The sequence below is a fragment of the Mastigoproctus giganteus genome, chromosome 5, assembly GCF_048544385.1.
Source record: "Mastigoproctus giganteus isolate SK-2022 chromosome 5, ASM4854438v1, whole genome shotgun sequence".
In the NCBI taxonomy this organism is placed as follows: domain Eukaryota; kingdom Metazoa; phylum Arthropoda; class Arachnida; order Uropygi; family Thelyphonidae; genus Mastigoproctus; species Mastigoproctus giganteus.
In genome coordinates this window covers 35,322,496-35,610,853 of record NC_143579.1, presented here as the reverse complement: position 1 = coordinate 35,610,853, position 288,358 = coordinate 35,322,496, and the positions used below count along the sequence as shown (strand labels likewise).

General features: G+C 37.3%; 1 protein-coding gene across 1 annotated transcript; it reads right to left on the bottom strand.

Moving 5' to 3' along the window:
* Nucleotides 1–77,256: 77,256 nt before the first annotated feature.
* Nucleotides 77,257–277,714, bottom strand: LOC150085301 (uncharacterized). Its single transcript, XM_090373138.1, has 11 exons — nucleotides 277,568–277,714; nucleotides 238,924–238,986; nucleotides 221,121–221,259; nucleotides 188,300–188,390; nucleotides 171,993–172,128; nucleotides 132,008–132,171; nucleotides 131,438–131,473; nucleotides 130,219–130,380; nucleotides 117,551–117,651; nucleotides 97,864–98,033; nucleotides 77,257–77,426 (listed from the first exon to the last, which is right to left on the bottom strand). Exons 1-11 carry the CDS (start codon nucleotides 277,647–277,649, stop codon nucleotides 77,257–77,259), a joined length of 1,314 nt encoding a protein of 437 aa, XP_090229264.1. The 5' UTR covers nucleotides 277,650–277,714.
* Nucleotides 277,715–288,358: the final 10,644 nt, after the last annotated feature.

The following is a 288,358-nucleotide window of genomic DNA, read 5'->3' as shown; positions in this document are numbered from 1 at the left end:
CGAAGTAGATGAAATGGCATCGTTTCTGTTATATCTCATATTGTGAGTGCCTTCACAATGAGTTTCCCCGATATTGAACTACCTTGAATAAGCAAAGCTCCGACAATGGATTTTCGAATAGGCAACAACTTCGGCAGTGGATTCTCGGCGGATATCATCACCCCACAACCCCTGGGTGGTGGTATCCGCTGAGAATAAGTAACATTTGTCTTCTCTCTAGCGAAGCGTTGCTTATTGTATGTAGTGCAATATCAGGGCAACTCGTCGTGAGGGCATTCACAATAACAAAAACGATGCCATTTCACTTCCGTGGAATTACTGCCACTTCAGTGGTTTACTACTAACTAAAATGAAGCTTGGCACTAACCTGTTCAATTATCAAATGTTTATATTGTTTAATATTAAAAATAAATAATTTCTATATTAAAAAAAAAAACGTATTAAGTGGGAAAACGTCATTATAATAACACACTGTGTATTCTTTATCACGAACGTTTTATGCGGGAAAACTTTTTCCCCAGGAAACTTCTTACGCGGGAAAATAATACATTACAACATACAGAATTAAAATTGGGACTTAAAAAACCAAACGTAATATAGGGGAAAACTTCTTATGCGGGAATTTCTTATCCGGGTTCTACTGTACTTATTTTTCACTCGTTCTCGCGACTCCCAGAGTCGATCCTAAACAGTTTCCTCCCCCATGTATATCTTCTTAACAGCAATTCCTCTATTATTAGTAACAAAACACTCCACTTTCATTATTCATTTTTTAAGAAAAATGCTTGTTACATGATATTCGTTCATAACATTTTTTTCTCTAAACACTATTTTCCCTGCATGACGTAAATTTGTGAATGCTCTTAATTAAACAATTTTATTGAAACGATATTTTTTAAAATTATAATTCCTTTATTTTTATTTATTTTAGGATGCTATCATATAAGTACGAACTATAATTTTTCTTTTATACTTAGTACGATGCTACCGAAACGGGGCACAGAAGGGGATATAATCCCCACTCCATAAAATCTTCTCCTACACCAAATCTCGTTTTTGTTGCGTTACTGCCCATAGTACAAAAATAGGAGTTAGAAATGCATGAACAAAGAAAGTCACAAAATGTCTAAGGTTGAGGTATTTAAATTTTTTAAGTATATGAACGTTTCATTTAATAGTATTTATAAGGTAATTGCTGTCAAATAGTACCAGAAACAAAGCATTTCATATATTTTACGTACTTTTTTGTTTCGTAAATGCGATGTGGGGATAAACCTACATTCATATATATGTGTACGTATATAGCTCACGTTATTATAGCTTTTGAATTGGTCTAATGTATTTTCACAAATACAGTCAAAATAATATATACATATATAAATTGACTTAATTATATTGTTAAAAATATTAAGAAAATTAAATTTAAAAATTAAGAATAGCAAACATCGGGGCAGCATTCATGCCTGAACCACCACATATTGTCCTGAGCTGGATATCATCATTCTTCTCTTTCTTGGTGATTCCCTTCTACTTCTCTCTCTCAGGATAACTCGTGAATTTTTTTTTTTTTTTTTTTTTGGCTGGTGCAGCATAAGCCTCAAGCTTCCTTGTATCATATAGCTAATAATAATACTAATATACAAAATAAAATAATTAATTCAATGCCAGTAGCATGGCAAACCAAATGAGCGAAAATAAAATAAAATAAACAATATATCATAAGATAACATAAAAGGGGGAGGGAAGGAGAAAGGCTATTGCAGAAGGAAACGTCACTAAAATAATTTAGAACAAGCCAAAAGTTACAATATTACGTAACAAATTAAATTACGTAACAGAATCCAATTGGAGATAATTTAATGGCACCCTTTTCCGAATTATGTGAAATATCACTTAAAAATGAAGACAAACTACAATATTGGACCAAATAAAATCATTAAGAAAATGAAAAAATATATATATATTTATTTATTTTAGATACATCAGAGGAGTTTACATCTTCACTGTAAGGTAGCCGATAATTATCGGGAATTAACAATGGGCAGTGCCCCCCCCCCTTTTTTTTTTTTTTTTTTTGTCAGCGTACCGATTCGATTGCTCAATACAGTATATGCATTGGTGACACATACGTCACCCCAGGTCCATGGCCAGCCTTTAGGCAATCTCTGTAAAGCTATTAACTTGTCAGCAAGACGTTTCATATAGGATAGATAGTCGATAGACTGTCTATCCTATATGAAATGACTGTCTATCCTAATTAATAACTTAGAAAGTTATTAATTACTGATATCCGAGATAATGATATGCGCAATAATGTTGGCAGGGATACTTTTCCAGGAAGGTCAACTCCCTCTATGACACCCTCCTTTTTACTGAGAGAGGGTTTTATTAACATTCTTCTCCAGGGTACGATTCGTACTTGAACCGGCAGTAATTCATACTCATAATAGTCTCTATTTAGCAAATAAATAAATAAAAATAAAACAATAATAAATCACATAAATAATAAAAAATTAAAAACAGTAAAAAACAATAATAAATGATATAAATAATAAAAAAATGAAAACAGTTAAAATAAGGGGAATAAAAACAATAAGAGAAATAAAATAAAAAAAACGATATGTCCTCTACGTGTAAACTCATAAAAGGAACCAAAACTGTAATATACTGGTTGTTGATTATATTGACTATATTCACCAATTCCAAGTTCTTATGGGAGTATCCTTCGTGATAATATAGTGGTTTTGTTACTTGTTTGGAGAGAGCTTGGTTCGAGCCCTCTTGTAAGGTGAAGGAATTTCTAAAGGTCTCTTTAGTTGGAGTTGTACTTAGCCGATGTCAGGCGGAGAAAGTAGGGTTTCCCCTGAGAGAAATTCAGAATTTTGCAGCTCACACAAACCCGCCCCTGAACACACACGCACACTTGTAAAGACATCGTACAACAATGGCGCAATATGGTCTTGTCGCTGATGCGCCAAAATAAGTAGGTGACAAAACGCTCACTTCTATAAGTTCAGTGCTCTAGGTAAACGGGTCAGAGTTCGTATAAGAATCTTATTCTTAATACTGTAATTATTTTTTGACCATGTTGGTATTTGACGACAAGTTTATTCTAACCAGCTTGTTTATAATCGATCACTCTGTTTGCTATTTATATGCAACCAATAGCTTAGAAAAATGGTTATTCGATAATGAAGAAAATAAATACTTATTAAATTTAAATAACTATTTTTGTGTAATAATCAAAAGTGCTCAAAGACAGCTAAGAGTCATCATGAATTATCACCACTAAATACATACTGCTCCTCATAGTTACAAGTTTTGCATTTCCCTGTACCAGTAAAGGTAAAATGAAGCATCACTGCAGTGCATCACCTTGCTGCTGACAAGATTAAAGAGCGAGATGAGAGGAGGCGTTGCGTTGGAGGCCATATTGGATACGTTTTTTTTAGGTTACCGACCTGTTACGTTCATAATAACCAACGATTTCCTGTAAGTTGGCTTACCTGCGAAGCATTGCTGCTTCAGAGAGACAAAGTTGTTTATTTGCTGGTATTCATTATTATGACATTTTATATAATTTTCTTTCAAATACGGTACCACAACATTTATCCGAAATTAAAATTTTAGTTTAGCGAGATAAATATTGCTGAAAAGTTTAACCTGTGAAGAGAACGTTTTCTAATGCAAATTTTACTCGAGAATTGTTTATTATTTTAATGAGGTAAACAAAAATCTGTAGCGTTACACGACTTTTGTTTTATTGTTATATTAAATATAAAATGCAATCCGTATGGTTAACTTCTATTCATCTGATGTAATTCTATTCATCATATCTTAGTAAGCAGTTAAGCTTGCAATGCAAAGTAGCAATAGTAGAATTATGAAAATAAATAAAACAACGCTCAAAGACAAAAAAATGTAATGTATAAGATAACAATACGTTCACACCAACCACGTGTCACATTTTATATAAAGAAAACACGTTTTATTGAAAAGTTTCTCGACGACCTTATCCCCCCCTCCTTTTAGTTAATGAATAGTGGACGCTTCCACCGGAGAGTGATTCGATTGGATAATAGAAACGTCGAAGCAGTTTTAGAGTTGGATAAGTTTGTCTACTTGTTAAGCATATATGTGTATATGATTATTATATTATTGTATAGATTTAACATTAGTTGAACACACCCAGATATGTTGGTTGAGCATTGACGTTTATAGCCACGGTAAAAAGGAATATTTAGAATAGGATTAAAGCTTTTAGTGACATTTTGTGTTATCAGTATGAGCCGATAAGAGCAGATGTTCTCCATTGCTCCAGTGTTGCAGCAACAGGTGTCATGCGTGAATGCCATCACTCATTATACTCACTCTCAACCGTAAGTATTATTTTTACGTAATTTGTGTCAGATTTTGTTTTAAAGAGTGTTAAAACTTTTAAATTAAGAGGACAACTCAATTTTAGTATTCCTGTATTGCTAATATTAGGATATTTATCAGTGTAATGTGTTTATTTATATATAAATTATTAACATTAATGTATTGTACGTAATGGCTTATCATGTCGTTCCTGCAGTGATGTGATTTTTATTTCTGCCATACGTATATGCCATTTTCGAAACTTCCACACGGTAAACCAATAGGGATTATTATTGTTGTTGGCAAATTTACTTTTTCGTGGCGCGTTTCACGCGTTCGCACAAAATATGTATATTGCGATCTTCAAGCCTTTTCCTTCATGCATGCAGGAAAGGGCTTGAAACAACGTCTTCTACTGGGAGATGTATAAATCCCAGGTCTGCATTGACTATTCATAATTATTGGCAAGTTGTTTAAAGGGTAAATTCACTCGAATTTGCGCCTGAATGAATAATTTTGAATTATTCTTAGCCGTTAAGTAATTTATATATGATTACTGTGTATAATAATACATAATAACAACAAAACCTGTATCGAGCCTAGTTCGTAAGGAATAATTCATTTAAACTTGATTTTTACATCTTTAGACTTCATTTTTTTTCTCCCACTGAACTCGTTTCCTTGTTTTTCCTTTGAGTAAAGTGCTGCACATGTGTATGATCTCTCAATTTTGATGTTAATATACTGTATCTTCTTAGTATCTGAATTCAGTTTATTATTATTCCATTCTGTACCTGGAAATAAACATTTTTCTGTGAAAGAAAAGAAACCTCAAAAAACCCCATTTTTTGGGATTTCCAGTCTCTGATTGGAATTTTTCCTAATTTGGAATCAGTTTTCATATTTAACGCTATGTATTTGGATTTTTGCAGTTTTAAATAAATATGTGTATCCTTACAAAATGATAGTTTTATGTGCTTATTTCAGGGTTAAACTTATCTGAGTTAAGCTAGATTGTAGGTTTGAGAAACAAACTAGTTTTGAACTTATTTTAAAGCAAGCTTATTAGCAGTTTTTACATATACTGTGGTAATATGTAAAAATAAAATAAGTAGCATTTACCTAAAAGTGATATAAGAAGAAAAATATTTGAGTTATGAATATAAATATAGGATACATTATATGTAGTTGCTAACATACTTAATTTAATTTATATTATAGAGTATAACTGACTGTATGTTTTTGTATAAAATTATTACATTTTTTCTTTTTTTTTTCCATTGTTAACTTGTAAAAAGAATGGAGTCAAGAAGCTTGAGAGAGGTTTTGTGGGCACTGCCCCACATGTGGGAACAATATTCTATTGTAGGATGGGTTTGAGATTTATACAGAGTGAGTAATTTATTTAGAAGAAAGTAATGTGAAGAATAAAATAAAAAAAAAAAAAAGTTTTTTTTGTTTTGTTTAGATACAGAAGTAGCAATATTTGTGATGTACTTATGCCAAGAGAGGTTAGGGAAGAAATATATGATCTTGTCTAAAATCTGGATATCACTGAATATAAGCATAGGGACAGTAAACTGTTTTTTTTTTTTTTTTTTTTTTTGTGAGAAATAAGACAGGACTGAGGTTTAGAATGATTGAAGTGTTGCATTTCCCTGTAAGGGTGCAGGACAAGGTTTCTCAAACTGGAAGTTGGAATGCAATATGCCATTGTCAAGGGGAAAAGAGTGGGAGAAAGATCTGAAACTTGGAGCACACTATAATTAATAGAAAAGTTAGAAGACAGAGAGCCATCACCCACAGTGAGCCTTCAGGGAGAAAATGATGCTCATTGCAAAAAACCAGTCAGCAGGCCATTAGACAGGAGTTTATTAAGAAGAACTTTATGCCAGATATGATCAAAATCCTTAGAAATGCCAAGAGAAACTGAGTGTCACCAAATTTGTCTGAAGATGAGTAACATAAGCAAAGTTATTACCAGCGGACACTGATGGAATCCACATAGGCATTTGCTGAGCAGATGGAAGGTTTCAAAATAGTTTGAGTTGGTAGTTGATGGATTTCTCCACTATTTTGGAAAGAGTAGAGGTAAGCACATTGTACGCAGGGAGGGATTTGTCACCCTTTTTAGGAACTGGCTGCATATGAGGAAATTTCCAACTGGAATCAAAAACACCAATGGAATAAGAAAGCATAAAAAGGTTGCATTAAGAGGAGTAACCTCAGGAGGACAAGTTTTGAATAAAAGTGGAGAAATGGCATCAGGACCCAGAGCTTTCTTGACATCCAAATTGTTCAGAATTCTAATATCCTTCTGCCAGAAGACCACAGAGGTACTGAGTGGAGTGTATAAGAGTTAGAAAGGATGCTAGTAAATCAGCTTTGTCTTTAGCTGAGAATGCAATAGAATGCATCAAATTTCAACAGTGTATTGATGGACAGAAGTTGTGGTCAATAGGTTTAGCAAGAGACCAGAATTACTACCATTTGGACGAGAAGAAAGTTTTCTAGGCTTGGCCTATTTAAAATAAAAGTTTGGACTGATTAATAACAGTTTTACAATTGTTGTTTAGTGTATGCAGAAAATGAAGCTAGTTTTTGGATACAAGCCAGTTGCAATATGCTACATTATCTTTAAACAGCCTTGGTGCATTTATTAGAAAACCAAGGCTGCGATAATATTTTAGGTGGGATAAGGAATACAGGATTTTATGCCAATAAAAATAATTTCACTGACACAATCTCAGCAAATATTGGGATCAGATGATTTAAAAAAGTAATCCAAATAATTACTGTTTTGAAATGATCTGCATGGTTTCTATTTTTTCTCTTTTTTTGGTTTAACAGTGAAGGTAAAGAAGAATAAAAATCATGTAGATCATCCCATTTTGCATTCTTGTAATGTTACACAGTGTGAAGGTGAGAATGGCCATGGGAAAGAGAGAGGCTCTAAAAAATTAGAATATATAAATAGAGAAATTGAAGCTGTTTGTGCAGGGCAAGGTTTGAGCTGGAAAGTGGAATGCAGTGGTCATTGGAAAAATTATGGATCTGATTTTAGATGTTCTCTTAGTGGCATGGTGCACAGGTAAATCAAGAAATGGAAATTTAGTGAGCAAATAAGAACTTCAACTTGTGTAGAGTGTAATCTGTTTTTAATTTTTTAAAGAGTTACAGATTATTCTCAGATTGTTATTTATTTATTTTTACTTTAACACTGTTATTTATTTGTCATTTTATTTTATTTTATTACCTTGTATTATTTGATTAAGTTACAATTCAAAGTACAGTTTAACGATTAGCACTGTCTATATTATATTAATAGTAAGAAATATGTAATTAAATTATACATTTCTTACGTAATTAAGTTACTAAAATTGTCTGGATGTACACGAAACATCTGTAACCCTTTAAGAAATTAAAGAGATTACATTACATAAGTTGAAGTGCTTATTTTCTAAGTAATTTACATTTAATGGATAGGATTTCTAGCCAGTAGAAAAAGGTCATTAATATACAAAAGGAAAAGTGGAAGAAAGAACTGAACCTTGGGAAACACCAGCTTTAGTGGAGAAGTTGGAAGATGACAGGAGCCTTTGTTGTATTCTGAAGAGAGCAGTCAGAGAAAAAACAGTTGGCACATAAGATGATAGTTGTAGAAAGCCTGAAGACCTTTATGCCAAACATGATCAGAAACCCTAGAAATGTCAAGAACAATCAAATTTTTCCATTTGAATCTGTCCAAATTTGAGAAATAAATAGTATATTACCAGTGGATTGACACTAATAGAATCCACGTTGGTAATCATTGATCACATGAAAGGTTTTGAGTTAGTTTAAGAGTTTGATTTATGGTTTCTGCATTGACTTGCCAATCTGGTAAAGTAATTATGAGGTAGTCACAAAGGAACTGGATGCAGGAAATAACTTTGATATAATTTACTTAGACTTTAGAAAGGTTTTTAATATAGTCACACATGAATGCCTTGTGGCATGGTACACAGTTGTGTAGAAGTTGAAGAAGTATGGTATTTGGAGTTGCTATAGTGGCTACTACAGTAGATAAAGTGATGGCTAACTAGTAGAAAACAAAGTAGTTACAAATGGATGATGCCCTTGAAATACTGTGCTAGAGTCCTTGTTTTTAATTTTCATTAATGGTGTTGATGATCATATCACAAGTTTCATGTCAAATTTTGCAGAGATGACCTTAAGTTAGGCTGAGTTATGAATTGAGAATGTTACTGCAAAAAGACTGACAAATTATACATCTGGTCCAAAATAGCAGTTAGGCTTTATTGCTAGTTATTGCAGGGTTATGCACTGGGCCACAGTTATCACAAATTAAATTATGAACTGGCGAGTAGCACAATCAACACTATTGATGAAAAAGGACTTGTGGGTTGTAGCACAGTTGGGAAAATCTCTCAGCAGTATACAGTAGTAAGGCATGCTGGAAGAACAGTGTAATATTATCGGTGATATGCAGTAATTTTGTCACTAGAGGTAAACAGGTAATTATCTTATGTGCAAATCAACGAACAAACCACATTTTGAATCCCATATCCAGGTATTAAGGCCTCATTTCCTGAATGATATTGACTTGTTACAGAGGAGAGCAGTTTGATGTGAAGTTCTCAATGGTATATGGTAGTTTTGCCACAGGGGAAGTAGTAAGATGCAGTAATTATTAACTTGATAGCTACCAAATGGTGACACCTACACCACATTTTTTTAAAATTTTGCTTTAGATATATTGTTTGACTTTTACTAATGCAGTGCAGTACTTGTATATGTATGTATGTTTTTTATGTGTTATTTTCAATGAAACAACTTTTTTTTATTAATTCTGTTAGAAAAAAATAATTGAACATGCAACTATTATTCGATTTTCAATTTTATAAGATCATTTAACCTTCCAAGCAGGTGCATCATGGACAAAGAATGCCAAACTCTTTTGAGAAATGAAAAACAACAGAAATTGTTGAAATAGGAAACTGTAATTATTCTTAATTCTGACCCTGTTTGATAATAAGATCAAAAACATTTCAATTAGAGTACTTCTAAATATTGCCAGCTTAATGATAGAAGATATGTGGCTTTTGCAAATATTTCCGAGCATTACAGTCAACCACTTCACACTTTTATAATATTCTGATTGTAAATGTTGTGGGAATATTTTGGTTTATGTTTTTAATTCTATGAGATCAGATTGAAATCTTCTGTTTTTAACAATCTTGTAAGAAATTGCAGCAGTTACTGAACGACTTTTCTATCAGAGTTTCCAATATGCAGCTGCATGACTGAACAGTGGTAAAAGAATATCTACACAAAGCAGGTGCATAGATACAAATGCTTTCCTTCACTCTTATTTACTATGTCAATGGAAAGCTTCAATTTAGTTAAATGTCTCTTCATAGAAATTGTATAAAACAGGAAAATTTAAATGCAGTGCTATTGAAAAAAAGAAACTAACAAACTGCCCAGCCAATTTTAAATGCTATAGAATACATAAACTTCAAGGAAACATTAATACAAAGCATATACTCATATCTATATGGTTGATTTTGGACGGATTTTTCTTGCAGCTTTAATGGTGCCTGTGTAGCTACTCTGTGACAGCAGGGTTGCTGTGCAACACTAGCAAGATTAGTGGAGTGTTATAGTTTTTGTCTAGTCTAGTAAATATCTGTTTCAGTATTGTCTGATTTAGTATTTGTCTGTTTCAGGTAAGCTATATCCTTGCTCCAACAGTATTTGAACCCATTCTTTTTCAAAGAAGTGAAAAGTTGTGGATGCACTAAACTGTCACAGAACACAATTATTTGAACTATTTAAAAAAAAAACAAGGTGCTAAATTTAAACTTATTGATTACTGATTTTAAATTGAAGTTCATGGACTATGGAAATGGCACTTTTGTAACTTCTATGACAATAGTTGTTACAGAAGTGCTGCCACTGGTCAGGCTATATCTTAAATATCGTATACAGGTCTGAAGTCCTCATTTCAGTAAAGTTATTGATTGGCTATAAAGGAGGGCAACAAGATTAGTTGTGGATACAACAAAATACTGATATGGGAAGGGACTTCAGTTCTTGAAGCTGAATGTTTGGAAACTAAGCATCTATGTGGGGATCTCATAAAAACATTTTAATATACAGATATCTCTTGATATATATATGTCCTTTGGTTCTGTTAAGGTTAGATGTTAAGTGAAAAGACATTTTAATTATTTTCCCATAAAAACAATGCTGTTAATAGGTAATTTGTTCATGGGTGTCAAAAATCAAACTATTTTGATATTAACTTGTTTTAAGTAGTTAATGGTACCATAAATAGTGTTATTTTTACCCTCCTGAAGCCTTTTAAAATACAGTACTTAGATCACTAGAAAAAGATTAAACTTATCATCAAATAGTTAAAATACAAGTTTTACTTTCATTTGATATTTTTGCTTATGTGAGTGAATAAGCATTTAAGATTATGCAGATAAATTTATCTTCATCTGTGTGACCTTCTTGAGCACTTGTTTGTGGAATTTTCTATGCAAATTTTTCTTGGAGGTGAAAAATTTGTCCAATGACAGAATGTGTATATTTTTTGTCTTCCATCATAGACATCCTTGTAATATTTTGGAGAATATTACAAGTGATAGTTTGGAGAATTCATTCAGGGAGGACCAAATTAAGTAAATAATCTTTCACTGCTTCTAAATGCTTGAAAACTGATTAAAATCCTGTTGAATCAGTTTTCAAGCATTAATGAAAGAATTTCTGCTTCATCTCTATCCCTTCTTCTGTTCTGAGTTTATCTGACTGATTCCCACAGTTGTCATCAGTGGCTCTATTGTCAGGGAAACTGGAAATATATTGTGCAAAAAGGATAGGTGGAATAGGACCAGGGTATGTCTGCCAGGGGCAAAAGTTGATGATGTTGTAGAGCAGATATCTTTTAAGGGCACAAAAGGTGACATTATACATGTTGGCACTAATAACATTAAGAGTAGGTCTGCAGGCTTACTTAACAAGTACAGGTCAGTGTGAAATCTTTCCAGACACGATAGGAGTATATGAGGAGAGCCTTGTCAAACAATTTGGCAGTGGAGAGATTGTGCAAGGCTCAATGGGTTGAATTTTCTCAGTGTAGTCTGTGCTTGTTAACAGAAGAAACTGGTTCTACAGGGATGGAATACACTTAATAGAAAGAGTGCAAGAATATTTGCTGATGCTATTAAGGCAGTGTTAGGGAGGTCGGGAAAACTGCTAGCTTGGGGGGTGGGAGATACAAAGACTAATAGATTAACAATAGTTGTAGGCAGAGGTGAAAGTGATTCTTGCACTGCTTCTGTTGGAATGAGCAGCAGCCGGAAACAAGATGCTAGGTATTTCAAGAACTGCTCGGAGTCATCATGGAACAAGTAAATATGTGGGCTGTGGTAAATACATGGGTAACTAAGAGTAAGAACAGGTGCATGCATACTTGCATGCACACCAATGCTAGGAGTATAGTAAATAAATTTGAGGTGAATTTGAAGTGGTGATCAAGACATCAAAGGCAGATATTGGTGGGATAACAGAGACGTGGTGTCACACACATATAAGGAATGCAAATTTTGAATTTGGGGAGTACAGTGTGTACAGAAAGGACAGACAAGATAGGAAGGGAGATGGGGTTATGATGTTAGTTATGAAACACATAAAATCTAAGGCAGTACATCCAGTTGACATGGGTGCCCCATTGTTGAATGTCAATTTGGTGTGACATAAGGACCAAAAGCAAAAATGAGATTGGTGTGTGTTATGAGCCTAATGACTCTGGTGAATATAATGAACAACTGTACAGAGAAAAAGAGGGCCAGTAAATCAGAATGCAAGGGAGGCTTAAGTTCTAAGCTTAAGTTAACAAGAGGTGACTAAGTTCTGTAAGTTGCAGCATCTGGAGATTAGGCACCTGCGAGGTGATCTGATTGAGGTGTATAGGGCCTTGAATGGTTTGAGCAGGCTCAGTGCTAATGGGATACTTCTGCGTGTTCAGATTAAGAACCCGAGATTCAAACTGGGGAAAGACAGTTATAGAATAGTTGATAGCTTAAATAAATTTAAGGCTGAACTAGACAAACATTTGGAGTTACTGGATTGGTGAAATGGGAAGGGTTTGTTGTGTGTTTTTTTTTTTTTTTTGGCTGATGCTATATAAGCTTGCTTTCTTGCGTCATATGCCTCAACTAATGCTAATGCCTTTTAATGGAGATATTGACTGGAACTTGTGAGTTGGTCACTCACACACTACCAAGACTTTTGTGGATTTATTAGATGACTATTTTCTACAGAAGCATGTTTGAGAGATAACCAGAGAGAGTAATACTCTTGATCTGATTATAAGCAGTGATTATTCGTGCATTAAAAATCTGCAGATAAAGGAACCACTGTTGGCAGGCAGTGATCACAGCATACTGATGTGGGTTTTACTTAAAGATATAACAATCAGGGGGTGAAGGGAAGGGTTTTTCTTTCTTAAAGGTAACTATGATAATGTCTGACAGTTTTTAAATTGTATACAGTGGGACCAACAGCAAATTCTAAATCCAGCTTATGGTGTGTGTGTGTGTGAGAGAGTTTTTTGCTTTTGGTAACTGAAAATTGAATGTGTATTTTGCATGTACATTCGCACAGGAGGAATACTCTAGGGAAGTGGAGTACAGAAGTTTATCAAACACTAACAGGGAGCTAAACAATTTTGTTATAACTGAGAGGAAAGAGGAGAAGAAATTGTTGGTGTTAAACATAAGAAAGGCACCTGGGTGGATGGGATCTATCCAGGGAGGCAGAAAAAGAAGTAAGCAAACCCTTAGCCATAATTAGGAGAGGATCTCCTAATTATGGCTATGGATTGGAAATGTATTCCCAATTCACAAACTGGGATAAAATGTTGACACAAGCAGTTACAGACCTGTTAAATTCTGTTCTGGGGAAAATAATGGAGTCCCTGATTGGATACTATGATGTGGTCACAAAGGAACTGGAGGCAAAAAATAATTTTGATATCATATACTTGGATTTCAGGAATGCTTTTGATACTGTTGTACATAAAAGATTGCTGTACAAATTGGAGCAGTATGGCATTAAAGGAAAGTTGCTGCTATGGATAAAGGGATGGATGAATACGAGAAGACAGAGTGTAATCAATGGACATTGCTCTTCATGGACTAATGTTATTAGTTGATTCTCCCAGGGTTTTGTGTTCGACCCATCATTGTTTTCTATATTTATTAATGATATTGATGAAGCCATATCGGGCTTTGTCCAAGTTTGCAGATGATACAAATGTTGGCAGGGTTGTTAATGATGATAATGACAGTACACTTCTGCAACAGGACCTAGAAAAGTTGAGCAGATTGGCTGAGAGGTAGCATCTGTAACATTGATAAATGAAAAGTACTGCATATGGGTATCAGAAAACCCAGAGTAAAGTTTGTTTGTTTGTTATTTGGCTTTAGGAGCATTAGCTACTAAGGCCATATTGCTCCGGGGATATATGGGGGTCATTCCCTGACCTTTCCGCATCCTCCGTATTTGGTGGTCACGGGCTCGAACCCTGGTCTAATCAAGAAGTGTGTGCTACACACTGCTGCTCCTGCCCGCCTGGTATGGAGGCGCCCCAGAGTAAAGTACCAACTGTGCAGTACTACACTTAGGGTAGTGGAGAATGAAAACACCTGGGGATAATTGTGCAGTCAGATATGAAGTTTTTAGAGCAGTGGAGAAGGCTGCCATAGCAGCTCAAGGGGGGTCTTCTCAATAATATACAGGAACGTTGCTAGCAGGGATAAGGAGCTGATTATCCCTTAGTATAAGGCAGTGGGCAGGCCACATCTTGAATACTGCATATTGATCTAGATGCCTTATTTTAGGAAGGATGTAGAACTGATGGAACAAGTACAAAGAAGGGGAAACAAAGGGGTGCTCTAACCAAGAAACGCTTAAGTTCTGCAAATTGCAGCATTTGGAGATTAGGTATCTGCAAGTTGATCTGATTGAGGTGTATAAGGCTTTGAATGGATTGAGCAAGCTCAGTGCTGATGGAATTCTTTCTCTTGCTCAGATTACATACTTGAGGGGACGTAAATTCAAATTGAGGAAAGCCAGTTGCAGAGTAGAAGGCGGAAATTTGGCTTTAGCCAGCGAGTGGTTGATTGTTGGAATAAACTTCCATCTGTTGTTGTGGAAGTTGATAGCTTAAATAGATTCAAGAAAGAACTGGACAAACCTTTGGAGCAAATGGATAGGTAAAATGAAAGTTTTTTTTTTTTTTTTTGGTTGATGCTATATAAGCTTGCTTTCTTGCATCATTTGCCACTGCTAATGCTAATTTATCAGTGTTTCATCATGTGAGGCAAACAATTTTTCAACATCATCTTTTTTCATTTCCTAGTGCCTAACTGCTTAGTTGCATAATCTCAATTTCAGTTTGCTTTGAAGTTTATTAAATTCTCTGAAATTACTACAACATTCTGACTGTAGTTCTTTTCTAGACTTATTTATACAGTTGTAAACTTCATTTCAGTCTTTCTTAACCGATATTCGGAGAGCAAAAGTATCTGCCTTCTTCAAGGCTATTCCCATGTAATGTATGTGAGGTGGCAGTGACAGGTGCCTAATTTTGCTGTAGAATTTTGGTTTTGCTAGCTGAATTCAAACAGCTGACAAAAATACAGACATCTGCAATTCTCTTGTTTATTTTCATTCGAATTTATAAAATCGTAATTAAGACAGCTGATAATTAAGTAGAATAGATGTGCGGAAATTTGCGGGTGGTTAATTGCTGGAACAAACTTCCATCTGTTGTTGTGGAAATTGATAGGTTAAATAAATTCAAGGAGGAACTGGACAAACATTTAGAGAGAATGGTTGTGTGAATTTTTTTTTTTTTTTTTTTTTGGCTGATGCTACATAAGCTCATATGCTTGTTTTCTTGCATCACATGCCATGATTACTGAGTGTCTTATAGACACCATGCAAGGGTATGTGTTTCACTGTGGGGGATGAGTGATATTAAATTCTAAGAAAATATGCTGAAATCTCTTTATTATTATTGGATTCTCTTGTTTATTTTCATTCGATATTTTTCATTTGAATTTATAGTCATAATTAAGAGATTGCAATTTTTAATTCAGTAAAAATGCTAAAAATTTATTATTGTAATTAAAACAAAAGTGAGGGCATTTCACAGCACCATACAAGTGTCTTTGTTAATTGCAGGTTGATGAACTAGCACTATGCTAAGTTCAAACCCTCCTGCAGCATTCTCTCCAATGGAAGAAATTAATCAATATTTAGATATAATAATTTGTGACAGATTATTCATTACTGAGGAAGAAAGTCTGTCGGGTATTTTTTTATTTTTATTTTTTTCCAAAATAAATATATATTTTGTCCACAAAAATTTTTGTTTTGGATTGTATATCTTGATTACTTTTTTGAGTGACCTCGCTATGATGAGTTTAATCGTCAGCTATTTCATTGGATGTATAAGCAAAAGAAAGGACATAAAGAGGAGAGGGTTTGGTTATAATTGGCTATGGATATATAAGCAAAAAGGCAGAAATCAGAACATTGTTAGCCGAGGGATGCCTGTATGCAAAATTAAAGTAAGGCTTCAATCTTGTGTAATTACTAAAGCCGTTTGTGATATATAAGGGTGCTGCTCTTATAGAAGGCCATCACAAGGCTTAAATTAATAATTAAGAAGATATTTGGCCATTGAAAGCACATGATGCTTCTTGATTATTTTTACCAATTTATTTTTATTCACACCTTTTGATAATGTTTTCAACTACATTTTTATTTTCTATATATTTTATTGTAAACAGTGATTGTGTGTATTTGCTTATTCTTGTAATTAATAGATAACAGAGCTGCAAGGGCTCAATACTTTCTATGTTATATATCAATTGGTTTAGAAAAGGAGGAATTACCTCTATGATACCTTGTAGAACACTTCAGTGTTGAAACTCTTCTTTGTTGAATCAACTATACAAATAGTTTGCATGTATTCCACTCCCTTGTAGACAAATTCGATGATCCATTGCACCATGGAATCGGAGGCCCACGGACCACAAGCCTGACCCCAAAATACATTGAATCGCTAACCTTAATCTTTGAGTGAGAGAATACAATATGTCCTTATTGTATTCTGTATTTTAATTCTATATTATTCTGTATTTTAATATACATTGAAATCTTATTAAAATTTTAGTGGTGTTGGCACGTTTGATAGAAGACATTATATTATGCATGTTCTATGTGACCTCAGAGTGTTTTTCAATGTATTAAAATGTGTTAAGGCCATAGAAAAGTTGAGTGAACTTAACCTGGATCTGGGTGTGCCAACACTGCTAAATTATGTGCTTGTCTACTTGGTCCACAAAGCTGAAACCTTCAATCGATTCTCAACAGTAGTGTTTTCTTTGATATCACCACTGAAAATTCCAGAAACATCTGTTAATTATGCAAATGGGAAAATTTTGATAGGAGTGGAGCTTATTCTCCACTCCTATCAAAAGATAATTTATATGCACATAATGAAAAACAGTTTCAAATTAGCAGCATCTCTTTTCCAATTATTGAAATGCTCTTAATACTTTATGGTAGTGCATCAAGTTATGCTTCTCTGGCTTTATGGCTGGCACAGTTTTTTTGACTGGTTATTATTATTATTATGTTTATTACTTTATTTTTTATGTCAGGTGGTACTTATGCTTTTGCTACTCTGCATTTTTTCTGCCATTTTTTAATACTGTTTTAATCACTTTAAATTATCCCAAGATTTTCACATTTACAATTTATAGAAATAAATAATATATCAGGGTAACTCAAGGCTATATTTTTTAATTAAAAAAATTATATTTTGGGATATTCATGCTATAGCTGAATCTCGTTAATACAAAGTTCAGGGGACCTAAATTTTCACGTTTTTTAGTAACAGAGGTCCCCCAAAAGTGTCAATTTTTCCTAAAAATCTCCACGTTATGGCATTTCACACATTAAAAACAACAGGACTTATTTTGCAAAAAATAGGGATAGGGGAGAGCACCCAAAAAAAAATGTTCAATGTGGTAATTAAAACACTAAAAAAAAGTTAGAAACCCAATGAAATTGCTAAAAGGTTTAAACATCTTAAATTTCTAATAAATAAATATATAAATATTACACTAAATATAACACTGTAATATATATCTACTAATTAATATTTCTGTTTACTGACATTTTTATTTTTTGGATCGTAAAATTTAAAACAGTAAAAAAGATAAGCAATCAATAACAAGGAACGAGGCATGCACAAATTGCACAAGTGAGATATGCAGGTAACAATTTTGTGCATTAAAAATAAGAATGAAGAGAAGATTCTGAAAATTCATATGTTTTTTACATGATTGAAGATTTCATGGAAGGAGAAACACATTTCACCATAATAAAATAAAAACCCACAGAATTCCAGCTATCGGTATTATCATAAATGCAATAAGATTGAGTTTACCATCCGTTTATAATTAGATTGCACTAACAGGAAAGCCCAATAAACAGGGAAGTGCAAATTGTTTTATGGTAGTGATCTCCAGAAATGTACTCCTCTGCTCACTCTATCACATCTCTTGAAATTTCAGTTGAAAAATGTGAGCTCCTGAAAACATGAGTCGGCCTGCAATATCTTGTGATTACAGCGAATGACAACAGTGTGTCTCCGACCAATACAACTACAGTAAATGGAAAATACAGCTGTCACACATTTGACATTTTTTAAGCTTCGTGAACTTGTATGTATTGCTGCACAGGTCACTATGTTCAGCTTGGTGCGGGGTTTTGCGTTCACTTGCATACTTGCCCATTCCATTGCCATTTAGAGGCTCTCATCATAATTTTCACAATCACTTGGTGTAATGAGAGTGGGATTACTCCCACTTTCATTATACCTTTGCTTCCAACTATATCTCACACCATACAGATTCTATACTAGAATACGAAAAGTCTGGATATAATTCAGGAAAGCTTTTGTCGCGCTCAGGCTGCTTTTGATAAGAAGCATGTCCCCACCACCCCTTCTATCTGCCCTATCATTCTTAAATACATTGTACATACCATACTGAAACTCATCATCCCCTGTCTCTGGGTGGCACCATGTTTCTGTAAGCCTATTATGTCAGTGTTACTTCTCCTAATCAGCAGTTCAAATTTGCTCATTTTTATTGACAACACTTCTGACATTACTGTATAAACAATTAAGACTTGGTGTTCTTGTATAGTTCTACTCTGACACACCCCTTGAAATTATTTAAGCTTGCTTCCCTGTCATTGGCTACCCAGTCATTTGAAACGTTTCTCCCCTCAGAATGAACTCTTGAGGTTTGTGCAAGTGTTACTTTGACCAATATTATCAGATAAACATGTATTTATATTACCCTTGTTCCCCCAAACAGTATTATTGAGGATACCTGAACCTTTAAGGTATTCTCAATAATATTAGCAAAAACCCTTGCACCGCCTTTGTTTAAATGTATCCCATCTTACAAAACAGATTCCTTCTACCTGCAAGTGCTGATCAAACTAATAAAAATTTCTCCCCCAAACCCTTGCAGAATCTTTCAAGTCTTGGGTTAATCCACAGGACTTTCAGCATATAATCTGTTCTATCATGCCTGGGCAGAATTGCAGACCCATAGACATTGTGACATAACTTGCAGCATGGTCTTATATTTGTCTAACAAATCATCAGATCATGTATGCTTAATATCATTAGTCCCCACATGGATAATAATATTCTCTTTATCCCCTTAAATTGTCAGAATTTGTTGGTGATATCATTAATTGTTGCTCTCGGCAGACATACCTTGGTTTTAGTCCACCTATTCTTATTACAAAAAATATTTTCTGTTTCCCTAATAGAACTAAGTTCTTTTGAACTAGAGCAGTTTGCACTTGGTTATTCTGTTCTGGGGCCCAAATTGGGAGTGTATCACTTGGTAGGTTACTAGAGTCTTGAGTCACTGATGAGCTCTGAGTTACATTATTCTTGAGGGCAAGTACCTGTTTTTTCAGTGACTCATCTTCTAGCAATGCATCAAATTTTAACTTTAGATCGGTACACTCCATACAAAGGTGACATAGAAAAGAATTGCCAGGTGAGCTATCATTATCCACTAGGTCGACCTTGGAATACATGTCGTAGGTTCTGCAAAGGATAAAATTATGATTCACCCAGAAATCACTATCGGCTATGTGAGTCACTATACAGTCTGACAACGTGTTTAAGGTGGATCTTGTCACAACCATTGTTAAAATTTACTAAATATCACAGAAAGTTAACTTTTAAAAAATATATATATACACTGTATTTATAATATTATAAAATTTAAATTTACAAACTATTGTTGAAAAACAAACTTATATCAAAATAAACTTTACAGTATATTAAATAAATTATTTAAAAACGATTACCTAACCTTCTTAATCCTATGCTAATTCTTTCTAATCACTATGCTTTCCCTGCACTATGAAGACATGTCTGCTCCCTATGAATGCCAAAAGTTGAATGCATTTTCTCTACGTTTACCCTCATTTCATACTTTACTTAAGTACTTTCTTATTTAGTCGTCCGATAATTTTTTTTGCAGCATTGCAGGGCACCCAGCTAAAATGGCCTGACCAAACTTAATAGCCTGAATGATCTTTTCTCCTATTTTGATACCCCACTTCTTACTCACCAGTGCTTCTTTAATTATCAGTTCAGCAAAAGCATCGAACGATCCAGGTGAAAGCAAGCGTCCTTGTCTTACTACCTTTTTTTAATTTTAGCGTTTTCTGTCAGTTTACTCTCACTCTTATCCTTACATTTTGTCTTCTATATAAGTCAGATCAGTCCAATAATGTTCTTGCATCCAATTTTCTCAAGCAATGGAAACATTTCCCTCCAGATTACTCTGTCAGATGCCGTCTCGTAATCCACAAAACACACAAATGTTTCTTCCCTTGCTAAACATTTTCTCTCCCAACACTCTCAAAGTTTCAATAGCATCTCTCGTTGATCTGCTTCTGCAAAAGCTGCATTGTGAGTTATCCAGATATTGTTTGATGTTTCTCAATACGGACTTTTAAAACTTTTAGCAGAATCTTGGATGCATGAGTAATAAGATTATAGTTCTGTAGTCTTGGCATACTGTTGGTGTAATGTTTTTGAGTATGGGGATTATGATTGATATTCAGAATTCGTCAGGCCACTGGTCTTCTCTGTCCATCTCCTTTATAAGTTCAAATAAAGATTTCAAAGTTTCTCCACTGTATTTTAAAAGCTCTGCAGGTATGTTGTTGATTCCTGGCAATTTATTTCTAAGAGACTTTAAGGCTGCATTGAATTCTTCTTTAGCCGAATTCCTCCATGTGTCTGTGCTTGAATCTTAATACAGTTCTTCAACATATCTCTTCCAGCTTTCCTTTTGTTCTTTGAAATTCAATACTGACACTATTTTCATCGCAAATTGCTCTCGTTTGTATTCCGCTACTCGTTCTCATTAACTCTGATTTTTCTATATGCCCAGTCCATCCGTCCCTGTGGTTCAAGCATTTCAATTTCTTGACAGTTCTCTGCCTTCCACTGTTTTTTTTTTACCGTTCTACATTCTTTGTCGATTTCATTCTTAAATCTTCGATCGTTCTTTTGATTTTCTTCATTATTTAAGCTTTTCAATCTTCTGCAATTTGGATCCTTGAGATTGTCACAGACATTCTCTCAGATATACCAGACAAGCTGTACTTACTACCTGGGAGTCTAAAACACCAATGGAACTGATTCGGGTGACATTAAAGTGAAGTGGACTCAATTTCGGCGAAGTTCGGACAGTCTGTGACATCCAAATCCTCTGCTTGCACCTTCATGATGATGAGACTGTTAGTAATCCTGGGTATAACCTCCATGCTCAAGCACATGGTGGGTGACCACCCAGGTGTGAACCAACATAAGCAGGATTCGAGGTATGGCACCCACACCACATGGAGGAATGGCACCCCTCTGTGTTACCAGGCAATACTAGGTGGTAGATGATTCTCATCAACCGGTGCAGTACCACCACTTTGCTTCTTGAAGGCTTGAAGTGGTGGAACCCATGTTTAGTCTCCAGACCTAAGTTCTGGTCAACCGTTCCCCATCTTTTCCATCATGCAGTATGACTGATGACTTTTGAGGTTATGATGAACATCATGGCGCGATCCAGGCTTCCTTACATTCCGAGGGTACAGCTCTAAAACGGTGTTTGCACACTCGCCACTAGTTAGTACACTGGACCAAACCTATTGGTAACTCTTTAGGAGGCTTCTGGATCAGCTAGTGTATGATCTTGCTATCTCTACTCTGCCAGATAGTGACTGGAGGGAGTCCGAGTAGTGTGTATGCAGGGGACATTGTCGAGGCCACGTTATGTCAAGGATCTGGGTATATTCTTGCCATGTCCAAAAATTCCATTACTTCATACAGCATTCCCCCCCACTTTTTCTTACCATCGAATACTACATGAATTGTCAAACTAATAGAGTAAGCTTATCTGCGAAAGGATCTAAACCTCTCAAACACTTCCTAGTTCATTTCACAAATATATGTGGTCTCAATTCTTATCTCAACGATGTCCATTTCCACTTGCATTCTTCCAAACCCCATGTACTTTTTCTGACAGAATCTCAGTTATCGGTTGATTCAACTAATGTTCATCTCAGTTACCCAAATTATTTGCTGTATGATTCCTTTCGCCTCAAAGGTGGTACTTGTGCATGTGTCCATTCCATTATTCCCTGTCAGAGACTTGGTAATTTGGAATCTCTTCTTTTTGATCTTCTCTGGCTTAAAATCTCTCTATCTCATTGTGTCAAATTCATTTGTTGTCTCTACCATTCTCCCAACTCCACTAATCACTTGGAGCTCTTTTGACTTCCTCTTTCAAACTTGACTTTCTCCAGTCCAACTTAACAGTGAGGTAATTTTCCTCGGTAATTTTAATGTTCATAACTTCTGCTGGCCTCCATTTTCTAGTTGCACCCACCCAGCTGGTCGAGATGCTGAGGCTTTTGCAATTACTAATGACCTTGCACAGATTGTTCATTTACCTACAAGAATACCAGACAGTCCTAACCATACAGCCAACACACTTGATCTTTTACTCACAAACTACCCTTCTAAGTATTGCAGGTCATTACAATTTGCATTCTTGTAATGCCAAACAATACGAGGTTGGGAATAGCCATGAGATAAAGGCTCCATTGGAGAAGAGACAATCACCAAGTATGCAAAATGGGATGACCTGCAAGATTTCTTTTCCTTGGTCAGATTACTGTTTCAAAACTTCTGATGTCAACATTTGCTCAGATCGTGTCAGTGAAATTATTCTTGTAGGAATGGAATCCTTTATTCCAAAGTCCACTTTAAAATCTTGTCCTTTATGTAAACCTTAGTTTTCTAATAAATGTGCTAAGGCTGTTCAAGAGAAGAATGTTGCATATCGTAATTGGCTTGTTTCTAATTCTTCAGTTTCATTTTCTGCCTACACCAAAGCTCGCAACAATTGTAAAACAGCTATTGATCAGTCCAAACTAGATTTTGAACAGGCTAAGAGTAGAAAACTTGATTCTTGCCCTAATGGTAGCTGAGCATTCTGGTTTCTTGCCAAAGCTATTGGCCGCAACTTTTGCCCTTCTCTGCTCCCACCTCTGCAAAACCAGATGTTTCTGTTGTCACTTCAGCCAAGAATAAAGCTGACCTGCTAGCATCTCATTTTTCTTTCAACTCGTGTATTAATGACCTTGGTAAAACACCTCCCACCATTCCCAACACGCTCCATTCAATGCTTCCTGTGGTCTTCCATCAAAAGGAAGTCAGAAAGATTTTTGACAAATCTTGATGCAAAGAAAACTCCAGGTCCTGATGGTATTTTTCCACTTGTTCTCAAAACCTGTGCTCTTGAACTTACTCCTATTCTTTGCCGCCTTTTTTCACTTTCTTATTCCAAAGGTGTTTTTCTTTCTGCTTGGAAATTTGCTCATATCCAGCCAGTTCCTAAAAAGGGTGACAAATCCCTCCCTTCCAATTATCGTCCCATTGCAATTACTTCTACTCTTTCTAAAGTAATGGAGAAATCAATTAATCGCCAACTCTTAAACCCTAGACGCCTTCCATCTGATCAACGATCGCCTGTATGGATTCAGTTAGTCGATCCACTGGTGATATTCTGGCTTATGTTACCCATTTATGGACTAATTCAATGGAAAAGTTCAGTGAAACACAAGCAATTGCTCTTGACATCTCAAAGGCTTTCGATTGTGTTTGGCATAAAGGTCTTCTAAACAAGGTTCCATCTTATGGTTTGCCAACTGTTTTTTGTAATTGGTTATCCAGTTTTCTCTCTGATTGCTCACTGAGGGTGATGGTAGATGGCTCTCTGTCTTCTGACTTCTCCACTAATGCTGGTGTCCCCCAAGGTTCACTTCTTTCCCCCACTTTTTTCCTCTTGTATATTAATGACCTTCTTCCATTGACTGGAAATGCTATCCATAGTTTTGCCAATGATAGCACATTGCATTCTACTTTCCATTTTGAGAAACCTTGCCCTCCTCAATCCTCTTCTACTTCTCGAATATCCGCTACCAATTCCTTAAATGCTGATCTCCAGTAGGGCAAAGACAACTTAGTTGATTTCAATCCTTCTAAAACTCAGTCTTGTCTTATATCTCGCAAAAAGGATTCTTCTGCTCCTTTGCTTATCTTTGGTGGCAGATTTCTAGACAAAATGATATCTCTTTTGGGGATTACCCTGACTTCTAATCTCTCTTGGCACAAGCCCATTAGAAATATTGCTTCCTCTGCATCTAAAAAACTTGGTTTTCTCTTTCGCTCTCGGTGTTACTTTTCTTCCAAACAGCTGTTCAGTCTGTACAAATCACAGATCCACCCTACCATGTAATATTGTTCTCACATCTGAGGCGGTGCCCCCAAAACTTTTCTCAGGCTTCTGGATTCCATTCAGAAGAGGGCAGTTAGGTTAATTAATGACTCCTCTCTAACAGAGAGTCTCCACTCACTGTCTCATAGACGTACTGTGTGTGTGCTGCATGCCTTTTCTACAGATCCTTCCACGGGCACTGTTCTTCTGAATTGGCTTCTATAATTCCCGCCGTCTCTTTCAAAACAGTCCGAACCCATACTGCCACCAGCCAACGTCCATTTACTGCCCAACTTCAAACTCACAGAACCAATTTTCACCTTCCTCATTTATTTATTCAACCGCCATTTTCTGGAACAACCTTCCTTCATATTGTATTTCCTGAAAATTACAGTCTACGGAAGATCAAGTCTAACGTCAACAAATATCTTCTTTCGTCTTCTCAACCTTCAACTCAAGCACAGTACTAAGTACTATAGGTTCTAATACCTCTAGTGTTTGGGTTTTTCATAAAAAAAAAAAAAAAAAACATCATCTATTTTCTGTAGAATAACATCAGTAATCCAAGGCTTCCCCCTATTTTTTTTTTGCACTAAATTATTTGTTGTCTTCTCAGTAGCGATCTCATTGGTCAGTTCTTAAAATACAATTTTTGGTTTCTCAATGTTCCATTTCATGAATGCTTTCCTTTTATTTCCGCATTCATCTTCACAAGCGAGTGATCTGAATCTTAATCTGCTCTCGGAAAGGTTACGGTATCACTTGGTTACAGTATCTCTGTTTTACTAAAATGTAATCTATTTGATACCTTTGTGAGTCACCAGGATTCCTCTGTGTATATCTTCTGCTGAGTGGAGCCTTAAACCACATATTTGCTACCTTAAGTCTGTCTTCTTTGCTGAACTCCACTACAATGGGATAAATCACCTAGGTGTGAGACCAAAGTCCCCCACAGTCTTTTTCTCCCACCATCACATCCCAATCTCCCATAATTATCATGTAGTCTCTTGTTCTAGTTTTCCGTATTAATTCTTCCAAGTGTTCATATGTCTCCTTAACTAACTCATCAGCACTATTTGAGGTTGGCATATAAACCAATAGTTTATCTAATTCTTTCTCCAATTTCCCTCCAATAGTTTGTCTAATTCTTACTCCAATTTCCCCCCCCCCCAGTAGTTTGTCTAATTCTTCCTTGAATTAATTTAAGCTATCCACTTCCACAACAACAGATGGTAGCTTGATCTAGCAATCAAGCACTTGCTGGCTAAAGGCAAACTGCACAAATATATTATATCAAAGTTATTCCCTGCATCCAGTTCCTTTGTGACCACATCATAGTATCTAATCAAATTGGTCAGGCAAGACTTTCCCTTAACAAAACCATGCTGTGTCCGAGTTATAACTGAAATCTTGTCTAGATGATCCTGCAGTGCTTCTTTAACCAGTGTTCCAGGAAAATTAATGGAGGCACTGGTTAAAGAAGCACTACAGGATTATCTAGACAAGACTTCAGTTATAGCTTGGACACAGCATGGTTTTTTGTTAAGGGAAAGTCTTGCCTGACCAATTTGATTGGATACTATGATGTGGTCACAAAGGAACTGGATGCAGGGAATAACTTTGATATCATATATTTGGATTTTATATATTTTATATTTTGATACTGTTGCACATGGAAGACTGCTGCACAAATTGGAGCAGTGTGACATTGGAGGCAAATTGCTGCTATGGATAAAGGGATGGTTGAGTGGGAGAAGACAGAGTGATAATCAATGGACACTGCTCATCATGGACTAATGTTATTAGTGGAGTCCCTCAGGGTTCAGTATTGGGTCCATTGTTGTTTTCTGTATTTATAAATGATATTGATGATGGTATATCAAGCTTAATGTCCAAGTTTGTAGATGATACGAAGGTTGGCAGGGTTGTTAAGGAAACTAATGACAGTATGCTGCTGCAACAGGATCTATAAAAGTTGAGCAGATGGGCTGAGAGGTGGCAAATGAAGTTTAACATTGACAAATGTAAAATACTACATATGGGAAGCAGCAATCCCAGAGTGACGTATCAACTCTGTGGTACCACACTGACAGTGATAGAGAACGAAAAGGACCTGGGGGTAATTGTGCAGGCAGATATGAAGTTTTCTGAGCAGTGCAGACGGTCTGCATGAGTAGCCCATAGTGTCTTGTCAATGATATACAGGAATCTTTCTAGCAGGGATAAGGAAGTGATTATCCCCTTATATAAGGCAATGGTCAGGCCACACCTTGAGTACTGTATACAGGTCTGGAGGCCTCATTTTAAGAAGGATGTAGAGCTGTTGGAACGAGTACAGAGAAGGGCAACAAGATTAGTGAATGGAACAAAGGGTTGCTCTTACGAAGAAATAGAAGCTTGTAATATCATATTACAAATTTTCCCATGCAGTTCTTGGCTGGTTTTTTTTTTTTTTTTTGTCCTCAACTAATCTTGTTGCTCTTCTCTGCCCATCTCTAGCAGATCTATGTCATTCCTGAAATGAGGTTGTCAAACCTGTATGAAGTATTTCAGATGTGGCCTAGCCATTGCCTTATCCAACAGAATGATCACCTGTTAGCAGAGTTCCTGTATATTATTGACAGATGCCCATATACTATCCAGGCCATCTCTCACTACTCAGAGAACTTCATCTTGGACTGTACTGTTACTCAGTCTTTTTTTTCTTATTAAATCCTTGCATTTGGTACTACCCAAATGGAATTTCATCCTGGGATTATTGCTACCCAGATGCAATGCTCCGCATTTATCAATGTTATATATCATGTTTCAGTATATTTTCCAAGCTTATTTCGATCTTGAAATATCACACCTTGATTACTGTCATTATCATTAACAGACATAGAATTGAATCTAAAATTCCTACATCAGTATCATTAATAAATTTTAAAAACTGTAAGGGGCCCAACAGTGATCCTTGTGATATCTTACTCTTCACATTAGTCTATGAAGTGCAGTGGTCATTTATAACCACCTTGTCTCTTACCATGCAACCATTCGTTCATCCAAAGTAGTGAGTTGCCTTTAAAGCCATGTTGCTCTGATTTATACAACAGTTGTTTTTGTTGTACAATATTGATTTACTGAAATCAAAGTATATTGTTACAAATATTCATGCTTTGTGGTCATGACAACTTCATAGTAGTTAATCAGACTGATCAGCTGTGATTTCCCTTTTAACAAATTCATGAGGTGATTAGCTTATAGTCACACTTCTATCAAGGTGATCTTGCTTAATTTTTCCTGACACAAGGTCAGACTTGTAGGTCTGCAAGTTATTGCAGACCTAAAAATCTGACCTCATCACTTCACACTTTGAACCACCCTTTGGAATAGGGATTCACATTGTACATCTCCAATCTGTGGGGACTTCTTTTGAATCTAAGGATGCTTTCATTATTATAGCTAAAGTTTTGACTACCCCTTTTGTTTTTTCTCTTAATGTAATATGACACAATTGGTGGGCCTTAGGTGCCCATCTGTGACTGAGAAATTTATCTGTGCTTTCACAGAGCGATTCTTCGAAGTCACTAGATCTTTTAAGTTTTGACATTTATTAAAACTCCTTATTTCACAACAGCCCTTCTTTCAAAAGGGTCTTGAAGAGTGGGAACGGAAAGCTAGCTTTCTTTATATATTCTTTTTTAATCACTAACACGTTTGCTTGGTCATACCAGGCACTTAGCAGTGCCTGGTATGACCAAGCAAACGTTTGTGTGCGTGCGTGCGCACGTACACACGCACACCTCCTGCATTCTATAAGGTGACAGACAGTTTTGCATATGTGTCACAGTGCAAGCAATAAGGCCTTGATTCTCAGGAGAATGCCTTTTAAATATGTAACAACCAACAATGGTAAACTTTAAAATTAAAATAGTTCAATAAGGATTGCCATATCTAAAATTAGACTGCTTAAATGAATAACCCTTAACTACATGTTTTGAAACAAAAAATTGCAGGTTCACTGAACTAATTATTACTTATTCGTTTAAGATGTTGTAATTTAAGTTGTTAATTCCCATATCACACTTTTCACTCAACATATTAGACTGCTGTATTACTAGATTTGTTTTACATTAGGAACTGCAAACTGTATATATCAATCTTTTTTTTAAATTTTTTAATATTAAAATTTACTATTATTAGTTTAACACTTGTTTTTTTTTTTTTTTTTTAATATAAGTTTAGTTTTGCTGCCTTCCTTTGTACCCATTTAAGCAAACTTGTAATTTTTTGAAATGTGTTCCAGACCTCTGTACAGTATTCAAGATATATTTGACTATTGAAATGTACAGTGGAACAGTTACCTTTTTTTATGTTTACTGGAAAAATTCCTGTGTATCATTGACAGTATTCCCCCCCCCATTGCCCTAGCAACCTTAGTACATTGTTGAAGGAATTTCATGTCAAACTTTGTTACAACCCCCCAAAGTCCTCTTTGTCCTCAACAGTGCTGAGTATGCTATCCTCCAGATAATTCAGGACTTCACACAAATAAGCCTCCAAGAGAGCATGGTGGTTTTGCCACTTGTCACTCATTTGGAAAGGTCTGGTTCAATTGTGTTGGCTCATGAATGTGCACTTGTATAGACACAATGGTACAATATGGTCCAAGTTGCTGAAGTCAAAAGGTAAAAAAAAAAAAAAAAATTTATATTCCTCAGAAGTAGTTTTGATAGAAAGTTTTTTTTTTTTTGGCCACACAAATTTTGGTTTCAATCTGACAGTTCATTTTGTACATGTTCTCCAAGAAGTGTAGACAGGTGGCATGAATGGCCCCTGATGTCCTACCAATGATTTATGATACATTTGCTTGTAGAGATAGGGCGGTTATAATTCTAATGAATAAGGTAGTTGGAAGACCATACTTTGAATACTGTGTTCAAGCATGCACATAAGAAAAGACACTTTACTTCTTGAAAGGGTCCAAAGATGGGTCAAACAATGAATGACACCATTCTACATGGAATATAATATAATTTGATTTTATATTAAGTTGGCAACCACTCTAATGAGCTAACATTCTTTTTAAATATTACTTTGCGGTAATTAAAATAAAATCATCCTGTGTTGCTGCTCAACTTCATTTTTGTATGCAACCTTTGGTAAGCATACTGTAGGTTTCCAATCCCATGGTCCATACATGCTAGTTTATATTTTTTAATATTTTTATTAAGTCCTGGAACAGTTTCAAAAAATTGTTCCTGGACTTCATCATCTTGTATCTTAAAGCTAAGAGATTTATGACTCTTATTTTTCAGTGTTTATTTTAGATAACAATGGAGACTCCTGTTGCCACCAAAGCAGAAAATGATTCAGAATCATCCATTCTTTCCTCTTCAAAATTACTCATTCAGAAATTTCTTCTGAAGACTGCCGAAGATTCCAAAATGAAGAATGAAATTGGTAGAGGTGAAATTGGGAAAACTTCAGGAGGTTCCAAAGAAGCTATAGTTGAAAGTCCAGATCAGTTGCCACATATCAGTAGTGAGGGAAAAGTGAGTTCACAGAAATTATCTGTAAATAAATCTAATGAATATCAGTTTCATTTGAAGTCATATCATATTGTTAATAAGTACCAAGGACAAAAAATGTACAAATGTGATATTTGTAGTGGAGAATATCGTCATGCATTCAGTTTAAAAAGGCACTATATTCGCAGTCATATTAACTATAATTACTTGTCTGAAGCAGATATTTCTAATTGTAATATCAGTGTAAATTCAAAGCATTTAGCTAAGAATTTAAATGAAAATAATAAGCATTTATCTGAAAGTAATCTACAAAATGAGCCATGTACAGAACCTGCTGGACTTAGTAATGATAACAATAATTTAAACAATACCACAAGGACTAAATTTCCTGGTCTGTATCGCTGTCACCTGTGTTCTAAACTTTTTGATGAAACTTTGGAGTTGAAAAATCATATAATTAATCATCCTTCTAGTGCTACTCAGAAGCAGTTTTTTTGTAAACATTGTGATATGGCTTTCACTCATAACCAGAATCTGGTACGTCATCTGTCAGTACATTCTAATAATAAAACATACAGTTGTATGTATTGTGCTAAGTATTTTCCAAGTTCAACCAAACTGAAAAGGCATGAAAGTACCCATGAGGGGTTGAAGTCATATCAGTGTAACTATTGTACTGAAGTATTCAGTCAAAATATAAGAAAGCATATACAGAGACACCATCCAGAACATTACCATCCCTGCTCATTTTGTTCTAAGTTTCTTTCTTCTAATGCACAGCTCAAACTGCATGTAACAGAAGTACACACAAAAGATTTAACTGCCAATTCTTCAAAGAAACAAATTTCTGAAAATTCTGGTAAAAATGTTAGACTGGATTCACAGAAATTAGTTGACTCTCTTGCAAATTTAAAATTCGCATGTACAGTTTGCAGGAAACGTTTTGCTACCTATGTTAGTATGTGTCGTCACCGTCGTCATGCTCATCAGCCATACCACACCAAGAAAACAAAACATTTTAGGAGTAATACTCTTTCTGACAGACGTAGTATTGATGAGTCATCTAATCACAGGAAAGACATTTCGGAAACTGAATTCTATCTTTCTGTGGCAGATAGGATATCAGATAATCTGCTAAATTATATTGATGGTAGAACCTTTGATTTCAATCACAGTAACTTATTAGCTAATAGTGAAAGCACAAAATACATGATGCAGTGTACTGAAAATAAGGAGAACACAGTTTCTTGGGCTATGTATAATTTTCCACCTGATTTTAATCCTCAGAGAGTTCATAACTTGGAATCAGAAAAGGAGCTATCAAAAACAAATGAAAATGTGGAGATTGAGTCTTCTGAATGTTTAAGGCTACAGAATTCCTCTACAGACTCTTCACTTAATATTTGCAAATTGAATATTGCAGGTGATTCTCTTCATGCACAGATTGTTCAAGCTGAAGATCAGTCAATGAGCTGTTCTACTGACCAAAGCAGAGAAGATACAAAGATATCTACACAAAAAATTAACAAAGATATACCATTAATTTATATTTGCTGTGCTTGTTCAGAAAAGTTTACATCACTTCATGCAATTGAAGATCATAAAATAAATAACCATCCAAATGTTTATTGTACCCATATTGAAGTGGATGATCAGAATGTTCCACCTGAAATATGTGTAAACTTTTGCAGTCCTGTGGGAGTTCTGCAGCACTGTTTAGTTCCTCCTACTATTTTTCCAACAGCCCAGAACTTAACATGTACAAAATGTAATGAAATATTTAATTGTGTTCCTGATTTACATCAGCATATTCTTGAATGTGGAAAGAATTCAGAATTTGGAGTTCAAGGTACACCCAACACAAGCATAGGTGGTAAAAAATACTGCACAAGGAAAAGTAAAATTTATTATAAAAATTTTCAAAGTCTGAAAAATTTTCGAAGATGGCATACATGGAATTTTGAGAAGTCTCTTAAAAAGGGTTTAAATTCTGATTTACAATTAGCAAATAGAGGACAGAAAAAAAATAATGAAAGTCTGTTAATTTACTGTAATGATTGTAGCACTTCCTTTAGAAACCAGTCAGAATTTGAAAGACATGAAATATATTGCATACATAAAAGAAATAAAGGAAAAAAGTTCAAGAGAGTTAAGAGCCGTAAACATGTGCAGAGCACTGTGTGCCCTGACTGTAAACATTCATTTTTATATGTTGCTAGTCTTAAAAAGCATATTAAAGATGGTTGTCCAAATGTTAAAGAAATTGGTAAAAAACCTAATAAGCACAGAGCAAAACGTATTGTGAATAACACTTCAAAATCTAAGAAAGCCAAAGAAACATCTATAAAGGATGTTATTATAGAAAAGGAACAGAATTCTCCGAGAGATCAACATGAAGTGAAAAGTAGCATTATTTCAAGTGATCAATCAAATTTAATGTCAGTACCTATTTTTCCTTGTCATTCAGAAAATATGGGAGATTTTATATCTTTAACTGATTCTTCCTTGGTTCCAGAAGACAAACTTGATTCATTACCGTTGCCTGTATCCCAGTCCTCCTTAGAACAAGACAATGTTCTACCTGCTAAACAGTTTCAGTCCTCTTCTGCTGAAGAGACATGTTTATATTCAAATTCTCAGGAGCATGCTGTGGATTCTGTATCTTCATCATCATATTTGCCAGATAAAGAACTCAATGAAGAAACTTCTCATCTTGCTGACTTTTCTAATCTACTTCATGAAGTTACAGTTTCTCAGCTTATGTTGAAATCAGAAGCTGTTCCAGAAACCTTGGAGCTAAGTCAAGATATTAAAACTACTGATGTAGTTATGCTACCTGAATCAGAAAAAGATACCTCTAAAGAGAATACAATGGTAGTAAAAAATGAAAATACTGAAGAAACAAAACCTGATATATTGCCAAGTTTCAAAAACAAACAATTGAATCGTCACTTTTGTCCACATTGTCTTCGTAACTTCTCATATTTGGCTAACTACAAAAAACACATGAGAGAAGGGTGCCTGATAAAAAAGCATCTAGAAGAAGGAGGTGCTGCTCCAACATATGATGCCGATTCTATTGAGGAGTCAACTGCTTATTCACAAATTCGGGGAAGAATTGAGTCAACAGTTATTACTTTGTTTAGAAAGCAGTCAAAGCAGTCAGAATTGATGAATAGTACACTTGCATCTAAAAATAATAATACGTCACGCTTTCAAACATTTCCATGCAAAATATGTCACAAGATATTTTTATCTTATTTCAAAATGTTGCAGCACAGGCTGTCTCATAAATTACAATCAGATGGGTCCTCATCAATTGAAAAGATAAACCCAGGATCTCTTGAAGAAAATCTGATTAAGGAGGAAAATTTTATTGAAGACAAAAGTAATAATTTGCATATTAATGCCAAACAGATGATTGCATTAGATTCTTTGTCTGTTACAACAAGTAACAAATCAGTTGATGATTCTGAGAGTTCATCAGAAAAGTCAAAGGTTCTTGATAAAATGTTAAATATGGAAATTTATGAAACAGCAAAGCCCACAGAATTTGAGAATAGCATAGTTAGCACTAGTAATGTACTTAATTTAACTTCAGTAATTAATTCAGATGAAGGGGTCCACAATGAAGAGAATTTTGTTCAGTCTTCTCAGGGGTCCAATTCAGGATTATTGTTAACTGAAGAACCACATACAGAAAGTTTTGCTTTTAAGAAGGAAATTTCATCCAAATCTGTTGAAAGTGTTAAAAAGAATCATAAACGCATATCAAATGAAACATATACAAGTGATGCATTTAATAAGAATAAACTGAACAAAAATCCAAATAAATCCAACTATAATACTGCCTTAAATACTGATCAAGATACTACTCAAACACAAATCAGAACAAAAAGAGATCAAAGCAGTATCAGTGATATAACTGATACTGTTACCACTTCTAATAAGAAAAGACAAGTAAAAAAAGAAGCAGAAGCATATATAAAGCAAAAATTAGAAACTGGATCTTCTAAAATACTAAAATCTGCAGTATCCCCTAAAACCACAAAAATAAAAAAGAAAGGACTAAAACTGAAGTGTTTAAAAGAAAATGTTGCAGAAAATTATGATACTGCTTATGTTAAAAAAGGTAATGAAAAACTGAAAGTCCAAAGTGTTAAATTAAAAAATACTAATCGAAAATCTCTGATTAATGATACTGTTCCAAAAACAAGTAAAAGCAGTGCAAAAATAAAACACATATTACGTAAAGGTAATAAGGCCAATGACAAACTGCATAATTCTAAGGGTGAGGTATCAACTAAAAAAAATGTAATATCTAAAAACAGAAGTGCAAAAATCCATGTACATGCCAAAAAAATGTCTTCAAAAATATCATCGAAAGTAATTATCAGTACTAAAATAAATGCCAAGCCAAGTTCTCAACATAAGAAATGTAATAAAACAAATGAGAAAGGTGGCACGAAAGCTACCCGTGAGAAATTGAAAGTTGTTAGAAAATCTGTTAAATGCGAAGTGTGTTCGAAAACATTTTCATGTGAATTGTACAAGAATCATCATCATAGATTGGCTCATTTAAACACTAAATATGCTAGGAAAGGTGCTAAAAAAAGGTGATGGAAATATATAAAGATATTGGTGCTTTCACTAGCAGAGTATTCAAGTAATTACTTAATTTTATTTATCATATTAACATTTCGAATGTGCTGAACTAAAGGTACAGGTCTTAGTGTTCTTGAACTTGCCTGTCTTTGAATATTTATTTTTGTGATACAATGGCACTTTATAAATATCCAAATATATTTTTCAGATATTAATGAAAAATATTTCTATAATGTTTTTATATATATACATAGTACTGTAAATATTCATAATCATGCTCTGTTCACAAGAGCTGTTACTTTGAACCTTTAATGGAAATTATACAAGAGCTATTATCTTTATATATGTATAGCTTGCCATATACAAGCTATAATAATGAATGAAGCCTGTATATTTGGACCCTGTAACTATATACATATTTTCCAGAGCTGATTTATAGTGCCGCCTTTGTAAAATAAATAAAACAGTTGTTATTACAAATGAATGTGATAAACATCACTCTTCCTTTGTATTCATTTGTAATGAAAAAGTTTATAAAATCATTAATAATATTAATCATGTACTGTAACTTTTAAGTAATTTACATATATCATTTGTATACGGCAAAATCTTAGTAACTCATATGATAGGTGATCATAGTTACCCAAGTTCTGCCTGAGGAACTGCCATTTTGGGTTTACTGTGTGTAATTTTAATATTAATATAAACAAATTTGTAGAGTTTTCAGATAAAGCATAAGAAGGCTCTGTATAGAAATTTTTTTGACAGTGATATCTTTAAAAAACATTTGTATATATTTGTGTTCAAATATATATTCTTATATATAGAAATCTATTTACTAAATAGATTTTTGTATCTGTATCTTTTATATCTCTTAGGCATACTGTAATATAATATATATACAGATTTACATTATTATATAATAGATAAATATATGCTGCTTGTATATACAGTATTTTTAATTTAAATTATCATTTTAAAGATTACATTAATAAAGAATATGGAAATAACTTTGTGTCCCAGAGTATTTTTGAATAGAATGTATAAGATCCATAAACTTTCGATATAGATTTGTTGCAGTTACAGAATTAGATCTTTTGTTCTAGCTTTTTAAAATTCCTTTAAATATAAAACCAATCAAGGTTTAAGGTAGTGTGTTGAGATCTGCTTTTATCTGCAGATTATTTTAGATTTAGTTTTCATCATCTCATTAGAGTGCAGTTGTGTAACTGTACACAAACACAAGTGTTAATAGAAACAGTTCAGAGTATTTATTTATTTATTTATTATTTTTTTTTTACACATGTTAGATTATTGATCTTTTACTTGAATCAGGCCAATATCCTTTTTTAGCATTTTTTGATTTACTTGTATATAGTTTGAAATGGACTGGACACACTAACATGTCATTCCAGCTGATAAATTCACTTCAATAAATGAAGCATTCAAAGTATTTTGGTTGTTAAACTGCCACAATGTTTCAAACAAACTTACAAAATATTAAAATGCTAAAATTAATATTGTCAGTTACAAGTTTTGAGAACATTCATATTAATCATGGTATATGTTAGAAAAACTTTCAACAAAAAATATTTAATATCTAATTTTGTATTTGTTGCCAAATATTAGCATTCTGGTTATTAATATATTTCAGTTTGAGCACTGTTTATCCAGTGCAGCTTGGTTCTTGATGAGAGTCAAAGTTTCTTATTGTTGTTTTAAACTATATTACTTACTACTTACTCCACGACGCTGTGGTCCTTGTAGAACCTTGGCCTTCTCAACGATTTTTCTCCATCGTCTCACCCTAAGCTATCGTAGGTCATTCTCTCTGTCATCCACCCACTTCCTTCTCAGTCTTCCTCTCATTCTTCTTCTTCCCGGTTGCCCTTCCATTGCTTTTCTTGGCCATCTGTTTTCCTCCATTTGTATCACTTGGCTTGCCCATCTAAGTCATGAGCTCTTTATCACTCTCGCTATATCCGGTTCTCCATATAGTTCCTTCACTCTCGGTTTGTCCATATTTTCCTCTCTTCTCCGACTTTTACAGGGCCAGAGATTTTCCTTAATATCTTCCTTTCCCACACATTTAAAGATTTTTTTGTCCTTTTTATTAAGCACCCATAAGTCACGATAGGTTGTACCACTGTTTTATATAACACTAATTTCATTCTTCTAGAGAGCAGCTTTGATCGAAAGTGTTTCTGCAGGGAAAAGTAGCATCTATTACCAGCATTAAGACGAGCCTGAATTTTTGGGGTGTTACTACTGTTATGTTGAATCATAGCTCCCAGATATTTGAAGGATTCTGTTCTATTGAAACTCTGCTTCGCTGTTTGCGAGATCTGTTGGGTACATTGTCTCTCCTTCCTACTTGTAATTATAAACTTCGTTTTATTTTCATTTACCTTCAACCCAACCATTTCTGCTTCTTTCTCAAACTCTTCAAAAGCTGTCCTCAGAATATGTGGGTTTCTGGAAGTCATCACTACATCATCTGCATAGGCTAAGTGCTGGTAGAGTCTATTATATATTACGATCCCATTGGAGGTGGCTGATACTTTCCTCATAACCCTCTCCAACACCAAGTTAAAAAGGACAGGTGACAAAGGGTCCCCCTGTCTCATCCCTCTCCTCACTTCGTAGGACTCAGAGATTCCCTTGCACCTTAACCTTGCACTTGCTTCCTTGCAGCATGATCTTCATCAACCTTACAAGCTTTTTTGGTATGCCCAAGCTTCCCATCATTTCCAACAGCTCCAATCTATCCACACTATCATATTCTGTGCTGAAATCAATAGAGAGATGGTGCTTGTTCCTGGTTGTACAAACTTCGGACGTTCCATGTAGCTACAAAAAATCTCTTTAATCTTTTCCTTTTGGAATGCTTGGGTCGAATTCCATTTGAGACAGTCTGGCTATTTCCTTGAGGTTTCGTAACATTGTTTGTTTTCTGGGGTGGGGTTGTTAGCCCCAAATCCAACCCCCAACTTTGTCTGAGTCATCACTTGTAACCTGTCCGGCATGGGAGGGCCTGCTGGTAGTAAGACTACTGCTGTTTTAGCTCACAGGATCATTTGGCCACACAAGCTCCATCACTATAAGAAAGTGGAGATACCTTCGGGGGGGATAAACTATATACTGTATTGAAAGAGTTGGTTTATGCATGGTTACTGCACACACATCATTTCTGCTATCCAGGTAGTACGAATGCATCGTTTAATTATATCTCATATTATTTCACTATCACTGTAATATGACTCCCTCTCAAGTAATGACAGAAAAACAAAATGCAATACAGCAACACCCTGACTTACGTAAGGGTTGCATTCCGCAGAACTCCACGCAAGTTGAGTTGCCAAGGTATTGCACTGCTTGGAATAAGTAACGCTTAACCAGTGGAGGAGACTAATGTTACTTATTCTCAGCAGATACTGTATTGGTTTTATTAATACTACATACACTGAGTGATCACTGAATTATGACCACCTGCCTAATACTTTGTAGGTCCTCCTTTTGTCCTCAGTACAGCAGCTGTCTGATGTGGCATTGATTCAATAAGATGTCGGAAGCGTTCGGGAGGTATGGCCAACCAAGCTGTGTGTAATGCGGTCAGCAATGGAGGTGATTGGTGTATCCAGATGCCTTATATGCCTTTCCATAGTGTCCCACAAGTGCTCTATGGGATTGATATCGGGGGAGTTCAGAGGTCAATCGATATGCTGGAAGCCGGAACTGTGTTCCTCAAACCATTCTTGCACAAGTGCCCGATGGCTTGGCGTATTGTTATCTTGTAAGACACCATTGTCATTCCAAAAAAAGTGTAAACATAGTGGGGTGTACACAGTCAGCAAACAGTTGATGATAGCGGAGACCACTGATACGTTGTTCCACATGCACCAGGGGTCCAAGTTCCTGCCAGTGAAACATGCCCCACACTATACAACCACCTCCACCGGCCTGCACTTTTGATACCATGCATGATGGATGAAGAGCCTCATGTTGTTTACGCCAAATCCGTACATGACCATCCACAGTGTGGAGTAAATAATATGACCTCATCCAACCCGCACACCTTCCAGTCTTTGAACGTCCAACTTGCATGCTCTTTGCACCAGGCGAGTCTTTTACGCAGATGAACCTTGGTTAGGAGAGGATGCCATAGGGGTGTCTGCTGGTATAACCCATACGTGTGATGCATCCGTACATGCCATATATTGTTCCGGGTTGGCCCACATTGTATTGGGTAGTCAACTCTTTAACAGTGCTGCGCCTGTTCACCTGTATGAGTTATCGGACCCAGCACTCACCTCTAACATCAACCTTTTGCTGAACTTTTGTCAACAAAAGGTTGATGTTAGTTTTGCATTTTGTAGTTTTGCTATCAGACCTTTGCAGTTTTGCTGTTGCGTCGTCATTTGATCATTTTGACACCAGTCCTGGTACACTCTGGCCAAGAAAAACGGCAGCTCTTGAACACTCCACCAGTTCAGCTGTTTGGGAAATCGAGGCACCAGCTCGTTGAGCACCCACAATCTGTCCTTTATCAAAGTCCGATATTTCCTTCCTTTTACCCATCATGCTCTGACTTTTACTACCTACCGAACTATTGCCACCTTATCTGTGCCACGTAGGTCGACTAACTCCACACTCCCATATCTCATGTTGTCAGTGGGTCGCATTTAGTTTTCATAGGGGGTGGTCGTAATTCAGTGATCATTCTGTGTATATTACTGTTTTATTTATTATTATATATTTTTTTCTTGGCACTGTCCCAGGAAACTTAGTATAACACCTTGGTAGCGTATCACTTTGTAAAACTATATTGATACATTTGGCTTAAGGGATGCTTTGAATTAATTGTAAATTACTTTAGTATTGAATTTGTTGGCAAGATGTTTTTAACTTTTCGATACATATTTTTGATTAAAGCTTGATTGAGAAAATTGACGGATAACTAGATAGCATTACTAGCACTTGGGGTAAAAATTTGAAAGATAAAATTACTGAATCATGAATTACTATAAGGAGGTCTAAATTTTGGACCCAGAATAGGTTTCCATCTTCCTCCTGGATGAAAGAGGATAGACTACTTGTAGAGAAGTCACTATAGAGATCCAGCAGTAGCATTGCTGGATCTCTACAGTAAGTAGTTATCTAATAACCATGGGGTAAAAATATTGAGTACAAAGATAACCTCTCCCACAGGGCTGATCTTAGGCCTTGGGGAGGAGCCCCTTAAATGGCAAAGGATACAGCCAAAATCAATGATATTCAGTAGCTTAACTACGAACATGAGCGCTTGTGTTGCTTATAAAATTTGCAAATAAAATTATCATGGTATTTGTCTTTATACTTGTACTTGATTTTGATACCAAAAATAATAAATGTTTTATTAGAATATGTGTTGTGTATTATATTCTTAATTTTTACCCTTATAAATATATGCAAATATATTTGCTTTATATTTTTATATTGACTGTAATCCTAATTTTGGATTATAGTTTATCAAACAGCATTATTAAAGTAGGTGTAGGGGGCTCTTTAATGTTTTGCCTAGGGCCCAAAGATGAGCCCCCCCCCCCCCATTTTCTCTAGAGTGTAAGAGGGAGCCATGTAAAGTTTGGTTGCACTAGCATCCATGGAACATAGACAAAGGAAAAGACAAGACTCTTTCGACATATATATTAATTAAAGAGAAGAATGTTTTCTCACTTTGGTTATACAGTAAATTTTGGTAAATAAAACAATTTTATCAGAGTGTAAGCTCAGGAAAACTCGCTACCATATCAACAGAGTAGTAAGGTCGCATTAATATTTACATTAAGTACCATATCAACAGAGCAGCTAAATGATTTTGTGATAACTGAAAGGAAAGTGGAAGAGATACTGTTGAAACTAAACATAAAAAAGGTGCTAAGGTGGATGGAATCTATCCAGTTGAATTAAGAGAGGCAGCAAATGAGGTAAGCAAACTCTTAGCCATAATTAAGAGAGCATTCTTAGATTCAGGGGAGGTGCCTATGGATTGGAGATGTACAAATGTATCCTCAATTAACAAAGGGGTGATTAAAAGGTAACATGAGTAATTACAGATGTGTTAGCATAATATATGTTTGAGAGAAAATAATGGAGTCACTGGTTAAAGAAGTAATGCACGACCATCTGGACAGGTATGCAATTATACTGCATGGATTCATTAAGGGGCAATCTTGTCTGACCAATCTGATTGGATATTAGGATGCAGTAACCAAGAAACTAGATGCAAAAAATAATTCTGATATCATATACTTGGATTTCAGAAAGAATTTCATACTATTGCATATAAGACTGTTATACAAGTTGCATCAGTGTGGCATTAAAGGCAAGTTACTGCTATGGATAAAGGGATGGTTGCGTGGGAGGAGACAGAGTGGTTAGTATTTGTACTGGCAAATGATGCAAGAAAGCAAGCTTGTAAATCACCAGGAAAAAAAAAAAACTTGGCACATCACTTGTCCAATCCTTCAAATACTTTGTTTAATTCTTGAATTTACTAAAACTACTCACTTGCACAACAACAGGTGGAAGCTTATTCTAACAAGCATGAGAAAGCAATACTCTTGATCTGGTTATGTTCGTATATTAAGAATATGCAGGTAACATCATCACTGGGCTGTGGCAGTATCAGTGTACTAATGTGGAATTTAATTAAAGACATAATTACTGTCGAAGGGAAAGGCTTTTGCTTTCGTAAGAATGACTACAGTGGTCTCGGACAGTTTTTGAATTATATGCAGTGGGACCAATTGATGATGTTACTAATGGTAAATTCGAAATGGGAAGTAATCACAGAAGCTACTAGGCTTTTCATGCCAATGAAGAAATACTGTTCAAGGCTTAGACATAAATGGATGTCAGATGAACTATTGGGACATGTGGCAGAGAAGAAAAGTGCATGGATGCATATAAATTATCAGGTGACACAAAAGCCTATGATTAGTCTGTAATCAAGTCACAAAGGAGGTTAGGCAAACCAAGGCAGATTATGAGAAGTATTTGGCAAAGGAAAGCAGCAAAAACTTTCTATGCTTATATTAACAGTAGTAGGAAGGTATTGAATCACATTTGGACACTTGTTGCTGACCCTGCTCGGGTGGCTGACAAATTGAATAGGAATCTGTATCTACATTTACACATGAGGAATTTTTTAGGGGAGGGGTGCCAGAAGTTTATCGAACTCTGATGGGGAGCTAAATGACTTTGTGATAACTGAAAGGAAAGTGGAGAAGAAATTGTTGATGCTTAACTTAAAAAAGGGGTGGATGGAATATAAGGAGCCTCCCCTAGATTCAGGGGAGGTTCCTTTCGGCTGGAGATGTGAGAATGTATCCCCAATTCATAAAAGGGTATCAAAAGGTAACATGAGTAATTACAGACCTGTTAGCTTAACATCTGTTCCAGAGAAAATAATGGAGTCACTGGTTAAAGAAGTGATGTAGGACTATCTAGACAGGAATGCAATTATACAGCAGTCACAGATACAAAGGTTGGCAGGGTGATTAACAACAGTATTGATGGAATATTACTGCAACAAAATTTAGAAAAATTAGGTTGATGGGTGGAGAAATATTAGTTGAAGGTTAACCTTGGCAAATGTAAGGTACTGCATATGAGTAGCAGTAATCCTAGAGTAACTTTTTAACTGTGTGGTTCTACACTCAAGGTAGTAGAAAATGAAAAAGACCTGGTGAGTGGTCAGATCTCATTTGTTTTCAGTGCTTATTTCATACCAAACTGACTTAACATTGCCGTGACCTGATGACTTGATGCACTGCTTTAGATTTAATATGGTTCTTAATTAAGAGCATAACCTTCCTGTTCTGTACACATTGTACTCCCCATATTTAAATTCTGCATCCTTTGTCTCAGTGACACCATATCTCTGATATCCTTAAAATGTTTGCATTTTATGACTTGATTGACATTGCTCTTTGTGTACTAATATTAATAGTAGAGTCCTTGGGGGGTCCATTGCTGTTTTGTGATTTATTAATGATATTGATGAAGGTATATTGGGCATAATGTTTGAGTTTGCAGTTGATACAAATGTTGGCAGGGTGGTTAATGACAATAATCAAGGTATGCTACTTCAACATGATCTAGAAAATGAGGCAGATGGGCTGAGAAATGGCAACTGAAGTTGAACATTTGCAAATGTAAGGTATTACATATGGGTAGCAGTAATCCCAGTGTAACTTACCAACTGGGTGGTACTTAGGGCTTACAATACTGGTCAAAATCTATACTAATTTATGAAACCGGGATACCGGTATTCCAAAAACATTTTTCTCAATAAATTTTTATGACAGTTAGGTGCAATAAAGTAAGGAAAAAACAAGTACTGTAATTACTTAAATTAATGTTTATATTAGACTTATTACAATAATAAATATTCTGAAAAAAACAATTTATTAAAAATGCAGTTATTCTGAAAACAATACAATACATATTGATACCGCAAAGTTTAGTTACATTTAAGCATCCATACTACCTGTCCGAATAAAGTGAGCTCTTAAGAAACATAAGCGTTATCGTTTAAACTGGATCTAATTTTGGTACATATTTGATTAGCAGCAGAAAATTCCCTTTCGGATTCTATGCTGGATGATGCTAGTGTAAAGTGTGTTTAGGGTCAAACAGCATTAGGGGTTCCCCCTCCATCTCCACGTAGTTTTCATTGTCATGTAATACAATATGCTGTAAAGGCCAGAGATTTAAAAGTGTGTGGATCTTGTGGTGTGTAATGTCGTGTACCATTGTTCTTCTGGCCTATTAGCCGCTGGGCCCAAGTGATGAGGCCCAACATTGCCCACACTATTGTACTGAGATAGTTGTAGATGGTCTCAATCCATATTTTCTAGGCTTTGTACTTTTATAGCAGGAATATTTAAAAGTATTTCATTAATTGCCAACTCAAGTTTATCTTTTAAAATCTCCGAGTCGGGCAATTTCTTATTTCAGAAAGAATTTGTGGAACACTGATGTTCTGTTCGTGTTGGTTTTCCAAGGTTGAATTCTGTTCATTTTCTGAAGGAAAAAGTTGTTTTATTAAGCAAAGTATAATTTTCAGTATAGTATCTTTACTGAGGCTGGTAGAGCAAAGAGTGGGGATAAGGCATAAAGAAGAGAGCAGAGTGCAGTTAAGGAATTCTTCACATATATAAATGCAAATAAGAGAGGACAAATCAGATTGGGACTTGCATGTAATTACATGAGATAGTATTAGATACTCAACTGATGTTGCAGATGAACTAAACAGTAACTTTGCATCGATTTTTGCAGAAGAAAAATACGTTATGCCAATGAGAACATATGGGAGTGAAGTGGAAAAATATGTAATTAATGAATTTCACATGATTATTTAATGAAAAAAAACTTTCACACCTATAGGCGAGTAAGGCTCCTGGGGTTGATGGCATATACCCTATAATTTTAAGGGAGGTAGCAAGTGCATTGAGGCTAATTTTGAGAGCATCACTGGACTCTGGAGTGATTCCGTTGGATTGGAAACGTGCCAATGTATCTCCAATACATAAGGGCTATTCTAAGAGTGAAGTGAGGAATTACCGGCTGGTTAGTCTAACTTCAGTAGTAGGGAAAATCATGGAGGCAATGCACAAGGGTGGAATTTAGGATCATTTAGATAGAAATCGAATTGTGAAGGTTATGCAGCAGAGTTTTATAAAGGGAAAATCATGTTTAACAAATCTGGGTAGCTATTTTGTCAGGGTCACTCAGCTGGATTTAGAGTAATTTTGACATTTTTTTTAAATTTAGATTTTCAGCAAAGCATTTGACTCAGTCCCACATGAGTGGTTACTTTATAAGCTGAAACAGGTTGGAATCACAGGGAAAATCCTTAGATGGGTAGCAGGATTGGTGGCTTCAGGCAGAGGGTTGTGATAAATGGTTATTCCTCAGATTGAGTTGAAGTAAGAAGTGGGGTTCCCCAAGGATCAATATTAGGACCATTGTTGTTTTGATTTTCATGATGTCTAAATTTGCAGATGATGGATGTTAAAGGTTGGTAGAGTAGAGTTGTTAAACAGCCATTTCCAGCACCCTCAAAAACATCAACTTACATGGCGAAATCCATCTGGCAAGGACTCAGCAATCCTGGACTACATTTTGATCAATGCCAAATTTCGCTCATCACTCATGGACGTTCGTGCCATGAGGGGACCTGATTGCGGATCTGATCACTACCTCATCCGGGCTAAGGTGCAGCTCAAATTACGGCATGCAAAAAGATCATCTCGGTCAGCCAAGCTGGACTGGAGGCAGCTAATGAATGCTGCCAACAAACAGGCATATCAGATCGCCCTATCCAACCGCTTCGAGATGCTGGCCGTGCCCAAGGATATAAATGAAGAAGAAAAGCAGATCTCTGATGCCATCCTGGAATGTGCCAAGCCCCTATGTCCACCTGCCCGACGTCGAACGCAACCATGGATATCAGACGAGTGCCTCGACCTCATGGACAAACGGAAACAGGCAAAGTTGGTCGACTTTGAACGGTACCGGCAGCTAAACCGAGAAGTCTGACAAAGAATGACAGCAGAAAGAGAAGCATACTGGAACCAAGTGGCAGACGATCTTGAAGTGGCGGCATCCAAGAACGAGTAACGCACTCTCTACCTCACCCTCAGATGTCTGAGTGGAAAGACCAAATTGACTAGTGACAACATCAAGAATGCTGATGGGACCTTCGTGCGATCACCATCCGAACGCCTGCAACGGTGGAGTGAATTCTTCAAAGCTTTGTATAATCACGACCCACCTCAGGGACCGCCAGCAACAGCACTCTCGATCGACCCCCCCCCCCTGAGGTCTCCATGGTCGATGTTGAGCCTACAGTAGAAGAAGTGAAAGCAGCCATACAATCCCTGAAGAATGGCAGGGCACCAGGAGTGGACCAAGTCACCACAAAAGCAATCAAAGCCGGGGGAGATGTACTGCTTCGCCGACTACACTCGCTCCTCAAAACCATCTGGTGCACTGAACAAATTCCGCTAACATGGAGGAAAGCCATTATCGTACCGATCCACAAGAAAGGTGATAACCGGGACTGCAAGAACTACCGTGGCATCAGCCTCCTTTCCATCATCGGAAAGGTCTTTATGAAGATCATCCAGTCAAGACTGCAAAAACATCGCGAGCAAACCAGTCGAGAAGAACAGGCAGGATTTAGACCCGGGCAAGGATGCTGTGATCAAATCTTTGCCATTCGTCAGCTGATGGAGGAGAGGATCCGGTGTGGACAGCGAACCGTCATTGTTTTCATTGACTTTAAGTCTGCTTTCGACTGTGTCCACCGGCCTGCCTTATGGAAACTACTAGAGGTTGAACATGTACCTCAAAAAGTCATCACACTTCTCCAAACTGCATACAACGGTTTAACCAGCCAGGTGCGCATCCAGAACGATTTATCTGAGGAATTTACCATCCAAACTGGAGTCCGCCAAGGGGATGTAGCCTCCCCGTTGCTTTTCAACATCGTGGTCGACGCCATTATGAGGCAAGCATTCAGAAACAGACAGGGCATACAATATGACAAGGATCACTATGTGACTGACCTGATGTTTGCTGATGATAGTGCTATCCTTGCCAGTAACGACGCTGAAGCCACGGACATCCTCTACGACATTGCCCGGCCGTACGGTTTGAAGATCAATGCTGGTAAGACAAAGGCCCTGACAACAGATGGGTCGCAAGCCACCATCTATCTCAAAGGCGTCCAGATCGAGCAAGTGCAGGACTTTAAATACCTTGGGTCGCTGGTCCAGGAGAAGAAAATTGCATCCACCATGGAAATCCACAGCAGAATTGGACAGGCGGCCACTGCGTTCGCCTCGCTCAAATGGTGTTTGTGGAAGAGGACCAACATTTCCACAAAGACTAAAATCCGACTCTTCCGGACTTTGATCCTGCCCATTCTTCTTTACGGATCGGAAACATGGATTTGTCTCAAGTTAGATTTGAACAAACTTGAGGTATTCCAAATGTGATGCCTCGGCAGATCTTGGGCATCTCTCTTCGCGACCGCATCACTAATGATACCATCCGTGCCAGATGCCAACAGCAACCAACCATTGCCGACCAAATCCAGAAGCGAAGGCTTAGATGGTTTGGCCACGTATGTAGAATGGGCACGAACAGAATACCACCCACACTCCTTTGGAGACAACGACCCACCCAATGGATCATCCAACAGACCGCGCCTAGGAAAATGTGGGCCAAGCAAGTGGAAAATGACTTGAAGAGCCGACGTCTCGACCTTAACCAGGCCAGGACTGACGCCATGGATCGTAAGGTATGGAAGAACATCACAGAGCAAGTCCGAAACCCTGCGGCACCTACAGCAGCATACTGGTTGCGTGGCCAACCGCCTCCCCCAGCTGCCAGCTAAGGACCAAAGAAGAAGAAGAAGAGTAGTTAATGATCACTGCCAAGCAGAGCTTCTTCAGAGTGACCTAAATAGATTTCAGGAATGGTCAGAAAAATGGCAGCTATGCTTTAATTCAGCAAAATGCAAAGTCTTACACCTGGGGAACAGCAACCCCAAAATAATTTATACACTTGGAGTTCAACTAAAGTCAGTAATGGAGGAAAGAGACTTGGGAGTTACAATATGGTCAGACATTAAGTTCTCCAAGCATTGTAGGCAGGTTGCAAAGTGTCCTATCAATAATTTATCAAACATTTGCTAGTAGAGATGAGGATGGCATAATCCCGTTATATAAGGCTATTGTTAGACCACACTTGAAATACTATGTTCAAGTATGGAGACCGCACCTAAAAAAACATCAAGCTGCTTGAAAGGGTCCAGAGCAGGTAACTCGCCTGATGAGATCGGCCAAAGGGTGTCCATATGAGGAAAGACTGAATATGTGGGTTGCACAGCTTGGAAACTATGCACTTTAGAGGAGACGTGACTGAAGTGTTTAAGGCTCTGAGAGGCATAAGCAAAATGAATGAGGACAAAATTTTCAAGGTTATTAATGATTCTAGAACTAGGGGCCATAAATACAAGTTACGAGGGAGATGTTTAGACTGGATTGCAGGAAGTTTTGTTTTAGCCAGTAAGTTATAGATTACTGGAATAAGTTACTTACATGGGTGGTTGGGGAAATTGAAAGGTCAGCTGGAGAGTTACCTACTTTTCTTTTATTTAATTTTATTATTATTTCACTTTTTTTTTTTTTGGGCTGGTGCAGCATAAGCCTTAGGCTTCCTTGCACCCCATGGCCATTACTAATACTAAATAATTTGCTATCGTATTGTGTCCCACTTTGCAAATACTGAGGAACCTGTGATAAATTTGCACACCTCTGGGAAATATGGAGTTTCAATGTCATATGCAATACTCTGACTATTCAGAATTGATTGGCAAGAGTTTGATCATAAATGTTATGGCAGCATCTGCAGTTAAAAAAGATTTACTTCTTTGCGGCACAGCGCATCTACTGCTAACTTTATAAGCATTAACATAGATATAGCCGCAGATAAATTATATTCACCCTCACAGAAATATACTTGAATCTAAATCATTAAAGCTTTCAAGCATGGACAATAACTGTTCCAATGAGTTTTGGAATTTAATTGCATGAAAATTTATTTGCTAAATTCTGCTGCAGTACACTTTTGTAAATATTTATCCTTTTTGGTTTGCAGTTATAAAATCGCCTTTATGTGATAAAATCAAACAATTATTTTTTAAATTAGTACCGAAAAACCGGCATTTTCGTATCAATACCAGAAAAAAATGACCGGGAACTTGATATTGTAAGCCCTAGTGGTGCTATATTCAGAGTAGTGGAAATGAAAAAGACTGGATAACTGTGTAGTCAGACAGGCTGCCAGGACAGGTCAAGGGGTTTTGTCAGTGATATACAGGAATAAGGTGGTGATTATTTCACTGTATAAGGCAATGGTCAGGTCACATCTTGAGTACTGCACAAAGGTCTGGAGGCTTCATTTTTGAAAGGATTTAGAACTGCTGAAATGGGTGCAGTGAAGGGCAATGGGATTGATGAGGGGAACAAAGGGGTGCTCTTACCAAGAAAGACCTATAGATTGGAGTGTCTACAGACTAGGCATCTCTGTGGTGCTCCAGTTGGTGTTTAAGGCTTTGGATGGATTGTGCAAGCTCACTTCTGCTGAGATTATTCCTCTTTCTCAGATTTACTCTTGCAGGATAATGTATGGAAGTTTGCCTTCAGCTAGTGATTTAATTGATTGCCAGATCAAATGTCTATCTGTTTGTGTAAGTGGATAGTTTGAATAAATTCAAGGAAGAACTAGACAAACTATTGGTCAGGTGATGTGGGAAGGTTTTTAAACTTGCTTTTTGCATCATTTGCCAGGAATAAGGAGGAATAATACTAACAAATTACTAAGTATCTGCCAGCATCAGTGTAAGCTGCAGGGTATTTGGTAAATCAGTTGGTCCAGATGTTTTTGTCTTGAAAAATAAAAAATGTGAAGCATTTTTTTTTTTTAAAGTTGCATTTTTAAAATTAGCAAACCTGTTGGTCAAACAATACCAGCTTTCCACTGGCCAGTTTACTGTTATCCTTTTCAGAAGAACATTAACAAGGGTTGTATTACTTTGTAAAAACATGTGAAAAGCAAAGATAGTGAAGGAAATCATTTCAAAGTCTATAAGAGGTTACACGGCCCTTCCCCCCCCCTTCTGAGCAAACAAAGATTAACCAGCTTTTCTCTCATTGCTACCTGTGATGGATCTCTCTCTCGGAATTGACATTGTTCATCGTGGAATTCTGAAAGCAGGATTACTAGGGTTATTCCATTCACTGCTGGTTATCATTTGCTCCGCTAGTAATATAGGAATTGTGGATCACAAATGATAAGATCCGCGAGACAAGTTTCTCAAAACTGTTATGGAAAAACTGTAGGCGAGGCTAGGCATGGGAGTGAGCCTGTCCAGTTTCATGGCTGGGATGATCCTGGATGCATCAGTGTGTGTGTGGAGAAAAAACCAAAAGCTTTCATTGTTGGGAACACTGTTGATGAACTTGTAGAACAGAGATCCACTTCAGTTTGTTGGTTACTTTCCTCGTATTGCAATTAACGAAGAAAGGGAGAAGATTTATGTGGGAAATGAAGCTTCTTTGTACAACCACCTAGAATCGAATCTATAGAATGGCTTATGTAATGGAAAGGTTGGAGTTCTCCTTTATACTACACCATGTAACATGATGGTAGTTCCTTAATCTCTAAGATGGATAGTTGAGTTAGCCTGGTACATTCAGCATAAACTACCATGTGTTTTCTGGTATGGTTATACCATTGACCAATGTAAATAGCTCATTGGCAGCAATCTTATACTGTTTTGCATCTCTAGGGTTTGGCAAAATGGAATTGTTTTAATTTTTTTCCCACTGATGAAAAAATTGTCTTTTATATGGCAAGACTGGTAGGATTGTTGCTAGTTGGGCACAGATGGAATGTAAATATGCTTTCCTGGTGGCATTACTCTTGTGTATTCACTTGTGGTCCTAAAAAATAGTTTTACTGGACAGAGCTGGGTAATGATACTTCAGTACAGTGGCTCTGATTTTGAGCAGTACTTTCAGGTCCTACCCGAGAAAGTTCCATTTTTCTTTCAGATTTAAAAATTAAATAAGTCCATATCCATGAATGTAGGTTGCCTTTAATTGCTTTAGCCACCCTTAGCATTTAGTTTATTCAACCCATTTGTTAAATCTACACACAGATAGCTAATTTCCAGACATTGCAACTCAAGTCTTTCTTGGTAAGAATATACCCTATTATGCCTCTGACTAAATGTTTGGTTCTTCCTAAAATTAGGTTTCCACAACTGTATGTAGTATTCAAGATGTGACCTAATACAATTGCTTTGTATAGTGTCCCTGCTGGCAAAATTTCTGTTCTGAGCTGTTCTAGCAAATTGTCTACACTGCTCAGAGAAGTTCAGGTTGGACTGTACAATTACCTAGTAGTAGTGGCATGTGATGCAAGAAAGCAAGTATATGAGCTTATGCAGCATCAGCCAAAAAAAAAAAAAAATCACACCATTCCCTCCAAATGCCTGTCCAGTTCCTCCTTAAATTTATTCAACCTATCAACTTCCACGACAGATGGAAGTTTGTTCCAGCAATTAACTACCCACTGGCTAAAGGCAAATTTCTGCACATCTGTTCTACATTTGTCCTTTAATTTGAATCTATGCCCCCTTAGGTTCGAACAAGTGGAAGGATCGCATCAGAATTCAGTGTGCTCAACCCATTCAAGTTCTTATACACCTCAATCAGATCACCACGCAGGTGCCTAGTCTCCAGCCACTGCAATTTGCAGAACTTAAGCCTCTCTTGGTAGGATCCCTTCATTCCCCTCACCAATCTTGTTGCCCTTCTCTGTACACGCTCAAGCAAATCTACATCCTTCCTAAAATGAGGCCTCCTGACCTGTACACCATACTCAAGACGTGGCCTGACCATTGCCTTATACAGAGGGACAATCACCTCCTTTTCCCTGCTATCAAAATTCCTATATATCATTGACAAAACCCCATGACCTGCCCTGGCAGCCTGTCTGCTTTGCTCAGAAAACTTCATATCTGACTGCACAATTACTCCCAGGTCTTTTTCATTTTCTACCACCTTAAGTGTAGTACCACACAGTTGGTATGTTTCTCTGGGGTTACTTCTACCCATATGCAGTACTTTGCATTTGTCAAGGTTAAACTTCACTTGCCACTTCTTAGCCCATCTGCCCAAATTATCTGGATCCTGTTGCAGTAGCACACTGTCATTAACAACCCTGCCAACCTTTGTATCATCTGCAAACTTCGACATTAAGCCTGATACACCTTCATCAATATCATTGATAAATATACAAAACAACAGTGGACCCAACACCGAACCCTGTGGGACTCCACTAATAACATTAGTCCATGAAGAGCAGCACCCATTGATTACCACCCTCTGTCTTCTCCCACATAACCATCCTTTTATCCATTGTAGCAACTTACCCTTAATACCATTCTGCTCCAATTTGTACAATAGTCTTCCATGCGCAACAGTGTCAAAAGCTTTACTGAAATCCAAATATATGATATCAAAATTATTTTTTGCATCCAGTTCCTTTGTAACCACATCATAATATCCTATCAAATTTGTCAGACAAGACTTTTCCTTAACAAACCCATGCTGTCTGAATTATTGCTGCAGTCTTGTCTAGATGATCCTGCGATGCATCTTTAACCAGTGACTCCATTATTTTACCCAGAACAGAAGTTAAACTAACTGGTCTGTAATTAGTCGTGTCACCCTTCGATCCCCCTCTGTGAACTGGGGGATACATTTGCACATCTCCAGTCCGTAGGGACCTCCCGAGTCCAAGGATGCTCTCATAATTGTGGCTAAGGGTTTGCTTACTTGCTTTGCCGCCTCCTTTAATATAACTGGATAGATCTCATCCACACCAGGTGCTTTTCTTATGTTTAACTTCAACAATTTCTCCTTCACTTTGCTCTCAGTTATTACAAAATCATTAAGTATCCTGCTACAATTTGATAACCTTCTGTCATTTTCAAACCTAAATAATTCCTCACGTGTGAATGTAGATGCAAAATACTCATTCAATTTGTTTGCTATCTGAACAAGATCATCAACAGTCGAACCTTCGATGTCAAGTGGACCAATCAGATTCATCCCGTTCCTTTTAGAGTTTATATATGTAAAGAAATCCTTGCTGTTTTTCTTAGCATCTTTTGCCAAGGATTTCTTGTAATCTGCCTTTGCCTGCCTAACCTCCTTTGTGACCTGATTACAGATTGTTTTTTTTTTTTGTTTAGGAGCATTAGCAACTAAGGCCATATTGCTCCGGGATATGCGGTGGTCATTCCCTGATCTTTCCGTATTTGGTGGTGACGGGCTCGAACCTCTGTCTAATCAAGAAGCGTGTGCTACGCACTGCTGCTCCTTCCCACCTGGCTACGGAGGCGCCCAGACTAGCTTATATCTGCTATAGGCTTCTGAGTCGCTTGATAATTTATATGCATCTTTCTTCTCTGTTACGAGTCTCATTAGTTCATTTGATAACCATTTAGGCCTAAACCTTGAACAATATTTCTTAATAGGTATGAAACTTTTAGTAGCATCCACGATTAATTCCTTGAATGCTTCCCACTTAGAATTTACTGTTGGTAACATCGTCAGTTGATCCCACTGTACAGAATTTAAAAACTTTCTGAGACCACTGTACTCACCTTTACGGAAGCAAAAACCCTTTCCTTTACCCCTGATGGTAATTAAATCTTTAAGTAAATCCCACATCAGTACACTGTGATCACTGCCACCTAGTGGTTCCTTTATCTGCAAATTCTTAATACAAGAATGATCACTGCTGATAACCAGATCAAGAGTATTATTCTCTCTCTGGTTGCCTCTAGAACATGCTGCTTCAGAAAATAATCATCCAATAAATCCACAAAAGTCTGACTAGTGTGTGAGTGACCAACCCACAAGTTCCAGTCAATATCTGGGAAGTTAAAATCTCCCATTATGACATTCTGATTTACTAGCCCACTATTTCTCTGTACAATTATTCATTGTACTCATTCGAGTCATTAGGCCTATAACACCTCTAGATCTTTTTTCATTCTCCACTAATTTGACTTTGGTGCTATTTAAATGGTACACTATTCTGGGAATTATTGCTACTAAATGTAGTAGCTTTGATCTCATTTGACATTTTTCATCCATCTGCCTAATTTATTCAAGTTTGTTGAAATGTTGTCATTAATCACTCTCTTCACCTTTGTATCACAGTAGGCTTAGGCATTAAACTTGATATGCTATTATCAATATTGTTAAACAGTAAGGGGCATGACAGTGAATGCCAAAGGACTCTACGCATAACTTTAATCCTTGTAGAGCAGTTGGCACTTCAAAAATGCAACATTATAGTCTCAGTTGGACTCCTTGAATAATTGCAGGCCTGGATACTGCAGACCATTTAATCTCCCCACCAGGCTTGAAAGCTAATAACTGACTGATTTCAGATAGTCTTGGGCAAGCTTTTGCTTATGACCTGAAATAAAGGCAACTGCATCTTGTTACTTTACCATCATTTAAAAATAGGGAACAAACAGGGTGTGGTGTCGAATTATTTTTGGTACACATTGTGTTGGTATAAATAAAATTTTGAAAGTACCCTTAAGGGCATCTCAATGCTATTAGCAAAGACTCTTGCACCACAATACCTTTCTTCAAATATAAATTTGCATATGGATATTGTGGGCATAATCATTATGGCATAAAGCACCAAATCAGTTTAACAAAATATGTACTGCTGCATAGTTGCTAATTTGATCAGTTTTTTAGACATATATAAAAATGTCTGAAAACATCACACTAACACTAGTAACAAAAACATTTCAGTAAGCATGGAAAAGGCATGTCAGCAATGTTTTGCTTTAATTTTTGTGACCAATAATGTTGGATGAAAGTACATTTTATGTGCATCAGTTCACATTTGCAACAAAAAGTTTATAGTTGAAGCTATCACTCAAACATGTTTTTGCTGAAAAGCAATGTAATCTTTAGAAAAGGAATAAATAATTTTAAGCACCTTAATTAAGCAGATTTGTTTGTTCATGTAGTTATCTAAATAAGAAAGCTAAAGCATTACCACTGATGTGACTATTACTGCAGTAGGAAGTTTGTATACAGAAGAAGAGGATGAGTATAATTCTACTGATTTGATTTTTTTTTTTTTTGCGAGGTTCTGTTTGCATAGAAATACAGTAAAAGTCCCTTTTCTGATGTGATTGGGGCCAGTAGTTGGTTGGTTAAAGCATAAATAATAAAAATAAAAACAAACACACACAGTATACACATCTTAAGAATTTTTATTTTCACTTAAAACATTTACATAAAACCAGAAATTTTCATGTAGAAGGTGGGGGGAAAAAAAATTACAGCTGAAATGTGATGATTTGCAGCATAGTTACTCCATTTTTTTTTAAAAATAAACATCATCATTGTTGAATCAGGCTGTTATTCAATATAATGTAAAGCTGTATCTAAAATATTTTTGAGCTGCTTTATGAGAAATTTTAGGCCCTGGATTTGATTCAATCTCTTCATATTTAGATCTGTTTCTGTCAGTGTGTATAATTGCCATCAGTTTGTTGGAAAACATTGGCCCCATTGTTATGTCTTCTTGCTGTAAATCTCTGGAACCTTAAAACTTGAAGGTTCCAGATATTTATAGAGATCTGAACTTGGAATTTCATTCCATGCTAATGCTATATTGTAAACTCATCTTTGATGTTATTATAACAATTCTGTTAGACCCGTATTCGTGTCTTCTGTTTTTTTCCAAAATCGAACTCAAAACTTTCACCCATGTCATCTCTTCTGACATTCTAGAACACCACAATCCAGAAGCAGGACCAAACATGTTACATTTTCTGGTAAAAACATGCTTTTAATGTCCACTTCTTTGAATGCCCCACAATCAGAATGTGAAGGAGCATTAAACAGGAGAATAGGCTTTTCAGGCAAGTTCATTTATTTTTAATGTTTTTCCTTTTAAGGAGGTACAAATTCATGGAATAAAACTATTCCGTGAAGCAGTTTTTCTCTTTTGTTGATAAATAACCTTAAACCACCTGTAAATTTTTGAGCAGTAAGCTAAACAGCAGATAGTTTCTCCCTACTGTCACGACAGTTTTTCTAATGTCCAAGCATTCTGCACTATCAATCTTGATGGAAAATGAAGGCCTTTTGTTTGATGCTGCTTTTGTGGGTCTGCTGATTTGAGTTCCATGTCTCTCTCTTACATAATCCACAGCCATAATGAATTTTCTGTTATTTTATTTTCTTTAAAGCTTAACAGCCTTGTGGAAACTGCAGTTCTCACTCACATTTAATTTGATGACAATTTGTTTTAGAGATTCTCCTTTATCGAGTCTTTCCAGAGCATCCAATTTGTTTTCATAGAAACAACTCTTTTCTCACTCAAATTTCATTAATTTACATACTAATTACCTCAGCAACCCCTCACAACTTGGGGGGTGGGTTTTTGTCGAGGGCAGTTCATATGAATTAAGGCTTTTTTTTTTTACATACTGTGGTAGGTATGCAGACCTGACTGTAGCTGATCATAATGGGGAGATGCATTCATGTATATGAAGTGCAGTGAGAGTGAGAAAATTAAGCAAAAGTTTTTTTTTGAAGAATTTGAGTGCTTGAAGGAATTACATCGGGGTGACTCATCAAGTTCTCAGCTGTCCACATTCACATAGGATCCTACTTTCATGCATCTGGCTGCATGGAGCGATCATCATGAGTAGGATGTAATGGTTCCATAGGACCAGGATATGTCAGGGGCAAGAGTTGGTGATCCTGTAGAACACTTATCTTTTAAGGGCACAATAGGTGATGTTATGAGTTATGCTGAATTTGAAAGTGTTGGGAATTTTGCCAAGACAATAGGAGGGATTTTGTGATGAGAGCTTATGAATCAATTCATTCCTAGACAGACTGTGCCAGGTTCAAATGATAGATTTTTTGTCTGTATGGCTAGTGCTTAACAGATGGGACTTTTTAAAGACAATACACTTGAATAGAAGAGGTGCAAGAATATTTGCTGATACTGTCAAGGCAATGTTAGGGGGGTTGGAAACCTGTTAGTTTGGGGAGAGAAGATGAACAGACCAATAACTTAACTACAGCCATAAACAGAGATGGAATTGATTCTTGCATTGCTTATAACATACAGTAACATGGATAACAGGTGCAGGGAGTGATTACAAAGCCTGACGATGGTACACATGGGATTAGGAATTATATGAGCTGTGTGGGAATAACTAAAAACACAAATAGGGACATATATACTTGCTTATAAACATGCTAGGAGTATAGTAAATGAATCTGGTTAGTTTTAAGTACTGATTGAGTCATCAAATGCTGACAATACAGGTATAACAATCACAGTGACACTCTGATATTGAGAATGCAGAATATGTCAATTGAGTACAGAAAGGACTTGTTGTTGTTTGGTTTTTAGGAGCATTAGCAACTAAGGCCATATTGCTCCGGAATATGCGGTGGTCATTCCTTGACCTTTCCGCATCCTCCATATTTGGTGGTGACGGGCTCGAACCCCGGTCTAATCAAGAAGCGTGTGGTACGCACTGCTGCTCCTTCCCACCTGGCTACAGAGATGCCACAGAAAGGACAGACGTGGGGAGGAGTGCTTTTGGTTAAGGAGGCATATAGATTCCAAAACAGTACAACTGGTATACACAGGTTGTCAGTGTAATAATTGATTTCCCAGTGTTTATGGTATAAACATGGAATGTGTTATAGGCCATATGATATGAATACAAAGTGGAATGTAAATCAGAATTTGCAGAAATTTTTATATTCAGCCAAAGAGTAATCAGTTTTTAGAATAACAGGTTGGAATGGGTAGTTTGGATAAATTTAAAGGTTTGTTTGTACACTGTGCTCAAATAAAGAAAAGAAAGTGAAAAACTTCTATTAGTCCCCTTTAACCAAGCCATCTCAAGAGGAAAGAAAAGTGACAGTTACCAGGATTTATGCTTTGGTAACCAATAGTATCCCTTTCATTAAGTTAAGCAATTCAGGGGTGTTTCAAATGATTTTCAAAAAAAATATTGTACAAATCAATACATTCCAGATAAATATACTTTGCAGAAGAATTATCTTAATGCTTTATTGCATTATTTACAAAATTTATTGATATACTGACTGAATCTGAATGTCTGGTGATAAAACAACCGGTGCTTATGGCTATTATACCGCACATTTTTGGTATGTAGGAAATTAGATGCAAAATTTCCTATTACATTTACTTGCTTGTAAGGTTTTAAAAATATGGATCACTCCATAATTGCAAGATTTTTGAATGATTCTTTCTGGTTATAGCCAGACTGAGAATCACAACCTGTGGTAAAAAAAATCTCAACTTCTGTTATTCCATAGATGTGTGAATGGGTGAAGAATTAACAAAAAATTAGTTTTTTGAAGAATGTTCAGGTGTAAGTTTATGAAACTGTCAATTGAGTAAAAGTTCTACACTGACATTTTGTTTCATAAGCACTTCTGAATATTTGTTTCAATTATATGCAACAAAAATTTTTACCCCCAAAATTTGGTTTCTGAAATGTGGATGCATCTTGTAGTTCAATGTGGCTTATCATTCAGAAAATATGGTAATTGTGATAAACGCAATAAATGTAAAAATGCTTTTGCATGCACATTCTCCCTATTTCTTAGCATATTACATGTGTAGTTGACATGTAAATACCTATAAAAAGGCCTTGCATATTAATATATTCACCAGACCATAAATGTTTAAACTAGCCCTGATCCAGAATATATACCTATTCAAGTGCAATTAAAGAAAAAACATACTCGACTAATTACAAAACAAGTAAACAAAAAATTTATTTACTCGTATTTACATAATTTATTAAGTAAAAAAATATACATTAGCTACACACTCACAGAAGAGAAGGTTTGTTTGGCTTGCTTTTTACTAACATATGGGGCATAATTCGACATTATTTTTCATGTTTTATTACTACAGAATACATACTTTTTTAAAAGAGTGTTGTCAATGTCCAATTACAGAAGACAGGTCAGTCTGAAGCAAATTTTATTGATGAAATTTTATTTATATATGTATATACATTTATAAAAGTAATGTGGCGTTATTTTATTTGGCCGGCAGTGGTAGAGTTTTTTTTTTTTTTCCCTTTTTTCTTTGAATATAAAAGAACAAAACCTATTTCAATGTAATTATATATATATATATAAACAAAGGTAGTTTATAAACATATCAGCACTTTTTCTCCCCATTTTAGGTGACATCATATAGAGAATATAATTTTTTTTTTTCTATGACAGAATATTCTTTAAAAGACAATTACTATGTTACACTGATAAAGTACAAAAACCTTACATATATTATTTATAATCTGAAGCCATGCTATATGAAAATCTATACAATATACATTAGGCAACCGTGGACTTTCTCCACAAAGCTATTGCAATGCACTTTTTGCAAGCTCATATTAACATCGAGAATGAAAAAATAACCTCTTATGTAGTTCGTACATCAAACTTTGATATATATATTTGTGTGTGTGTGCACATGCACCTATGTATGTATCTATTTATAATGAGTATTGATATAATATTTATACATAAATTAATTTTTCAGGCTCGGTAAAAATAACTAAACTTTATTTGAAAACCAATCAGTATATCTTGTTAATAATTTGCATTATAAAGACTGACCAATGTAGATGTGGATAAATTTTAGCTGCCTATATTCAGAACAATTTTACTGTAAATAGTCTTATTACTTATCAAAGGTATTTTGTATGAAATAAAGTGTCCATAAAAAATACAGTAAAAAAGTTATATAAATGCATGTAACATATATACAAAAACTAAAGATAAAATTATAAAAATTAAAGTTACCTATCAAGTTAAAACAGTTTTTTAAAACAAAATACTACCTACTATTCTATTCATGTTTTTTATTTATAAAATAAAAACATCATTAAAAAAATATGGAGAGTCCATAAGATTATTATGGAGCACAATTATAGCAAATAAAACTTATCTGCTAAAAAAAAATTGCTACAGAAAAGAAATACTTGCTAAAATAAGAATCAATAATTCAATCAAAGCCAGGCCCATCTTGTGGCTAATGCCGGATTAAGGCATAGGCTTTAGGAGCCTCCAGAGATTAAGTGAAAAGTTATTCCATTTGTGAATGCTGAATCAAAGTATAAGCATGCGGTATGCTTCGGCTGTATTTTTATTTGTGCCCCTTGGCGGTTCCGTTGAGTCATGTCAGCCAGAAAGTTGAATAAATATAATTCAGTTAAATCAATGTTTATCAATTGTTTCACCCTTTCAGATTATTCATGTTGGAGAAGGAATCTGAGAGTGGGGCAAGCAAAAGAAAAAGACATGGAAGCATGAAGAACTGTTCAGTCAATCCCCAAATTTTTATTTGATCTTGGGTTCAAACACAAGGCGGCAGCAGCAGCAAACAACAACATGCATCCAATGATGGCAAAATGACTGAGGCACTAGAAGTTTAATTTGTCTCTGATGATGCCAATGCCACAGGAGTTGATGCTGAGCTTGTCCACCATAAGAAAGATGACCTGGGATCTGAGTATCAAGATGGCATTGGTTTGTGGACAAACTCAAATATAACAAAGGAGGTATGTGGCTTTTGGTGTAAACAAGGTCCTGTGGAATGGCAGCACCATGATGACTTTTCTTTATCCGAAAGACAGTACTCTGATCAGAAAAGAAAATTTTCATGTTCATTGATATTCTGAAAACATATAACTGGTAATAAAATTAAAGGGAATGGCTAATATATTCTCCCTCAACAGGAAATGTATATCGCTTTGCTTGTGTTCTCTTTTATGGTATACATGGATCAAAAACCCAGTTTTCCGATGGTAGATTTTCAGACTGGAAACATGCCTCTACACAGATTACAGAACGTGAGAACAATTCTGGACATCTGACCTCTATGATGACATGGATTTCTAGATGAAAAGATTCAATATTGGAAATTCAATTCACAAAGGTAAAAGAATACTGGGCAAAAGTACTGCAAAGAGTAGTTTCAACTATAAAGTTTCCCTCATCTCATGGATTAGCATTTCATGGTGATACAGAAGTACTTAATTCTCAACAGAATGGCAACTACCTTGGGATACTTGAATTACTTGCTGAATATGATCCTTTTCTTAGTTCTCATATAGCAAATATGGTAATCAAGGATGAGGAAAAGCTTCATATCTATCTTCAACAATATGTGAGGAAGTCATAGAGACTATGGGAAATAAAGTGTTGAAAACCATTGTGGAAGAAATCAAGGAAGCCAAATACTTTTCTCTAAGTGTTGGTTCAACACTGATCAGCTGAATGTAGTTCTTATGTTGGAATATTAGATAAGGTTGTTGAATGTTTCTCACTTTCATTCCCATTGCAAGTCACACTGGAGAAGCTCTTGCCAACATTTTCTTGAAATTCTTTGAACAAATTGGAATTGATGTAGCTAATCTAAGAGGACAGTCTTATGACAATGCATCAACAAAGGGCTTCAAGCACATAAATATCAATCATCTTGCACATTACATTCCATGTGCTGCACGCTCCCTTAATTTGGTAGGTGTATGTGTATGCCACAAAAGCCTCGTCTAAAGGTTACAGCTGTTTTCAAGAAGCTTTGAAATTAATCTCAGAAGATGGAAATCAGAAGGCTGACACATGAAGAAAACACTATACTCAAGCATCTGTCAAAGTTGGAAACAGTTCTCTTGGCAGACTTCTGGGCTGTCATACTAGAGAGGTTCAATGAAGTCAGCAAATCACTTCAAGTTGAAACACAAGCTTCAATCAGCTATTAAACTTCTTAAATCTCTACTGGATTTTTTGATGTTGCAGCAGGATCAGTTTGAAGCGTTTGAAAATAAAGCAAAAGACAAAGTAGAAAATACAGAAGTTTAAGGTGGAAACATATCTACCCATCATAGATAAGTTATGCTCAGCTCTTTCTCATCGCATTGAAGCATATAAAAATGTTCATTCATTATTTGGTTTCCTGGTTGAATTTCCTACAATGAATGATGACGACATTTCAACAACAGCAGCAGCCAAGTTTCAGATTTACTCATATGACATATTTGTGCCAGAAATTCTTCACTTCAGGAACTTTGTTGGGCAATTTGATGAATTCAGGCACAAGCATGAAACACTACAAGCTTCTGATATCTACACCCTTGTAGTAAACAATGGATTAACTTCTTCATCCCTAATGTTGAAATAGCACTACAGATTTACTTGTGTTTAATGATAACTAATGTGACTGGAGAGAGGAGTTTCTCCAAGATGAAACATCTAAAGAATGTACATGATCTACAATGGCACAAGAACGACTAAACAGACTTGCTCTCATGGCAATTGAAAATGTTCTCAAGAATTTTAGTGATGTTTTGGAGAAATTTGTTTCCAAGAAATTACCATTGTTTGAATTTTAATTGTTGTTAGCCTTGTAAAAATAAATTTAATTTTTCTTTTAACTTTTTTTTCCCCCTTTTGAAAATATTACTGGGGAGCCCTCACAGTACCTGTAGCCCAGAGATCTACAAAATCTTAATCCGGCACTGCTTGTGGCTGGAAATAAAAGCAATTCTTAGAGTTGTAAAAAATGTTTTCTTATATATTGGGCTTCACATTTGATGCATTTTTCTTGTTGACTCATCATTTTGTAGGTCATACAAACAATGCAGAGTATTGGTAACTTATTCAAAAATTATGGATGATTAAAGATATTCTGGCAGGCTTATAACAACCATTCACTGGCATGTAGGGGGGGGGGGCCCCTCAAAAATGGAAATTTTTTATTTCATTACTAATTGATGGATTTAAACATAATTAATATACTTGAAAATTGAAACTGCACTCCATGCTTATATTTTAAACAGTAAAGTGTGCTGGCAATGTCTACATAATCATTATTCTATGAATGAGAGATTGACAATTCCTTTTGCATTCAGTCTCAGTTGTAGCTGCTTAATATAATGTGAAAATTAAGATATTCTTTTTGTTTAAAGATTGTATCTCACAAGTTAAGAATCATAATGATTTAGTTAAACCAAAAATTCAATTTTATAAAAGGTAGCAATTTCTACAAGTTTTCTCAAAGGAGGTGATATTTCATGTTCACACCAATTTTTTTCTGGGGGGGGGGGGGGGGGCATTCTCAAGAAAGTATACTGTAAGCAACATGAAAATAGGGAGCAACTGTAAAATGAACTGAAATAAATTTCGCAAAATGCTTAAAAACACACCTTTGCACTTCACTGGCGTGTGTTCAAATTCATGAATGAAAAAAAAAAAAAAAAAAAGGAAAATGTTTTCATGCAAAATTCAATTGGAATTATCAGTTTCCAAGTGAATTTTGCATGAATTTTGTGGAGATATATATTTATGTAGTCTCCAGATAAATGGAACACCTTGTAAAATTATTTGAAGCTGCACTTGACATTTTAATGTCTGAAATGTTTAGCACTTCACTGCAAAACAATATGGGTAGTACAATTCCTTGTCACAGAATAGGTGATAATGGTGTATGGTGATAATATTAGTGAGATCAATACCATCATAATATGATGGTATTGATCCCTTTATCACCATATCTCCTAAGAGTGCAAAGTGAAAAAAAATAATAATAAAATAAAATTTCTCGCAACATGCCATTGCAAGTCTGTCAAATAGTTTAATAATTTAAAATATCCAATCCATTAGATCTATCAATATTCCTGGTTAAAATATGAGCTTAAAAGATACAAAAGCCATTAAAGTCCTAGAGGCTAAAATAAATACTTTTACTGGTTAATGGTCTGTTCTTTTCATTCTATTTGCATATTGAAAAAATGAGAAATCTTAGCTTAGCTGCTTTGTTTCACTTCAAACAAACAAACAAAAAAAAAAAAAACATAACATAGCCAAAATTACTCTTGCTTCGGTAAGGATTTTCATTATAATATTTACTTAACATTATTATTAGTAGAGGCACATGATGCAAGAAAGCAAGCTTATACTGCATTGGCCAAAAAAATCTCACTTCACCCATCCATTCACTCTAAAAGTTTGTCCATTTCTTCCTTGAATTTATTTAAGTTATCAACTTCCACAACAATAAGGGGGAAGTTTGTTCTGGCAATCAACTACCCGCTGGCTAAAGGCAAATTTCCACACATCTATTCTACAACTGTCTTTGCTCAATTTGAATTTATGCCCTCTCAGGTTTGTAATCTGAGCCAAAGGAAGAATTGACCAGATCATTGCATTGTTATTTTGGACAATTTTAAACAGATGTGTGATCCAATAACATAAATAATTGTAATACAGTGAAACTTCCCTTTAACGGACAGCCATGGGGAACGAGAATGTGTCCATTAGAGAGAAGTGTCCGCTAACAAGAAGTCTGAAGGAGAAAAAAAAAAAAAAGAAAGAAAGAAAAATCGTTAAACGTTTAATGTAAAATTAAATTAAAATATATACAGATTTTGAACAATATTTTTGTAAATAATATACATACAATTGTGCTATGCATATTATGACTTTATCTTAAGAAAAATACATACAGTAATTGCTTATTTTCTTCTGGCTGATAATTTTGTTTTCAACATTTGTTTGGAGTGAAGAAACCATCGAAAGTCCTTCAGTATCTTCTTCAGCGGCGAAAAATATTTTTAAACGATTGATTTGTATGAGCGCTTCTTTTTTCATCGGTGGTTCATCGTTAATATCTTGAGCACCATCTTCTGTAGAGAGGTTCGAGTCTATATCTTTGTAGCCAGGGTCACTTGTAGCGGAAGTATCGTACATTATCAATAGATGTTGAAGTTCTTGTTCTTCTTGGTGCTCCACATTGCTGTTCACAACTTCAATTTTTGCGTTTGAGAAGCCAGACTTTACAAAACAGTTCACGACAGTTTGTTTTCTAATTGCGTTTACTGAAGAGGATATCCACTGAATCGCATCTAGGATGCTGAGTTTCTTTGCAAGGTCACTCGCACATGTTACATCGTTCGTGTTTGTAATGAGATGTCTTAAAACACATTTTCTGTAGTGAAGTTTAAAATTTTTTATTATCCCTTGATCCAAGGGCTGACACTCTGCAGATGTGTTTGGTGGCAGAAAAACGATTTGAATGTTGGACAATTCAATGTGCGGGTGAGATGCAGCATTATCCATGAAAAGAATAATTTTTCTGTTTTGACGAATCATGTTTTGGTTAAAGTGACTTATCCATTCGCTCATGATATCTCGTGTCATCCGCGCTTTTTTATTAGACTTCCAGTCAACATTCAAAAGATTCAACTTTATGCCCTTGAAACGAGGATTTTGTGGTTTTCCTATAACAAGAGGTCGTTCAAAGTCTCCCAGCATATTTGTACACAATAGTACAGTCAAGCGCTCCTTAGAAATTTTTCCGCCCTGGCACTTTTCATTTTTTAGACTCGTTTTTTTCAGGAAGAGCTTTAAAAAACAACCCTGTTTCGTCACAGTTGTAAATATCCTTAGCTTCAAAATCACGACATAAATCTTCCAATTTGACAGTCCACTCTGTTACAACCCCAGTATCAACAGATCCACCTTCACCACTTACAGTTCTCCAAGAAATTTTATGCCGAGTTTTGAACTTGTCTAGCCATCCCACAGAAGCTTTGAACCCATTTACTCCCATAGATTTTGCAACCTCCAAAGCCTTTTCCCTAATAATAGGCCCATTAATGGGAATTTTTTTAGAACGTGTGCGACAAACCCACTCATACGTAACATTGTCAATTTGAAGTCCAACAGTTTTCGGGAATGATTTTTGAACCTGATCATTTCCATGTTGCCAAAATTGTTTGAGCAGCTCATTTTTTCCCTTTAGGATGTCGCTTACCTGCGTCTTCCCGATTTTGAATTTTGCAGCGAGATTGCGAACACTATTTTTTTGCCGATCATATGCATTAATGAATTCGACTTTATCTTTTAAAGTTAAATGTTTATGAAAAGACATTGTGCACTTCACACGACACTGAACAAAACTGAAAACCGAAACTGAAAAGACGAAAGGCCAACAAAATCCCCCCCCCCCCCCATGCACACACCAAATTCATCAGAAGTTTTACACGTGCCTTAAAATCCTTGAAAAAGGGTTTAGAACCACGACGTAAACCTTGATAAAATTCAGAGAATCGGAAATAGAAAATAAACACATGATTGAGGCAATACACGGAAGAAACGTTCCTAGAAAAAGGGCCGTGAGCTCGCCTGCTGTCCGTTACGGGGAGATCAAATTAAGTGCTAATCTAAATGAAACAGTGCAGATTGCCTGTCCGTATCCATTACAGAGAATGTCCACTAGACAGAAGCTGAAAATACGTTAAAACCAATAGAGGAGAGTTGGGGAATTTGAAAATGTCCGTTGTAGAGAGATGTCCATTAAAGAGAGGTGTCCGTTAGGAGAAGTTTCACTGTAGTTCAAAGCTACTCTCCATATTGAAAAGATAAAAATATCAATGAAAAATTAATCCCATAGCTTGCGATGCTTTCAAGTGGCCTTTTGCTGGAAAGTATTGTACTAAACGGAGAGATTCAGTTGTAAGAAATGGGAGAATATTAATGTGGAAGTTAGTGAAGTTTTCTATTTAAAAAGAAAATGTCAGATTAAAGAAACTAAGAAATTTTAGAGCTGAAACCTCAAACTATGTGAAATTCAAACTATAATATTGTTTATTGCAATTGCATCATTATTACATATTTGAGTTGTAAGACATGTACACTAGGCATCATAATCATAACATCTCATATTATGAAATCCTTCAAGACAAATTGCCTTCCCTTAATATCTCAATTTATTCAAAGTATAAGGGGAAGGAAAGTCGTGAAGGATTTCACAACATGAGATGTTTTAATGATGCCTAACGTAAAAACTTTGTTTAAAATTTTGACTATGTAGTAACAATGCAATTGCACTAAATAATATCACAACTAAAAGAAACAATTTATTGAAACTATGGTTAGATATCAAATTTTACTTTTCTGGAATGTAGGCAGAATTACATCATTAGGACTCAAATGAATAGAAATGCAGGAAATAATCCAAATTTGTTCTGACAGTATTAGTTTACAATGCTAAATTTGTTCATGATATTCATCTTTGATGAATATCATGAACAAATAAACTAAAAATGATGAAAGAATGGATCACAAAGAAATTTTTTTCCCCATATTGTGATGATTCCGCCATCATCAATAATATGGCATATTAAATTACAAATTACACTGTTGGCAAAGAAGTGGCATTCCTTATAGTATTAACAAACAAAAGAACATCCACATATAGAATTATTTCTCAAAATATTCCAACCCTTGTAAAGTGGATATTTTGTTAGAGAATCATAGTAATGAAGCAGTAAAGTTGCCAACTTTATCATGGTAGTTTAAGCATGTTTGGACATCTGCAAAATGCTTTATATAGAGAAAAGAAATGTAATAGAAGATGTTAAGAGGGGGAAATGAGTGACAAAGGTATTGTGACAATGTTATAAAGTTAAAAATTATAAATACTGCAATGATGGCTGAAAGCATTATAAAAATTATTATTCTGATTATTCTGATGCCAATATTATTAATAGTAAGAGCAACTGATTATCTTACAGTGGTTCACCGCCTGAAAGACATTTACTCATATGGCATCTATTACACTCTTTTAAATCACAATGTAATTTTTAGCATTTTTTTTTTTTTTTTGTTATACCGGAAACTATTTTATTAATTATGATTTACAAAATTGAAAAATCAAGGGAAATGGACACAATTAATTTAATTATAGGGAACTCACTATATGCAGGTCAGCCACAAAGGACCATTTACTTATTAGTCTATTACACTCCAACAATTAAAAAATTAGATGGGAGTGCTTGCAATGTCTAAGACTCAGACTAAACAATTGAACTCTTGCTATCACTAGTAAGTAAAAACAAAAAAACAGAAAATTGACAGATCTGGAAGGCACTGAGCCATTATGAATATCAAAAGATATTGAATTTACGTAAACTGTTGTCCTCTTTTTTGAATGAACATTCCTTAAAAATTGTTGCTAGCTAAAGCTTGCCAAGGCAACAATTATCATGTCAAGGATCTTCTTGTGAGAGGGCAGTAGGACATTCAACTACAGGTGGAATGTGACAACATTGATTAAACATTTAAGGTTTTAACTGGTTAATAACAAATACTTGTTCTCATTTTGTTTCATGTTAGTTAAGCCAGTTTAACTTCACAATATAATTCCACTCCATTTTATTTCATGATAAACTTAAAAACAGATACATAAAAAAAATTTGAGATGAACAAAAAAAGTAGAAAATTTCTTAGAAGCAAAAAATAAATATTTCTTTGGCTCTTTCAGATAATCATGGAAAAAATTACTTTATCTGAAGTAATTATCAAATCTGATAAATGAACTGTTTCTTAGGCTAATGCAATCACTGCCCAAGATAAAATTTATGAAACTGGGCGTGAGCCAGTTTCACAATAGCAAAGATATAAGTATATAGAATGGCAGAAGAAAAGTAAATAAAGTCTGGCTTGAATAATAATAAAGAATGCTATATATATTTGAGGTGTTCATATATACTTTATTTTCAGTAAACAATGAAATTCTCTCCCTTAAGGTTTTTTTTTTAAAATTTTTTTTTTTTAACAGTTTAGGGAGTAAGAAATGGTATAGGGAAGGTTATACTTTGCACACTACCAATAAATCTTGTTATTCATTACATTTGCTTGCAATCAACTTATTTGCAGATTAATATAAACCTGCAAATAACACAAATAACTGCTGATACAGTTACGAGGAAAGATCTACAGATTCTGCAGAGAACTTTTCAAATTCTGAAATGTGCTAAACTAACTCATTTGTTTCATATTTGTGTGCAGAATGTGCATTTTGCCTCAACATTAGAAGCTTATAATGTAATCATAATGAATATTTGTCACAATTTTTTTAAACTGGTTAAATACTTCCTTAATCCTCTCTTTAAATAAGAAAGACACTTTTCAAATGATAACACAAAATAACTAATAGATAAATGCAAGATACTGCATTTGAGTAGCAGTAATTCCAGAATAACATATGAATCTGGGTAGCACTAAGCTCAAGGTGGTAAACAATACAAAAGATCTGGAGATAACTGTCAATGATATACTGGAACTTTGCAAGCAGGGATAAAGAGGTAATTATCCCAATATACAAAGTAATGGTTAAGCCATATCTCAAATACTGCATAGAGGTTTGGAAACCTCGCTTTAGGAAAGACATAGATCAGTTGGGAGGTGTAGAGAAGAGCAAGAGGATTAGGTGGGGGAACACAAAGGTGTATTTTTACCAAGAAAGACAATCAACTTATGGCGTGGATTTCATAAACTGCAATATCTGGAAACTATGCATCTACATGGACATGTAGATGCCTAGTTTCCTCCTTTAAAATGGTTAAGTACACTAAATGCTGATGGTGATCTTTACTCTTTCTCAAATGACACACACATACATGCACAAGAGGGCATAAATTTAAATTGAAAAAGGATGGTTTCAGAATAAATGTGCAGACTTTTTGATGCATTTTCATCCATGGCCATAGTGTGCCAAATTTTCCTTCAGTCAGAGAATAAATGATTGCTGGAACAAGCTTCCATCAATCAATACAACCTCCTATTTCTATGACACTATGTCATAGAAGTAGGACATCTGAATACATTTAAAGAATTGAAGAAATTATTAGAAGTGATGGAAAAATGAAAGTAGATAAAGATAGATGGAAATATATATATACAGTGAAATCTCCCTTAACAGACAACTCTTGTTGTGGATACTCAGACTTGGGTCACAGCCAGAAGTATTAGAAATTATATGTTAGAGGAACCCTCCAAAATGGACACTCTCTAAACACTAATAGGTATCCTTTTGGTATTTTCAACCTCCCTGTATGTGGTACCTGACACACATACACATTTTCGTTGGCCAATTGCATTTGTAGTGGCCATGGATTACTCACGAAGCACAGCACAATATGTTGTTAATACACCCACCACTGCTGGTGATTCCACCTATATGGGCTGTTCAATGCAGTTTCATTGTTCCACTGTACATCACTTATCAAGGCAATAAAATTGCCAAACTGAGAAATGTTTCCTGAATAATTAAAGGAAAAAAAACCCCTATCAATGGACTGCACAAATAATTTTGACCAATAGCCCACGAAGATTTTTCTGTGTCCACAAATTTAGGGTATCCATAAGCCTCCTTTACAAAACAAACATTGTGTTAATAGGACACATGATACAAATCTGAATATATTTATCCAGATAGAAGATATCTTTAAATTTTTATTCAATCTATTGCAGAATGCAATAGATGGTTTCACAAACACAAATCTGTAATCATGGTTGAATTTACCATCTCTGAGAAGGTGCAGTGTCCTTTAGTTTAGTGGGCTGCAGTCTACCACCCCTATTATGCATAAATTTTGAACACAGTTTAAAAATATGCTGATTCTTCATTCTGGAAGAGGTGGCAGCTGAACAAAAATCAGACAGCTTTTAGGGAAGTTTTATGCAAAGCCCAGGGAAATTCATATGTCATGCCAGTGTGAGTTTAACACATCAAGGACAATAGTGTGTAACATGTTATATTGCCATCTGAGGATGAAACCATACAAGTTACAGTCTGTATAGAAGCCATTGATCAACAACAACAAAACCAAAAAGATGAAATTTTGTTGGTAAATTTCTCCATGATTACATTTTTGTGATTGTGTTACAATCTACTAGAGCATGCACATTTTCGGACTAGTGAAGAAAAATTTGAAAAAGCCCTCTATCACTTGGAAGTGGTTTCAAGTTTGTATCATGAACCTATTCATGTAATAACATTTTAGTTTTGTAAAGGTTTGTGGACACCCTGCCATGTACATTCAATTTTTCTATATATTCGATAAAAATGTTTTGTGATGCTTGACATTACTTTCATAACTGCTTCAGTGACAGTGGTGTCCAGCTTTTAGACTGAGGGATGTTGACAATTTTGATGTGCCATCACTTATCAATAAGAAATGGTGATTGTTTAAATAGCTTTCACCCAGTATTAGAAAACCAATGAATATCAACTAAAACTAATATGTCATCTAATTGTCCATAATGGAAATTAAATGCTTTAAACAAAGCTATTTATGTTAACTTTTACTAAAAGTTAATTAATTAAATACATAACATACAATAATAATAATAAAAAAAAAAAAACTTAGTAAGAAACTGGTTACAGTGAATTTCAGAATTTTTTTCCAAATTAAACTGGCTACTCTGACTCTTGCAAAGCTGGCACTCTATAGTGGATACTTTCTTCTAACAATGTTATATATATATATATATGTATACATATATGTTTTCATCAAGGGTAAACCATTGAAATCAAAGGAAAGGCAGTGAGAAGTTAAGGCCTCTGTTTTTGACCCAACAAAGGCAGAGAAGAGGGACAGAAAAAAGAGAAAATAAAATAAACAGCTGTCTAACATTTAGCTATGTTTATTTTCTCTTTTTTCTGTTCCTCTTCTCTGCCTCTGTTGGGTCAGCTATGAAATATACGTCAGTATTTCGCTTACCTGCTGCTATTTTTGACCTTACTTCTGCTCGCTCTTAATACTTATTTCAACATTGCTTTTTTTTTTTTAACCACATGCTACATATACGAGGGGTTCAATAAATAATCGCCTTCACCAAGTAGGTGAGGGAGATTACTCCACATATCGCAGTCATGATATTTTGTGTGTAGCATCATACATATCTCTGTATTAAAGGTGTAAAATTTCAGCCCTGCGTCTTAATTTGTTTTTCTCTTACAGAGCCGAACGTGTGACGAAGTAGCATCATGGACAAAGTTGAAGCCGGAGCTGTAATCCAGTATCTGTTCTTGAAGGGGAAATCTAAAGAAATCCAGGAGTAGATGACTGCTGTATATAAGGATGAAGCCCCATCCTATGGCACTGTGAAGTACTGGTATAGACAGTTTAGGTGTGGTCAGACATTGTTAGAATCTGAGCCCATTCCGCCAATGATGAGCACAATCAGAAAAGTGGAGTTGTTAATCATGGAAGATCGTTGGATATCTGTGTGTGAATTGTTCCAGGACATGAAGATTAGTGTGGGCTCTATTGAAACGGTCCTTCATGACCAACTCCATTTATGGAAATTGAGTGCAAGATGGATTCCCTGATTATTGACTGGTTTTCAGAAGGCTAATCGACAACAGAAATCACAAGAGTTGTTAGCCCTGTGCCAAAAAAATGAAGACTTTTTCTCTCGTCTAATCACTCAGAATGAAAGTTGGATACACCATTTCTCCCCTGAAAGTAAAAAGCAATCCATGGAATAGTGACATCATGGTCCTCCCCCCCCAAGAAGGCAAGGATCCAAGCGTCAACAGGAAAGGTCTTGCTGACAGTGTTTTGGGGTGAGAAAGGCGTAATAACGGCTGATTACCTGCCAAAAGGTAGAACAATTACAGGTGCCTATTATGCCAACTTACTCACAAAATTACATGAGAAAATCAAAACATGTAGGTGTGGCATGCTGTCCAAAGGTGAGAGAATGCTTCAAAACAATGCCCCAGTTCACACTTCTGAAATTGCAACAACACAAGCAGCCACTTGTGGATATGAAACACTGCCCCATGCAGCCTACTCACCCGATCTTGCACCATCGGACTTCTTGTTTCCTTCCCTCAAATCGTTTCTTCAGGGGACCCATTTCCCTGACGAGACACTCATTTCCGCAACAGAGTCATGGTCTAAAGACCAGCCTCACCATTTCTACAAAAAATGGTATGTTATTTGGTTTTTAGGAGCATTAGCAACTAAGGGCATATTGCTCCGGGGATATGCAGTGGTCATTCCCTGACCTTTCCGCATCCTCCATATTTGGTGGTCACGGGCTCGAACTCCGGTCTAATCAAGAAGCGTGTGCTACACACTGCTGCTCCTGCCCACCTGGCTATGGAGCCGTCTACAAAAATGGTATCCGTAGCCTCATCCATCAATGCGAAAAATGTGTAAATCTGCATGGTGACTATGCAGAGAAGGACTCTACATAGTCCTAAAACCTGTGCCAAGAATCAATAGGCTAGCACCTCTGCATCTAGCTAAGGGCAATTCTTTATTTGAACCACCCTTGTACGTGCTGTCTTTCCTTTGATTTCGATGGTTGACTCTCGATGAAAATCAAGGGTCAACCATTGAAATCATCGGATCTATAGCATTAAGTACTTTAATATATTTTTATTTTTCAGGTACAAATGGATCTTTCGGTTGTACAACCCGCTCTCGTTGTCACATTCTACTTACCTATATTCTATTACCGTTATTGGGTACTTTCTGCTATATTTAGCAGTGTCGCTGGTCCATAAACCATTTCAACATCATTCTTAATATCAGTATAACCATTTTCTACAACCTCTTATTATTAATACATACATATATATATATATATATTTTTTTTGGCTGATGTATAACCTTGCTTCCTTGCATTACTTTTAAGATGCTAATACCAAATATTCCATGATAAACTTTACTGTGGGAGCATCATCTGTTATTAATTAAAACTCTTAATGACTAAGCACTGTTAGAATACATACATTTATCCGTTTACAGAATCGGATCCATAAAGTTAAAATAACATTATATGCTACATATTTCTTGTAAATTGTTATTCCAATTTCTTTTCATTTTTAATTAATAGTTTCCTCTTGACATAGAGAAGTGGTAAAACTTTATAACATTTTCCAATTGTTTTATATAATTCAAACTCAAATTCTCACACTGATTTAATCAAAGGTGTAACAAATTTCTATATCTAATGTATTCTATCTATGTACAGGAATGTGCATACGTCTAATATATATATACAAATCAACAATACTACTACCTTAAATGAATATAACTTACATTCATTTAAGAAAACCTGAAATTTACATAATCAGCATTTTGGTATCTTTATCTAAATTGTTGTTTGCTTGAAAACTACACTTTTTACAAAAACATGTTTAAAAAAATATTGATCAAATATTTAAATGTTAATGATAGCTTTGTTGGACGTTTTCATTCAAGGAGTATATGATGTTCAAATACCAGCCATGAGTTTTGTTACTACATAGTAATATAACTCTACACCTAAATGTTATGTTATGCATTTAACTATTTATTGCCAACTGTATTAACTGTAATAGTATAGTTGTGGCATTGATCTTAAAATGAGATTCACCATTTACTTACATATTTGTTTCATATAATACGAATATTTTAAGATTAACTACAAATTATTTATAAAAATTAAATTTTATCAATAATAAATATATTTAATATAAAATATATAAATGCATTTTAGGAATGTAAATAAGTCTTTCATGGAAGTTCCATCAAAATATTATATTGAGTTGGTAATTTAATTTCAATTAGTGCTTATATAAACTGCTGGATTAATTTAATATACAATTTATGATGACAGAGGTTAACAATTATAGTCTGAAAGCTTCTAGTTAATCCAAATAACAATCACTATGAGATAGAGACTTCTTTACAAAGAAATCTAATTGTGATGATAATGACAATAGAGGTTAACTTTTCCAATTAAAACAAATGGGCCCTTATATTTTGAGTAACCAAACTATTAAAAGCATTCATGCCTTGCTTGCTTTTGCATTTCAGCCGAAATTAGTACCTCTATTTTATGAAATGCTTTCAGCATTTTATAAAATAGAGAAGTACAACAGAAATGAAGAGTGATATACTTATCCACAGATTAGCTACATTTTTATTTTGAAATAACAGGATGTAAAGGCATATTTAAAATCTATCAAGAGAATATATATTTTCCAGCTCAATGAAGCTAAGACAATTCACAAAGTAGTTGCATTACTGTCACATGCATGATAAGAAAACTGAAAATGACAATTTCCAGCATATTTGATCAGTAAAGTTTTCTCTTTCTTTCTTTCCTGTTGTATGAAATTCAGCTTAATTTACAGTTACTAATCATAATATATTCAATTCATTATGCTCAAACAGTTCCATAAACTCACTTTGGTCAGGTAGGAATTCTTCAGTTTGAATAATCTGAATACTTAAAGTACCAATGCATGTTTTTTTTTTTTGATTGCAACCATATCAGGTTGAAATATTAAAGCAACTTGTTATGGTTGCTTTAATATTACAAAAATACTTATCAAACAATACACAAACGACTTTTCTGTTTTAATTCATGATTAAGTTTGAGAAACTTTTTATCAAGAGTGCAAGAAGGTGGAAATATATTTCATTGAAGTACAGGTATTCATAGTCGTATTCAATTTTCCTGCTTGCATGATGTCTACTTGCCAATGGAAGTTCTACTTAATGAACACCTGTTTACATTAAAGTTTCCTTAGGTACAGGAACAGAAACAAATTGGTCAATAAATTTTCTTGTTATCACCTTCAAAAAGTCGATTATTAGAATTAAGTGAATATTTATGGTGCATATTAAAAAAATATTATTATAACCATCAAAAAAAAAAATTAACAAAAATCACCTATATATGCATATAAATGTTTTGATTGTGTTAAAGACTAAATTAGTATTCAAGAAGATAAATTTCTTTCTATAACAAAAAGAAACAGAGTTGCACTATCTGTAACACACACACACACACACACACACACACACACACACACACACACACACACACACACACACACACACACACACACACACACACAGTGAAATCTCCCTTAATGGACATTTAACAAATAAAGAGATGCTTAAAGGTCATTTAACATTCTAAACCTACTCTCTAATATGTACACAGATACTTTAATAGGTATCCTTTTTGTATTTTCAAACTCCCTGGACTAGACACTTAAGGGAAAGTGACACATGTGAATGTGAAGATGAAAGTCATTACAGTAATACTAATTAGACTTGTGATAGCCATGGAGTAGATGGCACAAACTGTGGTTAATACACTCATTGCTGCTGGTAAGGAATGTTTACAAACTTAGTGTGACTGTTTGATATAGTTCCATTGGCACACATTACTTAGTAAGGCAATAATATAGTGAAACTGAGAGATGCTATTGCCAGAATTGGGGGGGGGGGACCCAGTTATGTAGCATGTCTGTATACAGAATTCAATTTGTGGTACAATACATTAAAAAAAAAGTTTGGGAATACACTGTAATGCATTTATTTAAAAAAAAAAAAAAAAAATTCTACACACTATGAAACGGGCTGAATGTGTAATTTCAACCAGTAGCCAGTAGAAATTTAAAAAAGTGGGGGTTTTGACCTTTAAAGGAAGTGGGGTTGTATCCTATTACATTAAAAGAATTCTATGTGAACAAAAATGATAAATATGAACTAAAACAAAATACACCTATATATGCAAATAAATGTTTGTTTTGATTATGTTAAAGAGTAAATTAGGTATACAAGAAGATAAATTAAGTGATCTAATTATCCATAATGAAAACGAAATGCTCTAACCAAGCAATTTATATTCATTTTTAATAAAAGTTAAATTGTGTTCACTAAATTTGTTAACAAATACATACATTAATAATAAATTAAAAAAATATAAATAAATAAAATAAAAAACCCGAGTAAGAAAACCAGTTAACAGTGAATTTCATTTTTCCAATTAATGAAACTTATTACCTTCACTTATGCAAAATGAGCACTTTCTTTTGATTTGGTGATGCCTACTTTAGAGAGGTTTCACTGCACACACACACACACACACACACACACACACACACACACACACACACACACACACACACACACACACACACACACACACACACACACACACACACACACACACACACACACACACACACACACACACACAGAGAGAGAGAGAGAGAGAGAGAGAGAGAGAGAGAGAGAGAGAGAGAGAGAGAGAGAGAGAGAGAAACACTCCTGTCATAACATTCCTGCATATAGTGCTATCCTGCTTTTAACACACTTTTCTCCTGGCCCCACAGCCAACCCTATGAATGTGCCATGGACATTTAAATGGCTGTAGTACTTCCATTTAAATGTTTTCCTGCTTATGTTGCTTTCTTCTTCTTCTTCTTTTTTTTTAAAGCTCCCAGAAAGAAATAAACACCTTGATGTAACTCTCCCTCTTAATTTCTAGGGATGATGAAATTATTCCCGGTACAGGTGACATTTATTTCATATTTAGTGTGTGTGTGTGTGTTCAACATGGCAGCAATAAATTTCATTAATGAACAGCATCATTGTTATATTAATACTACATTTATCCCTGATTATCGTGTTCTTGGGACCAGTCCCTTTGAAAGTGCTATAACAGCAGTTTACTCTACAACACACATAATATGAAAAGAACAAAAAGTTATTATTAAAATAGACCTGAACTTAATTTTTTTTTTATTTTAAACTAATTTCATGTGGGAGGATGATAATATGTTTTGTTACATATATGCATTAATAAATATAAAGATAATAATATAAGAATAAGTATATTTCTGCTGATAATATCATGGTGAAATATTTCATTGATATGGATAGAAATATGCAAATTTGTAATTAAGAGATTCTGCAAGTGCACAATATGCAGGAAGGAAGAATATTAATATTCAAAATCAGCTGGAAAACTAATCAGAAAATGATCACAGCAAAAACTTTTCTTAATTCTTTAGAAGAGAGAAAAAAAAAAAAAAAAAAAAACATTACGTACATATTTCAAACCTTATATTTATTGCTATCTAGAAATGATGTCATTTTTAAATTTTGCAATAAATATGAACAGCATGTTTAGAAAACACTGAGATACACTAATATAATAAATAAATAGCCTTTGACTTTTACTAATTAAGATAATGACAATAGTTATAAACACATCAAAAAATTTAAAGAACCATATATTCTATAGAAAATAATTAATAAATTAATGTATATTTAGAAATTTATACATATTCTAAGTTTCAAATGGAACTCCCCATTTGTTCTTTACACACTGGAGATGTGGTCAGTGTTTTACAGAAATAAAATGCGTACTATCGTAAATTAACATAACGAGTTGGTATTACTGAGTCTTACATCCATCCTTTTGTTTCCTCATTTTCTTTCCTTTATCAAGTGAGGCTGTTCGTCTTTGTCCTTGTATAGGCATATATGGTGGAACTGCATTATCTCCATCCTCTTCTCCACTATCATAATAGCCATTATTGATACCACTACTAACTGGGGAACTGCCTAATCAAATAAAATATTAGGTATAAATATCTTTTATAAAATTATAATAATAATGCTACTATTTTCTGACAGTCATCTTACAGATTCAGAGAAATACCATTTTTTAGACTATGCAAAAACCTATCAACATATTAGAAAATGCAGTTAGTAGTAAACTGATACTCCTTTTGCAGCACTGATGACAGCAATCTTTCTAGGTATTGGTTCTATAAAGCGTACCCATCCTTGCAAGAGCATAGGTTTCTCATATCTGGGCATACCTAACCACTGTTAAGAGAGCCTTTAATGATGGAGGAGCTATACTGTGCCACAACAGAAACACTGTGCATGCCAGAATGTTGCCACTTAAGGCCTTGATAGGGCATGTGCATGCTGAATTCACTGCTGCTGGCACACCATATTTGTCTATCAGTGGTTAAAACTGTAAAGTGAGATTTACTACACATTACACTTTTCCAGTGTTCCAATGCATCAATACTGCTGTTTGGTAAGCTCTTGCAAACTGTACGTTCTCTTATACCTAGATGCAAGAGGTTTACGTTGTGTGATACAGCTGGCAGATATTACCTGCCTTCTTCCATAGTAAAACATTTCTTGATGCTATCAAAGCAGCATTAGGCATACTTTAAAACTGCTAGCTTGAGAGGATACACAGACTAATAGATTAACTACAGCTGCAGGAAAAGGTGAAATTTATTAGCTCTAAGCATATAAAGGTAACTTTACTGATTTGGTCAGCTGATTTTTGATATTACTGATCTCTGATGGAGAGAAAAGAAGCCATCATGGAATATTATTTTCTTAGATGACTCTGTCATTGCTGCTAACTAGGTTTTACATTTAATAACCACTAATTAGAGTCACCAACTTGCAGATATTACCTGCCTTCTTCCATAGTAAAACATTAATGATAAAACCAATGCCCTCCCCATTTCCTACATTCATCCATAAGGAAGAAAACAGGTTAAGTGCTAAAGCAACTAAGGCTATGAGGCACCAGTATACTGTTTCTGTATTTTCATTGCTCAACAAGCATGAAGCAATGTTGAGGAAAAGTCGCAAGTTAGCAGTGAATCTGAAAGTATCTACAATTCGGATCTGGCAATAAGGTACAAATTCAAGCGGCAGAATTTTTCTTAGCATAGTCATGCTTAATAACAGGAGAGACTGCTTTTACAGGGATGGGATACGTTTAAATACAGGGGTGCAAGAATATTTGCTGAGGTATCGATGGGATGCCAGTGTTAGGTGCATTGGAAAACTAATATCCTGGGAAGATACACAGACAACAGATTAATTACAGCCACAAGCAGTGAAAGTGATTCTTGCACTGCTTCTATTCGAACATGCAGCAGCCTGGGAAGGCAAGGTGTCGGGGACTGCAAAGAACAAGCAAATACACAGGCTGTGTTAGGGTAACTAGTAAAAACAGGTGCATGTATACTTTTATGTACAGTAATGCTACAAGTGTAGTAAATAAATATGATGAATTTTAAGTATCACCAAATGCAGATATTGTAGGGATAACAGAGACATGGTGTCACTCAGATATAAGTGATGCAAAATTTCAGTACGGGTAGTGCAATGTGTACAGATAAGAAGGGGAGGGGTCATGCTGTAAGTTAAGAATCATATAAAATCTAAGGAAGTGCATCCAAATGATATAGGTGGCCAGTGCAGTGTTGAATCAGTTTGGCATGACAGAAGCACTGGGAAACAAATAAGAGTAGGAGTGCTGCCTACCTAATAACTGCAATAAGTATAATGAACACATATACAGACAAATGGAGAAGGCCATTAAAACAGACTCTTATAATGGGGGACTTTGACTTTCCAGATATAAACTGGAACTTGTGGTTGGTCACTCACACAACAGCAGGAGTTTTGTGGCTTTATTAGGTGACTCCATTCTACAGAAGTTAGCTTAACTTCTGTTGTGGGTAAAATAATGGAGTCACTGGTTAAAGATGCATTGCAGGATCATCTAGACAAGACTGCAGTAATAATTCAGACAGAGCATGGGTTTGTTAAGGGAAGGTCTTGTCTGACAAATTTGATTGGATACTATGATGTCGTTACAAAGGAACTGGATGCAAAAAATAATTTTCATACTTGGATTTCAGGAAAGCTCTTGACACTGTTGTGCATGGAAAATTACTGTACAAATAGGAGTAGTATGGTATCAAGGGTAAGTTGCTACAATGAATAAAAGGGTGGTGAGTGGAAGAAGCCAGAGTGTAGTAATCAATGGATGCTGCACTCCATGGACTAATGTTATTACTGGAGTCCCCCAGTACTTTGCAGGCGATACAAAGGTTGGCAGGGTTGTTAATGACAGTAAAGGCAGTGTGCTACTATAACAGGATCTAGAAAATTTGGCAAATGGGCTGATAAGTGGCGACTGAACTTGAACATTGACAAATGCAAAGTACTGCATATGGGTAGAAGTAACCCCAGAGAAATGTACCAACTGTGTGGTACTACACTTAAGGTGGTAGAAAATGAAAAAGACCTGGGAGTAATTGTGCAGTCAGATATGAGGTTTTCTGAGCAATGCAGACAGGCTGCCAGGGCAGGTCATGGGGTTTTGTCAATGATATATAGGAATTTTGCTAGCAAGGAAAAGGAGGTGATTGTCCCTCTGTATAAGGCAATGGTCAGGCCATGCCTTGAGTACTGCATACAGGTCTGGAGGCCTCATTTTAGGAAGGATGTAGATTTACTTGAGCGTGTACAGAGAAGGGCAACAAGATTGGTGAGGGGAATGAAGGGATCCTCTTACCAAGAGAGGCTTAAGTTCTGCAAATTGCAGCAGCTGGAGACTAGGCACCTGCGCGATGATCTGATTGAGGTGTATAAGGCCTTGAATGGATTGAGCACACTGAATTCTGATGGGATTCTTCCGCTTGTTCAGAATACGAACCTAAGGGGGCATAAATTCAAATTGAGGAAAGACAGATGTGGAATAGATGTGTGGAAATTTGCATTTAGCCTGCAGGTGGTTAATTGCTGGAACAAACTTCCATCTGTTGTTGTGGAAGTTGATAGCTTATTAAATAAATTCAAGGAGGAACTGGACAAACTTTTATAGGGAATGGATGTGTGAATTTTTTTTTTTTTTTTTTTGACTGATGCTACATAAGCTCATACGCTTGATTTCTTGCATCACATGCCTCTATTATTACTACTACTACATCAGCATATTAAGCAGCATCAACAAGAGAAAGCAATGCACTTAACTTGATTATCAGCATCAATTCTTCATGCATTAAGAAGCTGTAGATAAAAAGAATGAATAGGTGACAATTCTCAGTGTACTGATGTGGGATTTACTTAAAGATGTAACTACCATCAAGAGTAAAGGGAAGGACATTTGCTTTCATAACGGTGACCACAGTGTCTCAGACAAAAAAAATTAACATCCGTTCCCTCTAAAGTTTGTCCAGCTCCTTCCTGAATTTATTTAAACTATCAACTTCCACAATGACAGATGGAAGTTCCAGCAATCAACTACCTGCTGGCTAAAGGCAAATTTCCACACATCTATTCTACAACTGTGTTTCCTGAATTTGAATTTATGTTCTCAGGTTTGTAATCTGAGCCAGAGGAAGAATTCTGTCAGCATTGAGCCTACTCAAATCATTCAAGGCCTTATACACCTTAATCAGATCACCTCGCAGGTGCCTAGTCTCCAGACGCTGCAATTTGCAGAACTTAAGCCTTTCTTGGTAAGAGGACACATTTGTTCCTCTCACCAATATTGTTGCCCTTCTCTGTACATGCTCAAGCAACTCTACATCCTTCCTAAAATGAAGCCTCCAGACATGTACATAGCACTCAAGGCGTGGCCTGAACAGCTCAGAAAATTTAATATCTAACTGCACAATTACTCCCACCTGGGGAGTAATTGTGCCAAAGATTTCTCATAATCTGCCTTCACTTGCCTAATCTCCTTTGTGATTTGATTATAAAGTTAGGCAAGCTAAGGCAAATTACAAGACGTCTTTGGCAAAGGATGCAAAGAAAAACAGCAAAGTCACCTTTACTTATGTAAACACTAGAAGTGGATAAATCACATTGATTCACTTGATATCAATAATTTAGATGTTCATGATCATGCTCATATAATACTGACAAACTATATAGAAATTTTGAATCTATATTCACATATGAGGAATTCTTTAGGGAAGGGAATGCCAGAAGTTTATCAAATTCAAAATAGAATGTAAATGATTTTGTGAAAACTGAGAGGAAAGTGGAAGAGATATTGTTGAAACCAATAAAAAAGGCACCTTGGGTGGATGGGATCATCCAATTATATTAAGGAAAGCAGCAAAGGAGAGTGCTTCTCTCATTAGCACAAAATCAAAATCACAAAATCATAACCATTAGCCACAATTATGAGATCATCTTTGGATTAAGGTTATTGTTAGTTATTTGGTTTTTAGGAGCATTAGCAACTAAGGCCATATTGCTCCGGGATATGCGGTGGTCATTCCTTGACCTTTCCGCATACTCCGTATTTGGTGGTGATGGGCTCGAACCCCGGTCTAATCAAGAAGCATGTGCTACGCACTGCTGCTCCTTCCCACCTGGCTACGGAGGCGCCTTTTGGATTAAGGAATAGCCCCCTGTGGATTGAAGATGTGAATGTATCCCCAATTCACAAAGGAGGATCAAACAGTGACATGAGTAATTACATACCTGTTAGCTTAGCTTCTGTTCCAGGAAAAATAATGAAGTCAATGGTTAAAGATGCAATGCAGGACCATCTAGACAGGAGCAGTTATACTTCAGTTACAGCACAGATTTATTAAGAGGCGAGCTTGTTTGATCAATTTTATTGGACACTACAATGCGGTTACCAAAGAACCGGGAGCAAAAAAAAAAAAAAAAAAAAAAAATCGACATCATATACTTGGTTTTCAACAAGGTTTTGATACTGTTACACATAAAATACTGCTGTTGAAATTTGGAGCAGTATGGTATTAAGGGAAAGTTACTGCTAAGAGTAAAGGGATGGTTGAGTGGGAAAAGACAGTGGTTATCAATGGGCATTGCTCTTTGTAGACTACTGTCATTAGCAGAGACCCCCCCCCCCCCGAGTTCCGTGCTAGGCCCATTGTTTCCTGTATTTATTAATGATAGAGATGAAGGTATATCAGGCTTAATGTCTAAGTTTGCAGATGATACACAGGTTGGCAGGGTGTTATTGACAGTAATCAAAGTATGCTACTGCAACAAAATCTAGAAAAATTAGGCAGACAGGCTAAGAAATGACAATTGAAGTTTAAAATTGACAAATGCAAGGTAATGCATATGGGTAGGTAGCAGCAATTGCAGATTATAAACTGTGTGGTGCTACACTCAGGGTGGTGGAACATGAAAGACAGAGCAATTTTGCAGTTAGATATTAAGTTCTCTTAGCAGTGCAGACAGACTGCCAGGACAGCTCATGGGGTTTTTTTTTTTCTGATATACAGGATTTTTCCAAGGAGTAATAAAGAGGTGATTATTCCATTGTATAAGTCAATGGTTAGGCAGCATCTTCAGTACTGCATACAGGTCTCGTTTTAGGAAGGATGTAGAGCAGTTGAAAGAATAGATGCCAAGAAGGACAACAAGATTAGTGAAGGGTAGAAAAGGGTGGTCTTATCAAGAAATGCTCCATTCTGCAAAGTGCAGCATCTGGAGACCAGATACCTGCAACATTGTGATTGAGGTGTTTATGGTTTTAATAAATTTAGCAAGCTCAATGCTGATAGTATTCTTCCTCTTGCTCAGACTAAACAGAACAAATTCAAACTGAGGAAAGATGGTTGCAGGATAGATGTGTGGAATATGCCATCAGCCAGTCGGCAGTTAGAATAAATTCGAAGTAGACAAACTGTAGGATGGGATGGACAAGTGATGTGGGAGTAGTTTCTCTTGTGATGATGCTGTATAAGCTTGCTTTCTTGCATCATTTGCCACTACTAATACCAATAGTGTTTGCTTCATTTTTTGGTTTTGTTGGTTTACTTGCTTGTCTGTTTGTTTGTTTGTTATTTGGTTTTTAGGAGCATTAGCAACTAAGGCCATATTGCTCCGGGAAATGCGGTGGTCATTCCCTGACCTTTCCGCATCCTCCGTATTTGGTGGTGACAGGCTCGAACCCCGGTCTAATCAAGAAGCGTGTGCTACGCACTGCTACTCCTTCCCACCCGGCTACGGATGCGCCGACTTGCTTGTCAGATGAAAATCCAGAGTCTCTGGGAAATGAAACCTTCACTCAAGAGCAACTCCTGGGCCACATTGTGTAAATAGTTGATAAAAGTATTAATCATTAATCTAACCAATGCACTAATCAAAAGGGAATTTTAACTTTCTAAGCATTGTAATTTTAAATAATTGAAGTGTTAAGCCATCTGATCCGTATGCAGGAAGAACAGTAACAGTATTTGCCATATAGTGTAAGGAAGGCTTTGCTGCAATGGCAAAAAAAAAAAAAAAAAAAGTGCTTCTTTCCTCACATAACCATCTAGTTGACCCCTGAAATTATTCAAAACTGTCAGACTCAACTACTTCTGAATGCAACTTGTTCTAGCAATCAATGGATCACTGGCTAAAAGAAAACTTCCTACAATCTAGTCTAAACTTCTTCACTGCAATTTGAATTTATGGTCCCTTGTTCTGGATTTCTCCATAACAGTAAAAATTCCACCTTGAATTATTTTACTGATCCCTCTCAGAGCCTTATAAACCTCAATCAGGTCACCTCTGAGGTGCCTGATTGCCAAGCTCTGTAGCTCACATAATCGGAGTCTTTCCTTTGTGCAGAACCCTTTTTTTGATCTCACCATGTAAGTTGCCCCATCTTTGGACCCTTTCAAGAAGCCCAATGTCCTTTTTCAGATAAATCTCCATACTTTTTTTTTTTTTTTTATGAAAACTCCAAACACGAGAGGTATTAGAACCTATAGTACTTAGTAACCATGCTTGGGTTGAAGGTTGAGAAGATGAAAGATGATATTTGTCGACATTAGTTTTGAACTTCTGTAGACTAATTTTCAGGAAATACATATGAAGGTTGTTCCAGAAAATGGCAGTTGAATGAATAAACAAGGAAGATGAAAAGTTGGTCCTGTGAGTTTGAAGTTGGACAGTAAATGGATGTTGGCTGGTGGTGGCATGTGTTCGGACTGTTTTGAAAGAGAGAGCGGGAATTATAGAAGCCTATTCAGAAGAACAGTGCCCATGGAAGTATCTGTAGAAAAGGCATGCAGCAGAAACAGTACGTTTATGAGAGAGCGAGTGGAGAGACTCCGTTAGAGATGAATCATTAATTAACCTAACTGCCCTCTTCTGAATGGAATCTAGAAGCCTGAGAAAGGTTTTGGGGGCACAGCCCCAGTTGTGGGAACAATATTCCATGGCAGGGCGGATCTGCGAATTGTACAGAGTGAACAGCTGTTTGGAAGAAAAGTAACGCCAAGAGCAAAAGAGTAAACCAAGTTTTTTTAGATGCAGAGGAAGCAATATTTGTAATGTGCTTGTGCCAAGAAATCGGAGTGTCACCAAAGATAAGCATAGGGGCAGAAGAATCCCTTTTGCGAGATAGAAGACAAAGGAAAGTTGTTCCAGAAAACGGCAGTTGAATGAATAAATGAGGAAGATGAAAAGTTCGTTCTGTGGGTTTGAAGTTGGACAGTAAATGGATGTTGGCTGGTGGCGGCACGTGTTCGGACTGTTTTGAAAGAGAGAGCGGGAATTATAGAAGCCTATTCAGAAGAACAGTGCCCATGGAAGTATCTGTAGAAGAGGCATGCAGCAGAAACAGTGCGTCTATGAGAAAGCAAGTGGAGAGCCTCTGTTAGAGATGAATCATTAATTAACCTAACTGCCCTCTTCTGAATGGAATTAAGAAGCCTGAGAGAGGTTTCGGGGGCACCACCCCAAATGTGGGAACAATATTCCATGGCAGGGTGGATTTGCGATTTATACAGAGTAAGCAGCTGTTTGGAAGAAAAGTAACGACAAGAGCGAAAGAGAAAACCAAGTTTTTTAGATGCAGAGGAAGCAATATTTGTAATGTGCTTGTGCCAAGAGAGATTAGAAGTCAGGGTGATCCCCAAAAGAGATATATCATTTTGCCTAGAAATCGGAGTGTCACTAAAGATAAGCATAAGAGCAAAAGAATCCTTTTTGTGAGATATAAGACAAGACTGAGTTTTAGAAGGGTTAAAATCAACTAAGTTGTCTTTGCTCCACTGGAGAATTACCTGAAGATCGGCATTTAAGGAATTGGTAGCAGATTTTCGAGAAGTTGAATGCAATGTGCTATCATCGGCAAAACTATAGATAGGATTTCCAGTCAATGGAAGAAGGTTATTAATATACAAGAGGAAAAGAGTGGGGGAAAGAACTGAACCTTGGGGGAAACCAGCATTAGTGGAGAAGTTAGAAGACAGAGAGCCATCTACCATCACCCTCAGTGAGCGATCAGAGAGAAAACTGGATAACCAATTACTAAAAACAGTTGGCAAACCATAAGATGGAAGCTTGTTTAGAAGGCCTTTATGCCAAACACGATAAAAAGCCTTTGAGATGTCAAGAGCAACTACTTGTGTTTCACCGAACCTTTCCATTGAATTAGTCCATAAATGGGTAATATAAGCCAGAATATCACCAGTGGATCAACACTAATGGAATCCATACTGGCGATCATTGATCAGACGGAAGGTTTCTAGGTAGTTTAAGAGTTGGCGGTTAATTTATTTCTCCATTACTTTAGAAAGAGTAGAAGAAATTGCAATGGGACGATAATTGGATGGGAGGGATTTGTCACCCTTTTTAGGAACTGGCTGGATATGAGCAAATTTCCAAGCAGAAGGAAAAACACCTTTGGAATAAGAAAGTGAAAAAAGGAGACAAAAAATAGGAGTAAGTTGAGGAGCACAGGTTTTGAGAACAAGTGGAGAAATACCATCAGGACCTGGAGCTTTCTTAGCATCAAGATTCATCAAAATCCTTCTGATATCCTTTTGACGGAAGACCACAGGAGGCATTGAATGGAGAGTGTTGGAAATGGAGGGAGGTGTTTTACCAAGATCATTAATACATGAGCTGGAAGAAAAATGGGATACTAGCAGTTCAGCTTTATCCTTGGCTGAAGTGACAACAGAACCATCTGGTTTGGACAGAGGTGGGAGCAGAGATGGGCAAAAGTTGCGGCCAATAGCTTTGGCAAGAGACCAGAATGCTCGACTACCATTAGGGCAAGAAGCAAGTTTTCTACTCTTAGCCTGTTCAAACTCTAGTTTGGACTGATTAATAACTGCTTTACAATTGTTGCGAGCTTTGGTGTAGCAGAAAATGAAACTGAAGAATTGGAAACAAGCCAATTACGATATGCAACATTCTTCTCTTGGACAGCCTTAGCACATTTATTGGAAAACCAAGGTTTAGATAAAGGACGAGATTTTAAAGTGGAGTGTGGGATAAAGGATTCCATTCCTGCAAGAATCATTTCCCCTGACACGATCTGAGCAAACGTTGACATCAGAAGTTTTGAAACAGTAATCCGACCAAGGAAAAGAAGAAAAGAAATCTCGCAGGTCATCCCATTTTGCCTTCTTGTAATGCCAAGAAACACGAGGTTGGGAATAGCCATGAGATAAAGGTTCCATTGGAGAAGAGACAATCACCAAGTTGTGATCTGAAGTGCCTAAAGGACCTCTCATTTCGACCGTGTACTTAGAAGGGTTGTTTGTGAGAAAAAGATCAAGCATGTTGGCTCTATGATTAGGATTGTCCGGTATTCTTGTAGGTAAATGAACAATCTGTGCTAGATCATTAGAAATTGCAAAAGCCTCAGCATCTCGACCTGCTGGGTCGGTGTGACTAGAAAACGGAAGCAAGTTGGAGTTGTGAATATTAAAATCGCCAAGGAAAATTACCTCAGTGTTAGGAAAGTTGGACTGGAGAAAGTCAAGTTGCAAAGAGAGGAAGTCAAAGAGTTCCAAGTGATTAGTGGAGTTGGGAGAACGGTAGAGTCAACAGATGAATTTGACACAATGAGGTAGAGAGATTTTAAGCCAGAGAAGATCAAAGAGAGGAGATTCCAAATTGCCAAGTCTCTGACAGGGAATAACGGACATATGCACAAGTACCACCTTTCAGGCGAAAGGAATCATACAGCGAATAATTTGGGCATCTGAGATGAGCAGTAGTTGAATCAACCGATAACTGAGATTCTGTCAGAAAAAGCACATGGAGTTTGGCAGACTGCAAGTGGAAATGGACATCGTTGAGATTAGAATTGAGACCACGCATATTTGTGAAATGAATTAGGAAGTCCTTGGGAGGTTTAGATCTTTTCACAGATAAGCTTGCTCTATTAGTTTGACAATTCATGGTGTATTCAATAGTAAGAAAAAGTGGGTGGGACATGCTGTATGAAGTAATGAAATTTTTGGATATGGCATACATGTGGTAAGAATATACCCAGATCCTTGACATAACGTGGCCTCGACAATGCTCCCCGCACACACACTACTCGGACTCCCTCCAATCACTATCTGGCAGAGTAGAGGTAGCAAGATTATACACTAGCTGATCCGGAAGCCTCCTAGAGAGTTACCAGTAGGTTCGGTCCGGTGTACTAACTAGCTGCCGGCCTGCGGACACCGTTTTAGAGCTGTATCCCCGAAATGTAAGGAATATTGGATCTCGCCATGACGTTCATCATAACTTCAAATGTCATCAATCATACTGCATGATGGAAAAGATAGGGAAGGGTTGGCCAGCACTTAGCTCTAGAGACTAAACATGGGTTCCACCACTTCAAGCCTCCAATAAGCAAAGTGGTGGTATTTCACCGGTTTATGAGAGTCATCTACCACCTATCCATAGTTTTGCCAATGTGCTATCATTGGCAAAACTATGGATAGGATTTCCAGTCAGTGGAAGAAGGTCATTAATATAAAAGAGGAAAAGAGTGGGGAGAAAGAACTGAACCTTGGGGGCACCAGCATTAGTGGAGAAGTTAGAAGACAGAGAGGCATCTACCATCAGCCTCAGTGAGCAATAAGAGAGAAAACTGGATAACCAGTTTGTTAACAGGAGAGACTGCTTCTACAGGGATGGGATACACTTAAATAGAAAGGGTGCAAGAATATTTGCTGATGTTTTCGAGGCAGTTATAGGTGGGTCGGAAAACTGCTAGCTTGGGGAGATTCACAGACTAAAAGGTTAAAAGCAGCTGCAGGCAGAGTTGACGGTGATTCTTGCACTACTTCTATTAGAATAAGCAGCAGCGGGGAGTAAACGGTGTTGGAGGTTTCAGGGATTGATGACAGTCATCGTGAAACAGGTGGGTATATGGAATGTGTTAGGGTAACTAATAATAAGAATAGGTACATGTACACTTGCATGTATACCAATGCTAGAAGTATAGTAAATAAATTTGATGAATTTGAAGTGTTGGTCAAGACATCAAAGGCGGATACTGTTGAAATAGCAGAGACGTGGTGTCACAGAGTTATAAGAATGCAGAACTGGAATTTGGGGAGTACAATGTGTACAGAAAGGATAGACAGGATAGGAAGGGAGGATGTGTTATGCTGTTAATTAAGAAAAACATAAAATCAAAAGAAGTGCATCCAGTTGATATAGATGAACAGTGCACTGTTGAGTCAGTTTGGTGTGACATAAGTACTGCGAAAGCAAAAATACGAGTAGGAGTGTGTTATAGGCCTAATGACTCGAATGAGTACAATGAACAATTGTACAGAGAAATAGAGTGGGGCTAGTAAATCAATATGTCTTATAATGGGGGATTTTAACTTCCGAGATGTAGACTGGAACTTACAGGTTGGTCATTCACACACTAGTAAGACTTTTGTGGATTTATTGGATGATTGTTTTCTGCAGCAGCATGTTCGAGAGGCAATCAGAGAGAGGGTAATACACTTGCTCTGGTTATCAGCAGTGATCATTCGTGTATTAAGAATTTGCAGATAAAGGAACCATTAGGTGGCAGTGATCACAGTGTACTGATGTGGGATTTACCTAAAGATTTAATTACCATCAGGGGTAAAGGAAGGGATATTTGCTTCCGTAAAGTTGAGTACAGTGGTCTCAGACAGTTTTTAAATTCTGTACGGTGGGACCAACTGATGATATTACCAACTGCAAATTCTAAGTGGGAAGCATTCAAGGAATTAACAGTGGAAGTTACTAAACGTTTCTTACCTATTAAGAAATATTGTTCAAGGTTTAGGCCTAAATGGTTGTCAAATGAACTAATGAGACTCGTGGCAGAGAAGAAAAATGCATGGGATGCATATAAATTATCAGGCGACAGAGAAGCGTATGATATATATAAGCTAGTCTGTAATCAAGTCACAAAGGAGGTTAGGCAGGCGAAGGCAGATTACGAGAAATCTTTGGCAAAGGATGGTAAAAAAAACAGCAAGGATTTCTTTATTTATATAAACTCTAAAAGGAAGAGGATGAATCTGATTGGTCCACTTGATATCGATGGTTCGACTGTTGATAATCCTGCTCAGATAGCAAACAAACTGAATGAGTATTTTGCATCTACATTCACACATGAGGAGTTATTAAGGTTTGAAAATGCCACAAGGTTATCAAATTGTAACAGGGTGCTTAATGATTTTGTAATAACTGAGAACAAAGTGGGGGAGAAATTGTTGAAGTTAAACATAAGAATGGCACCTGGGGTGGATGGGAACTATCCAGTTATATTAAAGGGAGCAGCAAAGGAAGTAAGCAAACCCTCAGCCATAATTATGAGAGCATCCTTGGGCTCAGGGGAGCTCCCCACGGACTGGAGATGTGCAAATGTGTCCCCAGTTCACAAAGGGGGATCGAAGGGTGACACGAGTAATTACAGACCAGTTAGTTTAACTTCTGTTCTGGGTAAAATAATGGAGTCACTGGTTAAATATGCATTGCAGGATTATCTAGACAAGACTACAGTAATAATTCAGACACAGCATGGGTTTGTTAAAGGAAAGTCTTGTCTGGCAAATTTGATTGGTTATTATGATATGGTCACAAAGGAATTGGATGCAAAAAATAATTTTGATATCATATACTTGGATTTCAGGAAAGCTTTTGACACTGGTGCGCATGGAAGACTACCATGCCAATTGGAGCAGAATGGTATTAAGGGTAAGTTGCTACAATGGATAAAAGGATGGTTGAGTGGGAGAAGACAGAGGGTGGTAATCAATGCGTGCTGCTCTTCGTGGACTAATGTTATTAGTGGAGTTCCGCAGGGTTCTGTGTTGGGTCCACTGTTGTTTTGTATATTTATCAATGATATTGATGAAGGTATATAAGGTTTGGTTTGGTTTTTTTTTAGGAGCATTAGCAACTACGGCCATATTGCTCCGGGAATATGCGGTGGTCATTCCCTGACATTTCCGCATCCTCCGTATTTGGTGGTGACGGGCTCAAACACCGGTCTATTCAAGAAGCGTGTGCTATGCACTGCTGCTCCTTCCCACCTGGCTACGGAGGTGGCAGGGTATATCCGGCTTAGTATTGAAGTTTGCAGATGACAAAAAGGATGAGAAGTGGCAACTGAAGTTTAACATTGAAAAATGCAAAGTACTGCATATGGGTGAAGTAACCCCAGAGAAACGTACCAACTGTGTGGTACTACACTTAAGGAGGTAGAAAATGAAAAAGACCTGGGAGTAATTGTGCAGTCAGATATGAAGTTTTCTGAGCAATGCAGTCAGGCTGCCAGGGCAGGTCATGGGGTGTTGTCAATGATATACAGGAATTTTGTTAGCAGGGAAAAGGTGAATGTCCGTCTGTATAAGGCAATGGTCAAGCCACGCCTTGAGTACTGCATGCAGATTTGGAGGCCTCATTTTAGGAAGGATGTAGATTTGCTTGAATGTGTATAGAGAAGGGCAACAAGATTGGTGAGGGGAATGAAGGGATCCTCTTATCAGGAGAGGCTTAAGTTATGCAAATTGCAGCAGCTGGAGATTAGGCATCTGATGATCTGATTGAGGTGTATAAGGCCTTCAATGGGTTGAGCACGCTGAATTCTGATGGGATTCTTTCACTTGTTGAGATTACGAACCCAAGGGGGCATAAATTGAAATTGAGGAACGACAGATGTAGAATAGATGTGCGGAAATTTGCCTTTAGTCAGCGGGTGGTTAATTGCTGGAACAAACTTCCATCTGTCGTGGAAGTTGATAGGTTAAATAAATTTAAGGAGGAACTGGAGAAATATTTAGAGGGGATTGTTTTGTAATTTTTTATTTTTTTGGCTGATGCTGCATAAGCTCATACGCTTGCTTTCTTGCGTCACATACCACTACCAATACACACACCAATTACAAAAACAGTTGGCAAACTATAAGACGGAAGCTTGTTTAGATGACCTTTATGCCAAACATGGTTGAAAGCCTTTGAGGTGTCAAGAGCAACTGCTTGTGTATCACTGAACTTTTTCATCAAATTTGTCACACGTAAGCCTGAATATCACCAGTGGATCGACACTGATGGAATCCATACTGGTGATCGTTTGATCAGATGGAAGGCTTCTAGGCAGTTTAAGAGTTGGCGAGTAATTGATTTCTCCATTACTTTAGAAAGAGTAGAAGTAATTGCAATGGGACGATAATTGTATGGGAGGGATTAATCACCTTTTTAAGAAACTGGTTGGATATGAACAAATTTCCAAGCAGAAGGAAAAATACCTTTAGAATTAGAAAGTGAAAAAAGGCGGCAAAGAACAGGAGTAAGTTCAGGAGCACAGGTTTTCAGAACAAGTGGAGAAATACCATCAGGACCTGGAGCTTTCTTAGCATCGATAAAATTCTTCTAACATCCTTTTGATGGAAGAAAACAGGAGGCATTTAATGGAATGTGTTGGGAATGGTGGGAAGTGTTTTACCAAGATCATTAATACATGAGTTAGAAGAAAAATGGGATGCTAGCAGGTCAGCTTCATGCTTGGTGAAGTGACAACAGAACCATTTGGTTTGGACAGAGGTGGTAGCAGAGATGGGCAAAAGTTGCGGTTAATAGCTTTGGCAAGAGACCAGAATGCTCTGCTACCATTAGGGCAAGAAGCAAGTTTTCTACTCTTAGCCTATTCAAACTCTAGTTTGGACTGAATAATAACTGCTTTACAGTTGTTGCGAGCTTTGGTGTAAGCAGAAAATGAAACTGAAGAATTGGAAACAAGCTAATTACGATATGCAACATTCTTCTCCTGGAGAGTCTTAGCACATTAATTGGAAAACCAAGGTTTGGATAAAGAACTAGATTTTAAAGTGGAGTGGGGGATAAAGGATTCCATTCCTACAAGAATAATTTCACTGACACAATCTGAGCAAATGTTGACATCAGAATTTTTGAAACAGTAATTGACCAAGGGAAAGAAGAAAAGAAATCTCACAGGTCTTCCCATTTTGCATTCTTGTAATGCCAAATAACACGAGGTTAGGAATAGCCGTGAGATAAAGGCTCCATTGGAGGAGAGACAATCACCAAGTTGTGATCTGAGGTGCCTAAAGGACTTCTCACTTCGACCGTGTACGTAGAAGGGTTGTTTGTGAGATAAAGATCAAGCATGTTGGCTGTATGGTTAGGATTGTTCTGTATTCTTGTAGGTAAATGAACAATCTTTGCAAGGTCATTAGTAATTGCAAAAGCCTCAGCCTCAGTGTGACTAGAAAGAGGAAGCCAGCCAGAGTTGTGAACATTAAAAATCACCAAGGAAAATTACCTCACTATTAAAAAAGTTGGACTGGAGAAAGTCAAGTTGCAAAGAGAGGAAGTCAAAGAGCTCCAAGTGATTAGCAGAGTTGGGAGAACGGTAGAGACAACAGATGAATTTGACATAATGAGGTATTGAGATTTTAAGCCAGAGAAGATCAAAAAGAGGAGATTCCAAATTACCAAGCCTCTGATAGGGAATATCGGAATGGACATATGCACAAGTACCACCTTTGAGGCATAAGGAATCATATAGCGAATAATTTGGGCAACTGAGATGAGCAGTAGTTGAATCAATCGATAACTGAGATTCTGTCAGAAAAAGTACATGGGGTTTGGCAGACTGCAATCTGAAATGGACATCATTGAGACTGGAACTGAGACCACGTATATTTGTGAAATGAACTAGGAAGTGTTTTGGAGGTTTAGATCTTTTCGCAGATAAGCTTATTCTATTAGTTTGACAATTCATGGTGTATTCAATAGTAAGAAAAAGTGGGTGGGAAATGCTGTATGAAGTAATGAAATTTTTTTATATGGTGTACACATGGTAAGAATATAACCAGATCCTTGACATAACACGGCCTCGACAATGTCCCCCCCCCTACACACTACTTGGACTAGTTATACAATAGCTGATCCGGAAGGTCAACTAAAGAGTTACCAATAAGTTCGGTCCAGTGTACTAACTAGTGGCCGTCCTGTGAACACCGTTTTAGAGGCGTACCCTCAAAATGTAAGGAAGATTGGATCTTGCCATGATGTCCATCAAAGCCTCAAAAGTCATTAGTCATACTGCATGATGGAAGAGATGGGGAAGGGTTGACTGGAACTTAGCTCTGGAGACTAAACATGTGTTACCACTTCAAGCCTCCAATAAGCAAAGTGGTGGTTGTGCACCGGTTGATGAGAGTCACCTACCACCTAGTATTGCCTTGTAACACAGAGGGGCGTAGCATTCCTCCATGTGGTTTGCACACCACACCTGAACCCCTGCTTATGTTGGTTCACACCTGGGTGGTCATCCACAATGTGCTTGTGTATGGGGGTCATACCCAGGATTACTAACAATCCCACCATCGTGAAGGTGAAGCAGAGGATTTGGCTGTCCGGACTTCAACGAAATGGGGTCCACTTGACTTGATTGTCACCCGATTATCAGTTCCATCAGCGTTTTAGATTCCCAGGTAGCAAGTACAGCTTGTCTGGTTTATCTGAGAGAATGTTTGTGACAACCTCAAGGACATGAACGCAGTATTCCCAATGTGGTCTTACACCTGCCTTATACAATGGGATTATGACCTCCATATGCTTTCTGGTTGCCTGCTTACACTGCTCAGATAACTTCATATCTGCCTGTATCATATCTCCCAGATCTCTTTTTTACTGTACTGTTTTTAATTTGACCCTACCAATTGTATAAGTTATTTTGAGGCTGCTATTCCCAGGTGCAAGAACTTGCATTTCGATGCATTAAAGCATAGCTGCCACTTTTCAGAGATTCCTGAAATCCATTCAAGTTGTCCTGAATGAGTGCTGCTTGGCACTGATCATTAATGACCCTACCAATCTTTACATCATCTACAAATTTTGACTTCACACCTTTATCTGTTTATGCAAATCAGAAACAACAGTGGTCTAAGAACCAATCCTTCGGGAACCCACTCTTGATGTTACACTAATCTGAAGAATATCCACTAATTACAACCTTGTGCCTTCTGCCGTGCAGCCACCCAGTAAACTTTGTTGAAATTGTTACCTACATCTAGTTCATGACTACCTTTGTCAAAATGGCTTACTAAGTTAGTTAAATGTGATTTTCCCTTAACGAATTTATCTTGTGCATGTCCTTCACAGAATGCCACATCTATCTAAATGTCCCTGCATTGCACTCTTAATCATCGCCTCTAAGATTTTCCCTACTACTGAAGTCAAACTAACCGGTTTGTAGTTACTGACTTAACTCTTAGAACTGCCTTTATGTATTGGCAATACGTTGGTACTTCTCCAATCCAAAGGAAACTCTCCTGAGTCCAAAGATGCCTGCATGTCCTTTTTTTGTTAATGACTAATTTTTCTCTGTGATGACTTACACTGCCAGTACATTTACTTTTAATTAGATTCAGTAAAGAAAAGTCATGCTGATAGTACTGAAGAAACTTGATCTGAATATTTTTAATATATCAGTCAGTCTAGATTTAGATGTACTTTGTTTCACAAAGTGCAATTTTCATGCTTTAGGTTTTAGAACATGCATAACTTTTAAGTCAATTAATCCATTAATCTTACTTTTGAATGTAATGATAAAAAAAAAATTGTCCCCCTTCAAAAGTTTAAAGAAAATGGAGAAATGTGAAAAAAAATGTAAAAATTTTATTTCCGTCAGTAGGCCTCCTGCATTCCTTGCAAATCACAACATTCCCCACTCTTCTTAACAATGAGTAATACAACCATACACCAGATTTTGCATCATTAGGCTGCTTTTTAATAAATGAAATAATGTCACAATTATTCTATAATAATCTGTTGCATATAATGAAAGCAACTGCAAATGTGATGGTCAACATTAATGAAACTTGTGATGTTATGACAGGCTATGACTATGAATTTCTATTTTACAGAATACGATACAAAATTTTTGCAGAAAAGAATAGAGAACCTGTTTATTTCTTTAGTCAATTGGATACTTTACACGCAGAGAAGCCATATTTCTGAGGGGTTTGACTAGATGCCACTGAGACAGTTAATAAATAGGCCCTTTAGGATACTTCATCCACTGTAGACAAATTAACTCACCAAAGATAAAATTTTGAACTGAAATTATGCTTTTCCTGATATATATATAACTTCAGCAAATACACATCTGGGATAAAGTAAACTGATACCCAAACAGAATAGTTGCTAATTGACAAACTAAAGAGGAGCTGTGAACAGTATCTATTGAAGAACCAAACTGTCCTGCTATAGGAGTTTACTATTGTAGGTTGCTGAATGGAAAACAAACTGCTTGCCTCCAAAAGTATAGTTACCACAACTATTTTGGAAGTCAATAAAAGATGGTGAAATTATGCAAAATTATTCACTAACTATCCCAATACAGACAAGTCTTTGAAGCACTCTGAGTAATGTACACATATTACAACTTACCATTTATACAACAAAATAGTTTGGTCTAGCTTACTCTAATGAATTGGTAGCACAAGTTTTAAAGTCCATCTTACTTAATGGATTAATATAAAAAGATAACATGCTCTTTATAGTATGAAGTGAAGGACAAAACAAAGGAACTACAAAATTTTAAAATAGGCCAGCAAAAATTAAAATGACTATAACCTACAGCCAGTCCTCGTATAACATGTGTTTACACTACACGAATTCGATCATACACGATTTATAAATAGGGGAATGATATCGTATATAACATGAACCGAATTCGCTTATGCACGATTCGCCTTTGTGTTTGCAAGAAATGGCAGTCGAACACGAAATCACCCCAACTGAATGCAACATGAAAGGATAGGAATGAAGAGAAGATTCTGAAAATGTATTTATTTTTTATATCAGTGAAGGGGAAACACTTTTCGCCATAATAACGTAAAACCCCCACAATTCCAGCTGTTGGTATTATCGCAAATGCAATTAGATCGAGTTTCCTACCCGTTTATAACAGATTCCACTAGCAGAAATGCAACTGGAAATTGTTTTTATTGTTTTATGCTAGTGACCTCCAGAAATGTGCTTTACTAATGTGAGCTAGTGAGGTGATAAATGTTTTTGCCTTTACAGTGTTGTTTATTCAGTTGCTACATGCACACAGCTTTGTTTATGTGTATCAAGCGTGCTCCTCATTTTGTAATTGTGCTTTATTCCCTAAAAACGAATAAAATACTTAAAAAGTATGAAAAGGAAGCATCCTGGTGAAGACACTACAGATTCAGAGAGAAAAAGAAAAGTAATATCGATAGACAGAGGCAGATTGGTTCAAAAATTCTTGCCTGGGAATATTTGTAGTGGACTCATACTAGCGCTTATGGCCAAAATCACACCGGCCACTGGCCCACCGGGGTTTCCCCGGTAAGGCTTATGGCCAGTCAGCTTCTGTCGATAGAGAAAAAATGTGAAATTGTGAAACGCTTTGGGCGAAATGAAAGAACATGTGATATTGCACGTGCTACAGACCTATATGAGACAACGCGAGAACAATTAGAAAGAATGCAGAGAAAATAAAAACAACTTTCATAGCAGGAACAACTCAGTGTAATACAATCCATTAGATCAAGATACAAAGAATTGGAAGAGATGGAACAGCTGTCATTTGATTTGTTTGGATCGAAGATAAAACAGCACAAGTTTGCTTACGATAGAAGCAAAAGCATTAGCAATATTTTATTACGTAATTATCGTAATAAAATGCGTATTTCATTACGATTATTTATTGTTTTGGTGCTGACCACCCAAGATTGAACACACTAATGTGTGTTCAATCTTGGGTGGTCAGCACCTAATCCTATTTTTCCCATAGGGCCTGTTATTTATATTGTACAATTTTGCATTGCTCGAAGGTTTCTAGGAACACAACTATCGTGTTAATCGAGGACTGACTGTATTAATATGGAGAATGATTTAAGTCTAAAATAAATTTAAATCTAAATAAATTTAGACTTAAATCAGTGAAGCATACCTGGGGAATGGGTAACTATCCTTTCTGGAGATAGGCCTGGACTACTTGATTGTGATAACTGGGGACTAGCTTGGCTATTTAAAGTTTTTCTACGACTATAAGTAGGGTCAATTGCCATAGCAATATTTTTTACCTGTCCTGATGCCAATGCTTTTTCATCCTCTGAATACCTGAAAAAGCAGCAATATATGCTTACCTCACAGATTTTAATTTATCTTACATAAGTTGAGTATTAAACATATACTGCTAATCATTCAACAACAGTTAAAATGTGCAATTTTTTAATTCAGTAGGCATCATTATAATAATAAAAAGCATAGACTTTTTTTTTCCAGTTGCTTACAACGTAAGGTTGATGTGAAATTTATTACCAACAATGATGTGTCAAATAAAAAAAAAAAATTAAAGGAAAATTATTATTTGTGTAATTTGTTAAAACAGTTGCATATCAAATGTTATAACAATATGGATTTCAAAATATAATCCATTGTGAATAGTGCACTTTTTTACTTTGCACACGATATAGGACACATGAAAAATATTCTATATGATAAAATATTCACTGAAATTTTATTATGAGAGCAATTGCACACCTACAAAAAAAATTTCTAAAATGCTATTTTTTTCAAAGATAATTTAGGTATATTACACACTTATTTTCCCCCCCTCTTGCATGTAATAAGTGATCAAAGCTTTACTCGACATCAGTTTTTAATGGTCTATACCAGAAGTGTAAATAGATAATATCCCTTAAAGTTCTGTTACCAGTCAGATATATATCCAATAAGATAATACAGTGAACTCTTTAAAATCTGGCCAAAAAGGGGATCAAGACATGATGGATTTTAGAGGTATACCTAGTGGCTGAACAGTGTTGGAGAGGTACATTTCAATGAATATTAAGACTAACAACTGAAGTTACTTATATCTGTAAACGTGTATACTGATTAAAAGATAGTACTAGTGGTTAAAAAGCAAATAACAGTTCAGTTTATTAAATGTGAACAAGTGACAATAAATATAGCCACAGTAATGTGACTATATTTATTGTCACTACTTGATATTCTGACAACATACAGAGTGGAAAACCAAATGAGTGACCTTGAACCTACCATTGTTTTTGTCATGTACTGACCAGCTGCATAACTGGTTATAATGGTGGCAAAAAAAAAAAAAAAAAAACCCTGTTTTGTGAATTAAGCTACTGTTTATGGAAATTATTAACCACAGTTTTAATCTAACTGTATCCAAACTGTATCGATTTTCAATCTCTGCTCTCAGCTAAAGTGATGTCAAAGTTACAAGCTCATCCAAAGACTGCATGACCAGCCACATAGCTGTAATTTGCAAGAGTGGAAGTAATTGCAATGGAATGATAATTGTATAGGAGGGATTTGTCACCCTTTTTAGGAACTGACTGGATATGAGCAAATTTCCAAGCAGAAGGAAAAACACCTTTGGAATAAGAAAGTGAAAAAGGGCGGCAAAGAACAGGAATAAGTTCAGGAGCACAACTTTTGAGAACAAGTGGAGAAATACCATGACCTGGAGCTTTCAATATCCTTCTAACATTCTTAGGTTTGATTTGATTTGATTTTGATTTTTTGTGGCACAAAAACAGCAAGGTTATAGTGCACCATGGAAAGATTAAAATTCAAAAAAGATAAGACTGGTTACTTTTAAAAAGGTTACTTCATCTAAAGGTGCATATATATACAGACATATCAATAAATAAAATCAGTACAATGATAAAAGCAAATTGTATATTTCATGAGTGTATACATATTGATCGATTTTAAAAATTTAAAAACTGCTGACACATTGTCATTGTCATTTAAAATCTGACTGAGCGTATATGGCTCAGTCAGATGGGTAAAAACAGTAAAACGAGCATTTCTAAAACTGGTATAATCACATAAAATATGTTGAATGGATAAAATGGTGTCACATTGCTCGCACATAGGAGGGTCATCAGCCCTCAGCAAAAAGGAGTGTGTTACATGACAGTGTCCGATGTGGAGCCGAGCAAGAACAACTTCCTCTTTGCGATCCCTGCATAAGCTGGACCGCCAAGGATGGATCACAGGCTTAATCCGACAGTTTGTTTGTAGTAATCAGGCGGCGCCACGAATCTTGCCACTGAGATTGTAAGTTATTACGGATCACTTGCCTGTAGTCTGTATAGGGGACTAACAGGTCAAGATTATCCGTCAGGGCTACCGATTTGGCTGCAATGTCAGTCAAATCATTTCCTCTAATCTCAATGTGATAGGGGATCCAGCAGAAGTGGATATCGAATCCACTTGCATAGAGGCTGTATATTATCTGCTGAATTCAGGACAGGGTTGGATGATTAGTATGTGACACCGCTGATAAAGCCTGTAGTGCACTCACTGAATTGGCATATATAATACACTATTGGTATCAGTGTTTTCTTATGTGATCTAGAGCTAACTCTATAGCATGCAGCTCTGCAGTGTAAATGCTGCAGTCAAGGGGTATCTGCTCTGATATGGTGTTATTTGGAAAAACAGCAGCAGATCCCATATACGATTCTGACTTCGTGCCGTCTGTGTAAATTGGCAAGAAGTCAGAATGTTCTGCATGGTGTTGTGAATAGAGCTGAAGGTAGACAGAAGTCGGAGTATTAGACTTTGTTGCAATCTTGAGCGAGAAGTCACATGCTGGTGTTTGCGCATTCCCGGGTGGAGGGGGCTGCGATGGTGATCGAGCAACCTTGTCTACCGATATGTTAAGCTCATTGAGTAGCTCTTGAACACGAATGCCGAATGGGCGATTGGCGGTCCGTCGTGTGTTATAAAGATTTTCCCATCGTGGCTCAAAAACGGATGTCCACGTGGGATGGTTTGGCAGGGACTTCAGCTTGAAGGCATATTGTAGAGAGAGACAACTGCATTCGTCGAAGCAACAAGGATGGTTCATTTACTTCGGCATACAGACTTTGGACAGGCGAAGTTCTAAACGCGCCAGTAGCAATACGAATGGCTTGAAGATGGACGGGGTCAAGCCAACGAACAGTGCTATTTCTGGCAGATGAATAGACCTGAGACCCATAATCTAATTTTGAGCGTATTAGTGCATGGTATAAACGGAGTAGAGTGCATCTCTCTACACCCCAAGAGGTAAAAGAGAGAGAGTGGAGAATGTTAAGCCCCCTTGTGCACTTTGTGCATAGGTGACGAATATGTTGGACAAATGTCAGCTTTTTGTCAAAAATGAGTCCCAGGAATTTTGTCTCTGATAAAACTGGAATGGTGCTTTGTCCAAGTCATAATTCAGGCTCAGGGTGGAGGTTATGTTTGCGACAAAAATGGACGCAAACGGTCTTCTCCGGTGAGAACCTGAAACCATTGGCTGTGGCCCAGGAGTTAAGACGGTCAACAGCTTGTTGCAGCTGTCTCTCAATAACCCTCATATTGCATGATTGAGAAAATATGCTGAAGTCATCGATGTAGCGTGCACTGTTTATAGTTGGAGGAAGTTGTTCAGAAATAGAGTTTATTTTAATGGCAAAAAGCGTGACACTTAAGACAGATCCTTGTGGTACCCCCCTCCTCTTGGCAAAAAGACCGGGAAAGGGTGGATCTTACACAAACTTGGTAATAACGGCAGGATAAAAATTTTTTAATAAAAATGGGAAGGTGATCTCTTAGACCGAGGTTGTAAAGGTCTTTTAAAATACAAAATCTCCAAGTTGTGTCGTACGTTTTTTCCATGTCAAAGAAGATGGACACCAAGTGTTCTCTTTTTAGGAAAGCACCTCGGATAGATGTTTCCAGTCTAATTAAGTGGTCCCGTGTGGACCTGTTTATTCGGAAGCCGCACTGAAAGCGGGAGAGAAGGTCATTCAATTCTAAATACCATAAGAGATGAGCATTGACCATTCTCTCCAATATTTTGCACAGACAGCTGGTCAGCGCAATAGGACGATAGTTTTTTTGGACATTTAGGATCTTTTCCTGGATTGGCAAAAGCAAGAATAGTTGCTTTTTTTTTTTTTTTTTTGTAGTTGTTGGCGCATAGGCCTTCTGTGGCCATAATGCACCTCCCAAGGTTTTTTGCAGTACTTTGATCCAAGCCCGTGGCGGGAATCGAACCCGCGACCTTTGGGTTGACAGGGAGGCGCTTTACCCACCCGGCTAGCCCGGTCGGCAAGAATAGTTGCCTTGCACCAGGCATCCAGAAAATGTTCTTCAAGAAAGATTCTGTTGTACAGGAAGAGCAGACGGTCCATGGATTCTGGTGAAAGATGTATGATCGTTTCATAATGGATGTTGTCTGGTCCAACAGCGGTAGCCTTTGTACGGGCAAGTGCGGTTTTCAGCTCATGGATAGTAAATGTCTCATTATATGGGTGGGAACCCTTCGATGTGAAAAGGGCCTGTTTTTCAGTTGTGTTTTAAGACCAGAAACTCTGGGGAGTAAGATGATGTTGCAGAGATGCTAGAAATGTTTCCCTAAGAGCACTGGCTATTGCAGTAGAGTCTGCAATAGTACATCCATTATATTCAAGGACAGATGAGGGGTGTGCTGTGTATTTTCCCTTCATTTTCTGGATTTTTTCACAGACCATCTTAGTACTGGTCGTCTGGGTAATGGATGATGTGAAATGGATCTATGATTCCTTTTGACTCTGACGGTGGATGTAGCATGCTTTGGCTCATGCATGTTTAAAGGCTAATAGGTTTACCATGGTAGGATATCGTCGAAATATCCCCCAAGCTTTGTTTTGAGCCTTTTTGGCTGCTGTGCATTCTGGATTCCAACATGGTTTTGGAAAGGGAGGAAACCGTGTGGATGTTTTTGGAATTGTAGTTGCAGCTGCATGGACAATATTTTCTGTTATGTACATAACTGCATCATTGAGAGGCTCCTGACTGACTGCAGAGTTGTCAAACTTTGCCAGGTGTTGAAAGGCACTCCAGTCAGCCTGATCAAACTTCCACCACTGTAACCTGACAGGAAGACAAGATCTCCCAGTAATTAAGGTGGTTATCACGGGGAAGTGATCACTTCCATACGGGTTCCCCTCTACTTCCCAAGTAAGTGAAGGGAGAAGAGAAGGCGAGCTGATAGAAAGATCAATGGCAGAAAACATACTGGTAGGCATGTGGAAAAAGATGTTTGTTCTCACATTAAGAAGGGAGAGGTCATTGTCAATGAGCATATGCTCTATGACTCGTCCCCCTTCTATTAATGCTAGCACTATAAGGCCTTGAATGGGTTGAGCATGCTGAATTCTGATAGGATCCTTCCACTTGTTCAGATTACGAATCTAAGGGGGCATAAATTCAAATTTAGAAAAGACAGATGTAGAATAGATGTGCGGAAATTTTCCTTTAGCCAGGGGGTGGTTAATTGCTGGAACAAACTTCCATCTGTCGTTGTGGAAGTTGATAGGTTGAATAAATTTAAGGAGGAACTGGACAGGCATTTGGAGGGAATGGTGTGATTTTTTTTTTTTTTTTTTGGCTGATGCTGCATAAGCTCATACATTTGCTTTCTTGCATCACATGCCACTACTACTACCACCACCCCACAGGGTGTCATGTCCATTAAAGTCCCCAAGAAGTAAGAAAGGGGGAGGCAACTGCATTACGAGATCATCAAGGTCTTTCTGGCAAATGTCAGTACCAGGTGGCAAATATATAGAGCAAACAGTTAGTAAAAACCCCACTGTTATTCGAGTTGATACTGCCTCCATGCTGGTAGTAAGTCACAGATGCTGAAAAGGGGTATGGTTGCCCACAAGGATTGCGACTCCTCCACGAGCGGGGCCATCCCCAATTCTATCCTTGCAAATGATAGTAACGTTATGCATCCTGGGGGTCATCATTTGCCCTCAGGTACGTCTCCTGAATGCAAAAGCAAGATGGTTTGTGCTTTTGCAGGAGTGTCTTGATGTCTTCTGCATTTTGCCGGAATCCACGATAATTCCTTTGTAGGAATTTAACCATTATTTTGGCTTGGTGGTTCCTTCAGGCGGCTTCCGAGGTGCTGAGGGCTTCTTTTTGTCAATCTTAGATTTATCCTTCCTGGGGAAGCATGGACGCTGCCCCGTGTCCATATCCTCCTAAGGAAAGAGTTCCAAGACTGTTTCTTCATGTATAGTCAGTCCTCGTACAGCACGATAATTGTGTTCCTAGAAACCCTTGTGCAATATAAACAACAGGCCCTATGGGAAAAATAAGATTAGGTGACGACCACCCAAGATTGAACAAACATTGGTAACCAAAATATTACCAAACACAATAAATAAAATACTTATGTATTTTATAAAGATTAAGATACATAATAAAAAATATTATAATTTTTTATATTTTTACTATTATTATATTATATTTTATTAAAATATAATAAATAATAAAAAATATGTAAGTATTTTTTACGAATAAAATACGTATTTTATTACGACTATTACGTAATAAAATATTGCTAATGCTTTTTCTTCTATCATAAGCAAACTTGTTTATTGTTTGATTTTCTATCCAAACAGATGACAGCCGTTCCATCTCTTCCAATTCTTTGTGGCTTAATCTAATGGATTTTAATTACACTTTGAGTTGTTCCTGCTATGAAAGTTGTTTTTATTTTCTCCGCATTCTTTCTAATTCTCGGCGTTGCCTCATTTAGGTCTGTAGCATGTGCAATATCACATGGTCTTTCATTTCGCTCAAAGCGTTTCACAATTTCATATTTTTTCTTTATCGACAGAGGCGGACTAGCCATAAGCTTTACCGGGAAAACCCCGGTGGGCCAGTGGCCGGTGTGATTTTGGCCATAAACCATAGTATGAGGCCACTATAAATTTTCCCGGGTAAGAATTTTTGACCCAGTCCGTCTCTGTTTATCGATATTGCTTTTCTTTTTCTCTCTGAATCTGCAGTGTCTTCACCAGGACGCTTCCTTTTCACACCTTTTAAGTATTTTACTCATTTTTAGGGAATAAAGCACAATTAGAAAACGAGGAGGCACACTTGATACACATAAACAAAGCTGCGCACGTGTAGCAACTGAATAAACAACACCGTAAAGGCAGCGATACACTATTAATACCTCACATTTTACTAAAGCACATTTCTAGAGGTTACTACCATAAAACAATAAAAACAATTTCCAGTTGCGTTTCTGCTAGTGGAATCCGTTATAAACTGGTAGTAAACTCGATCTAATTGCACTTGCGATTATACCGATAGCTGGAATTGTGTTGGTTTTTACGTTATTATGGTGAAATGTGTTTCTCCTTCACCGATATAAAAAACAAATATATTTTCAGAATCTTCTCTTCATTCCTATCGTATTGCGTTCAGTTGGGGTAATTCCGCGTTCGACTGCCATTTCTTTTAAACACAAAGGCGAATCGTGCATAAGCGAATTCGGTTCGTGTTATGTAAGATATCGTTCCCCTATTTATAAATCGTGTATGATCGAATTCGTGTAGTGTAAACATGTGTTATTCAAGGACTGACTGTATCTCCTTCTCCTCAACATCCATTTTTTCCTGAGAACTAGGATGTACATCAGATTTCTTATTCTTTTCTCCAGAAACTGGTTTTCTAACTGGTGGGGCATTAGGAGGTACAGATATTGGAGTGGCAGCTGATTGGTCCTTTTGTGCGGGTTTTATTGAACTTAGCAGGTAGCGAGCAATAGGAGTGAATGACTCCTTTGGTGGTATGGTCATTTCGGTCTGAGTTCTGATGAAACATCTCCTTGCTACCTTCTGAGAGTAGGTTGGTTTATTTGTATTTAAAGGTTTCACCGTTTTCCTTGCCTCTTGATAAGATATGTTCAGCTCTGTCTTAAGTCACTGAATTTCTTTTTCTTGTTTCCACCTCTTGCATGTCCTTGAGTAGGCCGGGTGTTCTTCTTGGCAGTTAATGCAGGTTGGTTTTGCATCACACCGAGTGCATACAAGGGTTCCACAACAAGCCATCTGTGAATGTCCGTATTTCTGGCACTTGAAGCACAGTAACGGATTTGGGACATACGGACGCACTGGGCAGTTAATATAGCCAGCTTTGATTTCATGAAGAAAAGTTGGTGAATTGAATGTTAAGATGATATTTCTAGTGGGAACTAATTTCCCATCCCTATGCATGGATATACATTTAACAGCTGTCACTCCCTGTGGTTTTAACTCTAAACAGATTTCCTCTTCAGTTACACCCATCAGATCCCATTCCGCGATGACACCACGGGATGAGTTCAGTGTCTTGTGGGGGGTTATAGTGACAGGCATTCCCCTAATAGATGTAGCATGGAGGAGCTGTTCTGAGTGTATATCACTTCTGGTTTCTACAAGTATGTCACCCGAACGAAGCCGTCTGACAGACTTAGGAGAGCCTGCCAACCCTTCCAAACCGTTCCGGATAAAGAAGGGTGACTTTTTCCTATAGGCTTCACTAGTTGAGTGAATTATCAGGAACCGAGGTGTTGGACCTGATATAACCTCCTTTTTCTGTCTTTTTGCAGAAGTGACGTTCTCTTGGTCTACGGTCAAATTTTCAGTTAGGGACCGGGTTGGGGCGCCAGAAGAAATTAGTTTATCAGGATTCATGTAGTTTTTTAAATGGTTCAGTGCCCGGGCTCCGCACCCGCCACGGAGCCCAAAGGAACGCCCACTACATGGCATGCAATAAATGCGCTCGGGAGGAGAACACCGGGGCTACCCAGACACCATACCTGCACTGCCGCCAGCCTGAATCCTGACCCTCAGACCATGAGGGTAGGGGCGTGGCATTGACACGGTTGACCCTCGGAGACAAGCCTACTAGCCGGGCCTTCCAGAACCACCCGTCTTGTGGAAGAAGGGGCCAAAGTGGTGTATTGAAGCTGGGACCCTCAACCACCAGGATCCCCCTTTCCGAATTTCTATGGGTTGCAGCGCACAGCAAACACACCGGATTCCATTGATGTTAGCCTGGAACCTAGGCTGTGGGCGTTGGATTCCAGTGATGCTAATCTGGAAGCCCAGCAGCATCACTGGGAGGTCCCCTCACCACGTACAAGTGCCCACGTTGAGGGGACATGCTTAGGAAGACCACAGCAGGCATTGAATAGAGCATGTTGGGAATGTTGGGAAGTGTTTTACCAAGATCATTAATACATGAGTTGGAAGAAAAATGGGATGCTAGCAGGTCAACTTGATCCTTGGCTGAAGTGACAACAGAACCATCTGGTTTTGACAGAAGTGGGAGCAGAGATGGGCAAAAGTTGCGGCCAATAGCTTTGGCAAGAGACCAGAATGCTCGACTACCATTAGGGCAAGAAGCAAGTTTTCTACTCTAAGTCTGCCCGAAATCTAGTTTGGACTGATTAATAACTGCTTTACAATTGTTGTGAGCTTTGGTGTAGGCAGAAAATGAAACTGAAGAATTGGAAACAAGCCAATTACAATATGCAACCTTCTTCTCCTGAACGGCCTTAGCACATTTATTGGAAAACCAAGGTTTAGATAAAAGACGAGATTTTAAAGTTGAGCGGAGGATAAAGGATTCCATTCCTACAAGAATAATTTCACTGACATGATCTGAGCAAACGTTGACACCAGAATATTTGAAACAGTAATCCGACCAAGGGAAAGAAGAAAAGAAATCTCGTAGGTCACCCCCTTTTGCATTCTTGTAAGGCCAAACAACACGAGGTTAGGAATAGGCGTGAGATAAAGGCTGTATTTGAGAAGAGACAATCACCAAATTGTGATCTGAGGTGCCTAAAGAACTGTGTACTTAGAAGGGTTGTTTGTGAGATAAAGATCAAGCGTGTCGGCTGTATGGTTAGGATTATTCATTACTCTTGTAGGTAAATGAACAATCTGTGCAAGGTCATTAGTAATTGCAAAAGCCTCAGCATCTCGACCAGCTGGGTTGGTGTGACTAGAAAACGGAAGCCAGCTGGAGTTGTGAACATTAAAATCACCTCATTGTTAGGAAAGTTGGACAGGAAAAAGTCAAGTTGCAAAGAGAGGAAGTCAAAGAGCTCCAAGTGATTAGCAGAGTTGGGAGAACAGTAGAGACAACAGATGAATTTGATAGAATGAGGTACTGAGATTTTAAGCCAGAGAAGATCGAAAAGAGGAGATTCCAAATTACAAAGTCTCGGACAGGGAATATCGCAATGGACATATGGCAAGTACCACCTTTGAGGCAAAAGGAATCATACAGCGAATAGTTTGGGTAACTAAGACGAGAAGTAGTTGAATCAACCGATAACTGAAATTCTGTCAGAAAAAGTACATGGGGTTTGGCGGACTGCAAGTGGAAATGGATATCGTTGAGATTAGAATTGAGACCACGCATATTTGTGAAATGAATTAGGAAGTCCTTGGGAGGTTTAGATCTTTTCGCAGATAAGCTTACTCTATTAGTTTGACAATTCATGGTGTATTCAATAGTAAGAAAAAGTGGGTGGGACATGCTGTATGAAGTAATGAAATTTTTGGATATGGCATACACGTGGTAAGAATATTCCCAGATCCTTGACATAACGTGGTCTCGACAATGCCCCACATACACAGTACTCAGACTCCCTCCAGTCACTATCTGGCAGAGTAGAGGTAGCAAGATTATACACTAGCTGATCCGAAAGCCTCCTAAAGAGTTACCAATAGGTTTGGTACACCGTTTTAGAGCTGTATCTTTGAAATGTAAGAAAGAGTGAATCTCACCATGATGGAAGAGATGGGGATGGGTTGACTGGGTTCCACCACTTCAAGCCTTGCAAAATTGGAGGTGGAACCACCACCTTGCTTAGTGGTTCCACCTCCAATAAGCAAAGTGGTGGTAATGCACCAGTTGAGGAGTCATCTACCACCTAGTACTGCCTGGTAACACAGAGGGGCAGCATTCCTCCATGTAGTGTGGGCGCCACACCTCGACCCCTGCTCATGTTGGTTCACACTTGGGTCTTACGTTGGTCACCCACCGTGTGCTTTTGCATGGAGGTTATACTCGGGATTACTAACAGTCCCACCATCGTGAAGGTGCAAGATTTTGTCTATGACAGCCAAATTGGATTCTGGACTCTGCCGAAATTGGATCCATTTGACTTGAATGTCACCCAAATATCAGTTTCATCAACGTTTTAGACTCTCAGGTAGCAAGTACAGCTTGTCTGGCATACCTGTGAGAATGTTTGTGACAACCTCAAGGACCAAAGAAGAGTAGTGATATGAAGAGATGAGAGAGGAGTGCCAAGAACAGAAAGAGATATGAAGAAGTGGTTGTTCAGTCTGTGTGGACACAGAGCAGGATGATGATAATGGATTTCCTTCTCTTATGAAAATTAAACAGAAGTGATTTAATTTTTAAATGAAACGGAATACTGATACTTGTTTTATGACACTAACAGCTGTTCAATTATAAGAAAGAGGTTTAAATGTGAATAAAGTTGTGATGTGGCATTTTTATAGTATTTTAAAGATACTTTAAAAGGAAACAAAGCTGAGAGCAAAGTGAAAGAGAAACTCTTGGTGTTAAACATAAGAAAGGCACCTGGGGTGGATGGGATATATCCAGTTATATTAATGGAGGTGGCAAAGGAAGTAAGCAAACCGTTAGCCATGATTATGAGAGCATCCTTGGACTCAGGGAAGTCCCTATGGACTGGAGATGTGCAAATGTATCACAAATTCACAAAGGGGGATCTAAGGGTGATACCAGTAATTATAGGCCTGTTAGTTTAACTTCTGTTCCAGGGAAATTAATGAAGTCAATTGTTAAAGATGTATTTCAGGATCATCTAGACAAGACTGCCGCAATAATTCAGACACAGCATGTGTTTGTTAAGGGAAAGGCTTGTCTGACAAATTTGATTGGATACTATGATGTGGTTACAAAGGAACTGGATGCAAAAAATAATTTTGATATCATATACTTGGATTTCAGGAAAGCTTTTGACACTGTTGCACATAGAAGACTACTGTAAAAATTGGAGCAGTGTGGTATTAAGGGTAAGTTGCTACAATGGATAAAAGGGTGGTTGAGTGGGAGAAGACAGAGTTGTAATCAATGGATACTGCTCTCCGTGGATTAATGTTATTAGTGGAGTCCTGGAGTCCCCCAGGGTTCAGTGTTGGGCCCACTGTTGTTTTGTATATTTATCAATGATACTGATGAAGGTATATCAGGCTTAATGTCAAAGTTTGCAGATGATACAAAAATTGTCAGGGTTGTTAATGACAGTAATGGCAGTGTGCTACTGCAACAGGATCTAGAAAATTTGGGCAGTTGGGCTGATAAGTGGCAACTGAAGTTTAACATTGACAAATGCAAAGTACAACATATGGGTAGAAGTAGGCCCAGAGAAACGTACCAACTGTGTGATACACTTAGAGTGGTAGAAAATGAAAAAGATCTGGGAGTAATTGTAAAGTCAGATATGAAGTTTTCTGAGCAATGCAGACAGGCTGCCAGAGCAGGTAATGGGGTATTGTCAATGATATACAGGAATTTTGCTAGTAGGGAAAAGGAGGTGATTATCCGTTTGTATAAGGCAATGGTCAGGCCAAGTCTCGAGTACTGTGTACAGGTCTGGAGTCTTCATTTTAGGAAGGATGTAGAGTTGCTTGAGTGTGCAAGAGAAAGGCAACAAGATTGGTGAGGAGAACAGAGGTGGGGGGGTCCCCTTACCAAGAAAGGCTTAAGTCCTGCAAACTGCAGCGGCTGGAGACTAGGCAACTGCGAGGTGATCTGATTGAAGTGTATAAAGCCTTGAATGGATTGAGCATGCTGAATTCTAATGGGATTCTTCTGTTTGCTCAGATCATGAACCTGAGGGGACATAAATTCAAATTGAGGAAAGACATTTGTAGGATAGATGTGTGGAAATTTTCCTTTAGCCAGTGGGTGGTTAATTGCTGGAACAAACTTCCATCTGTCATTGTGGATGTTGATAGCTTAAATAAATTCAAGGAGGGACTGGACAAACCTTTAGAGGGAATGGATGTATGAAATCGCTTTCTTGCATCACATGCCTCCATCACTACTACTACTACTACAAGATAAGGTTTTGCTTGTACAATTATTATTTGTAGAAATCTTTAAGATATGTTTAAAACAGGATCTTAAATGATCACAGTAGCCTATTAGAAGAACTTATAAAGAGAAAATAAACTTCAATGTTATCTCCACCTGTAACATTTTTGTCAAATGAGAAACTTTTATTTTGTTTTAGTAACACTCAAAAATAAAATATTCTGTTGACATTTGCCTACAATTTTTTCAGGTAGTTTGCAGCGAGTGGCCAGCAGATCACTAAATCTGATATTTAGGAATGGTCATGCATGTCAAAACATTTCTGCTCATCTAAAATTCAATGTATGTTAAATTTGATTTGTTAATTAAAGATTTATTTTTCAGTTATCCTACTCTCTTGAATTTATCTTGAAACTTACATTTCAAACCCTGTGGAAACATTGGGAACTGCAATACAGTCATATATGAACAATTATATTAGTTTTTTTGCAGGGAAAATTATAAATGCTTATATCAACTACTCAGCAGTATAAAGGTCGAGTCAGTTATGAACTCTTTTATGTTCAGATTTTTCTACTAACTATAGAAATCAGAAGTAGAAGAGGACAATAAATATTAGGCTTGTGCATGGGTATAAGTACATAAAGGTATGTCAATAAGTGTAAAAGAAATGCAAACAGGAACTCTGATACTTTCGAACATTTTAGTGTATGTAGTGCATATTTTTTTTGAGTGTATGTAGTTATGTTTTTTTTTAAAAACATAACTACATACATCCATAACAAAAGTTAGCAGATGTGGATTAAATTACACCTGAAATGCTGAAAGTCGGAGAGGAAATAACGCCACAGCAGTTACATCACATTACATGATGTAACTGCATACCTCACATTATCTAGTGGTCATTTTTTTTTTTTTTTTTTTTTTCCCAGTTCCATATGATTTTACCAAGATATTAGTTGTAACAATATATAAAAAGAAAATAAAGTTGAATGTGGTAAACATAGAGGAATTTCATTCCTTAGTATACCAGGTAAAATTTATGCAAGTACCTTAGAGCAGAGGGTTAGAAGTACTGCTGAGATTGTGCAAGAACAGTCTGGTTTTGGACCAAACAGGGGCTGCCATGATTGAATATTTACACTAAAACAAAAGTCATGGTAATATAACTTATATTTACGATTTACTGATCTTGAAAATAATACAATATAATTATCTAGAAATTTGCACTTTTAAATTTCAGAAAAATATGGCATCACTGATAACCTTTTTAAGGAGAATAAAGAGATAGCAAATCTACAGTAAGAACTAAAAGAAGCATTGAAAAAAGCTTTAAGGTTAAATTTGGTGTGAGGCAGGGCTGTATCTTATCACCACTTATTTTATAATTTTGATGAGCCATTTAAGAAAAGAATACAGGTAACTGACAATGTTGTGGAAGATGTAAAAATTGAATTCATTATTATATGCCAATGATACTGCAAATATCTTAGAGAAGGATTGCAGACAATTCTGGATGAAAACTAGTTACACAAAAATAAAAATGATGGAAGCCAGAAGAGACAAGAAAAATTTAGAATGTAGATACATAACTAAAAATTAAAAGCAAACAAGTTAGTAATTTTGCTTATCTAGGAGTGATCTTAATAAAGATGGGAGATTAGACATGAAAATAAACAACAGGTTAAACCAAACAAAATTATTTGGAGCAAAACAGAACTTAGTCAAAACACAAAGTTGCTATTTTAACCTATAGAGCTGAGAGTCAGATACAGAATAAATCAATTTAGAATCTTCAGAAATATAAATTTAACTAAGAGATGGGATCAATAGCATGATTATATTAGAAATAAGGAAATAAGAAAAAATCACTGGGTAACAAACATCTAGAAAGTATACTAAGTGAAGCAAACTTAAGGTGGTATGAGCACATTAAAAGGATGGAAGGGAGATTAGCTAAACAGATATTTGAGGCAAAAGTGAATAGCAACAGATCCAGAGTAGGCCCAGAAGAATATGGGTGGTGTCAAGCAAGCATCAGAAGAAAGAAAGCTTACTTTGGATAGGGCTAATAGCATGACCATATTAGAAATTAAGAAATAAGAAAAAAAAATCATAGTGTAGTACTAGGTTACACTGGTAGTAATGCACTACCAATGTAACCTGTAACACTCACCGAGTACTATTAGTAACCTGTACCATATTTGGATGATGACAACGATAATGAACAGTTATTTCTAAACATTCTATTCCATTTTTTCTTTCCCAGCTCTTAAGCGTCACAGGTTAAAATAGGCCCAAAAATTGTCTTCTTGCTAATGTCTCTTTTGCTTCAAATTAATATATTTAACTGGCTTCTTATGCTTTCAGCTTTATTTATTCTATTGTTTATTTTCACATTTAATCATCTATCTTTGAAAACTGATTTGCATATAATGTGCAAATATATGACTGCATATGTAACTGTGCATTTCAATGTCTCATCTTTGTTTTGCCTGTAAAAGGATGTAATTTTTCATACACTGTATTTGTTGGCTTATAAGATGCACTTTCTTTTCCTTATAAATACCTTAAAATCGGCCTACGTCTTAGAAGCCAAAAGTGGCAAAACAACACATGCACAGAACCAAGAGTCAACATACACATAGTAGTTAACTACTATACTTTAGTACACCTTTCAGTAATTACCAGGCTGTTGTTGGAGTAACAAGTGAATTCCAGTTATATATTTAAGCCCTAATTATACAACTGGATTTTAGCTAAAAGCAGTACAACATGCCAAAGAACATGGGAACAGAGCAGCAGAATGAAATTTTGAGCCACTGTCTACTGAGAAGATGATTCATCAGTGGAGGAATCAGGAAATTTTATTACAAGAAGCTGATAAAACAAAGCACAACCTTTGTAAAATTCCACCTAAATGGACCTTAGAGACTTGGGTAATGCAGTGAGTACTAAAATGAGAATAGTAGAAGCACGGAAATCAGCAGCAGCTGATATTGGGATACACAACTTTAAAGGAACTGAACCTTGATGTTATTGCTTCACGAAAAGAAATAGGTTAAGTTTATGCATAAGAACTAGAATAGCCAGAGAATGCCTGCTGAGTACGAACAAAACAATATTAGATTTCCATAAATTTGTCTTTAATGCTAGACAAAACAAAGCAACTATGAACTTAGTCAAATTGGGAATATGGATGAAATTCCATTGACTTTAATTGCGCCATTCAATAAAACTGTAAATTTGAGAGGGCAAAAATATATAACTATTAAAACCACTGGACATGAAAAGACACACTAGACTGCAGTTTTAACTTGTTGTGCTGATGGGACCAAACTTCCACCAATGTTAATTTTAAAAAAAAAAAAAGACTTACCGAAAGATAAACCGCTAAATGGAATTCACATATGTGTACAACTGAAGAGATGGATGGATGAAGAATGTATCAAGGATTGGTTTGTAAAAGTTTGATCCAAGCATCCTGGTGGACTACTGCGTAAAAATGCACTATTAGTATGGGATCAGTTTAGAGCATATAGGACTGAAACCATCAAACAACTGGCCGAAATGATAAACACAGAATTGGTGGTAATTCTGAGTGGCTTAACTTCCCAGTTACAGCCGTTAGATGTTAGAATCAGTAAGCTATTCAAGAATAACATGTGGGAGCAATGGAATAAATGGATGATAGAGAGAAACCATGATATGACGCCTACGGAAGGATGAAACGTCCATCAATAGCATAAGTGTGTGAATGGGTGCTGAAGTCATGGCATGATGTTAAGACTGAAATCGTGGTCAACTCCTTTAAAAAAAATGTGGTTAAGTAATACAATGGATGGCACTGAAGATCATTTATTGCATGATAGTGACAGTATACTAGTGATTTTTTTTTTTTTTTTTTTTTGATTTGGTAGTTGTTGGCGCATCGGCTTCTGTGGCCATATTGCACCTCCCAAGGTTTTTGCAGTACTTTGATCCAAGCCCGAGGCGGGAATCGAACCCGCGACCTTTGGGTTGCCGGGCAGGTACTTTACCCACTCGGCCAGCCCGGTATACTAGTGAAGAGGATGATGATTATGATGATGTTGGGGATAATGATGATCAAGTCAGTAATGAATCTGAAGTTGAACAATACTAAATTAATGAGTAATAATCCTATACCTTTCTTCATCGGCTTTTAGGTTTTATTTTTATTGAATTTTAAATTTCCATTGTATTAACAATAAATTATTTTCCAAATTTTTTTTTTCTTAAATTTACCATTCCAAAATTAGGGTGCGTCTTCCACACTGCAGTGTCTTATGAGCCAACAAATATAGTAATTATAATCTGGCTACTGTACATTAGTTATACTTTCATCTTCAACAATATTAGCAAGTGTGTTATTTATCACACAAATGCATAGGTGAAGATTTCTTTAATTACAATTGGGATGCATGCTTTTATCATATTATTTCCAAATATATAAAACAAGTTATTTCAGTTTTATTTCTGAGAGCAGTATTGTAATTACTTTTACATTACACCGATTTTCAGAAACTGGAGATAACGAAAATTCAAAAATAAAATTTTTTTTTCAGTGAATTGGTTTTGAGTCAACAGACATTTCCAATTTATCATATAATACCAGTTAAGAAGATCATGATGAAATTTGTGCAACTAAACAATTTTGTATTATAAATTAAGGACTGTAAATTCTGTTTCAGTCAGACTGTAAACAAATCAGAAACACAAGTTATGTTTAAATCAAATGGTAGCTACTTTATTTATTCATCATTTTGTTACAAAATGGTGGATAAAATTAGCTCCCCATCATGATACTTAAAGAGCACCTTGAGGGGAGAGGTTGTGTGTACAAAATTTTGGTTTTGACAGACTATAAACTCAAATGTTATTAGGTAGGAACACAGACACATGCATGGCAATCTCATAAGCCAGCAACTGTTTTGAAACGTACCCAGAGAAACGTACCAACTGTGTGGTACTACACTTAAGGTGGTAGGAAAAAAAAAAAAAAAAAAAGAGGAAAAAAAAAAAAAGTTTTAGAGCACCCTGAACAACAAACTGTTATTGGTTAAAGACTATTTCTAGATACACATTGTACAAATTGGAGCAGAATGGTATTAAGGGTAAGTTGCTACAATGGATAAAAGGATGGTTAAGTGAGAGAAGACAGAGGGTGGTAATCAATAGGTGCTGCTCTTCGTGGACTAATGTTATTAGTGGAGTCCAACAGGGTTCGGGGTTGGGTCCACTGTTGTTTTGTATATTTATCAATGATATTAATGAAGGTATATCAGGCTTAATGTCGAAGTTTGCAGATGATACAAAGGTTAGCAGGGTTGTTAATGACAGCAATGGCAGTGTGCTACTGCAACAGGATCTAGATAATTTGGGCAGATGGGCTAAGAAGTGGCAAATGAAGTTTAACCTTGACAAATGCAAAGTACTGCATATGGGTAGAAGTAACCCCAGAGAAATGTACCAACTGTGTGGTACTACACTTAAGGTGGTAGAAAATGAAAAAGACCTGGGAGTAATTGTGCAGTCAGATATGAAGTTTTCTGAGCAATGCAGACAGGCTGCCAGGGCAGGTCATGGGGTTTTGTCAATGATATATAGGAATTTTGCCAGCAAGGAAAAGGAGGTGATTGTCCCTCTGTATAAGGCAATGGTCAGGCCATGCCTTGAGTACTGCATACAGGTCTGGAGGCCTCCTTTTAGGAAGGATGTAGATTTACTTGAGCGTGTACAGAGAAGGGCAACAAGATTGGTGAGGGGAATGAAGGGATCCTCCTACCAAGAGAGGCTTAAGTTCTGCAAATTGCAGCAGCTGGAGACTAGGCACCTGCGCGATGATCTGATTGAGGTGTATAAGGCCTTGAATGGATTGAGCACACTGAATTCTGATGGGATTCTTCCACTTGTTCAGAATACGAACCTAAGGGGGCATAAATTCAAATTGAGGAAAGACAGATGTGGAATAGATGTGTGGAAATCACCCTTTTGCCAGCGGGTGGTTAATTGCTAGAACAAACGTCCATCTGTCGTTGTGGAAGTTGATAGGTTAAATAAATTTAAGGAGGAACTGGACAAACATTTAGAGGGAACTGTTTTGTAATTTTTTTTTTTTTTGAGTGATGCTCATATACTTGCTTTCGAGTGATTTTGAGTGATGCTCATATATAAGCTCATATACTTGCTTTCTTGCATCACATGCCACTACTACTACTACTACACAAATTTATGAAAATATCCAAATTTTTATTATTACAAGGTTCTATTTAATACCTCAGTATCAAATGCATATAATTTTATCCCATGATTATGAAATAAGTATACAAGTGAGGTTGCTGCAAACAAACAAAACCATGAACATGGAACTTTTACTGTATTATAAATTTAGTTTGCACCAGAATATCAATAACTTTGACTGTCATTGAATTTTCAACAAGTGGTGCTTATATGGATGGTCGTTACCTTGAATAACACGAGTGGCCACTATTTCTCTCCACCATCTTGTTGAAAGTGGATAGAAATAGGTAACCATTCAGGCATCCTATGACACCCTTGACAAGTTCTATAAACTTGGTTTGCATTAAATTGAATACAAACATAAAAATTGGAGAGCAGGTTAAAAATAATTCTCCAAAAAGGTAAAAACATGTTTTCAGCTTTTTTACCTCTCGGCTTCTCTTGCCAGTCTAGATTCGAGACTTGACTTACTACCACGATCCTCCTCATGATCAGAAGAAAATGGATAGCGGACTTCTTCAATTATTTCCTGTTGGGGAAAGAGAAAACAAGTTAGTATTGTATGAATTGTGTTACATTTCAAGCACATTTGATTATGCTAAGTAACAAATTTTCAAAAAGGTTCTGTTTATCTTAATTTCTTGGTGTTTCGGTTTAGATATGCTGATTCCGAATAGGACTTTAGTATTTACATAGCATCAATGGCTTGCCCACAAATGAAAGAAATATAAATAAGCAATAACACTATATGAGATTTATTAACAATGTTTACCTTTTGTAGAGACCAGCGTATTAATCTTTGACACAAACCACAAACAAACAAATCACAAACACCTACCCTGGGTTAATGAAACGAAATCCTTAAAAATTTTTATTTAAATGTCTGTCTCTTGTGGTTAGTGGGATCATCCTGAACCAATTACCCATCAAAGCTTCATCCCACCTTCCTTGGTAACACTGTTCTCCACTTACTGTATAAATCTTTCCCCCATGCTCTTTGCTAACATCTCTCAGATTTGGTCCCAAGAAATTCAGTTGAGAATGCTAGCAAATGAGTTTTACTGACTTTCTGCATTCCATTCTATAATAAATTTCAATCAGTTTGTCAACTAATTCTTTGTAATTTTCACTATTAACTTTACCAACAAAGCCATTCATTAAAGAAGAAGTGATTGCCAAGCATATTACTCAGCATTAGCTCTTGTGAAGCCAACATCTGTGAACCAATAAACATGCTTTTCACTTTTGCATCAGACAATTTTGGAAACATACTGTATATTCTTAGAGTTATCTTGAGGATCCAATGCTTTAACTGTCTGACCAGTTCCATCTTGATATTGAGTGGTGGAAAAAAGGCTGTTTCGGATTGTTTACTACATTACATGTGTGCATGCTAAGCTTCAACTCAATTTGGCAGACCATTCTCTCCTGTAGTGCTGACCTTAATGTCCCAAAATCAGTAAGGCAGTAGACCATTCTCTCCTGAGGTGTCAATTTTGGAGTCCTATTTATGGAATTATGTGCTTGATGAGTTATTTAATAAGGTTTAGGTGAACTGTAACCTTATAGCTAAACACAAATGGTGTAGTTGTTTTAATGTATGAAGAGTCTAGATGATTGAGCAGAGAGATCAAAAGGTACTTAATTAAGAGAGTAGTGGAGTGGGCTAAGTTGCATAAATTGATGGTATCTCCCACCAAGACTAAGTTTATGATGTTGAAGGGCCAGTTCAATTCGAATCGTAAACCCTAATGTAAGATTGGGTATGAATTGGAATATCATCGGTTTGGCTGAAACAAGAAGAAGAAATGAATCACTTATAAGTTTATCAAGTGGAAATCTGCTGTACACCAATGGAAACAGTGAAAGGAGTGAAGGTGGAGTTGGGTTTCTGGTCAATAAAGATTTTAAAAACAAAATTTTGGAATTCAAAAGTACATCACCAAGGGTGTCAAGACTAATACTGAAGATTTCTAAGAGGTACAAGCTAAAGATTATAATGATTTATGCACCAACATCGAGCCATGATGATGAAGAGGTTGAAGAAATGTACACCGAAATTGAGAGTCTTCTAGATGAGCAGAAAACCCACTACACTATTATTATGGGGGACTTCAATGCTAAGGTTGGAAAAAGGCAAAACAGCGCAGAAAGAGGAACTATAGGAAATTTTGGAATTGGTGAAAGAAATAAAAGTGGTGAAAGACTTGTGGAATTTGCAGAATCTCAAGTACTGTCAGTAATGAACACTTTTTTCAAGAAAAGGGTGAACAGAAAGTGGACATGGAAGAGTCCAAATGGATTAACAACTAACGAAATCGACTTCAGCCTCACTAACAGAAGATATATTGTGAATGATGTTACCATCCTAAATAAGGTAAATGTTGGAAGTGATCACAGAATGGTAAGATGTACACTTGATATAGATGTAGGAAAGGAAAGGAAAAAACTGACTCGAGTAAATAATACAAAGGTCTTTGAGATAACAGAGGAGGAGAAAAAGCAGTATGTACTGGAACTTAAGAACAAGTTTGAGCTTCTGCAGACTGCTCAGGACCAAGATATCGACGAGAAATATTACAACTTTCTGAAAGTGATAAAGCCCAAGAAACCTATAGGGAAACAGAAATCCAAAGAAGAAAAAATTAGTCAAGAAACACTTGTCGTGATGAACCGAAGACGACAAATGAAGAGCAAGAAAAACACTGACAGGGAGAAAATTGAGTATACTGAGTTATGCAAAGCCATTAGAAAGAGACTCAGAGAGGACATAAGAAGATTTAACACAAGAAAAGTAGAACAAGCATTAAGGAAAAACAAAGGATTTAAATCAGCAGCCATGAGCACTAATACAGGAAGACAAATGATACTGAAACTGAAGAATAGCAGTGGTGTCCTTATAAACAGCAGAGTAGGCATAATTCAAATAGCAGAAGACTACTATAGAGAATTATACAAGGAGCAGGGGAATGATGCCAGCAGTGGGGAAGATGGATTGCAAAGTAGCAGCACATATGACATACCCGATATTCTTCCTGATGAGGTAGAACATGTGTTGAAGAAAATGAAGAATCAGAAAGCCCCGGGGGAAGATGAAGTTACTGTAGAGTTGTTAAAATTGGGAGGAAGAGACATAACACAAAAACTGGCAAGACTCTTCACAAAATGCATTAGAAAAGGTGTGATGCTTAAGTAGTGGAATAATGCAATTATAGTTTTGCTGCATAAGAAAGGAGATAAATCAGAAATTGGAAATTACAGACCAATTAGCTTGTTATCCCACATCTACAAGTTGTTCACAAGGGTCATTACTAAGAGATTAGAAAGAATACTTGATGAGAATCAACCGAACGAGCAAGCTGGCTTTAGGACAGGATTCTCAACTATGGATCACCTTCACGTAATATCACAGCTAATGGAGAAAGCAAATGAATATAAAACACCATTATGCCTGGCATTTATGGATTATGAATAGGCATTTGACTCCATACAGAATAAGGCAATGTTTCGGGCACTGGAAAGACAAGGCATAGATACCCCATATATTATGATTTTGAAGAAAATATATGAGAGTGCTACCTCCTTTATTAGACTAGACAAAGACAGTAGCAAATTTAAAATCGAGAAAGGAGTTCGACAAGGAGACAATATCTCCGAAGCTGTTTACTGCTGCCCTTGAGGAAGCTTTCAGAAGATTAGACTGGTTGCAGAAAGGAGTCAATGTGAACGGAGAGTACCTAAACCATTTACGATTTGCAGATGACATTGTGGTTATAAGCCACGATCCTAAAGAATTAGAGGAAAATCTTAATCAGTTATGCACAGTTAGTAAGGATTTTGGACTTAAGATGAACATGGCTAAAACAAAAGTAATGATGAACAAGTATGCCACAGAAAGGGAAATAATGATTGAAGGAGCAGTAATTGAAAAGGTGGAGTCATATACTTATCTGGGACAAGTTATTAGCTGTAATAATGATAAATGGCTGGAAGTCAAGAGAAGAATAAATTTTGAATGGATAGCATTCAGGAAATATAGTCACATACTGAAGAGCAATATCCCAATTTGTCTGAAATGTAAAATAATGAACCAATGTATACTCCCCACTATGACATGGAAATGAAACTTGGGCACTCACCAAAAGAATGGAAGAGAAGCTGAGAACTACACAGCGAAGAATGGAACGAATTATATTGGGAATCAGACTGTTAGATAAGAAGAGAAACACATGGATTAGGCAGCAAACTCAAGTAAAGGACATTCTTATCAAAACTAAAGAACTAAAATTGTCTTGGGCAGGACACACAGCTCGAAGACATGATGACAGATGGACTAAGAAAATAACAGAATGGTACCCAAGAGGAGCTAGAAGAAAACCTGGAAGACAAAGGCGGAGATGGATAGATGAAATTCATGAGTTTTTGGGTAGTAAATGGATGGCCAGTGCTCAAAACAGAAGGAACTGGAAAGTTGCTGGAGAGGCCTTCATCCTGCAGTGGATTGAAAATAGCTGATGATGAAGATTGGGTATGACGATAGGACATGCTCCAAGAATCGGCTACCCTGGCATCATGCCTGATAATCAGATAAGTTTTGTTTTCACATGCAGATTATTTAGGGATAAAGTGAAGATGGTGTATTTGAAGTTAAAGAGAATAGTAAGAGCAAAATGAGGTCTAAGAGGCAAATCACTAGATTTGCTCTATAAATGTGTTTATATCCACGGTGACATTTGGATGTAAACCGTGGGGTGATTGTCCAGAATGTATTAAAACTGCTGTCAGCGTAAAGGTCTACCCTGTTGGGGTTTACTTGTGCTTGTTGGACGACTTCTACTAATACACTGCAGGTTCTCACTGGTCGGGAACCAGTAGATTTAGTTATAATGAGAAGTTTAGAGTACACCTAATTCTGTTTTTGCACGAACTTTTTTTACACGAATTTGATTTAACACGAATTCAAAATAAATATTTCATTCTCTTTTTACGCGAGTCATTTTGATTTAACACGATTTCTATGAATTTTTTTTGCCTAAATTCTAAGAAAATTTTTTTTTATTTGTGGCATATTAGTATCATTTCTATATTACACGCACCAATAGATTGGATAACAGCTAGTGTATGCGTTTTGAAACGCGTGCTTTTGTTTACCAATGTGTACGTCTAGGTATCTATGAATCATCAACGTTTTTATTGAATTTGGTGCACATCTACAGTATTCGTGCATTGTATCTTCGGAAGACATGTAGTAGTAAGCTCTATTTCAAAGTGAAATTTGTGCACACATATAAATTTATTAATTTTGCCGATAGTCAATAAATTGTAAGTTTACAAATTTTTCATACATTTTTTTATTAATTATAACTGAGATATTTTTCGGTAGCCCTTATATAATGTCGAATAATTCGCCTATTACCAAAATGAAAAGGAAAGCAATTTCTTTGGAACTTAAAATTCAAATTTTAGATCGTCTTGCAACTGGATAAGGGGCTACACGTCTGTAGGAAAGCATTTTGGTGTACATGAAGCTACCATAAGAACTATTAAGAAAAATGAAGCTGCAATTAGGAAATCGGTATGTTCTGGAACAAAAGTAAGTGTTAATTCATCATCATATACAAGAGATATTGTCAAGGAAAAAATGGAAAAGGCCCTGGTAATATGGATAGAAGATCAGTCACAAAAAAAGAGTACCAGTAGATGGAAATGCCATCAAGCAAACAGCACTAAGAATTTAGACAGATTAAAGAAAAGGAGCCAAGCACTTCATCTCAGTTAAACAGAAAGTGTGAATTTTCTGCGAGTACAGGTTGGATGACAGGGTTTCTTAAAAGGAATGCTCTTCATAATATAAAAATTAAAGGTGAAACTGCATCTGCAGATGAATCGGCTGCTAAAGTATTCCCGCAGGAACTTGCAAAAATTATTGAAGATGGAGGATACACCCCTGATCAAGTGTGGAATGCAGATGAAACTGGTTTCTTCTGGAAACGAATGCCGAACAGAACGTATGTAGCCAAATCGCAGAAAACTGCTGGTGGTTTTAAGGTAGCTAAGGATCGTGTGACCTTATTATTTTCCTCCAACGCTTCAGGAGATCGTATGTTGAAACCACTGCTGGTAAGTCGAGCCCTAAACCCACGTTCAATGAAAGGCGTAGATATCAATAAACTGCCTGTTCACTGGATGGCAAACAAGAAGGCCTGGGTGACCACTACCATTTTTACAGAATGGTTCGACAAATGTTTCGTCTCAGAAGTCAGACGTTATATCAATTTGAAAGGTCTCGAATTTAAAGTTCTTCTGATTCTTGACAATGCACCCGGCCATCCTGTCTTGGAACACCGAAACGTACAAATTTTATTTTTGCCACCTAATACTACATCTTTAATACAACCACTAGACCAGGGTATAATTGCGACAATTAAAACATACTACGTAAAACGAACATTCCAACACGTTTTGGACAAACTGAATGATGAAACACTAACAGTCATTGATGTGTGGAAGAAATTCTCAATTATGGATTGTATCAATCAAGTTGGATTAGCGTTAACTGAATTAAAACCAGCAACTTTAAATGCGTGTTGGAAAGCGGTTTGGCCACAATGTGTAAAAAGCAAAGATCCCATCGTCCCTAATACGACCGAATTTCCCAACATCATTACAATGGCACACAAAATTGGTGGAGAACGATTCGATGATCTATCGTTTGAAGATATTGATGAATTGTTAACCGACAAAGCCCTAAGCGAAGATGAAATATTAGAGGTTGTCCTTGGGACTCCTTATCCCACAGAACGTAGTGATAATGAAGAAAATGATCCTGTTCTAAATGCAGATTTAATAAAAGGTCTGACATTTTGTCAAACATGACCCTAATTAGGAACGCGCTGGGAAGTTTCAACGTGAACTGAAGTTGTTGACAGCCTCTTACAGAGAATTATATAATGGCCTAACCAAAACATCAACACAACGATTAATAACTGAATTCGTTCGTAAAAACCGGTGAAACATCAGCACCAGAGGAGACTCGTGCTGATTTTGCTCAAGAGATCACAGAAAGAATTTCATAAATAGAGGAAGAAGACGATGTCCACAACATTCTAGTGATATTCCAGTCGTACGCAAACGTATGCGCCGTTTATTATCAAAAAGTGAAAATGAATAAAATCTTATGTGTAAAACAGATTTTTTTTTTTGTTCATGAAGAATTTTTTTCATTTCATATGCATACAAATTTACTTTAATACATTTTCATTACATATTATTACATGTGTATTTTGTTGAAATAAAATAATAAGCTTAAAACGAATATTTTTATGTGTTTTTTTTAGTTATTTTTACTGATTTTTTATATCCGGAACCAATCTTCTTTTCTTCCATAAATGCAATGTCTTTTTTTACACGATTTTTTTTTACACGTATTTTTCAGGAACGTATCTATCGTGTAAAAACAGAATTAGGTGTATTAGTATTAGCAATGGCCACATGGTGCAAGGAAGCCTATGGCTTATGCTGCACCAGCAAAATTAAATAAATAAATAAAAAATAAATAAATAAACAAACAAACAAACTATTGAACATTCAGTGAAATACACCATTCTTTGTTCGGAACAATAAATTGCAATGAATGGCATTGATTTAATTGTATCTCATATTGTGACTACCTCCAATAAGTAATGCTTCACCAATGGAGAAGACTATCGCCGCTTATTCTCAGTGGATATCACCACAGATGGCACCTAAGCAGCGGAATAATGAGTTATGCAAAACCATTAGAAAGAGAATAAGGCTTGTTGGCCTACTGTTGGTGGGTGGGCAGGTACCCTGGTGTTGCAATCATGCCAACAAAGTTATGAAGTATAACTCCACAATATGAGAGATGTCAAGGGTGTATATAGCAATAATTACTAAGTAAAAATAAATGCACAAGGCATAATACATTACAAATTGTAAATTTACTATTGGAACATTCAGTGAAATACACCATTCTTCGTTCGTAATAGTAAATTACAATGAATACCATCATGTATTGAGTTACCATGTATTGCACTACCTTGAATAAGCAACGCTTCATAATAGGCCAACAAGCCCTGAAACGGTGCCATCTCTGGGGGGGGGGGGGGGCTATCTGCTGATAATAAGCAAAGTCTTCTCCATTGGTGAAGCATTACTTATTCGAGGTAGTACAATACATGGTACTCATTGTGAAGGTAGTCACAATATGAGATACAATTAAATCGATGTCATTCATTGCAATTTACTATAACGAACAAAGAATGGTGTATTTCACTGAATGTTCAATAGTAAATATACAATTTGTGATGTATTATGCCTTGTGCAGTTATTTTTATTTAATAATTATAAATAAATAAAATAAAAAAATTAAAATAATAATAATAAGAAGAAGAAAATTAAAAATAAATAAATAATTAATAAGAAAAAAGGAAATACACAACCTATACATTTACCTCCTCCCATAGGTAATTATAAAGCTGACCTTTGAATTTCACCAAACTGTCAGCCTCTACCATCCATGTGGGTAACTTATTCCAGTAATTTGTAACTCACTGGCAAAATAAAACTTCCTGCAATCCAGTCTAAACATCCCCACCCCCAACTTGAAATTATGGTCCCTAGTTCTAGAATCATTTATAACTGTGAAATTTAATTGTATCTCATATTGTGCTAAGGTGCCTAGTTCTAAGCTCTGCAACCCACACATATTCAAAGTCTTTCCTCATATGGATGCCCATTTGCTGATCTTACCAGATGAGTTACCTGTCTTTGGATCCTTTCAAGAAGCACAATATTTTTCTTTAGGTGTGATCTCCATACTTGAACACAGTATTCCAAGAGTGGTCTAACAATAGCATTATATAATGGGATTATGACATCTTTACCTCTACTAGCAATTGTTCAATAAATCATTGACAGGACACCACAGGCCTTCTTTGCAAACTGTCTACAATGCTCAGAGAACTTCATGTTTGACTGTATCGTAACACCCAAGTCCCTTTCCTCCACTACTGGCTTTAGTTCACACCAAGTGTATAAGTTATTTTGGGGTTACTGTTCCCCAGGTGTAATACCTTACACTTTTTTGCTGGATCAAAGCATAGCTACCATTTTTCTGACCACCCCTGAAGTCTGTCTAGGTGACTCTAAAGAAGATCTGCTTGGCAATGATCATTAACTACTCTACCAATCTTTACATCATCTGCAAATTTAGACATCACGCCCTCTATCCCTTCATTGATGTCTTTATGAAAATCAAAAACAACAGTGATCCTTGGGGAACCCCACTTCTTACATCAACTCCAACCATCCTCATGGAGGGAGATGTGCAAATATGACCACAATTCACAAAGAGGATCAAAGGGTGACACTAGTAATTACAGACCTTTTAGTTTAACTTCTGTTCGGGGAAATTAATGTAGGCACTGGTTAAAGAAGCACTGCAAGATCATCTAGACAAACTGCAGTTATAGTTCAGACACAGCATGTGTTTGGTAAGGGGAAGTCTTGTCTGACCAATTTGACTGGATACTACAATGAGATCACAAAGGAACTGGATGCAAAAAATAATTTTGATATCATATACTTGGATTGCAGGAAAGCTTTTGATACTGTTGCAAATCCAAGACTGCTGTACAAGTTGGAGCAGTATGGCATTAAGGGCAAGTTGCTGCTATGGATAAAGGGATGGTTGAGTGGGAGAGGACAGAGAGTGGTAATCAATGGACACTGCTCTTCCTGGACTAATGTTATTAGTGGTGTCCCCCAGGAGTCTGTATTGGGCCCATTGTTGTTTTTTGTATTTATCAATGATATTGATGAAGGTATATCAGGCTTAATGTCCAAGTTTGCAGACAATACGATGGTTGGCAGGGTTGTTAATGACACTAATGACATGCTACTGCAACAGGATCTAGAAAAGTTGAGAAGATGAGCTGAGAGGTGGCAAATGAAGTTTAACATTGACAAATGCAAAGTACTGCATATGTGTAGCAGTAATCCCAGAGTAACATATCAACTGTGTGGTACTACACTCAGGGTGGTAGAGAATGAAAACACCTGGGGCTAATTGTGCAGTCAGATATGAAGTTTTGACCTGAGAAGCTCATGATGTCTTGTCAATGGTCAGGCCACATCTTGAGTACTATATACAGGTCTGGAGGCCTCATTTTTGGAAGCATGTAGAGCTTCTGAAATGGGCACAGTGAAGGGCAATAAGATTAGTGAATGGAACAAAGGGTTGCTCTTAGAAGGAAAGGCTTAAGTTCTGCAAATTGCAGTGTCTGGAGACTAGATACCTGTGAGGTGATCTGACTGAGACGTATAAGGCCTTGAATGGTTTGAGCAAGCTGAATGCTGATGGGATTCTTCCTCTTGCCCAGATTAGTTGCCTGAGGGGACATTAGGTCAAATTGAGGGAAGACAGTTGTAGAATAGATGTGTGTAAACTTGCCTTTAGCCAGCACATGGTTGATTGCTGGAACAAACTTCCATTTGTTGTAGAAGTTGACAGCTAAATATATTCAAGGCAGAACTACAAAAACATTTGGAGTTAATGGATGGGGTTTTTTTTTTTTTTTTTTTGGCTGATGATAAGCTTGCTTTCTTGCATCATATGTCTCTACTAATGCTAAGTCTACAATTTACCAAATTTATTCATAAAGTTATACAGCTTCTGTTATGAGTTTATTAAATATTTTAAATTGTAACCAGTCACTGGATTATGTCAGCATATAAATTACCTCGATGGTAAAATGTGTAAACTGGTACTAATGCATTTTTGTTTTTTTAATGTATGTATAAAACACCTTATGAAGTTTTATTGTATTGATCAGTTTTGACATTCAACATGTACTGTCTTTGCATGTGTCTCTCACATGTCTTTTGTAATTGACAAAGAAGGAGGAGGTGTTTACTAATTTATTGACAGTGGAGGGCAGTCTTTTGGCAATGACTATTAGCAATGTAAGTTGGGAATTGAAAATACATAATTTTTTTCTTTGAAAATAAATATTTAATTATATTAGTTTTTAATTAACTTTATTAATCTTTATTGCTTTCTAAACTGAGAGATGGTAACTTACTTGGGCTGTATCATAATCATTACTGCACCAAAAATGATGCCCTGAAGAATAAAGTTTGCATTTTCTTCTTCTTTTTTAAATTGTTAACTGAACGATTATGGAAAACTATATTTGAGTGTTTATCACAGATGGTTTCATTAATGAAAAAAATTTAAGAAACAAAAAAAATTGCAAAATTTTTAAAAAATTCTGATTTCAACAGAGTTTAACTACAGTAAACTCTTTAAAATCCAGCACCTTGGGGACTGGAAGGTGCCTGGCTTTTAAATTTTCAGGATTTTGGAGATGTGTACCTGGTGGTTGAACAGTTTTGGTAAAACACATTTCAGTGAATATTATGCACTAAATATTTACATTCTGTAAATGTTTATCCTGATTAAAAGATAGTAATAGGAGTTAAAATTTAAATAACAATTCAATTTGTTAAGTGTGAACAAGTGACAATAAACATAGTCACAGCAAATGTTATCAGAATATCAATGAATGAGCTTCAGAGAGGAAATATGCTCACAATGGAAAATAAGACAAAAAAATAATAATAAATAACTATTCTTCTTGAGATATAATTATTACAACAAGGCAATCTTATCAGTTTACCACAACAAACTGAATCAATTTCTCACACATAACATAGGGTACCAAGTTTCGCTTTTTCTGCTATTATATCTATAACAGAGAAGACAAAAAGGGAGATAAGGTCACTGAATTGGTCTTCTCTTCATAACATTAGTAGGGAGTGGAAAGCCAAGTGAGTGACTTGAGCTGCCTGTTGCTCCTGCCGGCCAAGTTTCATCACACACCTGACAGGTTCTATGGCTAGTTATAATGGTGGCATAAAAACCTTAGTTGTGTGGAATTATATATATATATATTGTCTGTTTGTCAATAAATCAGTGTTTATGGAAGAAATTAACTATAGATTTTATCAAGCATACATTTTTCCAGCTGTGCCCACACTGGGCATGTTCAATCTCTCTTTGACTTCAGATGTCCTAAAGTGACAAAATTTACTAATTAGAATATTACTAAAAGAGAGAAATTCAAAGTTATAATACAGCTAAAGCTATATGGCTATCAGAGTAATTATAAAATCTTTGCAGAAAAAACTTGTCATTTTATCTGTTTTCGTGACTCTCACAGCAGAAAAAAAAAAATCTTGCCTTTGTAATGAGTTATCCCGTTAATGGAATTTTATTTAAGTGCATAAGTAAATATATTTTATTTAAGATAAGTAAAGGTATGTTTTGTTGCATCTTTTAAAAATGGCCAAATTAACCTTTCAAACAGATGATATCACAAAAGGTTAATTTGGCCATTTTTAAAAGATGCAACAAAACATATACCTTTAGCTATATTACAGCTTTGAAAACCCAGATTTCATAAACCATATGGCATTAAACAACTTCTTTACAAGTGTTTTGTCAGTATGTTACCAATAGAAGCTGCTACTTAATGAGGGCCTAGTTAGTCCTGAAACAGGCTATTCTTTTAAACAAATGGCCAATTTTGGCAAATAACCTTTTGGCAAAGCTATTTGTTTGAAAGTAGTGCAATACCAGGGAAAATTCTGCAAAGGCAAATTTGTTCTATTGTAAGAATTTACAGTTGTATTATCTTTGCAGTTTAGCCCTGTAGCAACTGTGCCACAGCCATGAGGTTTAACTCAAAAATAATGAGCCTGTGTTAATTGTTGACCAGGGGAAAAAAAATCATGATTTTCTGTACTTGCCTAAATATAGACAAATTCAAAAACTTAGTATGATTTTTGAATTTTTATTTATCATTTTTTCAAAATTATAGCACGAGCACACCCCGCAGGTGCAGTCCACCATGCTTGTTCTACTTTTAACTGATAGTAACACTAAGCATGGGAAACCATATATTGAAATATATTTTGCTACATTTATTTTGTAACTTACATAATGAGCACAGTGTCACTGTATACAACCTGACACTTATGCAAAATAAAAAAATTACAAAGATTTGCTTACCATTTCTTGCTGCTGCTGCTGTTGCTGTAAAAATGCTTTCTGTCTTGCTTTTTCTTTCAATTTCTTTGCCTTTGCTCTTTCTTGTTCTTGTAAAACTCTTGCTAATTCTCTGTCTTGAGCTTCTATAGCAACCTGACGATCACGGATATTCTGTCCTCGTCTCTGAAATATATATATATATATATATATATATATATATTTTTTTTTTTTTGTTTAGGAAAGCATATTTAATTTTTAAATTTTTTAAAGAAATGGTGCCAAAAAGTGGTGTTAGCTTCCACAATACTAAACATTTCTGCATAGAGATTTTCATAAATCTGTACCCAATTAAATTTTAAAGTTCTTACTAGTACAACAGCAATTCTGATTAAAAAGGTATCCATAATATTATAATTCAGTATATCTATTAAATTTTTAAAAATCCAGTTTTAGATTTACAAAAAAAAAAAAAAAAAAAAACACCCCTACTAGATCTTTATTTATTTTGTACTTGTCACTGCAGTAGACAAGTTAAGTATATGTAAAGTACAGTACAAATTTTTTCATAAAATTTATGCAATTAGCAATTATCATAAAAACATTAATTGTAACAGGTTGATCATAGATGAAAATGCAATATCAGTTCCCCACATTTGTAAACATAAAATATCCTTTCCCCATTAGCCTATATGCTAGTTTCAGGGTACTTGTGCAATTAATTATCTAGCATTTTAGCTTAAATTGTTTAAAATAATTTATTTATTATTTGCTACATCAAAAATAATGATTAAATTTTGATGTGCAGTCTCCATTCCCAGTGATAAACTTTCTTAATATCTGCAGTTCAGTTTGATCACACACTAAACAAAAATGGCAACACATAAAACTCATTTACTCACACAGAGTATATTAATTATTGCAAAGCCAAGTATAATATTTTTATTCAGATCTGTCACATCATAATGGCAAATGGCCAAACTGCATAACTTAGTGAAAAAAAAAAAAACATACAAATATGTAATTGTTGTAATTAAATATTAATCTATTGAAACCTGGTTAATATTATGAATTTGGTTCCTTGTCAAGACTTTTCAAATGATATGTGCCTTAGTAAAAAAAAAACAACTCAGAAGGTAAGTTACGGACAAATGAATTAAAGAATGGTTTTGTTAACATGTAATAAATCTTAACCGTAACATTAATATGATGCTCAGAACTGAATAGGAAGGATTATACTTACTTTAGACTCTTGTTCCTGCAGCAATCTTGCTAATTCCTAAAACAAAAGATTAATTTTTTTATTTAAAAAAAAAAAAAAAAACTTATTTAAACTGCTCATACAAAATTCATCAAAGATAGGAACTGTTAATGAAACAAGGTGATGTGAAATGCAAGGAAGGTGCAGCAAAAGTATTTAGAACAAGCAAAGAAGGTTTAGTTCACTGAGACGTAACTATCCAGTAGGGTTATGTGTACAAACTTTAAAGTGGACATTTGTCTATGCATATAAGCCACTTGATCGTTCCAGAAAAGAATAAATAGAAGAGTTCTTTAATATCTTAAAAGGAGCAGCAGAAACTAATGCCAAAGAAAGAATAGTAACATAGCTGAATACTTAAACAGAAAGGTAGGAATGACAACTACACTTGCAGAGATATTTCTTGAAAATTAAAACAGAAAGGTAAACCTAGCAAAAATGGTAAAGAGTTATTAGAATTTTATGCAAGCCATGCATTCTTAATTACAAACACCTTTCAGTGATATAACTTAGCATTATCTGTACACTTCGGTACTACATGGATATACATACTGCATCTTGTTCCTCTTGAAATTTACGAAGTTCTTCATCAGTCAGTCCTGGGGGAGGTTTTAAACAAAAGTCAGTAAGATCTGCATCTCTGATGTTACCTGGAAGATTACCAATTCGTAAAGATATATCTGCAAATTTCTGTGGTAAATCTTCTGTTTCATCTTCTGAAAATAAAAGATATGTTTATACATTACTGCACATAAAAAAACATTTACATACAATGATGTTACAAAAAAGTATAGGAAATACCAGTAAAAAGTAAAGTGCAGCCATTATCAACCCACTGCAGGATGGAAGCCTCCTCAACAATTCCCAGAAAGAGTATTAACTCAGTTTTATACATGATGTAATCAGATACTTATTCCACATCAATCTAGTGCACATTTGGTAATTTTTAAGCCTTCCTGAAAGAACATTCTATAAAATTCATTAGCCTTGGCTGTTATAGAGATATCAATTTAGACAAAATAAAATGACAGGTAGTACTTATAAATATCTTTATCTCTAAGAGATTACATGATTTTTCAATTCTATATTATTGAGATATATATTATTCTTTATACCTTTAAGAGCATGACATATGAATGTTTCAAAAATAATCATCTTCTTTAGTACCATGGCTACATTGCACTAAATCTTGTTAACAGCAAAGCACTGCAAATTCAGATTAATATAATCAAAAATATTTGCACTATATCAGCAATTTTATTTCTCCCCTCTCATCCCAGCAGTTTTTAATTCTATTTCTCATTTGTAGACATTGAATAATTTCATTAGGAATATACTTGACCGGTAGTTGTACACTGTGGTTGTAGCTGGTAAGGTCTTGGTACCTAAAATTTGGTTTTTCCTGGGAATACATGGTACTAAGGTTTATTCTCTGTATACAAACAGTACTGTGTTTAAGTAATTATTGTCTTTAAATTTATTTGGTGCCTGGCTCTTCCATGTGTGTATTTGCATTGATAATGTAGATTAGGACCACAGTGATATTTCTTGTTTTTTTTTTTTTTTTTTTTTCTCTCTCTCTAATGTGATACTTTGTTGGTGTCGAGGGCAGGAGAGCTTCACTGTATTGTGAAAGAGATGATTCTAATATCATTAATTTTGTTCTCATTGGTGGTGTTATCTACTACTTGCAATATAAGATCTTTTACAATTTATCAGAATTATTAGAATTTATTGTGGATTGTATTTAACATTCATCTTTTTTGCTTCTCTCCATCAGAGCAATTTTCTATCTAAGATTAGCAAAAAATATGTTCTCGTTTATACTCCAAAATGACCAGGTCACAATTAACTATTACAACAAACACAATCATTAACACTGTATTTAGCAGTCATGCAAGGTTGAGCCACAGTTCACTCGAATGTGTGTGCATTACTGCACACTTTGCTCAAACTATATTGGACCACATGGCTTTAGAAACAAGAAACAACAACGATGAGAGTAAACTTACTGTCATCATCATTCAGATCTGCTATACCTGGTGGATGTCATCATCATCATCAGCCATTTTCAATCCACTGCAGGATGAAGGCCTCACCAGCAACTTTCCAGTTCCTTCCGTTTGTGCAATGGCCATCCATTTACTTTTTTTTTTTTTTTTTTTTATGAAAACCCCAAACATGAAAGGTATCAAAACCTATAGTACTTAGTACCGTGCATGGGTTGAAGGAGAAGTATGGGGGAAGGGGAATGCCGGAAACTTTGCTCTAGAGACTAAACATGGGTTTCACCACTTCAAGCCTCCAATAAGCAAAGTGGTGGTATTACCCACAAACTCATGAATTTCATCTATCCATCTCCGCCTTTGTCTTCCAGGTTTTCTTCTAGCTCCTCTTGGATACCATTCTGTTATTTTCACTTCCATAAGTCATGGTGGGGATTATACATTGGTTCATTTTTTTACGTTTCAGACAAACTAGGATATTGCTCTTCAGTATGTGACTATATTTCCTGAATGCTATCCATCCAAAATTTATTCTTCTCTTGACTTCCAGCCATTTATTATTATAGCTAATAACTTGTCCCAGATAAGTATATGACTCCACCTTTTCAATTACTGTTCCTTCAATCATTATTTCCCTTTCTGTGGCATACTTGTTCATCATTACTTTTGTTTTAGCCACATTCATCTTTAGTCCAAAATCCTTACTAACCGTGCATAACTGATTAAGATTTTCCTCTAATTCTTTGGGATCGTGGCTTATGACCACAATGTCATCTGCAACTCATAAATGGCTTAGGTACTCTCCATTCACATTGACTCCTTTCTGCAACCAGTCTAATCTTCTGAAAGCTTCCTCAAGGGCAGCAGAAAACAGCTTCGGAGATATTGTGTCTTCTTGTCGAACTCCTTTCTCGATTTTAAATTTGCTACTATCTTTGTCTAGTCTAATAAAGGATGTAGCACTCTCATATAATTTCTTCAAAATCATAATATGTGGGGTATCCATGCCCTGTCTTTCCATTGCCCAAAACATTGCCTTATGCTGTATGGAGTCAAATGCCTTTTCATAATCCACAAATGCCAGGCATAATGGTGTTTTATATTCATTTGCTTTCTCCATTAGCTGTGATATTACGTGAAGGTGATCCATAGTTGAGAATCCTGTCCTAAAGCCAGATTGCTCTTTCGGTTGATTCTCATCAAGCATTCTTTCTAATCTGTTAGTAATGACCCTTGTGAACAACTTGTAGATGTGGGATAACAAGCTAATTGGTCTATAATTTCCAATTTCTGATTTATCTCCTTTCTTATGCAGCAAAACTATGATTGCATTATTCCACTGCTTAGGCGTCACACCTTTTCTAATGCACTTTGTGAAGGGCCTGGCCAGTTTTTGTGTTATGTCTCTTCTTCCCAATTTTAACAACCCTACAGTAACTTCATCTTCCCCCGGAGCCTTCTGATTCTTCATTTTCTTCAATGCATGTTCTACCTCATCAGGAAGAATATTGGGTATGTCGTATGTGTTGCTACTTTGCAATCCATCTTCCCCACTGCTGGCATCATTCCCCTGCTCCTTGTATAATTCTCTATAGTAGTCTTCTGCTATTTGAATTATGCCTTCTCTGCTGTTTATAAGTACACCATTGCTATTCTTCAGTTTCAGCATCATTTGTCTTTCTGTATTACTGCTCATGGCTGCTGATTTAAATCCTTTGTTTTCCCTTAATGCTTGTTCTACTTTTCTTGTGTTAAATCTTCTTATGTCCTCTCTGAGTCTCTTTCTAATGGCTTTGCATAACTCAGTATACTCAATTTTCTCCCTGTCAGTGTTTTTCTTGTTTTTCATTTGTCGTCTTCGGTTCATCATGACAAGTGTTTCTTGACTAATTTTTTCTTCTTTGGATTTCTTTTTCCCTATAGGTTTCTCGTGCTTTATCACTTTCAGCAAGTTGTAATATTCCTCGTCAATTTCTTGGTCCTGAGCAGTTTGCAGAAGGTCAAACTTGTTCTTAAGTTCCAGTACATACTGCTTTTTCTCCCCCATCTTACCATTCTGTGATCACTTCCAACATTTACCTTATTCAGGACGGTAACATCATTTACAATATATCTTCTGTTAGTGAGGATGAAGTCGATTTCATATGTAGTTAATCCATTTGGACTTTTCCATGTCCACTTTCTGTTCACCCTTTTCTTGAAAAAAGTGTTCATTACTGACAGTCCTTGAGATTCTGCAAATTCCACAAGTCTTTCACCTCTCATTTCTTTCACCAATTCCAAAATTTCCTATAGTTCCCCTTTCTGCACTGTTTTGTCTTTTTCTAACCTTAGCATTGAAGTCCCCCATAATAATAGTGTAGTGAGTTTTCTGCTCATCTAGAAGACTCAATTTCGGTGTACATTTCTTCAACCTCTTCATCATCATGGCTCGATGTTGGTGCATAAATCATTATAATCTTTAGCTTGTACCTCTTAGAAATCTTGAGTATTAGTCTTGACACCCTTGGTGATGTACTTTTGAATTCCAAAATGTTGTTTTTAAAATCTTTATGGACCAGAAACCAAACTCCACCTTCACTCCTTTCACTGTTTCCATTGGTATTGTTTTTGTATTTGGGTTTTCTGGCACAAGGGCCTCTTGGGCCATATTGTGCCTGTTCGATATTTGCTTATCACAAATTTCTTATGTTATTGTGATTATAGACTATAATAAAGATTTATCTCTTTCAAATAAGTAAACAGTTCCTTCAAATTCGCGTCATTGCCAAGAATCTGCGATAAGGTTATTGGTTCCTTCAAATGGGATAAGGAGGTAAAGCTTGATTTTCTGGTAGTTGAAAGTTGGGGACATTCAATAAGAATATGATTTATTGTCAACTGTGATTGGCACAACAAACACTGAGGAGGGTTCCCTCCCATAAGCAAATACAGATGGGTTGGGTGTGAATGTCCGATGCAGAGCCTTGCTAGAATTACTTCTTGTCGCCTGCTTTTCCTGATACTAGATGTCCACAGTTTTGGCTCTTTTTTTATCTGCAGCAGTTTATTATTTTTTTGAGCTTTCCAAAGGTCAGACCATTGCTTCCTACATGATATTTCAATGATGGATTTGTAGTCGGTGTAGGGCACTGTTTGTTGCCTGGAAGTGCTTGAGTCAGGGTGTTTAGCGGCGGCGTCTGCTTGTTCATTACCTTGAATGCCTACGTGACCCGGTATCCAGCAGAAGGTAACCTTCTGGTTGGCTTTTTTACAGTAAAATAACTTGGACCGTATCTCTTTAAGAATCGGATGAGAGGGCGACATGGTAGTTTGAATGGCAGTGATTGCGCTTAAGGAGTCTGTGTATATCAGAGATTGCTTTATACAGCTGTTGTGTATTCTATCTAGTGCTAGTTTAATTGCAAATAATTCTGCAGTATAGATACTGCATTCCGTATGAAGAGACGCAGCAACTGAGAAGGCTGAAGAAACTGCTGCAGCACCAACGGCTGCATCTGCATCTGTGGAGCCATCAGTGTAGATAGGTACTTTATCTGAGTTTTCCAACGAATGAGTTTTATGGAGCTGTTGATAATTTATATTTGCCAGAGAGGATTTTCCCCATTTTAAAAAGAAATTGTCGCAGAGAGGTGAGAATTCAGTCCAGGGGGTTTCAGGAATAGCAAGGTCTTGGAATATGTTATGAAATTTAATATCCCAGCTGATCATGAGTTCTTGCAGTCGAATCCCTGCGGGGCGGTTTTCATTAGGCTTATTGTGATATAATTCAGCATATTGGGGATCAAACAGGTACTGCCAGCTGGGGTGGGATGGAATGCTTTTAATTTTTGCTGCATAATTACACAATAAGGATTTTCTCCTGAGATGCAAAGGGGGTTCATTTGCCTCAATGTACAGGCTGTGGACCGGAGAAGTTCTGAAGGCTCCCACAGCTATCCTAATAGCACTATGCTGTATGGTGTTCAGACGTAATAGTGAACTTTTCCTAGCGGAGTCATAGACAGGTGATCCATAATCTAAGCGTGATCTTATTAAAGCTCTATACAGATGAAGGAGAGCTTCTGTTAGCACCCCAGGACTTAGCAGAGACTGCTCTCAAGATGTTCAGTTTTTTCAGACACATAGTTCGAAGGAAAGCAATATGGGAAGCGAAATTAAGTTTGTTATCTAAATATAACCCCAACAGACGGAAATTGTTAGTGACAGGAATCAGGTTGTTTTTTAAAAATATTTCTGGATCCGGGTGAAGTTTGCGTTTTTTACAAAAATGAATTGCACTAGATTTTTTTTCTGATAGGGAATAGCCATTCAGCAATGCCCATGATTCAATTTGAGCGATGGAAATTTGAAGTTGTCTTTCAATGGTGTTCATGGTTTGGGATTGACAAGAAACAATGAGGTCATCAGCGAACATATACGATTCTACTGTGTTAGGTACATCCTGTGTCATATTTGTAATTCTTATTGAAAATAACGTCGGACTAAGAATGGACCCCTGAGGAACACCCTCCTCTTGTTCAAATGATTTGGATAAATTGTTCATGTATCTGACCTGAAATGTTCTGTGGCATAGAAAGTTTTGTATAAAGTGGGGTAAATGACCTCTCAAGCCAAAAGAATGAAGATCTTGAAGTACTCCAAATCACCAGGTGTTATCAAAGGCTTTCTCAATATCAAGATTGATCATGACCAGATGTTGTCCCCTTATAAAGGCATTTCGGATGTTTGCTTCTGCTTTTATCATTACATCTAACGTGGACCGGTTCTTTCGAAACCCATACTGATTGTTATTTTGCAAGTTGTTAGTTTCCAGGAACCACGTTAGCCGCCTGTGAACCATTTTTTCCAGGACTTTGCCTAAGCAGCTGGTCAGTGAAATCGGCCTGTAATTATGTGGAAAGCTGCGATCTTTTCCTGGCTTTGGAAAGGCTAGTATAATTGAGTGATGCCAGGAGTTTGGGTAAGTATTTTCTAGAAATATTCTATTGTAATATTTTAACAATGCCCTTTTTGTTCTGTTGTTTAGTTGTCTTATCATGACGTAGTAGATCCCATCTGGACCAGCAGCACTACTGGAAGTTTTATTGAGTGCCCCTAAAAGTTCTGTTAATGTAAATGGCTGGTTGTACGGGTGTGAAACTTTAGTGGAGAAATTGATCTTATGCTGCTCTGATGATTTTTTAATTTTCTGAAAGATTGGGTTGTAGGTGGATACGCCTGATATACTGGCAAATGATTCGGCTAAGGCATTTGCAATTTCTGCCGGAGAGGACAACTCCTTTCCTTTCCAGTTTAATATTGAAGCCGGGGACTGGGCATATTTGCCATCAATTGTTTGTATTTTCTTCCAGATGAGTCTGATATCTGTGTCCTTGTTTATACTAGAGGAAAAGCTAATCCATGCTTCTCTTTTTGCTTTCCTTCTTATTTGGCGGAACTTAGCTTTCATTCTTTTAAAACTAATTAGGTTACTGGTTGTGGGGAATTTGCGGAACAAATTCCAAGCCCTATTTTTTTCCTGTTTAGCGTATGTACAATCCGGATTCCACCAGTAATTGCTGTGTTTGCGTTTCCCAGGCAAGGACTTTGGTATTGTAGATTTGGCAGCTTGTAATATTTGATTTGTTATATGTTGTGTGACATAATCTATGGGCTGAAGTTGAATTATTTCATCATCTAACTGAACATTTGAAGCATATTCATTCCAGTGTGCCCTACGAAATTTCCATTTGGAGCAACCCGGCAAAGGGGGGGGTTTACCCGTGTTTGCAGCTTGCAGAGAATTGGTAGATGATCACTATTTAGTGGATTTTCAAGAACAGACCACTCCGTATTAGTACATATGGAGGGAGAGCAGATTGAAAGGTCTATTGCACTCATGGATCCTGTAGAAAAATGTATATAGGTTGGCTCACCAGTATTCAAAAGGGTAAGTTGACACACATCGAGAAGACTTTCTATTTGTTTACCTCTTTTGTTGATTGTTGGAGATCCCCACAGCGAATGATGAGCATTGAAGTCTCCGAGCAAACAGAAAGGAGGTGGTAGCTGGTCTATTAGATTTTCTGAGGAGATTGAGGAATTTGGGGGAATATATATAGATGCTATTGTAATAGTCATGCCAATTTCTGCGCGCATTGCCACTACCTCAAAAGGAGTCTGAAGAGCAACAGGTTTAGATGGGATATTATTTCTAACTAGAACCGCCATGCCTCCACGGGCCGGCGAGTCGATACTCCTGTCTCTTCTGAACATGGTATAATTTTTAATGGTAGGACACACTTGTGGATTTAAAAGGTTTCTTGTAGGGATATACATGCTGGTTCATAGCGGTTTACGAGATCATGCAAGTCATCTTTTGCATTACGAAAGCCTCTACAATTCCACTGAAGAATTCTTTCCATTATGCGTTCTTGTTAGTTGTTTTTGCTTCTGACAGTTTTTTGGTTGTAGCTTGTTTATACCTCTCTATTTTTACTTTGTCTTTCTTAGAGAAGAAAGGATGTGTCGTGTCCATCTCATCAGTTGCGTGGAGTTCTAAAATTCCAGCATCTGAATTTTTCTGCTGATCAATATCCATTTCCATTGAAATCCGTGGATGCACCATTGGGGTTTCTGTAGCTATTGGTTTCATTGTTGACGCATCGGCTGGAATGGAGATTGGAGTACAGTAATATCCCGAAGTTACGCGATAGGTGGGTCCGACGAAAATCGCGTAAGTCGGGGTACAACTTTGCATATAAATACATGTAAATTTTGCTTAATTGGGACCAAGGACTAACAAAAACACTAGTTTAGAAGAAAAATATTAATAAAATTGCAGTTCTTTATACATATTAATACAAAATATGTATTAAAAAACAAATGACTTACGTTAAAAGTTATTTCAATGTCGATGGCTTCATAAAATCTAACAAATTCGTCTGACGACACAGCGAGTTCTTTTTTTCACGCAGAATTTCTTCGTAGCAAGCTAATAATTTTTTTATTCCTTGCTTTGTAGCTATAACGCGTTCTTTGTTGGAGTCTATGTTTTCTAAAATTTTTAAGCCCTTTACAATTGAGCCCTTTTCAATTTTCAACCTGTCAAGTTTGCAATTGTCATGTGCTTTTCGCCGTTGCTTCGTTTAGGCCTGTAGCACGTGCAATATCACATGGTCTTTCATTTCGCTCAAAGCGTTTCACAATTTTATATTTTTTCTCTATCGACAGAGGCGGACTGGCCATAAGCCTTACTGGGGAAACCCCAGTGGGCCAGTGTGATTTTGGCCATAAACCATAGTATGAGGCCACTATAAATTTTTCCGGGTAAGAATTTTTGATCCAGTCCGCCTCTGTTTATCGATAATTGCTTTTCTTTTTCTCTCTGAATCTGCAGTGTCTTCACCAGGACGCTTCCTTTTCACACCTTTTAATTAAGTATTTTACTCATTTTTAGGGAATAAAGCACAATTACAAAACGAGGAGGCACACTTGATACACATAAACAAAGCTGCGCGCATGTAGCAACTGAATAAACAACACCATAAAGGCAGAGATACACTATTAACACCTCACATTTCTAGGGGTTACTACCATAAAACAATAAAAATCCAGTTGCGTTTCTGCTAGTGAAATCTGTTATAAACTGGTAGTAAACTCGATCTAATTGCATTTGCGATTATACCGATAGCTGGAATTGTGTTGGTTTTTACGTTATTATGGTGAAATGTGTTTCCCCTTCACTGATATAAAAAACATAAAAGCAGCAAAGTTGAATTTTGTTCATCTTTCGCTCTCATTCTCCGCCGTCGCACCGTATATCGATAACATATGAAAAACGACCTTGAAGATAGTGGGCGGCAGCGTTGCCAAACGAAAAAATCAAGAACCGCGTAACTCCGAGTTCGCGTAAGTCGGGGTATTACTGTATTGCTGGCTTGTTCAGTTGTTTGTTGTGAAGGACACTGTTTGGGAGAAGTGAGTATGGATCGTGCCCAATTCGCGATAGATGTATTAGGAGGAACTGTAACGTCTGTTTGGATACTTACTGATTGCACCTGTTTGGCAGCTGTGGCATACGAACACTTTGGCTCCATTTTGATTATTTCTCTTCTCGCCTCTGAATAAGTGACTTTGTTCTCCACTTTATATTTCTGTATTTTTTTCTCTTGCTTCCATAGTTCGCATATTTTGGAGAAAGCTGGGTGATTACCTTTATAATTTGGGCAATTAGGAGTGGCAGTGTTGCAATCAGATTGGTTGTGGTCCTTCGATCCGCAGTTAGGACATATTGCCTCACCTCTACATGCAGTCTGAGAGTGTCCATATTTTTGGCACTTATAGCACCTGATTGGGTTTGGGATGTAGGGTCGGACACGGCAATGGAGATAGCCTGCTTTGACAGATGTTGGTAAGATGGGAGAGCTAAAAGTGAGGATTATGCTCCTTGTTGGAATGAGAGTACCATCTTTACGAGTCATGATTCTCCTGGCTTGGATGACTCCTTGTTCTCGTAGCTCTGACTATTTCCTCCTCTGATACGGTTAATAAATCCCATTCTGCAATTACTCCCTTGGAGGAATTTAAGGTGGCATGGAGAGTAACCTTTATTGGTTGACCGCCGAAAGTTGTCAGATTTAATAACTTTGCAGAATGCTGGGATTTCATGGTCTCTACCAGAAGATCCCCAGACTGGAGTCGCCTTACTGATTTTGGTGAACCTGCGACAGCCTCTAAGCATTTTTGCACAAGGAATGGGGACAATTTACTCAAAGGCTGGTCTGATGCAGAGTGCAGTATGAGGAATGCTGGTATCTCCTCTTGAGGATTTGTTTTCAACCTCTTCGGTTGGGAAAAGTCATCATCGGTGTGTTTTGTCGCTAGTTTTGAGCTTGGAGGCTCTAAAGGTGGGAATGTATTGTTATCCATCTTTGCTCCTTTCAGACCCAGGAGAGTGGATTTCTTCTCCCAGGTTACCAGCCCCGCCACGGGGAGGCAGGAGCAGTGCCGCTAGAGTGACCAAGCGGTATAAAAGTTAGTATATTAGTTTAAATGGAAAAAAAGAAAGGTGATTTGCCTTTCTGAAACTTAGTTACAGATCGTAAGTCTAAGTTTACTATTATTTAATGAAAACGTAAGAAAACTTTTATAACTGAACAAAAACTGCAGCTTCGAGAAAAACGCTCTAGAAATCACTGAGAATCGCTTGATCACTATAACGCTTGGCACCCGGGGCCTCCATTGGTGTACAGCAGATTTCCACTTGATAAACTTATAAGTGATTAATTTCTTCTTCTTGTTTCAGCCAAACCGATGATATTCCAGTTCACATTTTCTAATTCCTTTTCCAGCTCTAATATCCTGTCTTCACCGATGAGTGGTCTTACGTTATAACAGGCCAAGTTCAGTTTCCGTACATGGCAGCCTGGTCGTACCCAGAGATTCTTAGCACCCTCTGATCCTCTCGCTGCCGTAAGAGAGTGAAAGCTGCTGGGGACTGAGGGCCATTTGTTTTGTTGTGTTGTCATATGCTGGAGGGTTTGGTCTTTTCCTCTTCATGCTGACCAGGCATCTGAAGAGAACCACTCTACACGTTCGTTGCCACCTAAGTGACGTAACAGGGCTTACCATCGAGGTGTGCATGAGTGGATTTTAGAGAGGCAGGCCAACCGGACTTCTCCTAAATCTTCTGTAATAGAGAGATATTGGATTCATCAGTGTTTTAGGCTGAGTGTCTGATAACACACAGGATACCTGTTCCCCCTCTAAACCTGGTGGATGTACTGATCACTATAGTAGTACAAGTCAGTCTTCTTGACTATCAGTTTACATGCAGACTATAAGTTCATTTTGCTTATCTTTGTATAATAGTTACCTGAGGTGTTTCTCATTTTTAATATGAGCTTACTATACTTCTACTTCCCCTATTAAGCACATTTAAATTTTTTTAAAACTGCATTATGTGATATAACCATTGTGATACTGTTATCCCTCTTGATCTGAGGTGTAATTTCATCATACCCACTGAATTTTTACACCTCATACTTCATGGCCTTTTCCACCTCAAAACCAGGAAGGTATCTAAAACGGCTTCATTTCTGAATTAGCATTAGTAGAAGCATATGATGCAAGAAACAAGATTATACAGCATCAGCAAAAAAAAAAAAAAAAAACCTTCCCATTTCACCCATTCATTGACCACTTCCCACTTTTTCAGTAATGTCTTCAAGTTCCTTCATTTATCAGCTTGTCAAAATACGAGGGTGGTTAAATAAAGAATCGCCCTGACCTAGCTGCAGAGGTGCTAGCTTGTTGATTCTTGACACAGGTTTTAGTCCTTTTTTACATAGCCACTGTGCAGATTTACACATTTTTCCCATTGATGGATGAGGCTACAGATACAGTTTTTGTAGAAGTCGTGAGATTGGTCTTTGAACCATGACTCTGTTGCAGAAATGAGTGTCTCGTCATCGGGGAAGTGGTTCCCCCCCCCAAGAAATGATTTGAGGGAAGGAAACAAGAAGTCCGATGGTGCAAGATCGGGTGAGTAGGCTGCATGGGGCAGTATTTCATATCCACAAGTGGCTGCTTGTGTTGTTACAATTTCAGAAGTGTGAACTGGGGCATTGTCTTGAAGCATTTTCACACCTTTGGACAGCATGCTATGCCTACATGTTTTGATTTTCTCCTGTAATTTTGTGAGTAAGTTGGCATAACAGGCACCTGTAATTGTTCTACCTTTTGGCAGGTAATCAGTCATTATTACGCCTTTCTCATCCCAAAACACTGTCAGCAAGACCTTTCCTGCTGACGCTTGGACCCTTGTCTTCTAGGGAGGGTGGGTGGGGGGGGGAGAACAATGATGTCACCATTCCATGGACTGTTTATTACTTTCAGGGGAGAAATGGTGTACAGCAGACGAGAGAAAAATTCTTCCTCATTTTTTGGCACAGGGCTAATAACTCTTGTGATTTCTGTTGTCGATCAGCCTTCTGGAAATCAGTCAATAATCAGGGAATCTATCTTGCACTCGATTTCCGTAAATGGAGTTGGTCGTGAAGGACTATTTCAACAGAGCCCACACTAATTTTCACCTCCTGAGACAATTTACGCACAGATATCCGGTGATCTTCCAAGATTAACGACTACACTTTTCTGATCGTGCTGTCATCAATGGCTGAATAGGGATGGCCTGAAATGGGCTCAGATTCTACCGATGTCCGACCACACCTAAACTGTCTATGCCAGTGCTTCACAATGCCACAGGATGGGGCTTCATCCTTATATACAGCTGTTATCTCCTCGTGGATTTTTTTATGAGATTTCCCCTTCAAGAACAGATACCGGATTACAGCTCTGGTTTCAACTTTGTTCACGATGCTACTTCGTCACATGTTCGGCTCTGTAAGAGAAAAACAAATTAAGACACAGGGCTGAAATTTTACACCTTTAGTACAGAGATATATATGATGCTACACACAAAATATCACAACTCTACGATATGTGGAAGTAGGTGAGGGCGATTCTTTATTGAACCACCCTCAAATTTTCTCCATATTTTTAAAATATCCTCTTCTATTTTGACTTTGCCTTTATGTTCCCCCATCCCATTCTGAGATTTTTAACTAAACACCAAACATTTCCCCTCTTCTCTTTCTGATACTTATTAAGAAGTGCCATTCCTCCAAATTGTTTCCAAGTTTTTCTTCATACAGATCTTAGTCCTCTTACATTTTTATTTATATTCCAATAAACATTTAGTGGTTCCATTTGCCAGAATTTCCTTACAGTAGTGTTTTTCTCTTCTCAGTCTGCCTTCCCAGCTGTTTGGGTCTGCCACAGAGTTTTCATTTTCCTGTGTTTATTGTCCTCATATCTATTCTGCAACTTTTACCAACGCTCTCTTAAAATATTTGCTACTCTTTATTCAAGGTTATTTTAATAAGAATGTGATTTAACTTTTTAAGCACAATTTCTATGTTTAATGATTGTTGACAAAACTCAGATATTTTTAATTTTTGTCGAATTTAGCACACGCACACACCTTTTATGTTTGGCATTAATAGCAATTTTTAATTTGCTAATACATGATAAAACTTTGCCAACACCGGTCCTAAGTCCGCATGAAAAAGGAGGAAGGCTGGGCATTGGGCTAGCAACCCGGTCCCATAAACACTACAAACTGCTACAGAAACAAGTGAAACCCAGCAAATTAAACTAGACTGACACAAACAAACAAGCCCATCCCATCCCCTCTGATGGTGTTAGATGAGAGGTGAAAAGAAGTCCAATCTCTGATGCAGAGCCCAAAACCATTACATGAATTGGACCTTGTAATGTGCAGATGCTATACCAGTGTGGAAAACTAGTGCAACTGCTCCATGAATTCAACTACAAATTGGGCGACTTCAAAATGAGATGGGCAAGAAGCGGCAGGTTATACAGCAATGGCAAGACCATCTTGTACTCAGGGCATGAAACCAACACATACACAGTGTGTCAATTAAATAATGGGACTAACACTACTAGAAAAAAAAAAAAATAATAATAACACTAACAGCAAAGTACAATTACATATTTTTGAAGTAATCACCTCTGATGTGCACACACCATTTACATCTTTTATACAAGGTTTGTAAATGCTTCTGGAACTCCTGTTCATCGGTCACTGCAGCCTGGATGTCCTCATCATCCCATATCACATTCCTTTCATGGCTGTTTTCATTTTGAACAAAATGAAACTAATCTACAGGAGCCAAATCCGAAGAATATGGGGGGTGTTCGATGACTCGGATTGATTTTTTTTTTTGCCAAAACTTGCTTGATTTTGATGGCAGAATGTGCGGGTGCATTTTCATGCAACAACAACAACAAATTTTTGGAGTTGAACATTTCGTGTCTTGCACAACGAATTCGATCCCACAACCTCTTCAACACCTCCTCATAGAACTCTTTCATGACTGTTGTCCCTTGAGGCACAAATTCTTGATGGATAATGCCTTTGATATCAAAGACGACTATCAACATGGTTTTCACTCGCGATTTTTCTAACCTCACTTTCTTTCTGATGGGGAGAGGATGTTGAACGCCATTCTGGACGTTTTGTCTCGGGATCGTATTGAAATAACCAACTCTCATCAAAAGTAACGATTCTACTCAAAAATGTTGGGCCATTGTCAACACACACACACACACACACACACACACACACACACACACACACACACACACACACACACACACACACACACACACACACACCCCATCAAATTGATGCAACACTCACCTCTCTTTTCTCATTGCAAAACGGGAACAAATTTTTTTTTACCTAGATCCTCTTTTAGAATTTCTCATACAGATTCCTTATTGCTACCAATCATCTCAGCAAGCAACCTTGTTGAAATTTATCCGCCTTCAATCACAATTTTTCTAACCTTTGTGACAATCTCCGCTGTTCGAACAGAGATCGGTCAGCCAGGTCGGGGATCATCCTCTAATGACTCACATCCTTTACGAAAACAAGAAACCATTCAAACACTCTTGGTCGAGACAAACATTGAACCAGCTGAACCCAGCTGCCACCTTTGCCTTCTGTACTTCCACCCTCCCAGATGGATTGGATTTAAACCTGCGTATGATCATGAGACTGGCAAAGCGATACAGATGTTGAGCTGCTGGATTAGACCATATCTCAGCAGAACTACTGAAACATAGTGGACTCACCACAATATAAGAGTTAATCAGATTGTTGAACAAGTGCTGGCAAACAGAGTGCGTTCCAGATGAGTGGAGGAAAGGAGTGATTGTCAAACAAGGGCAATATCACTGATTGCAAGAGGTGCATCATGTCTTTCAGTCCCTGGCAAGATCTTCTGTATTGTCTTATTTAAAGGCTACAAACCACAACTGACAAAACCCTATGAGAAGAGCAAGCCAGCTTCTGCCATGGGCAATTGTACAGTGAACAAATTGTCACACTGCACAATATCATTGAACAGAGTGTGGAATTCCAATGGTCACTGTCAAATAATTTTATAGATTTCAAAAGAGCATTCAACAGCATACATAGAGTCACTGTGGAGCATCATGGGAATGTATGGCATCCCTCAGCGCTACACATTCTCCAGAACCTTTACCAAAACTAGTTGCTGTGTGAAGACTGATACCACCAACTTCTTCAATATCAACATAGCCGCACGACAAGGCTAGGTTCTTTTGCCCTTTTGATTGTGGACTTTGTCATGCAGAAAGTATTGACAGAGCTGAATTTGGACATCACATGGAATGTCCAGTCTCACCTTGCAAATCTGGACTTTGCAGATGACATTGCAATGCTAGCAAAAACAAGAGAACAGCTACAAGATATGAGCAATAACTTGGAGATAGCAGATAGTAAAATTGGACTGAGGATAAGCAGTGATAAAACAAAGACCATGCAGGTCAGCAATGCTGAAACGGACACACGAATTGTTGTTGAACATCAAAACCGTTGATGAAGTACACCAGTTCACCTACCATGGCAGCATATTGTCTAGCGATGGAGGTGGCGAAGCAGATGCCAACTGCAGAAGAGGTAAAGTGTCAGCAATGTTCCAACAACTGTGACCAGTTTGGTTGACCATAACGATCAATACTGCAATAAAGATCTGACTCTACAGCACTATCATTTTGCCTACTGTGATCAACACCAGTGAAACATGGAAGATCGTGGTGCAGAAACTCAACGTGTTCCATCAGTGATGCTTATGAAGAATACTTAGCGTTACTTAACGTGACAGCATTACCAAAAATGAGATCCTAAGAAGCGGCTTGCGATGCACCTTGTCAGAGACATTCTGCACCTACCATACCAGTGACACACAAAGACCACAATACGACAGATACCACCTGATGGGAAGAGGAAGACGGGCAGACCAACCAAGGCTTGGTACACAACATTCCAAAAAGATTTGCAAAGCATTGGTATCACGTGGGAAGAAAAGGAGCCATTGCAGCTACTTAAGCCCAATGGAGAACACTTGCTGCCCAATGTGCCCAGTTGCACAGGTAGACCTAAGAAGTCCTTGGTAAGTAAATCTAATACATGATAATGGTCATTTAGTAGTAGTAGTAGTGGCATGTGATGCAAGAAAGCAAATGTATGAGCTTATGCAGTATCAGCCAAAAAAAAAAAAAAAAAAAAAAAATCACACCATTCCCTCCAAATGCCTGTCCAGTTCCTCCTTAAATTTATTCAACCTATCAACTTCCACAACGACAGATGGAAGTTTGTTCCAGCAATTAGCCACCCGCTGGCTAAAGGCAAATTTCCGCACATCTATTCTACATCTGTCTTTTCTTAATTTGAATTTATGCCCCCTTAGGTTCGTAATCTGAACAAGTGGAAGGATCCCATCAGAATTCAGCGTGCTCAACCCATTCAAGGCCTTATACACCTCAATCAGATCATCGCGCAGGTGCCTAGTCTCCAGCTGCTGCAATTTGCAGAACTTAAGCCTCTCTTGGTAAGAGGATCCCTTCATTCCCCTCACCAATCTTGTTGCCCTTCTCTGTACACGCTCAAGTAAATCTACATCCTTCCTAAAATGAGGCCTCCAGACCTGTACGCAGTACTCAAGGCGTGGCCTGACCATTGCCTTATACAGAGGGATAACCACCTCCTTTTCCCTGCTAGCAAAATTCCTATATATCATTGACAAAACCCCATGACCTGCCCTGGCAGCCTGTCTACATTGCTCAGAGAACTTCATATCTGACTGCACAATTAATCCCAGGTCTTTTTCATTTCCTACCACCTTAAGTGTAGTACCACACAGTTGGTACGTTTCTCTGGGGTTACTTCTACCCATATGCAGTACTTTGCATTTGTCAAGGTTAAACTTCACTTGCCACTTCTTAGCCCATCTGCCCAAATTATCTAGATCCTGTTGCAGTAGCACACTGCCATTACTGTCATTAACAACCCTGCCAACCTTTGTATCATCTGCAAACTTCGACATTAAGCCTGATATACCTTCATCAATATCATTGATAAATATACAAAACAACAGTGGACCTAACACCGAACCCTGTGAGACTCCACTAATAACATTAGTCCAAGAAGAGCAGCACCCACTGATTACCACCCTCTGTCTTCTCCCACTTAACCATCCTTTTATCCATTGTAGCAACTTACCCTTAATACCATTCTGCTCTAATTTGTACAATAGTCTTCCATGCGCAACAGTGTCAAAAGCTTTCCCGAAATCCAAATATATGATATCAAAATAATTTTTTGCATCCAGTTCCTTTGTAACCACATCATAATATCCTATCAAATTTGTCAGACAAGACTTTCCCTTAACAAACCCATGCTGTGTCTGAATTATTGCTGCAGTCTTGTCTAGATGATCCTGATTTCCACTATCCAAACTTCCTTAGCCATTGATTAATAAAAGAATGTCCAAAACTGGTGTTCAAAAATTGCTTTAATTTTTTTTAAAAATAAGTGCAGAAATTTTTTCATAAAATTTTATGTTCTAATGTAATTTAACATGGTAAATATGAAACACAATATGATTTTAAACTTAGAAACAGGCAAAGCAAGCAGGCAATCAACGTGCACACCACAACAGCACGACATCTCTGATCTATTGCAGTACAGAATGTATCTGATTAGGTTTTCTTCTTCAGCAGGATGCAAAATGTGGCTTTAAAATTCTATCTGCTGCACAATATTGCAGGACAGTCACAAGCTGATGTAGCAGGAATCTCAAGTTTATTAAGAATGGTATCAGAATAGGGAAGGTGTCTCAAACGCACATCTAAAGTTGGAAAATGGCTAAAATGTTGCTGACAATCACTACCTGGCCCTAATAACAAGATGCCAAATAAGGAAATAAGAGATAGGCAGCTGATTCAGTTACCTGTGGTTAACCCGTATCCGCTGATTCAGTTACCTGTGGTTAACCACAGAAAAAAATTTAACACGTACTACTCGCATGTCCAATATGATGCTTTCCTTTATTTTTCACGATGTCAATTTTAAATTGAATAGGTTTCCTTTATTTTTTACAATGTCGCATATGGTTTGGTCACCAACATTATAATGGTTCTTTAGAGATTTAATGGATGCACTGTTTTCAAACTTTTGAATAATTTCAAGTTTTTGTTTAATTTGAAAGCACAACTCTTGCGTTTGCCAATCATTTTTGTTATTTCTAAACAACAACAAAAAAAAAAAAAAAAAAATAAATAAATAAAATACATTAGTGTGCAAAATTTAAGCACCAGTCACGTTTTCATCTGTAGCTTCTCACAGGAGTGGCCTGGATATGGGAAAAGCATATCAAAGGAACCTCGTGAGGCACAGAAATGATGAAGGAAACAACACCAACACAATAACGGAAACAAAACAGTACAGAGGGACTTTATTCAAAAATGGCAACATAGCACTGGCTGCCATGATACAGATGCATCACTGCCAAAGATGGAACAAAGGGAAGAGGTGGTCCTCAGTAGGAGATATGACCAACTCTAATGTTGATGCAGGCTTTGCACTGCCTGTCCATACTTAGAACAATGTTGTTGATAAATTCTTGTGGTAACATTGCCCATTCCTCTGTCAGCACCATCTTCAGCTGGTGAACATTTTCTGGTGGGTGTGGACGTGCCATTAAGTGTCTCCCCAGAGCACCCCATATGTGTTTGATGGGATTTAGATCGGCAGAACAGGCGGGCCAATCCATACAAACGATGTCCTCACTTTCCAAAAGCACATCAACAGCTGCAATACTGGGGGTGTGGAATTATCATCCATAAACACGAACTCGGGACCAATGGCACGTCAGAACAGATGCACACGAGGAAGGATTACCTCAGTACAGTAGAGTGAACGGGCTACAGTACCACCATCCAAGATAACTCCTCCCCCAGACGAGAACACCTCGACCACCATATTGATCCCTTTCAGTGATGTTTGTGGGGTGATATGGTGTGCCAACTGCTCGCCAGATTAGTCAATATCCAGAATCTTTGCTAAGACTGAATCTACTCTCCTCAGTAAAGATTTTGTGGTTGTAACCTTTAGATATAGTGTTGGTCCTTAAGTTTTGCACACCAGTGTAAATAGTTACTATAAAAAAAAAAAAATTTCTGACATCCCTAACATAAATAACGAAACAAAATTTGTCCTTTTGCAGTGTGACGGAACACAACAACCAACGTGATGCACTAAATAAAACTAAACATTTGGTCTCTCTCTCTCTCTCTCTTTTTTTTTTGTTTTGAGCGGTAGGTGTGAAGACAGCAGGGTTGCAAGATAATAGGTATACTAATACCCCAGTGACAACTTATAACGCCAGTTCTTGTTGCTTATTTACGACTTGCAAAATCTGTTTATACCTATATATTATATAGGTATAATATTACTTGATTTTGTTGTTAATATGGGGGTTTGATGGCACATAAGCTACTTTGGCTATAATGCGCCTATTCATTTATTATAAAAAAAGATGAAAAAGTTTCATAAATTCAGAATTGATTAAAAAGTTCAGTTTGCTTTAAGAAGTTGAAAAATTTGGAAATATCTGTGTCATCTCCAATGAGATTCTCTAAACTTATTGGTCTACGAAGATTAACCAGTGATAGCAGGGTTGAAGTTCTGTCTTGTTCATAGTAAGGGCAGTCAATGAGAATGTGTTTAATACTCAGATTTATATTACAAAGTGGACACTGTGGCAGGTCGTTCCCTGTGAGTAAATAAAGGTGGGTCAGATAAGTATGTCCTATTCTTACCCTTGAAAGGACTACCTCTTCTCGTCTTGATGTGCGGACACTGGAGCACCAAATTTTTGGATCATGTTTAAATTGAAAGAGTTTATTATTAATTTGAGGGTGCCATATTGCTGTCCATTTTGACAGGCATGCAGCTTGAATGGTTAATGCATAGTCTGATGGCAGAACAGGGATATCAGTTAAGTCAAAGCTAGTTGGATTTTTTGCAACTTTATCAGCCAGTTCATTGGCCAAAATGCCAGAATGAGCTGGAATCCAGCAGAAGATGGTCATCTTCTGCTGGATTCCTTCAATTTGTAGTAATATGCTTTTTATTTTGTCTAGAACAGGGTGTACTTTCTCTAAGGGGTTACCATAAAGCCAAGATTGAACTGAGGGAATCAGTGTAAATAACCGATTTTAAAGCACAGTCAGAAGAGAGATTCTGTAAAGCTAGTTTGATTGCATATAATTCAGCTGAGAAGATACTGAATTCAGATGGCAAGGATGCTGAAATAACCGTATTTGGAAACACTGCAGCCGCTCCAACGTTTGAATTAGATTTAGAGCCGTCTGTATAAATTGGAGAAAAGTCAGAGTATCTTTGAGTGTGAGCTTCGTGAAGTTGTTTGAAATTTGATGTTTGTAAAATGTTCTTTCCCCATTGAGAGAGGTAAGTGTCACAGGTCGGTATAGGAGGTGGAACCCATGGTGGTTGAGTACAAGTTGTTACCTGTTGTACGGAAAGGATGGAAACATTCCAAATTTGCATCAGTTCAAGAAGGCGAAGACCAGCTGGCTTTACTATGCTTGGTTTATTTCTGAAAAGGTTTTCTAATGGTGGATTGAACAGGTATGACTGAGTCGGATGCACGGCACAGCTTTGTATCTTGACAGTATACTTCAATAACAGTGTTTTCCTACGTAAAGTTAGTGGGGTTTCATGGGCATCAATGTAGAGACTATGTGCTGGTGATGTTCTGAAAGCACTGAGTGAAAGTCTCAAGGCACTGTGTTGAATTGGATCAAGCCAGCGCAATGCACTCAATCTGGCTGAATCATAGATGGGAGCTCCATAATCAAGACAGGATCTGATTGATGCCCGATATAGCCGAAGCACAGATGTACGATCTGCACCCCATGTTTGGAAGGATAAAGCTCTGAGTATATTTAACTTTTTTAGACAGGAAGTACGTACATTTTTAATGTGGTCTATAAAATTTAACTTATTATCAGGTGTTAATCCTAGAAATCTGATGCTATTAGTGACCGGGATGGGGACATTATAAATTTGAAGTTCAGGATCCGGATGAAGTTTGCGCTGTCTACAAAAATGGATGGCAACTGTTTTTTGCTGCAAGAGTCGATAGCCATTGAGGCTGGCCCACTGTTGTATTTTATTAAGTGATATCTGGAGCTGCCGTTCAATAGACCTCATGTTTTGGGAATGGCAGGAGATGGAAAGATCATCTGCATAAAGGTAGGTCCCAACTGTATTTGGAAGCTGATTGGTGATGGAATCTATTCTAAGAGCAAACAAAGTGGCACTAAGTACTGATCCCTGTGGTACTCCTTCTTCTTGTATAAACGTTTTGGAGATGGCATGTTGGTACTGAACTTGAAATGATCTAGTACGTAGGAAGTCTGAACAAATGTAGGAAGGTTGCCTCGCAGACCAAGAGAGTAAAGATCACTAAGTATGCCATGCTGCCAGGTAGTGTAAAAAGCCTTCTCGATATCTATTGAAACCATTACAAGATGTTCACGTTTAACAAAGGCATTTCGAATGGCGAATTCAGCCTTGACCATAAGATCTAAGCATGACCTATTTTTACGAAAGCCATATTGGCTATGGCTCATTAGATGTTGTGACTCAATGATCCATACGAGTCTTCTGTGGACAATTTTTTCAAGGATTTTGCTCAGGTAGCTTGAGAGAGAGATCGGTCTATAGCTATAGGGGTTAGTTGGATCTTTCCCAGGCTTTAGGAATGCCAAAACAGTAGAGTGATGCCAAGAAGTTGGAAAAACATTTTCTAAAAATATAAGATTGTAAAAAACCAGAAGCAGGCTTAAAGCTTTGTCATCGAGATGTTGAAGCATGACATAATAAATCCCATCTGGCCCGGCAGCACCATTGTGGGCTGTTTTAATGGCATGCAGAAGTTCAGAGTATTGCAGAGGTTTGTTATATGGAAGAGTACGGGCAGTTTGAAATTTTATGGCATGCTTTTCTCTAGTGTTTTTAATTCGTTGGAATGATGTAGAATATGCTGATGCCGCTGATATTTCAGCAAAAGTATTGCCCAAAGCATTAGCAATATCTTCCAGGAGAGGATTGGAGAAGGTATAGTAGGAAACTTACCAGATAACTGTCTAATTTTTTTCCATATAGTTTTCGGATCAGTGTTTCTCTTAAAAGTGGATGCAAAATGGGTCCAGGATTCTTTCTTGGCTTGTCTTTGTACAAATCATGCTTTTGCTCTTAGCTTCTTATAATTAATGAGATTGGTTTTGGTTGGACATTGCCGAAATAAATTCCAGGCTTTGATTTTTGCTTTCTTTGCTTTTGTGCATTCGTCATTTCACCAATAATTATAATGCTTGCGACCAGGGGGATTTGATAATGGTATTGTGTCCTTGGCCACTTTTAGGAGATGTGATGTGATGTAATCTGTTACATTATCAATATTCTGGAGCTGGATTTTTTCCTCGTCAAGAGAGATTGATGATCGAAATTTTGCCCAGTTTGCACAAACAAATTTCCATTTCCTGCGGAGTTTATTTGAAGGAGACTGTGATATTAAAAAATTGTATATGATTTTAAGGTGGTCACTGCCCATAGGATCATTTAAAACGTACCACTCTATGGTTGTAAAGAGTATTGGAGAACAAATTGAGAGATCTATTGCTGAGGTGTGTCCAGTTGGGAGTTGTGAGTGTGCGCACCAGTATTGAGTAAGCTGAGGTTTTGTGACTCTAGAAAGCTTTCAACGAGTCGACCACGTGTGTCTAGTCTAGGATCGCCCCATAAGGGGTGGTGCCCATTAAAATCCCCTATATGAAGAGATCTTCAAGATCTTTTAAACAGTACGTATGGTTTGGTGGTAGGTATATTGAGACAAGTGTTATTGAAATATGGAGAGTTATATGAACAGCAACAGCTTCTATTTCAGTTTGAAGTGGAATATGTTTAGTTGGGATCTTTGAATTTATCAGGATCGCTACACCACCATGGGCAGCATTTGCTGTATTACAATCTCTTCGATAAAGACAATAGTTCTTTATTGAAGGAGAAATTTGCGAGGTTAGGTAAGTTTTCTGAAGACAAAGGGCAGCTGGAGAATATCGGTTAATTAGATCACAGATATCATCTGTGTTGCAACGAAAGCCTCTGCAATTCCACTGTAAAATAGAAGGCATTATTTGTGTTTAATTTTTTTTTTTTTTTTTTTAATGTGAACCCCAAAACATGAGAGGTATTAGAACCTATAGTACTTAGTACCGTGCTTGGGTTGGAGGTTGAGAAGACGAAAGAAGATATTTGTTGACATTGGACTTGAACTTCTGTAGATTGTAATTTTCAGGAAATACATATGAAGGAAGGTTGTTCCAGAAAACGGCAGTTCAATGAATAAATGAAGAAGATGAAAAGTTGGTTCTGTGGGTTAGAAGTTGGACAGTATATGGATGTTGGCTGGTGGCGGCACGTGTTCGAACTGTTTTGAAAGAGAGAGCAGGAATTATAGAAGCCAATTCAGAAGAACAGTGCCCATGGAAGTATCTGTAGAAGAGGCAGCAGAAATAGTACGTCTATGAGAAAGCAAGTGGAGAGACTCTGTTAGAGATGAATCATTAATTAACCTAACTGCCCTCTTCTGAATGGAATCAGGAAGCCTGAGAGAGGTTTTGGGGGCACCACCCCAGATGTGGGAACAATATTCTATGGCGGGGCGGATTTGCGATTTATACAGAGTGAGCAGCTGTTTGGAAGAAAAGTAACGCCGAGAGCGAAAGAGAAAACCAAGTTTTTTAGATGCAGAGGAAGAAATATTTGTAATGTGCTTGTGCCAAGAGAGATTAGAAGTCAGGGTAATCCCCAAAAGAGATATATCATTTTGCCTAAAAATCGGAGTGTCACTAAACATAAGCATAGGAGCAGAAGAATCCTTTTTGCGAGATATAAGACAAGATTGAGTTTTAGAAGGGTTGAAATCAACTAAGTTGTCTTTGCCCCACTGGAGAATTACCTGAAGATCGGAATTTAAGGAATTGGTAGCAGATTTTCGAGAAGTTGAAGCTCAATCGAGCAGGACAAGATTTCTCAAAATGGAAAGTGGAATGCAATGTGCTATCATCAGCAAACCTATGGATAGGATTTCCAGTTAATGGAAGAAGGTCATTAATATACAAGAGGAAAAGAGTGGGGGAAAGAACTGAACCTTGGGGGACACCAGCGTTAGTGGAGAAGTTAGAAGACAGAGAGAGAGAGAGCCATCTACCATCACCCTGAGTGAGCGATCAGAGAGAAAACTGGATAACCAATTATTAAAAACAGTTGGCAAACCATAAGATGGAAGCTTGTTTAGAAGACCTTTATGCCAAACACGATCAAAAGCCTTTGAGATGTCAAGAGCAACTACTTGTGTTTCACTGAACCTTTCCATTGAATTAGTCCATAAATGGGTAAAATAAGCCAGGATATCACCAGTGGATCGACACTGACGGAATCCATACTGGCGATCGTTGATCAGACGGAAAGTTTCTAGGTAGTTTAAGAGTTGGCAGTTAATTGATTTCTCCATTACTTTAGAAAGAGTAGAAGTAATTGCAATGGGACGATAACTGGATGGGAGGGATTTGTCACCCTTTTTAGGAACTGGCTGGATATGAGCAAATTTCCAAGCAGAAGGAAAAACACCTTTGGAATAAGAAAGTGAAAAAAGGAGGCAAAGAATAGGAGTAAGTTCAGGAGCACAGGTTTAATTGATGGAGATATATCTGACTGCTTTTTGAAGGTTACTGGCTTATGACGTTCTAATTTAAATTTATCTTTTTTGGAGAAAACTGGCCGACATGTGTCCATTTCTTCTTCTGCATGGATTTCTAGAAGGGGATCTTCCTGTATGGATGTGCCATCTGTGTCCATGGTTGTGTCCTGAAAATTTTTCACTACATTTGCGTTTGAACTATGAGATATGGTATCTATGGCTGGAGTAGGAGATGCCGCTGGTATTGTCAGAGGAGTATTATTTGCCTGGTCAGAGAACTTGGATTGTTGCTTAGAAAGAACATTTCTAGCCCAATCAGAAATTGATTTGTTAGTGGGAACTGTTACATCGGTTTGAGTAGAGACTGTCTGATATTTTTTTACAGCATTGGCATAGGTCATATTTTTGGTTATAGAAGGAGCAAGTAATTTTCTCACTTCTGGGTAACTTACTTTGTTTTCAACCTTGTATTTTACTATTTTTCTTCTCGGTTTTCCACTTTTCACATGTCTTTGAATATGCAGGATGGTCACCTTTGCAGTTTGGGCAGGTCATTTTTGTAGCTGTACAGTTACTTTGTATGTGATCTGAGGATCCACAATTAGGGCAGACAGGAACTCCTCTGCATACAGTTTGTGAGTGGCCATACTTTTGGCATTTGTAACACCTTAAAGGGTTTGGAATGTAAGGGCGGATTCAGCAAAGTAAATAACCTGCTTTTACAGAGGAGGGTAAGTTGGGTGTATTGAAGGTGAGAATAATATTTCTTGTAGGTGTAAGTTCATTATCTTTTTTAATCATTATTCGTCTTGCTTCAATTGTTGTCCCTGCAGCTCTTGAGTTATTTCTTCCTCGGTAACGTTTAACAAGTCCCAACTGGATATCACACCCTTAGATGAATTTAGGGTTGTGTGTGGAGATATTTTAACTGGAATGCCAGCAAAGCTTGTAAGTTGTAACAGCTTCTCGGAATGTCTGTGGTTGGTGGTTTCTACTAATAAGTCTCCTGATTGCAGTCTCTTCACCGTCTTGGGAGATCCTGCAATACCCTCCAGATGTTTTTGTATGACAAACGGAGACATTTTATTAATGGGCTGACTAGTAAGAGAGTGGATAATTAAGAACGATGGGCAAGGTTACTCCATCCGATCAGTCTTTTGTCTCTTTGGATTATCATTCTCAATACCTTTATGGTTTGTGTTTGCCATGTTTGCTCCTTTTAGCCCTTGGCAAGTGGACTTACCTGCCAAGATTTCCGGCCCCGCCACAGGGAGGCAGGAGCAGTGCCGCTAGGAGGCCAAGCGGTTAAAGTGTTAGTTGGTTAGTGAAAATAGAAATATATGGATAAATAAAGAAAGGTGAGTTTCCTTTCTCTGTTCTAACTTGTGGCTTTTAAGTGTAGAACGATACAAAAATAAATCTGCTAATAAAAACTTACGAAATTAGAAATAACTTTAATCGCTTTTGATGAGCACTCTATATATAGCAGAAAAAGCGCTTGACCTCAAATTCGCTTGGCACCCGGGGCCGAATATTACTTGATACTACAAGTACTATAATAATCTGTTTATATTACTTGAATTTTATGATTTCTGGTTGATTTTTTTTTTTTTAATTCGGAGTCTTGAAGTGTCACAGTTAATTCAATCCCGGTAAATCGAAAGTGTGGTACTTTATTATTACCATATCTAATGTTGGTAATGTCTTATGTGTGTTTCATTTATCAATTAAACTTTATTATACGTATGTATTTACAAGAAAATCACGTTATATATATAGGGTCAGCAGGTGTTTGCTTATATCTGCAGCCAGCCATCCATGGTAGGTCTTGGAATGTATCACCCGCGGATCTTACTGTACTTTAATCACCCCACCAATTTTTTTAGTTACATAGTGTTAGTTATTGAAAATTTTTGCATTACTCTTGAATCTTTTGGGACAGTCACTTGGCAATTCCTGATACAGCATTAACAGTGGCAAATGATGCAAGAATGCAAGCTTATAACAGCATCAGCCAAAAAAAAAAAAAAAAACCTTCCCACGAGAACTTTTCATTCCTACCAATAGTTCTTCCTTGAATTTATTTAAATTATCAACTTCCACAACAACTGATAAAAGTTTGTTCAAACATACCTGTTGGCAGAAGGCAAACTTCTGCAACTGTCCTTCCTCTATTTGAATTTGTGCCCCCTCATGTGTGGTCTGTCTGAGCAAGAGGAACAATCCTAGTTTGCAGATGCTGCAATTTGCAGAACTGACTCACCAATCTCATTGCCCTTCTCTGTATTCATTTCAGCAGATCCACATCCTTCCTAAAATGAGGCCTCCAGACCTGTATGCAGCAATCAAGATGTGGCCTGACCATTACCATACACAATGGGATAATCGCCTCCTTGTCTCGGATATCAAAATTCCTGTATATCATTCACAAAACACTATGAGCTGCCAGTTGGCACTGCTCAGAGAACTTCATATCTGAATGCACAATTACTCCCAGGTCTTTTTCATTTTCCACTAAGAGTGTAGTATCATACAGTTGGTACGTTACTTTGGTGTTACTGTTACCCATATACAGTATTTTGCATTTATCAACTTCAATTGCCACTTCTCAACCCATCTTCCTAACTTTTCTAGATCCTGTTGCAATAGCATACTATCATTCCTATCATTAACTATCTTGCCACCTTTGTATTATCTGAAAACTTGGACATTAGGCCTGATATGCCTTCATCATCACCTGAGAGAGCATAAATTCAAATAGAAGAAAGACAGTTGTAGGATAGATGTGCAGAAGTTTGCCTTTAGCCAGCAGGTGGTTGATTGCTGGAACAAACTTCCATCTGTCATTGTAGAAGTTGATAGCTTAAACAGATTCAAGGCAGAACTAGTCAAACATTTGGAGCAAGTGGATGGGTGAAATGAGAAGTGTGTGTGTGTGTGTGTTTTGGCCGATGCTATATAAGCTTGCTTTCTTGCATCATATGCCCCTGCTAATGCTAATCAATATCATTGATAAATACAGAAAACAACAATGGGCCCAATACCAAACCCTGTAGGACTCCACTAATAACATTAGTCCACGAAGAGCAATATCCATTGATTACCACTTTCTCACACTCATCCATCCCTTTATCCATTGCAGCAATTTGCCCTTAACATCACACTGCTCCAATTTGTACAGCAGTCTTTTATGAGCAATGTTACCAAAAGCTTTCCTGAAATCCAAGTATATGATATCAAAATTATTTTTTGCATCCAGTTCCTTTATGACCACATTGTAGTATCCAATCAGATTGGTCAGACAAGACTTCCCCTTAACAAACCCATGCTGTGCCTGAGCTATTACTGCTGTCTTGTCCAGGTGATCCTATATCACCTCTTTAACCAGTGACTCCATTATTTTCCCTGGAACAGAAGTTAAACTAACAGGTCTGTAATTACTCGTGTTACTCTTTGATCCCCTTTGTGAATTAGAGATTCATTTGCACATCTTCAGTCTGTGGGGACCTCCCAGGAATCCAAGGATGTTTTTATAATTATGGCTTGCCATCTTTGCCGCCTCCCTTAATATAACTTTATAGATTCCATCCACCTCATGTGTCTTTCTCATGTTTAACTTTAACAATTTCTCTTCCACTTTCCTCTCTGTTATTACTAAATCATTTATCTCCCTGTTAGTGCTTGATAAACTTCTGGTATCTCCTTCCTAAAGAATTCCTTGTGTGTGTAGATGCAAAATACTCATTCAGTTTGTCAGCAACCTGAGCAGGATCAACAGTCGAATCATCAATATCAAGCAGACCAATCTCATTCATCCCCTTCCTTCTAGAACTTAAATAAGTAAAGAAGTCTTTGCTGATTTTCTTTGCTTCCTTTGCCAAAGATTTCTTGTAATATGCCTTCACTTGCCTAACCTTTGTGACTTGATTATCGACTAGTTTATATCTACCATAGTCCTCTGTGTTGCCCTATAATTTATATGCATCCAATGCACTTTCCTTCTCAGTAACGAGTTTCATTAGTTCATCTGACATCCATTTAGGCCTATACCTCGAAGAATATTTCTTAGGTTGTATGAAAAGTTTAGTAGCTTATACGCTTCCCATTTAGAATTTGCTGATGGTAACATTAGTTAATCCCACTGTATAGAATTTAAAAACTGTCCGAGTCCACTGTAGTCTCCTTTAAAAAAGCAAACCCCCTCCCTTTACCCTTGATATATACATATCAAAATATATAAAAAAAATATATATATATATTCCTTTATTCACTGTATTTAATGATGTGGAATCCCATTTGTCGAAGCAGCAGGAATCTTACTTGTTTTTTCAGGAAACCTGCACTAAAGTTTGTTCATAACAAAGATCCAAATTTCTATATTTTAAAATCAAAGTTGACCATAAATGAAACCATTTTATTTAAGAGATATAATCTAATTTGTGTTCTGAACATGATATAGAAGTTGAAGATCAATCTTTTATGTGCAAGTAACAACACAATACTGAATGGTGTGAATGAATGAACACTACTCTGCATGATTTGGAGAAAATTTATTGAAAGGCAGATGCCACTCAAAGTACAAAAGACTGAATAGTAGCACCAAGTGAGTTTGTTGTTATTTGGTTTTTAGGAGCATTAGCAACTAAGGCCATATTGCTCCGGGGATATGAGGTGGTCATTCCCTGACCTTTCCACAACCTCCGTATTTGGTGGTCACGGGCTCGAACCCTGGTCCAACCAAGAAGCGTGTGCTACGCACTGCTGCTCCTGCCCACCTGGCTACGGAGGCACCACCAAGTGAGTTACAGTGATATATAGAAGGGTGGATAATAATTTATGGGATTAAAGAACAAGATTAGATATATAATACAAAAATGAAATAAAATAAACTGGTTTTAGTGAAGATAACTACACATCATATTAGTGAAGATAACTACACATCATAGCTGTAATGTACAGTAATTCCCCCCTCCAAACTTATTTGTTAGTTATGTTTACCCAATATTCTTATTCTGTAACGACTTGCATTGTTATACTGTATTTTGTACAGCACTATGGTTAGTCTGGTGCTGTTATTTGGCCTTTTACATTATAAGGAGAACCAGCATTCAATAAATTTTGCTTCAAAGTCATGAGGGTTCATGTTCACTCGTTTAAACCATTCAATCATATTTTGTTCTTTTGAAAAGACTGAAAACAGCTCACATTCTACACTCCTGTAAGAATCTGGATCTCTATAAATTAAATCGATCATTCCCTTGAAAAAATTTGTTAAACAGAAATTTCTTTATAAAAAATATAAAACTTTTTCAAACAGTGAAAAATGCTGTAAATTCAGAAATATAGTAAAAGATGGGAAATAAATCAGAAATAAGTGGGAATAAATTTTCTAACATTTTAAAACAATTAATTTATTAATACATACATATTAAGAAATGACTACTTACACGATGAGCACAATATATTAGCACACACTCTGATATGCACATCCGCAAACCTATAACACAATCTATAGGTTGGTTGTTTTCTATTCTCAGTATAGTTCTTTTCAGTATTCACCTTCGGTAATGCATTTTCAAATCTTTGGCCCATTTGCTGCAGTTTAGACGAGGTATTTGGAGGAAAGAAAACAAACTTCACACTTGTAGGTTTCGAAATTACCAAGTGACAGTAGGTGGGCACTTGTTGACAATCAACGCGTTTTTTCTGTTTTCTTTTGTCATCTTTCTATCGAAATTTAAAATCCACCATTCAAAATAATTTTTTTAAAAAACTGTTTCTTTATAATGGGTATAGTCTTCTTCGACTGCAATTCCACTTTCATCAGAAATAACCTTTTCCAGTAAGCCATGGTGATCTTTAAATTTGTCCAGCAAACCAGAACTGGCTTGGAATATTCTATGCTCCAGAAAAGATAATACAAGGGATCCTCATTATCCAAGGATAATTTGTTCCAGAAAATTACACTTAAAACGGGGACCAAATTTTCATAATGTTTATTATTTAAATAAATCTAAATGCAACTAGGCACAATATTTTAAGATTCTATATAATATCGGCGTAGATACACCATAGACAACTCTTAAAGAAAAACTATGGTAGTAGTAGTATGAAAGGCATCATTTCATCTGTATCGCACATTGTACTCATCCTTCAGAGCGAGTTGCCCATGTATTGTTGTTGTTGGTATGAAAGTTTCACGACACAAGGGCAACTGTGGCCAATATGTGTCTGTCAGCGTCATTACGTTCATTTTAATGATTTAGGATGGATATATCAGAGTGTATTTATTATTCCTAGATGTTTAACATATATAAAGAGCTCACTTAGGTTTTCTTTGTCACCAAGTACATGAGAGAGGGTTAGAGGAGCTTGCAAGTTTGCTAATGATTGGAAGGATGTGGCTCGAACGGCTGAATATGATGGACAATCAATCAGGATATGCCTTACTGTAAGTTGTATCTGACAGACAGAGCAGAGCGGTGGATCTTCTCTTAAAAGTAAATGTTTGTGAGTGAGGAAGGTGTGTCCAACGTGCAGTCTTGTTAATATAACTTCCTCCTGTCTATTTGTTCGTGAGCTAGAACTCCACAAACATAGATCTTTTTTTATTCTGCGAAGTTTATTGCACAATTGGTCCCTCCAAAGTTGTTTCCAGATGGAAGTATATTTGGTACGAAAAACATCCCTATAATCTGTAAATTGTACAAACTGAAAGTTATCTTGTATATTAAGATCTGGATTTTTTGCGGCTTGGTCTGCATGATTATTTCCTAGAATTCCAGTATGGCTGGGAATCCAACAGATAGACACTTGTTTTCTTGCTTTATGAAAAACTCCGAGTTGTTTATTGATATGCTGAATTAAGGAATTTGAGGAATGTTTGCTGTTCTGTAAAGCTGCTACTGCACTAAGGGAGTCAGTATAGATTAGAGCAGGTAGAAGTTGATGCTGGGTAATATCATCCAGTGCTAGTTTAATAGCATATAATTCTGCTGTGAAAATACTGCAAACATGAGGCAAGGAGACAGATATAATATATTCCGGTAAAACTACTGCGGCACCTACTGAGTTGTTCGATTTTGAACCATCTGTGTAAATCTGATGACTGTTTCTATTTTCAAAACTGTGCAGTGCATGAAGCTTCTGTATAACGATTGGAGAGATCTCTTTTTTATTCCTGTTTGTAAGATGTAATATGGATAAAGGCACAGTCGGAATCCAAGGAGGTTCTGAGTTTATATCTACTGCAGAAATGTGCTGGAAATGTATTTCCCAAACTTGAGCTAAGTGTCTGAGGCGCAGTCCTACTGGTTTATTTTCATTTGGCTTGTGATCATAATTACTCGTCCATGGTGGATTGTGAATAATGGACCAATTTGGATGTGATGGCTGACTGTATATTTTTGCCGCATACATGCACAGTAGATAATCTCGTCGAAGATGCAGCGGGGATTCCAAAGCATCTGCATACAGGCTGTAGATTGGTGAAGTTCTAAATGCTCCTAGAGCTATGCGGAGTGCATTATGGTGAATGGTATCTAGGCGACGTAAGATGCTCCTTCTTGCTGAAGCATATACAGGAGATCCATAGTCAAAACAAGATCTAATCAAAGTTTTATATAATAGTAATAATGTGGACCTGTCGGCTCCCCAGGCCATTGAAGATACTGTGCGCAAGATGTTAAGTTTTAAGAGGCAACTAGTTCGAAGTCTTAGTATATGTTCCTGAAAGTTTAGTTTTCTATCTATTGTTAAGGCCAAAAAGGAGAAATTTTGAACAACAGGTAGAGCAATTTTATTTAAGTATAAGACCGGTTCAGGATGAAGACCACGCATTTTACAGAAGTGTATAACAACTGATTTTTTCTCAGATATTCTATAGCCATTATTTTGAGTCCATACTTCTATTTTGTTTATGGATAATTGCAGCTGTTGTTCAATTGTGTTCATGCTTTGTGATTGAAATGAAATGGAAAGATCATCTGCATACATATATATTTGCAATGATGGGGGTATAACCTTTGTGATATTGTTCACCCGCAGTGCAAACAGGGTTGCGCTTAATACTGAGCCCTGGGGAACCCCTTCCTGTTGTATATAGATTGTAGATAAACGGCCTTTGTATCGTACCTGAAATGTTCTGTCGGCAAGAAATTTTTCTATAAATTGTGGAAGTTGTCCTCTGTATCCTAATTGAAATAGATCTCGTAGAATTCCGAATCTCCATGTTGTGTCAAAGGCTTTTTCAAGATCTAGATTTACCATCACCATATGCTGCTTTCTTATAAATGAGTTTCTAATATTTGTTTCCACTTTGACGTGTAGGTCAAGTGTTGATCTATTTTTCCTAAATCCAAATTGGTGGGGTGATAAAACATTCTCTTTTTCCAGCAACCACGTAAGTCTATTATGCACCATTCGTTCAAGGATTTTTCCTAAGCAGCTGGTCAGTGAAATCGGGCGATAATTATATGTATAGCAAGGATCTTTTCCGGGCTTGGGAAATGCAAGGACAATTGCATGCCGCCATATGGATGGATACAGGTTGTTCAGAAAAATTCTATTATATAGTGCTAGCAGGATTTCCAGACAATCAGAGTTTAGGTGTTGTATCATAGTATAATAAATGCCATCGGGACCTGGTGCGCTATTTGGTAATTTTGTAATGGTTGTAAGTAATTCCTCTTTTAGAAATGGTAGATTATAGGAATGAGATATCTTGGTAGAGAAATTCAATTTACTCCGTTCAGCTTGCTCTTTATATTTTTGAAAGTCAGTGCTGTAGCTTGTAACTGCTGATATGGAAGCGAAAGAGTCAGCCAAAATTTCTGATATCTGGTCTGTTTGAAAAACGTCCTGCCCTTTCCAATGGAAGATGGGAGATTGTGTGATTGGATATCTTCCATTTAAAATCCGAATTTTTTTCCACACCAAACCAGGATTCGAGTTCCTAGTAAGTGAGGAAGCGAACACGATCCAAGACTTTTTCTTTGCTTTTTTCCGAATTCTCCTTGCTTCAGCTTTGGCTTTTTTATATGCAATTAAATTGGCGGTAGTTGGATATTGACAGAATCTATTCCATGCACGATTTTGTTTTGTTTTTGCTCTTGCACATTCTGCATTCCACCAAGAGTTGTACCGTGCCTGCCTTGCCTTACTTATTTGAGGTATTGTAGCTTTGGAAGCTTCTAGCAGTTGATCGTTGATATATAAGCCAGCATCATCTATTGGCAGGGTTTCTATTAATTGCTTATCCAGTTTGATTAATTGCATATATTTACTCCAATTTGCTTTTTTAAAATTCCATACTGTTCTGGTTCCTTCTGTAAGAGTTGATTGTGTCTGTATGGAACATACTATCGGAAAATGATCACTGTTGTAAGGATCATTCAACACGAACCATTCTATACTAGGATAAATTGATGGAGAACATATTGTTAAGTCTATTGCAGAGGTGATACCTGTAGACAAACTGATATAAGTGTGAGATCCGGTATTCAGTAAATTCAGTTGTTGATCATCTATGAAAGTTTCGATTATGTTACCTCTACTGTCTGTGTGAGTAGATCCCCACAAATGATGATGGGCATTCATATCTCCCATAAGGCAGTAGGGAGGTTGGAGCTGCATAGTAAGATCGTTTAATTCCGATCTGGAGAGAGGGATATTTGGTGGAAGATAAATGGACAAGATTGTGATAGACATCCCGATGGCTATTCTTATTGCTACTGCTTCTAAGTTGGTTCTTAATGTTGTTTGCTTAGCTGGTATATGAGTATTCACCAAAATTGCCACTCCTCCTTTGGCAGTTCTGTTATCATTCCTGTCTCTCCGGAAAAGTGTATAATTTTGAAATGTGGGTGAAGATTGAGGTGTTAGATGGGTCTCCTGAAGGCAAATGCAGGCCGGTTTATACTGCTGAATAATATCTTTTATTTCATCCAATTTTCCACGTAAACCACGACAGTTCCATTGTATAATAATATGTTGCATTATTTAGGTCTCGGGACGATTTGCTGAATCTGACTGCGCTTTTGAGTTTTTCCATTTATCATATTTGGGTCTATCTTTCTTCGGAAAATTAGGACGAGGCATATCAATATCTTCTGCAGGGTGTAGTTCTAGTACGTTCTCTCTCTGTTCATCAGTGTCCATTTGGTCTATGTTTGTTTGTTTCTGTTCACACAGTTTACTAGATGATGTTTGCTTTGTTTTTGAAGATGTTACTTCTGATTTCTGCTTTACAGGCATGGAAGTATCCTGCTCGTTACCGCTGGATGTTTCTTGTGAAACTGTTTTTGTCATCAATATTACTTTACTCCAGTCTATAATTTGATTTAGAGGTATTACTACTTCCGTTTGAGTGGCTATAGTTTGCTGTCGTTTCACTGCTGAAGCATAGGAACGTGAAGGTTTGGTTGCAAGTATCTGTTTTCTTGCTTCCGGATAAGACACTTTATTTTCTACTTTGTATTTTTGAATTTGCTTTCCCAATACCCACATTTCGCATGTCTTCGAAAAAGCAGGATGATTTTCGTGACAATTGGGACAGAGTGGTGTAGCGGATGTGCAGTTTGCTTGATTGTGGTCTTTTGATCCACAGAGTGGACAGATGGGATCACTGCGACATGTCGCCTGAGAGTGTCCGTATCGCTGACAGTTGTAACACCTTATTGGATTTGGTATATATGGTCGGATTTTGCAATTTAGATATCCTGCTTTAACTGAATGGGGAAGAGAAGGATTGTTAAATGTGAGAATTACTGATCGGGTTGGAATGAGAATTCCGTCTTTCTTCATCATTATCCTTCTAACATGTATCACTTGTTGTTCTGTTAGCTCACTCAGTAGTTCTTCCTCTGAAACAGTCAAAAGGTCCCATTCGGTAATAACACCTTTCGATGTATTCAGGGAATTATGTGGGGTAATTTCAACTGGTAGTCCTGCAAAAGTTTTCATTTGCAGCAATTTTTCCGATTGATGACTTAATGAGGTTTCTACTAAGAGATCATCTGATTGTAATCGTTTTATCATTTTTGGTGATCCAACCATGGACTCTATAGTCTTCTGAACTAAGAAAGGGGATAATTTCCCAACGGGTTGTGATGATAACGAATGTATCACCAAAAAAAAAAGGGACAGTAGGCTGAGAGCTGTTTATTTTCATTCTCTTAGCCTGAGACATGTTCAGCTGTAAGTTGTCACATTTATTGGAGTTAACTTTCTCCAATCTTGTGTTATTAGTTTTTTGGTCCATTTTCAACTCCTTTTAGTCCTGGGTGATGTCTTTTCACCCAGGTCCAGCCCCGCCACGGGGAGGCAGGAGTAGTGCCACCAAGTGACCAAGCGAGTAAAATAGAAGGTTAGTACACAGAAAAATTAAGAAAGGTTACTTTCCTTTCTGAAACTTCTTCCTTATACTTTAAGAAAGAGAACTTTTATTATATATTTGAATAACGAAAGAAAAAACGTGTGAACTCAAAGTGAAAAGCTTATCTCTCTAATACAATCGCAATAGAATTCGCAGGGAAGATCGCAGGGAAAATCTTGGCCTCAAGATTTGCTTGGCACCCGGGGCCCCATGTATTGTACTACCTTGAATAAGTACGCTTCACTAATAGAGAAGACTATTGTTACTTGTTCTCGGTGGGCACCAGCACTGTTTAAAATCTAGCTGGCTTTTCATCAGCTGAGAAAAGACAACTAGCTTTGAAACGATGCAGTCTGGGTGATGGTGCCCACCGAGAATAAGTAACAATAGTCTTCTCTATTAGTAAAGTGTTACTTATTCAAGGTAGTGCAATATATTGGCAACTCATTGTGAAGGATGAGCACAATATGAGATACAGATGAAATTATGCCTTTCACACAACTATTGTAGTTTTTCTTTAAGAGAGTTCTATGGTGTATTATATATATACTATATACTATTATATACTACCAATATTATATACTATTGTTAATTATGTACTTGTACATAGCAAAAAAATGGATGAAGGAACTGAAAAATGAGAAAATTATTTTATTAGACATTTTTTATTATAATATGTTGCACAATGTAAGGTTAAGTAAAGTTTATTGAAGTTACTATTTTTCAAATGTGCGAATAAAGAATGAATCCAGAGTTGTTCATGTTTTTTTTTTTTTTTTTTTTTGCCATATCTTTTCAGATAAAATTGTGTCATAGCATTTAGCTATGTCTTTAACTTTGTGCTTAACTTTTGTTGCACGGTCATGAAGAAGATTGTTCTTACAAAAAATATTCAAGTGCTTAGTCAATTTTCTCAAGGGAAAAAGCTTTAATTCTTTAATTTTCAAATCCTCATAACTGTGGTGACTCCTTGTACTCCATAGCATTTTCTTTTATTAATGTCCCTGATATTGGCGTGTTTTGGTCTCAAATCAACTTCATACAGGCATAATTTCACAAGCTTCCAACTGGGTCCCGTTTCCTCCAACAGTTTTAAAATTGAAACATAGTTTTTCAGAATTGTTAACACACTACTGGCAGGAATACCAAAATTTAAAGCAATTTCTTTCTTTCTTTTTTTTTTTTTTTTTACACCCCAGTCTACACTATTAAGCACTTTCACTTTTTCACACTACACTCAAGGATTTCCTCTTAGACACTGCAATGTTACTTGCACAGCAACTAAACAAAAGTGATTTAGGGACCATTTGTACTTACCATGTAAAAGAGACAGATAAAATTTAGTGAGTGTGGATGACTCATTTTTTCAAAACGATAGATGAATTTCAGGGACAAAGGAAAATCACACTCCTAATTCTCTAATAGGATGCTTACGGCAGAAAACAAGTTGATAAGACCCAATGTCAATGTCGGGAATATGCCTTAATCTTTGCCAATGACTGTGGACACATATAGCAGTTGACTAGTGCGACTTCTTGATGCGGTAGTGTATAGGTTTTACTACTACTTTTTAGCCATTGCTGACACACACTGCTGGGCAAAGGCCTCTCCCAAAACCTTCCATCTTTTTCTATCCTCTGCTGTGCTTGGCCAGTTTTCTCCTGCAGGGTTTTATGTGCACACTAAATTGTAAAATGTTTTAGTTTTTAATTCATGGAATTAATTCCTTTAGCTCTTAAAAGCTAAAGGGATTAATTCTTAATCATTTTAGCCCTTAATTCGTGCTTTCTACAGCATCAGCTCTATTGCCTAAAGGCTAGAGGTGCGAACAATGTGTACCCGGGTCTCGAAATCAGTTTGTTAGATGGAAATTTTCTTTAAATTCTATCCACTCCACAAACACTGACCAACCTAGCCCATTTTGAGCTGACAATCTTCTGTTGCAGTAATGAATACTCAAAGCTTTAAATTACAGTTTTCACAATATTTAAGTTTTATTTAAAGCTTTGCATTATTGAAAAAAAAAAAAAAAAAAAAAAAAAAAAACGGCAATATTCATAACAATCACAGAAAAATAAAATAAATCCGATAGGTTTATTTTATTTTTCTGTGAATATTACATAACATATGCAGCTTGGGTGTCAGATATATATTATTGATAAAAATATTGCAGCTTTGATTGATAAAAATATTTGACTTGAACATCAAATAATTTAATTTAAAAATACATAGGAATTAAATAAAAGAAACAATACTACTACTGTGAGCACAATGTATGGTTGAAAAGAACTGTCAGTTTCAGGAAGGAAAATTTTTTCAAAATTTACATTAAACTTTTTAAATTGATTTTTTACATTAAACTTTTTAAATTGATTTTTTACATTAATCTTTTATTTGTTTTAATTTCTGGTGAGTATCATATGGAAATGTTCTACGGATCATATTGAGGTAAATTTCTCTTATTCTTCTACAAATATTGATATCAACATAGAATATATTGAGCATCATAGCTCTGTTATATACTATCAACTATCATTCACTGTACTTTTCTATTATCAAGATTTCTATTCTTACTTTGGCTACTCTGAATGCCTTTATTTTAGTCAGAAAAATAACCTACATGTAAAAAAGGTGATGAACTTAATGTTTTTACAAGAAAATAAAGAGCCTGTTTAAAAACAAACAAACAAACATCTCAGATGTGTTTTTAATTGCAATTTTTGGTAATGCTTCCTGCTTATTATTTATTTTCTCTTCAAGGACTTGCAATTTGTCTATGATTTTTTGTATGCTAAACATTGTATTAATAATCAATAAAGATATTATTTAGAAATTATAGAAATCTTATAATACCATGAGTATTAGAACTAAAATATGGACTAGCAAGCGTTTAAAAAACGGTGATTAAATCATTTAGGTGGGGAGGTAAAGTAAAGGGATTAAGGAGATTGTTAAGGTTAATTTAACGGAATTTTAAAATGGGCCCCAAGGAAGTAGAAGCGCACATCTCCAATCCTAGGTTGTCATTAAAGAAAAAAGAAATCATTAAGAGTGAATTAAAATGGATAATATAGTATGATAATTATCCATTTTAATTCACTCTTAATGATTTCTTTTTTCTTTAATGACAACCTAGGATTGGAGATGTGCGCTTCTACTTCCTTGGGGCCCATTTTAAAATTCCGTTAAATTAACCTTAACAATCTCCTTAATCCCTTTACTTTACCTCCCCACCTAAATGATTTAATCACCATTCTTTTTTAAAAAACTATTGCAGATTTATTCAAAGGTGAGTACCGTTTTTTAAGCACTTGCTATTCCATATTTTAGATATTATTTAAAAATAAATACACAATTCCAGTCAGCTTATTAAATGTTATTAATGAATTATAATATATTGAATTATAACTATCATTTAAACAACCCACCACTATTTTTAGAACTGGATACCAACTGGTGAGCTCTAGCCTTTTCAACTTGTCTTAATTCTCTGCCCAATTCCTTTTCCCTTCTCCTCCTTTCAAATCTCTGTTTTTCTTTTTCTTGCAAATGCTTTGCTAGCTTCTGTAATAATCAAAACATTTGTTTTTGTCTGATAACCTAAAGTTGGGTTTAAATATTATAGTGTACTTTTTTAAACTATAAAATTAATATATTTTTTGTGATTTTCAATTTTTGTTTTTTTTTAACTTCATAAAAAATAAAATAACTGATTTAATTTGATACTATGCATATGTGTACAATACAAGGATTTTTCAACTTTCAGGGGCAATTAGTTAGTTTAGTCTGGTGTGGGATTTCTGCTGCAAGTGAATGAATTTTTGAAATCAGAGAATCCATGGGCAAAGAAACTACCTGCTCATATTTTGTAAAAATGGGTGCATTCAGAGTAGGGGTGTCTTTGAAATGAAACTGGGTTGAGCATCAACCCATAGGCTGCCAATCCTTGTTTTAGCTGTTCACCTTAAGTAAGAGTTTGAGATTTTTGTAAATAATATTAATATATAAGCTAGTAATAATTAGAATACAGTATATGCAAAAAGAGCATATAACAAAAAAATTAAAAACTGTTTTACAAAATAAAAAAAAAAAAAAAAGTTTCAAAACAATGGAAAATTACAGACATGATCTTATAAGAATAACAGCATTTTTAGCCATGCATTAATATGAAAGGTAGAAGCATGGTGTTTGCTTCTTTATCATTTGTAGATTAAAGCTTAATTCTTATGGCCTATTAATTTTTTATTTATTTTTGCCATCAACACAAAACTTCAAAATCCTTTTTAAATATATTAGTACATATTCTGGGGTATAAGTCAAATTCTGTTTTCTGCCTTAAAAATCCATGCTTAATCACTTTGCCATATGGCTTTTTTTTTTTTTTTTTAGTCATCTTCCACATCTTGCACAGTGGTGTATTACAATAAAATCTGCATTAAGAATCACTATCTATTTTTTTAATTTAATTATTTCTGCTCTTTTAAAAATTTACATTTTATTATACTGCACAATAAACTGCAAAGAAAGTGCTAAGCATATATGGTATCACCTCTATTCAAGTGATAAGATGAAAACATAACATCATTATTACTGATGCTATGTGTGTACATGGGAAGCTTTGATTATGTAACCGAGCTGTACCTTGTTGCCTGTTAAGCAGTGTACTGCATACTGATTTCTCTGTAAATAATGCCTCAATATCGAAGCATGTTTGCTATAAGAAATCAACAATCTTAAAAGTTTACCTTTCAAGAACTCGAAAAATAAATCCAAAAACATAACTCTTAATTCAATGGACTGTTTTAGTATGACGAAGAACAAATTTTTGGGTTTGAAAAGTGAATAATAATGTATATTGTTGTAAAAAATAAGAAATACATTGGTACTAATTCATGTCCTTCTAACCTTAAGCACATGTCTTTAAGCTTAGAATCCCATACTCAGCAAATAAATAGATCTAAAATTTTAGATGATTTTTAGTGCTTCAAAGGATTATTTATACGGTGGAATTATGGCAAGGTATTTAAGGTATTCTTGTTTTTTGAGGTGGTCTCCAGGGTTTCCCTATGTGCCACAGTAGCATCTGAAAGGCAACATGCCAAAGCCAGCAAGCTTGAATAATGTTGGTATGTTATATTGAATGTTGAGTGCTGGCACCTGGCAACTTTGCAGCCAGAGGGCAGTGAAGACCTGGTGCGCTGCCCTCTGACTCCCATCCCATGCCATGTGGAGGCGTGCCAGGGACCACCAACAAGTAAAGACTCTTAGTGGGATAACAAGAAAACTTATCCCAATAAATAAGGAAAAATGAAAAGGAAGGAACATAGCGTGAGAAGTAGGGGTAAGGAAATGGATGGGAAAGAGAAAGAAAGTAAGGGGATGAAAGAAATAGGCATCCCCAGAAGAGGAAGAAAGGAAGAGATTAAAGAGTAAAGAATATAAGACACTAGTGGACAAAGCTTACACAGTTCTGTAAGGCAACAGGAATTATGGTAAGTTAAAAATCTATGAACCCTGGCTATTAGACTGCACCACAATCATTTCTAATTGCTTAATGTTTGATCCTGAGCAGTTGCATATGATCCTTGCACATGAGCAGTTGCTTTATAAGTTGGAACAGGTTGGAATCACTGGGAAAATCCTTAGATGGATGGCTTCAGGACAGGAGGCAAAGGGTGGTGATAAATGGCTATTCCTCAAATTGGGTTGATGTAAGAAGTGGGGTTCCCCAAGGATCAGTAGTAGGACCACTGTTGTTTTTAATTTTCATAAACGACATCGATGAAGGGATAGAGGGCGTGATGTCTAAATTTGCAGATGATGTTAAAATTGGTAGAGTAGTTAATGATCACTATCAAGCTGAGCTTCTTCAGAGAGACCTAGATAGACTTCAGGAATGGTCAGAAAAATGGCAGTTATGATTTAATCCAACAAAGTGTAAGGTATTACACCTGGGAAACAGTAATCCCAAAATAACTTATTCACTTGGTTTAGTTCAACTAAACCCAGTACTGGAGGAAAGGGACTTGGGTGTTACGATACAGTCAGACATGAAATTCTCTGAGCATTGTAAACAGGTTGCAAGGAAGGCCCATGGTGATCATCCTATCAATGATCTATCGAACTTTTGCAAGTAGAAATAGGGACGTGATAATCCCATTACATAAGGCTTTTGTTAGACCACACTTGCAATACTGTGTTCAAGTATGGAGACCGCACCTAAAGAAAGACAGAGCTTCTTGAAAGGGTGCAAAGGCGGGTAACTTGCCTGGTGAGATCGGCAAAAGGGTGTCCTTATGAAGTAAGACTTCGAATATGTGGGTTGCAGAGTTTGGAAACTAGACACCCTAGAGGAGATTTGATTGAGGTGTTTAAGGCTCTGAGAGGCATCAGTAAAATGAATGAGGACGAAATTTTCAAGATTATAAATTATGCTAGAACTAGGGGACATAAATTCAAGTTATGGGGGGAAACGTTTAGATTGGACTGCAGGAAGTTTTATTTTAGCCAGCGAGTTATAAATTACTCGAATAAGTTGCCTACGTGGGTGGTAGAGGCTGACAGTTTGGGGAAATTCAAAGGTCATCTGTCTTATAGTACCTTTGGGTGAGGGAAGCACATAGGATGATAGGTATAATTTCCTTTTCTTTTATTAATTATTATCATTATTTATTTATTATTATTTTTTTATCATTGTTTTATTCAGTTTTTTTTTTTTTTTTGGCTGGTGCAGCATAAGCCATAGGCTTTCTTGCACCACGCGGCCATTACTAATACTAAGTAAGGGTAAGGGAATGGATGGGAAAGAGAAGGAAAGTAAGGGGATGAAAGAAATAGGCATCCCCAGAAGAGGAAGAGATTAAAGAGTAAAGAATATAAGACACTAGTGGACAAAGCTTACACAGTTCGGTAAGGAAACAAGAATTATGGTAAGTTAAAAATCTATGAACCCTGGCTATTAGACTGCACCACAATCATATCTAATTGCTTAATGTTTGATCCCCACTGAAATGTCGTAAGTCGTCGACAGAAAACTTGTCATTAAATATATTTTCTATTGACAATTCCTTGAAATTTTGTCATTAGACCAAGTACATATTGAAGAAAGAAGTTATAACAATTTGGATAAAAAAAAAAAATCTGCTATTAGTATGCATTTTTTAAAATTTTATGCAGAATATAATATGGACAAAAAAACAGGGTTGATCAATAAAATGTTACCAAGAAGGAAAAATTTTGCAATTGTATGTATGTATGTATGTATGTATGTATCATTCCATGGCCTCCACAGCTGAGTGGTCAGGAGCGGGAGTGCAGTAGCACATGCTCCTTGAGTAGACCGAGGTTCAAGCCCCTGACACTAAATACGGTTGAACTGTCAACCCGCACTGGACCAGCGTGGCAGATTATGGTCCATTTCCCTCAACATGAATTGTTGAGGAGGCTTCCATCCTGCAGTGGATTGATAACGGCTGCAGTTTACATTTTTTTTCTTTTTTATGTATCATGCCATACAATTAATATATGATTCTATCTGCTCTTCTGTTTTTAGTGCACACAAACAATCTCTTTAGTATTAGCAGTGGCAAATGATGCAAGAAAGCAAGCTTATACAGAACAAGCCCAAAAAAAAAAAAAATTCCCATTTCACTTTTCCATTCCTGCCAATAGTTTATCTAGTTCATCCTTGAATTAATTTCAGCTATCCACTTCCACAAGAACAACTGGAAGTTTGTTCTAACACTCAACCACCTGCTGGCTAAAGGCAAGAGGAAGAATCCTATCAGCATGACCTTACTCAATCCATTCAAAGCTTTAAACACCTCAATCAGATCACCTCATAGGTGCCTAGTCTCCAGATGCTGCAATTTGCAGAACTGAAGCCTTTTGTGGTAGAGCACCCCCTTTATTCCCCTCACCAATCTTGTTGCCCTTCTTTGTATCCATTAAAGCAGCTGTACATCCTTCCTAAAATGAGGCTTCCAGACCTCTATGCACTATTCAATATGTGGCCAGACCATTACCTTATACAATGGGATAATCATCTCCTTATCCACGCTAGTAAAATTTATGTATATTGTAGGGTTTGCTTTGTTTTTATATATATATATATATATATATATATATATATAAATTTGCTCTGCTCTCCTACTGTTATTTTAAGATTAACTTTATGTACATGTACTTGGGCCTCTGACTACTTACAGGATCTGGTATCTAAATCTTAACTAGAGTAGAGTGATACAACATGACATTAGGCACATACATTTTCAATAAGGTTCAAGAAACCAAACAAACAAAACAAAATAGTTACATAGGCACTTGTGTTGAGTTAATTTTCCTTATTATAACTTACAGCTTACACGAGAAATAATCCAAACAAACAGTACTGTTACTTCCATATCACTAACATATCTTTCTATACATTAAAATAATTTTCCTCCTAATGATATTTATTCAGCCAATGGGAGAAGAGAGATGCAGGTTACGTGGTAATACGTAACAAATACAAAAATACATAACAGAAGCTTGTTTTACTGTGGTAAGACAAATTTCCGTTTAAATGTGGTCATGCGCTGTTTATCTAAAATGACCAAGCAGTACCATTCTTGATTTCCATATGTAACATTCATTTAAATAAACTAAATGCAACAAGGCATAATATTTTAAGAGTTTAAGATTCTATATCTATATAATATCTGTGTAGATACACCATAAGAGAACTCTTAAAGAAAAACTACGACTGTAGAGTAAAAGGCACCCACCAATGGAAAGCCAACTAGCTTTGAAACGGTACTATGTGGGTGGTGGGGCCCACCAAGAATAAGTGGCAATAGCCTTCTCTATTAGGGAAGCATTACTTATTCGAGGTAGTGCAATACACGGTAACTTGTTGTGAAGGATGAGCACAATATGAGATACAGATGAAATTATGCCTTTCATACTACGATCATAGTTTTTCTTTAAGAGTTGTCTATGATGGATCTACACCGATATTATATAGATATAGTAACGCATTTATGTATTCACAGCTGAGGAAGAAACACAGTCGAAAGCTTCTGTAAGTATTTTATTTTATCAAATGAAGAAAGCAAAGCAAGCAAGGGACAAAGCCCCCCATTACAAAAATTTTCCTTACAATATTGTCTCATACAGTATTAAAGTGATAATAATCTTCAATTACAATTTACCTTAAGCATTCCTGGTTTGTAATCCCAGAGTGCCTCTTTTTAATTGGAGTTCTAAAATTCTTATTTATTTTTGCTCCACAGGGCCAAGATTTTGGGGGACTAAACACAAACAAAATCCTACTTACAGGTTTTCACCAGGTTGAGTCAGCTTATTCAAAAAAGACGAGCCCTCCATTTCTTGACTCGATTTCAGGGGCCCTTTCTCGTTTTCAGCTTCCTCAGCCTTTCTCTAGATCTCAAACTCGGCACATGTACTTCAATCCTTATTGTAACCTGGAGCATCTATGAATCACTGCTCATTGAAATCCATTCCCAATTTTTCTATTCTGCTCTACACGATTCACTGCTAACCTATATACCATCCTGAACCCTTTCCAGAACCTCTCAAGTCCAATCTACGTACCGTCGCTACTACTTCACCTAAAACCACACACTTCTCAACAATCACACACCAAAATCACACAAGGTCTCTCTCTCTCTCTTTCCTGCCTCTCTCAACTCCTTTTATATAGGTCCTTGAGGTTGTCACAGATATTCTCTCAGATATGCCAGACAAGCTGTACTTGCTAGCTGGGAGTCTAAAAAACGCTGATGGAACTGATATTCGGGTGAAACTCAGTTCAAGTGGACCCAATTTCAGCTAAGTCCGGATGGTCTGTGACAGCCAAATCTTCTGCTTGGACCTTCACGATGGTGGGACTATTAGTAATTCTGGGTATAACCTCCATGTTCAAGCACATGGTGGGTGACCACCCAGGTGTGAACAGGGGTCGAGGTGTGGTGCCCACACCACAGAGGAATACCACCCCTCTGTGTTACCAGGCAGTACTAGATGGTAGATGACTCTCATCAACCAGGGCAATACCACCACTTTGCTTATTGGAGGCGTGAAGTGGTGGAACCCATGCTTAGTCACCAGAGCTAAGTTCCAGTCAACCCTTGCCCATCTCTTCCATCATGCAGCATGATTGATGACTTCTGATGTTATAATGAACATCCTGGCGAGATCCAATCTTCCTTACATTTCAAGGAAGATTGGATCTCGAACACCAGACCGAACCTATTGGTAACTCTCTAGGAGGCTTCCAGATCAGCTATTGTATAATCTTGCTACCTCTACTCTGCCAGATGGTGACTGGAGAGGGTCCGAGTAGTGTGTATGCAGGGGGGCATTGTCAAGGTCACGTTATGTCAAGGATTTGGGTATATTATTACCACGTGTACAGCATATCCAAAAATTTCATTACTTCATACAGCATGTCCCACCCACTTTTTCTTACTATTGAATACACCATGAATTGTCAAAGTAATAGAGTAAATTTATCTGCGAAAAGATATAAATCTCCCTAACACTTCCTAATTCATTTTACAAATATACTTGGTCTCAATTCTAATCTCAACGATGTCCATTTCCACTTGCAATCTGCCAAACCCCATGTACTTTTTCTGACAGAATCTCAGTTATCAGTTGATTTAACTACTCCTCATCTCAGTTGCCCAAATTATTCGCTGTATGATTCCTTTCGCCTCAAAGGTGGTACTTGTGCATATGTCCATTCCGATATTCCCTCTCACAGACTCCGTAATTTGGAATCTCCTCTTTTCGATCTTCTATGGCCTAAAATCTCTCTACCTCATTGTGTCAAATTCATCTGTTGTCTCTACCGTTTCTCCCAACTCCACTAATCACTTGGAACTCTTTGACTTCCTCTCTTTGCAACTTGACTTTCTCCAGTCCAACTTTCCTAACAGTGAGGTAATTTTCCTTGGTGATTTTAATGTTCACAACTCCAGCTGGCTTCCCTTTTCTAGTCACACTGACCCAGCTGGTCGAGATGCTGAGGTTTTTGCAATTACTAATGACCTTGCACAGATTGTTCATTTACCTACAAGAATACCAGACAATCCTAACCATTGCAGCCAACACGCTTGATCTTTTTTTTACAAACAACCCTTCTAAGTACATGGTCGAAGTGAGAGGTCCTTTAGGCAGCTCAGATCACAACTTGGTGATTGTCTCTTCTCCAATGGAGCCTTTATCTCATGGCTATTCCCAACTTTGCATTGTTTGGCATTACAAGAACGAAAAATGGGTTTACCTGCAAGATTTCTTTTCTTCTTTTCCTTGGACAGATTACTGTTTCAAAATTTCTGATATCAACGTTTGCTCAGATCGTGTCAGTGAAATTATTCTTGCAGTAATTGAATCCTTTATCCCACACTCCACTTTAAAATCTCATCCTTTATCTAAATCTTGGTTTTACAATAAATGTGCTAAGGCTGTTCTAGAGAAGAACGTTGCATATCATAATTGGCTTGTTTCTAATTCTTCAGTTTCATTTTCTGCCTACACCAAAGCTCGCAACAATTGTAAAGCAGTTATTAATCAGTCCAAACTAGAGTTTGAACAGGCTAAGAGTAGAAAACTTGCTTCTTGCTCTAATGGTAGCCGAGCATTCTGGTCTCTTGCCAAAGCTATTGGTCACAACTTTTGCCCATCTCTGCTACCACCTCTGTCCAAACCAGATGGTTCTGTTGTCACTTCAGCCAAGGATAAAGCTGACTTGCTAGCATCCCATTTTTCTTCCAACTCGTGTTTTAATGATCTTGGTAAAACACCTCCCACCATTCCCAACACGCTCCATTCAATGCCCTCTGTGATCTTCCGTCAAAAGGATGTCAGAAGGATTTTGACGAATCTTGATGCTAAGAAAGCTCCAGGTTCAGATGGTATTTCTTCACTTGTTCTTAAAATCTGTGCTCTTGAACTTACACCTGTTCTTCGCCGCCTGTTTTTCACTTTCTTATTCCAAAGGTGTTTTTCCTTCTGCTCGGAAATTTGCTCATATCCAGCCAATTCCTAAAAAGGATGACAAATCCCTCCCATCCAATTATCGTACCACTGCAATTATTTCTACTCTTTCTAAAGTAATGGAGAAATCAATAAACTGCCAACTCTTAAAGTACCTAGAAACCTTCCATCTGATCAACAATCACCAGTATGAATTCTGTCAGTGTCGATCCCCTGGCGATATTCTGGCTAATGTTACCCATTTATGGACTAATTCAATGGAAAATTTTGGTGAAACCCAAGCAGTTGCTCTTGATATCTGAAAGGCTTTCGATCGTGTTTGGCATATAGGTCTTCTAAACAAGCTTCCACCGGTTTTTCAACTGTTTTTTGTAATTGGTTATCCAGTTTTCTCTCTGAACACTCACTGAGGGTGATGGTAGATGGCTCTCTGTCTTCTAACTTCTCCACTAATGCCGGTGTCCCCAAAAGGTTCAGTTCTTTCCCCCACTCTTTTCCTCTTGTATATTAATGAGCTTCTTCCATTGACTCGAAATCCTATCCATAGTTTTGCCGATGATAGCACATTGCATTCCACTTTCCATTTTGAGAAACCTTGTCCTGCTCAATCAGCTTCAACTTCTCGAAAATCTGCTACCAATTCCTTAAATGCAGATCTTTAGGTAATTCTCCAGTGGGGCAAAGACAACTTAGTTGATTTCAATCCTTCTAAAACTCAGTCTTGTCTTATATCTTGCAAAAAGGATTCTTCTGTTCCTATGTTTATCTTTGGTGACACTCTGATTTCCAGGTAAAATGATATAACTTTTTTGGGGATTACCATCACTTGTAATCTCTCTTGGCACAAGCACATTACAAATATTGCTTCCTCTGCATCTAAAAAACTTGGTTTTCTTTTTTGCTGTCGTTACTTTTCTTCCAAACAGCTGCTCACTCTGTATACATCGCACATCTGCCTTATCATGGAATATTGTTCCCACATCTGGGGTGGTGCCCCCAAAACCTCTCTCAGGCTTCTTGATTCCATTCAGAAGAGGGCAGTTAGGTTAATTAATGATTCATCTCTAACAGAGTCTCTCCACTCGCTGTCTCATAGACATACTGTTTCTGCTGCATGCCTCTTCTACAGATACATCCATGGGCACTGTTCTTCTGAATTGGCTTCTATAATTCCTGCTCTCTCTTTCGAAACAGTCCGAACACGTGTCGCCACCAGCCTGTCCAACTTCAAACTCACAGAACCAACTTTTCATCTTCCTCGTTTATTCATTCAACTACCGTTTTCTGGAACAACCTTCCTTCTAGTTTGGACTGATTAATAACTGCTGTACAATTGTTGCGAGCTTTGGTGTAGGCAGAAAATGAAACTGAATAATTAGAAACAAGCCAATCACGATATGCAACGTTCTTCTCTTGAACAGCCTTAGCACATTTATTGTAAAAACCAAGGTTTAGATAAAGGACGAGATTTTAAAGTGGAGTGTGGGATAAAGGATTCCATTACTGCAAGAATAATTTCACTGACACGATCTGAGCAAACGTTGATATCAGAAGTTTTGAAACAGTAATCCGACCAAGGAAAAGAAGAAAAGAAGTCTCGGAGGTCATCCCACCCGAGGCTGTACCCTCGAAATGTAAGGAATATTGGATCTCACCACGATGTTCATCATAATCTGAAAAGTCATCAATCATACTGCATGATGGAAGTGATGGGGAAGGGTTGACCGGAACTTAGCTCTAGAGACTAAACATGGGTTCCACCACTTCAAGCCTCCAATAAGAAGAGTGGTGGTATTGCACTGGTTGATGAGAGTCATCTACCACCTAGTACTGCCTGGTACTAGGTGGTAGATGACTTTTTTTTCTTTTAAATGCTTTCATAGTAAGTTAAAGCTTACAATATCATTCACAAAATCCCATGAGCTGTCCTGGCAACCTGTCTGCACTGCTCAGAGATCTTCATATCTCACTGCACAATTACTTCCAAGCCTTTTTCATTTTCCACTATGAGTGCACGCAGTTCATACATAACTCTGGGATTACTGCTGCCCATATGCAGTTTTTGCATTTGTCAATGTTAAACTTCAACTGCCATTTCTCAGCCCATCTGCCTAATTTTTCTAGCTCCTGATATGCCTTCAGCAATATCATTAATAAATATAGAAAACAACAATGGGTCCACCACCATAACCTGGGGTATTCCACTAATAACATTAGTCCACAAAGAGCAATGTCCACTGATAATCACTCTGTCTTCTATCACTCAACCATCCTTTTATCCATAGAAGTAATGGCCCTTAAAGCCACACTACTCCAATTTGTACAGCAGTTTTTTATGTGCAACAGTATCAAAAGCTTTCCTGAAATCCAGGTATATAATATCATAATTATTTTTTGCATCCAATTTCTTTATGACTGCATTGCAGTATCCAATCAAACTGATCAGACAAGATTTCCCCTTTAGCAAGCCCATGCAGTGTCTGGAGTATAACTGCAGTCCTGTCTAGATATAATGTTGAATCCATCATTCATCTGAACATATTTTGTGGTATATCAAAGGTAACTTGGGATATTCATTCCTTAAGGTCAACAAGACTTTGAGCCTTTGTGGCATAAACATAATCCTTAATCAATTCTCACAACCAAAAGTTACTGGGAGTCATGTTGGGAGATCTTTCAAGATGTTGTAAGGACCACACACTACCAATCTATTAGTGAATGAAAGTAGCATCCTAAAACCTCTGAACAGTTGTGGAGTAGCGTAGTTGTATGCCCTATTATTGAAAGCAACCACTAGATTATATGCTCAGTAGCAAATCGACAGTGACATAATCCTTCAAAAATTGAAGATATTGTGCTGCATTCACTGTCACACACTAAAAAAAAAAAAAAAAAAAAAAAATGGGGCCAATTACATCTAATTATGAAACACCACACCAAATATTTACCTTAGGTGAATCTCATTCATGTTCTCACAGATCTTGGAGTTTCCCATATCCTAAACAACATAGTTGTGCTTAATTAACTTTCTTGCTACGAAATGAAGCTTTTGGGGGAGGGGGGACAGAAACAGAAGGATTTAGGCATGACTTCTTCTTCAAGAGGAGTGTTTCCATTTACAATGGGTTTCCTCAGCCTACAAGTCATTTCTTGTTAGGAATTTTTTCCCGCCATAAAGTGCGGTTCAAGGTGTGTCGGTCGGTTAAGCCTTGGGCTGTCATGCACTCCCGTACTCCATCCATCCATGTCCTCCTAGGTCTTCCTCTTCTCCTTCTTCCAGGATAGCCTTTGGATATCTGTTTTCTTGCATCCGTTTTACATGTCCATACCATGTTAGATGCTTTTCTTTGATGGTGTCAATAATAGTCTTTTTCACTTCCATTTTTTCCCTTATATCTTCATTCCGTTTTCTGTCTCTTCTAGAAGTTCCTGCTGAGCGTCTCCAAAAATCCATTTCTGTGGAGAGCAATTTGTTTTCCGCTTGCCTATTCAATGTCCAGGTTTCCGCTCCATACAATAGAAGACTTTGTACAATCGTTTGAAATATAAGTTTCTTTGTTTTATTAAGGATATTTTTGCTCCACAGAACAGAGTTTAACATGCCGATAGCCTTTCTGCCGCCTGTAATTCTCTTATTGATCTCTGCTTTGGATGATCCATCACTTTGTAAGATTGATCCCAAATATTTAAATTTATCGACTTGTTTGATTTTAAAACCTGCAATATTTAGAACGTGTCCTGGCCCTGAAGACAATATTTCAGTCTTGCTAAAATTGATTTTTAGACCCCATTGTTTATATTCCTCAAACAATTGACAACATGCATACTTTGCATCTTCTAAGTCTTGTGCTATCATCACCTGATCATCTGCAAAAAGCAAATTGTGAATATAGGTGTTCTTATTAATCGGCAATCCCATTTTATTACATTTTTTTGACCAGGATCTTAGGCAGATGTAGATATAAATTTTGAAAAGTGTTCCGTGACATGCAACAACCTTGTAATAAGCCTTTTGAAGTGTGGAATTCAGGTGACAAAGCTGATCCCACTTTAATTCTGCATCTATTATTCCTGTTAATTGCCTTAATAATGTTAATCCGTGGTCCATCAATATTTGCCTCTTTCAGTGCTTCCCATAAGAGTTTTCTTGGAACACTGTCATATGCCTTTTCAAGTTCAATGAAAATCAAAGATTTTTTTCCCTTTTCATTGGTATTTTTCAAGGATCTGTCCTACTGTTGAGATATGATCTATACATGACCTCCCAGTTGAAAAACCACTTTGTTCTTCTGATACCTCGATTTGGGCTTCTAAATGGTTCTTGATCCATTTTCCAAGGATCTTTAACAGCGGGTTCACATATTCCTCTGTAATTTGAACAGCTTTTCCAATCGCCCTTCTTATAAATTGATATTATATATCCTGTTATCATTTCTTTCAGTATTTCTTCTCCTCTCAGTATACTATTTAACAGTTTTTGTATCAGAACAGCCACTCCTCTTCCTCCATATTTCAGAAGTTCCATGTAAACTCCTCCAGGTCCAGGTGATTTGCCATTCCTTCCTTCTTTTAGCAGGAGTTCCACTTCCCTAACAGAAACTTTTAAGCCTGAGTCTTCTACACCAAAATCCTCCATCGTCTTGAACTCTTCCTGGTCTTCTTTTAAAAGTCCTTCATAGTACTCCTTCCAGTCTTTCAAAGGTATTAACTGCAAACCAGCATTGTGTTTATTCTGTTTTCTCAAGTCTTTAAGGACCTTCCATGATTCCACTGATCGCTTGAAGCCCAATTTGCTATTAATAGTTGTGCATTTCCTTTCCCATTCTTCATTTTTCGCTCCTACTACCAACTGATTGGCTATTTTCTTTTTTTCAACATAAATGTTCCTATATGCATCATTCCTATCACCCAGCCATTTCTGATATGTAAGTTTCTTTTCCTCTACAGCAGCTCTTACTTTCTCTGTAATCCAGGTCTTTTTTGTTCCTTGGCTATTCTTTTTGCCTAGGATTTCATGAGCTATTTTTTTAACAGTATTTTTTAAATATTCGTAGATTTCTTCAATATTACCTTTTATTTCTATGTTAATTGCACCATCCAGTCTTTGGGTGAAGTTGTTTCTAATGCTGTCGTCCTGGAGTAGGTCAATGTTAAATTGATCCACTTGTAGCATTTCTCCTTCCCTGCATTGTTGGTTGTCCACATATTTTCTTAATCCAGTTCTACCTCGGTGTTGTTTTAACAAGAAAATGGTCAGATCCACATTCAGCTCCTCTATAAACTCTGACATTTTTCAATACATATGTCCCTGAATGTTTTGAAATAATGTAATCTATAACTGATCTAATTTGTCTTGTCTCCTGTGACCAAGTATATTTATGGATATCCTTGTGTTGGAAAAATGTGTTGTTTATTCTCAAGTCGAACTGTTCACAAAGATTGCATAGTCTATCTCCGTTATCATTTCTCTCTTTCTCTCCAAATCTTCCAATAACTTTGCTATTTTGTTCAGTTCCTACTCTTGCATTGAAATCTCCCATTAGAAATATCTCTTTGTTCTTAGGAATTTTTTCTATTAGTTCTCTAAGATCCTCCCAAAATTCATCCTTCAAGGTATTGGCGGTGTCATTAGTCGGGGCATATATTCCCAAAATACACATTTCTCTCCTGTATATTTTCAGTTCCAATGAGATCATTCTTTCATTAATAAATTGCCAGTTTTTGATGTTGTCTCAATTTATTTTTAACAGCAATAGAAACTCCTGCTCTTGCTCTTTCACTCTTATCAACTCCACTCCAAAAATGGTAGTATTCTCCCATTATTTCCTCTCCACATCCCTTTTTCTTTGTCTTTGATAACATGACGATGTCTAACTTGAATTTTTGCAGTTCATCCAAAAGAAAGTTTCTTTTAGTTGAAAGGCCTTGAATATTCCAGCATCCCAAAATCATAGTCCTTTTCCGTTTGCCGAGTTGTTTCCGAAGGTGCAGTCCATTTTCACTTGTAGGTAATTTAGCATTTGTGCATTTTTTACAGTGAACGAGGAGTTAGCACGTTGCAGCAACCCCCAACCTGGAGGGCCAGGGTATCTCTCTTAGTCTGGTTGTTGTTGTTTGGTTTTTAGGAGCATTAGCAACTAAGGCCATATTGCTCCAGGGTTGTGCGGTGGTCATTCTCTAACCTTTCCACATCCTCCACATTTGGTGGTCACGGGCTCGAAACCCGGTCTAAGTGAACCGAAGGGGACATAAATTCAAATAGAGGAAAGACAGTTGTAGAATATATGTGCGGAAATTCCTTTAGCCAGCGGGTAGTTGATTGCTGGAACAAACTTCCATCAGTCATTGTGGAAGTACTCTTTAATCAGTTTCCACTGCCAACATATATGACAACAAAATGCAAGCTCTTCTACTCCACAGAATAAATGCAGTAAAATACAGTATTGTAACATTTAATGTATGGCACTTTTTCATAACATTCTGGCAACTTCAGCACCTAATAAAGTGGATGATCAAACTGAGTAATACTGTTTTTGATCATAAACAGTTTCACAGAAAGTGCACTTGAACTGAAGCACTGTTGTGACGAAGAAGAAAGAAATTCATGCATTGTCATATGAATTTCTTTCAAATTTAATGGACAATTGGATTTAGTGGAGAAGACTATCCCCAATTTATCCATCAAAGCAAGGTTTACTGTATTTTATCCAAGTATATCATTCTGTGGATACGTACAGAATGATTGTGGATCTTAGAAATGTATTTAGGGGGCTCCACTTGAAATCAAAATACAGGCATGCTTCTGTCTTCCTGGGAATATTTATGACGAAACTTGGGAAAATTAAAGAAAATTATCTCCATGTGCTATTTATAGAGGTCTTGGCACCAGTGCCATGTTAACCCAGAGATAGAATGATGGCCAATAAGTTACACTCAGATAGAGAAACAGGCTCATACTGAATGAAAACTTATCACAAGGAAAGTTTTATCCAAAACCAAACCACACATTGAGTGAACAATTTTAAGTGAGAAATAGAGGACCTGACATACATTTGAATCTGAAGAGTTAAAAATCAATGGTGGAAAACTCCGACATTCCAATTAAACATGTATGTCAAAACCACTATTTAAGACAATGTTGATTTATTTATTATTATTTTTTTTGACATCAGTGGCATTGTTCACATGGAATTCATCTACAAAGTCAAACCATCAACCAATTCCACTATGCAGAAATTCTGATGCAAAAATTGTAATATGCAGCAATAGCTTCTTCATCATGACAATGCTCCAGTTCCACTTTCTCTGAAACAGTTTACCCAGTTTGATCATCTACCTTATTTACCCAACTTGATTGTGTTTGAAAATCATATCCACTCTTAAAGGACAAAGATTTTCCACCATTAAGGATAATTAAAAGAATGTGATGATGTAGGTTCTGATATCAACGTGAAAAGAGAACTTCTAAAAATGATTTGTGCAACGTGAAAAGAGAACTTCTAAAAATGATTTGTGCAACGTGAAAAGAGAACTTCTAAAAATGATTTGTGCAATTGAGGGGACAATATTCACTTGGATAAATTCTATTTATCAAAAAATTTGTTTTCCTTAATTACACTTTGTACATTTCCATAAATAAAACCCAGGCTAATCCAATAATTGTATAATAAAATTAGTCTTAATACCAGGCTCAAGACTAATACTAGAATCCAATATTAGAAATACAACCTACCTCATCTTCTTGTTCAATATACTTCTGTTTCTCTGTTTCTTCCTGAAGCCTTTCCTGTAGTTCCAGTGCTACTCTGGCATCGTGCTCCTCCCTTGAATAAAATAACGCATATGTATCTTCCTAAACAGCTGTCATCAATTGATATATTATATCATAATGTAGTTTAAGAAACAGTTTAATGACAGAATGATTACCATTACAAGAATGGTGTTTTTCAATTTAATCAAGATTATGAACAAGTTGTTTACTTTGTGGGGATTATCCATAAAGATTAATACAAATTGCCTACACTCATAATACCATGATAAAATTTGGCAATTTCTAATTAGTTAAAAACTGTTCAACCCCCTCCCCATCCTTCACCTAATTTTTCCTTGAAATCTTCTCCACAACCCTGAAACATCTTTACCATTATTTCTGTTGAATTTTTTTTTTTTGCTAAATTTTCTAATAAAAAATGCTTCTTTGACTTTCCTTTTCATAAAATATTTTTCCTCTGTAACATTTTAAAATTATTGTCATTATATGCAAATCTGATTTTTTTCTTTCACTTTTCAAAACATGTTTTGTATGTTTGCCTATATGTGCTTCCCATAACGAGGATCCCCTGTCTCCCCTATATAGGGGATCCTCGTTATCAGAGGATAATTGGTTCCAGAAAATTCCACTTAAAATGAGGAGAAATTTTCATAATGTTTATTATTTAAATAAAACTAAATGCAACTATGCATAATATTTTAAGAGTTTAAGATTCTATATCTATATAATATTGGTGTAGATATACCATAGACAACTCTTAAAGAAAAACTGATAGTAGTGTGAAAAGCATCATTTCATCTGCATCTCATATTGTGCTCATCCTTCACAACGAATTGCCCATGTATTGCACTACCTCGAATAAGTAATGCTTCACTAATAGAGAAGACTATTGTTACATATTCTCCTTGCGCGCCATCACCCAGACCACACCGTTTCAAAGTTAGTTGGCTTTTCATCGGTGGGTGGGCAGGTACCCTGGTATTGCAAGTGAAACGTTACTTATTCGAAATAGTGCAATACATGGGCAACTCATTGTGAAGGATGAGTAGATATGGTGTATCTACACCGGTATTATATAGTAATGTTTATTATGTACTTGTACATAGTAAAAAAATGGATGAAGGAACTGAAAAATGAGAAAATTATTTTAGATATTTTTTTATTATAATATGCTACAGAATGTAAGGTTAAGTAAAGTTTATTGAAGTTACACTATTTTTTAGTTGACGAATAAAGAATGAATCCAGAGTTGTTTGTATGTTTTTTTTTTTTTTTTTTTTTTTTTTTTTGTCGTACTTGTGTCGTAGCATTTAGTTATGTCTTTAACTTCGCGCTTAACATTTGTTGCACGATCATGAAGAAGATCGTTCTCACAAAAAAAAACAAAAAAAACAAAAGGCCAATTTTCACAAGGGAAAAAGCTTTAATTCTTTAATTTTCAAATCTTCGTAACTACAGGGACTCAGATAATAAATACTTGGATACCGAGGACCCCCTGTATATATCTTTTCACACTCAAGTATTCTGATAAATTATATCTTCTTTTAATAAAGGTATTGAATCTTTTAACTGATCTCCCATCTTACTACAGGTTTAAAAATTATTTCTATTCATATTTTTTTTCACCTATTGAAATCCTGGATAATTCACAAATGAAAGAAAAAAATGTGTGACCCAAACAGCAATTTATTTACATATTTCTCTATTCATGTTTATAAACGTATATTACAGTGTGAGATTTGACATAAAATTTAATGCAAACAATTTTTTTGAAAAAGGAACAACAAAGTTTGCTTTTTTCCCTTGGTTTATCTTTCTGTAAATGGTATTACATAAATTTCAAAGCATCATTCTGTCAGCAAGAGCAGCATCTCCTTATTGTTCCATGCTATAGTTAAGGGGGAGTGAAAAAGGAACACAACAAAGTTTGCTTTTTTCCCTTGGTTTATCTTTCTGTAAATGGTATTACATAAATTTCAAAGCATCATTCTGTCAGCAAGAGCAGCATCTCCTTATTGTTCCATGCTATAGTTAAGGGGGAGCCACATGCCATAATTCCATTTTGTGAATCTTCAGCAATTTTAAAGTGGTGGGGGAGAGAAAATTTATAAACTGATACTGTACTTATTAATACTGTGACTATGTTACAAAGATTACTAAGAACTGAAACTTTGTAACTTGACAGTAATGCTAATATGGGTATTAGTTTATAAATTATTAATCTATCCTTAAAATACACCTAAGAAGATCAAAAGAGAAGCTGAAACATGCAGTCTTTCCTAACTATAGCTGTAACTTACACCGAGTTGGCTTTGAATTAGCCCCCCCCCCCGCTCCAAGTAGTAATGGACTGGTCTGTAATGCTAGTGAAGTTTGTAGTTTATTGTAAATTATAATTTGAATGTCTGCAACAAAGAATGGGTCAGTATCAAGATCTCTCCAAATTTGATTGTGAAATGACTGCGGGGGCATAATGTGCAGGTGCCAGTTTCTTGACACCAGCCAATTTGATTAAGTGTATCTATTCATGTCTATGGTGCCATGAGTTTACCGTGATTGACTCAACATTCACATGTGGCTGACGCCCGTTGTTAGCATCATGTGTCTCGTAACACAGCACAATGCCCAGTTAACCATCCATGTGGACTATGTGCTGGACATAGCTTGTATAGGCTATGGTAGTCGATGGCTATCTTGGGTAGCATGCTCACTGTGGGATACAAGCTGCACCTTCCATGGGCACATCAGCACCAACACTGGACCATTGACATGTGGAAATCTGTCACCTGGTTTAATGAATTCTGTTTCCAACTCTATCATGCTGATGGACATATCTGCATTTGGAGAAATGCAACACGAGGCCATGGCACCTGGAGGCTCTGTTGGTGTTTGGCAGTGGTGTTATGGTTTGAGGATTGTTTTTGTGGCATGCCCTGGGTCCTCTGACTTTAATCAATGGGAATACCTACCTTTCTATCATCACCAAGCATACCCCTTCATGATGACAGTGTATCCAGACAATTACGGCATCTATCAACAAGACAATGTGTCACAGCACAAAGCCCAGAAGGTTGTCAACTGGTTTCAGGAACACAAAAATGAATTCTCCATGCTCCCAGGACCACCCAACTCAATGAACTAACTCAACCTAATTGAGCATGTTTTGGACCTACTGGAAAAAAGGGCATTCAATGCTATGAGCATCCACCTGATAATATGCAAGCATCACTGGACACATTGTGCAAAGCATGCATAACACTACCACAGGACACTCTGCAACACCTTGTGCAGTTCATGCCAATATGTGTATGGGCCCCCACAAGGTATTAGGTAGGTGTCGCTAATGCAAAGTCAACTCAGTACATATCATATCAATTAAACATATTAACCAAATGAGTGTAGTATGTTTTCTAAATTGATGAATGCTTCCAGATTGCTGGAAGCATTCATCTTTGCCATGATTACAACTTCAGTTCATAATCATGGCAAAGATGATTATAACTTCAGTTCAGGTTCAAAGTTGAATGTCATGTCTCATCAATGGCAACAATATGTTTAAAAACTCTTCACCTTCTTATCAGTAAGATGTGAGTAATTGCTTTGCTCACTGTCTGACAGCAAATGTGGGACCCATTAGGCAGCAACCTTTACATTTCTGTAATGTCTCAGTGAATAGATCATTTCAGTATTCCAGGTTTCTTGGCTATTTCTTCACAGGCTATACATATCTTCCTCCAAAATGACAATAATAATGACTGCTAATATCTATGTACAATTACATATCTATGTAATTGTATATAGATATTCTCGGTATATCTGAGTGTTGCTTGTCTTCAATATTGGCCTGACCTTAACGAAATCCTTAAGACAAATATGAAATTGTGTTATGATCTACTACTGGTGACTCGTCACACACATCCTGCAACAATTCATAAATTAGTGTCAGTGTTCAACCATATAAAGTTTCAATTTTGATAAAAAAATTTTTTTTATCTGAAGCTGTAATCCGACACGAAGCAAATTTTTTGACTAATTCTCTATAAGCAAGCTTATAGAGCTTATAGAGCATTAGTCAAAAAAAAAAAAAAAAAAAAACCCAGCACTCACCTCACCTATCCATCCATTCCCTCCAAGAATGTCTAGTTCTTTCTTGAATTTATTCAAATTACCCACTTCCACAACAACAGATAGAAGTTTGTTACAAAAATCAACCACTCGCTGGCTGAAAGCAAATCTATCTTGCAACCATCTTCCTCAATTTGAATTTATGCCCACCCCCATGTGTAGTCTAAGGAAGAGGAAAAATGCCACAACATTGTGCATACTCAATCCATTCAAAGCCTTAAACATCTCAATCAGATCTCCTTGCAGGTGCCTAGTTTCCAGATGCTGCAATTTGCAGAACTGAAGCCTTTCTTAGTAAGAGCACATTTTTGTTCTCTTCACAAATCTCATTGCTTTTCTTTGTACCTGTTACACCCATCCTAAAATGTCTCCAGACCTGTATATAGTACTCAAGAGGTGGCCTAACCATGGCTTTGTAAAAAGGGTTAATGCAAATTATATCATTTATCAATGTTAAACTTCAACTGCCATTTCTAATTTTTCTAGATCTTGTTGCAGTAGATTACCTCAATTACTGTCATTAACCACTCTGCAAACTTTTGTATCATTTGCAGACTTAGACATTAATCCTGTTACACCTTAATATCATTCAGAAATGTTGAAAATAATAATTGGACCTGCACCGAATCCTGGGAGACTCCACTAATAACATTGGTTGAAGAAGAGCAGTGCCCATTGATAACCATTCTCTGTCTTCTGCCACTCAATCATTCTTTTATCCATAGCAGTAAATTACCCTTAATGCTGCATTGCAGCCTTTTATAAAGCAACGGTATCAAAAGTCTTCCTGAATTCAAAGTATATTGTTACATTACAGTTATGAGTATTTCATTATGAGTATATCAAAATTATTTTTTGCATCCAGTTCTTTACTTTGTTACAAATTCATGCTGTGACTGCAGTATAACTGCATTCCTGTCTAGACTGTCCTATTACTTCATTAACCAGTGGCTCCATTTGCTAGAACATAATTTAAGCTAACAAGTCTATAATTACACGTGTCACTTTTATGAATTGAGGATACATTTGTGCATCTCCAGTCAGAAAGAACTCCCTTGTATCCAAATAATGTCTCATTATTAAGGGTAAGGGGTTGCTTATGACTTTTGCTACCTCCCTTAATATAATTGGATAAATCCCATCCAATCTAGGCACTTTTTTTATGTTTAGCTTCAACCATTTCTCTTCCACTTTGCTGCTCTCAGTTATCACCAAATCATTTAGCTCCCTTTTAGAGTTTGTTAATCTTCCCTCCCCTTCCCTAAAGAAATCATGGGCGAATGTAGATGCAAAATACCTATTCAGTTTGTTACCAACCTGAGCAGGATCATCAATAGTTAAAACTATCAACATTAAGTGAACCAATATGATTCAACCTCTTCCTTCTTACTGTTAACATTAATTAAAGTCTTTGCTGATTTTCTTTGCAAGAGATTTCTCATAAACTGTCTTAGCTTGCCTAACCTCTCTGTAACTTGATTATAGACTAGTTTATATCTAATAGGCTTAATTGATAATTTATATGTATCCGACTCATTTTTCTTTTCTGCCACAAGTTCACTAGTTCATCTGACATCCATTTAGGTCTTAGCACTGAACAGCATTTCAATGCTAAGACCTAAATGGATGTCATAGTTGGTATGAAAAGCCTATTATATCCTATGATTATTTTCCATTTAGAATATGCTATTGGTAACATCATCAGTTGGTATCACTGCACAAAACTGAAAAACTGTTTTAGACCACTGTATCTTATGAAAGCAAGAGCCCTTTCATTTACTCTTGACAACAGTTGTCTTTAAGTAAATTCCAATCAGTACACTGTGATCACTGCCTCCCAGTAGGTATTTTACCTGGAGACTCTTAATGCACGAAGAATCACTGCTGATAACCAGATCGAGAGTATAGCTTCACCTTGCTGCTGTAGAAAACAGTCATCCAATAAACCCACAAAAGTCTTGCTAGTAAGTGAGATGCCAACTTTCAAGTTCTAGTCAATATCTGGAAAGTTAAAATTGCCCATTATAAGACATTTTGATTTACTGAATCACTATTTCTCTGTATAGTATACTCATCACAGTCATTTGGCCTATAGAACACTCCTATTCTCACTTTTCATTTTCCCAGTGCTTATTCCACACCAAACTGACTGAACATTGCACTGACCACCCATGTTCACTGGAGCATTGCAATAGATTTAATATTCTTCTTAATTAAGAGTATAACTCCTCCTTTCTTTTTTGTCTTTTCTGTACACATTGTACTCCCCATATTCAAATTCTGCATCCCTCGTGTCTGAGAGACACCACATCTCCAATATCCTTACAATGTCTGCATTTGATGAGTTAATCAGTATTTCAAATTCATTGAATTTATTTACACTGCTCCTAGTGTAAATAAATTCAAATAAATAAATGAATTAGTGTACATGCAAATATACACACACATGTTCTTACACTTAGTTACCCTAACACAGCCTATATATTCACTAGTTCTATGATGACTCACAGCAGGGCATGAAATCCCCAACATACCTTGCTTTCCAGGCTTCTGCATGTTCCAATAGAAGCAGTATAAGAATCACTTTCATGTCTGCTAGTGGCTCTAATTAATGTATTATTCTATGTATCTCCCCTCCTCCTAAAGATAGCAGTTTACCCAAGAGCTTGTTACTACCTTGATAGCATTAGCAAATATTGTTGCACCCTGACAAAGACTGTTTTACAGGGATGGGATACACTTAAATAGAGTATCCCACCCCTGTAAAACAGTCTTAACAAGCACAGACCACACTGATATCAATGCATTCTGCCCTGGGGATTGCTGCTGTGTGTTTCCAGATGCACAAGTGTGAGCTCTGGTGTTGAGTTGGGAAGCTGAGGGCTTGATGGGTCCCTAATTTTATTTTCTTCAAGGCATCCACACTGTTCTTCAAGCTACTCGTATCATAAATGCCCATCAGAATTGCTAAGTTGGTGTCCTAATTTCTTCACACTCTTTGCACCGAACAAAGACAAACACCCCTTACTGTATCATGTCCCATTCCAGAAAGTTCCACAATCATTGCACAAGCAGAACATTTTGTTAGGCTATGATTCATAGGAAAATTGGCCCCTTCAGTCCTCATCCGAGCCACAACACTCCCACTACTTTGAGCCTGTTTGCTGCTATGGAGTGGGGCATGATTTTCATTTAAATTCAATTTAATTATACTAAGCTAATCTATATATATATATATATATATATATAATGTGATGTAAAGTTAGGCAAAAGTAATAAAAATAAATAAATATGAATATGAAGCTATCATTAGAGGCAGCAAATGCACATCCTCCACATGAAGCCTAATTATATCTGATAATTAAAATAAATATAATATTTAAAATAAAAAACATCAGCCAGTAGTACAGCAAAAATGCAGAGCGAAACGAAACGCAAAATAATATAAAATAAACAAACAAGGAAGGGAAAGTAGAGATAATAAGACAAAAAGGTAGTCGATAATCCCCTGTATAATTTAGTATTTTTTATTATTAAACCCAATTAATAAAAACGATGTAAATTTAAAATAATGCCAATTATATATAATTTAGCGGTACCCCCCTCGAAGGTACCAGTTCCAAAAGACGTGAAATATCACCAAAAAGGGGTTAAAGAAACTACAAAAACTAAAATATCAAAATGATAGACTGACCATTATGCCCCGTATCGACAGAGGACCACGAGGCCAATAATGGTCATGGAATTGCTGCATTTCAATCGTCATACAAATCATCGCAAAGGTGGCAATATCGAAGAACCAAACCACCCTTCCATTCTCCGATAGATCAACCAATGCAGAGGTTTTGCATGGCGGTGGTCCTTATGCAGCGAGAAATAATCTATAGAACAGACAGCACTCTTGATCAGAGCCACACCACTGACATAATGCAAGCTTAACCAGCTTATATAATAGAAAGGAAAAGAATAGATGGCGGCACAGGCGCTGCTTATTTAGCATATCAACCCACTACTACCACTAATTTATATAATGTGATGTAAAGTTAGGCAAAACTAATGATAGCTTCATATTCATATTTATTTATTTTTATTACTTTTGCCTAACTTTACATCACATTATATAAATTAGTGGTAGTAGTGGGTTGATATGCTAAATAAGCAGCACCTGTGCCGCCATCTATTCTTTTCCTTTCTATTATATAAGCTGGTTAAACTTGCATTATGTCAGTGGTGTGGCTCTGATCAAGAGTGCTGTCTGTTCTATAGATTATTTCTCGCTGCATAAGGACCACCGCCATGCAAAACCTCTGCATTGGTTGATCTATCGGAGAATGGAAGGGTGGTTTGGTTCTTCGATATTGCCGCCTTTGCAATGATTTGTATGACGATTGAAATGCAGCGATTCCATGACCATTATTGGCCTCGTGGTCCTCTGTCGATATGGGGCATAATGGTCAGTCTATCATTTTGATATTTTAGTTTTTGTAGTTTCTTTAATCCCTTTTTGGTGATATTTCACGTCTTTTGGAACTGGTACCTTCGAGGGGGGGGGGGGTACCGCTAAATTATATATAATTGGCATTATTTTAAATTTACATCGTTTTTATTAATTGGGTTTAATAATAAAAAATACTAAATTATACAGGGGATTATCGACTACCTTTTTGTCTTATTATCTCTACTTTCCCTTCCCTGTTTGTTTATTTTATATTATTTTGCGTTTTGTTTCGCTCTGCATTTTTGCCGTACTACTGGCTGATACACGTTTAATTGTAGATTGTTACCGATTATTGGTGTTTTTCATATAAGTATTAGTGTTCATACAAATCTGTAATCAAGTTAACCTAGTTTGGTTATCTTCATTTCATATGGCTTACACATTTTGAATTAAGATAAAAAGTATAATGCTAAATGATAATGATTTTTCATAACATTTTACTAATGAAAACATTTTATCTGTAGCAAGATAATTATTAAATCTTAAAGACTGTACAAATTTATATAATAATATAACGTATTGCATTACACCACGTGGCCGTCAATCCCCTACTTCATCGGGGGCTTTGAGTGGATTGACAGCCCTTTTCGACGTAATGATTCATACTTACTCGTTTCTGTCTGTACCTATACCAGTTTTGCTATTTTAGTTTATATTTTCAGGTTCATTTACTTAATTTTTTTTTTAATTAAATATTATTTATTTTCCTAATTTCTATTTTTAGGTTAATTTTCTTAATTTTTTTAATTAATACTTAATTTTTATTTATTTAAATGTTACTAGTTGTTTTATTAGTAATATTTCTGACATCACATACTCGGATTTCAAGAAAGCTTTTGATACTGTTGCATATAAAAGAATGCTGAACAAATTGGAGCAGTGTAGAATTAAGAGCAAGTTACTGTTATGGATAAAGGGGTGGTTGAGTGGGAGAAGACAAATTGGTTATCAATGGACCAACTGTCATTTTCTATTTTTATTAATGATATTGATGAAGGCATATAGGCTTAATGACTGTAATTAAGGTAAGCTACCACAACAAGATCTAAAAAAAACTAGGCAGATGGGATGAGAAATGACAGCTGAAGTTTAACATTGACAAATGCAAAGTACTGCACGTGGGTAGCAGTAACGCCAGATTAATGCACCGTGTGGTACTACACTCAGGGAAGTGGAAAATAAAAAAATGAGGCAATTGTGCAGTCAGATATGGAGTTCTCCGAGCGGTGCAGACAGGTAGCCACGACAGCTATTGTGGTATTGTCAATGATATATACAGGAATTTTGCTAAGGAGATGATTATCTCATTGTACAAGGCAATGGTTAGGCCATACCATACCTTGAGTACTGCATATAGATCTGAAGGCCTCATTTTAGGAAGGATACAGATCTGCTGGAATGGGTGCGTAGAAGGGCAACGATTGATGAGGGAAAGAAAAGGGTGATCTTACCAAGAACGGCTTCACTTCTGCGAACTGCAGCATCTGGAGACTATGCACCTGCAAGGTGATCTCACTGAGGAGTTTCAGGCCTTGAATAAGCTAAATATTGATGGCAATCTTTCTCTTTCTGAGGCTACACACACACACACACACACACACACACACACACACACACACACACACACACACACACACACACACACAAGCACGCACGCGCGCGCGCACCAAATACGGAGGACGTGGAAAGGTCAGGAAATGACCACCGCATATTCCCGGAGCAATATGGCCTTAGTTGCTAATGTTCCTAAAACCAAATAACAACAACAACAACACACATGAGACAAATTCAAACTGAGGAAGGATGGTTGCAGGATAGATATGCAGCAGTTTGCCTTCAGCCAGTGGGTAGTTGATTGTTGGAACAAACTTTCATGCCGACCAGGCTAGCCAGGTTGGTAAAGAGTCTGCCTGGCAACCCAAAGGTTGCGGGTTCAAATCCCGTCTCGGGCTTGGATCAGAGTACAAAATGCAAAAACTTTGGGAGGTACAATATGGCCACAGAAGCCGATGCACCAACAACTAACAAAAAAACAAACAAGCTTTCATCTGTTGTTATGGAAGTGAGTAGTTTGAATAAATAAAAGGAAGAACTATATACAATCTATGGAAGGTATTGAAAGTATTTTTTTGTTGATGCTTTATAAGCTTGCTTTAGAATTAGCATTAGTAGAGGCATACGATGTAAGAAAGCAAGCTTGTGAAGCATCAGCAAAAAAAAAAAAAAACCCTCCTGTTTCACCACTCCATTCGTTCAAAATGCCAGTCAATCTCAGCCTTAAATTTATTTAAGCTATGCTTCCACAACAAAAGATGGAAGCCTGTTCCACCAATCAACTACTCACTGGCTAAATGCAAATTTCCGCACATCTATTCTACAACTATCTTTCCTCAATTTGAAACTGTGCCACCTCAGGTTAGCCTGAGCAAGAATCCTATAAGCATTCAACTTGCTCAACCCATTCAAGGCCTTATACACCTCAATCAGATCATCCCACAGGTGCCTACCTTCCAGGCACTGCAATTTGCTGAGCTTAAGCCTTTCTTGGTAAGAGTACCAATTTGTTCTCCTCACCAATTTTGTTGCCCTTCTTTGTACTCGTTCTAGCAACTCTATATCGTTCCTAAAATGAGGCCTCCAGACCTGTACACAGTACTCTAGGTGTGGCCTGACCACTGCCTTGTATAACAGGATAATCACCTCCCTGTCCCTGCTAGCAAAATTCCTATATATCATTGACAAGACTCCATGACCTGCCCTGGCAGCCCATCTGCACTGTCAGCAAACTTCATATTTGACTGCACAATTACTCCCTAGGTCTTTTTCACTTTCCACTTCCCTGAGTATAGTACCACACAGTTGATACATTTCTCTTCGGTTACTGCTACCCATATACAGTACTTTGCATTTGTCAATGTTAAACCTCAGTTGCTACTTCTCAGCCAATTTTCCCAACTTATCTAGATCTAGTTGGAGAAGCATACTGTCTTCACTGTCGTTAACAACCCTGCCAACCTTTGTATCATCTGCAAACTTGGACATTAAACACGATATACCTTCATCAATATAAAAAACAACAATAGGCAACAAGACCTCCCTTTAACAAACCCATGCTGTGTCTTAACTATTACTGCAGTTTTGTCTAGATGATCCTGCAATGCTGCTTTAACCAGTGATTCCATTATTTTCCATGGAACACAAGTTAAACTAACAGATCTATAGTTACTTGTGTCACCTTTTGAAGCCCCTCTGTGAATTGGTGATGCATTTTCACACCTACAGTCCATGGGGACCTCCCCTGACTCCAAGGAAGCTCTCATAATTATGGCTAAGGGTTTGCTTATTTCCTTTGCTGCCTCCTTTAATATAACTGGATAGATCCCATCCACCCCAGGTGCCTTCCTTATGTTTAACTTCACAATTTCTCCTTCACTTTGCTCTCAGTTATTATAAAATCACTTCGCTTCCTGGTGTTTGATAAACTTGTGGCACTCCCCACATTGAATAACTCCTCGTACATGAATATAGATGCAAAATACTCATTCAGTTTATCAGCTACCTGAGCATGATCATCAATAGTCACCCCATCTATGTTAAGTGGTCCAATCTGATTCATTCCTTTCCTTCTAGAGTTTACATATTAAAGAACTCTTTGCTGTTTTTCTTTGCATCCTTTGCCAAAGATTTCTCATAATCTGCCTTTGCCTGCCTAACCTCCTTTGTGACTTGATTACCGATTAGTTTATACCTGCCATAGGCTTCTGTGTTGCCTGATAATTTATATGCATCCCATGCATTTTCCTTCTCTACCACGAGACTCAAGGGCGCCTCCGTAGCCAGGTGGGAAGGAGAAGCAGTGCGTAGCACACGCTTCTTGATTAGACCGGGGTTCGAGCCCGTCACCACCAAATACGGAGGATGAGGAAAGGTCAGGGAATGACCACCGCACATTCCCCAAGCAATATGGCCTTAATTGCTAATGCTCCTAAACAACAAATAACGAGACTCATTAATTCATATGACAATCATTCAGGCCTAAACCTTGAATAGCATTTCTTAGTTGGAATGAAAAGTCTATTAGCTGCCAAAATTAAGTTCCTGAAGGCTTGCCATTTAGAATTCAACGCTGGTAACATCATCAGTTCATCCCACTGTATAGAATTTATAAAGTGTCTGAGACCTCTGTAGTCACCTTTACAAAAGTCCTTCCCTTTAGCCTTGATGGTAGTAATTCCCATGTGATCACTGTCACCCAGTGGTTCCTTTATCTGCAAATTCTTAATGCATGAATATTCAATGCTGATAATCACATCAAGAGTATTACTCCCATTGGTTGCTTCTCGAACATGTTGCTCTAGAAAACAGTCATCCAATAAATCCACAAAAGTTTTGCTAGTGTGCGATGACCAACCCACAAGTTCCAGTCCATATCTGGGAAGTTAAAATCCCCCATTATAAGACATTCTGATTTACTAGCCCTCTATTTCTGTAGAATTGTTCATTGTACTCATTCGAGTCATTAGGCCTATAACACACACCTACTCTTATTTTTGCTTTTGCAGTGCTTATTTCATACCAAACTGACTGAACAGTGCACTGTCCATCTATATCAACTTGATGCACTTCTTTTGATTTTATGTTTTTCTTAATTAACAGCATAACCCCTCCTCCCTTAGTATTCTGTCTGTACACATTGTACTCCCCAAATTCCAATTCTGCACTGCTTACATCTGTATGACACCACATCTCTGATATCCCTACAATATCCACCTTGGATGTCTTGACCAACACTTCAAATTTATTTACTATACTTCTAGCATTGGTATACATGCAAGTATGCATGCACCTATTCTCATTCTTAGTTACCCCAACATATCCCATATATTTCACGATGAAATCCCCAGCACCCCCTTGCTCTAGACCACTGCTTTTTCTAATAGAAGTAGTGCAAGAATTACCTTCACCTCTGCTTGTGGCTACTTTTAATCTTTGAATTCCTACCAAGCTGGCAGTTTTCCAACCCACCTAACACTGCCTCGACAGCATCAGCAAATATTCTTACACCCTTTCTATTTAAGTGTATCCCATCCCTGCAAAAGCAGTCTCTTCTGTTAACAAGCACAGACCATGCTGAAAAAAATTCTACCCCATGATACTGGCACATTCCTTCCAGGGCCGAATTGATTGTGTCTGGGCAGAATTGCAGACACTTTCAAATTTAAGCCTAACTCATGACTTTTTTGCAACATTGACCTGTACTTGTTAAGTCATCATCATGATCATCAGCCATTTTCAATCACTGCAGGATGAAGGCCTCTCCAGCAACTTTCCAGTTCCTTCTGTTTTGAGCACTGGCCATCCATTTACTACCCAAAAACTCATGAATTTCATCTATCCATCTCCACCTTTGTCTTCCAGGTTTTCTTCTAGCTCCTCTTGGGTACCATTCTGTTATTTTCTTAGTCCATCGTTCCATTCTTCGCTGTGTAGTTCTCAGCTTCTCTTCCATTCTTTTGGTGAGTGCCCAAGTTTCACTTCCATAAGTCATGGTGGGGAGTATACATTGATTCATTATTTTACATTTCAGACAAACTGGGATATTGCTCTTCAGTATGTGACTATATTTCCTGAATGCTATCCATCCAAAATTTATTCTTCTCTTGACTTCCAGCCATTTATCATTATTACAGCTAATAACTTGTCCCAGATAAGTATATGACACTCCACCTTTTCAATTACTGCTCCTAAAATCATTATTTCCCTTTCCGTGGCATACTTGTTCATCATTACTTTTGTTTTAGCCATATTCATCTTTAGTCCAAAATCCTTACTTAAGTAAATCTGCATATCTCCTACTCTTAATGTCATTTGTGCCAATGTGTACAACAAGATCATCCTTTGTGCCCTTAAAAGATGATATATGCTTCACGACGTAGTAGTAGTAGTAGTAGTTGTAGTAGTGGCATGTGATGCAAGAAAGCAAGTGTATGAGCTTATGCAGCATCAGCCAAAAAAAAAAAAAAATCACATCATTCCCTCCAAATGCATGTCCAGTTCCTCCTTAAATTTATTTAACCTATCAACTTCCACAATGACAGATGGAAGTTTGTTCCAGCAATTAATGTCATCAACTTTTGCCCCTGGCAGACATACCATGGTCCTATTCCATCTATCCTTTTTACACAATATATTACCCGTCTCCCTGACAACAGAGTCCCCAACAATAACTAGTTCCTTTTGAACCAGCACATTCTGCCTTGAAGATTGCCACTGTGTTTCCTGATGCACAGGAGTGAGCTCTGGTGTTGAGTTGGGCAGCTGAGAGTTTGACGGGCCCCTCATATTAATTTCTTCGAGGGCATCTACCCTACACCTCAAGCTCTCATAGATGACCATTAGAATGTTGAGTTGACGCCTAATTTCAAGACACTCTGCACCTGGCACACACAAAGACATCCTACTTGGCTAGATCTTGTTCTGTTCCAGAGAGTTTGCCAAACACTTCACAAGTTGCACATTTTTTTAGGCTGCGATGCGTTGGAGAATCACCCCCCCTCAGTTCTCCCCCGAGTCACAGCACTCCTGTCACTTTGTGCCTGTTGCTTTGCTGCTCTAGTCTGGGGGCATGATATTTTAAATTAATAAGATCAATAAATTTAATTAATTAATTGGCAATACTACCAACCCACAAGTTCCTATCTAACAGAATCCTGAACGCAGTGGTGCCTCCGTAACCAGGTGGGCAGGAACAGCAGTGCGGAGCACACGCTTCTTCATTAGACCATGGTTCAAGCCAGTGACCACCAAATACGGAGGACGCAGAAAGGTCAGAGAATGACCACCGAATATCACCAGAGCAATATGGCCTTAGTTGCTAATGCTCCTAAAAAAAAAAAAAACCCACAGTGCAGTGATGCGTATTACACTATGTAATTTTACGTTTGAGCTACCTAGTTACCACAATAAAAATTTGAATTCCTTACCACTCTCTATACAAAAACAATGGCAGCAAGATTCAAATGAAACAACGATTTTACGTATATTAAGTAGTAATCTACAAAAACTTATCTAAATTGAAAATAAAAATAACCAGCGTAACTAGAACAGACTGCTCTTTTTGCATCATTTTTGTAGATAACATCACATAATTTAGTTGGTGATCAGTGGATAAGCACTTACTGCTAATACTCACTACATGAATACCATGACATTTTTTGTAACATCCATGCAGACTGTCACTTTCTGTAAAATTTACTGCACTATTAATTTGATGCAAGACCAACACCTTTTCTTTAATGCTGCTTTCACAAGTCTGCTTATTGGAGTTCCATGTCATCTTTCTTGCACAAACCACAGCCATTTCTGTGGTTTATGCAAGATACACTGCCAATTATCACTAATTATTTTTTCCAACAAGAGTGAGAACTTAACTACCTTTGTGAAACACACAGAGTGCAAAATACTTCTAGATATTTTACCATTTGTTTCCAGTGTTTTACAGTTGTCTTGCCCATACCCAATTCAATAGCAAGTTTTTTAGACTCATCTTTATTGGGTCATTCCAGAGAAACCAATTTAGTTTTCAGAGAAACAACTGTTCCTTTCCCCCCCACCCCCCAATATTACATTAATTTATGTAATATTTAATTAAAGTACACACTGTAATTACAATAAAAATTATTTTAGTGATGTAAACACAGTTTGGAACAAACATACAACTGACCTCTTGAGATGATAGAACTAAACAGAAACCGGCAGTTGCTATGTATTAGACTAGTCTATTAGCTACAAACAGTACTGGACTAGTGTTCACGGCTCGTTGCCATGCGTAACTGACAGTTTTAAAGATGGATGGGGGGGGGGGTGTTGGTTAATCGAGCGACTCAGTTAAGCAGAGATCAGTTAAGAGAGTTTCTACCATATAAAAACAGTAAGAGTAGATAACATTCAAGGCCACATTAGTAAAAGCTATTTATAATATAGAACAAGAGATTACAATCGTGGTATACAGGTGGTTACAAAATCTAGCAGAAAGTAGAATAAAACTGAATTAATATAAGCTTGGCCTCTGTAGCTGAGTGCAATAGCATACGCTCAAGCCCCTGACTGCTGAATATGGTTGATCTGCCAACCCGTACTGGACCAGCGTGTCAGATTATGGTCCATTTCTCTCAGCATGAATTGTTGAGGAGGCTTCCATCCTGCAGTGGGTTGATAATGGCTGCACTTTACCTTTTGGCCAGGATAATGACCTAAATAAACAGTTAAAGCTCAAGGGCATTTTCGGTACCAGACCTTATACCTCACAGCCTATACTAGAGCGAAATTGCAAGAGCTGTTATTACTAGTCTTAGTTTCTGGATTGGTTAGACTGACAGCTCTGGAAAAGAGCAGAATTGAGATTTTAATAGATGTACAGAAGCATTGGTGTCCAGAAGTTATAGAGGACAAAAATACAGTTTCCAAAAATAATTGATATAAGTCAATGATATCTGTTAAAGAAAAATTTTAAAGCGGCCAATTTTCAAAGAATATCATACATTGGAAACACTACATCACAATAACACATAACTGAACCACAGAGCTGCCACAAGTGGGTAAGCATCGCTTAGGGGCGGCAGATCACAAGGGTGCCAAAAATCTTTTTGACATACAAGTCGAACGTCTGTTTAACAAATTTCTTTATAGCGAAATTTTCTACTTAGCAATATTTTTTGAATTCCCCTTAGTAATTACATTTAAAATAGTTTCCGTAGATCAAAGAAAATTTCCATATAATGAACGGATTACAAGACAACTGGGAACACATTGTGTTTTTTTTTTTTTTTTTTGTAGTTATTGGCGCATCGACTTCTGTGGCCATAGTGCACCTCCCAAGGTTTTTTGCAGTACTTTGATCCAAGCCAGAGGCGGGATTCGAACCCACGACCTTTGGGTTGCCAGGCAGGCGCTTTACCCACCCGGCGGAACACATTGTTTGCACCTCTGGCCTTCAGCAATTGAGACAATTAATGTTGCAAGCACGAATTAAGAGTCAAAGGGTTTACCATTCTGCAACTTAGTGGTACTCAAAACCTATCCAACCGCCTGTCCCACATACCCTGAAGTCGCACTGGTCATCTGATTGTTTAACGTTTACCAGTATTCAACATTGGAAATAAAATAATTCGTTTGAAATAAATACAGTACATGAAATTGAAGACTTATGTTAATTTGCTTATTATCTGGATCTGTGTTTCATATTTATATCTTGCAGGGTTATACTCCAGAACATGAATACAACCCCGTACTTTGGCTGGAAAGAGAGGAAGAAGGCAGCAATAGGATGTGAAGGCACCTCGCACTCTCACTGCTTTATCCTCTCTCCTGCATGTTACTGGGGAATGTCACATAACATCACAATATGACGGAGCTGAAATGAAGAAAAAACAGCAAAAACGGCAAAAACAGTCTAACAAAAATTAACACCACATACAACCACTCGTTCTTCTCGCCATACATTAATAGGTGATTTCACGTGCATTAACAATGAGAATTGCTCATGCACCTCAACAGATATGCATATTTTTTTGTTCTTGGGGGCTGCTGCCCCCACACCCCCAACTAATATAAAGAGAACTTGATACAAACAACTCATACAATTAATGTGAAAAACATCTAATTGTCAAGAAAAAAACTGGAACCCCCCCCCCACCACCTTATCAGTCCTAACATGCCGGCTGGTACACTTCAAACATCCACACTGAATACACTTGTATTCCGAAGCTAATCAAATTCATACTCTTACATCATTCAATTGCAGTCTTACATTAATCCATCTTTTTGCAAACAGAATAACAATAAAACACAATAACTGAGGGCAGCAGAGCAGCATGACGACGACTAAACAATAGCATGATAATTTTGCATTTCCCGCTAAAACCAAAAGCAAATTTGCATCCAACCAAACAGACACAAAATGAGGTAAATTATGCATTCCCAATAATCAGCCAATAAAAGAACTTGACAGAACAACCACTCCATTCTTCGGGTCACGCCCGCAATGGAGAACAATAATATATAATAACAATAAAGTAATCAATAATATAGTATAGCAATGGCCTAATTTATCAGTACTCACCTCCACAACGACAGAAGGAAGTTTGTTCCAGCAATACTACCCACTGGCTAAAGGCAAATTTCCACGCATCTATTCTACAACTGTCCTTCCTCAATATGAATTTTATGGCCCCTCAGGTTTGTAATCTGAGCAAGAGGAAGAATCCCATCAGAATTGAGCATGGCCAACCCATTCAAGGTCTTATACACCTCAATCAGATCACTTTGCAGGTGCCTAGTCTCCAAATGCTGCAATTTGCAGAACAGTCTTTCTTGGTAAGAGAACCCCCTTCAATCCCCTCACCAATCTAGTTGCCCTTCTCTGTACTCGCTCAAGCAAATCCACATCCTTCATAAAATGAGGCCTCAAAACCTGTACACAGTACTCAAGACAACTGACCACTGCCTTATACAAAGGGATAATCACCTCCTTATCCCTACTAGCAAAATTCCTGTATATCATTAACAATATCCATGGCCTGCTAGGGCAGACTGTCTGCACTGCTCAGAAAACTTCATGTCTGACTGCACAATTACCCCAGCCAGCTGTTTTTCATTCTCTACCACTCAGAGTGGCAGAACACTGTACCATGCAGTCGGTACGTTTCTCTGGGGTTACTTCTACCAGTATGCAGTATTTTGCATTTGTCAATGTTAAACTTCAGTTGCCACTTCTAAGCCAATCTGCCCAACTTTTCTAGATCCTGTTGCAGTAGCATACTGTCATTGCTATCATTAACAACTCTACCAACCTTTGTATCATCCGCACACTTCGACATTCAGGATCCGCAAAAAAATTTCAAAATTATTTTTGATATGAATAACGTCTATGCTGGGGGTACCCTACAGTGCTCAGGCTGTCACGAAAAGCGAAACGTCTAACCGCTGTTATATCTCCGAAACTAATTGACAATAGTATAAACAATTTATACTTATTTTGTTGGGTATAAATGCCGTCGACGAATATGGAATAAAAAATTAGAAATTTTGATATTTAATATAATTTTTTCGAAAAAACTAAAACGTTCACATTTTGCCCATTTGCCACTGTGCCTTGGTTACTTTCATTCTCAATAACTTCTAAACTATGATAGATAGACATAAACAGTAAGCAACAAAATTGTTCAGTAGGAAACATAGTTTTTACATCTATAAATAGTTTGATGTAGCTCTTATGGTTCCCAAGTAATAGCAATGCAAAATTGAGAGAGTTGAAAAATTAGAAAATTTTCAAGTTTGTTTTTGCAATATCTTGAAAACTATAAATGTTAGACAAAAACAGTAAGCAACAAAATTGTTGCCCTTTGAGAGCTCTACAAAGATTATATAACTAGATTTCAAATCGGGTTTTTAGTTTTCGAGAGTTGAACAGCTCATTAAAGTAACTACTTCGTTCAGTTACTTCGCATTTGTCAAGCAGTGTGGTTGTGTTTCATTTAGTTAAGTTGTGACGATGCTGAAAGTTACATCAACTAAACATGTTCAAAGATTTCGACAAAATCACAAATCTAATTGAAAAGCAAGCACCAAAGTCGGCAGTGGAACGCAAGAGAGAGAGAGAGTTGTAAGCGTAAACACGAGCAAGATCAATTAGAGGCAGACGTCCAGCCATCAACATCGAAAAGAACAGTACAAACATGCAACAATGAAGGTTACCACAAACCGTTATTGTTGATTGTAAATGAAAATACAGAATAAAATTAAACTGATTTTATTAAGCTTAAATTGTATTTTTTCATTCCCCATGACATTATTCATGGATCCACCTTTGGTTCCATGAAGCCAACGTCGATTTTTTTCTTTCAAATTATGGACACAACAATTTTCTCGGTAACTGAAAGGTTTACAAATATGAAAGAACATGTAGAAATATTTAAAATTTTTATAATATTTCTGAATTTAAAAAATGGTCAGATGACGATTTATTAAATCATTTACATATTAAGTTAAGTGACATTGATCGTAATGAATCCGATATTGATGTTTTAGCATTATCTGAAGAACAAAGTACATCAAATTTATATTAAAGACAATATTATTCATTTGAAGTTTTACAATATATTTTTTAAAACTGATTTTACAGATACTTTCCAAATGTAGCGGTTGTATTAAGAATTTTTCTAACTTTACCAGTTTCCTTCCTTGCCTCAGGTGAATGGAGTTTTTTAAAATCAAGCAAAAATTATTTACGGGCGACAATGTCTCAACAACGACTCTCTAATTTGGCAATAATTTCAATAGAAAATGATATTTTGGAACAAATAAACATAAACATGAAATAATTAATAAATTTGCATGTCTTAAGGCAAGGAAACACATCTTAAATACAGAGGAAATGCTGTACCTGAAGCCTGTCTAGAGGCTATAAGGTGACAGCCTCACCACTAGACTTACCCCGCGAAAGGCTGATAACCTATCTGGGGGTGTAAATACTCGAAATAAGCTCAAGGAAAAAACTGGACAGATTTCAAGGGAAACGACCTAGGCAATGGATACAGGTCTACGATTAAGGAACTTCAAAGTAGCAACTTAAAACGTTAGGGGAATAAATCACAAATTAGATTAACTGACCATAGAACTAGATAGAAATATTGACATAGCAGTCAAGGAGCAGCAGTGCGTAGCACACGCTTCTTGATTAGACCAGCATTCGAGCCCGTCACCACCAAATACGGAGGATGCAGAAAGGTCAGGGAATGACCACCGCATATCCCGGAGTAATATGGCCTTAGTTGCTAATGCTCCTAAAAACCAAATAACAACAACATAGCAATCATTACTGAAACAAAAAAGAAGAACAAAGGATCCAAAGAAATAGGTAACTTCATAATGATATACTCCGGCGTACCAAGTGAAATGTAGGCATCATCGGGAGTTACTGTTATAATAAAGAAAGAACGGGAAAACAAAATATTAGACTACTCTTGGATATCACCCAGAATATTTTTTTTTTTTTTTTTTATGAAAACCCCAAACACGAAAGGTATCAAAACCTATAGTACTTAGTACCGTGCATGGGTTGAAGGAGAAATATGGGGGGGAGGGGGATACCGGAAACTGAAATTAAGACTAAAAATTCTATCTTATACAATAACAATCACTAGCATCTACGCACCAGCAGAAGGCAACATTGATGAAACCACAGAATTTTATGATGAATTATAACAGATCATAGACCAAACTAACAAAAACTAAAAAAACTCATACTAGCAGGAGATTTTAATGCAAGGGTTGGTGCTCAATCAGTAGACAAATATATAGGATCAGAAGGCGAACCCATGGTCAACAATAATGGAAGATACCTGATAGACTTCTACATTTTTAATAAACTTAAAATTACAAATACTTTTTTCAGACACAAGAATATCCATAAATTCACATGGGAAGCAAGAAACACAAAGTCTATAATAGATTATATTATCATTAATGAAAATTTAAATGACACTAGAGTATTCAGAGGCAGTGAAATTGACAGTGTTCAATACCTAGTAGAAAGCACTTTCAAAATAAAAAGAAATTATCTTAATAAAAAGAAGAAAATACCAACAAAAACTACTAAGAAATTAAACATACATTTGTTGGAAGATGAAAACACTAAATTCCTGTATGAAAGTCGATTGAAAGATAAACTCAAATCAGATGAAAGTGATAATGTTGAGGAAATCTGGTCAAACATGAAAAAATCAATTCTGGGAGTTGCTGAAGAAAGTCTTGGATATAAACCTATAAAAAATAAAAACTGGCTAAGAACTCGGAATGAAGAATTGAAACAAACAATCAATGAGAAAAAAAAGACCTATAAGCTGTTCCTACAAACTAAAGACCTACATCTACACATAAAACATAAAAGCTTAGAGCCGAAGTCAGAAAACTAATCAGAAGAATCCAATGAGATGATTGGGATAAATTTGTTAAATCTTTAGAAAGTGATATCAAGGGCCCACAGAGAAGAGGTTTTAAAATTTTTAAGAAATTACAACTAGACACAAATGATCAAATAAAAACCAACTCCATCTCCCAAACAGAATGGAAGCAACACTATTCCAAACTATGTTATAACCCAGGCACTAGGGAATTGGAAGATGAATCTGTGATAACCAAAGATGAGGAAAATATAACAATGGAAGAACTAGAGTTAATATTATGGAGTGACATAGCCCAGTGGTCAGGAGCAAGAGTGCATAGCCCGCGTTCCTTGAGTGGACCCGGGTTCAAGCCAGTGAATACTAAATACGATAAGTATTTATATTGACGATTTATTGTAAACTCTACTGACTTGGTTGTCATGCCAGAGTATAAACAGAAAATTTATTTATTTAAAAATCAAAAAACCGAAAAAGCCCAGGCAGGGACAATTTGAATGTAGAACTATTTAAATATGGGGGCACCTTACTAAAAAACGCACTACTAAAATTATTTAACATCATATGGCATAAGCAACAGATACCCAAAGATTGGGAAACAGGAATAGTAATTATTTTACACAAAAAAGGCTCCAGAAATAACCCTAACAACTACAGAGGGATAATAACACTGCTGTCAACTGCTGCAAAGCTATACTCTAATATACTAAAGAATAAACTTAATAAATACAGTGAACAATTTCAGAAAAGGGATAAGCACAGTAGATGCCATTTTCTCACTACAACAAATTTTGGAGAAAAGAAGAGAATTCAATCTACCAACATTTCTGCTCTTTATTGATTATGAAAAAGCATATGACAATGTAAATCAGAAAAAACTTTGGCAGATTCTACATGAAGAAAATATCCCAACCCAACTCCGGAAAGTAATCCAAAGCCTATATAAAAACTCAAAAGTCTGTATAAAATATTCTAATGGCCAACTATCAGACCCAATTAACACAGTAAAGGAGTCAAACAAGGATGAGGACTATCACCAAATTTATTCAATATCTACATCAATAAAATTCTTAAAGAATGGAAACAAACAATTAACTTCACCTATTTGGGAAATTTAATATCAAATGAATGACATCCACACTAAACTACAAAAATATAATAAAATGAATGGAATGATTTCGGAAAACAAATGACAACTGAAACAAAATTACAACTGCACATCACTTCAAAACCAGCCCTCTTTTACAGCTGTGAGACTTGGGTCACAAATAAGAAAGATGCACACAAATGAGATTTTTAAGACCATTAGGCTTTACAAGACTAGACCACCAAAGACATTTAGATATTTGTGAGAAATTAAAAGTATATAACATAGTAAATGACATAAAACGGTATCAGAAAAAATGGATCAGCCACATAGAAAGAATGAACCCAGACCGGATCCCAAAATTAGCCTTTAACTACAAACCTACAGGCAAGAGAGATGTTGGTCGACCAAGACAACGATGGCGAGATCAAGACCACCTCCAAGAGTATAACAGAACAGGTCTTAAAAGACCTAAGCCAGACCAAGTTCATGATGATGATGATGAAAGCAAGGAAACAAATTTGCATAATTTTTTTAACATTATAATTTTATTACTGTGGGTACAATTACTGTGATTTAGAATTTAAAGTTTGTTTCCAGAATTTCAGAATGATTTTGTTATTTTTGTTTGTTGTTTTATTATATTATGTGTTGGTAAGAGACAGGTAAGTTACAACATATCAATGTTATAATTTTTTTTCTTTTTTAATAAATTAATAATAATTATTTAAGCCTCATTTTATTTTTTAATCCAAATATTTTGGGGCGGCAAATTTGATTTTGCTCACTGGCAGCACATAGGGTCGCAGTGGCTCTGCTGAAACAAAGAGAAAAGTTTATGGTAAAACAAGGATAAATTAGCTGCAGTATTGACGTATGAGTAGTAGTAATAATAGTAATTGCAAATGAAATGATGCAAGAAAGCAAGCAGTTCACTCATCCATAGCCTCCAAGAATTTGTCTAGTTCTCCCCTGAATTTATTCAACCCATTCACTTCCACAACAGATGGAAAACTTCTGCACATCTATTCTGCAACCATCCTTCCTCAACTTGAATTTATGTCCCCTCATGTGTGTGTAGTCTCAGCAAGTGGAAGAATATCATTAATATTCAGCTTACTCAATCCATTCAAAGCTTTAAACACCTCAATCAGATCTCTCAACAGGTTCCTGGTCTCAAGACGCTACAATTTGTAGAACTGAAGCCTTTCCAGGCAAGAGCACCCTTTTGTTCCCTTCACTAATCTGATTACCCTTCTTTGCACCTGTTCCAGCAATCTACATTCTTCCTAAAGTGAGGCCTCCAGACCTGTTCTATGTTTTTCCCACCAAAGTAAGAAGACTGAGTTTAAAGAATAACACTGTGATTAGGTAAGTTTAAATTAGATAGGGGAAGATAGGTAAATGGGTGCAAACCCTGTGAGGTTGTACCCAGTTACCTATGAGAGGTGAAAAAAGTACTTGCTTATATATAAAAGTAGTACAGGGCGCGATTGTAACTTGCAATCAATTCAATAAATAAATAAACGAGAAGGAAATAAATAAGGTGTCGCACCAAAAGAAGGGATTGCAGACTTCCAGTGGTAGTTCTGGGAATGTCCAGCTATATAGTGAAGGGTTCCCCCGGACATGTTCCTGTGCTAGAAGTTAATCGAAGTTGAATAACAAGCCAGTCAGATAGTGCCCTGGCTTCTACTACTGCTGTGGTAATTTCCTTCAGTATTAACAGAGAACTGTTCCCGAAATAAGACAGTACTGGAAGAGCTATACAGCAGAGATGCAGAGTTCAACTAAGAAGAGAGAGAGACATCACAGCAACTCTGTGAAAGGAACCCGCACAAAAGGAATCCCACCATGAAAAAGGAAGGTAAGTCCTCTGAACTGTGTTATACTGAAAAGATTGCTTAGATAACTCTAATTATTTTTAAGTAAGGATGAAGTTGAAGAAATTACAAGAAATTTACAGAAATGTTTTGTATTGAGTTGGTTTATTGGTTGAAGTTGTAATGAAAATTGATATCGCTAAATTAAGAGAGATTACATGGAATTATTAGCATTAAGTTAGCGACTTATGGATTGCTGTTGTGAAGAGAATTGATATTGGTGATTAAGAAAAATATGAGGAAGTGATTAAGATTGAATTAGTTTAGTGTTTGAAGCTGAAGAGAGAGAGAGAGAGAGAGAGAGAGAGAGAGAGAGAGAGAGAGAGTGTTGAGATTGTTAATTGAGAGAAATTTTATGGAAATGATAGCATGTATTAACAGATTAAATGAGAAAAATGAATAGATTGAATGTAAATGAACACCAGTTATGTATTGTAAGTAGATTTCTATGATAAATAACTTTTGTTTTATATTTGTGTCATTGCTCTTGAGAAACTGACAACTCACATAAAATATATATCCTCGTGTGTGGGGGGGGGGATATCCCTCAGCTCCTATAAATTCTCATTTTTTAACGCAGTCAAGTAGCTTGTGGGGCTCAGTGCTCGAGGGGAGCTGCTCAATGAAAATCATAACAATGGCCAATGATGCCAATACTACAGTACAGGGAAATAAAAATTAATAAATAAATAAATAACCTCTCCCCACACACAACTTAGATTTGGTTTCCTCACGAAACTTAACCGTCAGTCCCTTTCTTTCGTTAATACAGATATAGAGCCATAAAATGTCAAAAAGGAAATATTTTTTATTTTTTGAAGAGAGAATAAGGGGGGGGGGGTTAAACTGCAATTCGTCTAGGACTATCTCAGTACAAAGCACCAACCAGCACAGAATCCAAAAGGACATTTTCTGCTGCTAATTAAATATGTACCAAAATTAGATCCAGTTTAAACCATAACACTACTGAGTTTCTTAAAAGCTCACTTTATTCGGACAGGTAGTGTGGATGCTTTTGTTTTTTTCCTTACTTTATTGCACCTAATTGTCATCAAAATTTATTGCGAACAATGTTTTTTTTTGGAATACCGGTATTCTGGTTTCATAAATTAAAAATACCGAAATACCGGTATTAAGATTTGACCAGTATTGTGAGCCTTAATTCAGCATGATACACTGTGATTCTGCTACTTAGTGATTCAGTACCTTGAATCAAACTTCTGAGCTACAGAAAATATACAACAACCTTCATGGAGAAAAATAACCATTCCACATTGGAGGCTTTCTGCCAGTCTGAAAGACTCGCTACCAAGAAGCAGAAGCAACCTTGCTGTGCAAGACATCAACATGTGAAATCTACCAGCCACTGATATAGCTTATTTCTCACTTAATCTATAAATTTATTTGTTTCAGTTATGTTACCAGTAGTGCAATATATACACATTGTCCAATCAAAACGTTATAACCACTTACCTAATGGTGAGTATGTCTTCCTCTTGTTGCCAGGACCATTGCCACACAGCAAAATGTTGCAGGGGTATGCTGTACTGTGTTTATCCTGCAGATATATGACAGCCTGTGGTGGAGGATCCACACACTTGGATCTGTCAATCCACATAATCCCAGAGATGTTCTATGAGATTCATATTCAGTGAATTCGGTGACCAAGGTAACAAAGTGGAAGTCACTTTTGTGTTAGGCAAACCATTCTCGAACATTACTGGCACAACTTGGCAGGGTGCTTTATCCTGCTGGAACACACCCAAGCCATCTGGCAAGACAGTCACCATGAAGGGATGTATCTGATCAGCCACAATGGTTAGGTATTTTTTTAGCATTTAGAGTGTGGTCTAGGGGTATGAAGGCTCCAGAAGATTCCCAGAAAAACATCCACCATACGAAAACATCAGAGTGATTCCTCTCCACAATTTGTTGCTGTCTACCCACCATCCATATGGCATAGCAGGAAACATGGTTTGCTGGAAAAGACAACTTTTTCCAGTCATCAAATGGTCCAATGGCATAATTCAGATATCACTGGTGATGGGTAGCCATAAGTATGGGTACCCTGACCAGGTTCTATGCTGGTGGTGCATATGGAGAGGGTTCGTTGGATTGTGGTCTTTGAAACACTACCAGTCATCCCCTGGTTAAAGTACAGGGGTCAGCTGTTACACTGTTTTCCATCTATCGAACTGCACAAGACAGGACACTATGACCATCAACGAAGTATTGGTTGCCACTGGCCCAAACTTCTGCTCCATCTTTATCCATCCACTCTTAGAACACCTTAGCTATATGAACAGTCCAAAAGTTTCCCAGTTTTCATAATACTGCTATCCTTCAACCAGTACCTGACAATCATCCCTTTTGCAAAGTCCAATAGATCATGTTCCTTACCCACATCATACAAGTACTTCGTATGGACCGCATGGCACGAACTGCAGTATGGCATTTACCAGTCCTCGCTGCGATGTATACCATGAGGTGGGAGGAATGGCCAATTACTAAAACATGGGGCTGGTTGTAGTATTTTGACTGGACGGTATATATTTTCTGGTGCTTTGGTGTTATATTAAAGAATGCCTTTCTGAAATATATAAATTAGTTCACACAAATTTGCTTTTTTTTTTTTTTTTTGAACAAGCAACCATCTTGTGGAAATGGGCAGTCTTAATAAATTTAAGTATTAGACATTAGATATTAGACACCTAAAGAAAGACATCGAGCTTCTTGAAAGGGTGCAAAGAAGGGTAACTCGCCTGGTGAGATCGGCAAAAGGGCGTCCTTATGAAGAAAGACTTCGAATATGTGAGTTGCAGAGTTTGGAAACTAGACACCTTAGAGGAGATTTGATTGAGGTGTTTAAGGCTCTGAGAGGCATCAGTAAAATGAATGAGGACAAAATTTTCAAGATTATAAATGATGCTAGAACTAGGGGACATAAATTCAAGTTACGGGGGGAAATGTTTAGATTGGACTGCAGGAAGTTTTATTTTAGCCAGCGAGTTATAAATTATTGGAATAAGTTGCCTTCATGGGTGGTAGAAGCCGACAGTTTGGGGAAATTCAAAGGTCATCTGGATAGTACTTTCAGGTAAGGGAAGCACATAGGATGATAGGTTTAATTTCCTTTTTATTTATTAATTATTATTATTTAGTTATTTATTTTATTCATTTATTTTTTTTTTGTTTTTATCATTATTTTGTTTGGATTTTTTTTTTTTTTTTTTTTGGCTGGTGCAGCATAAGCCATAGGCTTTCTTGCACCATGCGGCCGTTACTAATACTAATACTATTATTAGAGGAGATGGATAGATGATTTTTTTTTTTTTTTTTTTGCTGAAGTTGTATAAGCTTGCTTCCTCGCATCTTCTGCCACTACTACTAATAATATCTGAACTGCCCTCCATGGAAAAAGTATTTGTCATCCATCAGATGGAATTCAAGGCCTACTACACTTCAAGAATTTCATTCTCTATACCTAGCAGCAGTTGCAGTTCTCTTGAAATTGTGGGTCTCCACATGCATTAAACAATTATGCCTGGCTGGGTGCCTGCTATTTAAGGAATTGGAGGCATAGTGGCACCAAAAAATATAAATATGTATAAATATTTACAGAGAGAGAGAGAGAGAGAGAGAGAGAGAGAGAGAGAGAGAGAGCGCACGTAATGAAGTGTGCACAAACACTTCATTACTGCCTCTTATTTTCATGGTACATTATTTTCTATAATCATCTGTATTTAATCATATGGCAAAATATGTTAACAAACAAATGTTTTGTTAACATATTTTGCCATATGATTTGTTAACAAACAAATGTGTTGTTTTGGAAAAAAGAAATTCATTAAATGAACTTCAATTAACTCTAATAAATTCGCTTTTCTAATTTATAGTCACATTTTTTTAAAACTAGTTTGATGTTTAATTATTTATTTTTGAATAATAGAACATTATTTTAGTAGCAGAGGTTAAGAGAAAGAGGGGAAATTTTAAATGTAAAAAAAATTATTTTATTTCATAATGACTAATTTCTAAAATGTTCTCCAAAATGCATTCTCAGATAAGGTGGTTGCCAGTTCACAGCTGTAAACTGATCTCTCTCTCTTTCTCATGAGAAAATCTGATTAACAGAGAGAGAGAGAGAGAGAGAGAGAGAGAGAGAGAGAGAGAGAGAGAGAGAGAGAGAGAGAGAGAGAGAGAGAGAGACACCCCAAAATAACCCAAGCATTAGAGAAAGGGACTAACATGTTTAAATAAATAAATTTTCTGTTTATACTCAGGGACAATTGATTGGAGGAGTTAAGATAGAGAGTACAAAAATGGTACCATATGGAGGAGGGAGACCTGATGGTCATATGAGCAAGCATAATGTTCAACATATATACAGAGCTGCACATTGAGAAGGATACCATTTCTTGCATTTAGCCTATAGAAAGATGGTGCATGTGGTACACTATTCAAGAGAGGAGCTGCAACTACTGTAAAGTATAGGGCAAATTCCTTGAACCCACATTTTGGTTATGTAGCACACCTCCAATTTCTTCTATTTCATAATCATAATCTCCCTTATACAGAGACACTAGTGGAGAATTTTCTTCAGTGCAAGGATATGTCTCATGTGGAAACATATCCTTGTAAAGGTCTCCAGATCTGAAAGCCAATGAGTATACAGGAGACTCTCTAGGGAGACAAAATCAATTGTCAGTCGCTCCCCGGAACTTTACATGTAGCAGTAGTAGTGGCATGTGATGCAAGAAAATAAGTGTATGAGCTTATGCAGCATCACTCAAAAAAAAAAAAAAAAAAAATTACAAAACAATTCCCTCTAAATGTTTGTCCAGTTCCTCCTTAAATTTATTTAACCTATCAACTTCCACAACGACAGATGGATGTTTGTTCCAGCAATTAACCACCCGCTGGCTAAAGGCAAATTTCCACACATCTATTCCACATCTGTCTTTCCTCAATTTGAATTTATGCCCCCTTAAGTTCGTAATCTGAACAAGTGGAAGAATCCCATCAGAATTCAGTGTGCTCAATCCATTCAAGGCCTTATACGCCTCAATCAGATCACTGCGCAGGTGCCTAGTCTCCAGCTGCTGCAATTTGCAGAACTTAAGCCTCTCTTGGTAAAAGGATCCCTTCATTCCCCTCACCAATCTTGTTGCCCTTCTCTGTACACGCTCAAGCAAATCTACATCCTTCCTAAAATGAGGCCTCCTGACCTGTACACCGTACTCAAGACGTGGCCTGACCATTGCCTTATACAGAGGGACAATCACCTCCTTTCCCTGCTAGCAAAATTCCTGTATATCACTGACAAAATCCCATGACCTGCCCTGGCAGCCTGTCTGCATTGCTCAGAAAACTTCATATATGACTGTACAATTATTCTCAGGTCTTTTTCATTTTCTACTACCTTAAGTATAGTACCACACAGTTGGTACGTTTCTCTGGGGTTACTTCTACCCATATGCAGTACTTTGCATTTGTCAAGGTTAAACTTCATTTGCCACTTCTTAGCCCATCTGCCCAAATTATCTAGATCCTGTTGCAGTAGCACATTGCCATTACTGTCATTAACAACCTTGCTAACCTTTGTATCATCTGCAAATTGACACTAAGCCTGATAAACCTTCATCAATATCATTGATAAATATACAAAATAACAGTGGACTCAACACCGAACCCTGTGGGACTCCACTAATAACATTATTCCACGAAGAGCAGAACCCACTGATTACCACTCTCTGTCTTCTCCCACTCAACCATCCTTTTATTCATTGTAGCAACTTACCCTTAATACCATTCTGCTCCAATTTGTACAGTAGTCTTCCATGCGCAACAATGTTAAAAGCTTTCCTGAAATCCAAGTATATGATATCAAAATTAATTTTTGCATCCAGTTCCTTTGTAACCACATCATGTGTTAGAAAATGTTCTATTGGAAGTGTGTTTTACACCACCAGGATTCCTGAAGTACAAGCATGAGAGCCTGCTGTGAGTACTGTCCAACTGTTAGAAGTAATAGTACATCCTTCTAAGATACAATGGTACCTCAATTTATGTGATCCTGATTTACGAGATTTCAGACGAATGAGATTTTACTCTTGGTTCCAATTAATTTTCCAAGGTCCTCTGCGTCAGATTTACAAAGTTTGTAATGAAGCTGCCAACTGACAAAAAGTTTAAATGCAGATTATTGCACAGGTGCCGAGCCACTTCAGTTGAGTTTGTCTACAACATGGCATGTTGTTCATCTGTGCTTTGCAACTATTATTAATAATAACCTACTGTAATAACCTTTATAAATATTATCAAGGTTATTACAGTAGCACAGAAGTTAAAGCCAATGCTTGGAGAAATATATTTACTCAATTTCAACCAAGTCAACCAATTTTGTGGATGCTGCAGTGAAACCTTACAGGATTATTTTGCATGGGCCTGTAAAAATCCAAGCATAGCAAGGTGGACTGCTATTTCAAGGAGACCACTACTTTAGCAATAGAAGAGCAACACCCTCAATCTTCAGCATCAAAGTGATCTAATTTATTATTTTAAACATAAATAAATTTAATGACTTTTCAATGCAAAACCACACCTTGTTGAATTTCTGAGCTTCCATGACTCTTAGTAGGTACTAAGGACCCCATTATCCAACTTAAAAGAGAGTTTTGAGATAAGAGATGTTTTACTGGAACCAACTGATTTCATAAGTTGAAGCATCACTGTATTCACTTTCAGATAAAAGAACTGATCTGCATATTTCAGAAATGACGTTTCACTCATAGGGTCATACAAAGTACTGTTGCATAATAATGTATTTTCATACCAAATTTTATTCATCTATATCAAATTGTTTTCAAACCATTTCCACAGTGAAGAGAAATTGTGAGAGCAGGGCAGAAAAAGGTTTAAGTTACACAGTGGATGTTTATAGAGAAATTCATTTAAAGAATTGAAGATGACCCTCAGTCTTATTTCTGTAGGTCATTTAAAATTTAGAGAACAAAAAGTCATTAAGGTTAGTGAAGAGGTGAAATACAAAATATACAGAGTATATGAGAGTTAAATATCTGTCAGTGTTCAAGAATTTCATCAATATACCCCGGCAGCAGTTGCAGTTGTCTCAAAACTGTGAATCCCCCATATGCGTTGGACAATTAAACCAGTATATAATCTGACATTTATTTATTGAAATATCCTGGAAATGTGAAAAACTTACTGTTCATCCAGCATCCTTTCATAGGTAACTTTTAGGAATTCTGCCTCATCCTCTTCATTTTTCTGTGTATTTTTTGCTTCCTGGATATCCAATTGTAAAACACGATTTCTGTGCCGGTTATGGCCATAGTGTTGCTCAACTAGGAAAAGAATTTTTTTTTTTTTTTTTTATATAATTTTTAATATCTAACACATGACATCAGAACAATATAATTTGGTGTCAATTGACAGCCAGGAAAAAAAAAAAAAAAAACAGTGAGAAGTTATTCAGAATTGCATGCCATAAATCTTCTACAGAAGATTCCTCAAAACAAAAAATGCTCTAAGTTTTTTCAAGAATGGCATAGTTTTTAAAAAAAAAAATTATACAAACATTTTATGACACTGCCTCAACAAACTGCAATGTGTGATAATTTAATTATTATTCACAATAAATGTATAATGTGAGGTGTATCTCTAACCAGCATCCTAATTATACAGTCAAAGTTAGTTATTGTTATTTGGTTTTTTAGGAGCATTAGCAACTAAGGCCATATTGCTCCGGAGATATGCGGTGGTCATTTCCTGACCTTTCCGCATCCTCCGTATTTGGTGGTGACGGGCTGGAACCCCGGTCTAATCAAGAAGCGTGTGCTACGCACTGCTGCTCCTTCCCACCTGGCTACGGAGTCACCAAATGGCAGTCGAACGCAACACGATAGGAATGAAGAGAAGATTCTGAAAATGTAATAACTGATTAAGATTTTCCTCTAATTCTTTGGGATCGTGGCTTATGACCACAACATCATCTGCAAATCGTAAATGGTTTAGGTAGTCTCCGTTCACACTGACTCCTTTCTGCGACCGGTCTAATCTTCTGAAAGCTTCCTCAAGGGCAGCAGTAAACAGCTTCGGAGATATTGTGTCTCCTTGTCGAACTCATTTCTCAATTTTAAATTTCCTACTGTCTTTGTCTAGTCTAATAAAGGAGGTAGCACTCTCATATATTTTCTTCAAAATCATAATACATGTATATGGGGTATTAATGTCTTGTCTTTCCAGTGCCCGAAACATTGCCTTATGCTGTATGGAGTAAAATGCCTTTTCATAATCCACAAATGCCAGGCATAATGGTGTTTTATATTCATTTGCTTTCTCCATTAGCTGTGATATTACGTGATCCATAGTTGAGAATCCTGTCCTAAAGCCAGCTTGCTCTTTTGGTTGATTCTCATCAAGTATTCTTTCTAATCTGTTAGTAATGACCCTTGTGAACAACTTGTAGATGTGGGATAACAAGCTAACTGGTCTATAATTTCCAATTTCTGATTTATCTCCTTTCTTGGGCAGCAAAACTATGATTGCATTATTCCACTTCTTAGGCGTCACACCTTTACTAATGCACTTTGTGAAGAGCCTTGCCAGTTTTTGTGTTATGTCTCTTCCTCCCAATTTTAACAACTCTACAGTAACTTCATCTTCCCCCAGGGCGTTCTGATTCTTCATTTTCTTCAATGCATGTTCTACTTCACCAGTATCTGGTATGTCGTATGTGTTGCTAATTTGCAATCCATCTTCCCCACTGCTGGTATCATTCCCTCCCTCGCTCGTTGTATAATTGTCAATAGTAGTCTTCTGCTATTTATAAGTACACCATCGCTATTCTTCAGTTTCAGTATCATTTGTCTTTCTGTATTACTGCTCGTGGCTGCTGATTTAAAATCCTTTGTTTTCCCTTAATGCCTGTCCTACTTTTCTTGTGTTAAATCTTCTTATGTCCTCTCTGAGTCTTTTTCTAATGGCTTTGCATAACTCAGTATACAGTCAGTCCTCGTATAACATGTGTTTACACTATACGAATTCGATCATACACGATTTATAAATATGGGAATGATATCTTATATAACACGAACTGAATTCGCTTGTGCACGATTCGCCTTTGTGTTTACAAGAAATGGCAGTCTATTGTTTGTTTGTTTGTTATTTGGTTTTTAGGAGCATTAGCAACTAAGGCCATATTGCTCCGGGATATGCGGTGGTCATTCCCTGACCTTTCCGCATCCTCCGTATTTGGTGGTGACGGGCTCGAACCCCGGTCTAATCAAGAAGCGTGTGCTACGCACTGCCGCTCCTTCCCACCTGGCTACGGAGTCACCAAATGGCAGTCGAACGCAACACGATAGGAATGAAGAGAAGATTCTGAAAATGTATGTTTTTTATATCAGTGAAAGGAAAACACATTTCACCATAATAAAGTAAAACCCAACACAATTCCAGCTATCGGTATAATCGCAAATGCAATTAGATCAAGTTTGCTACCAGTTTATAACAGATTCCACTAGCAGGAACGCAACTGGAAATTGTTTTTATTGTTTTATGGTAGTAACCCCTAGAAATGTGCTTTAGTAAAATGTGAGGTGTTAATAGTGTATCTCTGCCTTTACGGTGTTGTTTATTCAGTTGCTACACGCGTGCAACTTTGTTTATGTGTATCAAGCGTGCCTCCTCGTTTTGTAATTGTGCTTTATTCCCTAAAAATGAGTAAAATACTTAAAAGGTGTTAAATGGAAGCATCCTGGTGAAGATACTGCAGATTCAGAGAGAATCTGCAGTGTGTTCACCAGGAAAAAGAAAAGCAATATCAATAAACAGAGGCGGACTGGATCAAAAATTCTTACCCGGGAAAATTTATAGTGGCCTCATACTATGGTTTATGGCCAAAATCACACCGGCCTCCGACCCACCGAGGTTTCCCGGGTAAGGCTTATGGCCAGTCCGCTTCTGTCGATAGAGAAAAAAAAATATGAAATTGTGAAATGCTTTGAGCGAAATGAAAGACCATGTGATATTGCACGTGTACAGGCCTAAATGAGGCAACACCGAGAATTACAAAGAATGCAGAGAAAATAAAAACAACTTTCATAGCAGGAACAACTCAAAGTGTAATTAAAATCCATTAGATTAAAACACAAAGAATTGGAAGAGATGGAACGGCTGTCATCTGTTTCGATAGAAAATCAAACAAAAAACAAGTTTGATTATGATAGAAGCAAAAGCATTAGCAATATTTTATTACGTAATAGTTGTAATAAAATACGTAAGTATTTTATTACGATTATTTATTGTGTTTGGTAATGTTTTGGTTACAAATGTATGTTCAATCTTGGGTGGCCAGCACCTAACCCTATTTTTCCCATAGGGCCTGTTGTTTATATTGCACGATTTTGCATTGCACGAGGGTTTCTACGAACACAACTATCGTGCTATACGAGGACTGACTGTACTCGATTTTTTCCCTTGTCAGTGTTTATCTTGCTCTTCATTTTTCACCTTCGGTTCATCATAACAAGTGTTTCTTGACTAATGTTTTCTGCTTTGGATTTCTTTTTCCCTATAGGTTTCTTGGGCGTATCACTTTCAGAACGTTGTAATATTCCTTGTCGATATCTTGGTCCTGAGCAGTCTGCAGTTCCAGTACATACTGCTTTTTCGCCTCTTCTGTTATCCCAAAGACCTTTGTATTATTTACTCTAGTCAGTTTTTCCCTTTCCTTTCCTACATCTATATCAAGTGTACATCTTACCATTCTGTGATCACTTCCAACATTTACCTTATTCAGGACGGTAACATCATTCACAATATATTTTCTGTTAGTGAGGATGAAGTCCATTTCATTAGTTGTTAATCCATTTGGACTCTTCCATGTCCACTTTCTGTTCACCTTTTCTTGAAAAAAGTGTTCATTACTGACAATCCTTGAGATTCTGCAAATTCCCCAAGTCTTTTGCCTCTTTCATTTCTCACACAGAGAAAAAGTCATTAAGGTTACTGAAGAGGTGGAATACAGAATACACAGAGTATATGAGAAAAATCAATAGGGCATATCAACTATTTAATGTATTTGCTATTCTTTTAAAATGTGTTGTATGCAACTGCACTTATTATGGCCTCAACTTGTCAAAGCAACCCATACTTCACTATGTGGAAGTTTCACTACATAGAGCTCTTTCATGTGCCCCCCACAACCATCCTACTAACGGTTGGATGAGTTGGATTTGACATGAATCTGCACCTGCAATATTCTTGTTTCATGTTTAAATGAAGATATTTTCTTCTGACATGTACATGTTAAGCAAATATACCACTGAAGTAAATTTGCTTAACAGCAAATTTACTTCAGTGGTATATTTGCATTACTCTCAATAACATTAGTCCTATTGCAACCAATGGCTACAAGTTCAGAAATTATTCTGAACTTGTAGCCATTGTCTCCTGTCACAATGTGATATGTACAAAACAGCTAGATTCAGAATTTCAAATCAGAACTCAGCAACTGTATCCATTTCTCCCCCCCCACCCCAATTTGCTTTTATCTTTTACTTTTGACAATTTGCGATAATTTTCAAATCCTTGAATACTGTACTTGCTACGCAAGTACAGTACCTATCCTATTGCAGATTTGCAACAAGAATGGTAAAGAGTCATCTGATGCGCAGCCAATTTCTGTTACCCTTTATATGAAGCTTGAGATTCTATGGATTTGGAGTCCAAAAATATGCAGAATCTGTTTTAGAAATCCAATGGATAGCATGCTGACAAGGCTTTGTATCATGTTTACTGATGACAGTCACTTTTAATGTCAAATCCACCCATACACATCTTTCATTCATTTATTTTATCAATGAGAAAGGCTTGCTCCTTATCGTGGCACCTTTTCAAGTTTTTGGCAATGAAATTTCAAGAATTCAATGCACTTACAAGTTGCAATATCAAACAGGGTCTTCACAACTTTATCCTGGAAAGTCCCAAGCTTAACTTTTAAAATTTTTTATCATCTTTAGATTTTTTTTCATTGACTGCAATAAATACAGATCTCTGTATTAGCATTAGCATATGATGCAAGAAAGCAAGCTTGTACAGCATCAGCCAAAAAAAATAAAAAACTTGGGGCGGGTTGTGTACAGGGACACAACTGCAATCGTTTAAGGTGTGAATCCATCTTTATGTTATTACAGGAAGGGTAAGATGTAAATGAATAAATTCTTGGTGGTTATAAGTGAAGTATAATTTTATTTATCAAAGGCCGATGATAGGAGTAAGATACATATGGCAGAGTATTTACATTGATGTTTCTTACAAAGGTTAAAGCTGTACAAGTGTTGCCCAGAGTAGTGGGTGATGTAGAAATGTACTTCAAGTTGAACTCATGTTGAACTTTTGAATTTTTCTTTCCAATGATATACGTTTCTTACATTTCTGTTCATATTTCCTTTGCAATTTTTTTGACATTATGAAAATTTTCAACTTAGCACACTTATTGGCTTATAACTACAAATTTTATTTTCTCAGTTATTATTGCTAAATAATACTGTAGATCTTGTTATTCTCTACAAATTGACACCAATTTCAACGTCCTATCTCTTCGCAATCCAAAGTTACACTGCCCAAACATTGTGCAGCGTCACCATTTTCAGTGTTCACATGCAAGTGTGAAAACTGAAAATGGTCTACCCTCCCTCAATGCTGCAACCCCCACCACTTACCATTTTAGATATGGACATAAACCCTCTATCCAACAAAATTTAAATCATTAGATTATCATTTACAGTTTACGAGATATAAGCATGACAAACCTTGCCATTTTTTTGGTCGTTAGTTTTCATAGAGAACCGGACCAAATTTAAATTCTATACCGGACCGAATTTAAAGATGTATTCAAGTCAAAAAAACCATGACACCTCCCATTTCACCGATTCATTCCCTCCAATAGTTTGTCTACTTCTTCCTTGAATTTATTTAAACTATCATCTTCTACAACATCCGATGGAAATTTGATCCAACAACCAACCACCCATTGGCTAAAGGCAAACTTCTGCACATTTATTTGCAATTGTCCTTCCTCAATTTGAATTTGTGGCCTGAGCAAGAGGAAGAATCCATTTAGCACTGAGTTTGCTCAATCCATTCAAAGCCTTAAATACCTCAATCAGATCACCTCATAGGTGGTGGGTCTGACTAGGCACCTAGTCTGCAGACTAGGTGCCTAGTCTGCAGACACTGCAATTTGCAAAACTGAAACCTTGGTAAGAACACTCCTTTATTACCTTCACTAATCTCATTACCTTCTCTGTGCTTGTTCCAGCAGCTCCACATCCTTCCTAAAATGAGGCTTCCAAACCTGTATGCAGTACTCGAGATGTAGCTTGACCATTTCCTTATACAAAGGGATAATCGCCTCCTTATCCCTGTTAGCAAAATTCCTGTATATCATTCACAAAACCCCATGAGCTGCCCTGGCAGCCTCTCTGCATTGCTCAGAGAACTTTATATCTGACTGCACAATTACCCCAGGTCTTTTTCATTTTGCACTACCCTGAATGTAGTACCACAGAGTTGATATGTTACTCTGGGGTTAGTGCTACCCATATGCAGTACTTTGCATTTATCAGTTAAACTTCAATTGCTATTTCTCAGCACATCTGCCTAACTTTTCTAGACTCTGTTGCAATAGCATACTGTCATTAACCACCCTGCCAACCTTTGTATCATCTGCAAACTTTGTCTTATATGCCTTCATCAATATTATTGATAAATACAGAAAATAACAATGCGTTCAACACCGAACTCTGGTTGATGAGAGCTCCACTAATAGCATTAGTCCATGAAGAGAAATGTCCATTTATTACCACTCTGTCTTCTCCCATCTCAACCATCCCTTTATCCATAGCAGCAACTTGTCCTTAATGGCACACTGCTCCAATTTCTATAGCAGTATTTTATATGCAACAGTATCAAAAGCTTTCCGGAAATCGATCTTGTTTGCTAGTGACAAATTGAATAGGTATTTTGCATCTACATTCACAAAGGAATATTTCTTTAGGATAGGGGACGCCGGAAATTTATATAAAAATCTAACAGAAAGCTAAATGACTCTGTGATAACTGAAAGGAAAATGAAGAAGTTGTAGAGGATGGGCATAAAAAAGGCACCTGGGGTGGATGGAATCTATCCAATTATATTAAGGGAAGCAGCAAAGGAGAGAATAAACTCTTAGCCATAATTATGAGAGCATCTCTGGATTCAGGGGAGGTCCCTAAGCACTGGATATGTGCAAATATATCTCCAATTCATAAAGGGGTATCAGATTCATAAAAGGGTATCAACATGAATAATTACAGACCTGTTAGCTTAACGTCTGTTCCAGGGAAAATAACGGAATCAATGGTTAAAGAAGTTATGCAGAACCATTTGGACAAGCATCCAATTATACTGTAATCACAGTATGGATTTGTCAAATGGTGGTCTTGTCTAACCAATCTGACAGTTACTATGATGCAGTGACCAAGGAACAGGATGCAAAAAATAATTTTGACACCACATACTTAGATTTCAGGAAGGCTTCTGATATTGTTGCACATAAAAGACTGCTGTACAAATTGGAGCAAAGGGGCATTAAGGGAAATTACTGCTGTGGATAAATGGATAGTTAAGTGGAAGAAGACAGAGTCTTTATCAATGGGCACTGCTCTTTGTGGACTAATTATTAGTGGAGTTCCCCAGGGTTCAGTGCTGAGTTCATTGTTGTTTTCAATATTTATCAATGATATTGATGAAGGTATTTCAGGCTTAATGTCTAAGTTTGCAGATGATACAAAGGTTGGCAGGGTGGTTAATGACAATCATCAGGGTGAGCTATTACAACCCATTCCCCAATATATAAACCATGCATAGTACAGTGGACACCGCTTTATATTAATTCGTTCCAGAGACACCATTGTATCGTGAAAATATTGTAATGTGAACCCAATAACACAATGTTTTTTGGTAATTCATTCCGAGACTTCAGAAGTTGAAATTCTCTCCTTAGTGCACTCTTGGGGCTATATTATTAGTTTATGTGTACCTACAACACGAATTTAATACAGTAAATTTATGCCAAATACGCGCAACACAAAAAATCACTTCAACTAAAGGATGCAAAAACAAAACACACAGCCAACATGTTTACAAAAGCTGCTATTGATTGAGAGGAAGGACAATGTGGTCCAGTCAGAGACAATTGTAACCCACTGTAAAGTGAAATAAGAAAGCACCGGTTAACATGATCACTAGTTAATAGAATCAGTCGCTTCATAGAATCAAATTTCGAAAAACCAATTCAAATCCACTACACTTTCATTGTTATCATTTGTTTGGTTATGAGAATCAATTCTGAATGCCTTTGTGATATTTTTCTAAAGCACATTTCTGGAGGCCACTACCATAAAAAAATATCTAGGAAAATTGGATAGATGGGATGAGAAATGGCAGTTGAAGTTTAACACCGATAAATGCAAGGTACTGCACATGGATATCAGTAACTTCAATGTAACTTATCAACTATGTGGTACTACACTAAGCACAGAATGAAAAACATGTGGGGGTAATTGTAGTTAGACATGAAATTCTCTGAGGAGTGCAACATGCTGCTCAGACAGCTCATGGGGTTTCGTCAATGATATACAGAAACTTTGCTAGCAGGGATAATGAAGTAATTATCCAAAATGTCAAACGGCAAATGTGTGAGAGCTATATTTCCCATTTACTATAGTTGTATTGGTCGGAGACACACTTGTCATTTTCTGTATTCACAAGATAACATGTGATATTGTAGGCAGAGTCATGTTTTCAGGAGCTCTGTTTGAACAGAAATTGAGCGAGACGTGATATTGTGATCCAAGGAGCACATTTCTGGAGGTCACTACCATAAAGCAATAAAAACGATTTGCAGTTTCTGGTTTATTTGGCTGTTCAGTTAGTGCAATCTAATTATACACAGGTAGTAAACTCTTATCTTATTGCATTTGCAATAATACCGATACCTGGAATTCTGTGGGTTTTTACGTGATTATGGTGAAATGTGTTTCCCCTTCCACAAAATCGTCAATCATATAGAAAACATAAATAAATTTTCAGAATCTTCTCTTCATTCCTATTTTTTAAGCTTCGTAAACTTGTCTCACTTGTGCATGCTTTGTTTGTCATTATTGATTGCTTATCTTTTTTACTGTTTTAAATTTTACAATCCAAAAAAAGAAGAAAATGTCAGTGAACACAAATATGAATCAAATTTCATATCTTGTCAAGATAAAGTGTAATATTTATTTATTTATTAGAAATTTAAGATGTTTAAACCTGTGTTATCAATTTTATTGAGTTTCTAACTTTTTTTAGTGTTTTACTTATCAGATTGAACATTTGTTTTGAGTGCTCTGCCCCTATCCCTATTTTTCCTATAAGTCTTGTTGTTTTTAATATGGAAAATACCATAACACAGAGATTTTTAGGAACACATGTACCATGTTATAGCAGAACTGGCTGTACTATATACAGGTCTGGAGACCTCACTTTAGGAATTATGTAGATCTGCTGGAATGGGTACAGAGAAGGACAACCAGATTAGTGAAGGCAACAAAAGGGTGCTCTTATGTAGAAAGGCTCCAGTTCTACAAATTGCAGCATCTTGAAACCAGGAACCTGTGGGGAGATCTGATTGAGGTGTTTAAAGCCTTGACTGGATTGAATAAGTTGAATGTTAATGGTATTCTTTCACTTGTTGAGACTACACACGAGGAAGTACAAATTTAAATTGAGGAAGGGCGGTTGCAGAATAGATGTGCAGAAGTCTGCATTTGAGTGTTTGATTAATGGAACAAACTTCCATCAGTTGTTGTGGAAGTTGACAGCTTAAATAAATTCAAAGAACTGGAAAAACTTTTGGAGCAAATGGATAGGTGGAATGGGAAGTGTTTTTTTTTTTTTTGGTTGATGTTGTATAAGCTTGCTTTCTTGCATCATATCCCACTACTAATGCTAATGCTAAAAACATGTGGGGGCTTCTACAATTACTTGTCTAAATGGTTCCCATTTAGAATTTGTTGATGGTAAGATCACTAGTTGGTCCCACCACGTAGCATTTAAAATTGTCTATCACCCTTACGAAAGCAAAAGCCTTTCCCTTTACCCTTGACAGTAGTTATGTCTTTAAGTAAATCCCACATCAGTACACTGTGATCACTGCCACCCAGTAAGTCTTAACCACAGATTGTTAATATATGTTTAATTATATTGTTGCCTTGCCCAAACTATTGTTGATTCTCCTCCTTGTTTGATGGTTAGCACAAGACAGTCAGGATGGTGTGCTTCCTTTGGCATTCACCAAATGTAAATTCTCCTTAATGTTGGAAAAAGTGTGAATAATGATTTGTCTGAAAATATGACAAGTTTCCAATCATCAAGTGTCCACTTATTGTGTTCCTTATGCCACCACATCCTATTTCTAGCAATACCATTAGTAAAAAGTGGCTTGGCAGTAGTGGCTCTGCCATAAATTTCAGCTTTATGAAATTCTCGCTAAACTAGAAACAGGATTGCTGAGACTCACATGAAGTCCTGCAGTCAGTTTTTAGGCAGCAGTTTTTATATTTTCGAGTGACAATACTTTTCAGTTTCCAGTGGTCTCTTTCAAATAGCTTCAATTTTCTACCAAAATTCTTTCTATCAGATTTTGTTTTTCCATATTTCATGAGGGCAGACATTACTTTCAATGCAGTTGTTCTGGATACATTAAACAAATTGGCAGTTTTAGTCACCAGTACTCCTGCTAAATGTGCATCAACAATTTGACCTCTTTGGAATTCAGACAGTTGTCATTTTTTCATGTACCTTTTACAAACAACTTTTATTTCACTAAAAAGGCCTGTGGTCAGCAAATCTATCCATAATTGATGCTGCCAACTCTGACCAATTATAACTTTATAAAAATAAATGAAATAAAATACAAATAAAAAAATAAATAAGTAAAAACAACTGTAAAGTATAGATTAAAATTGTTAAATCCATTCTACTATAAAACTGAAGCTTTCGGCAGCATCTGCTGCCTTCCTCAACGTAAGTAGTGCTGCATCAACAATTCATTATAAAGTACTAAGCCTTCCCAGCAGACCCAGGATGTACTATGGTACCTGCGCATACTCTGTTTCCCATATGTTAGTACCGGAAGTGGCATGGGGCTGTAAGACCATAAAACTTTCATCCCTATCCAGGATAACAGTCTCAAACATTACATTAATCCCACAACCTGTATCCCTATTCAAGCTAAGATCACCCAAGATCACTTCCGGTTCCAGAAATCCTCTACCTTATCTGTAATTACAGCTCCTTCGGCTGTTATACCATGTCCAGTTTCCCAGGCATGTTCCACCATGGCCGACCCCGAGACATTTCCCAACCTAAGCGCCCTACTACGCTCCCCCAGTCTATCGCGTAATCTGCACTTAGTCTCATCTACGTAACATCCCCCACAATACGAGCACTGAATTTTATGGACAACCCCACTGTTGTCAACTCCCACAACAAGGTCTTTAACCGCTGCCATCACCGTGCACAGCTTCAGACCGGGAAGCTGCGCACAACGTAATTGGTACAAGCGTAAAATGCGGGCTATTGGCTGCGACAAGCCCGGATAGTAGGGCATGTATGCAATGGAGCCAGGTACTCCCTCCTCCTTCCGAGTACCATGTCCACAACAACCTTCAATCATGTTCCAGGGGTATCCACATCTCATAAAGTTGGTAGTGACCCGCTTGATTTCTTCCTCCCTATCCTCTGAGGAAGAGCAGTGCAACCAAGCCCTGCTCTTTAAAGCCCTAACCACACTCTTCTTATGACCTCCAGTCTGGGCAGAACCAAAATGAGTATACTGGGCCCAACACACCTTCCTAAACACACTTGTTTTTAATTGTCGGCCCACCCTGTAAACCCAAACATCCAACAATGGCAGAGTGCTCCCTCCCCACTCGACTTTGTAGGTAAACTTTATAAAGGGGGAGCCACTATTAAGCCAATTATTAAGGGCACACGTTCGCTATGTAGTATTGCGAACGTATCGTCCACATACCTCTTCAACGCCTGCAGGGGTAGTGGACCAGAGGAACTCAACATCCTATCCTCAAATTCTTCCATTGATAAATTAGCAACGGCTGCGCTAATAGGTGAACCCATAGCCACACCCCAGATCTACTGATACATCACACCTGCAAATACCATAGTGGTGCCGAACAAACACAAGCTAACATCTTCACATGTCCTGTACACTCAAATTCATCCTACCTCTCAAAGTATGATCCACTGGAATGCACGTAATAATGACACCACGTCAAATGATATCAAAATTTCTTCTTCTTCAATGTTCTGATCCTGGGCAAACCATATAATTTCCTGAAGGAGGTTTAGAGTCTTCGTTCCGGGTACAGTTTGGTTCTGGATAGAATCCCCTTTGCAGAGGTAGCTATGGGGGTGGAGAGGGCTATATCAGATCTGCCTGAAACCACTGCCAATGAGATCCTAATGAAAATGGTGTGTTCTAGGCTGGGCACCTAGGATATTGCCTAATTTAACATCGGCGCAGAGGAGGGCGTTGTGAGAGCTACAGTGGGATGAGAGTATCACAATGTTGCCGGCGGACAAAGGTAGATCAATGGTGGTGGTGTTAGACATGGAGGACTATCGGGGAAGGTCCTTGATTTATTGAATGATATGTCCACCTATAAAATGGCGAGTAGGAATCTTTTGGTGGGGCTGGAACAACAGACCAATAAACTGGTATATAAGTAGTACAAGGCGGGCAAGATATCGGAGGAAGTTTCTTGGAGGTTACGTGTGTCAGGCTGCAAATTACCCAGATTCTATGGTTTGCCTAAAGTGCATAAGGTAGGTGTACCGTTGAGGCTGATTGTATCGTTTGTGGGCAGCCCGATGCACGCCCTTTCCAGATTCTTGGCGGGTTTGGTTTCTCCTGTTTTGGGCTGGACTGTGAGGAATAGTCAGGAATTTATATGGTTTGCCCAGGATCAGAACATCGAAGAAGACGAAATTTTGAGTGTCATTATTCACATGCATTCCAGTGGATTATGCTTTGAATGGTTTATGGAAAAGTGGCTCCCCCGCATTTCGCCTCCAGTAGATAATGAGTAGCCTACAGAAATGTAAATACTGTACAGTCAACTCTCGATAACTCGAATTTTTATTGAAGTCCCAGCCCCTTTAGTGGAGATTCCATGTTAAACTCTCTCGATTACTTGAACTGAAATTCTGATAACTCTAACTTTTTTGAACAAATTTTCAAAATGACATTCGTGTACAAATTGTCACGTAGCTTTTAAACTAATTTCTCCCCTTTTGTATGTCTTCAGGGTTCTCTTTCCATTGTGAAAGGATTAACAGTTCCAGTTAATACCTTCACAATGGAAAGAATACATACTTGACCACAAGGCCAATAGTCACATGGTTAGTGACAGACATGGGGGAGGGAACAGTGATTAATCTTATAGGAGTCTTTTCAGTAACAAGTGAATCTTGTTCTGATTTGTCTAAATTCAAACAATAAAAGTTCCTGCATCTGGCTCTCCTCACATTTCGTGGCGCAGTGGACAGCGCGCGTTTGCTGTTTTCGCCGCCTCCACAGAGAAGTAAGATACAGAGTGGACTCTTGCTCAATTCAAAAACGTTCCACCTGCAAAGGGCATGTTTGGACAGAGGGTTTAGAAGGCCCAGTTGTGAAAGTTGTAACTAAACATAAACATGCAGCTCAAGCTGCAAGGTCGGAAGCATTGCAATTGATTGGTCAAATACGGCAACATGCAACAACCATGAACGAACGGCCACAGCAAATTGTTGCATCAGTTATTGCAGAGGCTCATACCAATGTCACGGCATTACTTCCTAAAAAGGATTCACTTAAACGAACCATTCTTCATGTTCGATGCAACGATGGTACTCCTGCTTTACCGAGCAATCTCCAGGACCTAGTAATTCCACAAAATTATCAAGAAATTATTATCGATGGCAATGTACAAGAATTTTTAATTATATTAAAAATCAACAGGGATTACCTTTATTTTAGATATAGGAAGCTTCTTTTCCAACTCTCCTAGTCCAACTCGCTAATAATTCTTGAGGATGGCGATATCAATGATTAATTGTGAGTTACTCTATTCCTGTGAACATGATACCCAAGACGTTCTAGTCCGACTTAAGGAATGTAGAAAATAATTCCCCCCCCCATATCCAATTTTATTATACCCCTAAATTTAACTCTAAAGTCCAGCTACAGGACCAAAAGAAATAAATCGGTCCATATTTATTAAACAGTTTAGACCTTCAAAAATCTAATTTTATCCCAATCCACCTAATGGTTTCCTTCCTGCCAGAGGTATGGTATTTGAAGACAGAAATCTTGAGTGCTCATTGTTGAGACCGCATGGTCTGAACACTACGGTTCTGACAGTGGGGAAGATGTCCCACCTGTTTTGCAAAATTGATATCGCCATCCTCAGGAATTGTTAGCATTAGCATTAGTAGAGGCATTTGATGCAAGAAAGCAAGCTTATGCAGCGTCAGCCAAAAAAAAAAAAAAAACCCCACTTCCACTTCACCCTTCTGTTCGTTCAAAATACCTGTCCAGCTGAGCCTTAAACTTATTTAGGCTATCAACCTCCACTACAAGGGATGGAAGTCTGTTCCACCAACCAACCACCCGCTGGCTAAAGGCAAATTTCCGCACGTCTATCCTACATCTGTCTTTCCTCAATTTGAATTTATGACCTCTCAGGTGATTTTTCTGAGCTAGAGGAAGAATCCCATCAGCATTGAGCATGCTTAAACCATTCAAAGCTTTATACACCTCTATCAGATCAACTCGCTGGTGCCTAGTCTCCAGACACTGTAATTTGCAAAACTTAAGCCTTTGTTCGTAAGAGCACCCCTTTGTTCCATTCACTAATCTTGTTGCCCTTCTCTGTACTCGTTCCAGCAGCTCTACATCCTTCTTGAAATGAGGCCTCCAAACCTGTATACAGTACTCTAGGTGTGGCCTGACCATTGCCTTATACAATGGAATAATCACCTCCTTATCTCTGCTGGAAAAATTCCTGTATATCATTGACAATACTCCATGAGCTACTCTTGCAGCCCGTCTGCACAACCACCCCCAAGTCCCTTTCATTCTCTACCACTGTCAGTGTAGTACCACAGAGTTGATACGTTGCTCTGGGGTTGCTGTTTCCCATGTGTAGTACTTTACATTTGTCAATGTTAAACTTCATTGACAAATGTAAAGTACTACACATGGGAAACAGCAACCCCAGAGCAACGTATCAACTCTGTGAGTTGGACTAGGAAAGTTGGAAAAGAAGCTTCCTATATCTAAAATAAAGGTAATCCCTGTTGATTTATAATATAATAGAATATAGGAATTATCGAGCACTTAATAGCTCTCAATTATCAAATCTATTAAACAGTTTTTAATGTATGATTCTCAGGACGAACTGCTCCCGGTTTGCATGCTTATTTTTTCCACTAGTAACAATCTTCGGTTATTGGCATGTAGCCAGGAGTGGTTTTCTGATGGAACAAGAAGTATGCTGCAATTTCTGCTAGAATCAAAAGAATAGTCCAAGATTTTCAAAATCGTAATGTGATTGATTACCTTAGAGGCATTGCATACAACTTCGAGTTTTAAACAATAATAATGTGCATTTATTCTATGATTGATTACCTTTGATTTGATTACCTTTACCTTTGATTGATTCATTCTATTAAAACAAAATAAATTAGAATTAATAAAAAATTAGGTGTATTATTTACATTTCTATAGCCCATTCATTATCTACTGGGGGCAAAAGGTGGGAAACGAAATGCGGGGGGAAACTTTTCCAGATCCCGCTTTGAACTGTGTTCAAACGGCCTTGGAGGGCGATAATACTTTGGGAGATGGGACGAATTTGAGTGTACAGGACATATGTGAAGGTGTTAGCTTGTGTTTGTCCGGCTATGGACAAACTATGGTATTTGCAGGTGTGATGTATCAGCAGATCCGGGGTGTGGCTATGGGTTCACCTATTAGTGCAGTCATTGCTAATTTAGCAATGGAAGGATTTGAGGATAGGATGTTGAGTTCCTCTGGTCCACTACCCTTGCAGGTGTGGAAGAGGTATGTGGAAGATACGTTCACTATACTATGTACAGTGAACATAGTGTCCCATGTCCATATACTATGGACATGGGACAGAGGTTCTTAATTGGCTCAATAGTGGCTCCCCCTTTATAAAGTTTACCTCTGAGGTCGAGGGGCAGCACTCTGCCATTTTTGGATGTTTAGGTTTACAGGGTGGGCCGACAATTAAAAACAAGTGTTTAGGAAGGAGATGTGTGGTTCTGCTCAGACTAGAGGTCATAAGAAGAGTGTGGTTAAGGCTTTAATGAGTAGGGCTTGGTCGCACTGCTCTTCCTCAGAGTATAGGGAGGAAGAAATCAAGCGGGTCACGACCAACCTTATGAGATGTGGATACCCCCAGAACGTGATTGAAGGTTGTTGTGGACATGGTACTTGGAAGGAGGAGGGAGTACCTGGCTCCACTGTATACATTCCCTACTATCCAGGCTTGTTGTGGACATGGTACTTGGAAGGAGGAGGGAGTACCTGGCTCCACTGTATACATTCCCTACTATCCATTTTACGCTTGTACCAATTACGTTGTGCACAGCTTCCAGGTCTGAAGCTGCGCACGGTGATGGCAGCAATTAAAGACCTTGTTGTGGGAGTTGACAACAGTGGGGTTGTCTATAAAATTCAGTGCCCGTATTGTCGGGGATGTTACATGGGTGAGACTAAGCGCAGGTTACGCGATAGACTGGGAGAGCGTAGTAGGGCGCCTAGGTTGGCTAATGTCTCAGGGTCGGCCATGGCGGAACATGCCTGGGAAACTGGACATGGTATAACAGCCAAAGGAGCTGTAATTACAAATAAGGTAGAGGGTTTCTGGAACCGGAAGTGGCTGGAGAGCCTAACGATTTGTTCCTTGGGTGATCTTAGTTTGAATAGGGATAAGGGTTGTAGGATTAATGTAATGTTTGAGACCATTATCCTGGATAGGGATGAGGTTTAAGGTCGTACAGCCCCGTGGCCACTTCCGGTGCTAACAGATGGGATAAGGAGTATGCGCAGGTACCATAGTACATGCTGGGTCTGCTAGGAAGGCTCAGCACTTTATAATGAATTGTTGATGCAGCACTACTTATGTTGAGGAAGGCAGCAGATACTGCCAAAAGCTTCAGTTTTATAGTAGTATGTGTTTAACGATTTTAATCTATACTTTACAGTAGATTTTACCTATTTATTTTTTTTCATTTATTTTTATAAGGCTATAATTGGTCAGAGTTGGCAGCATTAATTATGGATCAACTTTTATTGTCTTTCCTTCACAGTACTACGTGCAAGAAATAAACAAATCATCACTGCATGTTCATCAATACATCATGCAACCATTACAAAAACTATTACTTTCACATCAGCTGCTTACATTATTTTGTCCACCCGCCTTCCCCATATATCCACAATATGCAAGATGCAGCTCACATATTGTGGGTGAACCATGGGTTTCTAAAGGTACCTTGACCCGATGCATGACTCTACTGTGTAATACCATTGAATATGCCACAAAATAAATGATATAGCCTAGGAAGCAGTGTGAGGAAATATGCTAAACAGAAAGAAATTGGTGTTTGAAAATTATTAACTCTGGCATCTGCAGTGCATTTTTTTTTAAAAGTGTGGCCAGCCTATTTCCTCTTTGCTGTTGTATGGTTGACTACCCTCTGAGAAATATTCAAAAAATGACAAATTTTTGATAATTTCTAGTTCATGTGTGCCAGATTTATAATGTCTTACTATAATTATAATCTATTATAATTTTCTTCAAAATTATAAATTTTTTTTCATTGCTTACTTTCTTCAGACTGAAGTTTATATGCCAGAACACCATCTTCTCTTACTAGCCATTCACGGCACACTATTGAAATAAAGAAAAATATCATGGTATGTATATATATATATATATATATATAGAATAACCATATTAAATAATTTGTATCTATGACATAGTAAAGCTATAATTTTGCATAAGGCTTACATTTTTACTTATTTAAAATGTCTGAAAACAGTTATGGCAAGCTCTCCCCACAAAATTTAAACATTATAATTACCAATTGAGATAAAGGTATTAGTATGTTGATAGTTGAAGGTTTAGAAGTAAATAATAAGCAAATAATAATAAATAATTAGTACTTGATGTTATTTCGTGTCTAAATTTGGATCTATCTTCCAGAGCATTGAATCATGGGTAACATGGTGGGTACTATTATTATTCATGAGGAAGGAAATTTTTTTCAAAATTGACATTAAACTTTTTAAAATTTTTAATCAATTTAATTGTTTTTTAAATTGTGTTCAATTAATTTTTTAATTGTTTTCAATTTATTCTTTACTGTAATCATTTTGCGTTAATGCTATTTTTGTTTTAATTTCTGGAGAGTATCATATCATATTGAGGTAAATTTCTCTTATTCTTCTATAAATAGTTATTATTGTTATTTAGTTTTTTTTAGGAGCATTAGCAACTAAGGCCATATTGCTCCGGGGATATGCGGTGGTCATTCCCTGACCTTTCCGCATCCTCCGTATTTGGTGGGCACGGGCTCGAACCCCGGTCTAATCAAGAAGTGTGTGCTATGCACTGCTGCTCCTGCCCACCTGGCTACGGAGGCGCCTATCTATCTATCTATCTATCTATCTGTAAATAGTGACATCAATGTAGAATGTATTGAACACCATAATTCTGGTTTATACTATAAAATTCTTCTATAAATATTCACGAATGTATACGTGTCAATTTCAAAATTACTATTTCTAACAAAAATCCATAAGAAGGTGAGTATAATAATCTGTTTTTAAAAATTGTGGCATCATCCAAAAAAGGATTATTAAAAATTAAGCATTCATATGAGATCAAAATGAGTTGGCACATTCATCAATTATAAGTTATATTTTACATTTTGAATGGGATATCAAACAGTGGTGCAATGAACACCAAGGTGAGTCAACTACTGATGCATGAACTTATTTACTTTATTTAGCATGCATTCTTCTTCATGTTCATTATTCAGTAACATTTATTTTGTTAGCACTGTCAAAGCATTCAAATAGTCAGATCTAGTAGCTGAACTGGGTATTAAATATTACTGTATTAGGTGTCTATTACTAATGCAATGGTTAGTTCTGTTTGTTTGTTATTTGGATTGTTATCAAGCCACCAGAAAAGGGGGAAATGCTTGCTTATTAAGAATCAATGAACAGCACTAGAGTTACTGTATTAAGCATGTCCAGTGAAACTCAAAAAATACCATAATGTTCCATGTATAACATTATTTTATAAAAGGAGAATCACCAAGATATTGCTGAATGGATCCAACACCTCTTCTTACAAAAGTTGGCAAAGGTATCCTTGTACAATACAGTAGTTAAAGCTAGCTTTCAGTCATTAAAGGTGCCTCCGTAGCCAGGTGGGCAGGAGTAGCAGTGCATAGCACATACTTCTTGATTAGACTGGGGTTTGAGCCCGTGACCCGCATAACCCCGGAGCAATTTGGCCTTAGTTGCTAATGCTCCTAAAAACCAAATAACAACAAACAAAACAGTCAATAAAGATTAACTTTTAAAGTGTCAATATTTACCAGAGGTGATAAAGAGTGAACATTCATTCATGAAATAATTTTGGCCGAAACTGTTATAACACACATATATACAGGGTGTTTCAGTTAAACGTTTCAGAACTCCTAAGAGGGGTAGGGTACATCCTGACAACTCGAAATCATATAGCAATGTGGGGTCGGAAATGCTTTCCTGAAGCGGTGTTGTACACAGAAGCACCATAAAGAAAAGAGACCGTAAGTGAGAAATCGTTTTAATAATACATGAAAAGAAGCAAAAGGTACATGGATTAAAGTAAGTGTTCGAAGTTTCTTCCACGGGCTACAATGCACGCCTCACATCTCCGACGCATGGACATCCGAACATTCTGGAATATTCCAGGCGAATTTCGAATTTCTTCGGCAGCTACTGCGATTCCTGCTGAAGTGTTGTTTTCCGATGAGGCATCCTTCACAAGGGAAGGAATTTTCAACACGCATAACGACCATATCTGGGCGGTCGAGAACCCGCATGCAATACAACGTCGTGCAGCACAGATTCGATTTTCGGTCAATGTATGGGCCGGTATTATGGGAGATCACCTCATCGGACCTTACCTGTTACCGTGTCGTCTAACCGGACCTATCTACTTGATCTTTCTGCAGCAAGTATTGCCACAACTTTTGAGAGATGAACAGATTTCTGCATCGACGCAACAGACAATGTGGTTCCAACACGATGGAGCCCCTGCCCATTATAGCGGAGATGTTCGTAACTACCTGGATGTCACATTTGGTCAACAGTGGATCGGACGTGGTGGTCCCGTGCGTTGGCCTGCTCGGTCACCCGACCTACCATGTCTTGATTTTTATTTCTGGGGTCATATGAAATCGCTAGTTTATGACACCCCTGTTGACAATGCTGAGGAGCTGGTTGCAAGAATCGCAGTAGCTGACGAAGAAATTCGAAATTCGCCTGGAGTATTCCAGAATGTTCGGATGTCCATGCGTCGGAGATGTGAGGCGTGCATTGTAGCCCGTGGAAGAAACTTCGAACACTTACTTTAATCCATGTACCTTTTGCTTCTTTTCATGTATTATTAAAACGATTTCTCACTTACGGTCTCTTTTCTTTATGGTGCTTCTGTGTACAACACCGCTTCAGGAAAGCATTCCCGACCCCACATTGCTATATGATTTCGAGTTGTCAGGATGTACCCTACCCCTCTTAGAAGTTCTGAAACGTTTAACTGAAACACCCTGTATATATATATATATACAGGGTGATTCACTACCAGCGCGACAAACTTGCAGGAGGTGTAGGGGGCACAAAGACGAATTGGAATCACATAGCATTGTAGGGTCCGAAATGCCCTCATCATGCGGTAGAGGACATTGAACGGGAGGTCGCGTGAACAGCGATCCCACTGGAAATCAGCATTTGTGAACTGTTTCTGTTGAAGAAACCAAGTAGCAAAAGTCCTCCGGAGTGGATAATCTGCAGGTTTCAATGATTGGACGCGTTGCAGATGGTATGAACTCATTTGGTTTGTTGACAGTATCCTCCATACAGTGGATTGGGAAATACCCAATCGTTGGCCTATCACTCGAGTACTCATACTTGAATTGCCTTCTGCAAGCCGTAGGACATTCTCCTCATTGTCTGGTGTCCTCGTCGTTCGCTTTCGATTCATGGTACCTCTCGTGAAACAACCAGTCTCACGTAACCTTCTGTGCACATGTGCGAAAATCGTATGATGAGGAGCACGCCTGTGCAGGAAACTTTCCTGGTACAAGCGCAGAGCGGCACGCCCATTACAGTCTGCAGCTCCACACGCGAGGTGCATGTTGGCCAGTTCAACGTTTGAATACTCGTCCATCCTACTGCCTCGGGAACCGGTTCACAAATGCTAACTTCCAGCGGGATTGCTGTTCACGCGACCTCCCGTTCAACGCCCTCTACCGCATAATGAAGGCATTTCGGACCCTGCAATGCCATGTGATTCCAATTCGTCTTTGTGCCCCTACACCTTCTGCAAGTTTGTCGCACTGGTGCTGAATCACCCTGTGTGTGTGTGTGTGTGTGTGTGTGTGTGTGTGTGTGTGTGTGTGTGTGTGTGTGTGTGTGTGTGTGTAGTTTGTGGGGAGAGGGTTGCACAGTTTTTTCTCTGCAAAAACTTGGGTTTTCCATCCAGGCAAGCCAATCATATAAAATACATGCAGATTACAGACATAATATTGTAAGTCTCATAGCAATTTCTTGAAAATGCAATTGAAGTATTAATACCAGAGTTGCACAAAAAATCTAATGTAGCAGAGAATCTGTTAAAAAAATAAGTATTTTGAGATGGTCTAAAGCAGTGGTTTTCAACCGGGGTGCTGCAACAACATTCTTGGGGTGCCATGTAATTTCGGTTTAAGTTATAGTTATTATTATTATTTTATTTATTTTTTTGAAATTTATACATTTATTTCATTATAAAAAGTTTTACAGTGTCCATTGTACTGTATCTTTTTAATTTTGTGGTGATCTACAGGGTGTCTCAAAAATATTGGTACAAACGTTTAGGGGAGGTAGGTAACATCTAAAGGAATGTGAATCGCATAGGAACCTATAACTGGAAACGTTAATGTAAGTCGGTAGACGGCACTCTTCATCAGTTCGCGAGAGGGAAAATTTCTGGTTTACTCATTCAAGCAGTAGTCGCCACATGAAGAGCATGCATCAATATATGAACTGTGAGCTGGCAGACATGCACCTAGTGTATGGATTAGCAGAGGGCAATGGAAGAGCCGCTCAACGAATTTATGGAGAATGCTTCCCAGACAGACATGTACCAGACCACTGTTTGTTTGGCGTGTGCATAAAAATTTGTGCGATTATGGGTCATTTAGAGGTAACAGGAGTAGTGTGTTGAATGCGGTCCAGAATAATCCTACTACCAGCACACGTGCTGTTGCCTCTGCCTTAGGAGTGTCTCGTTGCAGTGTACAGCGTGTCTAGCATGACGATTCCTTACACCCCTTTCATCTCTAAAGAGTTCAGTTACTGCTTCCCCAAGATCATCGTGCACGTGTGGCTTTTGCGCAGTGATTTCTCCAAGAAAGTGTTCAAGACTTGAATTTTCCAGCCTATGTTTTGTTCATGGATGAGGCTTATTTCACCCGGGAAGGCTTATTCAATCAGCAAAATGCTCATGTGTGGGCTCACGACAACCCACACGGTGTGCACCCCCATGCGGTACAACATCGCTTCACAATAAATGTGTGGGCAGGTATGGTCAGTGACTGCTTATTCATCCCATACCTGTTACCATCCCGGATGAACTCCGCTATCGATCTTTCTTGAACAAGTTCTACCAGGGTTACTTGACGATGTTCCAGCAAATGTGAGAGACAACATTTGGTTTCAACATGTTGGGGTGCCTGCCCATTATGGAAGGTGTGTTCGTGACCATTTGAACAGGAGTTTTGGGCGTCACTGGATTGGTCGTGGTGGACCTGTTGCCTGGCCCCATGCTCACCTGATTTATCGAGCCTTGATTTCTTTCTGCGGGAGCCCTCAAATCTATCGTGTATGAATCGCCTGTGGAGACGGAAATGGATCTCGTGATGAGACTTGTCTGTGCTGCTGCTACTGTCAAAGAAACTCCAGGTGTGTTTGACTGTTCCGCCAATCCATGCTGCGTCGGTGTCATGCATGCATCGCATCTCATGCTGGAACCTTCGAGCATCTGTTGTAACACCATGAAATGCATCCATCTCATACTCCATTTGTTAATATTATGTCAAATAAATGTTTGCCACTAATTACTGTCTTGTGTCATTTCTGCTTCTTGTGGCTCTGCTACTATTTTCCCGTGACGTTTCCGGTTATGGGTTCCTATGCGATTCAATTTCCTTTAGATGTTACCTACCTTCCGTAAATATTTTTACCAATATTTTTGAGACACCCTGTACAATTGATCTTTATTTAGTACCTCTATATAACGAATAAAATTATTATACAGGTATATATTAAAAGGTCGAAAACCACTGTGTTAGGTATTTCTTTTGGCCTAGGGGTGCCATGAAAAAATTATTGGGACACTAAGGGCGTCGTGAACTGAGAAAGTTTGGGAACCTCTGGTCTAAAGGAATGCTTGGTTATTTAAAGGGAAATTGGAAAAAGAAAATTTGTCAAGACCCATCAAGGGCATTTAATGGAGATAAAATAAATTTTCATTTTTAATCCAAAGAGAAACAATGTTCTGGTGTCCAAAGGCGATAAGAACACATATATTAGCAGGTTAGCAGTAATGAAAAGGAATGTCTTACTGTATTAGTCACTGGCAGTGGAAGCAAGAAAAAGGCACCTCTACAGGTGATTTATGAATATGAAAGGATACCACAAGACAGTGTTAAATTTTGTTCTGGAACTCTGGTAGGTCTGAAAGTGGAAGCACAACAGGTGCACTGTTTTTGGAATTTTCATCACTGGTTAATGCAAGAAAAAATAACTTTACCTGCCATTTTTCTTATTTAAGTTTATAGATTAGCAAATTCAGTTAAAGCTAATGGGATAATTCCTGCAGAACATTTCCCAAATGCTACACACTTGTTTTTCATTCATTACAAGATGGCTGGAGAATAAAAATACATCACTGTTGAGTTAACAAAAACTGCATTTCCATTCTGAAAAAGTAGACTTCCTCAACATTATTAGTTGAAGTTCTAGAAGAAAGAATGGAACCAATTACAGTTTTACAATGGCTTTTGCATGTAGACTTGTACATGGAATGTAAATGCTAGACTTAAACTGGCAAAGCAAGATGACTGTTGAATCCTGTTATCAAAAAAACAAGAAAGCTGTAACAAACTGCATAGTGAAGAAAACTACGTGTATTTAGATTTCTCACCAGTACACTTTGAATGATATAACTATAAAAAAAAAAAAATGAATCAGGTGGGAGAACATTTCAGCATTACAAAAAAAAAATTAGTATTAGTAGTGGAAAATGATGCAAGAAAGCAAGCTGATACAGTGAGCTAGTTATTAATAGACATTGCTCTTTGTGGACTAACATTATTAGCAGATGCCTATGTATGGTCTGAGGATGAGTTCCGGCAAGGTTACAGTAACATTGTGACTTAGTTAATAGCTAAAAAAAAAACAATCTTATTATTCATGTGGTATAAGAGAGGTCATTATACAAATCTAGATTCCATGTTATTAGTGCTGCCCCCCACCAGGTTTCAGTGATGAGCCCATTATTGTTTTCTGTATTTATTAATGATAGTGATAAAGGTATATCAGCCTTAATGTCTAAATTTGCAGATGATACAAAGGTTAGCAGAGTGGTTAATGACAGTAATCAAGGTAAGTTACTGCAACAAGATCTAGAAATATTAGGCAGATGGGCTGAGAAATGGCAGTTGAAGTTTAACATTGACAAATGCAATGTATTGAATGTGGGTAGCAGAAATCTCTGATTAACATACCAACTATGTGTAACTACGCCCAGGGTAGAGGAAAATGAAAAAGACCTGGGGATAATGGTACAGTCAGATATGAAATACTCTGAGCACTGCAGAAAGGTGCCAAAACAGCTCATGGGATTTTGTCAATGATATTAGGAACTTTGCTAGCAAGGATGAGAAGGTAATTATTTCATTGTACAAGGCAATGGTTAGGCTGCATGAGTACTGCATACAGGTCTGGAGGTCTAATTTTAGGAAGGATGTGGATGTGCTGGAACATGCAGAGAAGAGCAATGAGATTGGTGAAGAGAACAAAAGGATGATCTTACCCAAAAAGGTCTCACTTCTGCAAATTGCAGCATCTGGAGACTAGGCACCTGTGAGGTGATTGGAATGAGGTGTTTAAGGCTTTGAATGGATTGAGCAAGCTCAGTGCTGATAGCATTCATCCTCCTGCTCAGACTGCACACATGAATTTGCATAAATTCAAATTGAGGAAGGATGATTGCAGGATAGATGTGGGGAAGTTTCCCTTCATTCAGCAGGTGGTTGATTGCTGGAAAAAAAAATTTCAATCTGTTGTTGTGGAAGTGGGTAGTCTGAATAAATTCAAGGTGAAACTAGATAAACTATTGAAGAGGAAGGGCAAGCAATGTGGGAAGTTTTTTTGGTATTTTTTTTTGCTGATGCTTCACAAGCTTCCTTTTTTTGCATCATTTGCCACTACTAATACCAATCATCTCCATATTATAAAATAAATCAAGCTTTATATATGTAAACACAAATGTTTTGTTTAACTGCACAGAAAAACTGCATTGAAGATGAAGATTTTTACTGTAAACAAGCTCAACCGCCAACTCTCCAGAACTGATGGAGTTGTTTAAAGCCCTGACTGGATTGAGTAAGCTGAATGTTAATGGTATTCTTTCCCTTGCTGAGATCACACACATTAAGGGGCATAAATATGCAGATGTGCAGAAAATTGTAAGATAGATGTGTTTGCCTTGAGCCAGCGGGTGGTTGATTGCTGGAATAGGCTTCTATCTGGTATTGTGGAAGAGGATGGGTTGGGTAAATTCAATGAAGAACTAAACAAATTCTTGTTTGGAGGGTACAGATGAATAAATTGGTTTTTTTTGGTTTTTTTTTTGCTGATGCTATATAAACTTGCTTTCTTCAATCATTTGCCATTACTATTAATACTACTACATCATGGAGCAGTGCCACAATAACCTCTCTCAGGCTTCTAGACTCCATTCAAAAAAGGGCAGTTAGGTTAATTAATGAGCCAACCCTAACAAGTCTCTCACTGATGTTCTATTTCCTGCAGGCCTTTTTTATAGATACTTCCATAGGCACTTCTTCTGATTTGGCTTCTCTAATTCTCCCTCTCTCTTCCAAACCAGTCCGAACACGTGCCAACCAGTCAGCATCCCCTTACTGTCCAACTTCGAACTCATAGAGCCAACTTTTCTTCTTCCACATTTATTCCTTCAACCTTCCTTTTTTGGAAAACCTTCCCTTTACATAAAATAAGGAAGTAATTATCCATTTGTACAAGGCAAGGATCAGGCCACACCTTGAGTACTGTATACAGGTCTTCATTTTAGGTAGAGCTGCTGGAATGAGTACAGAGAAGGGCAACAAGATTGGTGAGGGAAACAAAAGGTTTCTCTTATCAAGAAAGGCTTAAGTTCTGCAAATTTCAGCATCTGGAAACTAGACACCTGCGAGATGATCTGATTCTTCTTGCTCAGATTACATACCTGAGGGATCATAAATTCAAACTGAGGAAAGACAGTTGTAGAACAGATGTGCGGAAATTTGTCTTAGCCAGCTTGATTGCTGGAAAAAATTTCCATCTGTCATTGTGGAAGTTGATAGCTTAAATAAATTCAAAGAAGAACTGGACAAACTTTTGCAGTAAATGAATTTGTAAAATGGGACGGTGTTTTTTTTTTGGCTGATGTTGTATAAGCTTGCTTTCTTGCATCATATGCCTCTACTAATGCTAATTCCTGAAAATTACAATCCACAGAAATTCAACTGTAATATCAACAAGTATCCTCTTTTATCTTCTGAACCTTCAAACCATGCATAGTAGAGTGGACCCTGCTTTATGATATTAATTCATTCCAGAGACAAAATCGCATTGTGAAAATATTGTAATGTGAACCCAAAAACACATTGGTTTTTTGGTAATTCATTCCGAGACTTCAGAAGTTGAAATTCTATCCTTAGTGCACTGTTTAGGGGCTATATCATCAGTTTATGTGTACCTACAACACAAATTCAATACAGTAAATTTATGCCAAATACGTGCAACATAAAAAAATCACTTCAACTAAAGAATGCAAAAACAAAACACGCAACCAACATGTTTACAAACTCTGCTATTAGCATTAGCAGAGACATATGATGCAAGAAAGCAAGCTTATGCAGCATCAGCCAAAAAAAAAACAAAAAACTTCCACTTCACCCCCCCCATTCGTTTGAAATACCTGTCCAGCTGAGCCTTAAATTTATTTAGGCTATCAACTTCCACAACAAGGGATGGAACTCTGTTCCACCAACCAACTACCTGCTCATTCAAGGCAAATTTCCGCACATCTACCCTACATCTGTCTTTCCTCAATTTGAATTTATGCCCTCTCAGGTGATTTTTCTGAGCAAGAGGCAGAATCCCATCAGCACTGAGCATGCTCAAACCATTCAAGGCTTTATACACCTCTAACAGATCACCTCGCCAGTGCTAGTCTCCAGACACTGTAATTTGCAAAACTTAAGCCTTTCTTCGTAACAGCAACCCTTTGTTCCATTCACTAATCTTGTTGCCCTTCTCTGTACTCGTTCCAGCAGCTCTACATCCTTCTTGAAATGAGGCCTCCAGACCTGTATACAGTACTCAAGGTGTGGCCTGACCATTGCCATATACAAGGGAATAATCACCACCTTATCGCTGCTAGAAAAATTCCTGTATATCATTGATAAGACACCATGAGCTACTCTTGCAGCCCATCTCCACTGCTCAGAGAACTTCATATCTGCCTGCACAATTACCCCCAGGTCCTTTTCATTTTCTACCACTGTCAGTGTAGTACCACAGAGTTGATACGTTGCTCTGGGGTTGCTGTTTCCCATATATAGTACTTTATGTTTGTCAATGTTAAACTTCATTTGGCACCTCTCAGCCCATCTGCTCAACCTTTCCAGATTCTATTGCAGCAGCAGCATAGGGTCAGTAGTGTCCTTAACAACCCTGCCAACCTTTGTATCGTCTGCAAACTTGGACATTAAGCTTGATATACCGTCATCAATATTATTTATAAATACAGAAAACAATAATGGACCCAACACTGAACCCTGAGGGACTCCACTAATAACATTAGTTCACGATGAGCAGTGTCCATTGATTACCACTCTGTCTTCTCCCACTCAACCACCCCTTTATCCATAGCAGCAATTTGCCTCCAATGCCACACTGCTCCAATTTGTGCAGCAGTCTTCATGTGCAAAAGTATCAAAAGCCTTTCTAAGATCCAAGTATATAATATCAAAGTTATTCCCTGCATCCAGTTCTTTTGTGACTGCATCATAGTATCCAATCAAATTGGTCAGGCAAGACTTCCCCTTAACAAAACCATGCTGTGTCCGAGTTATAACTGAAGTCTTGTCTAGATGATCCTGCAATGCTTCTTTAACCAGTGCCTACATTAATTTTCCTGGAACAGAAGTTAAACTCACAGATCTATAATTACTTGTGTCAGCCTTTGATCCTCCTTTGTGAATTGGGGTCACATTTGCACATCTCCAGTCTATGGGCACCTCCCCTGAGTCCAAGGAAGCTCTCATAATTATGGCTAAGGGTTTTCTTACTTCCTTTGCTGCCTCCTTTAATATAACTGGATAGATCCCATCCATCCCAGGTGCCGTTCTTGTGTTTATCTTCAACAATTTCTCCTCCACTTTACTCTCAGTTATTACAAGATTATCTAGCTTACTGCCAGACTTGAATACACCTCCGGCATTCCCCTTGCTGAATAACTCCTCATGTGTGAATGTCGATGCAAAATATTCATTTAGTTTGTTAGCTACCTGAGCAGGATCATCAACAGTTGAACCATCGATATCAAGTGGACCAATCTGATTCATCCCCTTCCTTCTAGAGTTTACATAAGTAAAGAATGAAAAAGACCTGGGAGTAATTGTGCAGTCAGATATGAAGTTTTCTGAGCAATGCAGACAGGCTGCCAGGGCAGGTCATGGGGTTTTGTCAATGATATATAGGAATTTTGCTAGCAGGGAAAAGGAGGTGATTATCCCTCTGTATAAGGCAATGGTCAGGCCATGCCTTGAGTACTGCGTACAGGTCTGGAGCCTCATTTTAGGAAGGATGTAGATTTACTTGAGCGTGTACAGAGAAGGGCAACAAGATTGGTGAGGGGAAATGAAGGGATCCTCTTACCAAGAGAGGCTTAAGTTCTGCAAATTGCAGTGGCTGGAGACTAGGCACCTGCGCGGTGATCTGATTGAGGTATATAAGGCCTTGAATGGGTTGAGCACGCTGAATTCTGATGGGATCCTTCCACTTGTTCAGATTACGAACTTAAGGGGGCATAAATTCAAATTAAGAAAAGACAGATGTAGAATAGATGTGCGGAAATTTGCCTTTAGCCAGGGGGTGGTTAATTGCTGGAACAAACTTCCATCTGTCGTTGTGGAAGTTGATAGGTTGAATAAATTTAAGGAGGAACTGGACAGGCATTTGGAGGCAATGGTGTGATTTTTTTTTGGCTGATGATGCATAAGCTCATACACTTGCTTTCTTGCATCACATGCCACTACTACTACCTCCTTTGTAACTTGGTTACAGATCAACTTATATCTATCATAGCCTTCTGTGTCACGTGTTAATTAATATGTATCCCATGCATTTTTCTTCTCTGCCATATGTCTCATTAAATCCCCCATTATAAGACTCTCTGATTTACTGGCCCACTCTATTTCCCTGTACAGTTTCTTATTATACTCATCAGAATCATTAGGCCTATAGCACACTCCTACTCTCAATTTTGATTTACCCATGCTTATGTCACACCAAACTGACTTGACACTGCCCTGTCCATCGATGTCGACTGGCTTCACTTCCTTGGATTTTATGTGTTTTTTAACTAATAGCATAACCCCTCCTCCCTTCCTATCCTGTCTATCCTTTCTGTAGACATTGTACTCCCCAAATTCCAGTTCTGCATTTCTTATATCTGTGTGACACCATGTCTCTAATATCCCAAAAATATCCACCTTTGATGCTTTGAGCAATACCTCGAATTCATCAAATTTATTTACCAAACTCCTAGTATTGGTGTACACGCAAGTATACATGCACCTGTTCTTTTTCTTAGCTACCCTAACACAACCCATGTGTTTACTTGTACTCCAATGATTTCCAGCAGTCTCTGAAATATCCTGCATCTTGTTTTCCAGGCTTCTGCTCATTCCAATAGAAGCAGTGCAAGAATCACTTTCACCTCTGCCAGTGGCCACTGTTAATCTATTAGTCTTTGTATCCCCCCCAAGCTAGCAGTTTTCCGACCCACCTAACAACACTGCCTCGATAGCATCAGCAAATATTCTTGCACTCTTTCTATTTAAGTGTATCCCATCCCTGTAGAAGCAGTCCCTTCTGTTACCAAGTACAGACCAAGCTGAAAAAATTTCTACCCCCTTGGGCCTTGCACAATCTTTCCAGGGCCGAATTGATCAACAAGGCTCTCATCATATACTCCCTCCTATTGTGTCGGGGCAGAATTGCAGATACTTTCAAATTCAACCCTAATTCACGGCTTCTTTTCAACAGTGACCTGTATTTGTTAAGTAAATCTGCCAGTCTCCTACTCTTGGCCGAGAGGAAGAAACACATGGCCCAATCGGAGACAATCATAACCCAGTGTAAAGTGAAATAAAAAAACACCGGTTAACACAATCACTGGTTAATAGAATCAGCCACTTCATAGAATCAAATTTCAAACAACCAATTCAAATCCACTACACTTTCATTGTTATATGTTTGGTTATAAGAATCAATTCTGAACGCTTTGTGATATTTTTCTAAAGCACATTTCTGGAAGTCACTACCATAAAACAATAAGAACAATTTGCAGTTTCCCATTTATTTCAGCTTTTCTGTTAGTGCAGTCTATTATAAACGGGTAGTAAACTCAATCTTATTGCATTTGTGATAATACCAATAGCTGTAATTCTGTGGGTTTTTACATTATTATGTTGAAATGTGTTTCCCCTTCACCGAAATCTTCAATCATATGAAAAACAAATAAATTTTCAGAATCTTCTTTTCATTCCCGTTTTTTAAGTTTCGTAAACTTGTTATACTATATCTTGAGCATATTGTGTTAGTTGCAATTTGTAAGTGCCGTGTTCTTTGTTAGCAATTGCTTATCTTTTTCACTGTTTCAAATTTTACAAAAAAAAAAAAAAAAAGTCAGTGAACAGAAATATCAATTAGTATGTACATATTACAGTATTAAATAAGCTATGTAGGTAAGCGTAAATTTATTTTTATTTTGTTAACATGTGGAAAATATTCTTCTAATTTTCACGTATCATTTACTTTTGTTAATTTTTTATTTGTAAATTGAAAATTTACATCTTTACTTTTATAGACTGTGGATAAATACATCCTATTTTTGCTCATCAGAATCGCCGTTTATTAGAATTAAAATTTCAATTAACACAATGACCAGCACTTACTACATATCTTATAGCTAATGGTATTTTATTATGGAGAGTCCACCATAAAGTGGGGGTCCACTGTACTAAGTACTATAGTTTCTAATACCTTTTGTATTTGGGGTTTTCATTAAAAAAATCTGACCGGGCTTTCTCATTAATTACCAGCCTTATTACAAAAAAAAAAAAAAAAAAACAACAGCAACAACAATAGTAATAAAGAAACAGTATCACATCACTGAATCATTGAAGATTATTAAAAGATTTATCTTTTTATAATGATAAAAACACAAAATGATAAAAACACAAAAAACACATATTTATCATAACGATAAATATTATGATAAAAACACAAAGTTATGTGCTGAATGATTTTTGATGTGACATTTACACTACAACATGCAGTCCACCTTCAGCTAAAAATAAGAAACCTGAAGTTTGAGAATAAAGTCTAAAAATTTTACCCTATGCAATGCTGTTGAAAGATTTTTAGAGAAGTGTCATCTTGACAGAAGACACCGCAGTTGCATTTCTATGTGAATACCATCTTCTGGATGTACCTCAAGATGTAGGGCCTTGTTATTGATGTGGTAGCATCATGCAAGAAAAAAGAAAACATGACAGAGGTGGAGAATATAGGCCTATACTTCGTTGTGCACGTAAAAGGGTGCCAAACTTCATGTTCTGTCCGCAAAGGCAAATCCATTCTTCCATTATGCAAAATTTTAGAACTGGTGTTCTTTTTCGTACTGGAAATGGCAATGGTCAAGACAGTTACTCTAACAAGAAAGCCTTACAATACTATAACTGACTGGTATAACACGTGCAGAGAAGTGTGTGGAGCTACTGTTTCTCACAATGCACGAGGTAAGTGGTTAAGTACACAGCTTAACACCATTCAGATTGACGAAGAAAGATTTGCTGGTTGATGGAAATATAATTGTGGGAGAATGCTAAATGGCAACCAAACTCCACTGTCTGAAAATAGTAATGCAGTTGCACAAAACAACAGGCACTATGGATCAAGAATTGATGGGTTTTGGGTCTCAAGCAAGGCCCTGAATGTCAATATTTTTTATGTGCAATGGTGTGACAGAGGCACTTTGATCCCCATCAATGAACGGGATGAACCTGGTTCAGTGATTCATTCCGTCGAATGGCCTGCGTATAGCAATCTAAATGTCATGGGCTACTGCAATTTTATGGTGAACCATCAAGGAAATTATGTGGATCCAGTGATAGGAGAAAACACGCAAGAAATTGAATGGTCATAGTTGGATTCCAAAACATGTATTCTAAAGAAAATGAGATACATTAACAGTAATCATTTTCAACCTCACCTTGATCACTTTTTCTGGAAAGTGCTAAGAAAAATGCAGATGATTTATTTGTGACATTTTTAAATGATATTAAGCATGTATCGCTAAAAAGTATAAGTGTAAGTCATTTATTTAAATGTACTATTTAACCCATTTGTGTATAATTCATAAAGGATATCATTTAAGCTGATATTCAGTCTTTATTAAAAATCATTTAGCACATAATTTTGTGTTTTAACCCATTCATATTTATCCATATATCATATTTTTAGCATCCACTATAGAGGCGGTAGACCGCACACTATAGTAGCACTCATTTTTGGGATTTCTTCTCTCTACGACTGAATTAGTCTGCATCTGGTGTATATTGCTTGATAAAAATATCCATTTCTTTTTCTGTCAAATCAGAATAAAAAGTTCCAAACATAATTCTCTCTCTTTGGAAATAAATTTTTTGAAACAAAACTTTTTTTTTTTTTTACCTCCATTTTTTGTATTTTTGTGGATACTAGATTCAATAGCATTCGCATGGTGTTTTACCATTAGCATTAGTAGAGGCATAAATGATGCAAAAAAGCAAGCTTATAGAACATCACCCAAAAAACACTTCCCATTCCACCCATCCATTCACTCCAAAAGTTTCATCAGTTTTCCTTGAATTCATTTAGGCTATCAGCTTCTACAACAATAGATAGAAGTTTGTTCCAGCAACCAACCACCTGCTGGCTAAAGGCAAAACTCTGCACAATTCGCTCTACAACAGTCCTTTTTCAGTTTGAATTTGTGCTTTCTCATGTGTGTGGTCTGAACAAGAGAAAGAATCCTATCAAAATTGAGCTTGCTCGATTCATTCAACGCGTTAAACACCTCAATCATCTTGCAGGTGCCTAGTCACCAGATCCTGCAATTTGCAGAACTTAACCCTTTATTCGTAAGAGGACACCTTTGTTCCACTCACCAATCTTGTTGCCCTTCTCTGTACTTGTTCCAGCAGCTCCACATCCTTCCCAAAATGAGGTCCACAGACCTGTGGTCTGTGGACCTCATTTTGGGAAGGATGTGGAGCTGCTGGAACAAATACTCAAGATGTGGCCTGATCACTGCCTTATACAATGGGATAACTCCTGTATATTGTTGACAAGACCCCATCAGCTGCTCTGGCAGCCTGTCTGCACAATTATATCTGAGTGCACAATTACCACCAGGTCTTTTTCATTCTCCACTACCCTGAGCACAATTACCATAATACCGCACAGTTGATATGTTATTCAGTTGCCAACTCTCAGCCCATCTTCTCAACTTTTTTAGATCCTGTTGCAGTAGCATGTCATTAGTGTCATTAACAACCCTACCAACCATCGTATCATCTGCAAACTTGGACATTAAGCCTGATATACCTTCATCAATATCATTGATAAATACAGAAAACAATAATGGGCCCAATACGGACCCTGGGGGACACCACTAATAACATTAGTCCACGAAGAGCAATGTCCATTGGTTACCACTCTGTCTTCTCCCACTCAATCATCTATTTATCCATACCAACAACTTACCCATAATGCCATACTGCTCCAATTTGTACAGCAGTCTTCCATGTGCAACAGTATCAAAAGCTTTCCTGAAATCCTAGTATATGATATCAGAATTATTTTTTGCATCCAGTTCCTTTGTGACCACATTGTAGTATTCAATCAAATTGTCAGACAAGGCTTCCCCTTAACAAATCCGTGCTATGTCTGAACTATAACTGCAGTCTTGTCTAGATGATCCTGCAATGCTTCTTTACCAGTAACTCCATTTTTTCCTCAGAACAGCTCTATAATTACTTATGTCACCATTTCATCGCTCCTTTGTGAATTGGTCCGGATACATTCGCACATCTCCAGTCTGTGGAAACCTCCCCTGAATACAAGGATGCACTAATAATTATAGCTAAGGGTTTGCTTACTTCCTTTGCTGCCTCCTTTAATATAACTGGATAGGTGCATTCCTTATGTTCAACCTCAACAATTTCTCCTCCAATTATTAAACAATGTAAACTATGACAGATTTACTTATTAATCTGTGATTACTGTATACCAGTTATATGCATGTATAGATGTAACCAGTAACGTGTGATATGCCTTACAGTTCATAAATGGCACTCTTTAGTACTTAAGAGTGATTTTGTCACTGATAAGTGATATTTTTAAGGAGCAGTTACAGTTCTCACTTATTCAGTAGAAATCATCATTAATCCCATCTCTAACTGGAAAGACATAAGTAAGCATTAATAATAGTAGGTGAAGTCATCAATCACATAATTTGGAAATAAACACAGGACAAAATATAATCATATCAAGGTAGTGGAGAATGAAGGAGACCATTGTGCAGTCAGATATGAAGTTTTCTGAGCAGTGCAGATAGGCTGCCAGAGTAGGTCATGGGGTCTTGTCAATAATATACAGAAATTTTGAGAGCAGTGATAAGGAGGTGATTATCCCCTTGTATAAGGCAATGGTCAGGCCACACCTTGAGTACTGCGTACAGGTCTGTAAGCCTCATTTTAGGAAGGATGTAGAGTTGCTAGAATGAGTAAATGATGCAGAGAAGGGCAACAAGACTAGTGAAGGAAACAAAGGGGTGCTCATATGAAGAAAGGCTTAAGTGCTGCAAATTGCAAATTCTGGAGACTAGGCACCTGCGAGGCGATCTGATTGAGGTGTATAAGGCCTTGAATGGATTGAGCAGGCTCAATGCTGATGGGATTCTTCCTCTTGCTCAGATTACAAACCTGAGAGGCATAGATTTTAACTGAAAAAAGACAGTTGTAGAATAGATGTGAGGACACTTGCCTTTAGCCAGTGGGTAGTTGATTGCTGGAATAAACTTCCATCTGTTGTTGTGGAAGTTGATAGCTTAAATAAATTCAAGGCAGAACTAAACAAACATTTGGAATGAATGGATCTGTGAAATGGGAAGGGTTTTTTTTTTTTTTTTTTTTGTTTTTGGCTGATGCTGTATAAGCTTGCTTTATTGCATCATATGCCTCTACTAATGGTAATCTCTTTTGTTCTGTTCCACTGTCAACAGTACAGTTAGTGTCTAAGTGTTTTTGTCATTTTTGATTGCTCAAATATGGGTAAAGCATTCTTTGACAAATATTTCTAGAAATCTGTCCCCAAGACAACTTTAGAACATTAAAAGTATATCATAACATACAAAATATTATACATCATTCATATTTATTTATATATACGTATAATATATAAAAATGTAAAAAAATAAAAAAATATATAAAAAAAATAAAAAACAAAGATGTTACAATGACTATAGAGGATTCAGAAGCTTCTGTAGTCATTGGTATTTGATCCTAAATAACTGATATATATTAAATTATTTTTAAGTTGATACAAGTCCATTTTAACTACCATTGTCATTTTATGTTTATCAGTAAATCTGCTTAAGGATAGGGAGAAAAATATACTGTGTGCGCACACACACACATGCACATTATTTTTTAAATGCTTTTAAACACTTTGTAATGCTTTTATTAATGTTATTTTTCTTCTTTCTTTTCAGTTTAATTTCAAATTTGATTTGCTTGACTTTTAACAATTTCATCACCATCATCATCATTATTATAAAACTGAAGAATTTTAAGTTCTTCTGATATCATTTGTCCTTTCCTTAGCACAAGCTGGTTTTCAGTAGTAACCTGCCAGTGATTTATCCCTCCAAAGGAAATGTTTCATGTTTCCTGTTGCAAACGTTGTAGGCTTCCTGGCACTGTTGTTCATTTCGAGTTTCATGTCATAGGTCCATCTGAAGTAATTTCAAAGATGCTGCTATAAAAGAGGATGAGAGACCTCGCCACAGAATAAAGACAATCTCGCATGGTTCAAAGGAAAATTCAAGATTACATATTTTAAAAAATAAACCTTCCCAAGATTCATTATACAATTTGTGTGCAATTTACTTCTGTTTATTTTTGTTTATGTAAAAAAAGTGTGATTTATAGTTGAAACCATGTAAAACAATTAGGTAAGATCAAAATAAATATAATATACATTGTTTTTTCAAAACGTTTTGGTTATTATTTACGAACCATTTCCTAAATCAATTATTATTTATAATATTTCATATTTCAAAATACAGTAGCAATAACCTTGCATACAATTTAATTGTAGGCCTAATTACACTTTGTTTCATATAAACTGGGTATTCTCATGTATGTTTCATTATCCGAACTATTTGATTAACCGAAACAACTTTGGTCCCAATTAGTTTGGATAATTGATGTTCTACAGTATTGTTATTTTTCTCATACACATTTTATTTGACAAAAGCGTAACCAAAAAAGGAATGTAATAAAGGACATTATTTAAAAGATGCTTTAATAAAGGTATTAAAATAAAATCATAACAAAAATATAACTTTTAGCTTAGAGAACAAATTTAATATAAAATGATAAATCTCTCATATTATAAATATAAAACATCGGTGAGTCTTCTGTTGCTGGCCCTTTGATGAAAGATAATTTACATCACGCTTATACTTTTAGAGCTATATACGCAGCACTAGTTTCATCTCTAAGATCACTCTCCTATGACTAGACTTAACGTTCATCACTGAGAACAACTCACAAGAATGTGCTGATAAGAAAATTGTTAGCAAGGCTGTTGCCAGATTTTTGAAACAGACAAAAGTTTCAAGAATGGAATTCCAAACTTTTAATAACTCATTTTCTGCAGTTTTCTTTGCTAATCCCGTCACTAATTGTTCCCATTCAATATTTTCTAAATCAGCTCTGAGGTCAATAAATTTTTGCTTCCAAATTGAGCTGCTCTGAAAATCAATCAAATTGCTTCTCAAAATCATCTGGGTAGATCCACTGAAAACATTTTCAGGTTCAGTTCGGCTAGTTTTACACTGTCTGCAAACTTAAATGAATTTTGTGGTTTCTTCCAGTTCCCTGAATTTAGCAATTCTTGAAGAAAACTGTTCAATAGTTGACTCAATTTTTTTGGGACACTTGAATTCTGTGTGACCAAAAAATTTGTATGCATGCCCCTTCGGGCATGTGTGCCATAGGTTCGCCACCCCTGAACTACCCTATATTGTAGGCACAATAAAGTAATTACTCATTAACTTTTGACATCAACCATATGAATGGTTTTCCCTAGATCCCAAACTTGACTGCAGTCAATTTTTGCTTTTGAGGATACCTTAAGCTTTATGTATAATAGAGATAATCCAACACCTCTGCCATTGTATATGCCAAGAAGTTGCATCAAGGATATTGTTATTTTCTGCTGTAAGCAGTATATTATCATACATACAATAGACACTCAGTACTGAAATGTAACGATGGCCACATTAATTAGTTGCTGTTGTAAGTTTATTATGAACTATGTCTCACTGACAATGCTTTGTGAATCAGCACCTATTCTGTGTGATTTATAGAACCAAATAAATTTTTCGATTTAAAAAAAAAAAAAAAAAACACAACTTGTAGAGTATTATTGTAAAAAAAAAAAACAATCTCTGTGATTAACAGTTCTCCCATAAGCGATTTATAATTTTTTTCCAGACTTTTGGGTCACCCTATGAATCAGCATGGAATGGAAGGACTGTAGGTTAATCTGCCTAGACTGTGCAAAATTGCATTAAAACACCCAAAAAGTTTCACTACATTTGATGTCAGTATTTAATGTAATGTGAAACTATGCTGCATTTGCATAAATTGCAACACAGTTTCAAATCAGATTTCTCAGTGTTATCCTCATTATGATCTATGTTTTGATTGATTTATAACAGCATGTAAAACCAATATGTGGGTTGCAAATAAAAGACAATGGATACTATAATTAAACTGTTCATATTCTCTACTGATTTTTATATATATATATATATATATATTTTTTTTTTTTTATGTGAACCCCAAACACGAGAGGTATTAGAACCTACAGTACTTAGTACCGTGCTTGGGTTGGAGGTTGAGAAGACGAAAGAAGATATTTGTTGACATTGGACTTGAACTTCTATAGACTGTAATTTTCAGGAAATACGTATGAAGGAAGGTTGTTCCAGAAAACGGCAGTTGAATGAATAAATGAGGAAGATGAAAAGTTCGTTCTGTGGATTTGAAGTTGGACAGTAAATGGATGTTGGCTGGTGGCGGCACTTGTTCGGACTGTTTTGAAAGAGAGAGTGGGAATTATAGAAGCCAATTCAGAAGAACAGTGCCCATGGAAGTATCTGTAGAAGAGGCATGCAGCAGAAACAGTACGTCTATGAGAAAGCGAGTGGAGAGACTCTGTTAGAGATGAATCATTAATTAACCTAACTGCCCTCTTCTGAATGGAATCAAGAAGCCTGAGAGAGGTTTTGGGGTCACCACCCCAGATGCGGGAACAATATTCCATGGCAGGGCGGATTTGCGATTTATACAGAGTGAGCAGCTGTTTGGAAGAAAAGTAAAGGCGAGAGCGAAAGAGAAAACCAAGTTTTTTCGATGCAGAGGAAGCAATATTTCTAATGTGCTTGTGCCAAGAGAGATTAGAAGTCAGGGTAATCCCCAAAAGAGATATATCATTTTGCCTAGAAATCACAGTATCACTAAAGATAAGCATAGGAGCAGAAGAATCCTTTTTGCGAGATATAAGACAAGACTGAGTTTTAGAAGAGTTGAAATCAACTAAGCTGTCTTTGCCCCACTGGAGAATTACCTGAAGATTGGCATTTAAGGAATTGGCAGCAGATTTTCGAGAAGTTGAAGCTGATTGAGCAGGACAAGGTTTCTCAAAATGGAAAGTGGAATGCAATGTGCTACCATCGGCAAAACTATGGATAGGATTTCCAGTCAATGGAAGAAGCTCATTAATATACAAGAGGAAAAGAGTGGGGGAAAGAACTGAACCTTTGGGGACACCGGCATTAGTGGAGAAGTTAGAAGACAGAGAGCCATCTACCATCACCCTCATTGAGCGATCAGAGAGAAAATTGGATAACCAATTACTAAAAACAGTTGGCAAACCATAAGATGGAAGCTTGTTTAGAAGACCTTTATACAAAACATGATCAAAAGCCTTTGAGATGTCAAGAGCAACTACTTGTGTTTCACCAAACCTTTCCATTGAATTAGTCCATAAATGGGTAACATAAGCCAGAATATCACCAGTGGATCGACACTGACGGAATCCATACTGGTGATCGTTGATCAGACGGAAGGTTTCGAGGTAGTTTAAGAGTTGGCGGTTAATTGATTTCTCCATTACTTTAGAAAGAGTAGAAGTAATTGCAATGGGACGATAATTGGATGGGAGGGATTTGTCACCCTTTTTAGGAACTGGCTGGATATGAGCAAATTTCCAAGCAGAAGGAAAAACACCTTTGGAATAAGAAAGTGAAAAAATGCGGCAAAGAATAGGAGTAAGTTGAGGAGCACAGGTTTTGAGAACAAATGGAGAAATACCATCAGGACCTGGAGCTTTCTTAGCATCAAGATTCATCAAAATCCTTCTGAAATCCTTTTGACGGAAGACCACAGGAGGCACTGAATGGAGCATGTTGGGAATGTTGGGAGGTGTTTTACCAAGATCATTTATAAATGAGGTGGAAGAAAAATGGGATGCTAGCAGGTCAGCTTTATCCTTGGCTGAAGTGACAACATAACCATCTGGTTTGGACAGAGGTGGGAGCAGAGATGGACAAAAGTTGCGGCCAATAGCTTTGGCAAGAGACCAGAATTTTCGGCTACCATTAGGGCAAGAAGCATGTTTTCTACTCTTAGCCTGTTCAAACTCTAGTTGGGACTGATTAATAACTGCTTTACAATTGTTGCGAGTTTTGGTGTAGGCAGAAAATGTAACTGAAGAATTAGAAACAAGCCAATTACGACCTGCAACATTCTACTCTTGAACAGCCTTAGCACATTTATTGGAAAACCAAGGTTTAGATAAAGGACGAGATTTTAAAGTGGAGTGTGGGATAAAGGATTCCATTCCTGCAAGAATAATTTCACTGACATGATCTGAGCAAAGGTTGACATCAGAAGTTTTGAAACAGTAATCCGACCAAGAAAAAGAAGAAAAAAAGTCTCGGAGGTCATCCCATTTTGCATTCTTGTAAGGCCAAACAACACAAGGTTGGGAATAGCGATGAGATAAAGGTTCCCTTGGAGAAGAGACAATCGCCAAGTTGTGATCTGAAGTCCTAAAAGACCTCTCACTTCGACCGTGTACTTAGAAGGGTTGTTTGTGAGGAAAAGATCAAGCGTATTGGCTGTATGATTAGGATTGTCTGGTATTCTTGTAGGTAAATGAACAATCTGTGCTAGGTCATTAGTAATTCAAAAGCCTCAGCATCTCGACCTGCTGGGTCGGTGTGACTCGAAAATGGAAGCCAGCTGGAGTTGTGAACATTAAAATCACCAAGGAAAATTACCTCACTGTTAGGAAAGTTGGACTGGAGAAAGTCAAGTTGCAAAGAGAGGAAGTCAAAGAGCTCCAAGTGATTAGTGGAGCTGGGAGAACGGTAGAGACAACAGATGAATTTGACACAATGAGGTAGAGAGATTTTAAGCCAGAGAAGATCAAAGAGAGGAGATTCCAAATTGCCAAGTCTCTGACAGGGAATATCAGAATGGACATATGCACAAGTACCACCTTTGAGGCGAAAGGAATCATACAGCGAATAATTTTGGCATCTGAGATGAGCAGTAGTTGAATCAACCGATAACAGATTCTGTCAGAAAAAGTACATGGGATTTGGCAGACTGCAAGTGGAAATGGACATCGTTGAGATTAGAATTGAGACCACGTATATTTGTGAAATGAATTAGGAAGTGCTTGGGAGGTTTAGATCTTTTCGCAGATAAGCTTGCTCTATTAGTTTGACAATTCATGGTGTATTCTATTCAATAGTAAGAAAAAGTGGGTGGGACATGCTGTATGAAGTAATGAAATTTTTGGATATGGCGTACACGTGGTAAGAATATACCCAGATCCTTGACATAACTTGGCCTCGACAATGCTCCCCGCATACACACTACTCGGACTCCCTCCAGTCACTATCTGGCACAGTAGAGGTAGCAAGATTATACACTAGCTGATCCGGAAGCCTCCTAGAGAGTTACCAATAGGTTCAGTCTAGTGTACTAACTAGCGGCCGGCCTGCGAACACCGTTTTAGAGCTGTACCCTCGAAATGTAAGGAATATTGGATCTCGCTACGATGTTCATCATAACCTCAAAAGTCATCAATCATACTGCATGATGGAAGAGATAGGGAAGGGTTGACCGGAATTTAGCTCTAGAGACTAAACATGGGTTCCATCACTTCAAGCCTCCAATAAGCAAAGTGGTGGTATTTCACAGGTTGATGAGAGTCATCTACCACCTAGTACTGCCTGGTAACATAGAGGGGCACGTTCCTCCATGTGGTGTGGGCGCCACACCTTGACCCATGCTTACGCTGGTTCGCACCTGGGTGGTCACCCATCATGTACTTGTGCATGGAGGTTATAACCAGGATTACTAACAGTCCCACTATCGTGAAGGTAGAAGCAGAGGATTTGGCTGTCACAGACCATCCGGACTTCACCAAAATTGGGTCCACTTGACTTGAGTGTCACCCGAATATCAGTTCCATCAGCATTTTAGACTCCCAGGTAGCAAGTACAGCTTGTCTGGCATATCTGAGAGAATGTCTGTGACAACCTCAAGGACCAAATAAATATATATATACACTATCATTGAATTATATTAAATATTAACATAAGTTAAATTATAATAAAGTGAATAAATAAATTAATAATTAATTTAATTAATTAATTAATTATTTCTAATCTGTAATATGTCTATTCTTTCTTTTCATTCGTTTGTTTATTTGGGTTATTTTTATGTTAATTTTAGCTCTACAAGTTTTGCCATACTACTGGCTTATGTTTTATTTTATTTAATTTAAAATATTGGATATATATATATATAAATAAATATATAAATTTAGATATTTAAATAATGGCTTAAAAGTTAGAATGTAATAACATAAAATAAGAAAATAAATAAATATTAAGCTATCATTAAAGGCAGCAAAATGCACATCCTCCACATGATGCCCAGATATAACCAATAATTCATATAAAAATAAAACATAAGGCAATAGTATGGCATTTTGTTATTTTCTATTATTTTGTTATTTTCTTTTCTTTTAGTAATTCCTTTTAGCCCCTTTTTGGTGATTTTTCACATCTTTCGGAACTGGTACCACTGCTAAATTATTATATAATTGGCATTATTTTAAATTTAAATTGGATTTATTATGATTAATTGGATTTAAAGCTCTAAATTATTTGGGGACTTTCGGCTACGGTTTCTGTCTTGTTACCTTTACTTCTCCCTCCCTGTTGATTTATATTTTATGTTAACTTTCGATCTACAGTTTTGCCTTACTACTGGCTTATGTTTTATTTTTATATGAATTATTGGTTATATATATATATATATATATATCCAAGTATGTAAAAAGAAAATAGGATAGTTAATTTATATCTATTTTATTAATAATCTGTAATATTAATTCGTCACAGATCTGATTAATGCCATCAAAAACGATTAAACATTATATCCGGCTGTATATTATTTGAGTTAAGTTATAATGTATAACATGAAATGAAAGCTAGTAACATTGCTACTCAAGAAAAAACGACCTCTTTATATTTATGGTTCTCTATCTCATTAATTTTAACTATCATTTGGACAAGTTATGCTGGACGATGACTACAGAAACGGATAGCTCGTTAATTATGGTTGATACACTGAAAGGGTTAGCCCTTGAAAAAGTCCTTTTCAATGTATCTGATCGCCTATAATTAACATTTTAATTGTACATTTGTATTGCTTATTTTATGTTATTTTTGGCATATATATATTTTTTCCAGGCCATGTTTAGCACCCGTATAGGTTTTTGGTTTTTCTTGAGTAGCAATCTTACTAGCTTTCATTTCATGTTATACATTATAACTCAAAAAAAAAAAAAAAAAAAAAATATATATATATATATATATATATACACACTACCATTAAATATTGACAAAAGTTAAATTATAATAAAATAAATAAATAAATAATTAAGCATTCATTAGAAGCAGCGACTCGCAATTCCTCCATATGAAGCCGAAATATATTTTAAATTAAATAAAATAAAACATAAGCCAGTAGTATGGCAAAAACTGTAGAGCGAAAATTAACATAAAAATAACCAAATAAACGAACGAACGAACGGAAAAGAAGAATAAAGGTTAGACATAAATAATAGCCCAGAAACCCCTATATAATTTCGAACTTTAAATCCAATTAACATGACGTATATAAAATTTAGAATAATGCCAATTACATATTAATTTAATGGTACCCCCCCCCCCCACCGAGAGGTACCAGTTCCAAAAGACGTGAAATATCACCAAAAAATGGTGATATTTCACGTTGTTGGTATGTAAAGTTCTTAGTTGGTATGTAAAGCCTAGTAGCTTCCAAGATAAATTCTTTGAATGCTTCTCGTTTTGAATTTGCTGTTGGTAACATCATTAATTGGTCCCACCGTATAGAATTTAAATATTGTCTCAGACCACATTAGTCACCTTTACGAAAACAAAACCCTTCCCTTTACCCCTGATGGTAGTTCCCTCTTTGAGTAAATCCCACTTCAGCACACTGTGATCACTGCCACCTAGTGGTTCCTTTATCTTCAGATTCTTAATGCACGAAGAATCACTACTGATAATCAGATCAAGAGTATTACTCCCTCTAGTTGCCTCTCGAACATGCTGATGTAGAAAACAATCATCCAATTAATCCACAAAAGCCTTGCTAGTGTGTGAATGACCAACCCACAGATTCCAGTCAATATTGTTGATATTGTAGTTGATGGGAAATAACTTAACATATATATATCTCAAACTGATAGCATAAGGTATAAAGTTAAACTAGATAGCGTAATACGAAGCACTGTATTAGGAATCTGTTAGCTTATTATACTATTATCAATTTAAAAAAATATTATTAATCTTATTAAATTTCATTGTTAATTAAATTGTATTTAAACAGAAATCATTACCTAGACTAGAGCCGCGAAGCAAAGATCACAGACTAGCTACAGTGGTGACTCGGGGGAGAAACAAAGTGGGCGATTCTCCAACGCATCACAGTCTCAAAAATGTGCGAAATGTGAAATGTTTGCCGACCTTTCTAAAACAGGACATGATCTAGCTAAGAAGGATGCCTTTGTGTGTGTGTGTGTGTGTGTGTGTGTGTGTGTGTGTGTGTGTGTGTGTGTGTGTGTGTGTGTGTGTTAGGTATCTGGAGTGTCAAGAAATTGGGCGCTAACTCAGCGTTCCGATGGGTGACTATGAGAGCTTAAGGTGTAGGGTAAATGCCCTCGAATAAATTAATGAGGGGCCCATCAGGCTCTCAGCTGCACATCTCAACAACAGAGCTCACACCTGTGCATCAGGCAACACAGAGGCAATCTCCACAAGGCAAAATGTGCTGGTCGAAAAGGAACTAGTTATTGTTGGTGACTATTGTCAGGGAGCAGGAAAATATACTTTGTAGGAAGGATAGGTGGAACAGGACCAGGGTATGGTGTGGCTTGGGGGAGTATGTCTGCAAGGGGCAAAAGTTGATGACGTTGTAGAGCAGATATCATCTTTTCAGGACACAAAAGGTGATATTGTTGTACACGTTGATTGTTGTTATATTGGATTTTAGGAGCATTAGCAACTAAGGCCATATTGCTTCAGGGATATGTGGTGGTCATTCCTTGACCTTTCCACATCCACTATATTTGGTGGATCACAGGCTCGAACCTCAATCGAATCAAGAAGCGTATGCTACGCACTGCTGCTCCTGACTACCTGGCTACAGAGGCGCTGTACACGTTGGAACTAATAACATTAAGAGTAAGATTTACTCAACAAGTACAGGTCAATGTTGAAAAAAGGTGCGAGTTAGGGTTGAATGTGAAAGTGTCTGTAATTCTGCCCAGACACGATAGGAGGGAGTATATGATGAGAGCCTTGTCAATCAATTCGGCCCTGAAGAGATTGTGCAAGGCTCGAGGGGTACAATTTTTTTCACCCTAGTCTGTGCTTCTACAGGGATGGGATACACTTGAATAGAAAGGGTGCAAAAATATTTGCTGATGCTATTGAGGTAGTGTTAAGCAGTGTTGGGTTGGAAAACTGCTAGGGCGGGGGATACACACTCTAAAAGTTTTACAGTGGCCGCAAGCAGAGGCAAAAGTGATTCTTGCACTGCTTTTGGAAAGCAACGTAATAGAGATTTCCAGGACTGCTGGGAGTCTGTTTGTTTGTTTGTTATTTGGTTTTTAGGAGCATTAGCAACTAAGGCCATATTGCTCCGGGATATGCGGTGGTCATTCCCTGACTTTTCCGCATCCTCCGTGTTTGGTGGTGACTGGCTCGAGCCCCGGCCTAATCAAGAAGCGTATGCTACGCACCGCTGCTCCTTCCCACCTGGCTACGGAGGCGCCCGTTGCTGGGAGTCACAGTGGATACATGGGCTGTATTAGGGTGGCTAAGAATAAGAACAGGTGCATGCATACTTGCATGTACACTAATGTTAGGAGTATAGTTAATAAATTTGATAAGCTTGAAGTGCTAGTGAAGACATAAAAGACAGATATTGTTGGGATATCAGTGACGTTATGTCACTAGGCAGTGCAGAGTTGGAATTTGGGAGGGGTACAATATGTATAGGAAGGACAGACAGGATAAGAAGGGAGAAGGGGTTATGCTGTTAGTTAAGAAACACACAAAATCCAAGGAAGTGCATCCAATTGATGCACTTCCTTAGATTTTGCAGTGTTGAGTCTGTTTGGTGTGAAATAAGCACTGGGAAAGGAAAAATGAGAGAAGGTGTGTGAAATAGAGAAATAGAGTTGGCCAGTAAATTAGAGTGTCTTATAATGGGGGATTTTAATTTTCCAGATATTGAGTGGAACTTGTGAGTTGATCACTCGCACACTAGCAAGATTTTGTGGATTTACTGGATGACTGTTTTCTACAGCGACATGTTCGAGAGGCAACCAGAGGGAGTAATATTCTTGATCTCATTATCAGTAGTGATTCTTCATGCATTAAGAATCTGCAGATAAAAGAAACACTGGGCAACAGTGATCACAATGTATTGATGTGAGAATTAGTTAAAGATGTAACTACCATCAAGGCTAAAGGGAAGGGCTTTTGCTTTCATAAAGGTGACTACAGAGATCTCAGACAGTTCTTAAATTCTGTACAGTGGGATAAACTGATGATGTTACCAACAGTGAATTCTAAATAGGAAGCCTTCAGGGACTTAATTTTGGAGGCTTTTCATTCCAACTAAGAAATACTGTACAAGGTTTAGGCCTAAATGGATGACAGATGAATTAATGAGGCTAGTGGCAGAGAAGAAGAATGTATGGGATGCATATAAATTATCAGGCGATACAGAAGCCTATGGCAGGTATAAACTATTCTGTAATTAAGTCACAAAGGAGGTTAGGCAGGCAAAGGCAGATTATGAGAAATCTTTGGCAAAGGATGCAAAGAAAAACTACAAGGAGTTCTTTACTTATGTAAAATCTAGAAGGAAATCGATAAATCAGATTGGACCCCTTAACATAGATGAGTTGACTATTGATGATCATGCTCAGGTAGCTGATAAACTGAATAAGTATTTTGCATCTACATTCATACAAGTTATTCAATGAGGGGAGTGCCAGAAGTTTATCAAACGCTAACAGTGAGCAAAGTGATTTTGTAATAATTGAGAGCAAAGTGGAGGAGAAATGGAAGATAAACATAAGGAAAACACATGGGGTGGACAGGATCTATCCAGTTATATTAAAGGAGGCAGCAAAGGAAGTAAGCAAATCTTTAGCCATAATAATGACAGCTTCCTTGGACTCAGGGGAGGTCCCCATGGACTGGAGGTGTGCAAATGTATCACCAATTCACAAAGGAGGTTCAAAAGGTGACACAAATAACTACAGACCTGTTAGTTTAACTTTTCTTCTGGGAAAAATAATGGAATCACTGGTTAAAGAAGCATTGCAGGATCATCTAGACAAGACTGCAGTAACAATTAAGACACAGCATGGGTTTGTAAAAGGGAGGTCTTGTGTGACCAATTTTATTGCTTACTATGATGTGGTCACAGGAACTGAATGCCAAAAATAATTTTGATATCATATACTTGGATTTCAGGAAAGCTTTTGATCCTGTTGCACATGGAAGACTGCTGTACAAATTGGAGAGGTATGGCATCAAGGGTAAGCTGCTACAATGGATAAAGGGATGGTTGAGTGGGAGACAACAGAGAGTGGTAATCAATGGACACTGCTCTTTGTGGACAAATGTTATCAGTGGAGTTCCCCACGGTTTGGTGTTGGGCCCATTGTTGTTTTGCATATTTATCAATGATATTGATGAAGGTATATCAAGTTTTAATGTCCAAGTTTGCAGATGATACAAAGGATGACAGGGTTGATAACGACAGTATGATACTCCAACTGGATCTAGAAAAGTTGGGAAAATGGGCTCAGAAGTGGCAACTGGAGTTTAACATTGAAAAATGCAAAGTACTGCATATGGGTAGCAATACCCAAAGAGAAACATACCAACTGGGTGGTACTACACTCGGGGAAGTGGAAAGTGAAAAAAGACCTGGGGTAATCGTGCAGCCAAATATGCAGTTCACTGAGCAGTTCAGACAGGCTGCCAGGGCAGGTCAATGATATATAGAAATTTTGCTAGCAGGGACATGGAGGTGATAATCTCGTTATACAAGGCAATGGTCAGGCCACACCTAGAGTACTGTGTACAGGTCTGGAGGCCTCATTTTAGGAAGGATGTAGAGTTGTTAGAACGAGTACAAAGAAGGGCAACAAGATTTGTGAGGGGAACAAAGGGGTGCTCTTGCCAAGAAAGGCTTAAGTTCTGCAAATTGCAGCACTTGGAGAGTAGGTACCTGCGAGGTGATCTGATTGAGGTGTATATGGCCTTGAATGGGTTGAGCAAGCTGAATGCTGATGGGATTCTTCATCTTGCTCAGACTAAGAACCTGAGGGGGGCACAGTTTCAAATTGAGGAAAGATAGTTGTAGAACAGATGTGCGGAAATTTGCCTTTAGCCAGTGGGTAATTGATTGGTGGAACAGGCTTCCATCTTTTGTTGTGGAAGCTAATAGCCTAAATAAATTTAAGGCTGAGCTGGATGCCTGTCCAGCTTAGCCTTAAATTTAAGGCTGAGAATGGAGGGATGAAATGGGAGGGGTTTTTTTTTTGGCTGATGCTGCATGAGCTTGCTTTCTTGCATCATATGCCTCTGCTAATGCTAATATCTGGGAAATTAAAATCCCCCATTATAAGACACTCTGATTTACTGGCCCACTATTTCCCTGTACATTTTTTTTTATTATACTCATCAGAGTCATTAGGCCTATAACATACTCCTCCTCTCAATTTTGTTCTCCCAATGCTTACGTCACACCAAACTGACTAAACACTGCACTGTCCAGCGATGTCGACTGGCTTCACTTCCTTGGATTTTATGTGTTTCTTAACTAATAGCATAACCCCTCCTCCCTTCCTTTCCTGACTATCCTTTCTGTAGAATTGTACTCCCAAAATTCCAGTTCTGCATTCCTTATATCTGTGTGACACCACGTCTCTGATATCCCAACAATATCTGCCTTTGATGTTTTGAGCAATACCTGAAATTCATCAAATTTATTTACCAAACTCCTAGCATTGGTGTACATGCATCAGTTCCTATTCTTAGCTACTCTAACACAACCAATGTGTTTACTTGTACCGCAATGACTACCAGCAGTCTCGGAAATACCCTGCATCTTGTTTTCCAGGCTGCTGCTCATTCCAATAGAAGCAGTGCAAGAATCACTTTCACCTCTGCCAGTGGCTACTGTTAATCTATTAGTCCTTGTATCCCCCCAAGCTAGCAGTTTTCCGACCCACCTAACACTGCCTTGATAGCATCAGCAAATATTCTTGCACCCTTTCTATATAAGTGTAACCCATCCCTGAGAAGCAGCCTCTCCTGTTAACAAGTACAGACCAGGCTGAAAAAAAATTCTACCCCTTGAGCCTTGCACAATCCTTCCAGAGTCAAATTGATCGACAAGGCTCAAGGCTCTCATCATATACTCCCTCTTATCGTGTCTGGGCAGAATTGCAGACACTTTAAAATTCAACCCTAATTCATGGCTTTTTTTCAACAGTGACCTGTACTTGTTAAGTAATTGACCTGTACTTGTTAAGTAATTCTGCCAGTCTCCTACTCTTAATATCCAGGATAATAAATCAGAAGCTAGAAAGGAAATATCAGTTGATCAAAGAATGTGTACTATATTAGAAGTATAAATCCCAGTATGGCTTGTGGGTACTAGAGATCCCAACCCACAAGCCATACTGGGACCGTGGCATAATAATGGGCAAGAGACAATCACACACAACAGACGGGGCATAACCCTTGTCGACAAAACGAAAAAGCTACCTATCTGATTGATATAGCATTGATCAACACTGGCAACCTCCAGAAAACCCATGAAGAAAAGATCAGGAAGTACACAGACCTAAGGCAAGAAATCAAAGAGATGTAGTAAATTCAATAAGTAATGACTATCCGATTATCGTGTCAACCACTAGCATGGTGCCAAAGACCCTATAAAACAGCCTAGCTGCAATAGGCCTCCCAGAGAACACATACTAGGAACTCCAGAAAGTTGCAATCCTGAGCAGCTGTTGGATAGTCAGAGAGTTCCTCGAGCAACAGTAAAACCAGTTGGGATATCTTAACCCTATTTCTATCCTTGCTTATTTTCCTTTTTCCTATACTGTATTTATTTTTTCACCTTCCAAACTGCCAGAATCATTTCCCTATCAAATACTAGTTTACACATAGTAACTGCTTAACTATCTTTTCTGTTAATAGTCACCTATACCACAGCTCTCTTATTAGGGATGGGCTTTATGCTCACAGTGTACCTGAGTATTGGCTCTATCTGGCAGTGTACTGCTCTTTGTCTAAATTATTTTGCAATATTTTGTCCCAACTTTGTTCTTCGCCTTTTTTTTTTTTTTTTTTTATGTTCCACTGGTTGCTACCTTTTTTTCCCCTCCTTGATCACACCATGGACTAATGTGATGAGCAGAGTTCTACCGATTTTTAGGCCTCCTGCTGCTGTTTTTAATATTTATTACAGGCATTGATATATACATATTTTTAATTTGATGTCTAAGTTTGCTGATGATATGAAGATGAACACAATGGTTGATAGTAATCAGAATATGTGTGTCTCTGTGTGTGTGTGTGTGTGTGTGTGTGTGTGTGTGTGTGTGTGTGTGTGTGTGTGTGTGTGTGTGTGTGTGTGTGTGCGCCATCGATTGGTTGTCACCTTTTATCCTCCCTAACTGCCTCAATACTAATTTTTCTCTTAATTTTAGTAATGTTGGAATATCATGAACATTTAATTCATTGTAAAATGGCATTGAGGGTTAACAGTGATGAATGCAAGGTACTGCATTTGGATAGCAGTAATCCCAGAGTAATATACCATTTGCGTAATATCAAGTTTCAGGATAGTGGAGTGCAAAAAAAACAAAGATCTAGAGGTAAATGTACAGTATGACATGAAATTCCTGGAGCAGTGCAAACAAGCTGCTAGAAAAGCCCAAGGAGTTTGGTCAATACATGAACTTTGACAGTAGGGACAAAGCGGTGATCATCTTGTTGTACAAGGCAAGGATTATGCCACATGTGGAATACTGCATATACGTTTGGACCTCTCATTTTAGGAAAAATACAGGTCTGAACTCCAAATTATAGGTACACCTTGTCACCACGTTGTGGCCATGGCCAAATTCAGGATGGATTCAAGCAAAAGAAGTGGGGTTTTTTAGTAGAGTTTCATTTTTGGCTAGTGAGAAAAGGTTATTAGCATTACCATTAGTAGAGGCATATGATGCAAGAAAGCAAGCTTATTCAGCATCAGCCAAAAAAAAAAAAAAAAAACACAACCACTACTCCCATTTCACCCCTCCGTTTGTTCGAAATACCTGTTCAGCTGAGCCTTAAATTTGTTTAGGCTATCAACTTCCACAACAAGGGATGGAAGTCTGTTCCACAAACCAACTGCCCGCTGGCTAAAGGCAAATTTCCGCACATCTATCCGACATCCGTCCTTCCGCAATTTGAATTTATGCCCTCTCAGGTGATTATTCTGAGCAAGAGGAAGAATCCGATCAGCATTGGGCATGCTCAAGCCATTCAAAGCCTTATACACCTCTATCAGATCACCTCGCCGATGCCTAGTCTCCAGACTCTGTAATTTCCAAAACTTAAGCCTTTCTTCGTAAGAGCAACCCTTTGTTCCATTCACTAATCTTGTGCCCTTCTCTGTACTTGTTCCAGCAGCTCTACATCCTTCTTGAAATGAGGCCTCCAGACCTGTATACAGTACTCAAGGTGTAGCCTGACCAATGCCTTATAGAAGGGAATAATCACATCCCTATCCCTGCTAGAAAAATTCCTGTATATCATTGACAAGACACCATGAGCTACTCTTGCAGCTCGTCTGCACTGCTCAGAGAACTTCATATCTGCCTGCACAATTACCCCCAGGTCCTTTTCATTCTCTACCACTGTCAGCGTAGTACCACAGAGTTGATACGTTGATCTGGGGTTACTGTTTCCCATATGTAGTACTTTACATTTGTCAATGTTAAACTTCATTTGCCACCTCTCAGCCCATCTGCTCAACCTTTCCAGATCCTGTTGCAGCAGCATAGGATCAGTAGTGTCCTTAACAACCCTGCCAACCTTTCTATCATTTGCAAACTTGGACATTAAGCTTGATATACCATCATCTATATCATTTATAAATACAGAAAACAACAATGGACCCAACACTGAACCCTGAGGAACTCCACTAATAACATTAGTCCACGTTGAGCAGTGTCCATTGATTACCACTATCTTCTGTCACTCAACCATCCCTTTATCCATAGCAGCAATTTGCCTCCAATGCCACACTGCTCCAATTTGTGCAGCAGTCTTCCATGCGCAACAGTATCAAAAGCCTTTCTAAGATCCAAATATATAATATCAAAGTTATTCCCTGCATCCAGTTCTTTTGTGACTACATCATAGTATCCAATCAAATTGGTCAGACAAGACCTGCCCTTAACAAAACCATGCTGTGTCTGAGCTATAACTGAATTCTTGTCCAGATGATTCTGCAGTGCTTCTTTAACCAGTGCCTCCATTAATTTTCCTGGAACCGAAGTTAAACTAACAGGTCTACAAGTAATTATAGACCTGTTAAACTAACAGGTCTATAATTACTTGTGTCAGCCTTTGATCCTCCTTTGTGAATTTGGGTTACATTTGCACATCTCCAGTCTATGGGTACCTCCCCTGAGTCCAAAGAAGCTCTCATAATTATGGCCAGGGGTTTGCTTACTTCCTTTGCTGCCTCCTTTAATATAACTGGATAGATCCCATCCACCCTGGGTGCCTTTTTTATGTTTATCCTCAACAATTTCTCCACCACTTTCCTCTCAGTTATTAGAAAATCATCTAGCACACTGCCAATGTTTACTTCACCTACGACATTCCCCTTCCTGAATAACTCCTCATGTGTGAATGTAGATGCAAAATACTCGTTTAGATTGTTAGCCACCTAAGCAAGATCCTCAACTGTTGAACCATCAACATCCAGTGGACCAATATGATTCATCCCTTTCCTTCTTGAGTTTAAATAGGTAAAGAACTCTTTTCTGTTTTTCTTTGCATCCTTTGCCAAGGATTTCTCATAATCTGCCTTTGCCTGCCTAATCTCCTTTGTGACTTGGTTACAGACCAACTTATATCTATCATAGGCTTCCATGTCACCCATTAATTTGTATGTATCCCATGCATTTTTCTTCTCTGCCATATGTCTCATTAATTCATCTGACAACCATTTAGGCCTGAACCTTGAACAATATTTCTTGGTAGGTATGTAAAGCCTGGTAGCTTCCAAGTTTAGTTCTTTGAATGCTTCCCATTTTGAATTTGCTGTTGGTAACATCATCAGTTGGTCCCACTGTATAGAATTTAAATACTGTCTCAGCCCATCATAGTCGCCTTTAAGAAAGCAAAAACCCTTCCCTTTACCTCTGCTGGTAGTTACCTCCTTGAGTAAATCCCACTTCAGCACACTGTGATCACTGCCACCTAGTGGTTCCTTTATCTGCAGATTCTTAATGCATGAAGAATCACTACTGATATTCAGATCAAGAGTATTACTCCCTCTAGTTGCCTCCCGAACATGCTGGTGTAGAAAACAATCATCCAATAAATCCACAAAAGCCTTGCTAGTGTGTGAGTGACCAACACACAAATTCCAGTCAATATCTGGGAAATTAAAATCCCCCATTATAAGACTCTCTGATTTACTGGCCCATTCTATTTCCCTGTACAGTATCTTATTATACTCATCAGAGTCATTAGGCCTATAACACACTCCTACTCTCAATTTTGATTTACGAATGCTTATATCACACCAAACTGACTCGACACTGCCCTGTCCATCGATGTCAACTGGCTTCACTTCCTTGGATTTTATGTGTTTTTTAACTAATAGCATAACCCCTCCCCCCTTCCTATCCTGTCTATCCTTTCTGTAGACGTTGTACTCCCCAAATTCCAGTTCTGCATTTCTTATATCTGTGTGACACCATGTCTCTGATATCCCAACAATATCTGCCTTTGATGTTTTGAGCAAAACCTCAAATTCATCAAATTTATTTACTAAACTCCTAGCATTGGTGTACACGCAAGTATACATGTACCTGTTTCTATTCTTAGCTACCCTAACACAACCCATGTGTTTACTTGTACCGCAATGACTTCCAGCAGTCTCTGAAATATCCTGCATATTGTTTTTCAGGCTTCTGCTCATTCCAATAGAAGAAGTGCAAGAATCTCTTTCACCTCTGCCAGTGGCTACTGTTAATCTATTTGTCTTTGTCTCCCCCCAAGCTAGCAGTTTTCCGACCCACCTAACACTGCCTCGATAGCATCAGCAAATATTCTTGCACCCTTTCTATTTAAGTGTATCCCATCCCTGTAGAAGCAACCTCTCCTGTTAACAAGTACAGTCCAGGCTGAAAAAAATTCTACCCCTTGAGCCTTGCACAATCTTTCCAGGGCCGAATTGATCGACAAGGCTCTCATCTTATACTCCCTCCTATCGTGTCTGGGCAGAATTGCAGACACTTTCAAATTCAAACCTACTTCACGGCTTTTTTTTCAACAGTGACCTGTACTTGTTAAGTAATTCGGCTGGTCTCCTACTCTTAATATCATTAGTGCCAATGTGTACAACTATATCACCTTTTGTGCCCTTAAAAGATGATATCCGCTCTACAACGTCATCAACCTTTGCCCCTGGCAGACATACCCTGGTCCTGTTCCACCTATCCTTTTTACAAAGCATGTTCCCCATTTCCCTGACAATAGTCACCAACAACTACTAGTTGTTGTTTATTTATGTTATGTTTATTTTCACCAGTAATTTGGGGCGGATTCAAGTAAAAGAAGCCTATTCCTCCAGAGGTGTACCCATAATCTGGATATAAACAAATACAAATATGTTAGAGCACAGAGATGAGTAACAAGAATGATTTGAGCTCAAAAGGATATTCATACCAAAAAAATACTACCCTTCTGTAAATTACATTCTCTGGAAATTAGGTATTTGGCTGCTAACCTAATTGAAGTATATAAGGCTTTAAAGGGGTTAATAAACTAAATACTCATGGCATCCTTGGTCTTTCTCAGATGATATACACAGGAAGGAGGACAATTATTTAAATTGGAAAAGGGTTGTTGCAGAATAGATATGTGGAAATTTGCATCAAGTCAAAGAGTAATCAATTGTTGGAGTAAAATTCCAACTCATGTTGTGGAAGTTCGTAGTTTGTATAATTTAAGGAAGGTTTGGACAATTTATTGGAAGGAATGGGCAAACGTTTTTTTTTTTTTTTTTTTTTCTGGTGCTGTATGCGAGGCCTGCTTCTTTGCACCACACTGGCAATACTAATACCTATCAATTATTTCCTTTACATTTACAGAATATTATTTAGGCTACTGAATTATTATGTATATGCCTCCAGAGGTGTACCCGTATTACACGCAAACACACACACAAATATATATAAATCGAGGCTCCATCGTTGAAGCCAGATCTAAAATGCTACCTCAATGTATTCGCCATGTAACCCATATAACAGTATTATTCCCTACAGTAATAACCAAATTCTCTACCAACCTTGTTCGACTCTGCCTTCAGGAATCCCTTCGTTTTCTTCAGGAATTCTACCATCAGCCATACTCTGTATTTGACATTCCATCTTTTCCGTGTCTAATATACATGGACTGTTGCAAAAATCTTGTTTTTCAAGTAAAAAAATTGCGTGACAGTTATAATCTCCAGCCAATTAAGTTAGCATTATGACTCCTTTAACATCTATTGTCCAAGCCTGACTCTTTAGATTTCCGTACACAAATGCTTCGCACAGACCACTTCCACCTGTGCATCAAAGCGTAACAACATAACACAGCATCGTGAGCTTTCCTAATGTCAGTTAACGCCTCGCTGTGCCCAGTAACGAGGGTAAAAATAGTACACCATAACACAATTATTCCTGATTAGAGTTTTAATTCTTCTTTCCGCATAAAGAGAAATAACGGGAGAAAAATTTCCGAAAGAAATATATTTATTTACATTAACAATACAAACGTAAACATGTAAGTTCCATATCAATAGTAAAACTGTACTTTATAACTGTACAGTTGGACTATCATGTCTCGTATGCAAAATTTGTCCGTTTTTTCCTCAGTATAATTTAGGAAAAACATGTTCACATGTTCTACGAATTTTTCTGGTTTTCACTCCACAGCTGTACAAACACAACAACTCGACCTAGTTCGAACCTCTTATAGTAATTTTTATACAAATACTATTCTCGTTTGTGACAGTATAGGCGTTTTTCCGCTTCGAATCATGAGAGAAATCTCAGTTCTAGTCCCGTCGCAGATTGAAGGAATTTCTAAAACCTGGAAGGATGTAGGGATGCAGTTAGCTGATCTCCAGCACAAAGAGAACAGTATTTCCAGGTGAGTTAATTGGAATCAGCCAGCACAATACACAAACCGGCTCATAAACAAACATTATACAGGAGACATAATACCAAAGCACACACAATGGTTTAAGTGAATGATGATGGGCCTAAAAAAAAAAAATACTTGTTACACTTTTATCACTCACAAGTTTACAGCCCTCGTGGATAGCACAGTTATTAGAATCGCCGTCCTCCCCACACCGGAAAAGACCTGAGTTCGAATTCCATCGATGAAGTGAGGAATTTTGATGTACCTTTTCACAACATGGCTGATAGTCAGCCACAAGCGAGAATAGCATGGGTTTTCCTCCGGGAAACTAGGTTTTTTTCTTCCAGCAGGGAGAAAATCGAGACAGAACACACGCAATTTACAGTAAGGAGCAATAGGGCCGTAGTCGCTGATGCTCCTAAAACCGTATTACAACAACAGAAGTTTACGGGAACCTACAGTGGTGGACAAAAAAACTGCATCACCTTAAAGAAAGAAACATTTGTAGTGAAACGTATAAGGTATTGTTTGATTACAGTCACTTTGTTTGTCACAAAGCAAAGGAATTGCATCAGATAACAGTAATTGCAAAGTATTGCATCAGCAGTTTCTATAAATACGGCGTTGGAAGGGTATACAGGCTCATTAGTATCCTGTTTTGCAGAGATGTAAGCATGGTAAGCAGCTTCTTAAAATAACCTATATCATAAACAGAGAAGCCTAGCTTGGACATAAGTGACATGCCTTTAGTGAATATTCACACGTATGGGTATCAGTAGTTATGCCAAATATGGAAATGCGCTTGTTACTTCGGGTAGACATCAGAGAGGGCCGGACACTGATTAAGAGAAACGGGTGGGACATTGTGATCGTTTCTATTCCATTACGAGCCGTCCTGGCTAGTAGAGGCTCTGAACATCTACAAAGTCAATCCGATAGTGACAGACTTCCTAGGAGAAACAATAGCGAAATGAAGTACCACCATTAAGGTCAAAAACATCACAACCAGGCCAATCCCCATAGGAGAGGAATCTTTCAGGAAGATGCCCTGAGCCCATTGTGGTTCTGTCTAGCACTTAACCCGCTATCCACGATGCTCAACAGTAGCAAGTACGGATATAACCTCAAAGAAGGAAGGAAGAACACGTAAACACTCACACACCTGATGTACATGGATGACATCAAGCCCTACGACGGAACCGAGAAGCACCTTCAGCAACTACTCCAGATCACCGAAGGGTTCAGCAAAGATATTAGGATTGAATTTGGTCTAGACAAATAAAAGACCTACGGATGGCACCGGGGGAAATTAGTCAACCGAAACTACCAGCTGCAGACTAGTAAAGAGATCGAAGCCATGGCAGAGGGAGAGGCCTACAAATACTTGGGGATGATGCAGGCTGAGCTGTTACAGCATAAAGAAATTAAGGCCTACCTGACCGAAAAACACCATTAGAGACTGAGAAGCCTGCCGAAAGCAAAGCTGAAAGGAGGGAACACGGTTAAATCCATAAACACCTATGCGTCCCAGTTCTAATGTACTGCTTCGGAGTCATAGATTGGACTAACACCGAGCTGGAGGATATCATGAGAAAGACAAGGACAAGAGAAGACCAAGAGCGGCCAAAACCACCCGAAATCTGCAGAAGAGAGACTGACAATTGCTCGGGGACAAGGAGGAAGGGGCCCGATAGATCACATTCAGCAACAGAAGACAGCGATAGTTAACCTGAAGGATTACTTCCAGAAACACACAGCAACACTCCACGAGGCCATAAGGAAGATAGAAAAGCGGTATACGGTTCAAACTAAGCGGGGAGTACCCTCAATCAATAGGTACAAACGAAGCTAGAAAGATGGGCAGAGAAGACACTCCAGGGCAGACACTACGATGATGTCCATCAAGATAACAAAGATAAAATTGCTTCCAATGCATGGAAGTAATTTTATGGAAGCATGTACGCTCCGCCCCGAGACTGAAGGATTCGAGCACGCCATCCAAGACCAGGTAATCAACATCATAAAGTATAGAAAATACATCGCCAACGGGGGCTGAATGTCCGATTACACATGTCAACGATGCCACCTGGACTCAGAAACGATCCAACACATCACCGCGAGTTGCAACGTGATCATCCAGACTGAGTACACTCATAGCCACAACCAAGTAGCGGGCATAACACATCAGAAGCTAGCAAGGAAATACCAGTTGATCGAAGAAAGTGTACCGAACTACAAGTACGAAACCTAGGCAGTACTAGAGATCCCAACCCATAAGATGTACTAGGACCGCGCCATAATAACGGATAGGACAATCACGCACAACAGACCGGATATAAACCTTGTGGACAAGAAGGAAAAGGCTACCTATCTGATTAATATAGCGGTACACACTATCAACCTTTAGAAAACCCATGGGGAAAAATCAGGAAGTACACGAACCTCAGACAAGAGATCAAAGAGATGTGGCATAGGCAATAAGTATCGACCATCCCGATCATCGTGTCAACCACAGGTATGGTGCCAAAAACCGTACATCCAAGGAAGTGATGCCAGTCGACATCGTTGGACAGTGCAGTTTCTAGTCAGTTTCGTGTGACATAAGCATTGGGAGATCAAAATTGAGAGTAGGAGTGTGCTATCGGCCTAATGCCTCTGGTGAGTATAATAATAAGAAACTGTACAGGGAAACAGAGTGGGCCAGTAAATCAGAGAGTCTTATAAAGGGGGATTTTGATTTCCCAGATATTGATTGGAATTTGTTGGTTGGTCACTCACACACTAGCAAGGCTTTTGTGGATTTATTGGACGATTGTTTTCTACATCAGCATGTTCGGAAGGCAAGTAGAGCGAGTAATACTCTTGATTTGATTATCCGTAGTGATTCTTCATGCATTAAGAATTTGCAGATAGAGGAACCACTAGATGGCAGTGATCACAGTGTGCTGAAGTGTGATTTACTCAAAGAGGTAATTACCATCAGGGGTAAAGGGAAGGGTTATTGCTTTCGTAAAGGCGACTACGATGGTCTGAGACAGTATTTAAATTCTATGCAGTGGGACCAATTCAAAATGTTACCAACAGCAAATTCAAAATGGGAAGTATTCAAAGAATTTAACTTGGAAGCTACTAGGCTTTACATACCAACTAAAATATATTGTTCCAGGGTTAGGCCTAAATGGATATCTCATGAACCAATGAGACATATGGCAGAGAAGAAAATTGCATGGCATACATATAAATTAACACGTGACACAGAAGCCTATGATAGATACATGTTGATCTGTAACCAAGTTACAAAGGAGGTTAGGCAAGCAAAGGCAGATTACGAGAAATCTTTGGCAAGGGATGCACAGAAAAACAGCAAAGAGTTCTTTACTTATGTAAACTCTAGAAGGAAGGGGATGAATCAGATTGGTCCACTTGATACCGATGGTTCAACTGTTGATGATCCTGCTCAGGTAGCTAACAAACTAAATGGATATTTTTCATCGACATTCACACATGAGGAGTTATTCAGTGAGTTGAATGCCAGAGGTGTATTCAACTCTGGCAGTGAGCTAGAGAATCTTATAATAACTGAGAGTAAAGTGGAGGAAAAATTGTTGAAGATAAACATTAGCATTAGCATTAGCATTAGTAGAGGCATTTGATGCAAGAAAGCAAGCTTATGCAGCATCAGCCAAAAGAAAAAAAAAAAAAAAAAACCACTTCCACTTCACCCCTCTGTTCGTTCGAAATACCTGTCCAGCTGAGCCTTAAACTTATTTAGGCTATCAACCTCCACCACAAGGGATGGAAGTCTGTTCCACCAACCAACCACCCGCTGGCTAAAGGCAAATTTCCGCACGTCTATCCTACATCTGTCCTTCCTCAATTTGAATTTATGCCCTCTCAGGTGATTTTTCTGAGCTAGAGGAAGAATCCCATCAGCATTGAGCATGCTTAAACCATTCAAAGCTTTATGCACCTCTATCAGATCACCTCGCTGGTGCCTAGTTCCAGACACTCTAATTTGCAAAACTTAAGCCTTTCTTCGTAAGAGCACCCCTTTGTTCCATTCACTAATCTTGTTGCCCTTCTCTGTACTCGTTCCAGCAGCTCTACAACCTTCTTGAAATGAGGCCTCCAGACCTGTATACAGTACTCTAGGTGTGGCCTGACCATCGCCTTATACAATGGAATAATCACCTCCTTATCCCTGCTGGAAAAATTCCTGTATATCATTGACAATACTCCATGAGCTACTCTTGCAGCCCGTCTGCACTGCTCAGGGAACTTCATATCTGCCTGAACAACCACCCCCAAGTCCCTTTCATTCTCCACCACTGTCAGTGTTGTACCACAGAGTTGATACGTTGCTCTGGGGTTGCTGTTTCCCATGTGTAGTACTTTACATTTGTCAATGTTAAACTTCATTTGCCACCTCGAAGCCCATCTGCTCAACCTTTCCAGATCCTGTAGCAGCAGCATAGTGTCAGTAGTGTCCTTGACAACCCTGCCAACCTTTGTATCGTCTGCAAACTTGGACATTAAGCCCGATATACCATCATCAATATCATTTATAAATACAGAAAACAATAATGGACCCAACACTGAGCCCTGAGGGACTCCACTAATAACATCAGTCCACGATGAGCAGTGTCCATTGATTACCACTCTCTGTCTTCTCCCCCTCAACCACCCCTTTATCCATAGCAGCAATTTGCCTCCAATGTCACACTGCTCCAATTTGTGTAGCAGTCTTCCATGTGCAACAGTATCAAAAGCCTTGCTAAGATCCAAGTATATAATATCAAAGTTATTCCCTGCATCCAGTTCTTTTGTGACTGCATCATAGTATCCAATCAAGTTGGTCAGGTAAGACTTCCCCTTAACAAAACTATGCTGTGTCTGAGCTATAACTGAAGTCTTGTCTAAATGATCCTGCAGTGCTTCTTTAACCAGTGCCTCCATTAATTTTCCTGGAACAGAAGTTAAGCTCACAGGTCTATAATTACTTGTGTCAGCCTTTGATCCTCCTTTGTGAATTGGGGTCACATTTGCACATTTCCAGTCTATGGGTACCTCCCCTGAGTCCAAAGAAGCTCTCATAATTATGGCTAAGGGTTTGCTTACTTCATTTGCTGCCTCCTTTAATATAACTGGATAGATCCCATCCACCCCGGGTGCCTTTCTTGTGTTTATCTTCAACAGTTTCTCCTCCACTTTACTCCCAGTTATTTCAAGATTCTGTAGCTTACTGCTAGAGTTGAACACACCTCTGGCATTCCCCTCGCTGAATAACTCCTCATGTGTGAATGTCGATGCAAAATATTCATTTAGTTTGTTAACTACCTGAGCAGGATCATCAACACTTGACCCATCAATATCAAGTGGACCAATCTGATTCATCCCCTTCCTTCTAGAGTTTACATAAGTAAAGAACTCTTTGCTGTTTTTCTTTGCATCCCTTGCCAAGGATTTCTCGTAATCTGCCTTCGCCTGCCTAACCTCCTTTGTAACTTGGTTGCATATCAACTTGTATCTATCATAGGCTTCTGTGTCATGTGTTAATTTATATGTATCCCATGCATTTTTCTTCTCTGCCATATGCCTCATTAGTTCATCTGACATCCATTTTGGCCTAAACCTTGAACAATATTTCTTAGTTGGTATGTAAAGCCTAGTAGCTTCCAAGATAAGTTCTTTGAATGCTTCCCATTTTGAATTTGCTGTTGGTAACATCATCAGTTGGTCCCACTGTATAGAATTTAAATACTGTCTCAGTCCATCGTAGTCGCCTTTACGGAAGCAATAACCGTTCCCTTTACCCCTAATGGTAGTTACCTCTTTGAGTAAATCCCACTTCAGCACACTGTGATCACTGCCACCTAGTGGTTCATTTATCTGCAGATTCTTAATGCATGAAGAATCACTGCTGATAATCAAATCAAGAGTATTACTCCCTCTAGTTGCCTCCCGAACATGCTGATGTAGAAAACAATCATCCAATAAATCCACAAAAGCCCTGCTAGTGTGTGAGTAACCAGCTCCCAAAATCCAGTCAATATCTGGGAAATTAAAATCTCCCATTATGAGACACTCTGATTTACTGGCCCACTCTATTTCCCTGTGCAGTTTCTTATTATACTCATCAGAGTCATTAGGCCTATAGCACACTCCTACTCTCAATTTTGATCTCCCAATGTTTATGTCACACCAAACTGACTCAACACTGCACTGTCCAGCGATGTCGACTGGCTTCACTTCCTTGGTTTTTATGTGTTTCTAAACTAATAGCATAATACCTCCCCCCTTCCTATCCTGTCTATCCTTTCTGTAGACGTTGTACTGCCCAAATTGCAGTTCCGCATCCCTTATATCTGTGTGACACCACGTCTCTGATGTCCCAACAATATCTGCCTTCGATGTTTTCAGCAATACCTCAAAAACACAAGAAAGGCACCTGGGAGAGACGGGATCTATCCAGTTATATTAAAGGAGACAGCAAATGAAGTAAGCAAACGCTTAGCCATAATTATGAGAGCTTCCTTGGACTCAGGGGAGGTACACATCTACTGGAGATGTGCAAATGTGCCCCCAATTCACAGAGGATCAAAGGCTGACACAAGTAATTATAGACCAGTGAGTTTAACTTCTGTTCCAGGAAAATTAATGGAGGCACTGGTTAAAGAAGCACTGCAGGATTATCTAGACAAGACTTCAGTTATAGTTCGGACACAGCATGGGGACACAGCATTTGTTAAGGGGAAGTCTTGCCTGACCAATTTGATTCGATACTATGATGCAGTCACAAAAGAACTGGATGAACGGAATAACTTTGATATTATATATTTGGATCTTAGAAAGGCTTTTGATACCGTTGGAAGACTGCTGCACAATTTGGAGCAGTGTGGCATTGGAGGCAATTTGCTGCTATGTATAAAGGGGTGGTTGAGGAGGAGAAGACAGAGAGTGGTAATCAATGAACACTGGTCATCGTGGACTAATTTTATTAGTGGAGTCCCTCAGGGTTCACTGTTGGGTCCATTATTGTTTTCTGTATTTATAAATAATATTGATAATGGTATATCAAGCTTAATGTCCAAGTTTGCAAACGATAGAAAGGTTGGCAGAGTTGTTAAGGACACTACTGACGCTATGCTGCTGCACCAGGATCTGGAAATGTTGAGCAGATAGGCTGAGAGTGGGCAAATGAAGTTTAACATTGAGAAATGTAAAGTACTAGATATGGGAAAGAGCAACCCCAGAGCAACGTATCAACTCTGTGGTACTACACTGACAGTGGAAGAGGATGAAAAGGATCTGGGGGTAATTGTGCAGGCAGATATGAAGTTCTCTGAAGTGTAGACGGGCTGCAATTGTAGCTCATGGTGTCTTATTAATGATATACAGGAATATTTCTAGCAGGAATAAGGAGGTGATTATTCCCTTGTGTAAGGCAATGGTCAGCCAATACCTTGAGTACTGTATATGTCTGGAGGTCTCATTTCAAGAAGGATGTAGAACTGCTGGAACGAGTACAGAGAAGGGCAACAAGATTAGTGAATGGAACAAATGGTTGCTCTTACGAAGAAAGGCTTAAGTTTTGCAAATTACAATGTCTGGAGACTACGCACCGGGGAGGTGATCTGATACAGGTGTATAAAGCCTTGAATGGTTTGAGCGTGCTCAATGCTGATGGGATTCTTCCTCTAGCTCAGAATAATCACCTGAGAGGGCATAAATTCAAATTGAGGAAAGACAGCTGTAGGATAGGTGTGCGGAAATTTGCCTTTAGCCAGCGCGTAATTGGTTGGTGGAACAGGCTTCAATCCCTTGCTGTGGATGTTGATAGCATAAATAAAATTAAGGCTCAGTTGTACAGGTATTTCGAACGAACGGAGGGGTGAATGGAAGTTTTTTTTTTTTTTTTTTTTCGGCTGATGTTGCAAAAGCTTGCTTTCTTGCGTCATATGCCTCTACTAATGCTAATTCTAACTAATAGTACTCATATTGTGTCTGCGAGTAACACAGTTGTATCATCACTGCTCTTCACACACACACACTGGGCGGAAAAAGCCCGGGTTCAAATCCCGTCAATGACGCGAGAAACTTATTTAGCCTCTTTTTACTCCGTGGCTAAATTAGTCGTCTCAGCTGTAGTTAGCAAGTGTTTTTTCGACCAGAAAAACAGGCTAATCGGCAAGGGAACACTCGCAATACACGAACATAATAAACTTGGGCAGCTGAACTAATGTTCTAGGTCACCCTAGTGTGAAATTTATATGAACTGGTCATATTTTCTGCAGGAGTAACGTTGTGAATATAACACCACCCTTCCCACACCAGGTGGAAAAGATCGGCGTTGAAATCCGATCATTGGAGCGATATAGGTTTTTCACTTAGTGGAGAACTCAATCGGTCCCTGACGAGGATATCAAGTTTTTCGGAGGAAATCGAATTTTTCGTCCAGCTAAATAGGCAAATCGACCAGAGAACAACGCAATTAACAGACATAATACACAAACGAAACCAAACCAAGCCAAACTATTATTAGGGTCACACCGTAATAATAGTTTGGCATATACCCATACACATGTGTATGGATATATGCCATACACCCATACACATGTGTATGGGTATGTGCATAATCGACGGAATTCGAAACCGGGCCTTTTCCATCGGGTGTGCTGAGCACAGCATCATATCACTGTGCTTCAAGTACAGACAGACAAAATACACAAGGTAAAATAAGATAATAGTGATATAGTGTTTTTTGACAAGCGGCACCGGTGCCTTCGCACAACTCCGCTTTTAGATCACTTGTGAAGTAAGACAGTACTCTCAAGGCCAAATAGCATATGTATGTTCATGATTGCTTAGTGCGAGTAACGTTGTTCATCTGGCCGATTAGCCTACAGCAGCGATTTCCAAACTGGGAGGCGCGGACTAGTGCAAAAGGAGGCTAGAAAAGTTTAACAGAAATATAATTTTCATAACATAACGTATATAAATAAAAAAAATATACATATAAATAAACTTTCATAACATAACATTAAATTTTATAACCTATTTTTTAAAGCATATACCGCGCCTATCGCACTCTAATTTCGATATAAACATAAGATAAACATTTATTTGGAAAAAAATATTATATTTTGCTGAAATGGATTGATGAATTATAATTGCTATGATGTAATGTAATATATATACAGGGTGTTTCAGTTAAACGTTTCAGAACTTCTAAGAGGGGTAGGGTACATCCTGACAACTCGAAATCATATAGCAATGTGGGGTCGGAAATGCTTTCCTGAAGCGGTGTTGTACACAGAAGCACCATAAAGAAAAGAGACCGTAAGTGAGAAATCGTTTTAATAATACATGAAAAGAAGCAAAAGGTACATGGATTAAAGTAAGTGTTCGAAGTTTCTTCCACGGGCTACAATGCACGCCTCACATCTCCGACGCATGGACATCCGAACATTCTGGAATACTCCAGGCGAATTTCGAATTTCTTCGTCAGCTACTGCGATTCTTGCAACCAGCTCCTCAGCATTGTCAACAGGGGTGTCATAAACTAGCGATTTCATATGACCCCAGAAATAAAAATCAAGACATGGTAGGTCGGGTGACCGAGCAGGCCAACGCACGGGACCACCACGTCCGATCCACTGTTGACCAAATGTGACATCCAGGTAGTTACGAACATCTCCGCTATAATGGGCAGGGGCTCCATCGTGTTGGAACCACATTGTCTGTTGCGTCGATGCAGAAATCTGTTCATCTCTCAAAAGTTGTGGCAATACTTGCTGCAGAAAGATCAAGTAGATAGGTCCGGTTAGACGACACGGTAACAGGTAAGGTCCGATGAGGTGATCTCCCATAATACCGGCCCATACATTGACCGAAAATCGAATCTGTGCTGCACGACGTCGTATTGCATGCGGGTTCTCGACCGCCCAGA

What these genes read in the sequence shown, in the direction of transcription:
- LOC150085301 (XM_090373138.1), bottom strand. Translation starts at nt 277,649, where the DNA reads ATGGAATGTCAAATACAGAGTATGGCTGATGGTAGAATTCCTGAAGAA. An exon ending in AGCAGCAGCAGCAAGAAATG is followed by an intron (nt 117,652 to 130,218) that starts GTAAGCAAATCT and finishes TTTCCCCAACAG; the next exon opens with GAAATAATTGAAGAAGTCCG. An exon ending in GATAGTTACCCATTCCCCAG is followed by an intron (nt 77,427 to 97,863) that starts GTATGCTTCACT and finishes TTATTTGATTAG; the next exon opens with GCAGTTCCCCAGTTAGTAGT.